This window comes from Emys orbicularis, chromosome 9 (assembly GCF_028017835.1).
Source record: "Emys orbicularis isolate rEmyOrb1 chromosome 9, rEmyOrb1.hap1, whole genome shotgun sequence".
Classification (NCBI taxonomy): domain Eukaryota; kingdom Metazoa; phylum Chordata; order Testudines; family Emydidae; genus Emys; species Emys orbicularis.
The window spans coordinates 3,309,609-3,596,376 of record NC_088691.1 but is presented as its reverse complement, the minus strand read 5'-3'; the positions used below and the strand labels follow the sequence as shown (position 1 = coordinate 3,596,376).

The 286,768-nt window shown below is 47.7% G+C and overlaps 3 protein-coding genes across 5 annotated transcripts; all 3 read left to right on the top strand.

Moving 5' to 3' along the window:
• Positions 1-57,787: 57,787 nt before the first annotated feature.
• Positions 57,788-170,484, top strand: MBNL3 (muscleblind like splicing regulator 3). Of its 3 annotated transcripts, none has more exons than XM_065411193.1 (10): positions 57,788-57,934; positions 96,284-97,219; positions 135,929-136,093; positions 151,040-151,240; positions 153,034-153,270; positions 159,267-159,417; positions 162,061-162,096; positions 165,295-165,389; positions 166,914-166,987; positions 170,317-170,484. In XM_065411193.1, the coding sequence occupies exons 2-9, from the start codon at positions 97,046-97,048 to the stop codon at positions 166,968-166,970; spliced, it is 1,116 nt and encodes a 371-aa protein (XP_065267265.1). In that variant the 5' UTR covers positions 57,788-57,934; positions 96,284-97,045; the 3' UTR covers positions 166,971-166,987; positions 170,317-170,484. The 3 variants fall into 3 exon arrangements, with proteins under 3 accessions (XP_065267265.1, XP_065267263.1, XP_065267266.1); XM_065411191.1 differs by having other exon boundaries at positions 57,790-57,934; positions 170,314-170,484; XM_065411194.1 differs by lacking the exon at positions 162,061-162,096 and having other exon boundaries at positions 57,794-57,934; positions 170,314-170,484.
• A 55,318-nt stretch (positions 170,485-225,802) lies between these two features.
• RAP2C (RAP2C, member of RAS oncogene family) lies at positions 225,803-228,910 on the top strand. Its single transcript, XM_065410506.1, has 2 exons — positions 225,803-226,075; positions 228,590-228,910. Exons 1-2 carry the CDS (start codon positions 225,803-225,805, stop codon positions 228,866-228,868), a joined length of 552 nt encoding a protein of 183 aa, XP_065266578.1. The 3' UTR covers positions 228,869-228,910.
• A 26,655-nt stretch (positions 228,911-255,565) lies between these two features.
• FRMD7 (FERM domain containing 7) lies at positions 255,566-281,683 on the top strand. The gene is made up of 13 exons (XM_065411261.1): positions 255,566-255,635; positions 257,274-257,521; positions 266,741-266,845; positions 268,802-268,844; positions 272,112-272,190; positions 274,075-274,172; positions 275,583-275,697; positions 275,882-276,029; positions 277,652-277,747; positions 278,506-278,669; positions 279,362-279,430; positions 279,515-279,590; positions 280,628-281,683. Exons 1-13 carry the CDS (start codon positions 255,566-255,568, stop codon positions 281,681-281,683), a joined length of 2,367 nt encoding a protein of 788 aa, XP_065267333.1.
• Positions 281,684-286,768: the final 5,085 nt, after the last annotated feature.

Here is a 286,768-nt window from a genome sequence, read left to right as displayed (position 1 = left end):
CTCTAATTCTCCTCCCCTCCCAGGCTTGTGGCGCCAAACAGCTGACTGGCGCCGCAAGCCTGGGAGGCGGGAGAAGTGGAGCAGCGACAGCGTGCTCGGGGAGGGGGCGTAGCAGAGGTGAGCTGGGGTGGGGAGCCCTGCGGCAGCTCCCCCCCCACCCTGAGGCATCCCCGCGGCAGCTCCCTACCCCCCCGGCCGGGGAGCCGTGCCCACCCCAGCTCACCTCTGCTCCACCTCCTCCCCGAGCACGCTGCCCCCGCTCTAATTCTCCTCCCAGGCTTGCGGCACCAAACAGCTGATTGGCGCTGCAAGCCTGGGAGGCGGAAGAAGTGGAGCGGCGACCACGCGCTCGGGGAGGAACGCTGTAAAAAAAAATTGGGGGCACTGCTTTTTGGCGCCCCCAAATCTTGGCACCCTAGGCAACCGCCTAGTTCGCCTTAATGGTAGCACCGGCCCTAGCAACAGAGCATGCAAAGGAAGCACAACTTTTGCAGGACATCCAATCAATGGAAAGGAACAGTTTCTATCCCAGGACTCAAGATGCAGCAGGCATTAGCCATTGTCTCGCCATCTTCCTGAGTTACTATAACTAGTGGCTGTACGTAGGCTCAGCGGTGGTAAAATTAGACCAAAGAATGGAGTTGTTTTACTGCCGGAGCCTACAGAGGGAGGGGCAATTGCCACTACCTGGCATGGAAAATGTAGAAAGAGCATTTGCTAATCTCATGCAAGCATCTTTATAGCCCTGCTACTGTTTACTCATCTTCTGCTACCATCGTTATTGATGTCTTCCTCCTCCACTGTCTCCACCTCTCCCACACTGGCACCAAAGGGGGTTTTTGAGGCTCATGCAGTACGTATAATGCTGCACCTGGAATGATCATTTTGAAGCACTCCTGGAAACGAACCCATGCATGGCAACCCAATGCCAATCCTGTTTGCTATAGAAGTGTAAGCAGCAGATTCTTTCTTTGCAGGGAACAACGTGTCAGCCAGTGTTTCTGAGAGCAGCAGAGTTGGTGGCGGGGATGGTGGAGTGGGGGTGAGGCAGAAAAGGGGCTGGTTGCTGCTCCCTGAGTCTGGGGTCTGTTTTTTTTTTGTTGTTTTTGGCAGCAGCCCTAGCCCCAACTATTTTAGAGCAGGCTGGCCTGTCCCATAGCGCCCCCTAGAGGCCACCCACCAGCCAGAGTAGCCAGAGCACAGTAGCGGTCTACCTCTCTGATCTCAACACTCCCTCTCCACCAGGCATTTCATGGGGTCAGTGGTACAGTAGCGGGCAATGCCACTGACCGGGAAATCCTCGTTTGGGATGCGTGTCCTGCTTCCAGCTGGAGTGGTGCAAGTAGTTCATTTTGGGGGAGAAAATCCATCCCTATATTCTCAGCAGGTGGGCGTGAGCGTGGGACATCTCTGGGTGAAATATTTTGAAGACGTGACTGCCAAGAACGCTGGTCACATTTTGATTCTGTTTCAAAATTAGCAGCAGTAGTAAACTTTTCTATTGCAGCAGAGCTCAATGGCCTGAAGTGGGCGTGGGTGCCTCCTTGTGCTGGGTGCGGTACAAACATAGATAACGTCGCTCTGTTTGTGACTATTCACCTTGGCAGGAGGAATGGTCACACTTTTGCCTGCTCCTGGCAGCAGAGTGATGAACCGTACGACTGCTTCAATGCATAGTCATGCGAGTTTTTAAGGTGAGGCTTGACAAAGCCCTGGCTGGGATGATTTAGTTGGGAATTGGTCCTGATTTGAGCAGGGGGTTGGACCAGATGACCTCCTGAGGTCCCTTCCAACCCTGATATTCTATGATTTTATGAGTTCCGAGGGCGACTCCACCCCTCCAGAGCAGCTGTTCTCAGGCTACCGCAGAGCTGAGCCCTCTCCATCATCTGTCAGTCACACTGACGGCCTGAGCTGGGAACCTTGCCAGGACTGGGGCTGGCAGAGATGAAGTATTGCTGCTGCCCTGGGCTAACCCACAGAGCATTTCTGGCTCCGGCATTGCGGAGGGCGGGGCAGAGTCCTAGTATTGGGGCTCTGTGAAAGCGATGGCTAGTATTTTTTTCAGGAGACCTACTGCAAAAAATACCAAACCCTCCAGTCTGATTTAAATTGCCCCCCCTTCTTCCCCCTCCCCCCAAATTTACTTTTCTGCAAGGTATGCTGTAAGGGCCTGGAAAACAGCAATGTGGGCTGGAGTGGCAGCCCGGCTTCGGCGCTCTCCCGTAAAGGTGTGCTCAGCCGTGTGTGACACTGTCATTCTGGCAGACACTGGGAACTCCAGGAGGCAATCTGTTGATTCACAGTTCTGCAGCACAGCTATAAAGGGGCCCTGACCCAAAAGGCAGAGGAGAGGCCTCGGGGGAGTGTGATAATGGAAGATTTATGTTTCCTCCATATATTTTTGATACGTGTTATTGATGTCTAGCCGGTTGGAATCCTTACCGCACCCCCATGTCAGCAAGGTCTGCCACCAGGTGAACTGTGTATAGGTGTCTCCTTGTGTATACTGCAATAACCTAAGGAGCTAATAGTATCTCCTTAGCATTTATTGCTCTCACAAGGTCAGGAGAAGAAAATGGTCAGCTCCTAGGAGAGCCATATTTTACCAAATATCATAGAATCCCATAGAAATGTTGGACTTGAAGGGACCTCGATAGGTCATCTGGTCCAGTCCCCTGCACTGAGGCAGGACTAAGTAGTATCTAGACCATGCCTGACAGGTGTTTGTCCAACCTGTTCATTAAAAACCTCCAAAGATGGAGATTCCACAATTTTACAAGGTAATTTGTTCCAATGCTTAACTACCCTGACAGGAAGTTTTTCCTAATGTCCAACCTAAATCTCCCTTGCTGCAACTTAAGCCCATTGCTTCTTGTCCCAATTTATCGCCCTCCTCTTTTTAACAACCTTTTATGTACTTGAAGACTGTTATCATGTCCCCCCTCAGTCAGCTCTTCTCCAAACTAAACAAACCCAATTTTTTTCAATCATCCCTTATCAGTTATGTTTTCTAGACCTTTGATCATTTTTGTTGCTCTCCTTTGGACTTTCTCCAATTTGTCCACATCTTTCCCCAAATCTGGTGTCCAGAACCGAACACAGTACTTCAGGTGAGGACCTATCAGTGCGGAGTAGAGTGGAACAATTATTTCTTGTGTCTTGCTTACAACCTTCCTGCTAATACAGCCCAGAATGATAGTCACTGTTTTTGGCAACAGTATTACATTGTTGAGCCATATTTATCTTGCTCTCTGCTCTAACCTCCAAAGCCTTTTCTGCAGTACTCCTTCCTAGGCAGTCATTTCCCATGTTGCATTTGTGCAATTGATTATTCCTTCCGAAGTGGAGTACTTTGCATTTGTCCTTATTGAATTTCATCCTATTTAATTCAGACCGTTTCTCCAGTTTGTCAAGATCATTTTGAATTTTAATCCTGTCTTCCAGAGCACTTGCAACTCCTCCCAGCTTGGTATCGTCCGCAAACTTTAAAAGTGTACTCTCTCTCTCTGCCATTATCTAAATCATTTATGAAGATACTGAACAGAACCGGGCCCAGGACAGATCTTTGCGTGACCTCACCCAAGGTGCCCTCCAGCTTGACTGTGAACCACTGATAACTACTCTGAGTACAATTTTCCAGCCAGTTGTGCACTCACCTTACAATAGGACCATCTAGGCTATATTTCCCTATATATTCTCAGAGACAATCGTTTTTATTACAAAGCTTTTAATTAGGGATGGAGAGAGCCCTAGGAATGTGGTGTATATGTTTTTTTTTTTTTAAAGCAACAATAAACCAATTGTTCTGAAATCTGTAATTATGACTATTCCCTGCGTTATTCCGCTGCAGGGGTGAGAGCAAGCATTGCTCTGCCTGTTATTAAAACTCCTTGTTTTCTAATTTCACAGTTATTCATCTGAAGTGCCATGTCCTGTGTTACCTCCCTGGGGATAACCTTCTATTACAGTTCTCTTCCATACGCAGAGTTAGCTGCCCAGGCTCCTTAACCGACTACATTTCGTTTTACTTTTCATGGGGATGTAAACAGGATCAGAACCAGGGATTTGCAGAGCTGAAAACATGAGTCTCTACAGCTTGAGCTATAGGGCCAAGCTCTCCAGCAGAGCTGAGACAGACCCGTATCCTCTGTAGACCACAAACACACAGGGGAATGTGGCCACTTCCTCGGGGCCCAGCCCTAGTCTCCACCTCCCTGCCACCAGCGCTCCACTCCACCACAGCCGACGCGTGTGACACGAGGGCAGAGATGGAGTCGGTGGGAGCCAGCCTGCACCGTCTAGTCCCTAACCAGGATCGTTCCCCTCCACTGCATTTAACCTTCCTGCCATCCCCTTAACAACTCTGGACAATCTAGCCTCTGGCACATGATTCCCTTCAATCCATCAAGCCTTTACGCTTGGCACCATGGGCGGCAGGTGAAGCTTCCCCTGAGAGAGGCTAGCTCCTTGTCCCACCTCTGCCACCCTCGCTCCGCCCCTGATCCCCCTCCCTGCCCCGCTCCCCTGCAGGGACAAGGGGGGTGGAGGAGAGGCGGGACGCGGCAGGTAGGGGTGGCCTCGTGGGGTGGGGGGAAGGGGCAGAGGGACTCGGGATGTGGTGAGAGGCAAGGACCTCTGGAGAGGGGGAAGGACTCACCAGGCAGCAGCTGTGGCAGGCGGTGGTGGTGGCGGCCTCGGGGAAGGGGTGGAGCAGGGATGGGAAGAGGCGGGGCCACCACGGCCCAGGTGTCTGGCGGTGGGTCACCCTCCTCTCACTCATCTCCATGAAAACCCCCACAGCGAAATGTCTGCTCCTGCCCCACTGTGGGTCCAACTCTCTGTGCCTTCAAATCCCACCCCTATACACACAACACTTCCAGGGGGCTGGGAAGGCGAAGGCTCATCAGTAACCAGAAACCCATCGGGTTTCAACTGGCAGCTAGCCGGCCTGCTGACTGTTTTGGCATCCTGTGGAACATCTGCCGCCCTCCGTCCCCAACAGGACAGCGAGAACTCAAAATGGCAGCCGCTGACCCCCGTGAGCGTAATGGGGGCACTTCAGTCAATACGCTGTGACAAAACCCCGGGATTCCAGGATTAAGAGCTAGACTTGGGAGCTGTTCTCAGTGCAGAATAACAGCTTTACTGACCCTACTAATTTCTCAATGAGACTACTTATTCCCAATGCTAATAGGTGCTTCTCTTTATATTAGCTATCTATGTATACCCCCACACACGTATACCGGTATATCTCTTTTATATATCATTCCCCTATAGCATTGCCAATTTTGGTTGGATGTATTCCTGGAGGTTTCATCACATGACAATCTTTAATTAAAGCTTAATCTTTAATTCCTGGAAACTCCAGGATAATCCTGGAGGGGAGGAGTGGCAACCCTGCTCCTGTAACATCTGGCGCAAAACTCAGAATGCACCAGGAAAAAACGACACTGAAAAGTTCAGTGATTTCTCAATCCTGAAAAAAATGAGCCCATCCTCATAATTTTGTCTGCCAAGAAAAAATTAGCAGGAAGAAGCTCCGGGAATGCAGTAGAGAGCTCTCTCCAGTTTTTGCAGCCCCTCTACTTAATGTGCGGGGTTTGATGTAGAAATGACACCAACTTTTTGTAGTAAACCTAGTTTTAGTTAGCAGTGGACTCGGCTTTGCAATTTGTTGTTCCTTTGCCCAAAATATTTTGTACGCGCTGGCCCAAGCGTCAGTCAGTGAGGATATTTAAAAGGTATTATTCATGGAATTGGAGAGTTTTTACATGATTAAATACAGCCTGTCTACACCACTTACAGGCCGGGGCTTCCCCAAGGGGTCTGTACAAAGTAGGCACCCAGTCCTTGACCAACAGGTCAGTTTGATTAGTATGCAGCACATGTCAATATGCCTTAACAATATGTAAATTTCTTAAACTGGACAGGTTTTTTTTTTACTGGAGTTCGCTGTTAACCTAGGAGCCAAGTGAAATTAATTTGATTAAACAGCCTCTTATTGCAAACCCCTGCTGCAAATGAAAAGCTGTTATCCCAGATTACAGTGCTCAAGCGCTCACATACGGTACAGCTTTGATCACCTTGCTCTCTGAAAGTGTGGTGATCCTCCCAGCTGAGCCTGGGGTATGTACTGTACTCACTCTCCAGTTGCCTGGAGAATAGCTTGCAGAGATTTGCATTTTCTTTGTAGATGCTTGGTGGTTTGGATCCTGTGCTTTTAATCCTGCCTACACCATGGGATCGGCGTGGTGGTTTTCCTCTAAACAAGTATGTAACTTCGGGCATGTCTACACTTGCCATTTAAGCGGAAAAAGTCCCTTTTTTGCGCAAAAACCGTGGGAGCGTCTACGCTTGCCAATGACTTTTTGCTGTGAAACTCAGAAGTTTCACCGCAAAAAGAAAACCACCTCCACGAGAGGCGTACAGCTCTTACCGGTGATGCTTTTGCGGTGATGTGCAAGTGAAGACAGATTCTTCCTGTTTACCCAGTTTTTAGCCTCCGCAGGATATCCCACAGTGCCTGGGTGACCACTCTGGCCAGCAGCTCTGCTGCCAGGTAAACAGACGCCCACCCATCCCCCTGTAAAGCCCGGGGAACTTTCAAACTCCACTTCCTGTTTTCTTGGCAAGTGCTCACTTATCATCTGGCCAGGTGACAATGGCTGCTCCAGGGAGCAAAGGATCCCCTGCTTGGAGCCATGCTGAGCCACTGGAGCTGATCAGTGTTGGGGAGAGGAGGCTGTGCAGGGACCCAGGATGCTTCGCAATCACCCCCCTTTGCTCCCCCCCCCTTTCCCACAAGACCTATGGTCAAAATGGAGAGAGCTGCACTGCAGGACAGCTGACCTTGGTGCGCCGCTCTCGTGGCGATGGAAGTGCTGCAAAGGTGAACACGCTCTGACGCCTGTGGAAGTGAGTGAGAACACAACCAGCGCTTGACTTGCACCGGTTCACTATCACCAGTGAAACTGACAGCGCAGAAACTCTGCAAGTGTAGCCAGAGCCTTCTGTTTCGGTGTGGCAACTGGTTGTAGTTGGAGAGTTCAGTGCTCTCGTGGCGTTAGTCGTGTGTTATGTGGAGACTAGGTTTAGGCCTTGATCCTGTATCTCACGTCCGCAGATTAGTCTCGGCATATAGTTCCTCTCACACATCTTTGCAAGATGGACTCTCTCAAGACAAGCCTACATCGAATCCGCCTTTCACAGAATAACAGCACCAGAGCAACTGGGGATATGAGGGAGAAAGGTGATATAACCCACTCCCAGGGGGGAGGGATAGCTCAGTGGTTTGAGCATTGGCCTGCTAAACTCAGGGTTGTGAGTTCAATCCTTGAGGGGGCCACTTAGGGATCTGGGGCAAAAATCAGTACTTGGTCCTGCTAGTGAAGGCAGGGGGCTGGACTTAATGACCTTTCACAGTCCCTTCCAGTTCTATGAGATAGGTATATCTCTATATATATATATCAGATGCATGGAGTGAAAAATACAGTCAGCAGGTATTTCATGTGTTGTATATTTATACCTGCTTACTGTATTTTCCACTCCATGCGTCTGATGAAGTGGGTTCTATCCCACAAAAGCTTATGCCCAAATAAATGTTAGTCTCTAAGGTGCCACAAGGTCGCGTCGTTGTTTTCACACATGCAATGAAATCTGCTAGTTTGATTTTAAATCACAGTAGGAAAAAGTTTCCGGAGATACTGTAATTGCACGTTACAACCACTAGATGCCAGTCATGCCAAGTGTAATAAGTGAAAGCTTCACTCCAGCACACGCCCAGCACACTTAGCATTGGGCGTGCCAGTGGGGTGGTATATCAATATATGACACATGGATATCGGTTTGATGAAATGCCAAAAACTCTGTTTCCATGTTTTGATATTCCCGTATCCGACAGGCCGTGTCCCAGGCATTCTCTGCCGCTCTCTTGGAAAGGTTCCCGTGACTCACAGCTACGTGTCTGACCCGGGAGAAGCGGACGGAACGTCTGGCTATTGTTCCTATCTAGCCCGTGTGACGGTAAAGCCTCACCCCCCTCCCTCCACGCTCGGGGGCTGATTGACGTCCATAGAAAGACTCTCTCGGTGATGTCAGTGGGCTCTGGAGCAGGCCTCACGTCAGGTAGAAGAGGTGATGAACGCCATCTTCGACTGAGCTGTTCTATCATACGTTGGGAAGTGGCGGGAGGGGATGGGGCCTTTTATCACTGCAGAAGTTCCCAAACTGTGGCAGTGTAACTGAGCCATAGCTTGGTGACTTTGACCAGCGACTCCCCAAACTTCCGAAGGGGCATGGCAGCCTTGAGACCCTTCAGGAAATTTACTGCACCCAGATGTGCTGGTTTGTTACTGAATATTAAGTATCCAATATGTATTCATTCCATTTCCTTTGCAGTCCCTCTGATTTTCCCCTGCTCCTGGCCCGGGTCTTTCCAGCAAAGGTCACATGACATCTTTCAGACCAGCTGGTTTGTACCGATGAAGCATGAGAATAAATAAATAAACATTATTTATGATCATGAAAATTCCTCCCCCCTTCCCTAGATTGTAAGATTCCTTCCCCAAATGACCTCACGTTTTACTGCAGCGTTTGCTGCTGGCCACACCCCACTCGTACCAAATTTGAAGCTGAGAAGACTTTGGTTTGGCCTTGTAAGGAAAAGCCAGTCTCAGCGTTACCTGTCTATGGCTCTTATGCCCCCATCCCTTAGAGCAGTGGTTCTCAAACTAGGGCTGCTCCTGGCCAATGGGGGCTGCAGGAAGCGGCACGGGCCGGGCCGAGGGATGTGCTGGCCGCCCTTCCCGCAGCCCCCATTGGCCTGGAGCGGCGAACCACGGCCAGTGGGAGCCACGATCGGCCGAACCTGCGGCTGGTAGACAAGCCGGCCCAGCCCGCCAGGGGGCTTGCCCTGCGCAAGCAGCAGCCCTAGTTTGAGGACCACTGCTTTAGAGCCAGCGCACCTCACATCCTTCATGCATTTATCCTCACGACACCCCGGGACACAGGGCAGGGCTGTTAACCCCGTTGTATAGGTGGGAAACTGAGGTACAGAGAGGCTACCTGACATAGAATCATAGAATATCAGGGTTGGAAGGGACCTCAGGAGGTCATCTAGTCCAACCCCCTGCTCAAAGCAGGACCAATCCTCAGACAGATTTTTACCCCAGTTCCCTAAGTGGCCCCCCTCAAGGATTGAACTCACAACCCTGGGTTTAGCAGGCCAATGCTCAAACCACTGAGCTATCCCTCCCCCCCGGTCACAGAAGGAATTGATAGCAAAGCAGGGAATTGACCCCAGGTCTGCTAAGTCCTGGGCTGGACGGCCCTTCCTACCTACTGAGCAGCAGCCACAGCTCCATTTTTTCCCTCGAGGGCACATTTGGATCCTAATATTTGAAGCCTGATAAATGATCCCAGTAGCACAGGAAAGTAAAGCAGAGCAGTAACTAGCCCCATGGCTTCATCTCTACTCTCACGCCAAGTCTATACGTACAGCGCTGCCGCAGCGCAGCTATACCAGTACAGCTGCAGCTCGTGCGGGGAAGACACTCTATGCCAACAGGAGCGAGAGATCTCCCATCGGTATAAAAAAATCCCCTCCACGAGTGGCAGAAGCTATGTCAGCGGGAGAAACGCTGTGCACACGTGCTTACGGGGGGTGGAATATTCACACCGCTGAGCGACATAAGTTTTGCAGGCATAGGTTATAGTGTAGCTATCGCCTAAGTGCATCACTGTGGACGTTAGAGGAGGTGGATGAAAGCAATCAATTAATAGGAACAGCTTGTCCCTCTGGTGTGCTGATAATAGTGCTTCTGAGCACGCAGCCGTTTCTCATATGCTGGCCTCTCTTCAGCTGGGCTGAGATAAGGGGCTTTCAACTCCCATATTAGAAGTTAAAGCATCTGCTATTGCAAACATGAGGCACTTTAGTAGAAGTTAAAAGCTCTTCTCCCTGGTAGGTAAAGGTTTCGGTGAGTAGCAGCCCTGCTGTATGTCACCCTAGGATTAAAAGTATGATAAACCCAGCGGGCCAGATTCTGCTCTCTGTTACACTGGTGTAGTCCCATTGACTTCAGATTCCAGTTACTCTGGATTTGAAGTAGAGAATCCATCCCTTGAGGAAAAAGAACAGGAGTACTTGTGGCACCTTAGAGACTAACAAATTTATTTGGGCATAAGCTTTCATGGGCTAAAACCCACTTCATCAAATGCATGGAGTGGAAAATACAGTAGGAAGTTATTTATATACAGAGAACATGAAAAGATGGAGGATGCCATACCAACTTTAACGAGACAAATCAATTAAGGTGGGCTATTATCAGCAGGAGAAAAAAAACTTTTGTAGTAATAATCAGGAGGGCCCATTTCAAGCAGTTGACAAGAAGGTGTGAGTAACAGTAGGGGGGAAAAGTTATCAGGGGGAAATAGTTTTTAGTTTGTGTAATGACCCGTCCACTCCCAATCTTTATTTAAGCCTAATTTAATGGTGTCCAGTTTGCAAATTAATTCCAGAGCTGCAGTTTCTCATTGGAGTCTGTTTTTGAAGTTTTTTTGCTGTAGTATTGCGACTTTTAGGTCTGTAATTGAGTGTCCAGGGAGACTGAAGTGTTCTCCGACTGGTTTTGGATGTTATAATTCTTGACGTCTGATTTGTGTCCATTTATTCTTTTGCGTAGAGACTGTCCGGTTTGGCCAATGTACATGGCAGAGGGGTATAGACGGCATGCCTATGATCATTTTCGGAACAAAGCATTTCAATTTTTCAGTTCCAGTCACCTTTTTGTTTAGAAATTGCCTTGAATTTTATTTTTTAAAACTTCAAAACTGTATCAAACTGCTTGAAATAAAAAAAAGAAACCGTTCGTTCGAACTGAAACAAGTGTTTTTTCACTTTTCAATTTGCTGAAAACTGGACCTTTTCATTGTCAATCAGACCCCAAACCGTTTTTATCTTGGAGTTTGTGAACTTTCCCACAAGTCAAACAGCCATTCGCACAGCTCTACTTCATACCATTGTGTTCTACTTTCCAAAACCGGAGCCCCAGGAGGGGAAATCCTTACCCCATTCCACGGATGTGCTATCTCCGGGACAAACTCAGCCATTTCAGACAGGGGCTGGGGTGGCGCGGAGGGCAGCAAATGGCCACACCTGGGGATCTGGAACAGCCCTTGGTGTGGCTGAGGCATTTCCCTCACTGCTGATGCTGAAGCTTGTGTGTGGTGCCTGCCTAAACCTGTTATGACCTCTTTTTTTTAACGTATACATCTCATTTCCCTACTTTATACGTTGTGTTTTGAACCTTTCTCCACCTTTATTGTCTCACGTGTGCATTTGCTAATAATACTCCACCAGGGCTGGGTGGGTAACTCTGCAGCTGCCTCTCCCTGCCAGAAGAACCCCTAGCTTCACCATGCTTGGGATCACTTCTGCTGCCTTCTCTCTTCCCCAGGCCCCCTGATCTGCTTGCAGAGGATTGAATGCTCTGGGAACCGCTGTGAGATTGATTAGAGCTTTACATTCCCCGTGGAGCCATCGCTCTTGTTAATTAGCCGTTATGACTGCTGGCTGTGGGTGTCTGGTCACTTCACAGACCATTCATCCCTCCCTCGCCAATGGAGCAGAGCCTGGTAAACTAGGTAACTGTCATGTCACTAGTGGGGCGTGTGATTCTGGGCACAGGGGGGAAGGGAAATGTTCTTGTGTGATGGCGATGCACCCCCAGCCTCTCCCTTGGAGTTCTTACAGGTGAGTGACTGTGGATCCAATAGAAAAATGAATCCTTTTTATGGACGGTAACCCTGGCTATTCTAGGAAATGGAAGTTGTAGTGCATCAGACAGCAGACTCAGTGACCTAAATCTCTCTCCCACACACAGGGAGCTGGGGGTAGAACCCTGGTCCTGTAGATCTAACAGCTTTCAGGCTCTATTCTCTTCAGCTAAGGGTGAGCTCCCTTAGCATACCTCTGTCCAAGCCACCACTCACTCATCATATAAACAGACCCAGGTCATGCCTGAGCCCTTGTATGTTTAGATTGGTTCCAGTCGTGCCCACACGGGGGGCCAAGCCGTAGTTAGATACTGTTGTGAGTTCTTATTGTCACGGCCCTGCACTCCGGTTTGTCCCTGCGGCGCATAGAGCGCAGAGGGCTGGGCATGCAGCTCTGTTTATCGTTGACGGGGATCTTCACAGAGTGCTGTGTTTAATCCCTCTTGTGTCTAAACCAACTCTCACCAGCCATTCACCTCCTAGATAAACAGAGTGCTAATTCCTTGCTGAACACCTGGCATAATTCCATCAGCCTCAGAGTTGTGTTTGAGCGTTTGTCCCCCTTTGGCTAACCTGGCTTCCCTCTCTTCACACGGCAGTTTCTTTGGTTTCCGAATGCATCAGGATGAAAGGGAGATAACTGGCAAATCAAACTTTGATCGCGCTTTAAAACCAGGCTCTTCCCCCTGGCGAGATCCGAGGTAGGTGTTTGGAAAGGGTGTTTTATAACAGGTCAGAATTGTCCACACACAGAATGTGTAAGCAACTTTATGCTCCTGGATTGCAGAGCTGCCAAAGGCAGGATGGCCTGATTCAGCTGGCCATGGAGGGGGTCAGCAGCAGCTGCTGACCTCTGCAGACAGTAAAGCCCCCTGGGAAGGAGGAGGACGGTCTTGTGGTAAGGAGGGTCGGGGTGATCGGGGCTCAGGTCACAGCTCTGCCAGACTCCTCGGGTGAGCCTGCAGCAGTCAGTGAATCTCTCTGTGCCCGGGTTTGTCTGTGTGTGAAATGGGGACGGTCCCATTTCCTCCCCTCGCAGGGGCGCCGAGAGGATGAAACCGTTGTTTGTGAGGTGCTCACACACTATGGCAACAAGTGCTGTAGAGCAATTTGGGTCACTGTATTGAAACTTTGCTGCTCTTAGTCACGGTCCTGTCTGACCTGCGGGTCTTTCATTTGTTATGGGAGGTGCTCAAAACTCAGGCCTACGGGGGGGCACCATTTAAAAACATATTGACATTAGCCATCTACGTGCAATGTACGTGCAATGTGCGTGCAATGTGCGTGCAATGTGGCATTTCCCACTCTAAGGAGAAGGCATCCTGGAAACATCACACTAAGGTCAGATGCAGTGCTGCCACATGGTAAATGGACCTTTAACGGCACCTGCTGTGGGCTGCCACTCTGCGTCCCCGGAAATATTCCATCTGAAATGACACAGCTGCCCTTTCACTGGCCAGAGCTTCTGCCTCAAAGCGGGGTGGTTTGCTCAACAGGTTACCCTGTTCCTCGGATTTCTCAGAGAACTGATATTCCTCGCACCAGCTGCTCCTTTCTGACCCACAGACCAGCTCGTCCCTTGTTTCCATGCAAAGTTTGCAGAACTAACTTCAAATCCCAGAACAGATGGGCTGATTTCAGAGTCTGTGCAAACTCCCCAGCTCCAGCGAACAACACTGGAAAAGGCTAGGTGGTTTTTTAATGCTGGCATCTCTGGATTGTTTGGCTTGCAGAGAGTAAGTGAGATTAGATCTCTCCCTCACACACCAGCCTGCTGGATAGCTTGCCACACCAAGGGAGTTTGTCTTGCAGTGCTCACCACACAGTAGGTGTAGCACTTGCACTGACGGCTTTCAGTAAGAGGAGACGCTGCCCGTTGGGCATTACATCAGACCCTCTGCAATTCCCACCTGGCTTTCCCAAGGCAGAGATGTCCCCTGAGTGGTTGCAAACGCACATTCTACTCCTGGCATCGTAATTGCTTGCTCTCCTCAGCTCTTCCAACGTGATCTACCTCGATTGGGGTCTGGGACAGAAAGAGGAGCCCAAGTTGCTCACTAGGAAGGTAGAATCAGGGTGGGCAGAATTTGATTTTTGTTTTGTATAATTTTGATGGATAACGTCAATGTTCATTTTTAGGCATTTTTTATATTTTTATAGATTTAAATTGTCGCAGTTCCATGGAACGACAGGTTTTAAGCATTTTTTTCTCCAATTTTTACTGATTAAAATTTTCACTGTTTCAGGAAATTGGGGGGGGGAGCAGACAATTATTTAATGAAGTAGATTCAAAAATATTCAAAAAGTTAAAGCTTTATCACTGTTAATACTCAACTTGTCAACATCACATGTCAAAATATGCAAAGCAAATATCCTTATATCAACAAATCGTATCTGTTTTTACTATTCATTCGCTAGTCCCTTTGTACCAAGTCTCATTCAAATCTTAGTTGCGGGATTTTGACTCTAATGAGTTCTCAAGCGGCAATTTTCTTACTTTGCCTAGAGGTAAATTTTGATGATTATTGATGGAAATATTTTTTGTCAGTTTGTGGGTGTACAGCGAAATCAGTGTTTACCAACATTTACCAATAAAAATCTAATCCTTCCAAGAGTATTTATAGTGCATCTCCCCACCTGTGTCCTCCTTTCTCTGTATTTGACTATAAACTATAAACCTCTGACTATAAACATTGGTCACTCCGAACGAAGGACGCGTGGACTCGCTTTCCTGCTAGAGAAATGGTGAAAATGCAGGGATCAGTCAGATAGTAGCTGGCCCAAACCAACTCTTGATCCTGAATGATAAGCGACCTTAGTGCCGTCAAGGGAACTGTGTTAGCAAAGGGAAGGGAGTTATTACCACAGCGAGCAACCTGTGTTTTCCTTGCTCCATGTAGCAGAGCAGAAGCTGAGATAATGTTGCCTCGCACATGGCTGGCCTTGATTTCTTATGAAAAGTGCCTTATTATGGGGAGTTTCCCGACAGAAACCACTGTCCCATTTTCTTTGAAGTGCCCCCGTGGCGGGGTTTGTCTCTTCCTCTTCCAGAGCAGCATGCCATCAATCCCACCTCTCAGCACCCCTCCAGCTAGTCTGGAAATCTGTTTAAACACACACGGCCATGATCCAGCCAAACCGCAGCTCCCATGCAGTGCTCTGTGGAGAGCTGATTGGTCTCCAGAGTTGGTCGGAAAATGGGATTTTTTTCCACGGAAAATGTAGTCGTTTCATCAAAAACTCTCAACCCAAGTTCCCTCTAAGCAGTGCGGCCGCACAGCAGGCTATCAAGAGCCGCGCAGGCGGGGAGAGGCGCCCCTCCCCCGCCCGGCCCACTCCAGCCTGTGGAGAGGCGCCTCTCCCCCGGCCCGAGCTGCTGCGGCGAGAGAGGGCTGGGAGGAGTCCTCTCTCCCCCAACTGCAGCCTCTCTCCCTGGCCCCACCCCAGAGCCCACACTCCCAGCTACAGCCCTCACCCCCCCCAGACCTGAGCCCCCTCCCGCACCCCAATCCCCTCATCCCCAGCCCCACCCCAGAGCCCACACTCCCAGCTAGAACCCTCAACCCCCACACACCCCAACCCTCTGCTCCAGCCCCTAGCCCCCTCCTGCACCCTAAACACCTCATCCCCAGCCCCACCCCAGAGCCCACACTCCCAGCTAGAGCCCTCACCCCCCCGACCTGACCCCCCCTCCCGCACCCCAATCCCCTCATCCCTGGCCCCACCCCAGAGCCCACACTTCCAGCTAGACCCCTCACCCCCCCGACCTGAGCTCCCTCCTGCACCCCAATCCTCAGCCCCACCCCAGAGCCCACACTCCCAGACGAATAATACACAGATACTATCAAAGCTGAGCTTTCGCTTGGTGAAAGTTACAAACACTTGTTCAGCGCTTTGTGATGCACTCAGACACTAAATTAGTGTAAAAAACCCAGAAAAGCCTCCACTCCAAGAAGAGTCAGCAGCGACTCCAGCACACACTTTCACAAAGGTGCTGGGGGTAGACTGCATCAGAACCATTTGAGAGAACAGTCCTGGGACATGAGGAAAGGGGGTAGGTAGCTTTTTAAAGCATAATCGCTTTTAAAGAAACACCTTTATGACAATTGTATTGTAATGGTATTGAAGAGGAAAGTCCATGCTATGTATCTTCTCTCTCGGAACAGCTGTTATAAAGGATTGGGCATAATGCAGTGGTTTCATTTGAATGGTACAGAGAATTCCGACCTGCATGCCCAGGGCAACAGTTAAACCTTACACATACCTTGCTTCTGAAGGCCAAGGCAATTCTTGAAGCAAAAATTTTATTGGGAAGAATTGGCAGATTTATCACGGCCCTCAAATCCACTGTCACTGAGGCTAGGTCTACACTGGGGGAGGGGGATCGATTTAAGATACGCAAATTCGTATCTTAAATCGACATATCCGAGCCGACTTACCCCGCTGTGAGGACGGCGGCAAATCAACTGCCGCATCTCCCCCGTCGACGGCGCTTACTCCTACCTGGGCTGGTGGACTACGCGCGTCGATTCGGGGATCGATTGTCGCGTCCCAACGAGATGCGATAATTCGATCCTCAAGAGATCGATTTCTACCCGCCGATCCAGGCGGGTAGTGAAGACAAGCCCTGACTGCGGAGGGAGTCGCTCCCTCTTGCCTTCCTGTAGGTGTAAACCTCTGTTAACTCTTCTGCTTACCTTCTACTCACGTTTCGGTACCACCGCTGAGGTCCTCTGCTGCCGCAGTGTTGGATCGGCGGTGACGGTTCTGCCAGGGCCTTGACTCGGGAGGGGCTCTATAATTCAATAAATAAATAATAACCCGCTGAGAAAGGACGACTCACCCTCTTTGAAACTGGATATTCACTTCTGCTGTAGTGCTAGGAGGCTGGTGGGACTTTATTCAGCCCTAATGTGAACTAGGGGGGAAAGAAGATGGCCACCCCTCGTGAGTTCTGTTTGCCCAGCATGGCTTATCTGCTAGATGAAAGCAGGGTCTGTTCATGCCGTGAGGCCATCATGTAATTCCTGTTACTGCTGAGGGGAGGAGGAGGATTTCATTTATTTATTTAACTGTATAAGACGCTTACTAGGTCCCATTCCTGCTCTGGGCACCCGGGCCATAAATTAAAGCACACGGCGTAAGATTCAGTATTTTGGGCTGTTCAGCTTCCCTTGGCATGTCCATAAATATTCACCAGCTAATATGGAGATGACAGACCACCCCCAAATCCCTCCCCCAGCCCCTCTCCCAAAGTTGGGAGCACAGCTGGGCGTTTCAGCGTATCGACAGGTTACCAGACCCTGCTGGTAGTGAACCTAGGGAAGGGGAGTGGAAGCAGCGGCCGAGATTGAGGTGAGCCCCTTCCGTTTGTACTGAGGGGGCTCCGGTGTCTATGCATCTCTCAGCAGCACTGGTACGGCCTGGGGACAGGGTGCCTCCCTGGTAACCAGGTCCCAAACCATTTTAGCACTGTGAAGGCCAAAAACGCCCCCATGAATTCCACCTGGAAGCTAGTGCCGGGGCTGGCATGTTTAATGTGCTCTCAGTGTGAAACTCCGCAGCCAGCAGGCTCTGCCGTTCAGCATTGCCTTTAGTTTCTGTGTGATGCAATCCCATTACAGCAGCAATCTACAGTCTAGGTGATTGATGCACAGGCAGGGCCGGCTCCAGGCACCAGGCAACCAAGCACATGCTTGGGGCGGCACCTGGTAAGGGGCGGCCAATCTTGGGGTGGCTGGGGGCAGCACGGCGCGGCATTCCGCGGGGGGGGGGGGGTGCTCCGGCGGCGCGGCGCTCGGCGGGGGGTCGGGCTCCGGTGGCGCGGCGCGGCGCTCGGTGGGGGGGGGTGGGCTCCGGTGACGCGGCGCGGCGCTCGGCGGGGGGGGCGGCGCAGGGCGCGGCGCTCGGGGGGGGTTCCGGCGGCGCGCGGTGCGCGGCGGGCTCCGGCGGCGGGGGGGGCGGGCTCCAGCACGGCGCTCGGGGGGGGGACTCGGGGGGCAGCGCTTTTTTTTGCTGCTTGGGGCAGCAAAAAAGTTAGAGCCAGCCCTGTGCACGGGGATAACCAGCCTCTGCGTCCACTCTTCTCTCTGGGTGCAGGTGATAAGACGGCTCTTAGGGCCTGGTCTAAAGCCCACTGCAGTCAGTGCAAAGCCTCCCATTGACTTCAGTGGATGTTGGACACCCCGTAGCTGCCCATGTTCTAACCACCAGGGCCGGCTCTAGGTTTTTTTGCAGACCCAAGCAAAAAAAAAAACACCCACCCTCCGAGAGCGCAACTGCCACCCCCAGAGTGCCGCCCCTGGAATTGTGCCGCCCCAAGCACATGCTTGGTTGGCTGGTGCCTAGAGCCAGCCCTGCTAACCACACACCTGTGTTGTGCACCTGTTATAATGGTGGTCACACTCCGGGGGCACAATGAGGGGGGAAGGCCCCTCATGACAGCTCCTTCCCGTGCCCCAGGTCACAACGCCATTCCAATTTGGGGTAACCCGGAACCCCGCCTTAGCAAAATTCTGGTCGTGCCCCCATCATGCTCTCTCAGGTGGGGGAAGCGACGTGACATCCAGCAACGCCTCTGCCTACTCCAGTGTCCCAGTGTTTGAGTTGCAAACAGGCCAAGGGAAAGTTTAATTGTCTTTCAGAACTAAAAATGTTTTCCATTAGCCCTATTTTGAGAACATGTCACGGAAAGCTTTCTACTGGTGTTAAACTCAGCTTGTTTGACAGCCTGAATTTAAGGCCAAAGTTGACTTAACCGTATCCCTTTAAGTTCACTTTTTTAGTGGAAACCATCCAAGCTTTCTTGACCATGATGACATGTATCAGACATTTCTATTGTTAACTAAAGATGCCTCGTCTTTATATAGTACTCCAGCAAACTCAAAAGCTGAGTTTCTACTGTAGCGGGGTGGTCACCTGCTCTGGCCCTGAAGGGTTACAGCCAGCCCTGGGAGAGGGCTGGGGCTGTGAGCCAAAGACAAGGCTGATGGGGAAGCAGCCACAGCTGGGGCCACGCCCCAATCAGGCCACAGCTGGCCCTATAAAAGGCTTTGGGCCAGGAGCTCAGGCAGTCTCTCTCTAGCTGTGGAAAGAGACAGGCCGGGCTACCTGGGAGCTGAGCAGGGTACCTAGAGTGGAGCAGGGCTGGGGGAAGGCCAGAGGAGCTGGGGAGCTCCAGCCTGGGAAACCCCCAGGCTGCAGGCCTTGCTAAAGGCCAAAGCAGGTAATGGGGTTGTAGAGGCTGCAGCCCAGGGTTAGGAAAGGCAGCAGGTCCAAACCCCTGTTGCCAGTGATGAGTGGATTACAGACTGCAGTCTGCCCCAGTGAGCGGGGGCTAGATGGTGACTGGCAGTAGCCACTGAGGCAAGGTGGTGATAAAGGGTTGGGGGTTCCCCTGGGAGGGGAGACCCAGAGACTGCAGGGGTACTGTAGATGGCAGAACCCCGAGGTAAGGGGCACCGGGGTCCGGGAGGGACACGGGGGCCTAAGGCAGGCAGGACATCGGCCAACAGAGGGCGCTCCGGAGCTGGAGAGCTAATTCCCAGGACGACCAGCAGGAGGCGCCGCAGCGGTGAGTCGTCGCCTCGCTACACTACATGGTACAATACTAAGGTAAGATTTTTTGGGAATCCCTGCTGATATTTTGACCAGTATTTTTACAAACTGAAAATGATTCTTATAGTAAATTTGTATGAGACTAAGGTGGGTGTGGGGAGGGGAGAGACCAAAGTCATCACTTGAGAAGCCTAGCAGACCAAGTAAATTCTGCCCCGCAGAGTCTATACACATTCCCTTAGACAAGGGCCTGCAAGGTCAATTGAACAGAGAGAAGGAGCTTCTGTTATTAGGGATGGTGCAGAATGAGTCAGAAGCTTGGTGATGAAGCTCTGATCTCCTGTGCTTAGTAGTCAGCTAGCGCAGTTTATGTGACTACAGTCGCGATTTTAAGCAGAGACGAGCACTTCTGGGAGGTGACTGCTTCCTGAAACAGTGACAAATGATTCAGCACATCAAGTAACATGTGAAGGTCTCATCAGCATTCCAGGTTTCAGACAATAATGTGAAATATTAGTTTGTTTCCCTTCGCTTCTCGTAAACGGCAGATGGGTGATTAACATTCCTCTGTCTTTTTTCCTGTTAAAGCCTTGTTCCGAAGCTTAGACATTACGATTCCTCTGATCAGCTGTCAGTCTGAAATCTGCAACCCTTTTAGTTGCTTAAAAACCAGACTCCAGTGCTTGTCTCTGTCCCTGGGCTCATCTGTCACGTAGTTAACTCTCCCACTTTCCCCCCTGCGTAGGAAACTACAAATGGCGAGAGGAGGACTGCAATCATCCGCGTCCTGAATTTCAGTAATCATCAGAATGCTTTGCGGTAAGGTTGTGCTTCCCGTCTAGAGATCTCACTGCACTTACAGCTAGGCAAAGAGGGGCACGGAGGGGTGAAATGACCAGGCCACAGTGTAATTTGGTGGCAGAGCTAGGGAGATGGAGTCTTGATCTTCTGACTCCCATTCCAGTCCAGAGCCACTACTAGCCAGGCTCTTGGGCCTCTCCTGAACTCTGCTAGAATCCTTTACAAATAGTAACTAAAAAAATGTGACTTCTGTGCTATTTGGGCCCCATTCTGTACTAAATCAGTCTCTGTGTATCCCCAATGACTTCAGATCAGTAGAAGGTAAATACTGCCCTCTGACCAGTGAGGAGTGTTCATTGCTACAAGCATGGACCTCCTCTTTCCCTACCAGTGATGCAGTTATCTTCCCTGCTCAGTCACGACTAGCACATCAATTATCATTAAGAATGGCGGCTTTCCTTTCTGCGGTGCAAACGCGTTCAGAATACGTTATGCTATTGCAGCTCTGATTTCCTCCTGCTGGTGTGTGTGTGAGCACGTGGTGGGGACTGGACGTACGTTGGGGGGGGGGGGGGGCTGATCCGTGCTTAGCGCTTCATCCTGGGAACGTGGCCAGAACCTAGCCAGCGCTCTCGCAGGCTGCTGCTGATTCATGCTCTGGGGTACATGCTGCTTCTGATTCTAGGTTACGCTATTGCAATGCATTGTCTCACGACCTTGCTGAGCAAATGCTGCATTGGCCTCCGTGCGTGCAAAGTGCTGCCTGCAGAATGTTAACTCTCTCCAAGGCCCTTTCCGAATGCTGCCTCCTGTCTGGAGGGAGCCTCGCTGGCTCTCTGTCAAACATCACATTGATCCGAAAATTCATTTGATGGGCGTTTAAGGCAGCACGCGCTTTGTGGCCCTTTGTATTTGTCTAAGTTGTGCTCTCTGCTACCCATTTCGTGGCAGAGTGTGGGCATTGTTCTCTGCTTCTTTTGCTGCTTTGCAGCATTTTTTGTGTGCAAATTATGAGTCATATTTTAGAAGGGATCAATCAGGGCTGAAACCCTTGACTCTCAGATTACCCCCAAATTGGGATAATACGCAGCACTCACCCAGGACGTCACACGTCTGAAGCACTCTGTGATTTTAAATAATCCTCATAATCCCCCTCAGTTCCTGGAGTGAGACAGATTAATTCCATTTTACTGGTTGTAAAGCTAACACCTAGAGAGCTGATTAGGGAAGGTGCCCAATGCCATCCAATGAGTCAGTGACAGAGATAGGCTTAACACTCTGAAGTTCCTGTTTTCATGCCTTTGCTAAATTCATTGGCCATGTCCTGAATGCCAGCCCTCTGACAAGTCCATCGGACCGTGCCGGCTTGCCTAAAACACAACCCAGCTTTTGAAATGAACATCGAAAGGTGACTCATCCCGACACCCTGCTGCTGCGGCCCAAGGAGCAGCTTGTCCTTGAGGATCAATCAGATCACTGTATCTATATACTCAGCCATGACATTTGCAAACTAAGTACAATGTTTCTCAAATTATTGCATCATTACTGTCAGTGGAACAAGCAGCTGGAGCCTGCTGCCAAGGAAGTGGATGATACTAAATAATGAACGTTCTCTTATGGGTTCATGCACAGGTTTTTAACAGTGAAGGTGATTAACTGCTGGAGCCGCTTGCCAAGGGTTTGGGGGTGGGTTCTCCCTCTCTTGATGTCTTCAGATGAAGGCTGGGTGCCTTTCTGGAAGACCTGCTTTAGCAAACACGAGTGACTGGACTCAGCCCAGGGGTAACAGGGTGAAGTGTAATGGCTTGTGATATAGAGGCCAGAGGAGATGATCCAAGTCCCTTATGGCCTTAAGATCCATGAAAAAAGAAATAGACATTCCAGTGCTTGCCAGTGCAGTTAGTTATTCATGCCAGTTCTAAACCAGGAGATCCTCTGAGCCTCTCAGCTAGAAATGTATGACAAAGACCCAGGTTAGGGACATGCTATTCATGCTGCAAATGGAAACCACTGTTGGATTGTCCCTATAGTGTAAATGGCTCCGTCGATAACCTCAGTATTCCTGGTTCTTTATTTCTGATGCAAATCATTTCCAACAATAAAAGTGAGGAGCGCCAAGTTTGGATGGAATGTCGCTAACTTGGGGGCTGGACTGAGGGATGGCTCTTGAAATGAGGTGCATTTAAGAGGCTGCAGCTTTGAGTTTTATTGGGTCTTACTTCGCTGGAAATTTGGAGAACCTACATCTCTTAAGGCCTGGCCCTCCAAGGTGCTGCACGGGATATAACGAAATACATGGCATCGAGAAAGTAAAGCAGCTGCTCCACCTTAGCCTCTCTCGTAATAAAAGAGCAAATGGGGATGCTCAGTGAAACTGAACGGCAACAAGATTAAAGCTGGCTAAAGGGCATGCACTAGAAAATTGACCTGTGGAACTCATTTGCCACGTGAGATTTTTGATGCAAAGGGTGCTGCTGTTCCTAACTGATCAGACTAAACCACACGTGCTTTGGGAGATTAAAGCGAGCGTGGGTACGTCAGCTCCAGCTATAATCCCACCTCGGACAGCAATCTAGACACACCCTTAGTGTAGACCAGGCCCTGGCAGCTTCTGGCATTTTCACCATCATGGTAGTTAAAGCTCTTTTGCACAAGTCGCTGCTATCAGCCAGGCCATGGAGAGGAATGTGCATGCTCAGGTATTCCACGCTCCGGGTGCCTGAAGACAGAGCAGTGGCTGCAATGAACCCCGTGGCAATAGAGTACGTGACCTGCACATTCCCCAAGGAGAATTCTGCTGGGCCTTGTGAAAGACAAGGAGGTAACTCCAAACATGAATGTTTGGGAAGGGAAACGCTGGCCTTGTGGTTAAGGCACTCAGCAGATCTGCGGTTCCTGGCCCTGCCACAGTCTCCCTGTGTGACCCAGCTGCAAAATGGGGATAACAGTACTGCCTTCCTCCCACTCTCTGGCTGCATGATCTTCAGGACGGGGGTGGTGATGGGTATTATATATGTTCAGCTGACTAGACCGTGGAGGAAGGGGAAGCAGGTTATCTGACGGGTCTGATTTTCCAAATGCTTTTAAGAATCTCTTCCCTGGTAATGAGTTTTTTTACACAGTCTAAAACTTGAGTCAGCAGCTTGGCTGCCAAGGGTTTGAGAAATAAAGATTGCTACAGAGATTAACTCAGCCAGTCCCTGGGCCCTTTGCAGACTCAAGTTTTTAGAAACGTAAGGATTTTTTTCTACTTGATTCATTGCCCCAGCCCAAGCTGAGTGCAGATCGCTTTGCTAAGTGGTGTAATAGGGCCACTTTGTGGGAATAGGACAGACAATTAGCCACTTTTTAGAATTTTCCTTTTAGATTGCCTGGATTCCTAAAAATGTCACGGGCTCATATGACAGCTGCCATCTTGGCCAATCTGCTGGGGACTGAACGGGGCACCACCAGAGCTAGACGCACGACTGTGTCTTGTGTAAAGCCAGACCCTGAAGCAAGGGGCTGTAACACGCACAGGGTACGGGTGAATCGGGAGCAGAGGCGGGCTCCCAACGCAAGCTGGCTGAGAATGATCTGACCAAATGGTTTTTCGTTGGAAAATGCTGGTTTGTTGAAACCTGAAACCCAGCCAGGCCCCTCTCTGGCTGGGTGGGCTGCTGGAGACCCAGAGCCTCCAGGGTCCCTGCCATGGAGCCTGGGAGCTAGAGTCTGGAAACCCAGACAACCCCAGCTCCCAAGCTTCAATTCTCTTGCCTCCCAGGTCCCTTTGAGCCTTGCAGGAAGCCTACTGGCTGATGGGGGAGGCTGGGAGCCTCCGAGCATAGGAGCCAGGGCTCATTTTCACCAAGGCATTTTTGAAACCTGTTTGGATCATTTCTAAACGTCCCACGCCGCAGAAATGCCGACGCGTGGCCAGCGCGGCGCATGCGGCCCTGGCGGGTTTCACTCAGGTGTTCGGGGAAGCTACCTGTGCAGTGTTCATGATCCTCATCGGCAGTGGGGCGCTGAACGCTGACTGCCGGGAGTCAGGGATGCCAGCAGGGCACGTGCGGCAGCAACACATGCTTCCCACACCCCCGCCCCTGTGTCTCATCACCTCTCTGGGTGAGAGAGGGTTAGCTCGTCTCCATGCCCAGGGAAGGAATGCTTAGAAGTCTAATTGCTGGCAGCTGCAGGGCCTCTGGATGCTTGACTCAGAGTTTTAACCCATGGCTTGCCAGTCTCGTGCAGCCATTTACCTGGCACATGCTGTAAAAGTGGAACTCAGACCTGTCTGCAGTTTGCCATGACAACGCCAGTAGGTTCCATTAGAAACCTTCTCCTGGTCTCCGCTGTTCGCCAGTTCCTGCTGAAAGAACAGGGGCCCAGTGTGCCCTTGCCTCTGCCCTAAAATCTCAATGCCAAATGGAGCTAGGAGGAACTTGCTGAACATTTGAACTGGAATTTCCACTAGGGGGACACCATGGCTGTCTAATCTTTATCCTATCTTGTCCCCCAGAGACCCCAGTCTGGATCAGGGCCCATGTACTTGGTCAGAGGCAGATTAGGGGTTTGTGGGGCCTTGGGCCAGAGCAAGTGGGGGCCCCTCCCTACCCCTTCTGCCTGCATCTCCCTCTTCCCCGCACCTACCCAGCACCCCTGCCTGGGATCTGGGTCGGGGAGCGGGGGCTGTTTCTTCCTTGACAGTGCTGCCTCTTAACTGTGAGGATGGTGAATTTTAAGGAATTGAAAGGGCCAGGACAACTTTGATAAAGGTTCACTCGTTGATCAATCAGTTTCTTGGAACATTCAACATACTTGTTGCAGAGTAGACCATGCTGTATCCATGACATTCTCTAAATGTACAATATTCGTTTTACAGGACAAGCAGGAGAAGAGCGGTGTAGAAAGGATGAGTAAAAGATTGGGCTTGAAAGAAATAGGGTCCCAATAATAGAGAGAGGATAGAGCCAGGTCTTCTATCAATGCTGTTCAGTCTCTTTAAGGCAAAGTTATAGCATTTGTTGGCTGCGGTACATGTAGAGACAACTCTGAGCCATCACCATTGTATTTATGGAGCCGTTTCAGCTGGAAAGGCATTTCCCAGAGCTAACAGAAGTAGTGCAAATACTGCACCGTTTTGTTTGGCACCAAGACCTGAACAACTGCCGGAGTGTGGCAGTTTTACCACGGAGGCCCCTGGAGGGCTGCCCAGGTCTGAAACATCAGCTAATAGGAGTCAAATGTAAACCTAGATCTTTACAGCATTTGGGGCTGTTCAATTATCTTTGTAACCTCCTCTAGCACCCCCGACCATGCAGTGCATGTCCCAGTGTGGGGCTCCCCACTACAGAACTTCAGGTCAGTCACTCCCGTTCACTGACCAGCCCGGCATCTGGACTGCAGGGCATTTCCAAAAGTGCCCTAGTGTAGATCTCAGTTCAGCAAGGCACCTGGGCGCACCTAACTTTCAATCAACGGATTAAGAGCCTGAGTATCTTGCTCAGTCTGCTCCTTAATGTGTGCAGTGAGCTGGAGAGGGTGCGGTGTGCTGAATGATGTAACCGCTATTCTATTTCAGGACATTGCACCTTTCAAACGCTAAGGACTCTGCTTTCTGCAGAGACAGACTCTCGTTTTCTGCACAATGCAGAGTATCACCACAGACTCTGAGCTCTCTGGTGGGGACTTGTCTTTGGTTCCTGTTTTGGTTTTCTCTTAAGATAAAAATGCAGGTAACTCTAGACTGAAAACACAAGTTTTGCTCGTTGTGCCTGGCAGATAGAGGGGCTGTGTTTATCCTGTAGTAATGAGGCAGTGGTGGAGAAAGTGGCCAGTCACTGTGCTGGGTCGGAGTCAGGTACACCGCAGGGGAAGGTGTGCGCCTTGGATTTTGATGATTAACTTATTCTGCCATGCTCAAGATGAGCCACTGAAGGGATGTGGCTTTGTCTCATTTCCAGTGGCAAAGGCACTCTGTGCTGGCCCCCAGCTGGCATGGTGTGGGGAGAGGTGGGAACCGCACGGCTCCCTGGAGGGTCGTCGGAGTCCATAAGTATATGGCGGCGTTACAGCAACAGAACCGAGGAGCTGCATGTCACAGGGTTTCCCAGGCTTCCTGGCTTGGATCCCACTGACTAGAACGGGTTGTTTTTGTTTGTTTTGAACTAGAGCTGGGTGTGAAGGCGGATACTTTGTGTTGAATTTTTTGGCCCAAAATGTCAATACAAAAAGAAGTTTCACAAAGGCGAACAACCGCACCAGGCCAGTGCGTGGCACAGCCATACGTCCCGTATTTCCTCTCTCCTTCAGAGCTGCTTCCCCTCCCCTGCAGAAGGATGCCCCACCCGAGTGTTTCTGTGTTGCTTTCCTAGACCACACGGGTGTCTCCTCCTGAAGTTTCTCAGTGGCCTGATAAGGCATCGCTCGTTTAGGCCCCTTAAAAGATGACCCTCCTCCAAACCGTGTGTGGTGAAGACTGCCTCTCTCCCTGCCTCCTCAGCAGATGTGTGTGCCATCTTCTCCTGCCTTGGGCTGACTGGGGCCGGGGCCTTCTCATGTACATGCCAAGCGCTACTGGTGTATATTACTTTCCAGAGCTACGGTGTGGTCTGCTTGGGGGGCTTATCCATTTTGATTCCCTTTCTAATGAGCCAGTTCTAAATGCTAGCCTGGCGCTGTAATCTGGTCTTGGCTGCTACCTGGTCCGTCACTACAGATCCAGCCCCACTGTGATGTCTTCGGCTGCCCGCTAGCTGGGAAGATAGAAACAGAAAGAGCTTTGCCTCTGACCGGTGCAATGACACGGCATGTCCCCTTGGCGCTCTGAGTGCCGTACTCTCCCGTTTCCAGCCTGAGAGTGCACTACCTGGACATTCACATTTGCATACGCCAAATGTAATGGGGGAAAACCAATCTAGAGGCTCGCCTTGTAAAGCAAAGTCTCAGTGGCCTTGACCCCAGGAAGGGAATCTCTGTGGAAAGCTCAACTCGCCTTAGACAAGGTGTCCAGTGCTTTGGGCACAAACAGGGTTTCTCTGAGCGCCTCTACATGTTCCTTTTAGCAAAGATACTGAGTGTACCTAACGCAAAGGAAACCCCTCGCTCATCAGTCCTCACCGGGTTTGCTGCCAGGCTCCCTCCTTACCCTGCGGTTTTGATTAGCCAGGAGGCTGGAATGGGCCATTGCTCTGACGTGCGTTTCACAGCTAGGAGCACGGGGACCCTTGCGTAAGGCTGGTATTTTGATAATTGCCCAAGGGACTTTGAATCACACACTGCATTCGTCCATGGGAAAGCTCTCACGGAGACCCACAGAGAAATGTCCTTTCCTAGTCCGTCACTAGCACCTCTCCGGGAGAGGAGCGGGAGCAGGTCCCCAGCTGGCAACAGGGGGAAAGGAGATGATTTGCCTTCTGTAGGGCACTTTTAGGAGGTTCACTCAGCACATTTTCTAATGTCCCTGTGAACACTAACTTTAATGCTGACTGTGCAGAATACTGCGATAGACCGAGTGCCATTACTCTCTTCAAGAGAGTCTGACCGACCCGGCCTCCATTACCAGAGTGTCTCAGAGTCTTTAATGCAGCCTCACCCCCACCCTTTGGGAGGGAGGCAAGTGGGGGACTGACGCACAGACGAACCAGGCTCATGCGGGAAGCGTGTGGTGGAGCAGGGATTTGAACCGAGGCCTCCTGCATCCAGGCTATTGTCCTCCCCAAGCCTTCCTCTAAGCCAGTGATACTTAGACTGATGCGCGTGAGCCACAAGTGGCTCTTTAATGCGTCTCCTGCGGCTCTTCGCAACACATGGTATTAAAATACTGTGAGTTAATTATTAACCCTTCTAAGTTATTAACCAATCCAGATGCTTTTACTGTGTTATTAACCAATTGTAGTTGATAAAATAATAATACTTGGGCAGTGATTTTGCTGTGAGAATAATTTTTATACACACACACCGACACAAAACATTTCCTCTGTCAGACTGTTTTAATATGACTAGATAGCACTAGAGCAGGGGTCGGCAACCTTTCAGCAGTGGTGTGCCGAGTCTTCATTTATTCACTCTGATTTAAGGTTTCACGTGCCGGAAATACATTTTAACCTTTTTAGAAGATCTCTTTCTATAAGTCTATAATATATAACTAAACTATTGTTGTATGTAAAGTAAATAAGGTTTTTAAAATGTTTAAGAAGCTTCATTTAAAATTAAATTAAAATGCAGAGCCCTCCGGACCGCTGGCCAGGACCCGGGCAGTGTGAGTGCCACTGAAAATCAGCTCGCGTGCTGCCTTCGGCACGCGTGCCATAGGTTGCCTACCCCTGCACTAATGAAACAATGAATTCATACGACGGAGGCTCTTTTGGGTGACGCTGATTTGGCCCCTGAACCACTGAGGTCTGAGTATCGCTGCTGTGAGCAGTGCCACTGCCTGGCCTTCCTCAAGGCCCTGACTGGCTCTGGCGACAGCTGTTAAATACCCACGTCCTCATGATGTTAGCTCGCACTTGGGAAAGCATCCCTGAGTCAACCTCGGAGCTGCTAATTAAGCAGGACGCGCTCAACAAAGGGATCTTGGTATAACTCATCACTTTCGTTTTGCTTTTCAGTGAGATTTTGATGTGCTCGGCGGGAGCCTCGCTCGTCAGCGTCCAGTCAGCTGTGAAACACTTAAACACACGGAGGAAATAAAAGCAAATCACATCAATGGGGTTTCTTCCTGGTGCCAGCAGCAAGTTTCTGAGCAGCTCCTGCCTGAGGGTGCAGCCCCCCTCAGCACCAGCCTCCGTCCTGGCAGGAGTCACAGCTTGGAGAGCGGGTGCAGAGGAATCTGTTCCAAGCTAGTGGCTGCCATCACTGCCTGAGATTTCCAGTGAGAGAGGTGGCTTGGCACAGCACAAGCCAGTGTGGAGCTCCCAGTGAGAACGCTCAGTCTGTAAGCAAAGCACCAAGCTACAGAGAGTGAGTTAAGAGCTTCAGGTGGTGGAGGTGCCTGAAGATCTGGCACAGATTGTCCCTCAGCCCCGTGGGATAGGGGAGGCCGTCCTGGCTGAGAAGAAAGGCCAACCCCGATGTGTAAGTGGCGTCAGTCTGTGGCAGTGAAACAGGCATCTGGGGGTGAGGCGAGGACCTCGGGGGTGGGGTGAGACTTGAGAAGAAACAGTTTTACAAAAACACCTCTAGTTGCAGTGGGGCACTAGGGAATCAGGACTCCTGGGTTCTCTTCCTGGCTCTGCCAGTGACATCTTGGCCATTCAGTTAGCCCCTCTGTGTCTCCCTTTACACCTCTGGATGGTGAATACAGCCAGAATCCCCTGCCAGGCAAATTACCAGCTGCATTCTGTGCTTGGGAAGCCCTTGGAGATCCAGGTAGGTCAGCTGCTATGGGAGTGCCAAGGGCCTCTTCCTGCCCCAATTTAATTGCTTCAGATGAAAGGTGCTCTAGGAGCACCATCCTCCCCTCGAGCTCAGGCTACGATAAGCAAACGACTCTTAATTAAACAGCAGAAGCTGAGATCCAGAATCTGCCCAAAAAACCTGCTGGGCTGCTTGCAGAGTTCCCCTCCTTTCCCGGGGGCTGCAGGGTAGGGTTTAGTGTGGAGACTTTCTGAATTCAGATTCCCAAGCTTTCCCAGGGCCCATAGACCCATCTTGAAACTGGAACTGCGCACTGTCCTCTGCCATATCAAACCCACCTGCGCTCTGGTTCCCGGGGGTGCTTGTCAGGGGCCTGGTACTGCAAACCCAAGCCTTTACTCACATGAGGAATTGCCCATCGCCTCCAATAGGGCTAGTGAGACACGTATCGGTTTGTAGAATGACACCCTTTGTTTGGACTCCCTGGAACCACAGGGTGAAATTCCAGTAGGTTTGTCTCCATCTTTCCTCTCTTTGGGGAAGACTAACAGAGCATCATTGTGTGAACAGTCTCAGGGGTGTGGGATAGGCTGTGCTACCCATCTGGTAACCTGAGACCCCTGGGCAACTGGAGCAGCGTAACCGGGGGCCAGCCAAAGCCCAAACCTCCATTTTAGCCACCAGGTTTGCAGGGGTTTGGAGTCAGATGGGCTGGGTCCAGCTGCCAAGTGTACAGGGAAGAAGGAAGGAAGGAACAACTGGCATGGGAGGGGAGATGCCAGGCTTGCCTTGGGCAGAGTCTTTCCTGGGCCCCAAAGAAAGGGTGGTTTTCTTGGCGGACTCCTCTTACAAACTGGATTCCTATCTGTTCGGCGCTGCATTTTTCACTGCTTGTAAATTAGCTCTGTGATCAATTACAGGCCCAAGGGCAGAATTTAAACAGCTAGTTACTAGTTGTGCACCCAGATTGGCATCTAAATACTGCCGCCGTTGAGTGTGGATGCCAAACTGTGGACATAAAATGAGAGGCTGGTGTGGGGAGCGTGTCAGTGGGCGAGGACAGAGAGGAGGGGATTGCAGGTTGGCCTGAGCCAAAGCCTGCTGAAGTCAAAAGTTGCAATTGGATTTTCCCCACGTCCCCCTGGGTTTATTTCGAGCTGTCTGCCGTGTGCTGAGCTGTACTCTAGCGAGCTGGCCAGGGGCTGGGAAGCGTTTGCTGTCCAGTCACATATGGGGAGTTCTCCAGGGAACTGATTAGTCCAGGTTTCCATTGCCTCTCTATGAGGAGGGTGGATTAAGGCTGCATCTATTCTTGTTCTGTGCTAATCTGAGCCATTACAAACATTGAATCTATCTCCCCTTGTAAGTATTTTCACACTTGCTTCTTATCAAACTGTCTGTACTGAGCTATCTTGATTATCACTTCAAAAGTTTTTTTTTCTCTTACTTAATTGGCCTCTCAGAGTTGGTAAGACAACTCCCACCTGTTCATGCTCTCTGTATGTGTGTGTATATATATCTCCTCAATATATGTTTCACTCTATATGCATCCGAAGAAGTGGGCTGTAGCTCACGAAAGCTTATGCTCTAATAAATTTGTTAGTCTCTAAGGTGCCACAAGTACTCCTGTTCTTTTTGCTGATACAGACTAACACGGCTGCTACTCTGAAACCTGTGCTAATCTTGTTATTTTGAGAAGTTGTTCAGCAGAGCCCAGTATTTAGCATAGATTATCATGGTATCAGAGCGTTTGAGAGGTCATCTAGTCCAGCCCCCCACCCCCCATCCAACCTGTTCTTGAAACCCTCCAGTGATGGGGATTCCACAACCTCCCTTGGACGCCAGTCCCAGAGCTAAGCTACCCTTAGAGTTAGAAAGTTTTTCCTAAATCTCCCTTGCTGCAGACTGACCCCTTCAGTGACATGATCACAGTCCTCTTTAAATCAGCCCTTAACGTATGTGAAAATTGTTATATGGTTCAACCTCAGACTTCTTTTCTCAAGACTAAATATGCCCAGTTGTTTAACCTTTCCTCAGAGGTCACATTTTCTAAACTTTTTACTGCTCACCTCTGGACTCTCTCCAATTCACCCTCACCTTTCCGAAAGCACAGCACCTAGAATTGGACACAGGACTCCAGCTGAAGCCTCGCCAGCGCCGTTTGGTGCGGGACAATTCCCTTCTGCATCTTACATACAACACTCCTGTTACTACACCCCAAAATATTAGCCTTTTTTGCAGCTCTGTTGCCACACTGTTGGCTCATATTTAATTGGTGATCCACTATAACCCCTGGATCCTTTTCAGCAGTGCTACCCCCATCCCGTTATTCCCCATTTTGTAGCTGTGCATTTGATTTTTAATTCCTAAGTGTAGCCCATTGCATTTGTCTTACTGAATTTCATCATGCTGATTTCAGATTGCATCGTGTCATTGGCATTTAGATGCTCATTTAGTGCCTTCCACTGTCAAGGGCCCTGAAAATGTTTGGAATTTCCTTTAAATTCCAAGTAGCATTAATTCCTCTCTGCCGTGTATCCTGTTTGTGAGATCTCACCCTTGTCTCTCCACCCAATGGTTCCTCCCTCCTCCCCTCCTCTAGTGGCCTGAACACAGATCTGGGAGCCAGGATATCAAAATTCTAACTCCAGCTCTGACACTGACCTTCTCTTTGCCCTTTGGCAAGTCACATCTCCTCTCTACCTCACTTTCCCCAACTCTAAAAATGGGGCAATAATAGTTACCTACTTCCCAGGGGAGTTAGGAGTATTAACTAGTGTTAACTAGTTTGTGCTCAGAACAACCTTGTGTCAAGTCACCAGTGCTGAGGGCTACCAGTTCAGTGCTGGGGCCTCAGTCCTTGCAATGTTAACCACGGACCAGTGAGGAGACGCTCACTCCAGGTGGGGCTAAGAACAAAGCAAGGCTACAATCCGAATCTCCAAAGACACGTTTGAAGCAGCACAAGCCATTATGGCTGAATGGGTTCGACTTCAGAGCGCCGCCATTGTCAGTTGTGCAAGCAAGATAAGGAATCCTGCTGGTCGACTCAGGCAGCCAGTTACGGGGTGCCACCAGGCACGATCGCTGCACCCTGCATTCAACTTTGCCATGTTTGTGGGGCAAGGTGGCACCTGATTGTCCAGCAAAGAATCAGGCATCGGCCAGAGCTTGCAGGATTAGCGGCATCAATGGGGAAATCATTTCAATTGACTCCTCAATTGTCCATCCCCTACAGCCCCTCTTCAAAAGCAAGAAATTCCAGTCGAGCCATCTGCCTTCAACCACGGAGAGGTCTGGATCACAGTCCATAAGCTGAAGGCATGGAAGACACCAGGGGTTTGTAACATCACCCATGAGTTGCTGAAGACAGGTGAGCATATTGTTATATGTGGCTGTTGTACCACCTGGTGCATTAATATCCTCCCCAGTGACTGGCAGAAGGGGGTGTTCTCCCTCTGCTCAAAAATGGCAATAAGGTCCAATGTAGCAACTATTACGCTGTTGTCAGTCCCAGGGAAAGTCACAAATCAACGATGCACTTTGTGGCAAAGGCTGGGATACGCAATGCGACTTTTGATTTGGGCGTTCTACTGTGGACCAGCTCTTTACCTTGAGGCAGCTTTTTGAGAAGATGACTGAATTTAATAAGTTGTGAGCAGCGGCGCTTTTTATAGACTCCTGTCAGGCCTTTGATTCAGTGCATCCAGCAAGTTTGTGGGATCTGAGGAGGCAACTCGGCGTCCCAGGAAGGATGGGGCATTGAAAGAAGAGCTCTCTACTGGAATGGAAAGGTGTGTTCGAGACACTGGCAGATATACAGCACAGTTTCCTGTCTCCATGGGAGTTCAGCAAGGCTGCGTTAAATAAATATATGGAGATATACCCATCTCATAGAACTGGAAGGGACCCCGAAGGGTCATTGAGTCCAGCCCCCTGCCTTCACTAGCAGGACCAAGTACTGCTTTTACCCCAGATCCCTAAGTAGCCCCCTTAAGGATAGAGCTCACAACCCTGAGTTTAGCAGGCCAATGCTCAAACCACTGAGCTATCCCTTCCCCCCATTCCATCACCACCATCGTTCAGTCTTGGCACTGATTGGCTGATGGATAATCTTGAGGCGACAGCTGTTGGTGGCGTTGAGGTGTGCACCATTCCGCTCTGAGATCTTGAACACACGGATGACTTTGTCATGGGGGCTCAGTTTGGTGAACTGCTGCAGCTGATCCCTGAATTGGTTGGTCAAGGAGCAGCACACATGGGCCTCGTTATTAATCTAGATCAAGGGTCGGCAACGTTTGGCACGCGGCTCGCCAGGGTAAGCACCCTAGCGGGCCGGGCCAGTTTATTTACCTGCTGACGCGGCAGGATTGGCCGATCGCGGCCCCCACTGGCCGTGGTTCGCCGTCCCGGGCCAAGGGGGGCGGTGGGAAGCCGCGGCCAGCACATCCCTCGCCCGCGCCGCTTCCCGCCGCCCCCCTTGGCCCGGGACGGTGAACTGCGGTGAGTGGGGACTGCGATCGGCCAAACCTGCCACGTCAGCAGGTAAATAAACTGGCCCGGCCCGCTAGGGTGCTTACCCTGGCGAGCTGCGTGCCAAACGTTGCCGACCCCTGATCTAGATAAAACTAAGTCCCTCCCATTATCATTTGGGAGTCCCATTATGATCAGAAATTAGGATATTTGAAGCTGACCCTGGCAATGGCCTCCGTCAGCGCTGGTTTGGTTTCAGCAGTTTTCTTGGCATGGACATATTATTAGAACGGAAGACCAATGAATTCTGAAGCATATGCCCCAAGGAATGCCGTTACCCAGCTGGTGATAACTTGGGTGTCAAAACCTTTGGTGGCACAAGATTGCCAGTGATGGACATAAACTGAATATACAACCACACCCCATTAACTGCTTTGCCAGAGATCGATATGGGTGGCGCCCAGTTTACAAGGAGGCCATGTCCCTGGGATTTGCCCTGTTGATGATGATTTGTGCTCAGAGTTGATTTCAGTGGTGTTACTTGAGACTTGCATAGGTGTCAATGGGATCAGAATCTTACCCACTTTGTGGATAGCGCTTTGATGATTAAAAACTGGTATGCAGTGAAATCTGTAAGTTGTTACTTGGAATTTCTTTACTTGAGACCATAATGGATCTGATGTTTCCGAAGTAATCACACTCTTGGCCTTCGATCAAGTGCAAAAATTAAAAATGCCACAGAAACAAACGTATTTAAAATGTTCCTAATTTTTTTGTGGGGGAGCAGGGGTGTAGGTTGGGGTTTTGTGGTTGGTACTCAGGATGATGGGGGGAGTTTTTATGTTTACGTCACCACCAATTCAATGTTGAATTTGGATGACATAATGCAATCTCTTTGTCTGAATTTTAATAGCATTTCTATTATTTCGCTCCATGGATACTTGCAGATGTGAGATCCTTTACTGTATTACTACTTATATCAATAAAAGTACTATTTACTTAACACATTTGTTTGCATGTGACTTATTATTAGACTGATTGTGGAGGCTGTCTGCCATGCATATGAGTGTATGAATATGCATAATTAATCAATGCTATTTGCTGGACACATATTCCTAAGGGTCTCAGCTCTCCTTGACCGAGAAATTATTTTCTCTGAGATCTAATGAAAGGTTTAGACTTTTTAATTTATTTTCTTAGATTAGACTCAGAAAATAACCTTATTATTCTGATAGGTAGAGCAGTCCCCATGGAAGATATGTTATAAATGAAAAAGCAATAGGGGAAAATAGGCCAGGGCTGCAATTACCAGATATTCTCTCCGACCTTTTAATTTTGGGTCAAAAGCATTGGAATTTAGACCACATTCTTTGTGTCTGTGCAAAATGTGGAGTCAGTCAGTCAGGGTCAATGGCTATTTTTCTGTGGGAACCGACTGAATTTCTAATGGAGCAAACATTTTCTCTGAAAACATATTTTAAGTGCTTGATGTATTAAAACAATGCTAGATTGTGCAGATTCCATAACATTCAGTGTGTGTGTTAACATTTCTGTTTGTGTACACTAGGGGGAGCTACTTAAAAATCTATAAAGGTTATTACTGTATCTGAGTTTCTTTCCCACAAAATGTTGGTAGGTAGGAAGGGACCTCAGGAGGTCACCTAGTCCAACCCCCTGCTCAAAGCAGGACCAATCCCCAGACACATTTTTGCCCCAAATCCCTAAATGGCCCCCTCAAGAATTGAACTCACAACTCTGGGTTTAGCAGGTCAATGCTCAAACCACTGAGCTATGATCTATCAATATCCCAAACAGCTGGTCAAAAACATTTCGATGGACCAGTTTTCCATCAGAAAATGCCATTTTGTCAAAATTGAAACATTTCCTGGGAATGTGACAATTCTGACAAAATTTTTGATGGGACAATGTCTTTATGTTTCATTTCAATAATGTCAAAAAGTTTCATGTATACATTATCATTGTTGATTATTTCATTTGGACTTTTAAATTATATTAAATATTAATTTAACATGTATGTTAGGTGTAAGATTATATACAGACTATATATTATATTTAATATTTTAAGATAGTAGCCTAAACAAAATGAATCAACATCACCAAAATCAACGGCTCCAAATTGGATTTTTTTTAAAATTTTCAGTCTATGGGAAATTTTGAAATTTCAGCTTTTTGTTCTGATTCAGACCGTTTTTAATTTCAGATTTTCTCATGGAACGGAAACCCCAGTTCCAGATCAGCTCTAAATACAAGTGTTTTCTTACATATTTGCTTCTTTGCAAAGTCCAGTACCTGACGTGTTAATATATACATTCTGTTTTCTCCTTTTGATCTGATATCACAGAATTCTAATATAATTCCCAAGCAGATAGGATGCCTTGAGCTGATTAGAGCCATTTAGAGTTATAAATGGATTCAGAGAGATCATGCTCTGATGCAATATTGGAGTCCATAGGGCCAAATTCTATCACTATTGCTCACACTGTATAGTACCTACTCTATATTGCAACTCATTTAAGGGGTGGCTTTTTGTATGTAAGGAAACATTATTTCTACTAGGGCAAAAATATTTCCCTCCAAATTAAATGAACATCCAAGCAACTGTCTTGTCAAAAGTTGTTGCTATGATAAAGCAGAAAATAGGACCAAAGTTTTCTCCCATCAAACACTGTTAATTTCAGAAACGAAGCAAAGAACCCTCCCTCCCAGTCAGCAAAAAGTCTTCCATTTATTGTACGTCTCTCCTGCTGCTTCCGTGCCGCCGGTTGTGTAAGGTTCCATAGGTGCATGGGCTCTGAGAACACAATCCCCATAAGAGGTCCACTGGGGAGAACGAAACCCAGCAACCCTCTGTGAGAGAAAAGCACCCAGACTGCCACTAGCTAACTCGTCTGTTCCAGGGTTTCTAGTGAGCAGTGACACACAGGCTAATACAAAGCTTGGCTGGTTGAACAAAGTGCCCTGTTGAATTCGGGAGGCTGAACGTCTGAGCTGTATTATTTTTAGGAATGGTCCCTCCGGGAATGCTTTGCCTTTGGAATGCCTTCTCTCCTCTCCCGCCCTCTCTCACTGATTATATATTATAACCAAGGTGCCCAGTTTCCTGTTGGGCTAACAGTTAAACACACCATCTCTGTGCTCATGGCAGGAAGAGGGTGTATGAAGCGGTATGTGATCCTGCAGACTGCGACCTTTGGAGCACACCACACACCTCGCAGAACGGATAAGGCTGGAGATAAAGAGAATGATCTCTGTAGCAACGGTGCTGCTGCAACCTGATGTATCTCCCTCGGTTTTCCCCCATTACTCAACGACGGAGCTGGGCAAGCAAAGGGGTTACTCCTTTAGTTTAGGCAGTACATGCTCATGCTTTAAGTTCTTTAGGGCCTGGGTTCAAAACCTGCTGATGACCCACAAATTTTTCTCTCAACGCTATGGAGCATTGGGAAGCGAGTTTCTCCTCTTTGTATACATTCCAAACTGTTCCAAAAATGCTGCTGGCTTGCTCAGCCAAACAGGCATTTGGAGTGCTGAAAATTGCAGCGGTACCTTATGCATTATTGCCACTCCCTGGAGTTGAGCTATAACAGGGGTCGGCAACCTTTCAGAAGTGGTGTGCCGAGTCTTCATTTATTCACTCTAATTTAAGGTTTCGTGTGCCAGTAATACATTTTAACGTTTTTAGAAGGTCTCTTTCTATAAGTCTATAATATATAACTAAACTATTGTTGTATGTAAAGTAAATAAGGTTTTTAAAATGTTTAAGAAGATTCATTTAAAATTAAATTAAAATGCAAAGCCCCCTGGACCGGTGGCCAGGACCCGGGCAGTGTGAGTGCCACTGAAAATCAGTGCCATAGGTTGCCTACCCCTGAGCTATAGAATTGGCAGCAAGGTGGTAAGATGGAATGACTGAAAGTAGTAACTGGTTTTATGGCTCTCGTACCAACGTTTCCTCTTTAGCTTAGGAGGAGCAGCTGTTCTCCCAGTGTATAATACACAAACAGACTGCATTGTTTTCTGCTTTGCCTTCTTTTATTACAGCAGAGATATTGGATGTGTAGCTTTTGGAAAAAGCAGGAAAAGACAAACCCAGCCAGTTCTGTACTAAGAAGGTCTGAATCTTAGCTAGCCAGCGTCTCTTCTTGCATGTAAATGCCACACAGGATTGATCATAAACTAAATGGTGCATGTATGGAAAAATGGTCTTCAGAAACCGTGGCCTTGAAGTGTGAGTCTGCTCTGAATTGTGTCCAGGTTAAAACCAGCTCCATGCGACTCAGCAGACCTGCTCCCAAGGTGAATTCAGTGCCTTCTGCTGCCTTTAGTGACAAACCTAGCTTTACTGCTTTTTACCCCAGTTAGCCCTGCAGGGCCAATAAATCTGTTGGAAAGAGGTGCGTGTGTGTGTGTGCGTGCATGCGCGCGCGTGTGTGTGTGTGTGTGAGAGAGAGAGAGAGAGTGTCTCCCATGGGGATGGCACACAAAGAAAGGGATGTAATTTGCAGACAGTGGGCTTGCAGAGGTAGCCTGGCCTTTGCAATGTATTTAGCAATTCTGTTGATGCACAAGCGGTAAAAGAATCCAGCCTGCTCTCTCCTAGCTGCGTTAGCTCTGCAGGGCTGACAGAACTAAAGCCGTAAAGACCGTCTGTTTTCAGTCAAGTCCTCAGAAGTGACTCTGAATACACACCTGGCGCAGATGGGCTGAGTGAGCAGGCACCATTTGAACACAGAGCTGTAACACACTGCTCTGCTCTGAAGAGAGACTTGCATGGCCCTTCTCCCCACATCCGCAGTCCGCCCACGAAGTTCTGAGCCCTAGAAGAGGATCCAGCTGGGAACTCTTCATGTGCGACCCTTTGATACCCCATTGCGCATGGCTGACCTGAGCGTTCTAACTTGACCTACTTGCCTGAGTAAAATGCGCAGAGTCTGATTACTCCTTTCACAGGTGTTTTTGTTGTAAATAGTGGATTGTTTAAGAGGCTCCTCCAATCCGCTTGTGTTTCTCATACGTGCTATTCCAGAGGGCTATATCAGGTAGCAAAGCACGAGGGCTTCCATTATGGCTCACATGGTAGGCCAGGTGCCAAGATTCTGCTGTCTCTTCTGAGTTCCCGTGGCTGTAATGCTTGTGAATTCAAGGCAGGTTATTAGCGCTAGCTGGAGGCAGACGCTGTGTGAACATGCTGGTTCATTCACTACATAGCTCTGGTGATTGCACCTCAATCCAGCCTTGCCACACACCTCATATCCCCCTCGGAGCCTCCCCTGAGCTGAGTTAGCAATTATATGCCGTGCTTTTCAGATGTAAACAAATGTCCACAGGGGACTTCGGTCTGATCACCACCATCCTCTCATTTATGGCTCAAATCAGATCTGAACTCTGGCTTCTGACTCTGAAAGGCTAGCGCATGGATCTAATGAGTCATCTTACTTTGCTGGTACTTGCTTGTCTTGGGTGGGGTTCTTTAGACATGTTAATACACTCCATAATATCCAGAGAACTTCCAGCCACTACCCTACATTGGGGTGCGAGCATTTGTTCTGCAGATACCTGGGATAAACTGTAAAAGACTGGAGGTGTGGTGAGATTCGATGGCTCATCAATTAGTTAAAAATATTAAAGCAAAAAAACTAAAACAAACAATATCCGCCCCCCTCAAATCTCTTTAATAAGAAACAAAGGGCTGATGCCTGGCACTGCGAAGAGAACGGCTGTCCCTGACCACGTCTGTCCCACACTGGTTTCCATCCATGTGAAGCTGGAACTTTGATCCACCACACCCGGGTGATGAGCTGATGTTGGTTGGGCTGGGAAGGAGCTGGGAATGATCTCATTCTTTACCGCTGCTGCATTTCCGGGGAAAGCTGTCGTTGTACGAAAGACGATCAGACCTGTATCAGGTCTACACTGCACACTAATCCTGGGGCTGTGGGACCCGGCCTTGTGGACTCAGTGTTTCCAAGCCCGGGCTTGATCCTCCACACTGTAAACCTGGGTTTACAACAGCTGGATCCAAGTCTCGTGTCCATGCTCCGCTACGCAGCCCTTTGGATCTGCGCCTTGAGCTGCGGCCACACCGCGAAATGACAGGGCTTGGATCCCCATCACAGTGGGGCTCGTCCGCAGATCCACCCCCCTCGCAGGTTCCTCAGGCCTGCTGACCTGAGTTAGACTGACGTAGGTGTGGATGGAAGAGGGGCTTGGGCTCAAACTTGACTCAGCGCCCGGACGTAGCGTGTTGTGTGGTACCCAGGGATAGTAGCACCACAGGCTTTTTCATGTCTCTGTAGACGAGGCCTCTGCCCTGTCCACACTGGCGCTTCTAATTCCTCTCCCCCAGACGACAGAGAGAGCTGATTCCCCCACACACTCTACTCCGTTTCCTGTGGCTGCAAAGTTTTGTACAGCTCCTTGTGACATTTTATGCAAATTCCTTGCAAATATCCAGCCTGGCTCAATGAATAATTTGTGTACGGCCAGAAACTTCAGCTTCAGGTCAGCACACCCTCCCTCAAGCGGGGGTGGGGAAGGACGTGGCGCCGCACAGGGCTTGGTGGCGGATGGGTGCTGGGTGGGGACTGGCTGGCTGTGGGGCAGGAGCTGGGGCAGCTGGATTTCTGAGGGTGTCTGAATGGTAGGTAGGAGTATGGCGCAGCTGTATGGAAGCTGGAGCCTGGGGAGATGGAAGTGTGTGTGATGGCGACTGAGGGGGATGCTTCCCAAGGCCAGGACTGAGCCCTCCTCCTGTTCACAGCTGCCCCTTCCCCTCAGGTCCAGTGGGGGAACAGCCAGCGGCCACTCGGCGACTGCTTCGGTTATTGCCACCGCAGCTTCCGGTGGCCCGTGAGCTGCACATGCAGGCCAGCTGGGCGTATGACAGCCAGGGGCTGTGGGGACGTGTGTGGGGCTGCTGGCTGCAGGGGGAGTGTCACAGGACACGATTCCCTCCCAACCCTCCCCAAACAGGGGCAGAAGGTGAGGCAGGAGGCACCCCGTCCCCCAGCAGAGATCTGACATCTCTGCCCCTCTCTTGGGCCTGACAGGGCTCCCACTCCAGAAATTCATCCTCCCCAACATGGGAAAACAGCATCTCCTGGGCCTGGCCTGGCTGGATGCTACCAGTTTGCATCTGCTGGACTGACTCCACCCCTGCAGGATGTGGGAAGGCCATTGCCCATCCCCTGGAGTGCCCATCTCCTTGGGGGACACGGGGGCAGTTGCTCTCCCTTTGGCTGCATCATGAAGAGGGGTGTGGACCAGCTGGCCAGCCTGAAAAGATGCCCAAAGATAAGGAGCAGGGCACGTGAGGGGCATGAGTGGCAGTCGTGGGATCAGTGGGGCTTTTTGGGTGAGCTGGGGCAGCCATGGGAACAATGGAATTAAGGGGAAAGGAGCCCTCGGGGGTCGTGGAGAATGGGATTAGGGTGGCAGAGTCCAGTTTACTGAGCGCTGTGGGGAGGAAGTTTGTTGGCCTGCGTCCCAAGGACAGCAGAGAGGTGTCGGTGTTACTGGAACCATTGCCCCAGCGGCGACTCACCAGCAACCTTGGAACTAGTTTCAGCAGAAAAGCTAAATGTTGAGTGGGCTGTGGAGTCCGAGCTGCCCCCTGAGCCATAGGGCTGGTCTCTCTAGGTCAGACTTCACCCACTGGCAGGGCATTGTGGGAAACCAGATCTGCCACTGCCCAGCCTGAAGCTGCTTTGTGGACATCAGTGCACGTGGCTTCTAGTCTTAACCGGTGCTAAGGAAAGGTTCACTAGGTGGGCTCCCTTTGTGCACCCACAAACCACTGAGGACACATTTTTCCACCCTCAGTTATTGGCTGGTGCACTTTAGGTCCCTTAAACAAATAAATTAATTAATGGAGATATCCTATCTCCTAGAGATAGAAGGGATCTTGAAAGGCATTGAATCCAGCCCCCTGCCTTCACTAGCAGGACCAAGTACTGATTTTGCCCCAGATCCCTAAGTTGCCCCCTCAAGGATTGAGCTCACAACCCTGGGTTTAGCAGGCGAATGCTCAAACCACTGAGCTAGCCCTCCCCCCTTGAAAGTCTAGGTATCTGATTTCCAGGTGCAGGTGTTCAGATGTCCCACTCTGCTTCCACATAACTGCACCTACAACATGAAGCCAACATCTGGAGATCTCATCCATTCTCTAGGTTTTCTTGGCATACGTGGGGCATTGTTGAGGTTTTGTTTCCCTACAGTATTTTTACTCTAAATGTTGCATTCTTTTGTAGCTCCATAGACCGGATTTATGCCACCTTCAGATATTCCTGCCTCTTTTTTTTTTTTTTTTTTTTGGCTGATCTCTGCACTGCAGAGATATTAATAAAAAATCACAATGTCATTGTGCAGCCCACACCATCAGAGCTGTCAATGTCACCAAGACACAGTATTGTATCTTTCCCCCCTTTTTAGTAACCCTGCGCCGCAGCCATTGTTTGACGGAATAAGCAAGCTGAGAAACCAAATCCAGAGCTTCCCAAAGGAACAGGCAGTGAGTGAATTTTGGGGTGCAGTGTAACTTGTGACTATTAAAATGTGATGTTTGCTGACATTCATCTGCCAAAAAGGGATGATTTTTTCCACTAAGTTCTTGTTCGATGGAAGTTGTGAAAATTATCCTGATTGGTAAATAATTTATTTTAATATGTTATTGTTTAAATTATTTTTATGGATTAAAGCTGTGCACAGAAGCTAGTGCTTTTATCTTTGGCTACAATATTGAACATTAATATCCAGTGGTGCCCACTAAAAAAGCACCATTTACCATGCTGCAGGGTTTGACTCCACTGAGTTACTTGCAGTATTTCTGGTCAATAATGCAAATGCCAGAAAGACCCTGTCACGGTTATTGTTGGGTTTCTTGTATTTGAAGACGACTGCTGACAGTGTGGATAGAAACTAGGAGCCATGCCTTACCACTTGCCTGAGGTTTAGGCCAGAGAAGTGCAGCTAAAACAGTTCTGAAGAAAACAATCCCAGGTGAGAGATGGCTGATCAGGCAGAATGGAACAGAGGAACATTTTATGTATGAGAAGGGTCGGGGGGGGGAGATATGCTGGGTAGTTTTTGGAATAGAGCTTCAGGGTGGAACTTTTGGAGGGTTCTCTTCCTCCATATGGAAAAATTTTTTTTTTAAGAGCTTTCGATGTGGACTTGCCTCAGTGGCTGATGGTCATTGTAGTCAACTCCCTACTAGGCAGCTCCAGTAGTGGGCTGGCCAGATGATTACAGGCGGATGGGACTGGATCGAACCTAGGAAGTTGCTGGCAGGGTGGGAAGTGGGGGAGGAGCTGAGGTTACCCTCAAAAAAATATGTTTTGTTTAAAAACTAAACTCTCAGCCCTGGCCTTGCACACCATTTGGTCTGGGCAATACTGCAAGCAGCCCTCATCACTGCATTTTCGTTTATTTCGTTTATATATATATATATATATATATATATATATAGCATAGTGTTTGTCCATGAGGAATTAACCACACAACCTTTAATAGCAAGAATAGGCGTTAGCACCTAAGTCCCTGAGCACCTGAGTGTAATAGGTGCTACCAAAGGAGTGGTTTGGTGGGCGAGGGGAACGTATGTATGTTCCTAATGCCCGCGGCGTACACACCACCTCGTAAAGTGACTATTAGCAGTACCCAGCGGAGGAGCCAGTGGCTCTGGCTCACCATGTGTGTGAAGAGGTAGCTGCCCACAGAGAGGATAAAAGCCTTACTGCTCCTGTCAGCTCAACTGGTAGAGGCCTATGTTTTTTGAGCTGTACAGCTTTGGTTCTGTCCGTACTGCCCCTGGTGGGAGGGTTACCAGATCTGTACAGAGGCAGCATGTAGGTTTATTATGTAATAACATGTATTACATCATAACATATTGCATGTTACCACTGCAGCCCGACCAGTTGTCTTACAGAAGACACAGCCAATAGAGGCAGTGCGAGAGGAAGAGGCCTGTGTTTTTGGACCCAGCTTTTGTGAGTGCTAGTCTTGATGCTCCACGGGGGTGGTACAGTTGGTGACCATTGCCTGATTGCCACCATTTGGGGATTCATTGCCCCAGTTTGAGGGGATAGGCTTGAATGCGACTACGGGAGCCTTGGGGTGAGTTTGTTGTCTGTTGCTTGTTGTGCGCTTGTTTGCTTGCCGTGTGCCTGCTGGATTGAACTTCCTAATGTGGTGTGTTTGGGGGCTGTGTGCTGAGCCTAGTGGCCGGCTAGGCATGGCTGAGAGCTTCCTAACGAGGCTCTGGCCTGCCAACCTTTGATCTCTGATCCCTTTAGGATCCCTTGACAAGGGCAGGGCTGCTCAGGGCGTACAGGGGGTTAAAAGGCCCAAGCATAAGTGACCAGAGGAGCTAGCGAACAGGAGCAGCAAACAGGGGAGTTTTGTGAGACAGTCTAGAGCAGGAGCGGGAGAGCCGGGGACACCTAACAAACATCTTCTAAATTTAGCCAAAACCTGCCCCCCCCCCCAACACACACACCCCTCCCCTGCCCACGCCAGAATAAAACCAAATACAGGCAGAGCACAGGGTGCTGGAGCAATTTGTATAGCGGGGCTGCTGAGAGCCATTAAACGAATCTATAAACCCTGGATATGATGGAAACCACTTCAAGCCAGGGAGTGCGGCAGCCCCTCTAGCCCCCCTGGTTCCAGCACCTCTGGGCAGAAGTCCCGCAGCAGAGTGGTGGCTGTTCAGTTTATTGCACTGAATGCAACATGTACAATTCCCTGCCGTGTGGGCAGGTGGCGTATGTGTGCATTCAGTGCAAGCAACTCCTGGCCCTCAGAGACCGAATACGGCTCTTGACACCAGGTGCTGAGGGAGACACAGAGGTACATAGATGAGACTTTCCGGGACACCAGTAGAGGGTCCCACCCCCGGTTTGACAGCCTCTGTGCTGTTGGAGGATGAAAGTCTCGGGGAAGGAAAACATCCAGCTGGAGTGGAGGGAAACAATCCCAAAATTGGAACCCTCCTTCCAGATGATGCCATGGTATCCTCTTACACTAAGAATACCTCTCTGGGGGAGGGGACCCCCGTTATTAGGAAGAGCCAGGTAATACCAATGAGGAATTCAATTACTAGAAATACAGAGAGCTGGGTTTGTGATGACTGGGAGAATGGCATGGTGACTTGCCTGCCAGGTGCAAAGGTTGCAGATCTCTCGAGAGATCTAGACAGACTTGTGTGCAGTGCTGGGGAGGCTGTGGTACATGTAGGCACCAGTGACACAGGGAAAGGCAGGAGAGAGGTCCTGGGGGCCAAATTTAGGCTGCTAGGTAAGAGATTAAAGTCCAGGACCTCCATGTTAGCAGACTCTGAAATGCTTCCAGTTCCATGTATGGGGCCAGTTAGACAGGCAGAACTGCAGGGTCTCAATGCGTGGATGAGACAATGGTGTTCAGAAGAGGGATTTAAGTTTATTAGGAACTGGGGAAACTTGGGGGAAAGGAGGAGTCAGTATAGGAAGGAGGAGCTCCACCTAAACCAAAGTAGAAACAAACCGCTGGCATGTAAACGTCAAAAGATCATAGAGGAGATTTTAAACCAACAGCTGGGGAAAGCCGACAGGCGCAGGAGAGCACATGGTTCCAACGGAGACATCCTTTCATGGAGGATTCATTAAAGGGGATACTCCATATCCTAGTAAAGAGGAGACGATAGATGTTTGTCAAGAACAGGTAGGAACTGAAGAGAAACAGTCAAATGAAAAAGAGTCCTGTTCAATTACATCACATGGAGGCAGACAACTAAACACTGAAAAATGTTATAAGTGCTTGTATACAAATGAAAAAAATCCAAATACTAAGAGAGGTGAACTTGAATGCCTGATATTAAATGAGGATACTGATATAATAGGCATCCCGGAAACTTGGGGGAATGATGATAATCAAAGGGACACAGTAATACCAGGGTACAAAATATATAGGAATGACAGAGTAGGTCATGCTGGTGGGAAGTGGCACTATATGTGAAAGCAAGAATAGAGTCAAACATGATAAAAATCTTAAATCAATCAACCAGTCCTATAGAATCTCTCTGAATAGAAATCCCATGCTTCAATAATAAGAGTATAGCAGTAGGAATACACTACCAAGTCCTGACCACCTGACCAGGATGGTGACAGAGACTGTGAAATGCTCAGGGAGATTAGAGAGGCTACAAAACCAGAAAATCCAATAATAATGGGGGATTTCAACATGTCACCTCAGGACAGGATGCAGAAATAAAATTTCTGGGCACCATTAATGACCGGTCCATGGAGCAGCTAGTCCTGGAATCTACAAGAGGAGAGGCAATTCTTGATTTAGTCCTAAGTGGCACACAGGGTCTGGTCCAAGAGGTGAATATAACTGAACCACTCAGAAATAGCGACCATGAGTAAATGTAACATTTTTGTAGGGAGGAAAACACCAAAGAAACCCACCACAGTAGCATTTCACTTCAGAAAGGGGAAGTGCACAAAAATGAGGAGGCAAAGCTGTTGCAAAGAAGCTAAATGAATTCTTTGCAATGGTCTTCACTGCACAGGATGTGAGGGAGATTCCCACACCTGAGCTGTTCTTTTCAGGTGACCAATTTGAGAACAGTCCCAGACTGAGGTGTCAATAGAGGAGGATTTGGAACAAATGGATAAATTAAACAATAATAAGGCACCAGGACCAGCTGATAGCCACGCAAGAGTTCTAAAGTAACTCAAATATGAAATTGCAGAACTATTAACTGTGGTATGTAACCTATCACTTAAAGCAGCCTCTGCACCAGATCACTGGTCTAATGCTGATTTTTAAAAAAGCTCCTGGGCGATCCTGGCAGCTACATGCTGGTAAGCCTAACTTCAGCACCAGGCAAATTGGCTGAAACTAGAGTAAAGAACAGAATTATGAGATACATAGATGCAGATGATATGCTGAGGAAGAGTCAACACAGCTTTTGTAAAGGGAAATCATGCCTCACCAATCTATTAGAATTCTTTGAGGGGGTCAAAAAACCTGGACAAGAATGAACCAGTGAATATAGTGTTCTTGGACTTTCAGAAAGCCTTTGACAAGATCAGTCATCAAAGGCTCTTAAGCCAAGTGGTCAGTCATGGGGTAAGAGGGAAGGTTCTCTTGTGGATCAGTAACTGGTTAAAAAATAGGAAACAAAGGGTAGGAATAAATGGTGAGTTTTCAAAGTTAAGAGAGGTAAATAGTGAGGTCCCCCAATGATCTGTACTGGGACCAGTGCTGTTCAACGTATTCATAAATGATCTGGAAAAAGGGGTAAACAGTGAAGTGGCAAAGTTTGCAGATGATACAAAATTACTCAAGATCATTGAGTCCAAAGCTGACTGCGAAGAGTTTCAAATGGATCTCAAAAAACTGGGTGACTGGGCAACAAAATGGCAAATGAAATTCAGTGTTGATAAATGCAAAGTAGTGAGTATTGGTAAACATATTCCCAACTAGAGATATAAAATGATGGGGTGCAAGTTACCTGTTACCATTCAGGAAAGAGATCTTCATGTTATTGTGGATAGTTCCCTGGAAACAACTGCTCAATGTGCAGCATCACTCAGTCAACAGAATGTGAGGAACCATTAGGAAAGGGATAGAAAATAAGACAGTAAATATCATAACGCCACTATATAAATTCACAGTAAGCCAAGACCTTGAATACTGCGTACACTTCTTGTTATCCAATCTCTAAAAAGATATCTTAGAATCGGAAAAAGTACACTGAAGGGCTACAAAAATTATTAGGCATGTGGGACAGTTTCCATATGAGGAGCTATTTAAAATAGTTGGACTGTTTAGCTTAAAGAAGAGATGACTAAGGGGGGAGATGACAGAGATCTAAAAAAAAATCATAAATGGTGTGGAGACAGTGAATAGGGAAGTGTTATTTACCCCTTCACATAACACAAGAACCAGTGGGAGATCACCCAATTAAATTAACAGGCAGCAGGTTCAAAACTAACATAAGGAAGTACTTCTGCACACAACGCACAGTCAACCTATGGAACTCATTGCCAGGGGATGTTGTGAAGGCCAAAAGTATAAGTGGTTTCAAATAAGAGCTAGATAAGTTCATGGAGGATAGGGCCATCAATGGCTATTGGCCAACATGGTTAGGGACACAGCCCCATACTCCGGGTGTCCCTATGCCTCTGACTGCTAGAAGTCAGAACTAGAAGAGAGGGGATGGATTACTCGATAAGTTGCCCTGTTCTGGTCATTCCCTCTGACGTATGTGGCACCGCCCATTGTCAGAAAACAGGATACCGGGATAGATGGACCACTGGTGGGACCCAGTCTGTCCGTTCTTATGTTCTGGTGAAAGGATTTGTTGGGATCAAGCCAACAGGCCAGCCTCTGAGAAGAGGGACACAGTGTGTTTGGCTGCCATGTTAAGAGAGACCCCAATGCTTGATGGGGGTTGTAGGCCACCTGGGGAGATGCATTCAAACTGGAAATATGGCCTAAATTTTTAACAGTGGGGGCAGTTAACCAAGGAAAAACATTGGGTCCTGCCAGTTCTCTGCCTGCGATACACAACAGTTTTGTCTCCTCGGGGTAGCAATTCTTTGGTCTAATTCTGATTGTGAGGGTGGCTGAGTAGAGTTAGTGGCCTGTGATATGCAGGAGGTCAGACTAGATTATCTACTGCTCCCCGTCTGGCCATAAAGGGTGGGGAGAGGGAAATTAAAGTCACCACCAAAACCCTCAACCAGGGCCAGACCACAGAGCGGTGGTGAAGCCTCTGGCGCTGCGAGTCCAGAACCCAGGCAAAGAGAGGAGTCAATCTGCCTGCATCCCCTGCACAGGTGGGTTTAGGACACTGCATATACGTAGCCAGAGATGTTGTGGCATCTGCCCAATCCCTGATATGCTGCTGCTTGTTTGAGGCTGGTAAATACCACCCCCCCCCCCCCCCTTTGAGGCACCAGAGTCCCTTCTGCTGTGCAGTGCTACTGCAGGGTTTTTGTGTGCCCCTTTACCCCAGCTGAGGATCTGGCCCTTGGTGGTTTTTCACTAATAATACAAGGCAAGTCAATGACCTGCTAAAACGAGCTGATGTTCTGCATAACTCTCACTCTGTGTTTCCTAATAAATTGATGCTGCAAATCTGCTGCAAGTGACGCTGGGAAGGGCTCCTACGCTGCGGACGAATTCAGCAACCTGCAGATGTGAAGCAGCTATAAAACTAGCCATGGAAAGCTGCCTCCCTGTCAGCCTGCCAAGGTCCAAATATAGGACGTGGCGTGAGTCAAAATGAGGGAGGCCAGGAAAATAATGGGCTGTAGAGGGAGGCTAATCATCGTTTGGTGTGGTGAAGCTCCTTTTATCTGCAGTTCACAGAGGGCTTCACAAACATTAATTACGTTCAGTCTCCCAACGCCCCAGCCCTAGACAGTGGTTGTGGGTTAGTACCCCCATAAGGTGGGCACCCAGCCAGTGACCCTGAAGGGAGCGGCAGGAGCGGGCAGCATTGGTTCCATTTGGCTTCTCCTTGGCTGGGGTGGTTTTGTGGACCCCATGTACTTTTGGGGCTGCAGGTGAGAGCTCACGGATCAGCACAGTCTGGTTCTAGAGAAGGTCAGAGGAGATTGGACACAGTTTTGAGTAGCGCCGACTTTGGGCCCGATTCATCATTTCCCTGCGACTATTTTAGTCGTGTATGTCACAGCCCTCTCTTGGCAGATGCACGCTGGGGCCCTCCCATGCTGAATACGTGAGCATCTGCAGCTTGAGTTAGGGGCTGTAACAGACTCATCTCCTGCACAAGCCAGGCTCAGAGGGGGGCCTGTAATCGTGAGCTGGTTCCATTCACACGAGTGCCAGGGGGTATAACATGACTCTGGCCTAGAAATGTTCCCAATTTAACATTTTCAGACTTTAGTGAAACACAAGTCATTGGGCTCAAAGCAGGGGAGTAGCTGGGTGAAATGTAATGGCCTGTGATGTATGGAAGCTCGGAGTAGATGATCCCTTCTGGCCTTAAATGCTGTGAATCTAGGAAAATTTGGGAAACCACTGCCAGTTCTATTTTGCACAAGTGTAACTGACAAGACAAGATGCAGGGCTGCAGCGAACTCCTGTGTGTGCGGCTCAGTGCCAGGGCAGGATTGTGAGACCTCCCCTGTACCTCACCGACTTCAAAGGGAGCTTTGGGTGTGCAAAGAACATGGGATTGGAGTCCCTGTTATTGAATCCTGCTTAACAACCAGGTAAATTAAGGCACAGAGGGGTTGTAGTTTGCCTGAGGTCACACGCAGTGTCCGGGACAGGACGGAAACCCAAGACTCCTAACACCCCGTCCCTTGCTCCAACGCCTGCATGATGTGGGATTCATTTCTGTAGGTATAAATAACCTTGTTTATAACCTCCGTTTGATGATTCGGCATTTCTGGTGTCAACACTTTACACTAATCAAAGCAGGCTGGCACCAGATTTCTGGGAGGCAGATGCCCATGGAGGTTTCAGAGGGGGGGATATGTCTCGTAAAGGACAATGAGATTAATGAAAGGAGGAGTGCTGGGTGCTCCTTGCATCAAAGCTGTGCTCTCTTCGGCCTGAGAACGAGTTCCTCCCCTCTGCGATGACTCCAGGACCTGGAGCCTGGTGTTGTGCAACCCCCGCGCCCACTGCTTGTGGGGTTGCTGTAGCCCTGCCAGGAACACTGCGGTGTGTAATTCAAATCTGACTGTAATCGCTTTGAATCTACTCCTGTGTGCAGGCCCATCAGTACAGACGCACGTTATTTCCCCGACTCCCTTCTCCTTTTTGCCTCGGGGTAGAACATCCGACGTGCACTCCCTTGCATACTGAAACCTGTCAGCCCACCCTTTGCTAATGTACAGACGCTGCATGGAAGGCTGGATAGTCAGGCCATGCAGCTCTGCTAGCAGGTCCTGGATGATGCCGTCTTGGTACAGGATTTTAAGTTTCCTCTCTGTGTGTCTGGCTATTCTGAACTGCACTACTATAGTAACCATGCCAGCATCATTCTTGCTGTACCTCCTGTGTGGGGCAAGGCAGTCAGGTGCTGCACTATCGAGCATTAACATGTATTTATGTTACCTTTCCCATGTATCTCTAGGCTTTCCTATGTCTCTCAGCCCCTTGCATACATTGATGGATTTACCCTCCTGGCTCCCTGTGAGGTGGGTACGAAGTATAATGCTCCCCATTCGACGGATTGGGAAACTGAGGCAATGAGAGACTAGGGCTAACATTTCCAAAAGTGTCCAGTGATTTAAGCTGCCTCCATGTTTGTTTCCCATTTTGTCTCAGATTGGTTCCCCAAGATCACTGATTACCTGAGAAAATGTCCTCCTAAGTGACTGGCCCTGGGTCATGCAGTGAGTCAGTGGCAGAATCCAGATCTCTTGAGACTCATTCAGAAGAACAGCCATACTGGGCCAGTCCACTGGTCCATCGAGCCCAGTATCCTGTCTTCTGACAGTTGCTGGTGCCAGAGGTTTCAGAGGGAATGAACAGAACAGGGCAATTATCAAATAATCCATCCTCTGTTGTCCAGTCCCAGCTTCTGGCAGTCAGAGGCTTAGGGACATCTGAAGCATGGGTTTGCATCTCTGATGGACTTATCCTCCAGAAACTTATCTAATTCTTTTTTAATCCACTTACACTTTTAGCCTTCATAACATCCCCTGGCAATGAGTTCCACAGGTTGACTGTGCATTGTATGAAGAAGTACTTTCTTCTGTTAATTTTGAACTGCTGCCTATTAATTTCATTGGGTGAAACCTGCTTCTTGTGTTATGTATAGAGGTAAATAACACTTACTTTCTTCACACCATTCATGATTTTATAGACCTCTCTATCATATCTCCCCTTAGTCATCTTTTTTCTAAAATGAATAATCCTACTATTTTTAATCTCTCCCATATGGAAGCTGTTCCATACCTCTAATAATTTTTTTAGCCCTTCTCTGTACTTTTTCCAATTCTAATGTATCTTTTTTGAGATGAGGTGATCAGAACTACATGCAATATTCAAGGCGTGGGCATCCCATGGATTTATATAAGGGCATTTTGATATTTTTGGTCTTATTTTCTATCCTTTCCTAATGATTCCCAACATTCTATTAGCTTTTTTGACTGCCTCTGCACATTGAGTGGATGTTTCCAGAGAACTATCCAGAATGATTCAAGATCTCTCTCTTGAGTGGTAACAGCTAATTTGGACCCCATCATTTTGTATGTATAGTTGGAATTATGATTTGCATTTATCAACATGGAATTTCATGTGGAACTCTTTACGGTCTGCTTTGGACTTAATGATCTTGAATAACTTTGTATCATCTACAGGCTTTGTCACTTTAATGTTTACCTCTTTTTCCAGATCATTAATGAATATGTAGAACAGCACTGGTCCCAGTACCCATCCTTGAGGGAACCCGCTATTTACCTCTCTCCATTGTGAAAACTGAACATTTATTCCTACCCTTAGTTTCCTGTCTTTCAAGCAGTTACTGGTCCATGAAAGGACCTTCCCATTTATCCTATGACTTCTTACTTTGCTTAACAGCCTTTGGTGTGGGACCTTGTCAAAGGCTTTCTGAAACTTCAAGTACACTACATTCACTGGTTCATGCTTGTCCAGGTTTCTTGATCCCCTCAAAGAATTCTAATAGATTGGTGAGGCATGATTTCCCTTTACAGAAAACATATTGACCCTTCCGCAACGTAACATTTTCATCTGTGTGTCTGACCATTCTGTTCTTTACTATAGTTTCAATCAATTTACCTGGTACTGAAGTTAGGCTTACCAGCCTATAATTGCCAGGATCGCCTCTGGAGCCCTTTTTTAAAGAATTGGCATTACAGTAGTTATCCGCCAGTCACCTGGTACAGAGGCTGATTTGAGCAATAAGTTACATACCACAGTTGTTAATTCTGCAATTTCATATTTGAGTTCCTTCAGAACTCCTGGGTGAAAACCATCTGATTCTGGTGCATTATTTCTGTTGAATTTATCAATTTGTTCCAAAGCCTCCTCTATTGACGCCTCACTCTGGGCCCATTTGTCCGATTTGTCACCTAAAAAGAATGGCTGTGATGTGGGAATCTTCCTCACATCCTCTGCAGTGAAGATTGATGCAAAGAATTCATTTAGCTTCTCTGCAATGGCCTTGTGTTCCTTGAGTGCTCCTTTAGCACCTCGATCATCCAGTGGCTCCACTGATTGTTTGTCAGACTTCCTGCTTCTGATGTACTTAAGAACAATTTTGCTGTTAGTTTTTGTGTCTTTTGCTAGCTGCTCTTCAATTTTTTCTTGGCCTTCCTAATTATGCTTTTACACTTGACATGTCAGAGTTTATGCTCTTTTCTATTTTCCTCATGAGGATTTGACTTCCAATTTTTAAAGGATGTCTTTTTGTCACTAACCACCTCTTTTACTCTGTTGTTTAGCCATGGTGACTTTTTTTGGTTCTCTGGCTACTTTTTTTAATTTTTACTTGGTACATTTAGTTTGGGCCTCTATTATGGTATTTGTAAAAAGTTTCCATGCAGCTTTCAGGCATTTCACTCTTGTGACAGTTAAATGGAAATTAAAAGGAATAATCTTCCTTATTTTTGTGTAGTTCCCCTTTTGGAGTTACAATGTTACTGCAGTGGGTTTCTTTGGTGTTTCCTTCCCTACAAAAACGTTACATTTACTCATGGTTGCTATTTCTGAGTGGTTCAGTTATATCCACTTTTGGGGCCAGACCCTGTGTGCCACTTAGGACTAAATCAAGAATTGCCTCTGCCGTTGTGGGTTCCAGGACTAGCTGCTCCAAGAAACAGTCATTAATGGTGTCTAGAAATTTTATCTCTGCATCCCATCCTGAAGTGACATGTTGAAATCTCCCATTATTATTGGGTTTTCTGTTTTTGTAGCCTCTTTAATCTCCATGAGCATTTAATATTCTCCGTCACCATCCTGGTCAGGTGGTCAGTAGTATATTCCTATTGCTATTCTCTTATCATTCAAGCATGGAATTTCTACCCATAGAGATTCTATGGGACTGTTTGTTTGATTTAAGATTTTTATTATGTTTGACTCTATGCTTGCTTTCACATATAGTGCCACTTCCCCACCAGCACAACCTGTTCTGTCCTTCCTATATATTTTGTACCCTGGTATTATCATGTCCCTTTGAGTATCATCATTCCCCTAGTATCCTCATTAAATATCAGGCATTCAAGTTCACCCATCTTAGTATTTAGATTTCTTTCATTTGTATACAAGCACTTATAACATTTTTCAGTATTTAGTTGTCTGCCTCCATGTGATGTAATTGAACAGGACTCTTTTTCATTTGGCTGTTTCTCTTCAGTTCCTATGTGTACTTTATCAACTTCTATCCTCTCCTCTCTTTAGAGTATAGAGTACCCCTTTAATAAATCCTACCTTAAAGTGTGTCTCTGTCAGAACGGTATGCTCTCCCGCACCTGTCAGCTTTCCCCCAGCTGTTGGTCTAAAAACTCTTCTATGAGCTTTTGATTTTTCATGCCAGCGATCTGGTTCTGTTTTAAGTGGAGCTCATCCTTCCTGTACAGGCTCCTCTTTTCCCAAAAGGTTCCCTACTTCCTAATATACTTGAGTCTCTCCTCTGAACACCATTGTCTCATTCATGCATTGAGACCTTGCAGTTTTGCCTGTCTAAACTGGCCCTGAGTGTGGAACTGGAAGCATTTCAGAGAATGCTCCCATGGAGGTCCTGGACTTTAATCTCTTACCTAGCAGCCTAAATTTGGCCTCCCAGGACCTCTCTCCTGCCTTTCCCCATGTCACTGGGATCTACATGTACCACGACCATGGGTTCCTCCCCAGCACTGCATGTAGTCTCGAGAGGTCCACAGCCTTTGCCCCAGCAGGCAATTTGCCAAGCAGTTCTCCCAGTCACCATTAGCCCATTTATCTATATTTCTAATAATCAAATCCCCCCATTACTGTTACCTGTCTCTTCCTAATAACAGGGGTCCCCTCCCTGAGAGGGGTAGCCTCAGGCAAGTCCAGTGCCTTAACCACAAGGCCATCCTTCCTTCTTCAGGGCTAACCCTTTGCCCTTGAAGCCAATGGGAATATTCCATTATATTCTGTATTTCACACATTAATAAATGCTTAATGTGTAACAGTGGAATCATTACAGTTTTATTAGCCATATATAATGCTTTCCCTCTTGATATGACTTTGCACAGATTAACTAGCTGATTCCAGCAGCGCATCCGTGTGGGGGAAATAACGGGACGGGGCTAAGTGCCATGCTCTTGGTCACAGAGAGAGTCATTGTCAGAGCTGGGATTAGCTATCAAGGGTTCACAGTTCATTGTTCAGACCATGCTTCTCTCTCTATTAGCAGGGCCATAACCAGGGTGAGGCAAGTGGGGCAGCTGCCCACGGTGCAAACCCATGGAGGTGGAAAAATGAGGTGGAGAAATGCTGAAAAAAACCACAGCAGAGGGTGCAAATATGCTTGGTCATCCTGGGTGCTAAAACGCATCGTTACGGCTAGTTAGAATATTTTAAAATGAAAAACAGTGCTTTATTCCAGTAGTGTCCACTAGGCAAGGGACAGTTTGTGTTCGTCACACACCCCGTTTCCACTCTTTAAGCTTTTGGCTGTTTGCTTTTGTTGTTAGTCTAAAATAATGCAATGTTGTCTTCCATAGATGCCTAGATTCCAAGGCCAGAAGGGATCATTGAGATCAACCAGTCTGATCTTGTCTAACGCAGGCTATAGAACTTCCCCACAATAATTCCTAAAGCGGATCTTTTCGAAAAACATCCAATCTTCTAAGTTTTAAACATTGTCAGTGATGGAGAATCCACCACAACCCTCGGTAAATTGTTCCAATGGTTAGTCTCTAATTTTGCTTTTTTATAAAATGTTATTTTAAAAAGCTCAGTCCACTCAGTGATCCAGAGGTCAGTATTTGCTGGTCACCTCAGGGGTTGTCTGTTAACAAGACAAAGCTTATAAAAGAATTAATTTGAAAACATGGAATTTAGGGCCTGATTTTCCAAGGGTCTCAATAAGCGTTGGGGCTGCCTAAAATCTAACAAGATCAGGCCCTTTCTAATGTTCTGGGACCACATTGGGGAATCCTAGATACCTGGACTAGGAAATTAGCTTCTTGTTTCCAGTATGCAGCATATATAGCTGTATATAGATACAAGGGAGGATTAGCTCAGTGGTTTGAGCATTGGCCTGCTAAACCCAGGGTTGTGAGTTCAATCCTTAAGGGGGCCATTTAGGGAACTGGGGTTTAAAAAAAAAAAAAAAAAAACTATCTAGGGATTTGTCCTGCTTTGAGCCAGGGGGTTGGACTAGATGATCTCCTGAGGTCCCTTCCAACCCTGATATTCACTGGTTTATGATTTGCTCTCTCATGTTTCATACTGTAGCTGTCTCTTCCTGTTGTTATCTAGAATGCAATTTTTGTAACAAAACAGGAATTGAAACAAACCAGGCAGTGTTCAAACCATGGAATGGCTACCTTTTATTACTTTACAAATATTATTATAGCACAACATGGAGGAGAAACACACTGCAGAGGGAAAATGGAATGGTTGCTGTTGTGTCCTGGGTGCCTCATGTGCAATTTGGGCAAAATGTCACACTGTCTGTATTATACACCATTCCAATCAAATGGTGACTACAACATTTGCACCACTGTTTACAGTTGAAATGAACTTTTTTTTAACACACAGGAATATTCTTTAGGAAAATACTGCATTGGAAGAGTGGCTTATGTGAAGTTCTTGAGGAGTCTTAAAAAGACAATATAGCATTAAAAAACCCGCCGCTATTGCAATGTTCTGAGACTGACAAAAGCAAGCAAAAGCCTCCTTCGTCCTGCATGCAGGGATCTCAAAGCTGTGGCTAATCTTGCATCGCATGTGCTGTAACCACCTCCTAGGATGACCAGACAGCAAATGTGAAAAATCAGAACAGGGGCTGGCGGGTAATAGGAGCCTATATAAGAAAAAGACCCCAAAATCGGGACTGGTCCTATAAAATCGGGACATCTGGTCACCCTAGCACCTGGGCCCAGGGGCTCTGTTAAGGAAGTGCCCCCTGTCCCTGCCTTGGCTCCGCATTCCTTAGCCGCTCTAGGCTGGGGGGCGTGTTGTTAAACCCGTCTTTACTGAGTGGCGGTGGCCCGTTCTCTGCAATGGGGGCGCTTGTTTAAAACACGCAAGTCGCTCTCTGTGTGCGGATGTCAGGCGCGGGGTCCCGCGGGCTGAGGCGCTGGATCTCGGGGTGCGGGGGGGGGGTGTACAGCCGCCCCCCCTGGCTGGAAGCGGGGTCCAGCCTGGGCCAGTGGCTCCGAGCACCCCCCCACGGCTTCCCCGCGCCGCTCCCCACGCGCGGGGAGGGGGCGTTAATTGGTTTGTTGACTCGGGCGGGCGGCGCTGGGCCGGGCCGGGCCGAGCCGGGCCGCGCGGCGTGAGCGGGGTTGCCATGGCAGCAGCCAGGCCGAGCCGCAGCCGGCACTGCACGACGCGGCGCGGCGCGTCCCATGGGAGGCGAGCCGGCGCCCACAGGGACTCGCTGCGCTGCTAGGTAAAGGGACGGGGCGGCGCGGGGCTGCTCCTCCGGGCGGGCAGAGGAGGGGGGCAGGCAGGGCTGAGCGTCCCGCCCCGCTCCGCTCGGGCCGCGCTGGATGGGCGGCGTTGGCTCCGGCGCGACGCGCCCCACCCCAGAGCTGCTCGCACGGCGCGTGGGGCGGGCTGGCGCGGGGCGCTGGCGGCGGCGGCGAGTCGGGGAAGCCCTGCCTGGCTGTAAGATGGCGGCATCCAGCCTGCGCCCCTGCTAGGAGCTCCGCCAGCCCCCGGCCCGGGTCCGCTTCGCGCCGCTTCGGCTTCTGCCCCGGCCCCCTGGCATGCTGCGCCCCCGCGCCGGCCCCTCCGCGCCCGGGTCTTGCCATCGGCGGGGAAGCGCCAGGTAAGGCTGGGGGGTCGCAGCCCGGGAGCCCCCGCGCGGAGCGTCGCAGCCCGGGATCAAACCCAGCCCGGGGCTGCTGTGCCCGGGCGGGGGAGCGGGAGCAGAGCTCGGGGCGAGCTCCGAGCGGGCTGGTTGTGAGTCTGGGGCTGGTGGGAGAGTGCCCTGTGTCACTGCCCTGCTGTGTGACATACCATTGTGCAATCCCGTGTGTGTGTGAGAGTGAGTGTGAGACTGGCATTGTTCGCCTCCCAGGATGCCCAGGCGGACAGACAAGCCTTTAAACCATGGATAAAGTTTTGGTCGGGAAAACACTGCTCTCATAACAAGGAGACGGTCTTAGTGCTTAATATTCAGTGCATCGCCTCCGTTTAAAGGCATATTGGACTCGGATGTTTATTATGGATCACACTTTGTCAGTTTAGCTGCCTTGTCCATTGCTTCTGTCCAGCTAAACGTTTTTGAAAAAATCCGCCTAGGCCCTTTATTATCTTGTTAAACCTGAAATAATTCAGTAACAGTATTTTATTTTGCATTTTCTGATTTTTAAAAAAAACCTATGATCCAAGCTGCTGAAAGTACTCCAGACCGTATCTTCCCCTGTAAAATCTGGAGGCAGAAAATGGCATTTAGTGCTGTATTTATGCACCCTTTTATTTCTGTAAAAACAGTGCAAACTGTTTGATGGACTCCTGTGTTACTACAGTAATCAGAGAGGGCTAGGGAGAGATTTTTTTTGGACTCCAATTAAGACATGCGCATTTGTTCATTCTTGCCACTGCACTGTAGTCTGCCTAGAAACAAAGAGCCCAAGCCCGGCTAAGTTGAAGTTGGCTCAGCAGTGTGGTGTTTGCATCGTTTGCTTCTAGGCAGAGTTAATTTAAGGACGCGTCTAGAGCAGTTTGTTTTCTCCAGTCTGCAGGTAGACCCTCCTGCTCTGGAAGGCCAGCTATACGCATTTCAGAAAGCATGCGGCCATGATAGAGATGGCAACTTCTCCCATTTTCACATTTTCGCCCTGCTGGTCTGACAGTTGTCAGTAGGTGTGCCTTCAGCCAGGATTCCCCTCCTCTTTGCTGAATCACTGAGGGTCTATGGCTTTACGGAGCATACGCTCAAGGAAGAATATCCCCAAATAGATGTTAGAAGAAAATGTAAAAGGCCTGTTAACGTTAAATAAGCTCTGGATGTAGAGTTATTTTACAGGGATGGGAGCATTTCTCTTTGCAGCAACATTAGGTGTGATGTAGTTTCACGTTTAAAACATTTAATGGCAAAACATGAGCTGCTGTAATGAACATCCTCTGGCGCTGAGGTAGTGAACTTGACCTGCTCTTGCTCCATGGGCCTGATCCTGCAACTCTCACTCCTAGGAGTAATCCTTTCTCATACAAGTAACCCCACAAAATTCAATGCGGGATCAAGGCCTGTGTGTGCAGAGCGTTGAGTAAATGTGCAGCACCATATGCGCGACGGGTAGTAGTAATACTGACGTGGGTTTTGTGTTGACTAGCATTCGAATGGCCAAGTGTCATGACTCATGGATTTGCCTAAAACCAGTCAGTTAAATTGGTTTGATGACATTGTTACAGGAAATTGTTTTTGACTACAAGAAAATACTTTTTGGTGTCTGGTACTGAATTGTTCTTAGTCATTCTTTATGGCTTTCTCCTATCAACATTGGACGGGAATAGCATGATGGGATCAGAAACTTTGGGACAAGATTAAATTACAGCACTTGTTGGACATGTAATGTGATCCTGTAATTAGAGTGAGGGACTAGGCTATGCTGTGTTAAAGCTATCAAGTGTCAGACAGAGTTGGAGCAGCCTAAATCAAGTCTGGTTCTGCTGGGATTATACAATGGCAGAGGCGATGCAGTTAAGTTTCCATACAGCAGTTTCCCTGAGGTTGAAGAGACGGGGGTTTTCCGCCTTTGAATACTCACTGTTGGTATCCTACCAATTTAAGGTAGTACACGTCTTCCCACTGTGGAGTTTGGATGGTTCTTTACATGGCACGGTGCAGTCCTGAGAGCTGCTGGCTTGGTTACAAACGAGGGCTCAAATACTGCTCACGCAAACTCTCGGAAAGGGCTTTGAGCCTGATTCTGCAGTTGTCACATAGGGACCCGCTCCTGCAATGCTTGCTCGTTTGAGGAGCATAAAGACTGCAGGATGCTGTCTCCAAACTTGTCCCCTTGTCCAATGGGATGGGAATTAGTTTGCCAAGAATAATGACAGGTTTCAGAGTAGCAGCCGTGTTAGTCTGTATCTGCAAAAAGAACAGGAGTACTTGTGGCACCTTCGAGACTAACAAATTTATTTGAGCATAAGCTTTCGTGGGCTACAGCCCACTTCATCAGATGCATAGGCTGGAACATATAGTAAGAAGATATACATACATATACATATATCTGCTCCATTTCTTTTTGCCAAGAAAGAAACCTGTGGACAAATGGAGCTTGGTTAGTAGTCTAAGCTTCAGGAATCCTGGAGTCGCAGGCATCCACACTCATAGGTGTCAGACCTTCAGCTCGCTTCCTGTGTGTTGGGTAAAAGTCCATGTGGTCTAGCATGTCGGCTTGTGTTTGCTGTATGATTACATTGCTCTGTTGTAGGAACCATTGCATTATTACACACATGCAATTTGAAAATGCTTTGCAAAGCTATCATGACACTAACCATTTTACAAGTGTTAATTCCCCTGCGCTCGCGCTCTCTCCCTCCTCCCCCCGTCTCTTTAAATGAAGCCATTTTAAATTTGTGATGGCCCAATAAAGGATGAATAGCTTCAGAGCTACTTAAGCAACAGAGTATTTCTGCCTGTTTTAGTTATTGTAGGGTGCACATCTATTACATCAAATCCCCTCAGAACCTTTTAAGCAGGACCCTAAACAGATCTGAAAGTCAAGGAAGAGGATGCTCGGTATTTATCTGTTCCTCCCCTCAGTGCTTCCTGGAGTATTATTACTAGTCAAGGACAGTGAATACAGAGCCACCAGTGGGTCCTTGCTTCCATCCCACCTCTCCATTCCCCTGAGCACTGTTTTAGAAAGCAGTGAGGGGGGGTTACCATCACAAAATGGCATTGTGAGGTTCCAGTTTCATTATTTCGCTGATCAGTTTTTCTTCGTTTACAAGCCACAGGATGATTTTCTAGGCAGCAGCCTGTCAACTCATACGGGGATCTGAAAATCAAGCTGTTTTCCCCCCCTGCTTTTGTCACCAGTAATAATGATTCTGCTGTCAGAATTTGGCTGACTACATGGCTCGTGATGCCCGAGGCAGAATAAGAATCCAGCTCACTCCCCTCTAGCTCTAGCAGTAGTAAAAATTAGCTTTAGCAGTGGGGCAGACACCTGTGTGACTCTCACACACGGAGCAGATGCTGTCTTCACACGATCACTTTTCTGACCATAACCACACTCGTAGTCACATGTGGAAACCGAACAGAGTGTTAGGAATCCTGCACTAGCCATTGAAAGGGCAGTTGTGTGCTCGGAGGCAGGATTTGCATACATTTGTATTTACAAAGGTACAGGTATGAATAGAGGCTCTATTACTGCACTCTGAAAACCAAGTCCAGACAGAAAAGAGGAGAGCTACCGCATCACACCGATCTGACGCCCTCTCCCCAGATCCAACCCTCCAGCCCCCTTAATCACAAAATGTGTTCTAGCAAAACATTAGAAAATTTGAAAACATGCTCTAAACATTTGCCTGAACAAGAAAATAAGCCTAGAAGGGGACGGGTATCCTGTTTATTGGAAAATGTTGTCTTTAGTCATGTAGAAGCTCCAGAGTTCAAATCTTTTGATTTGCCCATGTGCTTTCCATAAGTGGAATTTCAGTGAGAAAATTCTGTAGTGCTTTGGTAATTATTCCCTCTTACCTGGCACGTAAACAAATACCTCTTGCATATTTTCTTTCTCTTTTTAATAAACGTGCTGTAGACCCCTAGCCAAGTCAGACACCAGTCTCTGAGCCCTCTTGCCAACATGGCCCCTGAATCAGGGGTTAGCTTAAGCACATGCTCAGATCCCTTGCTTCAGTGGGACTTGAGCACGTGCTCAAGGTGCTTTCCTGAATTCGTATCTAATTTGCATCAGATACATTGCAGCAGTGCAGTGGTTGTTTGTTTAAAAGGTACATGTGCTCCCATCTTCCTGGGTAAACTCCCATAAAGGGTTGTGGTTTTACACTCAGAAGAGATGTTATATTCCCGGATTAGAACTAGTGGCTGCAAATATTTTCTTGCCCCAGCTTGACGTGAAGGACATACCACAGGACTGATTCTTCCTCTCTCACCTTGAGTAATACCCTGTGATTAGCACCATCGATTTAAATTGGACGTTTCACTGAGTAAGGTTCCACTCAGCCTGGTTAAGGGCAGCAGAATCTGGCCGTGTGCCTTTCAAAGAGCACATACAGTGATACGCAACGGAAAAACTGTAGTCTTTAGGGGATGGTATTTTATGTCTAAGGGCTTCTGAACGCATAAAATCAGGGAGAATGCGCCTGTGTAATCCGATCTGTTCTTGAAAGCCTTGCAGAGGGCTGCATGCTGCAGACATAAGCTGTGTCAATAAGAACTCTATTCACTCTCTGAAAACAGCCTCGTGATCCAGGTTTGATTGGCAGCCTTCCTAAGGGAGGGCCTTTTTTGAGCAAGGGCTTGGATTTTGGCGGCACTTCTGACTGACTCGACTGCCTTTTCTGCCTCCCATTTATTGTTCTTTCCTCGGCGCGATAAACTTGGATTTCAGATCTGGAGGCTTCTTGGGGGAGCAGTGGGAATTTCATGCGAGGATAACATGAGTGCAAAGAAGGTTTCCTTTCTCACAATGCAGCTCCTCAGCCAAAGCAGCTTGTAGGAAAGAGAAGGTGACAGATTTAGAAGAATATGAGGTAGGAGTTGAAATTGCCATGTGTGAGAGAGAACATTCATGTGTGCTACTCAGGGTGCTTTAATTACTGTATAAAGCACATGCCCTTATGAAAGTCAGATATTTTATTGTGCAGAATATATATTCATACGCCCTCATGCACATTCTGGATGGCTTTATACAAGCTAGTGAGACACCCAGAAAAGGATTAGGAGTGTGAGGTGAGATTCTGCTCTCACCATAAATTTGGTGTAACTCAGTTGGCATTACAAAACCAGAATCTGGCTCATTAATTTATTTTTTAAACTTCAGAAAACCTGGTTCTATATTGTTAAACACCGGGTAGTAAAATGTTTAACCTTTTAAAATCTTGTAGGTTCTAGCTGCTTGAGCTAATAAAATAGTAGTGTAAGCCTGTACGAAAGCAGGATTTTAATTGCAATGTTGAATTAAAAGGCTTTAGTTTGGTGTGTGCGGTCTGCGTAAATTGCAGCTTTTGTTGAAATGTATGCCCCAGTGCGAACATTTGTTCTAGTGAGCATATGAAGCCAATATATTTGGCATTCAATAAGGGTCTTTTGCAAAAGGGACACTCGCAATGTTGCCAACACTCCTGACTTTTGTTGCAAGTCTTGTGATCTGTTCGGTGTTTTTCTGAAAGCCCCAGGTCCTGGAGTCAAATGATTGAGGGAGAAACTCAGCTTTTGTTTTTAAAAAAAAAAAAAAAAAAAAAGAAAGAAAGGAAAAAAAAAAAAAGTTTCTAGCCCTTGGGGTTGCAGAGAAAAGCTTGAAAATGTGACCAGTGTAACTTAAAGCTCAAAACCAAACGGCAAAGAAAAGGACCCAAAGTTATTTAAAAAAAAAAAAAAAAATCATGAATTTTTTAAGCCAACTTCATGACTAGTTGAGGCCTAACTCATGAATTTAAATGCTTGGGGTTGGCAGGGCTGGTACTGTTACGAGAAGGCCAGCTCTGTTCTCAAATATGCCCATACTGAGTCAATGGGCTGGATCCTCAGCTGCTGTAAATCAGTGTAGCTGCATGGAAGCTAGTCAAGTTCTCTCCGTTTGCACCAGCTGAGAATCTGGCCCCGTGAGATTTGCACCATTCTTTCTGAAGAATTTAGCCTCACCGTTTGTTTGTCTGTTTCTCTCCAGTGATTTTTATTTATTAAACATCCAACCCTGCTCTTATGGACATCAGTATCAAATTCCTATCCGCGTCAGTGGGAGCAGGATTGGGCCCTAAGAAAACAGCGTGCAAAACAGTCGGGGCAGTCATGAACTGTGACAAGCAATGACAGGAAATGCTGGTTTCTCTGCTCTGGCTCATAACTCGGTGAGGCCACAGCTGGGTAATTTGTTTTTACTTCCTGTTCCCAATCTGTTTGGGTCAAAAGCAGCAGTGTTTTTCCATATAAAGATGTTTGGCTTTATTCTGCAAGGCAGCAATAAATCTGACACCAAGTACAACATGTTTCTTACATTTCAGAGTCTCAGTAATGCAGCCGCTGACTTTAATTTGGACGGTGAAGCCTTTATTTGTGCTTTTAGAGGGCTAGTGTTGCACTAGCATTTTTAAACAGCAGAAAGCTGAATATTTTCATTTAAAAGCCGTTTAAATCACACTAGAGCCAGGCTGGGCTTTAGCCATGGCATGGAAAAGGGACTCGGGAGGTCGGTCTCCTTTCCATTCCTGGCTTTGCTTTGGACTCCCTGAAAGATGGGGCGCAAGCCCCATGGGGATAATACTTCCTTGGTTCATGGGACTTCATTCATTAATATTTGTGAAGTGTGGACGGTGCTATCAAAGTGTAGAGGCTTATATAATAATGGACGAAATTGTGCGGTCTCACCAAGCAAAGCTCCTGTTGGCCCATGGCTATTTTTCTGATCAGTTGATGGATTGGTCATTAAAGTAGTTAATAAAGCTTGGAATGCTGAGAGAGAAAATTTCCAAGATTTGTTGACAGGGAAACCTCCCCAGGCAGATGGAGAACATCACGCGATAGCTCTTTTTAAATTGTCTCTCCTAAAAATATGTTAAACCAAAAATTGTACAGTACCCTAACTCCCTTTGAGATCTTCCTGGGATATGCACGCTAACCAGATAGAGAACTCTCTCGACTCAGGACCCGACTGAATAATAATTGGTTTGGAGGACTTTTCTGAGGATTCACCATCAAGAATGATAGGCCCAAAATTTAAACTGACTTGAATAGTTTTTCATGTCACACTGATCATGAAACACAAACCTTCCAAAGAGATGGTTGTGCCTTTGTTAAAATCCCAACTTCTCACCTGGGTGACCTACCTACAGTAAGCCCAAGGGCTCTGGGGGTTCTGGTCAGAACTGTCAAATTTTTAAATTTAAACAAAGAAAAAAATGCAGAAATTTAAAATTTCAGCTGCAAAATATTCTCATAAAATAATTCATCAATATAAATATAAATATAAATATATATATATATTTTTTTAACCTTGTGTGCTCCTAAATTCTGGGTTCTTCCCATCCCCGACACAACTACAAACCAAACTGGGCTTGCCAGTTAGTGCCACTCCACTGTTCCAGATATTAATTGTCGGATTAGTTGAGGTCCAGAACTTTTAGTCACACAACATCCCCATCCCACCTAGAAGCTCACTTACAGGTCCTGGCAGGTAGGGAGGCATTGGTTGGCTTTCCTCCACTTGTCCGATACAGTCCAAAGTCTGTGCTACCAGATCCGGTTGCTATGTGCACCTACCTGGTCCAGCTCTGCCTCTGCTGGTCTGGTTGGGTCTTGTGAAGTTAGCTCCACACCATTGCTATTCCAGCCTCCTCCACTCCCGCAGAATGTCTGTCCACAGGGTTCAGAATCTCCTGGTTGGGGGGAGAGGGCCCTTGGATAGAGAGCCCACTCTCAGCAGTAGAGCGCCCCCTTAAGGCTGGGCACAAAACAGCTTTCCCATCCCATGAGAATTTTTGAGATTTTGAATTTTTTTCCCCATCCTGAACTGGGATGAAAAGTTGAAACATCTAAAACTTTCATGAATGAAAATCTGGAAAAAAAATTGAACTTCTGGTTTGTTTTTGATGTGTGTGTTTTTTTTTTTTAAATCCTTATACATTAACTTAAATTTCAAACCAAAAAGTATTTGGACCTGAAAAATGAAACACTTTCCTTTTACTTTTTTCCCCTAGATATTTTCCAAAATGAGAAATTAATCAAAATCGACCCTTTCCCATAAACAGTTTTGGTTCTGACAAATTGGCATTTGTGATGAAAAAACATTCATTGAAAAATTCCTGCTGTGCCCTACACCTGGTCTCTCAGACAGACCCCTCAACCCTGCCCATGTTCAGCTTGAGTCTCATGCCCAAGCGAGAGTCCGCTCCCTGTACAGTCAGGGTGACCCAGGGCATAGCTAGTACAATTCCTGGGCCCTTTTGTGAATACACTCACAATCACTATTATCATTTATACAATCAGAACACAGACAAATTCCAACTAAAGCAACCTAACCCAGCATGTGGAGCTGTGCGTATGCAACATTCTAACTCATGTAAATGAGGCTGGCCAAAGCAGGCTTTCCCCCTTTTCTCCTAGAGGGAGGAGAGGGACTTTCACTTGGGTGGGGAGCTGCGGTGATGCAAGACTTTTCCAAGCATGCTGGTTTTGCACCTGCCAGTCTTAGGAGGGAGAGAGGAGTCCCAGTAAGCTCACCAAGATCCTCCCCATTGCAGAGCAAAGAATGGACTACAAAGCTGCCACGCGTCATTTAAAATTTGCCCTTTGGAGTCCACGTGCCCCTGTCTGATAATCTAGGTGTGATAGCTGCAAACCCCTACTGACACAAGTAGGCCTGTCTCGTGAGACTAGTCCCATTGATGTCATGTGAGTAGGGATTTGCAGGACTGGGGTTCTGCAGGGGGCGGTATCAGTGCCACAGATACTGTGTGCAGTACTTTGGGCTCAAATGTGATGGTTAGAATGAGGATTCTGTTAAGTGGTAGCACATCAGTTTTTTGGCATATGGACAGTGGAAAGATATGACTGTAAAAGGACCCTGAAATCTATTTAGAGGCACAGGCCGATCTTTGGTAGGTCTAATAATTGACTTATTTGCTTGCTGTACAGTGCCGTGTAGTCAGATTTCAACTTAAAAGCAGCCAGTGTTTGCTGCTAAGGAGACATTGGGATTTGTAAACTCAGCCCAGCAACGGGATTTGTAACTGACTGTATCCTAACTTCCTACGTCAGATGGAAACAGGGCTCAATGCCATTGTAAAATACAGAAACCACTGGAATTGGAAACAGCCTCTAACTGAGGGCTCAGTTCATGGCCTGTCACCTGCTGAAGGCCAGGTGACAAATACCCCAAAACGAGAGGACACGCAAATTATTAATACAGGAAACCTAAGTTGCTGGGGTGGTCCTCCCCTGTGTGTAAGTGAGTGTGGATGACCACAGTTTCTCTTTGTTTCAGATGTAAATTATTTCCAACAGTAAGAGTGAGGAGGAACCATATTTGCGCGGAAGGGGGTGACTAGGGCTAGAATGCATGTCTCTGGACAAGCGAGACCGTTGAGAAGGTGGATCAATCTCGATTGCTCCTCTGATGTGCTGAGTGCTCTCAGTTTCCATTGATTTCAGCAACATTTAAGGGTGCTCAGGAGCTGATGGACTGCTCTGTGCAGGGCAGGGTCAAGCTGTTATTGACAGTGGTTCCATTCCGTGCAAGCTAGTGGTGGTGGTGTTGGTGTTTTTTTGTTTAAACTAGAAATCATAAAACAATGCCACTAGTGTAGTAACTTATTGATTAATAAGCACAATGCTCAATGTAGCTGGAAGCTGGAGCTGCAAGAAGGTCAAATACCTTTTTATCAGCAATTAATGTACATTTGAAACAGATGCAATGGACAGCTTAGTAGCTGTGGAACTGATCCTGCATTATTGCAGTCAGTCTGATCTGAACTGGCTCCACCGTGGCCTGTTCACAAATAATCGTCCACACAGCCCTGTACTATAGGCTTCCAAATGTACGTGTTTGCCTGTCCTTGCTTTGTCGATCCCTCAGTGTGTGGCATACGAGCAAGACGGCTCTGGCCACATGGAGCCTCTTTGATTTCTTTAGGGCTCTGCACTGGGGCAGCAGTCCACTCAGAGACATGGGATCGAGATCCGAACTTGGTATGCAGTGCTTTGCAGGTTTGTGTGCAGTGCAGTCACACGTTATAACGACTGTCCCGGCTCAGGTTCTTTGTAGATGGAAAAGAGTGTGGGAAGGTTTAGTGGGAATATTTGTGATTTTTTTTTTCAACTGCAAACACCTATGGTTGGTTATCTGTTTTCTTGATGTCCTTCATTTCAGCACTCTGGGCTGCTCAGTCTGCAGTAGAATGCTGGCTGGTGGGGTTACAGCTTCGATTTGGGACCTTCCTATGATGAAACGTTAAAACTAATTTTTCTTTTAAAAAGAAAATCTGCATTTCTGGGCATGACTTTACTGCTCTCACTCCACTCCACTCCATGTTCACTGCAATTCACTGATGTCAACTTTCACATGAGTAATTCCTGGGGGGGGGGGGGGGGGTAGTAATGTGGCGTTAACTAGGTTCTTGACTTTCACCACTAGTGACCTGGACTTACAATCTGCTTTCAGTCACAAGTGAAATGAGTTTGTGGTCTCAGTCGAGCTGCTGTTTGACGCTTGTGTATGTTAACGAATGACCACGCTTATCAAGTGATATATATAAAACCTGGGACTGGCTTTCACTCTGTGGCAGGGGCTTTCAGTTTATCCTGCAGTGAGTAAAGAGATGTTGGTGGCACTGCCTCCTTTCCAGCTTGATGGATACACATTTTTATGAGAACTTGTTTTTACAGTCATGTGGCAAATGCTCCTGAAGGAAAAGAGAGGACCTGGATTGAAATTCAAGTGGAAACAGTTTAAATTAAAAAATTCCAGAGTGCCAAGAACAAAAGTTCCCCTGCAGTGTTTCTGATAAACAGGGTGTCATTGTGGTAGTGTCTGAGACTTAAATAATGAAACTGACGATAAATAAAAGTGAAACTCGAATGGAATGCAGACACTTAATATTCTAAAGAGTAAAAGTACATTAAATGTTAATATAAGTGTTACTAGCAGTTCCATACCGTTGATTAGGATATCTGTTTTTAAAGTATAAACTCTTTAACTAGATACTTTCCCTTTTTAATGTGGAACTGTATTAATATGAGTCAATGTTGTTCCCATTCCCTGACCTCTGTCTTTTAGATTGTGAGCTCCCCAGAGCACACACTGTCCTTATATTTTTAGAAAGCATCTGGCAAGTAAGTGGTGCTACAATAAATAAATAATAGATTAATGTATCCTTAGTTTGCTTAGTAAGGGATCAGTCCTTTCCAAGCAAACCAGTCGTTGAAGTGGTGGGTCAGGCCCTCAGTTTGACATCAGGACATATTAGTCTTTTAAGCCCATTTAAAATTGAGACTTTTCTTGGATTTTTCCAAATGGAATCTCAGGTGAGTGATTTCAGAGAGCAAGTCTATTGAATCCGGTGAGCAAAGGGCTGGGACAGGGATTACTGGCATCTAATGTGTTCACTGACACAGAGCAGATTTCTTGCAGAAATACCAGCTGGGAAATAAGGCTCAAACAGCCCTGGTGCAGTAATGATAGGAGGGTTGCTGGTGATTTGCTGGGAAACAGGCCAGGACTGACCTTGGGATTCTTGCTTCTTGAGAGAGTAGGGATGAGGATTTTCACAAGTATGTGCAGTTTTAATGTGTGGAGCAGATGGACATGTTTGGGGGCAACATTGGACACCTTCAGCTGGGAGCATTGTCACTATAATGCAGCTTATTTTCTGCAGTAAAGAACCCATAGTTCTTGACAGTAATTGTTTGCGTTGTAGTTTATTTAGATGTATGCAGAAGATCCAGGCACCCATAAAGCGAGCTGAAAACGAAAGGGAGAATTAAAACATGAAATCTGCTTGATCATGACCTGAATCTACTAATCACAGCCTTGCAGAAGTGAGGGGGTGTAGGGCTGCATGTTAGTCAGGGTTAGGCAGAGGGCAGGCTGTGATCATTTGCTTGGGACATCTTCTTTATGGAAGAAAACAAACATTCCACCCCCCCACCCCTCCAGTGTTAGAGCGTATAAATCCAGACAGCCAAAGAAACTTGATTATAAATAACGACTTCGCCTTTAATAGTCACTGAGCCCCATGGTGTGTGGCATTGCTGCACATGTGGCGTATAATAAAGGACACTACATTAATCCCTGGTTTTGATAACCCTTATAAGGGAAACATGGCTGCCGGAGGCCCCAATTCACAAAAACATGTAAGCACATGCCTAAATCCCACTGAAGTCAAGGGATTTTGGTACATGCTTAAGTGCTTTCCTAAATCAGGGTCTTAATTTGAATGTATCTTTGTGGGTTTAGATTAAAGCTTTTTATTGAATTTCAGGTGTGATTCGGATAGCTTTTATTCTTTAACTGGAGGAATTAACTTTCCTGGTGTTCTTTAGAGCCTATTTAATTTGACTTTGACACTGTGTCTGTTTCCATATTAAATTGTATCTTAATAGGATCCCTGACTAATGTCATGCCAATGGTACTCTTACATCTTAAACTTTGTGTCTTTATTAATTCCACATTGTACCAGAGAAGATGTGCCATGCTATATAACTATTTTCCTGATTAAAAATGGTACCAGAAATACTTTAAACACCCCATTTGGATCAGCTCCTCAGCTGGTCTGAATAGATGGGGCCCTGTTGACTTGGTGGAACTATGTTGATTTATACCAGTTGAGGATCTGGCCTTTATCTTGTCCGTTAACCTTCCAAAATACCAAGCACAAGCCTCCCTAAAGGATTGATTGACTGAACACATGGAGGGCCTGAACCAAAGCTCAGTGAAGACTCCTATTAAGTTCAATGGGCGTTGGATCCGGCCTCCTCCCTCACACCCACTTTTTTTTTTTTTAAGGTTATGCATATTTTAAGAAAGAGCTGATCTGAAAAATGTAACTGTACAACAGATACTTTAAAAGTTCATCACATGGGGGCCCTATATACAGTTTATCTAGTTATGCAATTTTTAGACACTGTTTCATCTCCCTCCCTCCCCATATCCACATACATCACTACTGAAAAACTGGTCTGAGAAATGCCTGGCTTCTTCTTATGTATTAAGTTTTGCAGCTATCCTGTCTTCTCAGAGCTAGAGCCAATGACATCTCACTGGTTCGATAGATATCTCATTTGTTCATTGATAATTCCACTGCTTTATTATTTATATTAGCAGAGTGCCTAGGAATCCCAGTCATGGGCCAATTCCCATTCTGTTAGGCCTTGTTCAAACACAGAACAGAAAGAAGGCCCCTGTCCCAAGGAGTTTACAATCTAAGTATAAGACATAAGACAACAGATGGATACAGACAGCCAGAGGACTACAAGGAAACAATGAACGATATTGGTCAGTGCGCTGGGCAATGGTTTATCATCCTGGTGGCCCAACTGCTGTTAAAGCATTACAGCAAAAGCAAGTTTTAAGGAGGGATTTGTAGGATAATGAAGTAGCATTGCAGATGTTTGCAGGGAGCTCTTCATGCCTGTTGGAGCAGTGAAGGTGCTTGTTTGAAAATGTAACAAGAGGGTGATGAAGATGAGTGCTGACATCACGGTCCTGAATGAGGTTTGATAGGTGGACCGGGCTAGCCTGTGGAGGGCCTTGGGAGTGAAGACAAGCGGTGTGTGTTTGATGTGATAGAGAAGAGGGAGCCAGGGGAGCGATGCAAAGAAAGGAAAGACGCGGTGAAAGTGACGAGTAAGGAGAGGAATCTTCGCAGCAACATTCTGAATGAATATTGCATTGGGCAAGGCCAGAGGAAAGGATGTTGTAATCCAGATGCATGGTGATGAGGCCTCATAAGGAGTTACCACAGAATTTAGGTCAGGTACTTCACTGACATCCTGGCTCCTTGTTGCAGAATGAGTAACCTCTCGGTGAAGTTAGATGGATGAACTTGAGACCTGTTTTCAGCATGGTACCAGGGCTGTGGATGGGAAACTCCCAGGGTGGTTCACCGTTACCTGTGCTTTGTGGCAGGAATTTACCTCACAGGCTCCCAAGCGAAAATTCTCGTTTGCTTTTTCTCTCTCCAGATGCAACAGAGAAAATTATATATATATATATATATATATAAGAGGGGGAGGTTCTAAGAGAGTCCTTAGTCAACAAACAGCGGTGTTTGCACAGTATGATCAAAAGAGAGCCTGGGAACGCTGGCAGCTGGAGGAGAGAGTGAGCTTAGACAAGCCTGCGCTGGAATCCCTGTGTGTTCTCTATGCCCTTAAGCACATGAGGATTAAGCTCGCCGTAAAAGAACAGGGTCAGGTCTAGACCAAGAAGTAGACTGTGGAATCCAGCCAAAAGTGTAAGTAAGATTTTTCTGTAACAGCCTCCTAGATGTGACAGTTCTGTTGACTTAGCTGAAATGAGGCTGACATCTGTAAGTCAGGCATGATTGGAAAGGAAAACAGGTGGATAGCTGCATAAGGTAAAGAGGAGTTAAAGGGAACTGCCAGGGGGGTGCACGTAGCCCTGGCTTTCACAGTTTGGCACCGGATTGGAAATCTCTGCCTTCACTTGTGAATTAGGAGCCCTCACAACCATCATCACTGTTTCCCCCACATCCTTCATTGGGCCTCCCAAGCGCCTGCAGCCTCTACTGGCTTTTCTGTTGTTCCCCCGTGCAGCTCTCAGTGCGTCTCTCCTGCTACAAAGACTGTTCCCCACGCTCCTGAAGTGCCTGGCTTTTTGGACAAAAGTCTTTGAGTTCAGTCTTGGCCTTCAACCTCTAAAGGGGACATTTCCAAATAAAGCTCTGGCTTTCTGTAAAGCCCAGCTAGTCATGAAGACACAAAAGCCATCAGTTCTGTTAAAGGCCTTGCACTGGGCACAAGCTAGCAGCCTGTCCCGCTAAGGATTAAATGCCTCCGACCATGTCCGAAAATGTTCCTCTGTTCGCTTTGCCCCTTTGCTGCCTGGCTTGTGCCAGGCTGGCTGCTGATCCCTGTTAAAGAATGTGTTTCATCAGTACTAGAAGAATAAAAAAGTAAACCATGACACTCCTGGGGGAGCGTCACCTACTGCTTGTAGTTAAAGCTTCAGGCCAGAAAGCAAAGCTATGAAGACAACATTACTGCAACACCCTTTTTCTTACCCAGAGCCTTCCAGACGATTTCAAAAGGGCTTTACTAAGGAGGTCAGATTCATTATTCCCATTCTACGCATGGGGAAACTGAGGCACAGAGATTAAACAACTTGCCCAGATTGTCATACCTTTTAAAGAAGTGCTCTGCTGCCCCAGACGCCCATTGTATTGATCGGAGCCATACTTGCCCGCCATTGTAAAGTGCTTTCAGATGTGTGACTGGAAACGCTATGTAAATGTGATTATTGTCTTTTATTTCTATACATTTTAGGCAATAAAACTGATTGAAAATTGTCCATAAAAGCATTTTTTTAAACAGAAAACATTTTATTGATTCAATGAGAATTTTTGCAAAAAACGTCCGTTTTCTTTCAAATTTGGCAGGATTTGTCAAAAAAAACCTGGAAACCAGAAAAATGAAAAATGTCTGTGAAAACAAAAACATTCAGCAAAATCTGGCGGGGGAAGGGGAGGGAGAATCATTGCCAGGTTGGCTCTATTGGGCAAACTTCAGCCCCGGCATAAGTGGGAAAAATTACGCTTTACTTCATTGGTCCAAATTCATCTCTGTTGTTTCTCCAGTTCAGTAATTGGAGTTACACCAGTACTGGATGTGGCCCATTGCCTCTATTCAGTATGAAAATCTAATTTTAAATCCTGCCAGAGACGGCTTCTGTTTATGTAAGATATATAATCTGCACAACTCTGTGTCATCAAGTATACGCCACTAAGTCCTAAGTGGAGAATTTGTCTGATTAAAGGCATTGACGGGATGAGATCTTTTTGATTGAAAGAGCTGTGCTACAGTGTTCTTTACGTTCAAGCATTCTCTCCAGTTCAGTAACACCGATGGTTGCAATGGCTGTTCACACCAAGCCATTCATAATTTTTATACTTGAGAAATAACAATAGCATAAATGCTAATAGCACTGCCTCGAGTTCTGGGCCTCTCCATCAAGAGACTGGTGATCTTGTGAGAACAAATGATCACAGGTCTCATTTTAGCCCCTAAATTCATTTTCAGATGTGACAAGAGCCAGCATTTACATTTAGGACCCTAAAAGTAAAATGTAGCTAATTACCCCCACTCTACCATATAGCCGGTTTCATCTTAACAAAGACAGTAATCCAGTGAGACAGGTGTTGCTGGTAAATGATGCTAACCTTCTTCAGAGCCTCAGAGAGAGCCCCAAATCCATAGGTGATTGGATACTGTATCAGCAGCATCTCTTCAGCTGTATGCCTAACCTCCCTATAGGGCTCCAATATGGCCTGGGCTACATGCAACTAAAATAATACATTTTTATTTTCCGCTTCAGTGATGATTTGTATTACAGTACAGTTGATGGGTTCCAATTGAGATCAGGGCCCCATTGGGCTAGGGGTTGCACGTACACCTAGTAAAAGAGTTTACAGTCCAAGTAGGCTCTAGCTATGTCTGCACTGGAGCTGGGGTTGTAATTTCTGCCCTGGGTAGACATACTCACGCTGGCTCTGACCAAGCTAGCATGCTGGAAATTGCCGTGTAGCCCACAGCAGAGCAAGCAGCGAGTGCGTGCCATAGATTTCAGTCCGGGTCATACTCGGGTTAGCTAACCCCTCCTGCTTGCTGCTTATGCCGCCCCAGCTGCACTTCTGTTATGAGCGAGCTATCACGGGTATGTCTCTTGAGCTGGAAATTACTCCTCCTAGCGCCAGCGTAGACCTACACGAAGGGTGGGCCGAAGTTACTATTCTCCCCGTGTTACGGATGGGGAGCAGAGGTACAGATCGACTCTGTGATTTACCCGCGGTCACACAGGGAGTTCGAGTTGGAGTGAGGAATTGAGCCCAGATCTGTGAAGTGCCAGTCTCGTGCCTTAACTGCAAGACCAGCCTTCCTCCTCGTTGGAGCGTTTGTTCAAACCAGAGCCTGAGTCTGCCAGCCAGTGTGCTTTTCTGGCTGCTGCACAGATAGCTCATGGGGTGTTGAACACAAGCGACCCCACAAGAAGGAAGAAGATTAAAATATGTCTCCATTGCACTTTTCTCCTCTCTTTCTACACTGGAGCTATTTTACATCCTTCCCTTCCCAGCTCTCCAGCCATTAATGGTCTTTGTCAAAACGTTTACATCGGCAAAGGCCCAGGCTTTTGTTCCATTCTAGGCAATGGAGGAATGAGATAGTTAGGGGCCTGCTCTGTGAGGTGCTGAATAACTTCAACTGCCAAAGAGATCAGAGGGAGTGGAGAAAACTCAGCACTTTACAGGATTGTGCCCAGAGCGTGGGGCAGTCTCTGAAGTAGAGAATTTTTGGTGTTCAGAAGGCGACTGGATGCCCTGTCTGATTTCACACTGCCAGTTCCTTTCTTTTGACTGACTCGCAGCTGGGGGAGAGACCCAGGGTTGGCTTTCCAACATGATGATGGTTATTAGAAGAAAAGGGTGGAGGTGGAGGCATAGAGGCAGTGATTTGCTGAACTGAGCAGGCTGTGGTGAGTTTGGACTCTAGGGTGAGTTCCCAGCTCCACTGTTGACTCACTTGTATGAGACACTTCACCTCTCTTTCAGCTTCCCCATTTGTGAAGTGAGTATGCTAACTTGAACTCACCTGGAAGCAGTTACATGAAGTTTTTGGTTCCTTAATGTTTGTGAAGTGCTGTGAGAGTCTCGGGTGGAGGACTCTATGCAAGCACAAAATACTAATTTTCTGGCCCTTGTCAGCTGCTGGATTAGACTGGGGATAGATTATATTGCCCAAGCAGCATCACTGTCCCTGGGTGCAGGAATGCAGCCATTATACCCTTAACCAGGCTATGACTGCAGGCCTACACCTCAGAAAGAACAGCTGATTTTAGACCCCTGCCTCCATTTGTCTGTCCAGTTTTGCAAATGCACATACTTGTGTGTGCACTACGATCCACACCCAGGTGGTATAATCCAGCACCGGCATTTACAGGTATTACAGTTTGGATGTGTACAATCACATGCACCAAATATCATCTGCATGCACAGCTATTAGACTCTACCCCATCTCTCCAGAGGTTAGGGCGAAGTACCATGTGCATGAGTAGGCTGAGGATGCATGAAAGTCCGGCCCTACGGTTGATGCCGTTAGCCGTGCTTGTAGAGAACATTTCCTTTGCAAATCGTTCTGTTGTTTGTAATATTGTCCTTGCTATCTTCATATTCAACACACTGTAAGAAAAATGTTCACTGGACTTTTTGGCCATACATCAAGATATGGGTCTGACACTATCGACAGCCCAGGGAAGATAAAATAATCTGGCTTCTGACAACAAGATGCATGGGTGTTAGTGGTGAGGAAAATCAAAACCAAAAAAATGCAAGGAAAAAAAATTGTGTACAACTTAAAACTTGTGCAACTTCCCCTTATGCCGCAGATAAAGCAAGGTCTCTCTGACCTTGGCAGCTGTACAGGGCGGTCTTTGCATAAGAATGAATTGTGCTTAATATACTGGAGGAATTGTTCAGAAACAAATACGTTTCTCTTCCGCATCAGGGATGCTATCTTCTTGTTCCAACTGTCGTTACAATATAAAACATACACATGTATGGGGAACGGCACAAGGGATAAGCCACTCATCTCTAGATGAGCAGCAAAGAGTCCTGTGGCACCTTATAGACTAACAGACGTATAGGAGAGTCTCTGTGTCTCCCATTCCCAATGTAGGGGTGCAGGGTCTTGTACTGTCCTCCACGCTGTGCTTGAGCTGAACTTTTCCAGTGCGTCGGCTGAGTCCCTGTTTGTGATTTTTGAGTACAACGGTAATGTGACCTGTGTCCTTTATAATCAGGCCTCTGTGCGTTAGTTTTCATCTGATAACAGGAGGGCTGTTCTCCAGGGAGCTGGACGTAACCAGAAGGAGAGCTGATAGGAAAACAGGGCCCATATCCCCAGCAAAAATGTACTGACATCACTACTGAGGCAGCTGACATTTCAAGAGTTACAGTCCCAGGCTCTGATTTTGCAGCCCCTGCGCAGATGACTCATCGAGGTCAGTGGGACTAGCTGTGCGAATCAGATTTGCAGGCTTTGGCTCCCGTTACTGTCTAGAATCCGTAGCAGTGGCCTGCCAAGCTAAGGCTGTGCCACGGTGAGGTAACATGTAGGGCTGAATCCTGCAGGAATGGAGGGCTGTGAGAAGGCAGGGCTGAGCCGTGAGAAGGGTCCTGCAGGAATTCAGGACCATCGCAAACTTCCCCGCTGTTTGCTCCATGAGCAAGGTGCATTTCTTTGAACTGCCTCCTCTAGCAAACATGTATAGTTATAAAAACCAAACCAACCAAACAGAATCAAGCCAGACACTTCCCCATCCCACACCTCTCCCCCTGGGGAGAGGGCGGGAGAACAGATGCATCACAAATGTGAGTCACGTCGCTTAATGCACTGGTGGAAGGCGCTCTGATCCCAGAGTGACGAGTGTGGTATAAGAACCTTTATGGAACAGAATAGTGTAGCATGGGGCTCTGGGACTTACAGTCCAGTGATGGGAAGCGAGCCGAGAGGCGCAGGCACGTAGGCCGACAAGAACATCATGCTGAGCATGTGTCATGAGGCATCAAGTAGGTGGGAGGTTGTTTTCTTAGACCCCTGCATGCCTGTATGTGTGACTGGCCAGTTCTCATGGCTGCCCTGCTCTCGGATTCCTCTGGGTGCGGCTCCGAAGCACACGTGGGAGAGCCCCTGCGCATCACTGAACATCCCCCAAATGGCTGCGACCCGCATCCGGGCCATGCCCTCTCCAGGAGAAGTCAGCCGGGCCTAGGAAGGAGCAGGATAGGGCCCATCACACTCACTGGATTGTTTGTAAGCACCTATGCCCTGCCTGCCCCAATCACCTCCACCTTTCAGCTCACCAGTGTTAGATCTGGCCTACACCTATAACCCATGTTGACCTCGGTACCGCTTCTTGAGGGGGTGGATTTATTACAGTGACAGAAAAACCCCTTCTGTTGCTGTAGCAAGTGTCTACACTAGAGTGGCACAGAACGCCAGGGCTGTGCTGCTGTAGCACTTGCAGTGTAGACATGCCCTTAGTCTCAGTGAGGGCAGAGAGGTTTACTTGCATTGACGAGCACTGTACACATCTCTCGGCACTGTGCAGGAGTCTGTGCTCACAGGTGCTGAGCAAACACTGAGCGCCAATGCTTTGCCTCTCCACCTTCCTCTCGGCAGCCTGCAGGCTCCGTCCCTTAGGTTCCTTTGGTTTCTTTAGGGGCACGACTTGCTTGTGCGTTTTGCCTGAATAAGGGCTACCGGACATGGCTAGCTGTCAGGAGAGGACAGGATGTGGTAACGCCGTGGATAGAAAACATCATCAACGGATGCAAAATGCCAAACGTTATTAAAATGGGCAATGGAAAAGCAGGCCCTACGTCAGTTCTGGAGGGGGTGAAACAGACTTTTGAACAATACTTGGATTTCTAATACCTCTGGTCCATGCACTATTAAATCGAGTGTTAAGGAAATGGCATGCAGTAGGTGATGCAAAAACAAAGAACCCCAAGGCCCCAACACGACCCCCCCCACTCCCAAGAGCACCGCAATAGTAAAGAGAAAAGGAACAGCTCATGAAAGCAATTGTTAGCACAGTAAGAGGAGAATGACAGGCACCCTGTCTCCAAAACTGGACGAAAGCTTCATAATCTTGGTGCTTTACTGTTGAACATCTGCATGAAGTGGGAGTAAACCCACTAATAGAACCATACACAATAGGCCCGCCTGCCGTTGTAGGCTCCCACCCATAGAACCCATCCAGGTGCATCTATTTAAATTATACTAAAGGTGCCCGGAGTGTTGCAGTGCCCCTTGTTTGTAATCCTGTCTCCTGGGGCAAGGAGGGAGATGTGCATGAAAATCCACCCCAACTGTTCAGAAGCGCGGACCGCATCCCCACAAAATACGCACCAAAGGGGGTTAAAAATATGTATTACAAACCACCTCCCTGTTTCAGTGGCATGCAATTAGTCAATAAAAGTAAAGACACATAGTCAATCCAATTCTTAACATACAGAGTGGCAATTAAAGAGCTAGGTAAACATTTGACTCAGAACTCCCATCGGCAGAATATCCAATCTAGTCCGAGTCACCCAAGCATTTCAGTAATTTATATCCCTGCCTCCTCTAGCAAACATGGGTCCGCCTCTTTATCAGCCACTTCTGCAGAGTCCAGCTGGCCTTTAATATAGGTCTAGAAGAAGGCAGAACTGCTCTGTCCCCGCACCACAGCTTTCTGCACTCTGGTTCTATAGAGGCGCGTAGAACTTGGGGTGAAATGCTGGCCCACTGACGTCAATGGAAGAGCGAGGCCAGGATTTCACCCGTCATGTTCAGAATCCACGCCGAAGTAGGAACCTACCATCCCGCCACAGTGCTGGGCAGCTGTTGGTCCCCGCCCTGAAGCTCTTACAGTGTATGGGCCCAATCTAACATCCACTGAAGTCAACTGAGATCCATGGGTGGGGGGTCAGGCCTTAAAGGCACATTTTGGCGCAGTGCAAGCAGTCCATAGCAAACCACACACAGAGTAGGGCGTGGGCCCTTTGCTTCATAGAGCAGTTAGGGTGTCAGGGGTTTCTTTGCAGGTGATGAGCTGAAGGAAATAAAAAAGATGAAGTAAGGAGAAAAGCTGATGATAAAAGCCTTAGTGTATCTATCTGCTTTATCCCTCAGTGGTGGTGACTCAGAATACGGGGCTAATTACTGCCTAATTGTAAATCACATCTGTGTGAGCCCTAAACCTAGGCTGGCCCTTCAAAAACGAAACTGTTTGGTAGGGAGTGTCTGCCATGTATGCTATGTAGCAAACCTTTGCCACCTCTGAATGAAGTCTTTAAAATGTTCACAGTGGTGTAGCTACGCAGATGTCATCTGATCTTTGTAAAAGTGCCTTTGTGTTCATAACCCATAGGAAAGATTCCTCAGTAATAAACCCTGAAAATGGGTTAGTTAAACTCCAGCTCTTTTGTGCAAGGTCATTATTAATTTTTTAATTATGAGACTTTCTCTTGGGCATAAGGTTTAAACAGGAAATATGCCGCTCTGGATTAATAGTAAGGATTGGAAATGGGCTGAGAGATGACTGACTGCTCCCATCCCCATCTCTCTCAAAGAAAAAGACAGTTGCCCAACTTTGGAGTGCGAAGACTTCAGCCTTATCACATGCAAAATCTTCCCCCAAAAGACATTTTCTTGGGAACAAAACCATGAGCTAATCCCCTGTGAGGTGTATAGTGTTCCATCAGAATGTTGTGGGAGACGGTGGGCTCAGAGATTGTCCTAACAGCCAAACTCTCTCGGGGAGCATGAGACCTTCCCTTTTATTTAGACTCATAAAACACCAGGAGTGTTTTTTCAAGGTACCTTGGAAAGGACTTTCGACCCAATTCACATTGTGTCCAGATGTAAATAGAATGGGTATCATTTCCTGTTCCTGTTCTCCAGGCCTCACTTGGTTGTGCCAAGCAGCTTCTCGGTAAGCCGCTTTTCCAACAGGGTTTACGTGCAGGGAGGGAATGTAAGATGCAAACAATGAATGAGGCTGTTTCAAGAAGGACTTTTTGTCACTTTCGTGCTGTCATTGCTGTAGAGACACCCTCTTTCCCTACGGCATGTGCAACCACAGTCCAAATAAACCAAGTGATTTTTCTAGGAACTTCCAAGGCACCAAAGGAGGCAAAAATTACAGTATAAACAGAAGCGAAAATGTGGGTTCCCTATTCATCCCATCCCTGTCTTTTGAACGGCTGATATTTGTCCCTGTTCATTTCTGCTTCTTGCCTCTGGGGTACCTCCATCCTGCCCCAAAGCTGGGGATTCTTTCCCTGGGTGCTGTTGGACCATGACCCTCTATAACACCTTACGTTGAAGAGTGAACTCTGACCTGCTTCAGCCAGACCTCTCTGATTTAGATTTTTCTGTAGAGAAGGCTCCTCTTTCCCTTCCCAGAGACCTCCCACACATTCTGAATTTCAGCCTGCTGTGCCCTGGACCCCCACAATTTATTGCACACGCCGTCAAGGGTGAACTCGGCACTAAACTGTATTAACTCCTGAGCAGATATCCTTCAAGAGGGGTGGGATGATGCCTGTCCCTCCCCAGTACTCTCCCATCCCCAGCCTGAGTGAGCGTTTGCAGATATTGTTGCGCAATCCTTCACCACATCTAGGGACGAAATAATGAGGAAAACAGAGGAGGAGCTCGCAGCTGTTTGTTCAGTTGCTTCTGTTCCCTGAAATTCCCTAATCTGAAGCTCCGGCCCCACCCCCGTATTAACAATCTCCTAACCTCATTCTGTCTGCTCACGCCAGCCAGGCTGCTCGCTGTGCGGAAGGCCATCTTTACTGCCTCAGATCTTCTCGCTAGAGCTGCCCCACCTCCCTGCCCGTGTCCGAGGACTCTGCCGAACATAAGGGGAAGTTCCTTGCCAGCCCGTCTTTAGCAGATACATGCTCTGAGTCACTTCTGTATGGCCCCTCCTGCCATAACGGCCATGTTACTACCACAGTGCATGTTCTGGGGTCAAGATAGCAGTGTGCGCTAGCTAAAGGCACGCTGTCTCAGATGCCAGGGCTGTTCCTGAATCTAGAGCATGGAACAACTTGCTTCCTGCTGTTTATTAACCCGTGAAACACAACTAGACTTAGTTCATTGTGTTCTTTATCCTTTATATGGCTGTTTTATTCGGTGGGGTTGGGTTCGTGTTTTCATCTTAGGGACAGATCCTGCCTCTCTTCTCAGGTTGAGTCGCGTTTTAGTCCATGGGACAGACTCTCAGCTGGGGTGAAGCAATAGAGCTATGACAATTTATCTCCCGCTGAGATCTGCCCCCAGGAACGGCTTTAAGCTGTCGTCTCTCTCACTTTGGTGCCAATCAGATCTGCTGGTGCTGGGGAATAGATCATAGCTGGCTTGCTCTCGGTTAGGAAGAGATCCCCCCCCCGCCCCTCCCCCCAATCGTCCTTCCCCTTCTCATTTCGCTTCCCCCTGCTTTCTCTGCAGATTTTCCTTTGTTCTGTTCTTTTTCTTTCCACATCCTCCCAATCTCATTCTGATCAATTGTTTCTCGCTCTCTCATTTGGGGCGGGGGCGAGGTCTCACTGCTGTTTGACAGGCAGCCTTTATTTAGACTTAACCAGGAGCTCAACCCTGTTCACTACCACATCACTGGCTGCTCCTTCCTAAGGCCCTGTCTCAGTAAAGCACTTAAGCCTGTCTTTTAAGTCTCATGGAAGTCAATGGAATCCAGGTGTAGTCCCTTCTCCAGTTTGGTTTCCTTATTTTCGCAACCTTTACTCTTGACAGTGGCCTGTGCTATTGGAAATGGAATTCTCATTAATCCACAAAAGCAGAGACATCCCCAATCCCCGAAAGCTACTAACCATAAGGGCAGGATTGGGTTCAGGAAGGGAGAGAGTGTTGCCCACTGATTAGCAGCAGGGACTGGGCGACAGGTCCCCTACGGAATATTCCCACCTTTGCATTTAACGTCTTGCTACCTGCTCATCCACTGGTCAGGTTTGTATATTAATAATTTATCTACCTGACAGAGGACTCATGAGATTCCTTTTTTTTTTTTTTTAAACCAATCAGTGTTTAATGAAGAGGTTGCAGATTGTTGGGATGAAATTGCCCTTACAGTTGCCGCTGTAATCAGGACATCATCCTAGCAATGCTCCAGCTGCCAGCGTTGAGAATCAAAAGGGAAAAAAAAAAGCGTGCGTTCTGGGCCAGGCCTCCCGACCTCCACCACACCAAACGCAGCTTCTTGGCATTTCTTCCCCAGTCATCTCCCGCTTCTCCTTGAGGAATGCCCTGCGATCACACTCGGGCCCCGCTCCCAAATGCGCTGTGGGCATTCCACGAAACATCTGCCCTTGGGGGCAGTCGACCCCACGCTGCCATACCCGTCTGCCCCAGCAACGCTCTTACCACTGGCAGTGCAATAGTGGCTAAATATCCTGCTCCAACACTGCCTCTGACCTAGAGAAATACAAGGTGTCAATCCCTGTCATGCTGACACACGATGCATATATCACTCCCTAGGGATTAAAATCCCTTCCTTTTTATTTTAAGTGTGCATAACACTGTCTTTCATACCATTTTAATTTACTCCATCATGGTGTGTCAGATACTTTATTTTTTGTTTAAATAATACAGGACCCCTACATTTTGGTGGCTTAAACTCCCTCTCTCCCCTGTCCCCTTTTTGATCTTTTGGCTAATAGCCACCCGACTTCTAGTATAATCCCTATGGCTGTTGTTACATCTGCCATTTAGTCTTTCCCCAGGTACCACTTTAGTGTTCTTTGTGTTGGACCTTTGACTCTTTAGCTGATGATTTCACTCAGAAGTTCATTGTTGCTGAAAATAAACGTACAGGACCAAACTTTCAAACACAGTTGCATGTGCTAAAATGTGCCTATACCCATTACTTCTTCTGGATCCCACTTTTAAATAGCATTCTTATTCTAAAAATAAAATTCAGTGAAGTTTCCCCCAATTATTGTACTCTGTTGTTGAGATTTGTTAGTTTCCCAGCACACATTTACACTGAACCCCTCTTAACACTGACATCAAAACAAGAGCATGAGACTTCCTCTGGAAAAAACATACATGAATTGTAAGAAGCCAAGTTTCCACTACTGAATTTGTACTCTGTGTGTGTGTGTTCTCTAGCACACATTTAGTAAGTAATTTGGCCTTCACACGTTAGGCCTGCTCTAACCACGAGGCCTAGTCCTGTGGGCAGTTAAGGAGCCAGACATCTTCCAGTGACATGCTGTCTGATCATTTTCAGGTGGTTTTTCTATTTTTTGTCCATGCTTTGTAGAGTTAATTTTGATGAAGAACTAGTCTAATATGGATTTGCACCCATGCAATTGCCTAAAACGTATCGGAAAGAGGAGCGTGGGAATGGGGGAGAAGGGAATCGTGGGAAGGGCACTGTTGATTTGCGTTTCAGCCTGCTGGTTTGACTGAATCGACGGTCAACGTGCAGAAAGTCCGATGTTTTGTGACATGCTGAAAAAGCATAAATGGGAAATTGGAAGAAATTCTGGTCGCCCTGGCTTCCATGGAGAGGAAGTTTGGAAACCTTCACATTACAACTGCAGGAAGACCAGAAGAAAATTGAAGATCTGGAGATTTTAATTGATATCCATGATGATTCAAAGGCATTAGAGGGAACACAAAGGATTTTCAGTCTCTGGAAACTTGATGCATACACCTGGTGGACAGCTGTAGAATAATAAATAATGATCTGCTGGGTGTGTCAGAAAGCACATGGAAGCAGAAGAGGCTGAAATATTGCTTCCGGCTGGTTTATGAAATGCCTTGAGATTTCCCTTTCCTGTGTACTGCTGCATGCTGCCTCCCTGGCCATGCGAATCAGACAGCAACAGTGCGACCGGCAGAATATGCCGCGTTTGGCACGAGAAGTGTGGTTCTGGAACTGGCATTGAAGCTGTAGCAGCTTTTCTCAGTTCAGAGCCATTCCCTTGCCCGTATCACAGCACCACTTCCCTTCAGCAGGGGAAGGTGTTTATGACTGTTGAAGCAAGAATGAATTGTTCGGCCTGGCTTTCCTGTTGGAGGCTGTTGAATCAATGATTGGGTTGGAAGGCAAATGTGTGTGTTTCTGTGTCTCACCTAAAATTGTAATGACTGTGGGGTATGAAAGAGGGACATCTCTGTGGGGCTTATATAGCATTGAGTGCCTTACAGTCACTGGGGATGGATTTTATCCTCCCAGCAATTTAGGGAGAGAGGGGAATATTGTCCCATTTTAAAGAACTGAGACTCAGAGTAGACTAAGTGACTTGCCTATGGTCATGCAGGAGCCAGGTATTGAACCCAGGTTTCTTGAGTCTTAGCCCTGGTGTGTGTGTGTGTGTGTGGGGATTGATCTAAGTTACGCAACTTCAGCTACATGAATAATGTAGCTGAAGTCGACGTACTTAGATCGACTTACCGTGGTGTCTTCACCGTGGTGAGTTGACTGCTACCGCTTCCCCATCGACTCCACCTGCGCCTCTCGTGGCAGTGGAGTACAGGAGTCGATGGGAGAGTGCTCGGGGATCGATTTATCTAGACGCGATAAATCGATCCCCACTGGATCGATCGCTGCCCGCTGATCCGGCAAGTAGTGTAGGCATACCCTTAGTTCGGTATCTAGCCACTAGACCATCCATCCCACCCAGTGAGCCTCCCTGGGACTGCTTGTGTATGTAAAGTTATCCACGTGCTTAAGTCTTTCAGGCTCGGGGGCTGTCAGTGGAGTTACTCTGGATTTATGGTAGATGGAAGAATTGGTCATTTCTTTGTCACTTAGAATTAGCAAATTAAGCTGTTGTTTCCATATACCAACCTGTTAATTGGCAAGAATTAAGAACAACGGGATGAAGTCTGGTCATGGCATCTTGGGCGTGGCAGTTATTTTCCCAGCCTTGCGGGCATCAGGAGAGATCTCCCTATGCTCCAGAGCAGGGGAGGTTGGCTGCGCTGCTCCAGGCCACTGACCTTCTGTACTCACCGATAGGTATATGGCGTTAGCGCTCTGATTAATTGTGAGGTTTGGATCTGCCTGGTGCCTTTGTTTGTTTGTTTAATTTGGAAGGTTTTACAACAAATTTTGGACTTTTTTTTACTGTAGGGGATTTATTTCCCTTCTGTTGCAAAAGCCCACCCCAGAATTTGCTTTGCACCTTCCGGGGGGTATTATGGGACTGGGGTGAGGTGGTTTCAGTCAGTGCCTCCTGTTTTATGAGTCCTGAATTCTCCCACAAATATGGCTTTTTTGTCCCTCTGGGTGTTTTGGTTTTCTGCATATCCCATGGAGCGTTATAGAGTGGCTCTTTCAGTTATTGTGCATGACTCCTCACTTTTAACACACCCAGTACCTAAGATGGATTTGAATGTGGCATAAAGACTTTGGAGACGTGCCCCATGAGACAGGGACAATTACTGTCTGGACCAGCGAAATGGTTCTGGGACAGCAGCGTTGTATGCTGGTGTTATGTATCTGTACCAGCTGGTTTGCTGCCAAGTTGCTTATTACTTATCCAAAATCTCAATACAAAGAATGTTGAAGAGACAAACTATTTTTAATTTTTCTCTGAATTCTTCCAGCCAAGAAAGAATTCAAAACAGTTTCCAAATCCCTCTCTTCTCCTCTGAAGGGACTGTGTACAGTTGTTCGTTATTAGGTAACTTTTGTGTGGTAAACAAACTACAGTGTCTGTGGACATTTTCAGTAGACGCACAACAGTATTAGACATGATGGGTTAAATTCATCACTGTTGTAAATCAGTTGAAGGCAAATACATGGAAAGCAGGGATCAGTTTGGCTCAGCTGTTCTTGAAAGGTTAGTTTCCTGAACCCCACACCTTTATAAAGGGACAGACTGTTTCCTAGTCGGGGAAAGCCCACACTGGGGTCAGCTAGCTGCACGTCCACTTGAACAGGCTGTGTTATTGTCAAACCATTCCATCAGACAAGGGAGGAGAGCCCCTAAACCCACCGATGTCATGAGAGCAGGGTCCTTTGTTCGGGGGCTCAACACAGCTCCCGGTGGAACTCCAGGTACTCTGAGGCAGGCTTCCAGCGGCAGCCCCAGAGAGGAATTTCAGTGCACCCAGGGGACAGCCCCCGGGCGGGGATGACGTTGCCAAACTGAATGTCAAAATCTGCAGGGCAATCCCACAGCTCTGAGGAGAGATGCTACTATGGGGAATGGTTCTTCCAATTCACCCAGACCCCCTTCCCATTTCGGACACTGTGCAGCTTGGATGCAGGAGCTTCTGTGGTCTTGGGCAGAGGGACAATGACAGGACCAAGTCAGGATTTCAAGATCTTTGAAATCTTAGTTTGCCCTCAAAGATCCTCCTCCTCCCAATAGCTTAAAGATATTCTCCCTCCTGCAGGGTCAGCTGCAAAGAGATCTCAGTCCTCCCATTCGCCTGTTTCAGTAGTCTCTGCTGTGAATCATTAAGCCTGATCTTTCTCTGAAATCCTTTTTGCTGCCATAGAAGCATGTTAAAGGAATTCCCCACAAACACACACTGTATGAGCAAGGACTGTGGGGGTTTTCTTGCAATGCTCAAGCACTGAGCAGGGATAATCAGATTATGTGGGGTACCTCCCCTTGATCCTATATTCTGGGATTACGGGGGTGTGGGTGTTGGTGGGCGTTGGTCTTTCTCATCCCTTATGTGAGTTTATTTAAACAATCTGAGTTGTATGCATGAGACACACTGCGCAGGGGAATGATGAGAGGAATAGGATGCAACATGCTGGGGTATGGAGGTCAGGTCCTCCCTCCCCCAGGAAGCAGATGTGGTGAGGGGGTCTTTGGCAGCTGCTTCCACGGGCAGAGGAGGGGAATCCTGCACCTGGGTAGCCACACCGGCCCTTATGCCTACTGCTCTCCCAGGAAGCCCAGACTTTGCAGAGCATACCTACTACACAAAGCGTTTGGGCACTCCTAGCGGGGATCCTACACATGTGTGGGTTCCTTCCAGCTACGTGGGAGCGATTGTGGGACCGTTTAGCTGCCTGGTCAGCAAATCTGTCCTCCAACAAATAGCCCTGACTTGAGGGAATAATCCCATTGAGGGTGACGGCTCCTCATGTGAGGAGGGGACTGGAGCATTAGGTTGGGTGTCAAGGAAGCCCTCAGAATCCTGCACCCTTTGAAGGCCTGTCAAAGCAGTTGACTGCAGGAAACCCTAAAGGGGAAAGAATGAAAACATTGGTCTGTTTTTTCTTTCTCGTAATAAACCTATTTAACAAACTGGAAATTCTGTCAAAACAACAGCTTAAAGAGCTGCAGTTACATCATCTGCATAGGACCCAATAGTGGATCGAGTACTCCAGCGGATTCTGTGCTCTTGTTTGTTTCTATATATATATATAGTTATCAAATAGCAAAATTTCTGTAATATATTATGGCTTTTAAAGTATCAGCTAATGCTCACCAGCTGCTGATCTCGTGTCGGTGAAAATATTTGAGTGAAAATTCATTTCTGTGGGCCTGTGAGGGAAGGTCATTTTTGAACTAATGTACTGAGCATTTCTAGGCAGGAGGATGAGCATGGTGCAGGACAAGCTGTGAGTGCCGCGTCTGGCCAGGCTATTGGATCACAGTCTGCAGTATGGAGTTCTGGAATTCGGAAGCAAAAAAGACCTGTCCAACTTTTACACGCCCCCACCCCCTTACAGAGTTGCAAATACTCAGGATTCACTTCTACTCCGCAGTAAACAGCTACAGCAACATGACAGTACAGGATAGATTTTGTGGGCTGCATCCTGCGCTGTCATGTCACTGTGGCTGTTTACTGCAGGTTGGAAACAGATCCAGAATATTTGCATTTTCTGTAAGGGGGGGGTAATAAAATTCCCCAGGGTTTTTTTCCTCATCTGTGTTTGAATCTCTCCTCACCCCCCCCCCCCTTTTTGCTACATCCATCTTTAGGTTGTGCAGCTGCCGCCTTTCCCTCTGAGGAGGACCGTAAGGTCTCCTTTGATCATGTCAGCACCACTATAATCCGTATGAGGGCACATGGGTGAGTGATATGTGAGCCATGCCTGGCGTCTCCATCTTCTCCAGGGCTTCCGCGTATAGCCCCTGTGGTGGTCCCAGTCCCTGGGGTGCATGCAAGAATGCTGCAGGTATATGGCGCTTTAGCCAGGCCTTTATTCAGTAGTTTCTGAAATGCATGATGCAATATGGAGCTTTGTCCTTTTGCTCTGAGGAAATACTTTCCCCTTGTTGCTATGTACAAAAAGTTCATGCCCAGGTGACCCACATTTTTGAAAGTGGCTACCTAAATTGGAGGCACAAGTGTGCATGCAAAACAGGCAACACCATGCTTACGGGGTGGGAAAACTTTTTGGCCTGAGGGCCGCATCGGGTTTCCGAAATTATATGGAGGGCTGGTTAGGGGAGGCTGTACCTCCCCAAACAGTCAGGCGTGGCCTGGCCCCCACCCCCATCCAACCCCTCCTGCTTCTCGCCCCCTGATGGCCCCCTGGGACTCCTGCCCCATCCAACCCCCTCCCCCCCCCGTTCCCTGTCCCCTGACAGCCCCCGGAACCCCCGCCCCTGACTGCCCCCTGCCACCCCATCCATCCCCTCCTCTCCTTCCTGACTGCCCCCTGGGACCTCTGCCCCATCCAACCACCCCTTCTCCCTGTCCCCCGACCACCCCCAGAACCCCTGTCCCTGACTGCCCCCCGCCACCCCATCCAACCCCTCCTCTCATTCCTGACTGCCCCCCCCCCGGGACCCCTTTCCCCATTCAACCCCCCTGTTCCCCACCCTCTATCCACACCCCCTCCCCCGACCACCACCCCGAACTCCCCTGCCCTCTATCCAACCCCCCCTGCCCCCTTACCGTATCGGTGGTTGGCGGCGCTACAGCCACGCCGCCCAGAGCACCAGGACAGGCAGCCGGAGCCAGCCATGCTGCCACTGCGCAGGACAGAGCACCAGGACAGGCCGCGGCTCTGTAGCTGTGCTGCCCCAGGAGATCGCAGCCCTGCCGCCCAGAGCATCGCGCCGGAAGCGGGGCGAGCTGAGGCTGCGGGGCAGGGGGAATAGCAGGGAAGGGGCTGGGGGCGAGAGCTCCGGGGCTGGGCAGGAGGGTCCCGCGGGCCGGAGTTTGCCCACCTCTGCTTTAGTAGCTGTTTGCACACTCAAATGTGGAGTTTGCACATCAAATGCCTGTGTGGCACACACCGTTAAGGCGAGCACATGTGTAAATAGGCCTATATCCCACTAATGAGGCTTTTTCTGCCACAGGGTTTTATTTCTCTTACTTGGCCTGTTTTTAGCATGCTGAAAGCTGGGGGCTAGATTTGACTCTCTGGCACGCAGTAGGATCCATGGTGATTCATAGCCCCAACATCTGCGATTAGACCCTGAACGAACACTTTCCAAGCATGTCCAGGGAAGAGAAATTGCAAATCTGTTCCTTTTTATGGGTAGCTGAGCTGAAGAACAAAAGAGGTTTTTATTTCTTTCTAGCTGCTAAGGTCTACCTTAAATTAAGTAAACTGTTCCCTGAGGGAGAAAGTGTCCAGGTACAGAATGTTCGTAAAGGAAATATTCCAAGTGTCTATCAAGCCCTTAAAGTGTTTGCTTTAACAGAATAAAGGCTTGGGTGCAAATAGATTTTCTGATTTAAAAGGAAAAAAAAATCTCTGGAAGGTGATGGAAAATAAATTGACCTCCTTGGGATGGGAGCCTGAAGCCTCTCCTGTACGTGGACAAAGAGTAGGCGCTATGAAAAAGCCAACCATCGGCATTGCACAGGAGCAAATGCTGTTAATTGCTGGTGCAGTGCTCCTGCGTGCGAACAGTTGGTATTGCAATCCCACTAGAGACTATGAGAATTTTGTCTACATGAGAACTGTAAGGAGCCTAGATCCCAATTCAGCAAAACATTTGAGCATATGCTTTACTGCTGTGCTGAATTGGTCCTTCACAATTAAAGGCCACAGATTTCCCTTCCCTTTTCATGGGGCTTCTTTTCATTGGTGTCCATTGATACTGCTTCAGACTCTTCCCCAGTGTGGGGCTTTAAAGACTCAGAGACGTGTAGGGCTAGAAGCCACCGCATCTAGCCTGTAGTTCTCCACCTTTTTTCATTTGCGGACCACTACACAATTTTCAATGGAGGTGTGGACCCCTTTGGAAATCTATTATCTGTATCTATTGAATTCCGTTCAGTCAGTTTTCAGCCTAGATCTTTTGCGGACCCCGTAGACATGGTCTGCAGACCCCCAGGAGTCTGCGGACCCTAGGTTGAGAACCACTGATCCTCAGCCATGATATTCTGTGATCCAGTGGTGAAGAGACTTGGCTTGCCATGTATTTTAGTGTGGTGCATAGCTCACTTGCCTGAGAAGTGACTCTGTAAAAACGGCGCCATTGGGGTCTAGGTTCATTGTGTCTCAGGGACCCCAAATCAAATATGTCAGTTTACAAATAAAAAGGAGGGTTTTCCCCTACAAATGTCCAAACTACCATCTCACTCTGGAATCTGTGTAAATCTGGATTCTCTCCTTCTCATCCATCACTGTCAATAATTTCAGTAACAAGATTCTCCAGGTCAAACCCTGGCTTCTGTTCCCATTGAGGGCTCCTAGGGATGTCCAGGTGTGCTGGGAAAAGTAGAATTTTACCTGCACTGCTTTTACTACTGATGAGGGTGTGTGAGAAAGGAAGGACCCAGTTTGGGATCCAGATTGAGGTTGTTGGGGGATGTGTAAACTCCAGTGGATTTTGGTTTGGTTTTGGGGGAGGTTAGGTGTCCTGCCCCTAGAAAATAACTATCCAGGGCGTTTTTGTATGTTGTTTCCCTCCATTTTTAAAGTGTCTGTGTCCCGTGAAGCATTTACATGAACATTAGATTTATTTGGAAAGTTTTTGGTACTGGAAATGTTAAACTCTTAATTTCAGCCTGTGAATGAAAAGTTTAACTGTTCTAAAACGTTAAAAAGGAAGGGCCCCGAGAGCATCACCCAGTGCTTGTTTATACCCAGTAGAAAATGATCAAATATAATTCCCGAAGTGTCTAGAAGCCAGGAGGGAAATGGGGAGTGGGCAAAATCGCTGCTTATTTATTTAGATTTAACGTTTTTAAAAGAACGGCCATACAAAAGCTCTGCTGGAAGCTGGACTTTCAATAATAACATCAGTGATTCAACAATGTGACCATTTACTGGAATCAACAAAAGACGGGACAGCTGAACTGGGAATTTTGTCAATTTTTAAAAGCATTGCTCCCCTCTCCACCCAGCTCAGAATCCATCAAGTGTGGGGTTAACCCATTCAGATTGCTTTGCTCCAAACTTTAATTGAAGGAAAACCCACTAAGTTGGTAAATGACTATTGCTGTCTAAAGTAGAATCGGTACTCGGTTATTATGTTCTGGTGTTTCACTTAAAGCTATTCATTCATTTTGGACAAGATCGGGGATTAAATATGCTTGCACAGTGGATCACACTGTGTGTGTGTTGTTTCATTTCATAGAGCTTTAATGTGTTTTCTTTCCCCCAGTGGGTGTTTTTCTGTTGAGGGGAAATCCCACCAGTCCTGGTTTGTAGGGCCCGCAGTTAGGATAAAAGGGCGTTTTACTTGTAAAACTGAGCAAATGTGATCTGGAAATCACTGAGATACAATAAATAAGGAACCCCACCATGCCGTTTTTCAGAGCAGAACCGCCCGTGAAGTAGTATCATTGATACATGGGAGCTGGTTGAATCAACCCTGTCACATACATTACTATCTGTGTGCACTCTGCTGTCAGGAAACATGCACACGAGTCGGCATCCATCAGAAGTGTGTGTGTGGATCACTGAAAAGGGATCACTGACAGGGAACATAGCAGAAATTCGACCATGGAGCAAGTATGTTCCTGCTCTGCTCTCCGTCCTCACATTACCTCAAATGGCCAGTACATGCTAATCCTGCCAAAGGCGTCTTTGACATGACTGTCACTCATTGGACTGATCCTGGTCCCACTGACTTCAGTGGCAGCAAAATTGGGGCCTTTGATTTCCACAGCAAGCCCATCACCTCCTGTATTTCAGCCAGTTGTGATCCCTAGCTGGGCCAGGCATTCCGTTCTGTGGTTCTGGGTTGCTGAAGGAGGAAAGGCAATCACTTCGCTGCTTGCCCTTGGCTCCTGCCTTTGCGCTGACATTCGGTTGAAGTCAGGGCTAAATTGTTCCATCTGGTAGCCCGGGATATAGGTTCTGCCAGACAGACCTGGCATGTTTTGCAGCAGCTCCAGACCAATTCAGAAGACAGCCCCTCCCCCTTTACTGAACTTCCCACAAGCATAACATTAACAAAAACAATATTTTGTGACCCTCCTTTATAACTTCATTCTACTGAGCTTTTTTTTTGGGGGGGGGGGGGACAGTTTTGTTCCTCTTATTTGAAATAGACGGGAGAATGAACAGTCAGTACCAAAAACGCAGTAATACGCAGAACCGGAAAAATGTGGAAACTGTTGTAAGCAAAATGTATGCTGCTGAGAATTGAATTATGGGGAAAGGGCCGTACTTTTATACTGTCAGCAGTGGGGCTTGTTGAACTTTTCTTTCCCCTTTGGTTTTATTTGAGTCTCATGGCACCAGTATAAAATTCTCAGCATGATGTCAGAACACAGGTTTTAGATTTTCTCCATGGCCATATGCCTAAAATGGACAGGGATCTATCTTCTTGGGAGGGGAAATCTGCAACAATCCAACCATTGACAGAACTGGCAAATTATGTCTGTGATTACTTGTAGGGAATCCTAACTCATACATCTTTTGGGCTGTGATCTTGTAAAATCATGCAAGCATAAGCTGGGTTGGGACTGTTCTGTACTTGGAGGCCTTTCATCCAAGATAAACCTAGGAAGTAGTGTGGGTGATTTAGGCCCTGGTTCAGCAAAGCATTTAAGCATCTTTTACTTCAACGGGACTACTTGCATAATTAAAGTTAAGCACATGCTTCAGTGCTTTTCTGAATCAGTAACAAAGTGATGCCCCAGCAAGGTGTCTCTGGGGGCATTGTACTGCTGGATTGTGTATGTGTAAGCCCAGGTCTACACTAGCGGGGGAGGGGGGAGTGTCGATCTAAAATACGCAACTTCAGCTACGTGACTAGCTTAGCTGAAGTCGGCGTATCTTAGGTCGACTTATCTGGCTGTGAGGGCGGCAGCAAGTCGACCACTGCCGCTCCCCCGTCAACTTCGCTTCCGCCTCTCGCGAGCTGGAGTTCCAGAGTCGACGGGGAGCGCGATCGGGGATCGTTTTTATCACGTCTACACTAGACATGATAAATCGACCCCCCAATAGATCGATCACTACCTGCTGATCCGGCAGGTAGTGAAGATGTGCCCTAAGAGAGAATCTCTCTCTCTCTCTCTATATGTGTGTGTGTGTGAGAGAGAGAGAGTTTCTGTACTGGATCTGTTTTTTGATGAAAAACAAAAAAAATTATAATGGAAAAATGCCAACCACCTCTAATATTCTATATTAGATCTATATGAGAGAGCAAGGGAGAGCATGTAGTTTGTCACATGCTTTGAGACTCTTTAAGATGAGACCCTGTAACTGGCAGATGGTAGTTAATTGTTACTTGTCCACACTAATGGTATATAACGGGTTTGAGCCCATAGCATCCAGGCTCAAAGAAACAGACCCTCCTTTCCACTGGAGTCTAAAGCTTTGGAATATGACCCTGTTCACTAGAAAGTTGTATTTCAGTCTGCTAGCATTAATTCCTAAGAGCGTTCCACCTAATCCCCACCCATTCTCAACCTGTGCTAGCTCGTTTTAGGAGCTGCACCCAGCTTGTTCCAAGCTGTCTGTGGAGATGTATCTACATACCTTCTTATATATGCCCTGTAAAGGAGGATTGGGAGGCTGGACATAAGTGAACCAGATTCAAACACAAAATTGCCCTGCCTACAAAATCAGGATCAGTTTAGCAGCAGTCTCCCTGTTCCTGACTAAACCCAGAAGACATTGGGCCAGTTCTGCTTTTTTCCCCCTCCCCTTCAGAGGTTAAATCATGTCTGGTAAATTTGGCATTCACTGTCTCTGTTCTCCCTCTGATACCCGAAAATGAGACGTCCTTCTGGCACTATAGACTGTTCCACTGATGCAAGTCTGTGCGTAAGATTCCATGTGCTTTTGCATGACTCTCTCTTGCAAATCTGTGACTTTAATTGGTTCAGCACATACTTGGAATTTACTTTGCACAATTTAAATTTTTTAGTGTAAAAACCAAAAATGTAATGACAGTATTGTCCTTCAGTGCTTTCTCCAAACATCTGGAGTGCATTTTCAATTATGTTAAAATGTATAAATTGCTAACAAATGTAGTTCTGACAATATATCTACAATATAGGAAGAATTTAAATTTCCATTTCTTGCAATGTGAGGTCCCGGTCCTACATACACTTATGCATGTGCATACTTTTGCTCATGTGAGTAAATTTACACGCATGTATATGTTTTTAGGATTGGGCCCTTATGTTTTGCAAAAAGAGGTGGATCTCAGAAATCTTGAACCAATTGAATCCTATCCGGCTCCGTCAGCTGCCTCTAATATAAATGTGGGAAACTCCAGGGATGACGTAACATGTTCTCCCCACAAAGAAAATCAGTGATAGAAAGTTATTGACAATCATTTATTGTGCAACACGCTGAAGATGCTGGAAACAGAATAACGACAGTCATTGAAATCTCCTTCAACCTTGCAGTAAAACACAGTTGTTAACAATGAGTTAATTTTTTTCTGCTCTGTGCATGTGGCTCAAGTTTCCATGTCGGTTTTGCTTTTGATTTTGTCAAGCCCAGATTTATAGACACACGACTGTGAATTAGTCTCTCGTTTCCATGTAACCTTATGGTCAGCTGCTGAAATGTATTCCCCAGTTAACAGTGGGTTAAATAAAACACCTTACCGACGCGGAGCAGTGTACGTATGAGGGCTGAACTATGGCAGTGCCTTCTGCTTTGCTTCTTTGTACACAATGAAAGCAATATCTGCTCTTCCTGCCAGAAAGCTTCCTAGTGGGGGGAGATTTTTACTATCTTTAAAAAACAGAACAACAATTTAAGTCTTCTTTGTCTGAAAACCGTACTCCACCCTGGTCTCGCGTGTTACCATTTCTCTGTCTAGCTGCATTCTCACTGTGGCACACAGCCACCAGCCGTTCTCTTTAAAGAGGGAGAAATAAACAGCTGGTGCGTACAGTAGGTTAGCTTTCCTAGTGATTCTTATCCTCTGGATTTCAGGAGCAGGTATGTAACCCAAACCTCCGCTTGGGAGCAGCCCATTAAGTGAATCCTATGCTAAGCTACTTAAATTTGAAACGCAGAGATGTATCACGAATGCACCAGAGGCCGTCATGTAAAACTAAGGCATTTTCTGTGCAGTGGGCACAAAAATGAATGTCTGCCAGAATAGATCAATATGAAACAATCTCTTTTATTGGGTGGCTGCCCAGGCCTTCTGCTGCAACAGTAAATCTAATTGGTTGCTTCCTCTTACCATGCGCAGCTTCATGTGGGAAATGCCCTTTTTATCTACAATGGCTGACTGCACTATGCCGCACTGTCAGTAGCTGCAGATTTCCTGTTAAAATGAACACAGTTGTTTCTTAAAGCTAGAGTTTGGCAAGGGGGAGATTGGATTGTTTTAGCTGATTCTATTTCTCTTTTTCCTACAGGTTGCTGAAAAGTGCCTTTCCTGAAGCCACTGCTGCTTGGATTTCTGTCTAAGGCTGCCTCTCTCTCCCCCTCCCCCCAACCCCCCCCCTTTTTTTAATTTGGCGTTGCTTGCAGTTCATACCCTAACGGCAACTCATCCATCCCCGCCCCCCCTTTTTTCCTTTTTACACTCTGTTCACTCAGCCATTTTTTTTCCTTCCCGAGTATGTAGCAAATATTTTTGAGTGATTACATCCTTTCGCTCCTTTTAATACTCGCGAATTGTCATTTTTAGAACCAAGAAATAAAAGGGAAAAAAAAAGTTTTCTGCCCAAGGACCGAGACCATTCCGCAAACAGAAGCGCTGCCAGCCGCATGTGCTTTTTGCAAGAATAATTGAAACCATTAACTGGAGAGCACAGAATTCTTTTGAAAGTCTGCCAGTTATTTTCAAGTAACTTTGGCAGTGGCACAAAATATAACACTTATATTTTAACTTCTACAATTGCACTTTTAGGAGCTGGCCTCTCATTTGATTTTCAGTTATTCTGATAAGATTTCTATTTTATGATTGGCTTTATGTTTAATTCTTGTTGAAACAAACACAATTTGACTTAAATGAAAACCTAAGTGCTGACGAATAGAAATTTTACCAAAGCAACAAGTTCGTTATTTCTTCACATTTAACTTGAATTCACTTTTTTACCCTTTTTAAAAAAATCAGCAGTAATATTGTCCTAAAGAAGGGTGTGATTGCTTGCGTTTTAATTTTTGTTTTTAATATGGCTGTAAACGTTTCCCTGGTTCGTGATACAAAATGGCTGACTTTAGAAGTATGTCGAGAATTTCAGAGAGGTACTTGTTCTCGATCTGATGCAGAGTGCAAGTTTGCCCATCCGTCACGGAGTTGCCATGTGGAAAATGGTCGAGTTATTGCCTGCTTTGACTCTCTAAAGGTGAGGACTGTCTAACACATGCATTGCTTAATCTCACTTTGCTGTCATTCTCTTCCTGAATCATTTCAAGTGGGTGGAATATGAGAGATGAGTATAACAAGTATTTTTCTGCAGGGAGGATGTTGTTTGTGTAAAATATAGCCCCTAAAATCTAGTTTAGCTAATATTTAGCACCCCACAATTGTTTCATTCAGCCTGATTCAGACACTGGAAGTATCAGGAAGTTTCCTGTGAAAGGTACCAGCAGTGTTGGTAGAGACAGGGAAAACTTTAACTCTGCCACAATTATGTTTTGTATTCAGTTTTGACATCTGGTACAAATGTACAGAATATTGAACATTGGAGAGAGAGCACATTATGTAGAGCGTTTTGAGATTGTAGGTCATGGCTATGCCTGAAATGGAGAACTCAGGTTACAGACCGTAAATGAAAGTGAAATGAGAAAAGCAGAGATCCAAAACTGAGCACCCTAGAACAGCAAAACTTTTAACTTGTGTCCAGAGCATGCTGGCTTTGAATTCAGGACAGGTCTCTGAAACATGCTTTTAAATAAAGACACCATTTTCAATAATTGATCAGTCTCAGCTGTATTTGCCTGCATCGGGGTGCAGATACACTGCACCAAATATGTTATAGGCAGCCAAAATATTTGGAGAGTGCTGCCTAGAGAAAGTTGGGGATAGGAGGAGATTTTAAATGACGTGAAAAGATGCAGAGTGTGAAAATCATATGTGAGTTAATGAGCTAAATCTTTTGCTAGTGATCATTCCTGAGAGTTCAATTTCACAGGAAGTAAATGCTGCTTTATTCCTTGTCACAGTTAAAGTTCATTGGGAAACTTTTTAAAGTTTACAAAATTACCAGATTCTTTCCAGCAATGGAGACAACAGAAAAATCATTCTAATTCACCCATTGAAAGCCAAAGCAAAAAATTTTCAAAAGCGACTAGTGATTTTGAATGCATCAAGTCCGAGGTGCCTAATCTGAGACATAGAAGGGACCGCCATGATCATCTAGTCTGACCTCCAGCCCTCACAGGCCACAGAACCTCGACCACCCACTCCTGTAATAGGCCCATAACTTCTGACTGAGTTACTGATGTCCTCAAATCATGATTTAAAGACTGCAAGTTATAGGGAATCCACCATTTACTCTAGTTCAAACCAGCAAGTGACCTGTGCCCCATGCTGCAGAGGAAGGCGAAAACCCACCAGGGTCTCTGCCCATCTGACCTGGGAGAAAATTCCATCCTGACCCTAAATACAGCAATCAGTTAGACCCTGAGCATGTGGGCAAGACCAGCAGTCAGGCACCTGGGAAAGAATTCTCTGTAGTAACTCAAAGCCCTCCCCTTCTAGTGTCCCATCTCAGGTCATTGAAGATGCTTGCTTATAGCAGTCACGGAGGGGCCAGATACCATTGTAGGCAACTTCGTCATACCCTTCCCTCCATCAACATCCCATCCCCTCCATAACATCTTAAAGGTGTCTGATTTTTCAGAGGGTGCTTTCTGAATAGTGATCTCCCTTTAGGGTGTCTGAAGTTGGGCCTGAATAAAACGGAGACACTCAAAATCACTACTTATGCTTGTAGTGCTAAAGTAGGATAAGTTTCCTGTTGTCTGAATTGCTAGAAAGAATCTGATAATTTTGTGATCTTAAAAATTTCCCATTGAACGTGGAGTTTTTCTTGAAAAGCCTTGGCTTTATTTTAAATTTCGGGCACAATAGTTAGGTGAACTAGTGAAAAAAAGACCATGTCCAGGTCCCGTTTGACAGTCTAACCCGTATTATTACAGTTTTTACCTTCCTAGCTTTTTCCTGTTTGTTCCATGTTGATAGGAAGTTCAGACATCCAAGTTGCATTTAGCTTTGTTCTTGTTAATCCAAGTTCATCAGATGATTCCTTAGTTATATAACGCCGTTCAAATGTTCATTTACATTACTCACCTGCTAACAGTGATAGACTGAAATATATTTTTATCAGCAAAGAAAAAAGTTAATGTTCCTTGTGCCCTTGAATCTTTTGAACTGCAGCCAGTGGTGGGACAAATATTTTGGATAAAGAGATTAATATGTTTACTTTAAATTGTATAACATTCACTTGTTAGCTAAAAGGAGTACAGTAAATATTCGGTGTGATAGTCCAATATATCACTTACTGGACCATGGGAGAGAGCTGCAGAAGTAGGTTTTAGTTTGGAGCGCCCCACAAACAGTCTAACCACTCAGTCTGGCTCTGTTACTTAATGCCCATAAATTGCCTTGTAGGCAGGGCTAACTAAAGTGACATGCAGTACATAATGCTTCACTCTCTCTGTGGGTTACAACTCAGTAAGGAGCTCCTGACAAGCACCCAGGCTTCTGCACTAGGCAGTTCTCTGCAGAGCTGGACTCAAGGAATGAAGTGTGCAGATCCCCATGTGCACTGGTTGGCTCAGGTTCAAATCTCACCCATTGGCAATAGCACATGGCTGCAATTAACCACGGGCGGGGGGGAGAGTCAGGGAACATCCAGTTTGGAAGAGAAAAGAGATATCAAAGTTGTTGTTGAAAGGGGTCAGCTACTCGCTTAAGCTGCCTGCTCGGCATGTATCTCATCTGTTTTGTTATGTGTAATTAGGTGATGAATAAATTGACACACTCATTACAGCCTGGTCTTCAATATAGAAGCACATGCTCTGTACAGACCTTTAAATGGCAGGAAAACAGAGTCTGAGTGGGAAGTTTTCCCTGGACTTCTCTGATTGGATCCGTTGCATCGCAATGGGCCAGTTTGCTTCATCCCACAGAGAGGAAACTGCAGGAGAGGAGTAGCAATGTTAGACCCCAAGTGCCGCCAATCCCACAAATCCCAGAATCATCCACCAGGCCCTAAAAATTGTGCGATCGGCTTTGAAATCAGGCGGCTTTTAAACAGTAATTAGTGTGGGGTCCGTTTGATTTGCTCTCTGGGTTTTGTGCCTTTCGGGTCAGGTTTCCAAGTGTTTCTCAACAGCTGCGAGGGCTGGAAACTTATTTTTTAAGAAAGGCACCAACTCTCCTGAGGCTCGTGATGATCCTGTGAGATGTGGCAACACTGGGCCCCTGGGAATCTGGACCCCATTGTGTGAGGGGCTGTAGAAATAAGCCAGACAAAGACGGTTCTTGCCCCAGAACGCTCAGAGTTAAGAAAAGGGTCAGCAGGTGGTGACTAGACGAGAGAGGTGAGGTGTGGTGTGGTGGGGGCCGAGGTAACGGTTATCACAGGCGCTGGACTCTGACCCCTCCTGGTCTCTTCAGGTGCACCTCCCTCAGGTCTTGGGCCTCTCACCATCATCTCTGGCTTGGGGTGGAATCAAGCGGTTCTCCCCTTCACAGTTGGCACCTAGGCCTGGTCTGAGATCACCTCAGCAGACCTGAGTTCTTGGCAGTGCCTACATGCTGTTTGTTCCCTCCGGCAGCTAGGACAGCCACCACCAAACAGCAGTATTTATTTAGAACAAAAGCATTTCAGAGAAAACAGATCTTAAAGCAATAAACCGTCTAGACACTCGGCGGCCTTTGCCTTGGGCTTCCCATTCTCTGGAAGGATCCAGCTCTTCGCAGAGCCACCCTGTCCCCCTGGCAGCCCCTGACAATTGCCCCCCCCCACCCCCGCCCATATAGCTTTTTAACTGTTTAATGTTCTCTTGATCTCTCTGTTCCCAGCATTGCAGAAGAGCTGCGTCTCTTTGTTAGCGACAAGATATAGGATGCTCAAAGTGAATAGGTTCCCCCGTTGTCTTTCAGTTGCCCCCCCCCCCCGGGTTTGTTTCACGGTTGCTTATCTGGATCCAGAGTGTTGTTTCCCTGCTTGTTTTTCCCACAGCCCCTTATTACGCTAGAACAGAACATTAATACAGGAATGTCTGGTAAGCCAGTATGCAATCACATCACCTCACTGACCACGTCACATACAGTGTTCTTAACATTATTACAGCTCGGTATTCTTCGATTATTACATGCCCGTCGAACAGTAAAAACAGATATGGTTGCAGATGTAGCCTTGCTTGTCAAAGGAGACGCCAAGCTCTCTGCTCCACATTTCTGTGTGCATGTGTGTCTGCTTCTCTCTTGGTGTATTTTCTCTCCAAGTAATATGGGATACACAATGGGTGGGAAATGAAGGTTTTATTTACAGGAGTCTGGGGTGGCTGCCTTATGCATCCTCTTTGGAGCCTCAAAGAGTTGCAAAATTTTGGTTCCAAAATTGGTCCCAAGTGCAGGACTGAAACTTGCCCATCCTGGAACTCAGGCTATTTTTGAGAGGGGAACTGAGGGGAAGAGAAGGAAATCTTTCTTTGGCAAGTTGATTATCAAAAGAAGAAAAGGTGCTGTTTGAAGCTGATCAGAAGTTTGGCTTGTATACCAGGACACCACACACACTGTGCTTCCTCCTTCAGGTTCGTTAAGAAGAGCAGGATTATTTGAATTCAGATGTGAATATCATACGCCACTTACTGCTACCTTTGGAGAACAAATTGCCAGTGCTTTCCCTTTACTAGGTCTGCCCTGGGCAAGCAGAATTGATGGGCAGTCTCACAGAAAAGACTCAGGGCTCTGATTTGGTTCAGTGTTGGGGTAACTCTGCTTATCTTTTACTGGAGGGGAAAAAGCCCTCCCAGCGTATTGGTGGTTTATGAGGCGTAGTGATATCTGTTGTGTTTCACGGAGAAGGATTAGTTTAAGAAGCTATGAAACAGAAAATAAAATCTCAGCAAAGGATAGCAGGGTACTTATGCCACTATAAACTAGATAGCATTTAACAGCCATTCAGCAATTGACAGTAGTTTTCATTTCCAGGGAAACAGAACAGTAATATTGAGGAAAGGGAGTTAATCTGCAACAAGGCCATTTAAACTCATTACAAGCGATCAAGTAAGTGTTAGACTCATCACGTTCTTTGCTCAAGTTTGACATACAACCCCATTTAAACCAGTGGCATTTTCAGGGGGCCACTCTTGATCAGCTGGTTTTGCCAACTTGCCCAGAACTACCAGGGCTTTATAGCAGTCCGCCAATAAGTGCTCATCCGTTAACTTTCCTCAACTAGTCAAGCATATAACCCATACCACTGTGAGCCTTTCTGGTTTTTTAATTGCCTTGACAGCAGATTGTTAGAGTCTGAGTTCTTGGCTGCTTCGGTACATCTTTAAAAGAGGTTAAGAAAGACATTGTTGGTTTACTGGAAACACAAATTGATATGTAACGTGACTGGGCAAAGGAACTTTCATAGATACAAATGTACTAATTAAGTGTGCATATAATATGGACCAAAATTTCAAAGAGGCTTTGATTTACATTTGTAACCATTTGAGTGCCCAAAATATGGATTAATGTTTGAAAACAACATTTGCAATCTCAGGTTTGCTTACTTGGTGTACTAGGGCAGAAAGAAATCGAAGCGTTTTGGATGCCAAAACGTAGCAAGCCAAAAATCTCAGATGTCCAGATTTGGATTTGTGGGGGTCAGATTTGAAACTGTGGCCTTATGAAACTACTACTACTGTCTGCTGTTGTTTTTAAGCTGGTCAGCACTAAACTAGGTCTTTGAAACATTCACATGTGAAATTATGTGTTGGTAACGGATGTGATACAGAAAAGGCCTTGATTATTCAAAACTCAGTTATCCAAACTTTGTTTTCAACAATTGGGTGGTGTCACTTGACATCTGATATTTACATAGAAAATCTTCCCTGGCAGTCTGAAACCTTGATTATCCAAATGTATTCAATCTACTTATGAGATTAGGACACATAAGGTTGTTCCTTATGGGCTTGATACTAAATTTGAACCCCTTCTATTCTGACTTTCAGTGGAGTTACCCCTGAGTTACACTGGTGTGCAACCAGAATTGAGTTTGATATGTGTTAAGATTTCAAAGCCTATGGGAATTAACATAAACAGCGCTGAGCTCTGTATATGGCCATTTTCTTTTTTAAAAAATTGATATTTTCTTAAAAATTTTAAAGAAAAGGATGGTAAGTGAATTTTAGACCATATCTCAGAGAGTTTAGCCAAAGAGAGCATCATTAAAGGTTTGTCCACATGGGGAGTTATTCCAGAATAGCTATTCCTAATTAACTCCATGTGTGGACATTCTTATTCCGGGATAGGAGTGCTTTATTCCAGATTAGTTTATTTCAGTGGAAATAACTTAATTCGGAATAAGGCACTCTTATTTCTGGGATAAGTGGGTCCACACATGGAGTTAATCAGGAATAGTTAATCCAATTTAAAGTCACACCCTGTCTTAGGCCTGGTCTACACTACCCGCCTGAATCGGCGGGTAGAAATCGATCTCTTGGGGATCGACTTATCGCGTCTCGTCAGGACGCGACAATCGATCCCCGAATCGACGCGCTTACTCCACCAGCGGAGGTGGGAGTAAGCGCCGTCGACTGGGAGCCGTGGCAGTCGATTTTGCCGCCGTCCTCACAACAGGGTAAGTCGGATCTGATACGTCGAATTCATCTTCACTACGGGGGGGGGGGTCGATTTAAGATACGCAAATTCAGCTACGCGAATAGCGTAGCTGAATTCGACGTATCAGATCCGACTTACCCTGTTGTGAGGTCGGCGGCAAAATCGCCTGCCGCGGCTCCCAGTCGACGGCGCTTACTCCCACCTCCGCTGGTGGAGTAAGCGCGTCGATTGATGTAGCCTTAGGCTACATCTTCACTACGGGGGGGGGGGGTCGATTTAAGATATGCAAATTCAGCTACGCGAATAGCGTAGCTGAATTCGACGTATCGCAGCCGACTTACCCCGCTGTAAGGAAGGTGGCAAAATCGACCTCCGCGGCTTCCCGTCGACGGCTCTTACTCCCACCTTCGCTGGTGGAGTAAGAGCGTCGATTCGGGGATCGATTGTCGCGTCCCGATTCAGGCGGGTAGTGTAGACCTAGCCTTATTCTGAATTAACTCTCATGTGTAGGCAAGCCCTAAGTAAACCAGAGAAACAATTTAGAAATAAATTGCCTTTGTGAGAAGTTTTTATTTTACAGCAGTTACTAATGCACTACACATTTTCCTTAACATCAGAATGACAGTATCTGAACAGGAATTAATTTATTTTGCAATGGCGTTCTGTTGAGATTTTGGCAGGTTTTGGGATGTCTAAGGTGTCTTATGGCATTTGCTTAACTGCTTTGCTGAATCAGAGCCTAAAAGAGGGGAAAATATATTAAATCTGTAATTACTGGGTATTTTTTGTAACAGTGCCATAGTTAAAATTAAAGAAATAAATAGACTTAAAATTTAAAAATAACACCCATTTCTTAGGGCCTGATTACCTTTGTTCTGTGCATTACGATTCAGTCTGTTATAAAAAAAAAGGTATGTAATGTCATAATTTTGTCAGCACACAGATACTGGTATTTATCCTTTGCAACTAGCAGCAGACTCACCTTCCATAGGAGCAATCGAGGAGATGAGACTGAAAACTAGGAAGCTACTGTAGATGGCATGCTTATTTCAGCGCTTGTTCACTAATACTCTGTCGTATGACTTAATAAGTAGAGTGTTGTGTTCATACGGTTTACTGTGGTGGGAGAAGTTACTTCTGTAGCTCGTGTGTGACATGTACTGAGTAGAGTATATATCCTATGTTTTTAATCTGCATAACGCACGCCTCACTGTAACACTGCAGCAGTGAACACAATAGCGTAGGTTTATTTAGGGTTGTCCATAGAGTTCTGCTCTTTGCAGCTCCAGGATTTTTCACTTGATTTATTTATCTGCAAGTGTTAGTAATTCCTTGTCTCTGCTCCTGGTGGGCAGCTCTAGCAAGCAGATGGGTTTTTCGGGTTGCTCTAGAGAGGGCCACGCTCATTGTTTCTGGTGGCTCTTTCCACAGTTGAGAATGTTTTATCTTAGCTTGGTGAGTTGCATTCTCCCAGGACAGGTGGTTTGGGGTACCTGTCAGCAAGCAAGGGCATAGTATACTATGAGGAGACAGGCAGAGAGTTCCTGTGCATGCACAGTGTGAAGGTTTTCTTTTGCATTGTGTTCTGCACTGCAGACAGCCCCTGCCTGTCGACCCCCGGGTCTCCAGGATTCTTCACTTTGTCAGTGCATTTAGAGAAGTTGGGGAGTGTTGTGCCCCTGCTGACCCTGACGCCGTGAGGCTGGGAATCGCAAGGTGGCTGCCCATCTGTGTGCGAAGTGCCTCCCAAGCCGGAGTCTGGGGACAGCGTCGGTAAATCTGACCCAGCTTTCCTGTGATCGCGGCTGGGCTGTGCCAGGTCCCACATGGCTGGTTTCGGGGCCATCTTGCTCTTCGCGGGAGCAACAGCGAAGTCACGTAAGAGGCTAAACTCCTTAGTTAGCCTCTCTGAGCCTAACGCAGGTTGATTGTGCCTTGTAGGCACAGCACTGTGTGGAGGGGTGGCCTGGAGGTAGTGTGCCATTTATGGGGTTCAGCTTAATAGCTCACATGTGGCCAGCTAGCTCTTTTGGCAAGTGCAGGGCCAGGATGGGAGGATGGAGACGTGGCCCTGCCCCCTTGGAGCCTCTGTGCCCCCAGGGGCCGTAGGGAGGTGGGAAGCCTTTTTGCTTCTATATTTAAAAGTTATAAATGAGTTCCGAAATGGCCGGAAGGAGGTGGCCGTCTAGCAGGGCCGTGGCTGGACCAGCGGCACTGATGCCTTGTGGTGTGGTCCAGGGGAAAAAGCAGAGTAGAACTCTGTGTTCTGCCAGCATACTGCTGCAGCTGTTAGCCGATCAGAACATTAGTTTGTCTAATGTCAGTGTGTAATACATTGCATTCTGGTCAGAGTCCCGGCATACATCTGTGTGGGGCAGGAGGGTGCCGTGGGGAGAGTCATGCCCATGGGATCGATCTCTGAGACTCAGGGAGCTGCAGTAATAGGGATCCCTAGGGCTCTTGTTTGGTTCCATTTGGAGAGGCCCTGGGTTAGCGCCCTCCCAGGCCTGGGGAAGATGGGACAGCCTCATCAGCATCATTTTAACTCATCGCCAGCAAGGGGCTTTTCTTTCTTCAGCTCTGCCCTTCACACTTGTCCCATCATTACAGCATTGTCTGCATACCAATAGCCCTGAGGGGATGGGGCCACAAGCGTCACTGGCTGGGAGCAGGCTGCTCCAGGATCTATGCCCTGGGGAACAGCTGTGCCTCCCTGAGTCAGTCTCCCTTCCTGGTCTCCCCCGGGGCGGTACAGTTCTGTGCCAGCCCCAAGACAGGACTGAGCCTAATGGGCCCGATTCGGCCCTTCCCTTTTGCACAACCTCCCGGATTCACCACGTCACTTCTCTGGCATTTGCCTTTCCAATTGCACGTTCCCTGGCTGTGTGGAGAGATGCAGATCTTCTGCGTGGGGACCTCCGCGCGATGACAGATGGCTGCACGTTAGCCTGTGGTCTCAGCACAGCTCCTAGTGGATAGATAGATGCCCACATCCCTGCGGGCATTATTAGAAGAGAGATGAGGGAGAGTGACCTCCCTTTGGACCCCCTCTAGCTAGGGTGAAGGTCAGTTGCAAGAGCAGCGCAGGAACGCTTGTATTGCCATCCTCTATACTGTTCTGAGCTCCGCCTCCTCAGTTATCAACCTGGCCTCTTTCATGACACTAAATTCATTCTTACCAAAAGAATTAACGTGCGTATTATTTACTCAGCTCAACAGTGATGACTTCCTTAAGCCACTTGTCTGATACATGGGTATGGTATATTTGGCATGTTGGCCCATTTAGCAGTTAATGGATCATACTTGGGCACTAGGGTGACCAGACAGCAAGTGTGAAAAATCGGGACTGGGTGGGGTGGGGTGGGGGGAAATAAGAGCCTATATAAGAAAAAGACCCAAAAATCGGGACTGTCCCTATAAAATCGGGACATCTGGTCACCCTACTGGGCACTGACTGTGCATAGGAAGTGTCCTTAGGTATTTTCTTTCCAGTCAGTTGATGTGCTTTGTACTGATCCCTTTTGGAAACGCAGCACCTCTGCTATTGATTTGGATTTGTGCAGATCAAGAGCAGCGGGCTGCATTGTAGAGTGAGGTGGGCATCTAAAAAACGAAATCTTGAACCGGCGAAGGTCACGTTTTCAATTGTTTTGCACTTGCTCTTGTCTAGCGATATTTTCCTGGGAATTCACCAGTTGCATGTTTCCCTCTATCTAAGCAAGGCTAGTTCTTATCTGACAGGTGTGTGGGAGCCACCTGCCCTCAAGCAAAGCACTGCGGCTCCTGGGTAAAGGACCCAACTGACCTGACAGGAATTTGCTCTCCTCTGGAGCACTGCTCCATGGCAGAGTTACCAACTGCCCCCCACCTGCCCACATGGAGTGTCTCTGCAACCCTTCTGCTGCCTGGATATGCAAAACCAAGGGGTCTCTCTTTGAATTAGGTTGGGGTTTGACTCCTGTGGGGCGATAACAAGTGGGTTTTAACTCGGCCCCGTGGATATCAGTGCAGTGTGTTGCCACTAGTACAGGGGCTGCAGAGCTTAAGACAGCTGTAACCTTTGTTTTTATTGAAATCCTCAGCTTGGGTCGTCTTTACTCAGGCTGGGCAGCTTTGCTCCCCAGCCCTTGCAGCCCAGCAGACTTCAGCAGGCTGCACAGACGGGAGAGCAGGATTGGCCTCGTTCTATGGTGCACTGTGCAGGAGAGCAGTCAGAGGGACTGTTGGGTCAGGTTTAGATTTGCCCGTAAGAGAGATGGGTGTCGATTCCCAGCCGGGGAAGATCCCTCCCAAAGAATCGTTTGGCTTTAGGGCTTAATTTAGCTCAGAAGGTGGAGCTTTCGGCCCCAGAACCAGCTCTGGCAAGGTGTGGCAGTGTGCAGAGCTATGCTAGCCCTTTCGTCATGTTAAAATAATGGTTTAATTAACCCAGTTCAAATGTACTGGGGGCCTCAGATTCACAGTGCTGCTGTGTTTGTAGCTAGCTACCCACCAGTGGCTGTAGAACTGCCTTCCTTCTCCACAGCCCCCCAGATCTATTACAGCTTCTCCTTGAGCCGGGCCCTCCGGACAGTGGGTAGTTCATTTCAGCACCCAGGAAATTGGTAGGATTGGTAGGCCAGGAGCTCAGTGGTAGAGTCAAAGCAGCTTCAGGAAGGGCTTTTCCACATGCTCCACTGCCAGCATCTCCTCTCCCAGCCAACACGCTGTGGCAGTGCAGAGCCTACCCCTCGGATGTGGTTAGGGGGGGTCTCAGATCCCATTTCTGAGCCAGGGGCTAATCGGTGTCCCACAGGGACAGAGCATGCAGCATTTTCGGCATTAACCTGAGCCAAGAGTAACCTTAGTGTTCTGGCTGGGTAGATGGTGGTGAAGTGCTGACTCCTGTTTTCGTTTGCCTAAAAAAGCAGTAGAGAAAGTTCTATTGGGGTCTGACTCTGAACCCTTCAGATTATCTGCACGCTGCTTGAACGGGTACCCGTGGAGACCTTTCCCAGGCAGGCTGCCGAGCGTGCTCTCTCCCACTTAGCACAGAGCCTCCCAGCTAGGCCCCAGCTCAGCAAAGTACCGAAGCAGATGCCTAACTTTAAGTAGCTCAGTGGTTTGAGCATTGGCCTGCTAAACCCAGGGTTGTGAGTTCAATCCTTGAGGGGGCCATTTAGGGATCTTGGGCAAAAATCTGTCTGGGGATTGGTCCTGCTTTGAGCAGGGGGTTGGACTAGATGACCTCCTGAGGTCCCTTCCAACCCTGATGTTCTATGATTCTATGATAGGCAATAACTTTAAGCATGTGTGAATGGACTTCAGAGGCACTCCTCCTGCTTCCAGCAGGGTCACTTGTTGGCGCAGGGCCCAGGGTAGTGACAGCAAGCGGGAGAGGAATTGCACTCTGTATACCTTCCCCAATTCCCATGGTAGTTTCCCTCTCCCTGTCACCCCTCCCCACCCAGCTTAGCGCTATCGTCTCCCTTGCATACGCCGACACTCAGGATCATTTTATTCAAATATGGGCACTTAAGTTGCACTGACGAGGTTTGTGCCTGCCAACAGCGGGTGAAAAAATCAGACGCAGTTACCTGCTGTGCTGGCCTGCAGAGGAGAGGAGTGTGGAACAGCCCCAGCTAGGGAGCTTTAGCTTGCACTGAAACAGCCCTGCTTTTAGCCCTGGCTGTCCTCAGTTCAGGCCCAGCGTGTCAGCCGAGACGGTGGCCGTTGCACAGACACTTTTGAGTGCGTGCATGTGCGCGGTTAGGCTTCCAAGTACTCTGAACTCAGTTTGTGACATGATGCAACATTGCCGCTTGACCTGTACCACTCCCTCTTCACAAGGCTTTTTGATAAGGTAACCTCTGATAAGAGGGTAGTGCACTCTGGCTTCCAGTCTGGTCAAAATCCATTAGCATGGCAATACACGCTTCTCGCTCTAGCATGCAAAATCCATGGCTTCTGTCAATAGCACTGCATCCTCTCTCCAGAAGTTGCTCTAAATTCAGATTTCTAGTGTTTGCTTCTCTTTTCCTGTAAGCACTGTGGGCCTCCCTAAGCAGAAAGGTTCTACAACAGGGTCTAAAAATATCGATTTGATTTTCATTTAGCACAGAACATATTTCCATTTAGCTATCCTCTCTGCTGCCACCGGGGCATCCTTTCTCAAAATCACAGACCTAAACTACTCAACAGCTGCTCACACATTTCCACCCCGTCAGCCTGTGTAAAGGTTCTTCTGTGATGTAAGGCATGCTGGAAGTCTCCAGGTGCTAACATGAAACTACTGTTTAAAGATACAGTAGATTTTTAACGTAATCTTTTCTGCAGTGACGTAACCTCCCTGCCTGTGGTTCTGCATGCACTGGGCATCTGTTCAGTTTTCTATATTTCTGTGAATTACGTTGCCACAGGTTGACTTGGCGTGGTAGATACTGGGATGCATTAGGGAACTCCATGGGTATATGTGAAACCATCTGAAGAGCAGGGAGCAGTTTCTGAGCGTGTGTCTACTCTGCAGTTAAATCCTACAGCTGGCCTGTGCCAGCTGACTCGGGCGAAGGGGGCTGAGTAATTGCGGTGTAGATATTTGGGCTTGAGCTGGAGCCTGGGCTCTAGGACCCTGCGAGTGCAAACATACTCTAAGTGTCTGATTCAGGTTTGTAGGTTTATGGAGGTGCAGCCTGTCAGGAGCTGCAGTTTGCTGAATGCTGAGTAATGCTCAGTGGGCCGAGGCGTTCTGTTGGATTACGAATGTTACAAACAGCGCTGGATTGGGAACCCGGAGTTATATCTACAGGATGATTTTCCTCTCTTTTACCCCTCCTTTGCGCTGACTTCAGTGGGGTCCCTCCTGTGGCACGCTGGTGTGAGGGAGAGGTGAAATGGGCCCTAGGTGGAACTGAGGAGTTCCGGTTTCGAGGCATGCTTTCGTTCACTTCGACTGCGTAGCTGAAAGTCAAGCTCTGTTTTTCCAGCTCTCACACTGGTATCAGTGTTGTGCCCCAACCCGGCAAGCTGCTCTCCACAGACAGACCCCTCCCTGTGTGTGTTGTGGTGGTGGGGGGGGGGGCGGGGGGCGGTCTACGCAGGCACAGGGGTTCACTGTGTGGAGCAGCTTGCAGGGCTGGTGCCCGACATTCCTGTTGTGTTGATGATGCCGAGCTAGCAGAGAACCCAGCTCCTGTTCTCATAGCTACGTTCGCGCCAGCGCTAGCAGGAGTGGAAAGCAGTAAAAGCACTTAGACAAGTTAATGGCTATGACTCTGAATAACCTACAGAGCAGATCTTTGCAGCACGGTGGTGCCAGTTTGACCTGGTCCCTTTGTTGACCATAACACTCTGGCTTATCCGTTTGAAAAGAGGGTGTAGTAATATACTATATATATATATAGTAATTCAAACCTATATAGTTGAGGGGCTTGGAAGCTTATCAGTAAATATAATCAACGCAGGCCAGGTTTTCAAAAGAAATCATCACCCAACATCTCCCACTTAGGCAGCTAAATAAGTGGCTAGGTGCTCAAAAGAGGAGCAGAGCTCTCGTTGAAAATCTTACCCTATAAATACTGTTGCGTGGCTATTAAATAAATGCGTTGAGGTGCTTCGCTGAAAGTTGCTTTACGTGGGCAAAGCTTGACCTACTGCATATTAAAAGTCGTTTATTATTGTCCATAAAATAGCAAAAGACAAGCTTCTTAAAGACTGTGAGGTGCTCAGAAACGATAGTAATGGGGACCATAGATAGCAGTCCTATTGAAGTCAGTGCGAGTAAGGATATCCAGACTGGCTCTGAGAGAACTCTTGCTGCATGGATAGACTTCAGCGATGGCTACTACGGTCTTTAAAAGGATTTATTTTTAAAGGGCAGGAAATCCTCCATCTCCATTCTGGGACAGATAGGCAAAAGTAAATAAGTGTTCAGCTTAAATATAACTGTTTGCTGTAATATAATGCAGTATAAAATTTACTCCTATCCATAAAATAGAAAGTATATAACAAAGGAAGAAATTGTTGAGCTGCTCATTGCAATCCCGGGATGTCTATATACTCTGACGCCTCCACGTTGTCCCCCTGTTATTTTTTTTACTCAACATGTTGCCACAATCAGAGGAGTTAATGATGGGGTTCCAGCCGGATGGATTTTCAGCTTTAGCTCTGAATTTTTGCTTTTGCTGGTTTGTTGGAGCTTTAACCTGGTCCCAGTGTAGTTCAGTATAGCTGGATTCAGTCCAGAGTTTGCAACTTTGGAGGAAGATTTAGTTGAAAGCAATTGTGAGACGTTTGTTCCTGGAAGGAAACACTATGTGTTGGAAAGGAAAAATGCTTAAACCAAACACATTTGCCTTTTTTAAAGATTTACAGCAATGTTACAGCAGATGGTGTGCTTAAAATGCCAGATATTATTAGAAACATGATTAGTACTAATAAGGTCACCATCCGTGAAAGAGAAGGTCAGTGTGTGGACCTTGTTTGCAAGGTGACAGTCTACCCTGCAGGGAAGAAGGTTTTTTTTCACAATAGCAGAATGCAGATGTTTAAAACAAGATGTTTTCACATGTCATAAAATAGTTGCACAGGAGAGAGAAACCCCAGTCCAGCCTAGCAGAGCCGTGGATCCCGTGCACCCACACTTTGGGCTAGATCCTCAGCTGGTGGAAATCAATGTAGTGCTACTGAAATCAAACATGCAGAATTGATCTGATTCCCAGATCAGTGCGAGAGCCTCTGAAAATCATGTTACAGAGCATGACTTGTGTGTACAGCGTTTGTCTTCGTAGGTTCTAAGGGGAGGGGGGAGCGCTGTGATGGTCTGGTCTGGCCTCCTGTGTATGACAGGTCCTAGGACTGCCCTGAAATTAATTCCTGTTTGAGACAGAGCGGATCTTCTCCCCCTCTCTCCCCTCGCTCTCCAGCCCTTCACCCCGTGTGCTGTGGCCGTGCTTCAGAACGCCACGCTCCTCTGAAAGAGAAATTAGCAGTCACATGAGGCACCACGTCCTCAGTCAGCCTCGTGGGAGTTGAGTAGCCCCAGAGGCAGAAGGAGCTCGTGTTTACAGAATTTCTGTGGTGATGTGAAGGAAGTGAGGGGAGAGAAGGGGGCTGAGGAGAGGGATGGTAAAGGCAGGTCAGGTAGCAGGAGGTGGCAGAACCCAAGAAGGTACTAAGAGAGGCTGTGGGTAAGAGCGATGGCGGCCTTCGCTGTACGAGGCTACATAGCACCCCCATGCACACCCCTAGGTCTTCAGAGCACCATCGCTGATTCCCGGTCCATGATCCCACCAGGCCCGGGCACAGATGGAATTCTCCAGTGCCCCACTGGGAAGGTCTTGCTTCCACTCCACCTCCTGGCTTGCCTGGCCTATGCAAGGGAGCCTCACCAGCAGGTGGAGGGAGTTGGTACAGCTTGGGAGAGCTTGTTGGCTGCTCCCAGGTTCTGTGGAGTTGAGAGGCACCCACATGCAGCTGGAGAGAGGAGGACGGGGCCCCATGCTTGTTGCTTTGCCATCCCTGGGAACATGGCCTTGGGTAGAGGAGAGACGAAGAGAGCTCCTTCCATTGCCTTGGTTACGAAAGGGCAAATGACAACTGCTAATGACCTCGCCACCGCGTTATGAAAGAATGTCTCTCCGAAGGATTTAACTTCCTGTCTGCCTTGCCATGGCATTGGCCTGTTGCAGATCTTTATCGTGGGAGCATCAAAAGAATAATAAGGGTGCAGCCCGACTTCTGTGCAGCTATGCGCGTTGGTTCTCCAGGGCACATCTCAAAAACCTGACTGGCTTCCAGGAGCGTGCTGCAGTCTGCCCCACTCCAGGGGGAGTGTCTGTCATGAGCGAGTGGGGAGGGCCTATCTGTATTGTACCTGGGCAAGGGGGCGCCGAGGGCACGTATGGGCATCTTGAAGTTGCGGGCAACTGCCTGAGAGCGTAGGCATGATTGGATTGTGGTTTTCTAAGTACACATTATCCACGGGGGCATGGTTGAGGCTGGGAACAGTCACACAGAGATTAGTCCTTTGAAGAGCCCAGCATGTAATCAAACGTTACTAACCTCTCACGGTCTCCTGTATTTCCTTCTGTTGCTGCCCCTTGCCAAGATACTGGTGTGTAAATCAAAGAGTTCTTCTGCCTAATCAGATCCCTTCCTCCTTGATTCATTCACCTGATGCCACAACACGGGCCTTGACACCGCAATCCCTGCCTCATGGTGCTGCGAATATCAGGTCGGGGTATTCCCGAGTGAATCGGGCAGGGGAAGGTGGAAGTCGATCTCTGGGAGTTTCTGCCTACATACGGGTACTTGAGGAGCCAGTGACACTGGGAATGGAATGCAGGACATGCATGGGATGTGACCGCTTAATGGGGTCGTCTTCTAGCTTTAAGTGTTCGCCAGATGCGGTAGGGATGGGTTTAGGCTAGGTCAGCCGCAGCACTGTTCTGTATGGCGGTTGAATTCTGATGCTGAGAATCCCATTTCTTTGCACTTGGGGGTGTTTATTTTCATACAGGACTTCGGGTCTGGTGGGGCAGATGTACCTTATTCGGCAGGGACCCTGCTGAGTCCTGACTCCCCATCCAAAGACCCCCGTTCAGCATCACTCCCTAATAGCCTGATTCCCTTCCACTCCTATATACAGCCTCTCTCTCCCCTCCCCACAGGTTTACTGGTTCCCATGCCCCACTCTTTCCTCTATGTCCTCACATCCCTCCTCCCAGCCATTCACTCTTCCTCCGTTTTCCATGCCGCTGCTTCCCAGGGCACTAGGGAGATGAGGAAGCAATCCCGCTGGAAGCCCCCGATGTTCTGGCTCCCTGCCCTAGACCCATTGCTGCCCAATGAGCCAGCAGGGCTTGCCAGGTCCCAGGTGTGCAGTGAGAGGACCAGACCAGGTTAGTCAGGGAGGCAGGCTGCTCAGCGTGGGTGGCTGATGGACCTAGACAGATCCTTAGGTTGTTCTCAGTGAGGTTAAAAGAGGCTGTGACAAATGAGGGGAATAGCTTTTAGCTGGCTGTGCCTAGGGATGTGGGGAGTGTCTCGGTGTGCTCGTCTCGGCATGCAGGTGCAAAGCATGGAGCTCCCGAATGCCAAAAAGGTGGGGACTCTCGGGGCTCGCTTTGCAAGGATTCCTCTGCCCAAGCAAATACAGCTTTGAGGAAAAAGGGAAATGCTCCCCTGCAGACAGAGGCTGAGTTCAGTCATGTGAATGTAATCCTGTGTTAATTTCAACTCTTAGCACAGTCACAGCTGTGGATTGCTGATGTGCACCTCCAGAACACCCTGAAACCATTTGGTAGAACAGTGAAATCCCTTCCCGTGCCTGTCTTGTCGTAGGCATAGATCTGCTTTTGCAGCCTGTCAGTAATATGGAGCAAGTAATTTGCCAGGAGCACAATATAATATTGCCTAGTTCCTGTGTGCAGCTCCGATCTGGGAGCTCACTTCACTTCTCTGTGCTTGTCTCCCCTCCCACAAGTTCTTAACTTGTGTATTTAGACTGTGAGCTCTTCAGGGGTGGGAACTGGCTGGTGTAATGTGAATGAAAATAAGTTTTGTGCAGTAGTCCATAGTAAGGTACAAAGCCCGGGAAGTCCTTTCTGAGAGTGGAGTTTGCGGATTAGGACTGGAAAGCGGTTGGAAGTGGGTGGGAGAGTTTGATGTGTATTCGGGCCAATCAGAGCAAGCAGGTCAAGCATCCTTTCAGGAAACAGCCCTGGCAGGAATTCTCCTCTTAAGGAAAAAGTCTTAGGAGGAATCTTTTAACCCATTTCTTTATCAGAGGAGCAGGTACAAACGTTTGCATAGAGATTTCCGCTAGGTCTAGCAGAAGTAAATCTATCCGCTAGAGCAAGGAAGCGCACCCTTTACCTCACGGAATTCACGGACGTACACAGCAGTCATGCTGCATTCCACACTTGCTAATGACATGGCAGCCACTCCTGTCATGTGGCTATAGATGCTGCAGATGTCCTCAGGAAAGGTCATGTGGGCTGACAGAAAAATCTGTTGCTAGCCAGATCAGGAAGGGGCCCATGTCTGTGCAGACACAAATAAATGGTAACAGGACAAGCTGGCTTTCATCCTTCACAGACCTGATCTAGGCCATGGAAGATCTCTCCCTGACCTCAGTGGCTGCCCTTTGAGAGAATTCTGCACTCTCTAGCTATCCCCCGTTTTGCAGAATTGCCAATAACAAGAGCTAGGAGGGGTCAGGTGTCTGCAGGCTTATCAAAGGAAAGGAATTTAGAAAGTAACATTTTCAAGATCATTCCAAGTGCAGTTTGGAAGGCTATTCTCCACTGGAATGTGAATCCTTGGATTCTTCCACTCCCCTTGACTGCAGAATAACGAGCCCTCTTTATCACTTGGCTGACTTGGCGTGTGGTAAGCAGCTCCCAGTGAATGCTGAGAGCAGGGCGCGAGGAAGCCATGGTGTTAAGCAGAGCTGTAATACAGGAAGAGGTGGCATACAGCAGGTTTGATCGGTTGGTTTATGTGAGCTGTTAGAAAGCTGCAGGCTGCAGCCCTAATAAACCAACAGGTTCCTATGCCTGTGCTTGACGGGTTTTCATCTGCCCATTTTTCCAGGTTGCTCTTGTTCTCCCCTAGGCTCCCAAATCTAGATACAGACTCTGAGCAAACTACACACTCACTTAGGGTACGTCTATACTTATCCGCTGGTTTGGCGGCAAGCAATCGATCTTCTGGGATCGATTTATCGCGTCTTGTCTAGACGCGATAAATCGATCCCGGAAGTGCTCGCCATCGACGCCGGTAATCCTGCTCCGCGAGAGGAGTAGGCGGAGTCGACGGGGGAGCCTGCCTGCCGCGTGTGGACCCGCGGTAAGTACCTTTAAATTCGAACTAAGATACTTCAACTTCAGCTACGTTATTCACGTAGCTGAAGTTGCGTATCTTAGTTCGAACTGGGGGCTTAGTGTGGGCCAGCCCTCAGAGACAGGCAGCATCACGACTGTAGCACTCCTATTCGGCTTAGGGGGACAGATTCTTCTCTTAGCTGGGCCAGTGTGCATCCAGAACACCACTGACCCCAAGAGAGTTACTCAGATTTACACTGGTGCACCCGTGGCCAGAGGTTAGGTCAGGGGTTCTGGCACTGCAGAAGTTGCATACTATATGAGAAAGTTGACACCCCTACAAAGGAAAGCCTTGCAGCTTTTGTTACATGCCAGGTTTGGGAACAGATTTAATCTGTGGGTGCATGGAATTAACCTTTCAGCTTCTGAAGTCATGATTTCCACAAAATGTATTAACGTTAATCCCTGTTCCTGGCATCACACAAAGAAAATAAAACATGCTTATTAGATTGGGGGACTTTGTTCAGTACATCACCATAGATACTCCATATTCCTAGGTCTCTAGGTCAGCCTGAGCATATCAAGCAGTCATTAGACATGCTCATTACATGCCTTTCAGCCACCTCGTGTTAATACAAATGATTTGTTACTGCCTGGATTTAATCTGACTCAGTTTTAGAACAATGGGATGGATTTCCTTGGACTAAATAAAGCGAGTGACTCTGGTTTGAGCAGAACTTCATGTGGCTATTGTACGTTGTGGCCCAAACTCTACCTTTGCCCGGGCAGTGGGTCTGAGGGCAATGTCGGCCCATCATTTGCACTGCTGGGTTACAACTACTGTCCTTCACGCTTTAAATTGAATGTTGTGTGTAAAAAATGAATTGGAGCAGCACTTCTGCATCAAGGCCCCAGACCTCCCAGGCACTTAAGCACGTCCATAACTTTGCTCACGTGTGGCCTGATCCTGCTCTTGAGCCAGCGACAAAACTTCCATTAAACTCAACAGTGTGGGGTCAGTGGGCCCACCTGCATCAAAACTTGCTTCATTTTTTGCAGGATTGGTTGCGAGGGGAGACTTTGGGGCGGCGGGGCGGGGCAGGGGCTTGCTCTGTGTGTTTGGTTATTGCTACAGTGTTGTTCTATTTCCAGAAGCCATTGGAGGTTAGAGAAAGTTCTCATTGAAGCCGATTTAGTCCGTGCGCTGGATGCTCTGACATGTACTGTTCCATGGAATGAACCACTGCAAATATTTACACTGCCTGAGCCTCCCGTTCACTTCAGAGTGGAACAGAGCTCGGCCAGGCAGCTGCTCCCTGGGGCCGGATGCTATTTAAAGAGCGAGGGGATTTCTTTTTACAAAAAAAGCCACGTTGAACCCTGTGTGGCTTAAATAGTCGGACACTAACGTGCACACGCTGCTCAAACGATCGCGTGGCGGGTCGTAAAATCACACGCACTCTAAAAGCAAATGCCGGTGGAATATCTGCTCCGAGTGAATCGGGTTTTTCCCCTCAGTGCCTCTCGCGTGAAGTAAGGCTGCGAATCAAAATCCCTCTTTGTTCGGACGCCCTCTCCCTGAGCTAGCAGTAGTAAGGCCATAAACCCGTAGGGCTCAAGTGGTGCCCAGGCCTCGTGTTCAGTGGAATTTCCGTGCTTTCTTGGCAAGGGGTGCTTCCATCAGTCATGATCTGTACTGCAGCCAGATCCCTTTAAACCTGAAAGGCAGCACTGTCATCCAGTCAGAGCTCACTGTGCACTAAGTGGCTGCTGCTTAGTCACACAGGGCCAGCCTGTTCTCTGGGCTCAGTCGGGGCTTCGCTGTAACCCAGGACAAGGGGCAGCATGTTGGTGCACTGCTGCAGGGGCAGCCTGGGTGGGGCATTGTGACCCAGAGACTCACAATCGCCTTCCCCGCTTGGCTGCTGCCCCAGGGCGGGAGTAAGCTGCACCAGGCCGTGGCCAGTGACGCGTGCGGTCCCTGGCACACCGGCAGAAGTATGCATGCTGGGAGGCTAGGCTTGGCCCGGTCCATATCTTCTCCCACCTCTTCCTGCCTCGTGTGTGGGCGGTGATGAAGTGGCTTTTGCAGAGCCTGCTCCATGATATGGGTGGATAGAACAGGCCAGGGGTGCTAGCAGCCCTGTTCTGAGCAAGCCCCGCCGTCATCTCTTCTTCCGGGCCTTGCCTGCCTTAGGCTCTGCGTGTTCTCCCACATAGCCCCTAAGCATCAAGTGACTTTGGGACAGGAATAAATTCCCAATAAGCAGGGGCCGTTCATGAGATACTGAGACCCGTCTCACCCTGCAGCCAGAGAAACGCGGGCTGTGTTTCCGTTACCGTGGGGCATTTCGACCTCATCCCATAGTCAGAGGGTTCCGGGGAAACTGGGAAATAGTCTCTGAACAGTGTTAACAGTGCTAAAGGGAAAAGATTAAAGCCCTCGCATTTCGTTGTCCACCATAGCCCGTTCTTCCGGCAAACAGTCGGATTTCACAGGCAGCTAAAAGGCGCCGCAGCTGAGTGCCCCAGTTTGTGGGTTAGTCTAATCCAGCTCCCAGAAGGATGCACTTTTGAGGCTCCACGGTGGTAGGTTTCATGGCCTGGTGCTGTTTTATTGGGGGGGAGGGGGCATGCCTATATTGTGTGTGTCAGAAGGTACCCCTTGCCCTGCTTTGTGCATGTGTCAGATTTCGTATTCCATTGCAGCAGAAGTAGTCCTAGAAAACGTGGGCAGCACCCCAGATTCCTCCAGCGCCGGGGCTGCTGAATGCAGGGTCACTCGGCAGCAGTAGCAAGGGGCCATGCCTCTGCTGCAGAGTGCTGCGGGGGAAGGCGCTGGAAAGGAAAGCATGGGGAGGCAGGGTAGGGAGGGCCTACCACAGCCTCCCACTGGGCAGGTCTGTGCAAACACTATGGGGGAGAGTCCGCGTTAGAGCTGGGGAAATATCTCTGCCCCTGTAGCCCTACAGATGCTGGGGATAAATGAGGGGCAGTGCCAAAGAATTGGGGTGGGGGAAGGGTGAGCTGGCAAATCTCCTCTGCCTTTTTGTCCTGGTAGCCCAGGCTGTGAGGACCGGAGGAGACTCAGGCATAAGTAGGGTTGTGTTTGCTTTGGCCACAGGAAATATGGTTGTCTGGAAAATAAATAGATGCCTGATGCTGATGGAAACCGTGTTTGTGCCCAGTACAGTGGAGAGATTGTTAAAGCGCAAGTCATCCCTGCCGTGTACATTGTCTGAGTAGTGGCACGGCCGGGGGAGCCTGGCTTATCTCGTCTTTGGGGGGGGCCAGTTTACATGAAAAGGGGACTAGGGCCTGAATTAGCATCGGGCCCTTGTTTGTGTGGATTCCTTTCCTTTCCTCTGCTCCGTCACTGCAGGACCCAGACTGCGCACTGGTTCTGCTGGCGATGCTGAAACTCTGCTTGATGTAATTTCTGAGAGCTGAAGTGGCCGCCAGCTCGCACGGTGCCTTGTCCCAGGGGGTGCTGGGAGTGTGGTTTAGTTAAAGTCTCTGGTGTGAGGAACCATCAAGTCTGATTGTGTCGAGCTGAGAGATTGCTTTGAAAACCAAACATAGGTAGAAGAACAATGAGGCTGGGTAAAACAAGTGTCCGCTTTAATAGTCCGTCCAGTTTGGGCCTGCCAAAGTCAAAGGCAGAAAATAAGCGGCTGGGGCTGTGGGCCTGGGAGTCACGGAGGCAGGAGAGACTGCGCTGTTTGCTGAGGGGCATGGCAGAGCTGGAGGAGGAAGAAGAACACGTGCAAATCAGTGGCATCCCAGGACTTTCCTCAGAAGCATTTGGTGGCGGAGGAACCGGGTGCTGGAAGGGTGGACTGTGTGGTGTGAGGGACAGAGGGATTGGGAGTGGAAGGAACCAACGACTGAGTCAGCAGAGGAGAGGAGTGAAAGTGCTAGAGAGGTAATGGACATCAGTGTATTAGAGGCCATGGAAGGTCTGGGTCGCAGGGGTTCTCAAATGGGCGTTTGGGACTCCTCAGGGGGTCATGAGGTTATTACCAGGGGATTGGGAGCTGTCAGCCTCCACCCCAAACCCCGCTTCACGTCCAGCGTGTACAATAGTGTTAAATATAAAGAAATGGCTTTAATTTATAAGGGACGGGGTCACGCTCAGAGGCTTGCTGTGTGAAAGGGGTCACCAATAGAAAAGTGTGAGAACCAATGAGATAGAGGAAAGGTCATCATGAACTCTGATTCTCGGCACCATATCTCAGCCAAGGATAGATGTGGTTTAGTGGACTGACCTTGGACTCTAGAGCTGAGACCTGGGTTCTGTTCCTTGTGGTGGATTGAAACGGTTGTAAAATTGTGATCTCGATTTAAATTCTCGAGTTTTCCTAGTCGTGCTTGCAGTCAGGGGCTCTGTAGAGAAGTGCGTGAACTGGGCGTAGCAGCAGTCATTTTGTAGTCCGCCAGGCTAGGGTAAGGTAGTGAGTTGTTACACTCAGTTTAAGGGAGCAGCATGCTCTGTCTGTCTCTCTGGTTTGGGGTTCTTCTCTGTTGGTATGCTCACATCTTGAATACTGTGTGCAGATGTGGTTGCCACATCTCAAGAAAGGTATATTGGAATGGAAAAGATTCAGAAAAGGGCAACAAAAATGTTTAGGGGTATGGAACGGTTTCTGTATGAGGAGAGATTAATAAGACTGGGACTTTTCAGCTTGGAAAAGAGATGGGTAAGGGGAGATATGATTGAGGTCTATAAAATCATGACTGGTGTAGAGAAAGTAGATAAGGAAGTGTTGTTTACTACAACTGAAATGAAAACTAAATTGGATTGCTTTTTTCCCCCATCATGACTAGGGTGGAGAAAGTAAATAAGGAAGTATTATTTACTCCTTCTCATAACACAAGAACTAGGGGTCACCAAATGAAATTAATAGGCAGCAGGTTTTAAACAAATAAAAGGAAGTATTTCTTCACACAACACACGGTCAACCTGTGGAACTCCTTGCCAGAGGATGTTGTGAAGGCCAAGACCATAACAGGGTTCAAAAAAGAACTAGATAAATTCATTGAGGATAGGTCCATCAATGGCTGTTAGCCAGGATGGGCAGGAATGGTGTCCCTAGCCTCTGTTTGCCAGAAGCTGGGAATGAGCGACTGGGAATGGATCACTTGATGATTCCCTGTTCTGTTCATTCCCTCTGGGGCACCTGGCACTGGCCACTGTCGGAAGACAGGATACTGGGCTGGATGGACCTTTGGTCTGACCCAGTAGGGCTGTTCTTATATCGTTCTGAATTCTAAGAAATAAAATTGTCACGTTGCAACCTTCCAGCAAGAGTTTTTTTCTGTTATCTAACTTCTCCATTTGTATGTGGTGAGCATAACACTCCTACGTGTGTGTGATCTTGGTCACATCATTTCCCCCCACAGTGCCTCAGTTTCCCCTTCTATAAAACTGGCTGATGTTTATGCACCTTACTGAATTCCTTTGGGATGTAAGGATGAAGCACACAATGTGCTGGAAATGCAAATCATTATTTATTCAGACTGAAAATTCTCCATGTAAGTTGTCAACCCAGATGGAATTGTTTTTTGTTTTTTGTTTTTTTCCCCCTTAAATAAGAAACTGTTTATGTCCATTAAGCTGTTGATTTCCGAGCTAAGCAACAACACAAACAAAAATTGGGCTAATTCTCAGATGGTGGGTTGTTTTTTTGCCAAGTCTAAGTAAAACACAACTTCATATTTTTTAAATAGCAGTTTAGTTTTCCTTTGGAATTTAATAAGTATATAGACACATAAGCATTGCTTTCCCCAGATCTGGTCAAACATTTGTCATCAATACACTTTTTAATGAAAAATGGGTTTTCAACTGAAATTTTCACAGAAAAAAAATTGTTTTTATTGAAATTTAGCATTTTATTGATTTCTTTTAAATTATGGGTTTTGTGTTTCCCTGTTCCTTTTCTCTCAGGAGAGAAGGGGAGGAAAACACTGAAAATAAAAAATTTTGGTTTTCAGAAACCAGAACCCCTGTTGTTGTTTTTTCAGCTTTTGTTCTGTGAAAAAACTCAAAAATTGTCATGGAATTTTTCAGTGAAACAATTTTTTGTTCAAGATTCTTACACAGTATTTTTCAACCAGCTCTAGTGAAAGATATTGTCCTTTTTGCCTGGCATGAGTGACCATTCTCAATTCACGGTTCGTGGGTTCCCATCATTTAGCTGCAGTAGCATCTAGCAAGGCCACATGATCCTCCCATGGCTCGGTGTTGTGTCGACACCGTCTGTGGAGGCTACGTTGTGACCACAAGGGGCTCAGTGCAGTGCTAAGGAGATGGCTGGAGGAGAGGATATGGAAGTATAAAGCAAATGACTTGGAAAAGGAGGTTTAATGTTCTGAGTGGGAGCCCTGGAGGTCAGGCTGAGCAGTGGTGCAGGGGCAGCCCCAGTGAAAGACTGGAGTTAGGTCCGAGCGCATCCCCTAGCTGGCAAGAATTGAGAGTGCTTTTAGGGGCAGCTCGCACATGTGTGGGAGGGAGGGCGGGAGGGAACCCCTCAGATCTCTTTCCAGGATGGTGCCGTGGCGCGACCCGGTGCTGAGAGTCAGCTGCTGAACGATGGGCCTGTATGCCCTCATGCACCTGCACTGCATGCTGTCAAAGCTCCTGGGCTCCATGCAGGGCAGAGCCCCCCCTTCCACGTAGCCAAGACAGCCGCATGCGAGTGAGAGACCAGGCATGACAAGGGGAGGCTTGGGGCATGCATGCTGTGGAGCACTGCTCCTCCCGGCTGGGCCGGGGCTGCTACTGCATGCAGATAAAGCGGTAAGGCAGCTTGAAGTACAGTAGCTGCGACCTCTGTGAGCACCCTCCGGTGGGTTACAGACCCCAGCAGTGAGCTGGCCAGGCATTAGCAGCACAGCTGGCAGCCTGGCCATATGCCAGCTATGGGGATTTGGGGGATTGGAGGCAGCATGCTGGGAGAGTCCCTCTGCACAGCTGGTCATGCCCTGCAAGGTGGGATGTTGTCATCCTTCGTTTTGGGGGGCCCCCCCGAGTCCCAGAGAGGGGCAGAAGTTGCCCTCGCTCCATAGCTCCATCAAAGCTGCGTGCTGTTGTATTTCTTTGTCTCCGGGGGCTTTTTTTTTTTTTTTGCCTGGACCGTAGCGGTGGGTTCTACATGTTTGTCAGCCTCAGATAGATAAATCCTTAATGTTGTTCCCATTGGTGTGGGGCTTGCTGTGTGACTAACGGAAGAGCATATGTGTATGTGGAAGCAGTTGTGCCGTGAGGCCATCGTTTTCACAGAGCATCATCCTGAAGAGCAGAAATTCACTGGAACGGTCGATACAGATGAGAGCAAAGAGCCTGAGACCCTGACCCGTTGTGGCAAAACTGCCAGGGTCAAGTGTAATGCTATTAAAGTCAGTGGAGTTACACCAGACATGCATTTGGCTCATACAGACTTCCGTTTAGCAAGTCTGAGCCCAAGGAGCGAGACAGCCTTATGCTGGACGTGCGCACTAGTTGTATTCGTGAACGTCATGTTTTACCATTTGTTCTCCTGGGCTTTAATGTACTTTGCTCGGTTCGCTCTACTGTAGTTGCCTGCTTCAGCTGTAATAGTCAGCAGAGACAGTAGGCAGTGGAAGGTGGTTAGAAGCATCAACTTCCCATCTGACCTTGACAGAGATTCAATCAGCCAGTGAAAGTTGTGGAATTGAATTATGGGATTTGAAATGAAAAAGTGGTTTAAGAAGGGACAAGAGAAACTATATTTGGTATTTTCAAGAGCCAGCCTGGGGAATAGCAGTTTAGAGCGAGGATACTGAAGGAGACCAAAGGTGGATGGAAGATATCTGAAGCTTTTATGTAGACAAGCTAGTGCAATACTACTCCAAAGAACGGTGTATTTTCATAATTTCATTATTATTACAGAAAGAAAATCCATTTAAATGTCAGTATTTCCTTTGTCCCGGTTAAAATGATTTCTGTGATTTACTGGGAAGATCGTTAATGTCCACCCACGGAAACACTCGACCTTAGGAATATTAGCACTACAAAATTTCATATGCTTCCTGTCCTCCTCTAGGTACATTTTGGTGCCCATAAGGCCGATCATGCCTTACCTTTGCCCTCTTAACAGGATGCTAATACTTCCTTACGTAATTATTATTGATCAGTAACTCCAGCAATGTTGCAGTAAGGAATGTTCGATAAAGGTATTTGCTTTGAGAAAAACGAGGGAAAAAAATGTGTGATTTAATATTAATGAAAGATATTTTTACTGTGTTTTCAGCATCCCAGAAGCCAGGAGTGTAATTGAGTAGGACTTTAAAGAAAGAAAAAATGATCAGTAAAATACCTCCAAGCTTGCAGTATAGTTTATTCATATCAGTTCCTGTGTATACATTGTACCCTCAGTTCAGATATATTTTAAATATTGACATGTACCACAAAATCCCACATGAGCAGAATGTAATGGTGGTCATTTAAAAAAAAAGATTTTGGTCAACATTTTATTCCCCTCTTTCATGGAAATAGTCTTGCTGCTCATTGCAAGGGAATGGAAGTAATCTCTCTGATAACAAACATGCTTTTCAGGTCTTTGGCTCTAAAGTTCACCCCCCAAAAAATATCCAACGCTGTCCAAATATATTTCCAGGGTCAGATGAACACTATGCATTGGCTGGAGTGAGCAAACATATTGCACAACCTAAATAGGTTAAAATCAATCCATGTTTTTCACTGAATATAACAGACTGTACCAATGCTCTAAAAGGAGGGTTGGCTCAGAATAGAGCTGGAAAGAGTGGTCAGTCATAAAAATGTGACAAAGGCACCATGGGGCTTTTCCCCTAGCAAATAACTGTTCTGAATTTGTAAGAACTCTCCAGCGTAACAAAGAACTTGGGAGAAAATTCTCCATATTGGTGGGGGTTACTCGGGGGCACAGCTAAATACCTAATTGTATGCATAAACTTCATTCCAAGAAACTCAGCTTTCCTGATTGCAAAGCAAGTAGGAGTCGGGAATTGACTCTCTTCCTTGTGGCTATTTAGAGTCTGCATTACTGCTAGCATACAGTAAATGCATGTGACCTTTGGTCACAGAAAACATTGGGTTTGGGAGATGTTAGTCTGGGTATGCTTATGCCAGATGGTAATAAGCAGTCTGAGCTGCACGGAACAAGACTAGTCTGAAAAGTTCATTGTTTTGAAGCTGTAACGAACAGCTTTGCGTAACTCTTGACTGGGGGGGGGAGGGTACTGGAAAAGAATGGTGGCATAAATATATCACTCGGTTTCAAAACAGAGGGTAGCATTAAAACCAGATTGTGTTCTGCACCTTCTTTCCTCTGCAGTAAGTTTCCCCACACTGCTTATCTCAAACAGACATGACAAATATTTGGAGGTATATTGAAGGCTAAAGACTTTTTAAAGTAGTAGTAGGCAATCATGTTTACATCCCAGCAGAGTGCATCTGTGTCCTGAGAAACCATCTGACTGACTTAGTAGGGTTGTTACGTTTTACACATACTGTACAAAAAGAACAGCAGATGCAAAAAGGTTTTGTCCACACAGTACACTCACCTGAGAGGCTCTAGTTCTAAATGTCTAATGGCTGACTGTCGACTCTCCATGTTTCCAATCTAATGCGGTAACATTATGCAGTCAGTAAAGAGACAGTTTTCTTGTGACGTTTAGCTGTGCAAAGGCTTTTCTCGGTTTCTTTTTAGTACTGTTGGATAGGAAAGGGACATGATGTTTACGTGGCGTCAGTTCATACATATGTCCCTGATCCCACAGTCTCATTGACATCAGAGGGCCAAACCCCCCGTTCAGTTGCACCACGGTAAATGTGCAGTGACTGTGCTGAAGTCAGTGGGACTAGCCCTTTGAGCAATGGCCGCAACATTAGACTCTCTGTGAAAAATAACAATCACTCTGTACAATCCAAACCCAGTCTGTGTAACAAAGTGCAGTGGCGAACAAGAATCAGTTTTACTTGTGGCACCTTAGAGACTAACAAATTTATTTGAGCATAGCTTTTTTTGTTAATCTCTGAGGTGCCACAAGTACTCCTGTTCTTTTTGCGGATACAGACTAATACGGCTGCTACTCTGAAAAGAATCAGTTTGCAACTTTCCTCGTATTCCACTTTTGTCTTTTAAATCACAAACTGATGTCAGGGACCTGTCTCATCCGAAGAAGTGAGGTTTTTACCCACGAAAGCTTATGCCCAAATAAATCTGTTAGTCTTTAAGATGCCACCAGACTCCTAGTTGTTTTTATACTCTACAATGTGGAATTCCATTAGTCTCTTCAGTGAGTTAAAGATGTAAGCTCACACAGCAAATTCGTTATAATCTCATTATTCTTAGTGGCTCAGTTTATATAAATCATGCAGATTTGCTATGTAATACATAGGTCTGAACAGTGGAAAGACAGAGTGGGTAGGGTAGACAGGTTTAGGTATCTTGGGCTCTTTGATGGTATTTAGTCTCTCAACTGGTGGTTGCCAGTTTTAGTACTGTGTTCAGATACATTCGCAAAAATTACACTTACATTTTATTTCTGCTGCTGCGCCTTTCATATCCCTTTGAAGCACAAATATCCAAGTTTGGAAGACACTAGGGTGAGAAAAGGAGGCTAAGTATGCTAGAGCCAAGGAGTTTTGTCTTTGATTCACTTTCCTTTCCTTTTGTATTGCTCTAACTTACTGAACATGGTAAAAAGCATCACTAGACCAAGATGATTTTATTTCCCTGATCTGATTTTCCAAGGCCTGGGGAGAACTGAAGATGGAATACACTTGAACTAAAATCCCTTCAATTGCTTCATCGTTAACCTCTCAGCCAGACGCCTAGACCTCTGCCTCATAGCTGCATGTGGAGGAAAACCAGTCTGAGTAATAGAACTCTGCAAAATGCAGCAGTTCGGAGCATTTGGTGCAAAGATTTTTCTTCGTTTTGTTTGTGGGTTTTCTCGCTGCCTTACACATGTTCATGGCAAAGCTCAGCTGCAGGGGGAGGATGGCGGGGGGGGGGGAGGGGGGGTGCTTCCAATTCAAAAGAACTCAAAGCAAAACTCTGTCATAACTGCTGAGTGTCCCCTGCTTCCATCTTAACCCAGGCATCATGGCAAAGTTCACTCGCTTGTACTCGACATGAAATCCAGACGTGCTCAAAGCCCAGCACCTGGGGAAGCCAGTGGAAATTCAGTCCCCAGGGTCTGGGCTGAATTTCCGTGTGAGGATGTGCTATCTAGTCAGGTTTTGCCATCGAAGTTCTGCATAGCTACACTGAGCAGTTTCATACAGCCGCTTTGCAGGAGCTGCCCCTTCCAGCTGAACGCAGGAAGCGACACTGCATTTCTCTGTCTGCAGGGCGGGTGAACACGTTATCAGATGTTCTTCTTGTCAGTAAATGAAGGCCCTAGCACAACTGATCTAAACACCTTTGTGCTCCCCTCAGCACCTTGCTTCTGAATCGGAGAGAGCACAACTAAAAATTAAAGGTGCAATTCAGTAAAAAAAGTCCAGGCAGAATCACTAGGACTTCTTTTTAACTGAATTCAATCCACCGCTAGCTGTAGGAAATATTCAATGATGCATTTTATCATCTTTTTGGGAACACTATTTTGAGCAACGTAGGGCTGGGAATTTCAGAAGTGCTCAACATTGGTCCAACTCTGTTTCCATTCAGTCGGAGTCCGCCGATTCGCTTCCGCCAGAGCAGAGTTAGGCCAACACTGAGGGCTTTTGAAAATCCACTTGTAGCGTTTGTAAGTTTCCTTCTAATCTGTCTTCTTAACTTCATAGAAAAGTTGCTTTGGATCCAGGAGGAAGTAAAAGCTTCAAACTACCATTCGCCCAGTGATTGCAAAATCCATCTGGTATGTGCTTTTGATGACATACCACTTTAAGTATAACCAGGCGTGTTATTTTTAGCAAGCTGTATTTTCATAGGCGGCCTTTTTGCATAGCATCCATACTCAGTCCCATTTAGGATTCACGTTACTCGGTCTCTGGGTCGTCTTTGCCCAATATTTGCTAAATTAATCTTACCTCTGTAGCTTTTTACACCATATACAGTACTTTGAAACCTCCAAATACCTAGTAATCTACTTTGATATTCCTCACTTTAACCTAGGTCACCCTCAAGAAATAGAAAATACTATACGTTTTCCCTTGTCAGACACTGTCTGTAGTACAGCAAAGATTCGTGTTCTAACATCATTCAGTGGACTGTATGAAGGGTCCATATTATATCCAAATCGACTCCATCTCAACTCCATGTCTGACCTTTGGCGAGTCACTTAGCCTCACCGTGCCTCAGTTTCTCATCTGTACAGAGGGGGTAACAACATGGCCGTGCCTCACAGAGGTGTTGTGAGGAAAATGCAGCAAAGAGTGTAAGCTGCTCGGTGATGCGGGCCACATAAGATCCTAAGATTATCTGGTAGCGTGGATCGGTGGTGATGTTTGGGGGAAACCACAAGGTTTTACTATGTACTGTTCACAAATTCAAAGGTAATAGCATAAGGAGCATTTCCTTAGGCTGCAGGTTAGAGTTGCACAGTCTCTGGCTTTGCACTGGAACGTGTGGGAGCTTGTCGAAGTGAATACATAGCTATGGTGCATAATGCTCATTAAAACTTAGGCTGATTCAGCCACTAAATCCTGTTTTGTTTTCAGTATAACATTGCATGGTGTGGGATTAGGTGATCAGATGTCCCCATTTTATAGGGACAGTCCCGCTATTTGTCTTATAATAGGCGCCTATGACCCCTCCATCCCGTCCCGATTTTTCACACTTGCTGTCTGGTCACCCTATGTGTGACGTCGATGGTAGAAGTTGGAGGTGTGTCTTGTAGCAGTGAGGGAGATGGCTATGGTTTGACTGTCCCCATTGTAATGCTCAGTGTGCAGAAAGGGACGGGAGCACTCACACTCAGACTGTAATTGTGTACGGATGCTGCTGGCTTTGCGGTAAATGGCTGTGGTGAATCAGCACCAGTATTTCTGCAGCTTTTCTAGGTGTGTGACTTCATTCTTTATGGAAATCCGTAGGAAAAACAACTGCTTCGTGCAGGGAAACGCTGTCCTGCAGGCAAGCTGGTTTGGGCATGCAGTTACAGGCAGAACATAGAAAGTTCCCTTCCTTGTTTGTCTCTTTCACCTCTTGTATCTTGTCATGACCCAAGTGTAAGACCTCTGGGGAGGGGACTATCATTTCGTATTTGTGCAGCATGCAGCACGCGGGGGACTCTCGGCAATGCTGCAATACAGATAACAAGTGTGTGGACTCTTACGTGATCAAGGAGTGATAGGGTGCTCATTAAAACCACACACATGCAGTGTGCAGAATTAAAGCAGTTAGAACGGAGACACACTGCATGGAGTGTTGGTGCAAATGTTAGAGTTGGCTGAAGGATGGGACCCTTAGCCTCTTTTTTGTAGCCAAGGCGAAGAGAATTCCTACAGAATGTTTTCGCTGGTTCTGCTTACAAATCTATTGCCTGGCACTGATGCCTGGTCTGTTTGGATTTGAATGCTTTCAAGCTGGGATGCAAACGATGGGGTGCCACCCCTGAAGTTACAAACAGGCATGTGTTGTGCTGGTTTTCCATTGGAGGTAAAGATCCCCCTCTCCGTCCTATCCGAGAAACAGCTGGCTGTATTAACCAGAGTGCAGGATTCTCTGTCCAGCGTCCGTGTTAGCCAGCATCAGATGCCAGCCGGTGCCACCACAGTACAACTTCAGCTGGCAGTGCAAAACCAACTGCAAGGCAAGAGCGGACTGGAAGGGGGAGATGGTGTGGGAAGAAGGAAGAGAAGATCGCTTTTACAAATGTTTTTTAATTATTTGGTTTTAATATCCGCTTCAGTCGCCTTTGGGAGTGCCGGCTGTGTGCCTCTCCCGCACCTTCTGCAGCCTGAGCCGGCAGCCAGGGCTGGCAGATACCTGCCTTCAGAGGCTGCCTCCATTTTGTGAGGAGCTGGAAAAGCTTGTTGTGTTTAGCTTGTTTTTAAGGCCAGCATCAGATTCTGTGGCTGGCTGGCGGTTTCCTGGCTCAGGGGCTGCCCTGGGACGGGGAAGGAGGGCACGTGTTCCACTAGAATCAATAACTGCATGGCTAGGAAAGGCAGGAAACAAACCATTTTAATGAAACAGCAGTGGATGCAGCTGCCACTCGGGGGGCAGCATGCAGCGCCAGGATCAATGCACCCAACGCGCTGCAGGTGGGAAGAGGAGGAGGAGCGGGTTTCCTCTTTGCCAAGGGACAGTCAGCTCTGAAAGCTTTTCAGGAAACTGCTCTGTGCTGCACTGAAAATAGCATATCCCGACATGCTGCCTATTCCTTGTGCTGCTGCCTTCTGAGCCTGCGCCATGGCTGCCTCAGGAGAGCCAGGCCAGGCCAGGAATAGCCTGGTGGGTGGGAGATATGGGCCCGCTGGGGGAAAGCTGGCTGTATGCCACCTTTGTGACTCCCTGGGTTCCCAAGCCAGCCAGGAACCAGGCCACTCCCAGGTGTAAGCTAGAGCAACCCCAGGGCTGCTCTGAGTTATGCTGATTTGTCCAGTAGCCACGCTGCAGAGGTTCTCCTGCCTCACCCCTATGTCAAACCCCACAAGTCTTCTGTGCTGGTGCCAAGAGGTGTGGAATTATCATGCCAGCTCGGTGCTACTCTGTGCTAAGGGGATTGCTTTCTCTGATTTGTGCTGGCAGAAAGGCATAAACCCAGCTTGGTCATAGGGTCACTGGGTGGCCAGAAACTAACCCCACCCTGTTGCCTCAGTTTCCCCACCTACAAAATGGGGATAATGACATTCACCTAACTGGTGAGTTGTGGGGATTAATTAGGTATGTTCATGGAATGCTTTGATAATAAAGGGCCACATGCAGTTTCACCGCCTTCCAGCAGGGCTGAGGTTCGCCATAAAAGTGTTTGCTTATTTGTGGATTATCGCTGGGCGCTATACAGTGAGCTGAAAGCGTGGAGGTGTGGGATTGTAGAGAATTTCTAACCATGCAGGATACGTTTCTGCAGAGCCTGAGCACATTCTGAAAAGTATTTTCAGGAAAAATATCTAATAATTAGGGACATTAAAAAATGTGAACATAGGTTTCGTTGTATTAGGTTAGACCACTGGTCCCTAAAATCCAGTGTCCGTTTCCAGAGTACCCAATGTCTGATCCATGACAAAGGCGAATAACCCGTCATGATGTCACTGAGCTTTTGAAATCTGTCTCGTTGGGTGTTTTAATCTCTTACGATGACGTGATCATGATGAGGAACTTGAGACTGGTCCTGTTTGGAGGTCGTATGCGGGAGCAGTTTTGAATTAGACTGACAGTCTAATCCTGCAATCAAATTGGCATGGATGGACCCTTGCACATGCATGGAGACCCAGTGAAGCCAAGCAGGATCTGCGTGGGCACGTGTTTCTACCCACACAGATCCAGTTGCAGGATCAGGGCCTACCGTATAAGTTGTGGGAACAGAATACTGAACATTTATGAGCACCGCCTGTTCTGTGTGACTAGCTCCTGCTTTCACAAAGATACTTCCGACCTACCCAGGGTTGATCTACGTGATGAATCAATGAGCTGCAAAATTTCAGTTTAAATAACAGCCATTTTCAATTTACAAAATATGGCCATAAATATTGTTTACAGAACCAGTAGCTCTTTTTTTACCCTCCTGTAATATAAAAACATCCACATAGATTTATTCCAAATTTGGTAGAAATGAATGTTTTCCCAGTCCAAAGGCGTGCATGCCAAGTTTCAGCTGGAAGGAATTTTGAAGGCTGATTTATAAACCCTTGAAAATATTAGCTTCTAATAGAACGGCTGGCTGGTAACTATGTGCAGTTGTGCAAATAGAGGCCCAGATCCTGAACTGCAGCTGAGGAGCGCTGAGCCCAGCTCAAGGGGAGAAATTGTAGCAGAGGCTTCAAGCCACATTGGGGCTGATGCGGTGTGGCTGGCTGGTCCCATGTGGTGAGGAAGGTGTGGCTTAGAGCTAGAGGGATTCTGCCCACCAGAGACGCTCCCATTCTCTGGTGCTGAGGGCTACAGAGGTATCTAGGGACAGCGTGTTGGGGAGATGTGCAGGGAGAAGCAGCTTGACTTGGGAACCTGACTCCAGTACTGTGTCTAGAGGCAACCACTCCGGGCTGGGCTCCTGCTTTTGTTTTTCCATCCATGTATGGGCAAGGTATGGACGGTATGAACAATCAACAGGACAAACTAGCAGAGACTATCCAGGCCCTGAGCCTGATTCTTTATTGCCCTGCTCCTTGGGCAGCCGTAGGGACCAGTGCCTGTCAGAGCACTGCCAAATGGGGATGGTGCCATTTTACACTCACTGCACCAGGTGCCTGGGGAGGGAGAGTCATGTCCTCCATGCGGCAGGAATTAACCCACGCCAGGGCCCAAGCTTTCACTTGCTCTAGAAAGCCAGCAAGCCGCTGCCCAGGACGAGGGGAGCACACGCTTTCCCTCTGCCAGGGCAGTCTTCTGACGGTTTGGAGCAGTTTTCCCGTCCCACTGGTTTTTACAGGAGAGAGGGACTTGGACCCATAGTTCCTTGCATTTAATAGTCCGCTCAAGATCATATCATGGAACCAAGACCCATGGTTTAATCCTTCCCTCATCACGAAGCAGATAAGAAAAGGCCTGTGCATTTCTGCCCACTTGCAACAGCTTCCAAGGTATAGTTCAAATCCTGCCCCCTTTCTGTAGAGCTGCCGCCTCTCCTGCCTGCTCGCTCGGGGATCCCAGCTCGTATTTCTTAAGGGGAGCAGTAGAACTATATCTAGGATCCACAGGGTCCCTTTACCCCCCTGCTTCCTAAACGACCTCCAGACTGGAGTTCTCAGGAGAGGAGGAGGGAAAGCGTTGGGGGGGATGTACCTGTCCCCATGCTGCTGCAGCCAGGCTAAGTCCTGCCGCGGCATGCCCAAGACTCGGATTGCTACCTGTGGCGATCAAGCCTGGGTGCTAGAAGAAGGGGGTATTTCTGCTGGGATGCCGGAATTTACCTGTCTGCGTCTGCTAGACAGGCTCAGAACAGGGAGCCACCTCCGAGGCTGTGGGATCTGTGAAGCTAGTGGCGCTGCTGGGAGCCTGCCACAGTGCAGGGAAGATATGTTGGTCCTGGGCCCTGTTCAATGATCCGCTAGATCAGAGCAGTGCTGGTCTCTCAAGCAGGCCACGGATTTGTGCTGGTTTTTTTTTTTTTTTTTTAAATGCACGTTTTATATTTGCCAGAGCTCACAAGTGCTTTGTAGGCTTCCCAGTCAGCTGATTCAATATTTATAGGTCTGTATTCCCAATGTCTCTCTTTTTACAGAGAGCAGGAGGTGTCGCTACAACTAGAATCCATTTTGCCAGGGAAACAAAGCCAATGAGTTTCTCTGTCTCCTCCTCCCTCCTTTTCCTGGTGGAATAAAATGCTCTGTAAGGCCTTGAATTCTAGCATACCCAGGGCGAGTTCATTGCACATGGTGTAGTCCCCAGAGCTCCCCACCTAAGATAGGGAATTTGCTGGTGGAAAGTCAGCTCTGGCAAAGTCAGCTCTGCGGCCTGCCTCTAAGCATCCCCCCAGCATAGGGGCATGCAAGGGGTGTTGCCAAAACACTGCACACCAGTGATCCCTGACCCCTGGAATGACCCCGGGAAGCTGTTACCGCTGATTTGTAAGTTAGAGCAGCTCTGAGCCGGCTCTAAGCTTCCTTTGCCCTCACCTCTCCACAGATGTGCTTAGCAGAGCCTGGGCTTCCCTAGGGATCTGGGCCCTTACGTTCTAAAAGGGCCTGGATTTGGGGGCCTGGGTTAGCCTAAGTTTTTAACCTTGCTCTATTGGAAGGGTAAATGTGTCCCATGTTAAGGGGAAAACACTTCTCTGAGGCTAACCTATTGGCTATTTGATGCGAGTACTAACCAGTGAAAACTAGACCAGCAGACCTCGCTGTGCACCCGTCGACTGGCAGAGGTAAGTTTTTAAAAACTCTAAACATAGTGCCTGGGGTTAGTGGAGTGAAAAACCAGCCCTAAATCAGGCCTGGTCCCAATGCTGCAATGGGATCGGCAAGGCCGGACCGTGTGTCCACCTGGGTCTGCGTGTGTGGATCTCATGGGCGGCTGCCATTTTGCCGTCGTTTGGAGCTTGACCCTGCAAACGCGCAGGGAGCATGACTTGGATGAGTAGCCCTGTCGTTTTTCTTAAAGTAAATGTATTTAAGGTAAAGCGGAAAATCCTGCTTCAAACATGGGCTCCTAAAGCGGCCATCTAAATCCCAGGAGGCTGTTCTAGCGAATTGTTCTTTTATGAATAACACTGATGATGGTTTTATTGCTGCTGTTGTAATTATTTAACATGACTACTACTGTTCTTTGCCATGACCCCGGCGCCAGGGGCTGTACAAACACAGAACAAAAAAGGCAGGGCCTGCCCCAAGAACTGACAATCTCTGCAGTGAGATGCATACACTTCCCCCCGCCCCCCAGAAAGAGAAGAAACCGTAACACAGGAGGGAATAAATAAATAGATATTTTTAGAGGAGTTCTTTTTATATTTTTGGAAGCATTTTTTTTCAGCGTCACCAAATTTGCTACTAATTTTCTGTACGCACCAGAATGTAGGTGGTTAGTGCAGTGTGCTCAGGCTGTTGGTTGTGACATTTTATCACTGCCTTTTGGAAGCAGACGTGATCATCTCAATCGATTATTAAATGACCCGAGAGCACTAAGCTTGCACTGCTCAGGAGTCATTTCCTTTCCCTGTGGTTGTGTGAAAAGAAAAACCAAGCAGTTAATGGCAAGGCAATTGTATTATTGTTTTTAATAAAAGGAAATAGTTTAAAAGGGACCAGGGCTGTTTTCCGCCATTCCCTGTGGTACCAAATACCCTGAAATGATTCAAACGGAAAGAATTTTGAAAACAAACGTACTTTTCACCATAGGTGTGTGTTTAACTTTTACGTTTCACTCAGGTCTCTACAGGGACTAGTGGGGTCAGTTTCACTTTTTTATACTAGTAGGTATCACTTTCAGTTGTTAGATAGCAGCCCGGCGCTCTGGTGTTTGGGTTCACAGAGCCACAGAAAAATGAGAAAATGGTTATTGTTGTTGCTGTTGTTTTTATTGTTAGTTCATGAAAATATTTCTATTTGTATTAGGTTGTGAAGAAGGCTCTTGGTGTGTTTAGCAAACCTGTATTTTAGGCTGAAGTTTAATTTGATGCGATCCCTATAATGGTGCAGCAATTGTAGAATTTTGTTTGTTTTCACATAACTGATACAATAATATAAAAATATGACAGATGGTTTTAAAAAAGAGGCAGAATAGCTTAGCAGAATGCCCCACTTAACTGGTAGTTTTGTTACAGTTCTCCAAACACATCAATAATTGATTTTCTCCCAGTACTCTGAGTGTTAACGTTCACTGAAATACTGCTTCATTATTTTTTAGGGCCGGTGTACTCGAGAGAACTGCAAATATCTTCACCCTCCCCCGCACTTAAAAACACAGCTCGAAATAAATGGACGCAACAATCTGATCCAGCAAAAGACCGCAGCAGCCATGTTTGCACAGCAGATGCAGTTCATGTTACCCGGCGCTCAACTACAGCCAATTGTAAGTGACAGAAATTACTTAGGTTCCTCTTTGTGCAGATTGCTTTAATAGTTACGTGTGGCAGCCCTGATCCTGCAGTCAGACTTGTATAGGTGAACCCATGTGCCTGGGTGCCACCGCACTGATTTTCGTGAGAATTCGTGCAGGGATAAGGATCTGCCCATGTGGATCCAATTGCAGGGTTGGGACCCAAAGAAATAGATGTGGTGAGGTAGGTCCCTTAGCAAGCCCCACTGAGTCATACTGGTTCATTCTGTGGGGAGCTTCATATGCCTGATGCCACGGTCTCATCAGTAAAAGAGCAGGGCCAATAGAACGTTGGTGAAGACTGTGGCATTCAGTCTCCTCTCTGTACATTGGCATAACTTGGAGAAAGGCCTGGTCTAGTTGTCTGAGTACAGAACAGGGCTCTAGGGGCTCCAACATACCAGTCCTGGCTCCTACACTGTGCAGCTTTTGGAAAGCCACTTACCCTCCTTTTCTGAGTCCCCCAATCCGTGAAATTCTAGGGGCCGGGAGCACTAGAAATGTTAGTGGACAACCAGAGGGGCAAGACCAAATGCATCCAGTCTTACTGCTGCTTGTTCCTCAGGTCTAGCACTCCTCTGCTCTTGGAACTGCTTTGCTTTGTCACTCAGACGGAATAAGTCGAACATCAGTTTGGAGTTGGCAAGCCTGTAGTTGCACCACAGAGGAAGGTGGAAGGGACACAACAGAGGATGCATGCAGACCATTGTTTAGTTGGTTAATTTCACATGCTGTATCTGGAATGATCCCCCCTTTTCCAGTAGCTCACCTTTGGAGATCCAGAATGTACTGATGCCAGTAGGTTCTCTGGCCTGCACAGATGGCGTATAAGGGGAGGAGCCGGAGGGTCCTGTACTCAGCTCAGCGCAGGCCTCTGTTGTTGTTGTTTTGGTTATTATTTATATTACAGGACTTCCTAGAGGCCCTAATCAAGGTTCCAGGCCCCATTGTGGTAGGTGTGCATGCATAACCAAAGCTAGCCCCTGCTCTAACCAGCTTACAGGCTAAGAAGTAGAGCTGTATGGTTTTATGTCCAGGAATCAAAATATTTGCTTTAGTTGCCCCTACAGTGGGTTGTGCTGAAATGGCCCAACCTAGCCCTTGCTTATTAAATCCGAGTCCATTGTAACGCTGTCCATATCCAGCGGGATGAGGGGAGTTTTGCTTTTCTCCAGAGAGGTGAGGGAAAAGGGATGGGAAGCATCTGTCTGGGGGCTGAGTAGTCCTGCCACTCCCAGCCCTTGCATTAGCCAGATACATCAGAGCGGGGCACTGTTGGGCAGGACTACATTAGTGTCGTTTAAGCTGCTGATTACCATCTCTGGAATATGGGGTGTGTGGCTGCTGGTTGATGTCAGAGTGCCTAACATGCCTCTTTGATATTGACAGCATTAGAAATCGAAATAAATGAGGTGCAGATTTTCAACAGTGAAGGTGATTAATCATGGGAACAGCTTGCCCAGAGCCGTGTAAAAGCCCTGCTCTCGCGCAGCCAGAAGTGACAGGCATGACACCGCACTGAGCTTGTCTGCCTGTGTTCTGCAGCAGGTCAGACCAGATGACCGCCGTGGTCGGGCCTTACAGTCTGTGACGCTGCGAAATCCTGTCTTGGGCTTGGAATGCTGGTGCCTCAGTGCAAAATGGGGTTTTAGTTCAAGACATGGCCCTGTGGCTCTGTGACCAGCTTGGAGAGCCCTGGGATTTTTGTAGCGGATAAAGCAGACGTGTATCCTCCCAGCGACATGGGTGGCGTTTCTCCCGGGCAGAAGGATAACTTTTGTTAAAGCCTTATTCCAAACAACATGTTTACTCGATGAGATCATGTTTCAGCAGGGGAACTTGGCTATTGTTCTGCTCTCTGTATGGTTGCTTGGTGCGTTGGTGACACTGTACAGCTTTATTAAAATTGTTTATTAAAGACCGAGCCAAATTCTGCCCTTCGAGGCGCATGCGTGACTTGAGAGCAGCTTTTCGTTGATGCCCATCACCATGGTATTTGGCACCTCCCAGGGTTTAATGAACTTCTCCTCACCACACCCTGCAGTGTAGGGAATGTGGTTATCCCCATTTCACAGAGGAGTAACTGAGGCACAAAGAGAGGGAATGATTTGCCCCAGGAGAGTGGGATTGAACCCAGATCTGCTGAGTCCTTACCCCAGGAAGGTTAATTTGAAGGAGAAACAGCCTCTGAGCGAGCTCCCCTTTGACAAGACGGGCTCACACCAAAAGAATCGCCATTCTAACAGCAGAGGACAGGTCTCCATCGAAGGAAATCCTGAAAATGTTCCCGTTTCATTCCTAGCACTTTACTCAGTGCAATGTGTCCCGAGCCAGGGTTTTCCTCCGTGGGGAGTTCCCAGTGATAAGATGTTGTCATCTCAGCAACTCAGAATAGCTTTGGGATTTCCTCTTTGGAAAATTTGCATCTTCCCATTATAAAATCTGTGGGCCAAATTCATCCCTAGTGTAAAGCCATTGATTTCAGTGAAGTTACACCGAGCTTGAATTTGTTCCCTGATGTGCAGTAGATGTGTTTCAGAAGTAGCCATAACTGATGAGAAGTGTGCTCAGGTTTTGGACTATACTTGGGAAGATGTTATGTTTGTTCACTGCTTCCCAGAAGGCCTGCAATGAAAACTGCCCCCTTCCTTCTTTCCTTCACTCCGCTCACAAAGCTAAATTCAGTTCTCATGCTGATTCCAGCTACTCCACTTCAGGAAAAGCAGGAGCGTGCCTTTTCCTTGGCCCTGGCATTCCCAAAGACGTTGACAATAGAGCAAACTTGGATAATTTTTCCTGTCAGAAGAAGAAGGGCGGGTCCACCTGCTGGACGCAAACTAAATTCTTCAAAGCAGGAAGGATTATATTAGCTGCAACAACAGAAGAAATCCCACGTGATCGGCAAGCTGACAAACACCATGTCTGCTTCACTGGGATGTTCGCCAGAGCCTGGATTTGGTGCAGTGTATGTAAATAGCTCTAACCAATAACAGCATGTGCAGATGATCTTGCCATGACAATCCAAGCATCAAACCTCCATGACATTGAGAAAGCATTAACTGAGGACCTCCAAAATATGGAGCAATGTTTCCAGAAATGGAGGTTCAAACCAAACCCTGGAAAAACAATAGTAAGTGCATTTCATCTTGATAATAAGAGTGCCAAAAACATACTGAAAGTAGCTTTCTGTGGTAAAAATGTGCAACACCATTACACTCCAACATATCTCGGAGCGAATCGTGACCGCACCCGCTCCTTCCATGACTATCTTGAGACGGTAGCTGCAAAGATAAAAACGAGAGCCAACATAATCCAGAAACTAGCATGTCCAACCTGGGGTGCATCAGCATCAGTGTTGCGAGCATCTGTAATAACACTTGTATATTCAGTAGCTGAATATTGTATGGAGCAGATGCAGCTACGCATGACTTGTGGATACCCAGCTGAATAGAGTGATGTGATGTATCACAGGAACCCTTAAATTGACTCCAACACCATGGCTACCTGTCCTGTGTGACATTGCTCCCTCGCTGATAGGCTGAACTGCTGCAACATTCCACAAAGCTCAGCGAATCCAGGAAAACAGATGTCTTCCTATTCACCAAGACCGTGACAATGCCCCCTCCCCCGGGCAACGTCTTAAGTCCCGCAAGCCTTTCTGGGAACATTCGTTTAGCCTCATGCAATCAGGCTATCACCAGGAGGAGGCTTGGAAAGCAGATTGGGCTAAACAAGACTTAAAGAAATAAGCACCTTGTGCCAGATCCCACACAGAAGTTTCCTGGGTTCGACCTTCCATGTCATCTTGGTCAACTCTGAACCGAATTCGAACCAACCATGGTAGATGCGGATATCGAATGCACAAATGGAAAATCCAGGACCCCCCGGTGTGCGAGTGTGGGTCCCCACGACAGACCATCGACCGTGTCACTACCTACTGCCCAATTGGTAAAGATGAAGGAGGCATCACTGCAATAAACTCTGCTACTCCTGATGTAGCCATTTGGCTTGATCAACTTCAGGTGAAATTGTAGTTGCTGCTCAACACCAGACATACGAAAGAAGATGACCGATAACTGCACCCCTAGATGTTCTAAAGTGCAGTGCCATCCTGAAAAGCCGCTCTGCAAAAACAGCACCCAAGACAGCAGGTTTTAACCAGGGTTCCTGAAACGGCGTGGGCGTCCTGTCCTAGGCTTGCAATCGGTACCAGCTCCTCTCCCCCCAGTCCTGATGTTCTTTCTTTATTGAGCCAATGAGCATGGAGCTGCGCAGTGCCCTTTTAATGGAGTCACTCCCGAGAGCAGGCCTGTGCTCTGAGTGCAGCGTCTGCTGTAGGCCGCACACCCGCTGACATGGTTTGCAGGTGTGAGTTGGGGATTGCAAGTTTCAAGTGTAAATGTCCGGCTCCGAGGTCTCTGGATCACGTTGCTGTTTAGTATCTGCAGTGAGGCTGAGAAGCAAGGGGATGTTTGGCATTTTTAACAGTTTTACAAAGTGCTCCAGACAAAGCTCTTTTTTACAGCAATTCAAGTTACGGTATGAAATGGAGTGTTCCCCCAGCACGGTGTATTTATAGCTGTCTCTGGGTATATCCCCCCAAGAAGATCAGATGGGGGCCAAGTAAAACTCGGCAGTAGTTAAAATCTTACCCTTCGTTGTGTTTATGAGGTGTATAGTACTGAAGGCAAGTTTTGGAAGCCCAAACCAAACCTTAATTGTCAGCTTCAACGAGGCTGGGGAACAGCACATCTAAAGCAAGCCGTCTTCTTAGTTTGAACACTTTGGAAGCTGTTTGGGGCCTAGTTTTACATCTCTCTTGCTGCCATTGCTTCGTTATAAATTGAGCTCTGTGTTTCGTTGAGGGAGGGGCGCAGCTGCGCCTGACTCTTTTAAACTGATCAGTAAGATGGAAGTTCTGGTTCATAGTATTGTAACTGATTTCTCCAACGCTTATTTCTGGTCGTGCTCGTCTGCTCTGTTAGGCAAGCGAGTGTCCACAAGAAGTACTGGATTTTAGAGCCAGATCCTCAGCCCTCTGCAGTCTCCTTTCCACAACTCAAGCAGAGTTAAAGATGGCTTCAGTGGCCACCCTGCTTGCTAGATGAGTGTCTGCCCAACACATACAATAATCTGCTGGGACAAAGATGTCAGGCCCCACTAACCATCGATATGGAGGTGCCAGCGGATTGGGCACAGGAACTGTCAAGCCACCTGTCTTCAATTCCCATCCCAGCTCTGCCACTGAGCAGCCCTGTGGCCTTGGGCAAGTCAATTCATCTCTCTCTGGGCCTTTGTTTTCCTTTGAGCTCTTCGTCTGTATGGTCCATTTAGACCGTAAGTTCTTTCAGGGTGGGACTCTCTCTTTCCCAGTGTATTTACAGTATCTCGCACACCCATCTCAGGTACTTGTATGACGCCCATCTCTGTAGTATCCAAGTCTTGATACATTTTTCCCACCCTCCACCCCGCGAGGCAGGGTGGCACTGTTATCCCTGCTTACAAAGGGGGAACTGAGTCCCAGATGAGCTGAGGGTACAGCTACTCACAGAGCTGGATGTGTTGTTCCCAGCTTGGCTAGGCGTTCTAGCTTTGACTGAGCCAACGTGCTGAGAACACCAGTCCCCCCACGCTGCAGGCAGTGGGATGGGCTACGTTCCTATGGTCCTGGGTGGGATCATCCCGTTGCTTGTTCCTCAGCAGCCGCGCGGCTGTTTTTGGCACACTTGCTTGATCGCTGCTAGCGAGCTGGTAACTACACTTCCAGCTCCACGTGGAGATGCTCCCGCAGGGACTTGCCCAAGGTCACATGGATGGTCTGTGGAAGAGCAGAGATTTGAACCTGAATCTCAGGCCAGTTCCCAAACTGGTTTGTCCTTCCTTGCAATAGGGGCCCAATCGTGATCGGGGCCTCTCGGCCAAACCATAATACAATACAAATTAATAATACTAGATCTAGTGTCCTTCTGTGCAAGCACTGGAGAGCATGTTTGCTGAGCAGCCGGCTGCATGAGATTTTACACCCTTGCTTTACATCACTGATGCCAATAAACAAGGTCTTCTTTGAGCCAACGGTTTCTCTTCCATTAAAAGACCATCTGTTTTCATCAGGCATAAGGTCTCTCGAGCCAGCTGCATTCATCTCCATGTGCTTAGCCTCCATGCTAAAGATCCCAGAGCTTATCTGCAACGAGTGCCGCAGCATGAGGACATGCCCTCGACATTCATTTGTAACATTTTCACATCCTGCTTTTCAATATCCTTGGGTTTGGTCGCACTATTGCAGAACCTTTTCCTGGGCAGTTTTGAGCTGTGGACTGACCAATGCTGTTACTCTGCCATCTGGGCTACCCCTATGTACCTGCTTAGCAGAGAACTGGCTCATTCTTCTGCCTAATGCTGCTTCTGCATTTATACTTGCAGGATCAGAGGCAATTCCTTTGCTCGGATCAGTAACAAGCATTTCTGTCTTAGATGGGACTCGTTTTAGTGCTGCTTATCAAAACAGCGCCTCCCCTTCACACCCACAGTGTTATGCACCAGCCTTAGCGCATTTTCTATTAGGGAAATTCAGCACAGCTCCAAATCTGTTAGGAGAGTTAACCCTTTGCTAGGCCCAGACCAAAGTCCTGGGCCAAATGCAGCATGCGGAACAGACACGCATACTGCCTCCTTGCCAGACTCCTGCTCCCATCCTGCTTTGTCCTGCCACTGGGCTCATTCCTCCACAGTGTTTCACGCCTCAGTGAAAGCTGCACTCTAGAGTCCACAAAGGAACATTTGACATTGAACAGCCCACAGACCTGCCGCTCTGGATGGGGTGGGCAGTGCTGTTGGCTGGCTGGACAATTGAGACTTTCTCTGTGAAGATGCATTTGTGCCGCTTTTCCCCACTGGCACCCTGTCACTTCCTGCACTGGTTATTCCTCCCCTGGCATCCACAGAGTCCCGTTACTCTGATCCCAGCGATACGCCCCTGGGTCCCTTCTGGGTAAGGTAAAGCACTGCCCCTCGGGTTAGCTACCCCACCCCTTGTGTGTCAGCCGGCCCGGTTCGCTTGCCGTTCCGTATTCCCTTTGCCCAAGCTGTTTGTGTGTGTGGCTGTGCCAGGCCATCATGCAGCCATGGTCGTTCGAGAGCCTCTTTTAAGGCTTTTATTTCACCACCCTCCTGAGGTGGGGAGGTTTCTTGTGCAGCGCACATTTTGTTTTCAGTCAGCGAACGAGGAAATTCAAGACTGAGGGGAAAAACAACTGAGGAGAGTTGGCAGTTTTTCAAAGGGACACTATTAAGGGCCCAAAAGCAAGCTATTCCGCTGGTTAGGAAAGATAGAAAATGTGGCAAAAGACCACCTTGGCTTAACCACGAGATCTTGCATGATCTAAAAAATAAAAAGGAGTCATACAAAAAATGGAAACTAGGACAGATTACAAAGGATGAATATAGGCAAACAACACAGGAATGCAGGGGCAAGATTAGAAAGGCAAAGGCACAAAATGAGCTCAAACTAGCTACGGGAATAAAGGGGAACAAGAAGACTTTTTATCAATACATTAGAAGCAAGAGGAAGACCAAAGACAGGGTAGGCCCACTGCTTAGTGAAGAGGGAGAAACAGTAACAGGAAACTTGGAAATGGCAGAGATGCTTAATGACTTCTTTGTTTCGGTCTTCACCGAGAAGTCTGAAGGAATGCCTAACGTAGTGAATGCTAATGGGAAGGGGGTAGGTTTAGCAGATAAAATAAAAAAAGAACAAGTTAAAAATCACTTAGAAAAGTTAGATGCCTGCAAGTCACCAGGGCCTGATGAAATGCATCCTAGAATACTCAAGGAGCTAATAGAGGAGGTATCTGAGCCTCTAGCTATTATCTTTGGAAAATCATGGGAGACGGGAGAGATTCCAGAAGACTGGAAAAGGGCAAATATAGTGCCCATCTATAAAAAGGGAAATAAAAACAACCCAGGAAACTACAGACCAGTTAGTTTAACTTCTGTGCCAGGGAAGATAATGGAGCAAGTAATTAAGGAAATCATCTGCAAACACTTGGAAGGTGGTAAGGTGATAGGGAACAGCCAGCATGGATTTGTAAAGAACAAATCATGTCAAACCAATCTGATAGCTTTCTTTGATAGGATAACGAGTCTTGTGGATAAGGGAGAAGCTGTGGATGTGGTATACCTAGACTTTAGTAAGGCATTTGATACGGTCTCGCATGATATTCTTATCGACAAACTAGGCAAATACAATTTAGATGGGGCTACTATAAGGTGGGTGCATAACTGGCTGGATAACCGTACTCAGAGAGTTGTTATTAATGGTTCCCAATCCTGCTGGAAAGGCATAACGAGTGGGGTTCCGCAGAGGTCTGTTTTGGGACCGGCTCTGTTCAATATCTTCATTAACGACTTAGATATTGGCATAGAAAGTACGCTTATTAAGTTTGCGGATGATACCAAACTGGGAGGGATTGCAACTGCTTTGGAGGACAGGGTCATAATTCAAAATGATCTGGACAAATTGGAGAAATGGTCTGAGTTAAACAGGATGAAGTTTAACAAAGACAAATGCAAAGTGCTCCACTTAGGAAGAAAAAATCAGTTTCACACATACAGAATGGGAAGAGACTGTCTAGGAAGGAGTACGGCAGAAAGGGATCTAGGGGTTATAGTGGACCACAAGCTAAATATGAGTCAACAGTGTGATGCTGTTGCAAAAAAAGCAAACATGATTCTGGGATGTATTAACAGGTGTGTTGTGAGCAAGACACGAGAAGTCATTCTTCCGCTCTACTCTGCTCTGGTTAGGCCTCAGCTGGAGTATTGTGTCCAGTTCTGGGCACCGCATTTCAAGAAAGATGTGGAGAAATTGGAAAGGGTCCAGAGAAGAGCAACAAGAATGATTAAAGGTCTTGAGAACATGACCTATGAAGGAAGGCTGAAAGAATTGGGTTTGTTTAGTTTGGAAAAGAGAAGACTGAGAGGGGACATGATAGCAGTTTTCAGGTATCTAAAAAGGTGTCATAAGGAGGAGGGAGAAAACTTGTTCACCTTAGCCTCTGAGGATAGAACAAGAAGCAATAGGCTTAAACTGCAGCAAGGGAGGTCTAGGTTGGACATTAGGAAAAAGTTCCTAACTGTCAGGGTGGTTAAACACTGGAATAAATTGCCTAGGGAGGTTGTGGAATCTCCATCTCTGGAGATATTTAAGAGTAGGTTAGATAAATGTCTATCAGGGATGGTCTAGACAGTATTTGGTCCTGCCATGCGGGCAGGGGACTGGACTCGATGACCTCTCGAGGTCCCTTCCAGTCCTAGAATCTATGAATCTATGAAATTTTAGATTGTCTCCTTCATTCCATCTAGTTAGGTTAGCTGCTAATTTAAGCTGCTCTCCCCACTCAATCTATTCACGGTACGCTTCACTGAACAGCTCCCAAAGAAGCAGGGTGCTGCGTCCGCCTCCCCATCGAGAACCTCCTGCCCATCAGCTGCTTCAGCCCTGCTGTTCTTGACTTCACTGTCAGTGTGTTTATTTATTGATGAACCCATATTGGTAGCTGCTGTCAGTTTGTAGCGCCCTGACACCAGATTGTCACCGATTTCCCTTAGGTTCAGGACTTCTGGTAGTGCCCACATGGGCTACATTTAAAAACACAAATGTCTACGAGGGGTGCTGCCCCCTGCACTGTCTGCGTGGCCCTTTATAGCCTGCTGAACGGCCGTGCAGCTTAGAGGGAACTTACACAGTTGGGACTTCTCATAAGCTTTAAAACAATCTAAAGGGGGAAGCGTTTTCAGCCTGCTGTTTGGGAGCAGTGCTGAGTGGCTCCCGTTGACGTTAGGGAGAGTCTGAGCTCTGTCCTTGTGTGTATTACACTGAAACTTTACCTCCCCTGGGGTCTCAGAGCTACAGGTTCCCAGAAGCTCCCAGGCCGTACACTTAAGGGGCATGAGAGGATACAGCACACAGGTTCATTGCCCCTAAAACATTGCCAGCCCGTAGAAACGTCCTCGGGGCCAGATCCCGTTCCCCACACAAAGCAGACAGTGCCGTTTCCCCGTCTGTAAAATGCGGGTAATGATGCTTGCCTCCGTTGCGAAGCGCTTTGAGATCGACTGATGAAAAGCACTAGATAAGAGCTCGGAGGTTAGTATTATTAGGGATTGCTCACATGAGCGAGGGGACCAGGATTAGGCTGTCATTGAGGGTCTCAAGGAGAGACGTGTTTTGGAACAGTTCAGTTGTGCTGAGCAGGAATTGACTGTCTACGAGGAGTTTGTTGCATTTATGTCGGGAAGGAATCTGGCCTGGGGAGCCTGCACAGATTTCCAGGAGGACGGAATTTGGCCAGCAGAGTCTTTGTTACTGGTAATGCTTCAGGAGCCAGGCAATTAGGAAAGCCATCTTTTTCACTTGCAAACCGCAGTAAATCCAGACCCTCCCCAGGCATTTTTATAGGGCATTTTTCAGGGCATTAACCACGCTTCACATTGACAATGGTCTGCTTTGACGTAGGGCACAAATTAAACGAATTGGCAATATCAACGGCTGCTCCAGTCGTTTCTGTAGAACAGGCTCTTGGAAGAAGAGGCCAAGGACAGGATTTGTGCTGCAAGTCCAGACTGAGGTTCATTGGACAGGCTGCTGGAGAAGCTTGTGTGATGCTGGGCTGCAGTGTACGTGGCCAGGGCTAATGACATCAATTGCTCATTTTCATGAGCAGTAGCTGGCTGCCTGTGGCAGGGCAGAAGTGGGAACTTGCAGCCGTCCAAGTGAAAATGAATGGGAAGCTTATGAGTTTCAGTCTGAGCCCTAGGGCAGGGTGGGGATTTTCAGTCCGCAGCACTGGAGTGTGGAATTTATACAAGCAGAAGCCATTGTTGTGAAACCTTGAGGACTGTGCGGCTGATGCCCTCCTGAGAATTGGGTAAACCAATGTGCGTGTCACCTGCAGCAATTAAAAGACTCACACGTCCCATCGCACATGCCCGTGTGTGTGTGTACACATGTGTGTGCATGTATTTCTTCAATCCAGCCACGCTCTGCTGTGCTCAGGACCAGGAAGATGAGGGTTGGGCAGAGGTGATGTGACACCACCTTTGAGTTCCCCTAGTCCTGGAAAACACTGGAGGATGAGCTGGGGGACGACAGGCGCATAATGGAAAGACAGCGAGGTCAGCTCCACCCCCCTGGGAATGCTGAGTACTTTGGGGGAATCTCTGGGTAGCCGCGTAAGCCAGTTGCAAATTTGCCATTGGAGCAGTGCAAAGGGGCCATAATGGAGCAGAGAATCTGGCCCTATGTGTGGGAGAGTGAGAGAGAGAACATGAGTTGGGCAAAACTGGGGATGGTGTGTCTGAATCATTTTGCCTGGATGTTTCCCACCGCCTTATTCTAGACATGTTGGACCCCTCAGTTTTGCTTTTCCATGCAATTCCAGGAGACGGCTGTTTTTCACGTTGAGAAGATGTAATCTTCACCATGCCCGAGGCCCCTTTGCTCAGAATGCACCCATATTTGTTTGGAAATCGGCTGCTTTCCACTAGAGAAGGGGCCTGGTATGAGTGAAGGATCTGCAGGAAGTCGTGAGTTTTTCAGGGAACTGGGCCCATCTTCCAGTTCCTAAAGAAACCCAAAGGCCTTGGTGGAGCGGGTGGTTTGGTGTTTCATTGGGAATATTTCACCCTGCTCAGATCTATTCCTTCCAGCTACTGCCATGTGTTCCAGTCCCCACTGCCTCCCCTCCCGAACCACGAGCACCTGCCCAGGGCTCCAGGCCCGCTGGCTTTCCCTTCCCTGCTCCATCCAGGAGCAGCCAGGAGGAACATCCTTCCTTCATCTCTGAACCATGGCCTCTGTGGGGCACACCCTTGGCTCAGCTGAGGTGCAGAGCAGCCGTAGTCAGCTGTAAACTTGGCTTAAAGGCTCTCCTCAAGGGTTTACCCTGCCTGGGTGACATAGGAGCTTCTCCGGCACGCTCCCTCCTGGCCAGGATGGCCATTCGACTCCCAGGGCTCATGAGCAGCCGGTGTAAAGTAGGTCAGCACCGGTTGTGCACACACCTAAGCACACATGGGCGGGAAAGTTTGGGCCACAGTGGATGAGTGTGTCCGTAAAACAAGGGCTGCGTCGGGTTCCAGCCCGATGCTGTTAGAACTGACCAGGTTATAAGCATCTTTAAAAAAGGATTAACAATGGAAACGCCAACAGACGTTTAACAGGCGCCACTGTAATTACTAGTGCTTCTAAAAAATAAAACCAGTCTGTGCGCTGCTGCCTTCCGCTGACCTGCGACGCGGTTTTGGGGGCCACATATTTCAGGATCCTCAAAGAATTTTTCTAACAACAGAAGATATAGTGTGGCTGGGAGCCGCAGAGAATTGAAATAGGAAAGAAAGTGATTTATTAAAGAGCAGTGTGCTGAAATCGCTCGGGTGTAATATTTAAAATCTCCCATCCACTCTGATGGTCTTGGATCAGGCCCCAGCGTGGTGTGGACCCAAAGGAGGAAAACTGGAAGCGTCTCTTGGAGAGAGAGAGGATTTTTTAGCTCTGCCAGATTGACAGTGTCTGCTTCACTGATTGAGCATCCTGTCTCGACTCATTCTGAGACACACAGCGGGATGTATTTGGGAAATGGCCTTGCACACCTAACTCTACCATGGTCCTAGAGACAAGTAAGATGCTGCTGGCTGTCACCACAACTGTGCAAAAGTGGAGTCATTCTAGATCGCTGTTAAGTCAAGAACGTGGGATGTACTTGGGTTGACGTTACCTTGGGCAAAGGAGAGTAGATAATGTATTCCAATTCACAACAGTCAAGGTGTTTGCTAGTATGTGAAAGGGCTAGTGTGAGGGAACTGGCAAGAAACAAAATATACCCATGTAGGTTTTCCGAAATCGGCACAATCGAAAGAGAATTTTGGGTATAAAAAAGCAAACGTAAACCTGGTTGCATATGTGTGTATTTGTGTGCACGTGTCTGTGCATGAGCGTGTCTGTGTACGCATGTGTCCGTGCGCATGAGCGTGTGTTTGTGTGCACACATCTGTGTGCATGCGCTTGTGATTTTCTTGCAAAAGGATTGTTTTCGTTGCTGAGCAGTGAGTCTAGCTGCCTGCAGTAGAATTGGAGATTTGCGAGTGTGTAAATAGGGTTTTGTCATAACCAAAATTTTACGTTGAAGGTGACTGATGTCATGGAGAAGGATAACGATGATGATTACGAGCCCCCATGCTCACCTCACGCTGGGCCTGATCCAAAGCCCATTGAAATCGATAGATTCCCATTGCCTGCTACAGGCTTTGCGTCGGGCCCGCTGTGCATGCAGCTTCTTTCTGTATCAGCTGGCATTTTTCACAGATCAGGAGTGAGATCTGGCCTGACCATTGTTTTGAGGCAGCACTAATTCACGTGTTCCTACTGCAGCTACATAGGCACTGAACTGCAGCTGTAGTGGAGAGATTCATTTGCAGTTGAGGGAAATCTGAAGGCTGCCACAGCTGGGTCTGGTATCGGTTATTGGGTTTAGTGTGTGGGTGCTGAGTGGCACCGGTGGCCTATGGTATACAGGAGCTCAGACTAGGTGATCAGGGGTTCCCTTCTGGCCTTAAATTCCATCACTTCTGTGACTTCGACATTCTCCAGTAGAAGCGTTGACTGCTAAGACAGCAATGGTGGACAGTCTTGTGTTCAGCACGGTAGCGTCTTCCTTCCCAAAGCACGTTACAAAGTACAAACTGACTACACACACACATCATCTCACCCGTTCCTGAGAGTGTCACTTCTGGCCTGAAACATAGCAGTGGTTCCCCAATGCACAGCAATCGTTTAGGGTCCCGATCTGACAAAGCACTTAAGCATACAGAATTATAAAAGTGGAGGGCTGGACGGGAGCTCAAGAGATCTAGTCCAGTCCCCAGCCCCTTGCTTAATGTTAAACACATCAAAAGTCCCATTGAGTTCAGTGGGACTAGTCACATGCTTAAAGTTAAGCACCTGCTTAAGTGCTTTGCTAGATCTGGGCCAAAAGAGAGAGTGAAAATTCTCTTATCGAACTGACATTGCTGGGGGAGTTGCCAAGATGGAAACTGGCCAGGACACTTGGATAACCACTCAGCTGCTCTTACCAAACTGCCATGGGATCTTTAATGATCACATGTGGTCCAGACTCAAGAGCTTTTATGTCTTATCCAGAACATGACACCTCTAGTATCCCAGTACCTCCTAATGCCATCCCGGGGCACTGGTTTAGTTCTGGCCCAGAGAGAAGAGTACCACCTACCAAGTCACCTGGGTGTTCTTTGGTCATTTCTCTTCCAAATACTGAACCTACCTGATCTTGCCGACTCTTGGGAGATCTGACAAGATCATGGCACAAGGTGACTTAGCTGTAGGGTTAGTGAGCCTCACATAATGGTCTTCTCATTCAGACAGGTCCAATACAATGCCAGATATGTGTGCCAATAATAGCTTCAGTGTGAGGGGCATAGATGTTGGTAATTTATATGGATCCCAACCTTGCGGGATGCTTAGCGTATTATAGGAGTGGGCCCATCGTGGGGTCAGGTAAAGGAGAAATTCATTTGGGAGAAACTGGTTGGGAGTGAGATGACTGGTTAATTTGCGCCTGCTCTGATTGCTGGCCTGCATTCTTAATTGTGTCGTTAAACTATAAAGATCGTCGATACTCTTTGTTCTTACAAATGAAGAAGTCTTTTGTTTAGAATGTGTCACGTACATATGAGTCAATAGAAACGAATGGATCACAAGTAAATGACAGTAAATTAATAGACTGAAAAGCAAAGCATTTTGATGTTGCTAACCACGCTGTCTATCAGGTTATAAGCATCTTTGACCGCCCTAATCCATGACTGAGCATTGTGGTAACATATTTCTTTCCTTTTTCTTACATGCAGACTACGTTTCCTGTGACTCCATCACTTGCAACTAGTCCCACCATGGCTTTTAGTCCCTACCTAAGTCATGTTTCTCCTGGGATGGGCTTGGTTCCTGCAGAACTTTTACCAAATACGCCTGTCTTGGTTTCCGGGAATCCTACTGTTACAGTACCAGGAGGCTCTGTTGCTCAGAAACTGATGCGTACAGATAAACTGGAGGTATGTGGACTGTAAAACACAATATTATGGAAGGGGATTTAAGGGGCACATTGGCCCAAATTCTGCTCCCCATTGCAGCAGTGTAAATCCAGAACAGCATTGTGGCCTTCAATGCACAGGTGTCAGTCGGGGCAGAATCTGACCTGCTTTTTTTGCAAGGCAAGCTATTTTGAGACCCTTGCTCTGTGTTAAGAAGTTTTTAAGTTGTTGGTGCTACCACACCCTGCAACAGGTTGTTCATTGTGGGCCCGAGCTGAAGTCACTGGAGGCTTGTAAGCTCGATCTCTCCCTTGATTTCAATGCGCTTTGGGGGCAGGCCCTACCTTTTTCTGTTAGGTCACAATTCGATAAAATCACTTTCTGTGAGTGTTACACTTGCCAGGCTTAGATGCGAATGGGTGACCTCGCCTAAGGCAGAACTTTCCTTAGCGACGAGTTAGGTTAGATGGAGGTGACAGCCTCTTCCCTCTTTTCAAGTTGGGCCCAATCCAGTTCTTGTTGAAGTCGATGCAAAGACTCTGAGTTCCAGGGAAGTTGGATCAGGCCCTATGCGAATGGCACTTCTGAGGTCACAGTGTTAGTTTTGTTTCCCTTCAGACTTACAGTGTCACGCTTCTAGGGAGGCCAGGTTGGGCGGGGAGGAGGTTGGTGGTCGTAGAGTTTAAGTATAATATTGAATAAACATTTTGAGCATAAAGGCGTCTTTTCCAATAAGACAACTCCCCACGGTGTAGTCAGTGTTTATTTAGGGGGCACGGCAGGGAGTGTTAATACTGTATGTATATTGAAAACCTAAAGAAGGGTTGAGTTTAGACAGAAAGTACGTTTTAGGAACTAAGGGCTGATGGCCCAAATTCCAAGGGAGCCACAAACATTGGTGTAAATTATCTCTCAGGATGTCAGTGTAAAAAATGTCACTCAGATCCTTCAGCTGTCACCCTTCTTTGTCTTCCACCTTTACGCCCTCTGGGGGATTGCTTTTCCTGCTACAGTCCTTCTGACCCGTCCCTAAGCATATAACTGAGTGTAACTGACACCACTAGCATCAGGACATCTGAATTTTGACCCAATATATCAGCTAGCGATTTTTCTAAATTCCCCAGATCAAGGAAACCTTGAAGATCCATTTTACAGAAATGTGGCTCTGTGCCTTTGACGTTTTGTTATTCATAATGTATAAGGAACGGCTTGTCCTTCACTAAGATGGCAATTCCGGCCGTGCCTTCAGAGCACATTATAGGGTTTTAACTCATTGTCATCAGACACATTGTCATGTAACTGGTGGGTCAGAGTTTTTCTGGGGGAAATTAATCAGCCCATTTTAGGCAGGGCTTGTTGCAAATGTTAGTAGCTTGCTCTTTGTACATTAAATGTATTGCTTGAGAGAATGATTTTCTGCTGAATATTTTTAAACTCAGATCTCAGTAAGGCAAAAATGGCAGCAATATTAAAATATAATGTAGCTTAAAGGTAGGGGTAAAATACTAGCCCCTGGACGTTAATGCCAAAACTCCCATTGACTTCAGTGAGGCCAAGATTTGCCCTGGGAAGTGTAAATTCTGCACGTGTCCTGTTCCACGCTTCCTGTTACCATTGTTAATATTGTAGGTAGCCCAGATCATGATTCTGCACCCGGACTAGTGGGGAATAGCACTGTCAAGGGTTGAAGGGTGTAGAATCAGAACCACAGCTCTGCTGAGTGTAATGGAACCCACTCGACTGCCATCCCTGGTTGAACATGCTGAGAGAAGGCTGACTCAATGTCGTGCTCAACTAGGTGACTTTCTTTTCAGGTTTGCCGAGAGTTTCAGCGTGGAAATTGCACTCGTGGTGAGAATGATTGCCGTTACGCTCACCCCATAGATATTGCAATGATAGACACAAACGAAAACACTGTTACAGTTTGCATGGATTACATCAAAGGCCGATGCTCTAGGGAGAAATGCAAGTACTTTCATCCCCCTGCACACCTGCAAGCCAAAATCAAGGCAGCTCAACACCAGGTGAACCAGACAGCTGCAACTGCAATGGTAAGGGCACGACCTGCCGTATCAAACCATAGAGCCAGTGTGAAACGATTTTATATATGCAGGAAGTAGAAAAGTGATGCTAAGTATTTGGAAAAGTCTAAGTGATGAGCTGAGAGTGTGTCCATCTCTCCATCCCTTCATTGTAATCAGTGTAGCATGATGCATCGTATCTCATTGTTTGGGGACGTGATGGCAAAGCACATGGTCTTCCGACGTGACATTATGGAGTGAAATGCATCAAATGTTAATACAACCTCACTAACAATGAACACAAACTTTTCCCTGTGCAAGCCTTGGCTACCATTTTAGTCTGAATAGTGTGCAAAGCAAATTTGATTACAGACTGAATGGGTAATATACATGCCCCATTCAAGTCAATGGCAAAACTGTTGACTTCAGTGGAGCCAGAATTTCACCTGCTGATTCTAGAAAATGAAGCAGCATTGTGCTGTTACTAAGGTTCAGTCCTGTGAGGCGATGATTCCCTCCAGTCAAAGGGAGATTGAAGATGCTCTGTAGCTAGAAGGAGGCGCTCAGCACCAGACAGAATCAAGCCCTGAGTGCATTTTAATTGGAGTCTTTGCATCCCAAAGCAGCATAGTGATAAATAAAGGTCTAAAAACAAGCCAAGGGAGCTTTAGTACTCATGGGCCAGGGGGTAAATGGATGCAGCTCTGTTCACTTCAGTGGAGCTGCATCCATTTACACAGCTGAGGGTATGGTACCATAAGTACATTTCAAAAGGGAGCAAAGCCCAGTTGCAGAGGTGAAGTAGTGTGTCTGGAGGAGGAGTTATTGCTATTGTACATTCTTGTGGGGATAATTAATATTGAAAAAGGGGTTCTTACTACTTTTGCTGATTTAGAAATGCTAATGAATTAAGACTAATTGGCTTTTATGGAGCAACTTTCCCAGCAGATAGCAAGAGAGGGTACTTTCCATTCATGATGAAACATAATGCAAAAACTGGAAGCAATTATCCTTCAGGCACTAAGCAATATTACATTTGTGCCCTGGATTATATAAATAAAACAGCTGTCCTCTAGTAGAATCCATGGAAGGATGTATATGAGGAAACAATTTATATTACAGTATTTATCTGCCCTACACAGTTTATTTGTAAAAAGGGAAGGGAGTAGCAATTCTTCATTATTATTTTTGTTGTTGAAAGAACAGCTCTACTTCACTCAGATCTTTTGACAGAGAAATGTAAACTCGTGCTGTTGGGTTTTTTTACAAAATGAAGCTTTACTTTTTACTAGTTACCTAGGACACTTATACTAAATTAAAGCCAATGCATGTTTTATTCATGCTGCTGGCTCCTGTCATAAAAGTAATTAACCCTATTTGTATGCCATTAACTAGTACCTTTACAATATTTATTGATTGCTTGTTGCAACACACTTGCTACCAAAACAGTTTCCATTATTCATTCACTTTTGGAGGTTTGATGCATTTCTTGTATCTGGTGAGGATAATAATTTAAAAAAGAAAAGAATGGCTTCTGAGCTTTCATCAAGAATCACATATGGTGCAAAGCATCTGAACCAGCCCCTGTCAAGTAGATTTTGGATCCATTCATCTCCTAAAAGTTCAGGAAGATCATCTGAAGGGCCCATCCTGCAGGCGCTTAATGCACAAGTAACTTTACTCACTTGGGGCCTGATCCAATTCCACTGAAGTCAGTGGGATTCGGATCAGGCCGTTGGGCCCCAATTCAGAAAAGCACTTAAGCATGTGCCGGAGCACCCTTCCTGGGCAGGCACGCCTTCCTTGCCCCCTCACGTGTGCTGTGTCGCTGCAGATTCAAGCTCTGAGTCTGGCATGCCGAGCCATATCATTGACTAAAGCATGAAAAACATAGTTAAAAAAAACCCCAGCTCCACCAGCTAATTCTCAAGTAGCTATAGGCTGATACGTTGTGAGCCGCAGTGAAATTAGTTTAGGTCAAATGCTTTCTGTGATCTGTGAGGGGATTGCTTTGTCCTTAAAGATTGCCAAGAGGAAAAGCTGACTAATAGTTAGTCCGATTAACTGTAGCGAACTCCCCATGTTGTGCATGCCTAGTCTTTTTAATATATTGTATAATGCATTCATTTTTTTTCTCTTCACCTATCCACAACGTTGCTCTCCTTTTGATGCACCTTTGCTTGCTGTTTTTTGTTGTTGTGCTTGAACCCCCTTTTGGCCCATTGCCATCATGTGCTCGCTGCCTGCTAATTAAGACTCAGCCAGCTGTCAGATCACTGAAGCGACCCCTCGAGGCAACCTTTGACCTGGTACTTGGACCTTTCACCTTCTTGCTTTGCATGTGACCATCTTAGACTGCATGAATACCTTTTCATTGGTTACTTTGTGTTGCGCCATGAGGAGACTGCCCATCCTGAGCTGAAATGTTACAACGTTCTTTCAGACCCAACAGTCCATGCCAAAACGGGGCATTTCTCTGTGTAGGCCTTCGGAAACGATTCATGATCCGGGCTTTTCTTCAGGAAACCCAGATGCATTTCTGGAGCCATTTAATTATCACGCTATTTTTAATCAGCCTGTTTTCAAACACCAGCATCTGTGGCATTGTGAAACACGGGGCATAGTAGGATGTCTTTCACACCTCAGTTCTGAAAGGCATTGAATGTGTCAGAGAGCCCTGGGAATACAATATAGATAGGCTTGGCAGAATAATGTCATTTTGTGTTTGATCATTTCGAGGGATAATACTGAGGTTATTTTTAAGCATTTTTTTCAATGTTTATCGATTTAAATTTGGACAGTTACACAAAATTATAGGTTTTAAAAAAATTTTAAATTTTTATTGATTTAAATGTTCACAGTTGCAGGAAATGATGGGGGGCAGTTTCAGACACTAGGAAGGTCAGACAATAATTATTTAATGACCGTGGACACTGAGCTTCAAAAAAGTTAGTTTTAAAACTGCTAGAACACAAATTGCTAACATCACGTCACAATTACAAGTAATTCGCCTTAAATCAAACCCTCATAAGTTCTCAAGCAGTATTTTTCCTACTTTGCTTATCTGCAAATTTCAATTGTTCTCAATGGAAATATTTTTTCACCCGTGTGTGTGTGTGTTTACGGTGAAATCACCGCTTACCAACAATTACCGATTAAAAATCCATCCTTCCAAGTCTAGACATGGAGACACCATTCAAGCCACTCTTGTCACGTGTCCAGCAGCCTTATCATTAGAAACCCCAACAGTGAGGGCTTTATTTAAGCATTGCCAGTTGTTTCAGGCTGAGGGTTTTTTTGCTGTACATGGGCTTACGACAGGATGTTAATTTTTACTAGTGATTGTTTTTAATCTATTCAGTCCTGTTGAGATTTTCCAAAAACTTGGGATTTCCATCCACCCCCTTTGAGATACTGTTTTACCCACTTCTTCGCCAAAGCTCGGCAGGCAGTGACCATGACAGCCTAGGAAAAGCAACCACTTCTCTGGGGGAGGAGTGGAAATGTTTACCACTGAAGGAAATGGGAAACTCACCGGTCACTGCTATTTTTTGCTAGTAATTATAATCCTTAAAGGGACACACTGAAGAGGACAGGGCCCAGATTTAGGACCTGCTCCAAAGCCCATTGACATTCTTGGGAAGGCTTCCACAGATTTCCATGGGAGTTGGTTCTGGTCAGTGGTTGAGCAGCTAATCTAGAGGTTGGGAGAATAACACATTTGTTTAAACCCTCCATTGGGTGAATGTTTTACAACAGAGGTGTAATTTTTAGGACAAGGACCCTTTAAGACTTCATATTTTTGTTTAAATGGGCAATAGAATTCCCTGTCAGAACCTTGAATAACACACACAATGGCTACCTAGGAAATCGTGTTAGGGCACCAGCTTCCATTCACTGCCATCGGAGTTAGAGCGCATAAAAAGGAAACAACAAAGGCCTGTTGCTGGCTCTCGCTGTAGTTGATTTGTGCCAGTCAGCTGGCACAAAGCCAGCATGGCTGGCTACCTGAGAACTCCCTCCGTGGAAATACCTGAAAAAGGAGGTTTTCCTTTTGGGCATGATTCATATATGAGCCTACCTGGGCCAGATCTTCAGTTGGTGTGAATCAGCATAGCTTCTTTCAAGTAAGTGGAGCTACTTCTGTTTACACCAGCTGAGGGGCTGGGCTCAAGAATGGAGGAACAGCATATACATACATGTGCTATTATGTAGGATGGCCATATATATAGTCTTCAGGGAGGAAGTCTCTTTATCCCATAATTATTGGTGAAATATGAAATTTTCAGGTTCTGCACCTCTATAAATGAGGCCTCTTTGATAGGCCTGTAAATGTGGATTTAAGTGCTTACCTTTCAGTATCCACATTTGAAAACTGTAACCCACTTACGCTTGCTGTCTCTAAAACTGACCCGCTAAGTCTAGAGAGATACTCGTCCAAATTCTGCCCTCGGATGCACGCAGGCTTCCGTGGGAGTGGTGTGCTTATCTGAGAGCAGTTTTTGCAAGCAGAATTGCTTCTGGTAAATTGATTGCACTAAAACAAAAACCATAACAAAAATAACCCTGGAAACTCGGGCATAAGGAAGTCCCATTTTGCCTGGAGGTAACTGGTTTGACATTTCTCAGATGCGCAGTCTCCTATAGCCGTTTAAAGCTTAAGTGAAACCTGTTTCTGTACAGCGACAAACGGTTGGAAGTTTTAGTGGATCGAGTCTACTGTATATTTCTGTTCATGCCATTTATCAACTGCTTTCCTCGTGTGGTTTCTGACAAGTGCTCTGGGTGTAGCCTTAACCCCTTGTTAGCTAAAGCTCTTTGTGCTGCCGAACCTTGACTTGCATTCATTTGAGGAAATAGGAGTGATTGAAACAGATAATCCTATTTGCCAGCCGTCGCTTTGCTACATTCCATCAGCCAGGCAGAAACTACCTGATCCTGTACGGCTTCCACTTGCCTGAATTCTCAATGAAGTCAAGGGGAACTTACATGCAGAAGGATTGTAGGAGTAACTGAAAGGCAGCCTTTCCTATCACAATGGGCGGGGGGGGAATGAAATTCTCTCCCTTGCTACAATGAACAGCTGTAAATCGTTAGCAATGTTCCTTGTTTCCTAAGAACTTGACTTACAACTGTGTTGTCCTGAGCTAGGTTAAAGCTTTCTCCCAAGTCTGATCATGAAACAGGTTTGACTGAGTGGAGGTGCTGTAATGTGATCGAACAAAAGGAGAAGATTTGCTGCTTAGGAAGACAAACCCCAGCCTTGTCACTTGACATGTTCCATATAAACTGACAGCAAGAAATATTTATATTCTAAAGAACATAAAAACATGAAGGGCTGATTCTGGTGTCACTTACACTACCGTAAATCAGGAGTAACTCTGCTCATTGCTAGAGGTGTAAAGCTGTTGTAAGTGAAAGGAGAATCAGGCCCAATATTAAGTATTGTTCATCATCTCTAGTAACAAGTAGAAACCCAGGCATATAACTGGCAGCTGCTACCACTTTGCCACCCTAATACAAATATAATCTACGTGTAAATATGCTCTCACACACAGGCAGATATTTAAACAAACAACATTAGCAGAGGCAAGCATCTCATTTTTTCTGTTGCATTGTTGCTTATGCTAATCTTCTCATTTTAAAATTGCTGTCTACTATGTTTCTCTTAGTTGATAGTTTTAAAATACTTGTTGCCTGCAACTGCTTTTTGTTGTGTCCTGCCCAAATGACTTCCTTCTTTTTTCTGTGTGCAGAAATCAGTCCGAATGAAAAGCTTCCTTAGCATTCCTAGCGCTCTTCTTTTTGGACCCTTTCTTCTTGTCTTTACTAACTGCTTACCTAGTAAACCTGTGACTTTACCTACTACTTTACCGTAATTAGCTGCTCTTCTGTTTCTTGTCTTGCTAAGTTGATATAGTTGCAGGAGATTTGCAGGCCAGGCTCCATAATCTTTATTGCATGCTTTGTCTAACTTTGTTTTCCCTTTTTTTGCTACTTGTCTTTAACGAATCCCTCATCCACAGGCCCTGCCACCTGGTGCACTTCAACCTTTACCAAAGAGGCCAGCACTTGAAAAAAACAATGGTGCCACCACAGTCTTTAACCCAAGCGTTTTCCACTACCAACAGGCTCTAGCTAACATGCAGTTGCAACAGCCGACATTTATCCCTACAGGTAAGTTCTCTTGTCGCTTTTTCCTTGTTTTTTCTGATATAAGAAGTGTTCTCCTAAAGATTGAGTTAATGAGTGGATTTGTAATAGACGTTAGCAGAATGTATACAAAACAGAAGTGTGTGGTGTTTCTTTTACAAAAGCCACAGAATGTTCATGTTTGTTGTTTGACTTTTTCTTTCACTTACTACAATTCAGAGCTTCGTACTTTTAAAGGTACCTTCTTGGTCGTTCTTTTTGTAATCAAACGAGGACGAATGGCCACATGTTTCTCTAATTCATACTTCTTGTTGCTCTTCTTTATTGTTCAGTTGGTGAATCCCAAACTGCTTCCTGGACTCCTGGGTAGCACTATCAGGTTACTTTAACGTATTTTGTGTCCCTCTCTAGAAAAATAGCGTGTCCATTTTAAAACTGCAGGTATCTATCTAATCCACCCAATCTTTGTGATTACAGCTCAGTGACTCTAAACATTCTAGCTGCCCCAATGTTTAAAGAGGAAATGGCTCATTTTAATACATGTAAATTACATAAATCCTTTCTTAAAGGCATATGTTTCCCTCTTGCCAATTTTTTAACCTAAGCTTTTTAAAAGCAGTTTAACTCCCAAGCTTTTATTCTGCCTTTAAAGTCTCCAGATAAAACGGAAAGATGCAGTTCAGTTATTCATATATAAATAAAGATATTGACTGGGGTAGGGGGGTATAAGACTGCCAACTAGCCAGTTAAATTATTATTCACGGCTGATTTGGGAACATTCTCGATTTTAATATTATTTTCCTTGCTAAAGCATCATAGAATTTGCGGCTAGTTTTTTTTAAACATTGAATGCCTCATTCACCTGCCCAATGATATTTATAGAAGTACACAAAAACACCCCTCTGACAGCACCTTTTAAATTAATCCATCGTGGGCCTGTGCCTGTCCCAGATGAAGTTGGTGGTAAAACTCCTCAGAACCAGAGATGGCCCAGTTTGGGAGAGCAATAGGAGACCAGATCTGCCTTCCACAGGAAGTTTCTGCTGTCAAGCTAGATGATCAAACCTGGATTCCCGAAACCTAAACCCTTTTTCATGCATGTTCTGGATTTTGGCTAATAAAGGAAAGAGGCTGACAACTTTTGGCAAAGAGAAGATGGAATATTCACACATTAAATACAAAATAATCAGATTTCAGGAATGGATAAGACTTGTTCTTCCAGTTTAGTAGCTTTTCATGTTGACAGACAGAGACCAAGTAGAAAGCATCACTAATCGTACTCTGCAAAGTACTATTTGCAGTGTTGGGCTGACCTCACAGCAACTCCTTTAGATGCCAAAAGATGCATTCCTTCCGCTCGGATATATGGTTTGTCTGGTCCGTGAGGTGCCTCTTATCAGACAGCACTGAGAATTTCTTAGCATCACTCAGCCTGGCTCCATGTCTCAGCTTCCTGAGACACAATGACCGCAATCTACATAGCGAGGTGTATTAGTGGCGCCTGCAGCAAAAGCTGTTGTTATTGTGCTAACTCTTATGGCCATATCATGCCTTTCACCCATGCAGGCTCAACTCCCATTAATGACAATGGAGTCACACATGCGCCTGATGCACAGTAGGGCTATTTCCTGGCACCTGCTAGTATCTGGAGGCTTTAGCATTGGTCTGACCAGACCAAATCATCAACCAGAGAACAAGTGTGTTTTGGTTTTTTAAAGCAAATCCAGTAAATGCAGATTTCTTTGATGCTCCAAAAAACTGAAGAGTCCACCTTAGCCATCAAAATATTCCCACCCCACACTGCTGCGCTATATGTTGGTTTTCCATAGGGCTGCAGCCTCTCACCCCATCATATGAACATCCATCATCACTGCAGCCCTGCAATTTGGCCTCTGCTTTTATGCGCTCAGCTCCATTCAGACACAACCAGTCTCTGGGTTGGAGGGTGACAGCCAGGCAGACTGTGCCAGCATGAGGCTGGGCGAAATGTTTGCTTCCATTAGTTTTTCCTGTGTCAGTTACACAGTGGTCAGGTGCACAGTTGGTCGTTTGGGGCGCTGCACGAGGGAAGCCACTGCATAGGTCTGACGTAGCACCACTGTTAGAGCTGTGTCAAGACCAGACAAACTGCCTCTTTCAGCTTAATAGAGACTTTAAACCAACAACACCTGCTTGCAGAGTAACCTCTTTGCCTGTCCTGCTGGCTTGCCCATCTTACAACAGACAAAGACTTCAGAAGGTTCAATTCTTGCAAGTGAAACACTATTGCCTCTAACATGATCAGTTTGTATATTTGCAAAGTGATGTGTTAATTGTGCTAAAATATCCATTCTCTCCCCCCCCCCCAAAGAAACTGACATGCTAGATATTAAATAATCCAGACTGTCCCCAACTCTCATGGTGCAACTCATCACTTAATTCTGAGAGGGGGAGGGGAAATACGTTCTCTACCCAAGAATCCAGGAATGATTTTGGTGTGCTGTGATCTTAAAACGGAGTTTAATATATCTATGTATCAATATGCAGAATCAGTTTTTGCATGTGCTTTAATACTGAATGCTGCAAAGAGAACACCTGCTTTGAGTTAAAGTTATTTCTAACACTAACGCTTCACTAATGAAATATCCCTTTTGTTCATCTTTCCACGCTTCACTGCATGGTGTGCAGGGTCAGTACTGTGCATGACACCCACTGCAAGCGTTGGTAGGTTTCTCTACACAAACTTCTCAACTTTCCCTAACCTGAAAGAGACAGCGAGTTACTGTGCGTCCGTGAGAACGTGGGTGGCTGAGTGGTGTGATTGACTATCCGGTCGTCTTGATGGCTCAGATGGTTGTATCCCTTTAATTTCTGTGCAACGCGGTAATTCATGTGACTAACAAAAGGATCTGCTTTACACACAAGTATCTTTGTGGCCTGAATTTGGCCATGCAGTGAAAGGAAATGGCCATGGGACGATTTTTGTGGTTTGACTATCAGGCCTCCAGCACCTTGTAGGTTGGATTTGAGTCACGCCTCTGAGAATGTTTAAGCTTACGTAACACTGGTTTTTTGAAAAAATAATATTGTTCTAATAAGAGATGCCCTTAGGCCCAGCCCCTCAGCTGCCGTAAACTTGCATGGCTCTGTAAGTCAGCGGAGCTGTGCTGCTTTGCAGCAGCTGGAGATCTGCCTCTTAAATATGCTGCTGAGGAAATGGCCTGTGTGCTGTGCAGACCCCCAGACCCATGTCAGGGTAGCACTGACCCTGTGACTGAACCCCCCCACCCGAGAAGGAAATGCCAAGGAGGACGTGCTGTCAATGCTGGAACCCAGTTGTTCAGGTTCAGAATGTGGTGACCCAGATACCCAGGGGAATTGTGCCCGGTTCATACTAAGAATCAGACGTTGTGCAAACCGTAAGAGGAGGCTCCTCACTCACCCTCCCATCTGCAGTAGCTGGATGTAGCAGGTAGGTTAAGGACGGACTTTCGGCCTTCGCTCTGGGATGGAGCTAGGCCAGTAACAGTCCAGTGCTCTCAGACCATACCATTGGGGAGGGGTGGAGCAGTTCTAAAACCAACGCAGACTCTCCCAGGAGCACAGGTCGGCAGGGGCGGGAGGGATCTGAAAGCCTATTAGCAGAAATGAGTCAAGAGCTATTGCTTTCCTACCCAATAGGCAATAACACTCCATGGTGGCCGTGACTTTCAGAGCCCTGTACGCCTGCAGGTTACCAGACTGTGGAGCCAGGCGCTGGTTCCAGCATTGACTAGCTTCCAGAAGAGTTGGGCAACCAGATCCCGTGGATGTGATGGGCTCTGCTGCTTCGTGTGCTGTTCCAGGCTGAGGCGAGAGCGGTGCAGGGAGAACGCAGACACACCCAGCACAGAGGCCTGGTGGATTGCCCATCTCCTGGGCGCTGGGCCCGATCCTCCTCTCTCTCAGGAGTGACGGACTTCAGTGCACTTACCGCCCACTCAGGCTGCGCTGAGAGCAGCGTCAGGCCCTGTAACTCGCCCTGGCTCTGGGGAATGAAGTTGGGAGCCTGCTAACGGGGTCCCTGTCAGACAGCTGGGGAAGAAAGCATATGGGACCTTGCCCTAAAAGAGTGTGTTCTCCTTGGTTCACAGCCCTTCCAGTCAGCAGGCTACAGGGAGAGATCAAAGGCCCAGCTTCGGAGTGTGCCCACCCCCCCCCCGTGCCCTAACGCAGACTTCCAGTCACTGGGTGCGGGGTCCTTTACCCCTCCACCCCACCCTGATGCCAGGTGCGGGCCCTGCCCCATCCACCAGTCACCGGGTGCAGGACCCTCCCCGTGTCCCACCCACCCCGCCCCCCCAGTCACTGGGTGCGGGCCCTCCCTGATCCCTGTCCCCCAGTTGCCAGGTGAAGGGCCCTCCTCGTTCCCCATCCCTCCAGTCACTGGGTGGAGCACCCCCCCAATCCCTAACCCGTACCATTAGACCCCAAGACTGTTTATATAGCTGCAGCTAGGGCAGAGGACCAATTTAAAGCCCTTCCAGCGTCTCCCCCAAGGCTATGCAGGGAGCCTGTGACACTGTTAGGGTCTGACAGAAAATCACATACACAACCATGGTCTGTATCTGTGTAAGCAGGGCTGCTGGCAGCTAGCAATCCACAGCAGAGAGGCTGGGATCAGGACTGACTGGTGCACACCATTATCAGTGCCTGCCGGCAAGCTCTTAACAGGAATCCTCTTTGCTGATTTAAATGTATACTAAACTCACTTGAATATCCCCAAGCCAACGTAGGGCCAGTTGGAACGGGTCTCTCCTCCCCATCAGGTGCTTGTCTAACTCTCGCTGATGCTAATGGGGCTCTGGCATGAGAAGCCAGGGTTGAGCAGATCTTCATGCTCATCGCACACGTTTGCAAGGGCAGTCGGAGCTCGTAAAGTCCCCACCAGTTCCTCAGGAAGCAGCCGTCTCCCTTCCTCTCTAAAGTGCTGTCCATTGGAATGCAATCTGCATGTGTTGGCAGTCCTTCCTCTAACTGCTGCGTGATGTAAAAGCAAAGCTTTCTGAGTCTGACAGAAAGATTACAGATCTCTACTGTGTGTCATGGTTGTCTATAGAATTACTGTCGATCTGTCATTTCGGGGGCTGTTTCTGTTGAGGTGGATTGTAAACATTTGGAATTATTTTTTTCCCTCCTCACCCCAAGAGGGAATTTTGCCAACTCCTCTAGAATTGTATAGAAAGAAACATGGTGAATATGTACGTACAGCGCTCAGGTGGCCAGTCCCTCATTCGCAGTGCCATCAGCTCTGTTCTGTCCCCGGGGGAGGGCCCTGTTGTAGAGCGGGGAGGGAAGACCTTTAAAAGGATGTTGCAGCGGCTAGCCATGTTACCCAGTGGGATCGGAGCTGTAATATGTGCCATGATGACAAGGTCTTGTTGGAAAATTTGCTGTGAAGTGCACCATGTACTTTTAATTCATAATTGGGGGCAAACTTTCAAAGCCGGCTGGGATGGGTGCACTCGCCAAAATGCACCCACAAAAGGAACTTGCATTCGCTGCGTGTCTGACCCCCACATGCACGCAGTGACATGAGCGTTTTGCTAGCACACCCCATCCCATCCTCCTTTGGAAATTTGGCCCTTGGAGTCTAATACATCATTGTTCTGCTTATAAGTGTACTAAGTGTTGAGAATGTTTTAGTTTTTTCCTTAATTATAATTGTAATTGGCTTTTCCCCTTTTCTCTTTTTTATTTTTTTTCCAACGCTGTCTTGCTTTGCACTGTGATTGCATGCTGCGCCCCGGTGTATCCTTCATGACGATGTCACATGGCTTGTTGCTGTGATACCTGCCACGCCCCCAAATCCACCACATGTTGCCATGGTTACATAAATGCTCCACCCTCCCGTATGTCGCTTCCATGGTTCCCTACTGAAAGTGCCCATGATGCACGGTGCTACGCCCACCACTGTGTCTGCAGCAACAACACCTGCCACCAGCGTCCCCTTCGCTGCAACAGCTACAGCCAATCAGGTTTGGCCCTTTAAATAGCTTTCTTTCACATGTTCAGAAGTAGATGACTCTGAGGGCCCGATCCTAGAAGGTGCTGAGCACCGTCTGCGAGGTACTGAGCCCCTCTAAGTCCCTTTGTGTCCTTGAGGGGCGGAGGGCATTCGGAACCGCCGACGAGGCGCTCTGCCTGCACAGGATCGGGCCCTTCGAAAGGCAGTATGTATACTTTGGGGATTGGTGAGGGGGCACTGGCTCATTGGGCTGGGTGGCTCTGAAGGAACTGTGGTGATAGCCCAGGGATGGGCGAGCCTTGGAAGGGCCAGAGTTCAAATGTCGGTTGGAGAAGCATCCATAAGCCTGGAAGCTTCTCTGAAGCGTCCCCACATTCTCCAGATCTTAGGAGCCATGTAAAACTCACAAAGAAAAGAGGCTTTCTCATAAGATTGACAGCACTCCTGCTTTCTGTCCTTACCAGAAATACCACACTGACCAGGCTCTCCTGTGGTATTTTGGCTGCCCTGGGCTGGCTCGGGAGTGGAAGTGAAAAAAAACAAGTTTGGGTTCTAAAATAACAACATGGATGAAGGTTCAAGTGTATTAAAGCAGAAGTAGTCACCCATCCCTACAGTATTTACATTGTATGTATAGTATGTACTGTTTTGCCAGTGCCATTAATATAAAGGATTTCATGCATGTTTGCCTAGCCGTCATTATCTGCAAAACATTGATCTGAAGGTATTAAACCGAGATGGCTGCTTCTGCACCAGTCCTGAACTATATACGCAAAATCTTAGGAATGCTTCTTTACATTCAATAAACCACCACATCTCCCGATTAGGCCAGGGTAGAGTTTGGAACAGTAGGTTTTTTTCAATTATAATGTTTGCAGTTTTATTTAGTTCATCACCTTGCCGGTTCAGAGCCACTCAAAGAAAAAGCAGGTATCCCCTTATTCTACAGGGCACTGCTACTGCTATGGACCGTGATAATTACCGAGGGCAAATCCTGTAGGTCTTCACCAGGTTTCACTCAGACACAAAGCCTTGGGGACTGTAATGGGAATTTTGCCTGAATAAGGACTGAGCTCAGAATTGGCCTGTTGCAAGTGCTTGCCTGTCTACACTAGCTAGAACTATTTTGTTTCTCTGGTTTTTGCTAGTTTTAGTTCTAATAATAATTATACAGCCACAAGAAGAAAACACTAATTCCTATGCAGTGTTTGTAAATGGCTATGTGTGTTCTCTATAAGCGATACCTAAACCTTCCCAACTGCAGTTTACAGGGCATTTTGCTGTCTTACAGTCTATGGAGTTGGACTCCCAAGTTCAATCACCATGTACTCCACTGGGCATTAATAATGACATAACTATGTAGTTATTTATGCCTGGTAAAATAGATCAATGCTGGGAACGATTCATGTTCTATAAGATACTGCTTGAATAGTGGTTATGTGTATTGATTAGTCTTAAACGAGCACTGAAGAACGAAAGGATAGATAGAATGATCTCAAGAAAATGTATTAATGTGACATCTTTTTTACTGTAGATATCCCAGTTATCAGTAGATGAACTGAGTAGCAGCATGTTTGTTTCACAGATGTAGAAGTTACCGATAGAACAGTAAGTTTCTTTTAACTGTTATATTTACAGTTGGGTTTTTTTATATAAGGGTATTGAATCCTCTAAAAGTGCCACTTCACCCTACTCCTTCAGTTCTCTGCATGCAGAACTTGCAGTCAACAGGAATTCCACACCCGAGTCCAGGGCTTATGATAAACAACGGTTTTTGTACCGTCTAAAATGTCTGCTTTAAAATGTACCGAACCCCTCCTGATGTGACCGTTTCATGTACTGGACAGTTCCAAACTACTTAGCAAATTCCACAGTGTAACTCATTCTTATGAAGCACGTGCTACTGAGGATAAATAATATTTTGACAGCGAGAGTCAGCTAAAAAGTCTAAGCTGTGTTTTGCACTTAGTAGCAGATTTACTCAACTTGAGGAACTAGGACCAGATAGGTCAGGGGTGGGCAAACTTTTTGGGCGGAGGGCCACATCTGGGTGGGGAAATTGTATGCAGGGGTTGGGGTGAGGGAGGGGGTGCAGTGTGCAGGAAGGGGCTCAGGGCAGAGGTTGGGGTGCACAGGGGTGTGGGGCGATTGAGGGGGCTCAGGGAAGGGGGTTGGGGTGCAGGAGGGGTGCTGGGTGTATGGGGGGCTCAGGGAAGGGGTGCAGGAGGGGTGCGGCACGGGGTTCAGGGCAGGGGGTTGGGGTGCAGGAGTGGTGTGAGGTACAGGCAGGGGGCTTAGGGCAGGGAGTTGGGGGGCGGGGTGCAGGAGGGGTTCAGGCTCTGGCCCCATGCCGCTCCAGGAAGCACTGCGGCCCCTGGGGGAGCGGGGGCGGAGGGCTCCACGTGCGCTGCCCTTGCTGCGCCTCCAGGTACCTCCCCCGAAGCTCCCATTGGCCGCAGTTCCCCGTTCCTGGCCAATGGGAGCTGTTGGGGGTGGTGCCTGGAAGCAAGGGCAACGCACGGAGCCCTCTGCGCCCCCGCCTGGGGACCGCAGGGACGTGGAGCTGGCCACTTCCGAGAGCAGCGCAGGGTCCACGGCGCCACGGGGGGCAATCCCGCGGGCCAGATCCAAAGCCCTGAGGGGCCGGGGCCGGCCCGCGGGCCGTAGTTTGCCCACCCCTGAGATAGCTGGTGTCAATCGACATAGCTTCGGTAGTTTCATTGTTGTTATATGGATTCACATCAGCTGAGAACCTGGCACCTAGTGTTCTTCCTTCAGAGATTCTTGTTCACTATGATAATTGGCTCAAAGGCTGCAAACAATCTCCTTCTTCCACAACCTTGCAAAGCCTGGTGCGTTCATAGTCTGCTGTTGCTCTCTGAGTGAGAATAGTAGAGTATGTTGCCGCTTTTTGGATTTGTTTGCTATAAATTCACAGTGGGATCAGTGTTGTTTTCAATTTCTTGTTATTTGCATGGGTAGGCTATTATTTACATAGGGATTTCACTGCGTTTTTACCACTGAGAGACTAAAGGAAAGAAAGGGGTGTTCACTGAATGTGATGATGGAAGCCATTTTATTTCCATAAATATGTGGGCCAGCTTTTCCCCAGGACAAAAATGAAAGGGAACGACTTGCATTTAAGCTCTGGAAATGGATTTGGAAGGCAGTTGTCAATTATTTCAGATATAATTACACATGGTTCTGTCCCTGATTTCTACCAAGTTAAGTAAACTATACTGTATGTGGAGAGAGTGTTCATCATGTCTGTAATCCCTGCCAGCATCTACCTGAATGCCGAGATAGCCTTGGTAGTGACAATTTTCTGCTTTATGTTGTGCATCGCTTTTCAGAAACACCAGACTGACTTGACACCTTACGTGTTAAATCATTTCTCGAACACGTGCGAAGTAGTGTGTTCCACCCAATAGCAGGTTATTGGCTTGAAAGAGAAAACCTGAGCTCATTCTTGATCTCTGCAATACTTTTGAGCCTTTATTGCAGTGTACTTTTTTTCCCCTTTTGACTCATTTTTTGGAGTTCTTAGACTTACGCTATCAGTAATTGAGAACCGTTTCCTAAGAGGTGGGGGAAAACTGTATGATTCAAGTTTTTTCATGATAGGGGGTCCAGGTACTTGCTGTTCAAACAGTGACCGAGTCTGTGACATTCCCAGGACATGGGAAGTCTCCTACTTGAAACATTTAGGTTCCTCATTTCAAAAGCAGCCTCTGAAACTCTATGAAGTTTCTCACGTCGAAAGCCTGTGTGGACAAAGAGTGAGACACCTAACCACACTTGCACGCCCAGGTAGAGGCCTCGCTCCTGGAAAGCACTTATGCACATTCTTATTCCATCCATATTCAGCGAAGCATTTACGTGCTTGTCCTTGCAGTCCCCCCGTCCCATCCCGTCCCCCCCCCCCCCCCAGCTGGGGAAAGCAAATGAGCTTTGCAGTCTGCCCTGGCGGTCGGTGAACAAGGATTGTTTCCTCAGGTGTGTCCCCAGAATAAAGGACTGCCCCATGAACTCTCCTTTCGGTTTCTGGGATGTAACCCGGGGCATAGGCAGACAGGCGCCGAGCCAGCAAAGCTCTTAAGCACGTGCATAAATGTAAGCACTTGAAGTGAGGCACATGCTTGACTGCTTTGCTGGGTCAGGGTCTAAATCAGCATTTTCCAAGCTGCAAAATGATTCTCCAGAGCTGGGCCCTGCATGGGGTGTCATCGCCATGGAAGGAGGGTAAACAACATAGCAGTGGATTTGAAGGTAGCTCAGTTCTCCAGACACCTGAAGTACCCCCAGAGGCTTCCCCAGCCAGAGGCAAAGACATTGTCAAAGCTGGCTAACCCAGCTGCAACATTAGCTGTTGTGCCCCCGACTTTAAGGGTGGGAATTCCAGAAGCACATAAAGGAGATCAGGTATGGTCTGAGTGCAGGGCTCCTGGGTTCTGCTCTTGTCTCTGACCCTGACTCCTTCTATGTCACTTGTAGCCTGATTTCCAGAGGTGCTGAGCCTCTCCCGTTCCCATTAAAGCCGATGGGAAGTACAGTTGCCCAGCACTTCTACAAGCCAGGCTGTTATGCTCTCTGCTCCCACTTCCTCGTCTCTGAAATCAGACTAATACTCCCCCGCCTTCCCATTTCACAGGGGTATTCTGTAGATTAGTGTCAGCCTTTGCGATGCACTCTTAGGATGGAAAGCTCTAAGTACAGATTAAGGAGGCTACCAAGTGTGTTGTTAGCAATTTCACCCTAAATCAGAAAATTAAGTGAGTAAAACATTGCATCTCTCCAGCACGCAGACAGAAAGTCCTTGTGTGCTGCAGTAAGGGTGTCTACAGATCCCGTTAGAAAATGTAAAAACAAGATGAGCATGATTTTTGATTTCCCATTTCTCACTGTTTATTCTTCCCCCTTCCCTCCCCCTCCAGCAGACTATGTTGAAATTCTGAAGAGTAAAATTACGGAGTTCCAGGACTTCTCGGTGGGAAGCTGCACATGGCCTTTCTGTATATATTCCCTCCTCCCTCATTTCTTCCTCGACCACCTCTACAGTAAGTCTGTTGCAGCCTACATGTTAACCAAAAACTGATCAATGGGAATGTCAAAAAAAAAAAAAAAAAAAAAAAAGCACTATAGAAACAATTAACAAACAGCGCTCTGTTATATGAGATATACAAGTAGACAATTATAATAGACTTTTATAACACATTACTTTAACACACTTAATCATTTTATGACTACCATCATAAGTGCATCTGCACAGTGGACTGTTGGTTTACTGTATACTATCGATGGATAAATGTTTGTCTTGTTTTTAAAGTGTTATCTTACTGTTTTGTTTACATCATAGTCTATGGATTTGTTTTAAAGTGTACATCATTATCAAGTATACTCAATACCATTTTTTTCATTATTGTTATGTCTTAAATTTTCATATACTGTAGTTTTCTGGGTTGGGGGGGAGATATTTTTGTTTTGGGGGTTTTTTTTGTTTTGTTTTTTTTTACTAAAAATGTTACAGTGGGAAACAGGAATTATGTGCTTGAAAAACACGACACAAGAATGTTCTGTCCTTTTCTATAGTGTGGTTGTTTTCATCAGCTTACATTGCTTGTTTTAAATGGCTCCTTTTAAGATCTGGAATTTGCCTTCAAGGAGAGTCTCAGATTTATGTGTTATGAAGGGATAGCTGGCCTGTTAGCCCAGTTCACGGGTTTTACAAAGTGAGTTGAGTCTGGCTTCCTGAAAAGAGAAACGTTGCTACGTAATAAACAAAAAACATACTCAGTAAAAAGTTAGATATCAGCTGAAGGGGGAGATTGATTCAGAAAGCATCAGAAAACAAGGAATGACTCCAGTTTTGCTGTCCATTGCAGTGCCATTCTTAGCTCCAAATGGCACACCGTTTTTCTTGCTATTTAAGTGGTGCCATTAAAAAAAACCTCCCACAAAACAGATGAGTAAGTGATGAGACAGATTCAGAGGGGTAAAGGATACCCCCCCACCCACCCCCCGAGGAAACGTAGCTGTAGTCCCCTTGAAACCCAGAGACGTAGACCTGGAATGGGTAATTTTGATTTAAAATTATGAAAATACCCCCACACACACACTCTGCCTAGGGAAGATGGTGCCACCCAGTTGCCCTTGTCTCCACTAAGTACGCAGCAGAATTCATTGGGAAATTTGGTGGGGGCATTCCCTGACATTTCATCAGCCTACCCCCATAATGTACTTCACCTTTAAGTCAGAGACATTCCCCAAGAGCAAAAACAAAGGCCTGGTCTACACTACGACTTTAATTCGGATTTAGCTGCTTTAATTCGAATTAACGCTTGACCCGTCCACACAACGAAGCCATTTAATTCGAATTAAAGAGCCCTTTAATTCGATTTCTGTACTCCTCCTCGACGAGAGGAGTAGTGTCAAAATCGGTATTGTTAATCCGAATTAAGGTTAGTGTGGCCGCAATTCGATGTTATTGGCAATTAGATGTTATTGGCTACCCACAATGCAACGCTCTGGAAATCGATGCTACTACGGTAGCTTGGACGCACACCACCGAATTAATGGTGCCTAGTGTGGCCGAATACATTCGAATTTATAAAATCGGTTTCCTAAATTCGAATTATATAAATTCGGATTAATCCCGTAGTGTAGACATACCCAAATAAACAAAGAACAAGCAACAAAGACAACGGCCCTTGAGTTTACCAGGCCTAGATGGTTTTCAGAGATTTAACTCCTTGGATCAGTGGATGCATTTTGGCTTCTTTTGTTTGATCAGGAGCGATGAGTAAACTGAAGGATGACCAACCCCCCCACGCCCTGCCCAGCACACAGTGCCATTCTATCAAGCTGCTGACTACAGTCACCAGAAAACAAATCTTGGCTTGGCTAAAGCAGGGATACCGCTGCCACGTTCGTCCCCAGCATAAGTCCACTGACATCAGTGGAGTTATGCCAGAGATGTATTTGGCCTATAAGTCTCTGAATAACTGAAGGGTGTCAACAGCAAGTAATTGTTCAAGGATATGCAAGGGGGCATTAGGAGACTTTGGACAAAATATCAGGAAAAAACACCGGAAAGCGAGATCAGTTAGCACGTGGAATAGCCTCCCAAGTGACGTAGTTTGGCACTGTGAACCGAGATCAATGTGGGTTGAGGACGTGTCCCCTATAAACAGTCCTGCACTGGCAGAGGGGGTGCTCCAAACACCCTGGCTGGCCTTTCCCATCTGTGAGTGGCTAGTTTTTCCTGTATTGGCTGGAGAGCTGCTGCTGAAGCAGCACTAGAATATCCCTAGCCCTCTGCTGTAAAAGGCACGAACCCAGTTCCCGAGAGGCTAACCCTGTATGTCCAAAGGCCGAGCTGCTTATAAACACAATGGAGTCTGGTGATTGCTGAGGAAAGCAGAGGGGCAGTGATATTACGGCTGTAACAACCGCACGTTCAAGATAAAATTAATAGGTTCACTTTTTAACTTCTAACATTAGAGGCCAGAGCCTTCCCCTCCCCTGCCCCTCCCGAGGGAAGGTGCGATGCCCTCCATTTTGTGCCAGGAAAATGTGGGCAGTCTGGGCCGCTTGTTCTGTGGTGGTTTAAGGGCCTGGGCCTCTGATGTGCGGAGCGCCTTCTGGAAGGGCACCGAGCACTCGGAGCCTAGTGAGGTCAATGGAGTTGAAAGCCCTCGGCATCTCTGAGGATCGGGCCCTTACAACCCCAAGTACGAGTGCCACCCTGAACTCCCATTGGCTGAGTGATCGTCTTGTCTGATTTCTGACACACGCATTTTTATTTCCTTTTTGATTCCTCACATTGTGTAGTAAATGTCCTTGTCCCGTCACCTGGCCCCTTCACCTGAGCACTTACAGATGTTTGCTAACATTACCAATAACAGGTGCAAGTTATGGGTGCCTGCTAGACACAACTGGAGCGTCACTTTATGATCCTTCAGAAACAAGAACCCATGTAGAGTCCATAGTCAGTTCACATAGGGCCTGAACCAAGGGGAATCTTCCTGTTGACTTCAGTGGGCTTTGGATCAGGCCCTAAGGTACAAAATATGGTAATCTATTAGCCAGCCTCACGTATTAACCCTTGCTTGTGTCCTTACACATTCCCCAGCTGTCAGCATTCAAAACATACACTGTTGCCTGAAACTAGCAACTCTTAATATATATTGGCTATGGAATACCTGTTCTTTTAACCACTGAGTTTCTGTTTCCCAAAATCATAACATTGTTAGTGGAAAAAGTGGATTTGAGTACTTCCTGTTGAAATTATTTGTGTATCAAAATGGGTTTTGCACAACCTGTGCCAGTGCCTCAACAAAGAACAGACCTGATCTTCGTAAGCCAGAAAGGATGTGTTCAAGCTTGTATGGCTTTATGAGTTAAAGGAGGTTGGAACGTTTTCAGTGCTAAATGGATTTTTGTATATCTTGACACTTTGATGTAACCTCCTATTTTATTTAACTACTTAAACATCTGGCATAGATGTGCATAGAATGTAAACCTAGAATACAGCTGTTTTCATGTCACATTTAAAGCACTGAAAAAAAATTAAGGATTATTTTTTAGTAAAGAGGTCCAATGAGGGATGTTCAGGGTAGATATATTAGGTGCCACAACAGTTTTTCTATTGCTGGCAGATTTAGAGTTCACTTTTAAGTGAGTTTAAGGAAAGAAAAGCTTGAAGCACTAAAACTTCACCAAATTCAAAACAATCTCGGCAAAAATGCCATTTTGAGGTAGCACTATTTAAACGAGTTGTGCAATGATTTGCTCTAATTTTCTTTGTTCAAAAAAGAAAACCAGTCGCCAGACTATAAATTTCCTAAATAGATGCATTCTATTACAAAGTCACCGCACTAGTTCGTGACTCTAAAGAAATGTCATAAAAGCATGGATTTCATCCTTTATTTGACAAGAGATGTATGTACGTTTGTTTAAATCAATATAATTTTAGTGACATTTTTATAAGCTTCCCACTTTCCATGAACCTATATTTTTTATTTATCCAAAGTTATTTCTCTTTGTCCATTTCTCTCAGCCTTATGCAAACAATATGCAAGAAATGCTGAAACTTGGATAAAACGGGTCATGCAGAGGGAAAATGAAAGCTGAGAATGATCATTTTCATAAAAAGGTTGTTAGTAGTTTCAATAAAAAAAATACTGCTACTAAACTGTAACATAAGCAGACAATAAGAGGGATTTAAAATAGATTCATAAAACTATTAAAATTATTTTTGTTAACTTCAGTGTTTTTAGTGATTGGAATCTGATTTTGCAATCAACCGTGTTTTTTATTTTTAAATTTCTAGTGGATGATTTTTGTCTTTGTATTTTTGCATCACCATGTTAGAGAAATCGTTACCTCTCTGGCCACATCCGCTTCGTTCCATTCCTGAGCACTCTGAAGCACTTTTCTCTCTGCCATAAGTGTCGTCTCGTACTGCACTCAGAGTGGTCTCAAATGGACGGTGCTGGCTGGCTGCACTCTGCAAAACAAAACCTTTGCGCTCCCTGGGTGGCTTATGGAACAGTCTCCGTTCCTACGAGGTGTTCTCTCAACATACAGTCAGCTACAAAACACAGGTTAGAGTCCAATGAAAATGACTTTGTTATACTCTAGCTGCACAAACAATAAACACAACGACGTATATGAATATGTGACTGTTGTAGATACATCTGGCCAGATAATGAGATGCATGTATCTGATCAAATGTATTCATAAACTCACATATTCCTTCATAATGCAGTAGTATAGGCTATAGAACATGCTAGTACACAGAATGATTGAGAAACTGGAGTCCTCATTTTTTATCCCTTGTACATTTCACATACATGAAAATTGAAAAAGGTGAAATTTATGAGGAAAATCTAATTTCCCATTCCTGTTGAATGGATTTAGTGTGATATTGACCTGATTTTACCATGTGCCTGTTGAAGGCCTTAGAATATATACTGTATGTTAATGACTGTAATAACTTTAAAAAAATTAGTTGATAGCCTAATCAAAATGTAAATATAGCTACAACACATAGTTACTAGGCATCAACACATTAATTCATGTCACATATTTTCATTTATTTCCTGTTAGTTTTTAAGGTTTTCATTATTGCTTTTTGATATCTTTAGTAACGAATGAATTTAATTTTGAAGGAGAATTAGAGAAAGTTTAAGATTTTTAATACATGTATTCAACCCATTTAGTTATATTCTAAACCAATACTGAAGCATGATAAGGTATAGAATATAGTCCATAACTAGTTTGTATAGTTTACAGTTTAAGAACAAAATTAACTTTGTATGTAACTCCTACAATGATAGATTCATTGTTAACTAATTATATTAAGTTGTTGTTGCTATGGCAACAAAACTACAACATGGCTACCTTTGTATACATTATTTGTGAAATTTTCACATGTAAATTAAAAGTGATGTGTAACAGTATGAGCTTGTTAAAGGTACAGTTCGATACTGTCAGATAAAGATATGATTGAATATTTTTAAAATCCCAAAGTCCCATGTGAAAGCTGAATTTGTGTCTTTAGGTCACATTTTCAGTCAAGAAGTTTACAACACATGGATTTAGAGTCAGGTTTTATAGCTTGTAGAAATTGTTGTGTGGCTAGGGTTATTCCACAGTATTTTAGGTTTTAAAACGTAACACCCAGCATTTACAATACATTAACTGGTCTTTATTTCATTTCATGTTGATCATCATTGTGTGAATTCATAAGTAACCAGTTTAAGTACTGTAGTCTGACTGCAATTATTATTTTTCCTGAAATTGAATACTCACACGATTATGTTAAAATCAGGGCTAAATAATTAAACATATGAATATTTTAATACTAATTTATATTAGCAAAACCTGTACATAAGAAAAATATTGTGGAATGACCCCGTAACAGTGTTGAAGATACAAATATGCTGCAGTTAAACTGATTCAGTTAGTGTACGAATGTGTGAGACACACCTTTTTTGCACTTATGTACATAGTCCACGAAAGAAATCCTTGGAACTTATTTTGAATATAAAAAGTCTGTAATAATACAGGAAAAGTTTGTAAAAGAGATAGGTATTACTAAGGCTTTGAAAAGGAGGAGTTTTTTGCTATAAAACTTATCTGAAAGCATGATGTTGCTTTGCTGTTGTAAAAGCTTTGTAGTTTGCCATAGCTTACTATACAGCAGACTGATAACAGGTCAGCTTCAACCTGCAGCACCGAAAATGGGAAACAGTACTTAATTAATTAGTAAGGTCATTAGCAAAGATTTTAATTGCTTTTATAGCAGCCTACATTTTAAAACACATTCTAGATCATGGTTTTTATAAGAAGTTGTGCTCACTATGAATCATGTTAGGACCTGAATGTCACATGCGTTTCTGCTAGCCCCTAATCTTCTTTCTAGCCAATACAGTTTTTATCTATGATAGATTCGTATCATTCCAACAAGTGTTGTAAATGTCAATGGGAAACTGAACTATAGCCATTCATCGGGGATTTTATCCGCACGGAATGTGGAAGCTGGGAGAGACATTTCAAGAGCTTACCAAGTTTTAAGGGAGCAATAAAGTTGGGGATTGGTCCTGCTTTGAGCAGGGGGTTGAACTAGATGACCTCCTGAGGTCCCTTCCAACCCTGATATTCTATGATTCTAAGCAAGTGGTGGAACTTGGGTTGTTTACGATTGTCTTGGGATACTTGTCTGCTGCTGCTAAACTGCCTTGGCGTTTTGTTAGAGCGAGAGCCGTTGATCCATGGCGGTGTTCTGTCACGCCGACTGGATTTCTTGGTGGTGGAGGTTCCATTGTGGCCTGGTGGGCTGGGAGGTTGGAATGCGAATGCTGATCACCGCAGTGGTGTTAGCCTGTTGCATGGGTTAAAGTAGAGGAGGGAGCAGGGAACTCAGCTTCCCCTCTGCCCCTTCCTCAGCGCCCTCTCCTCCTTGAGTGAGCAGATTCCCCATCCCCGGACAGGCTCCACCCCCCTCCAGGGACGGGGAGAGAATGGGACACGCCCTACCTGCATCTTCTCGCTTTCCCTTCTGCAAGGAAAGGTGGATAAATAACACCCAGATCTGACGTTTAAAAAAATCTCTCTTGTAGTCTCTTCAAATGGCCTCAAATTCTGTCAGCTGCATCCAGCCGTTCTGGGGAGGAATCCACCCAAGCCCACCATGCACTTTGCTTTTGCATTAGTGCACTTTCTCCATGCTGGTGGAGTGTAAATGATGGACTGTCTAGAAGCGGGGGAAGGGAATCCCAGGGATGTGCCCGGCTCTGTGCACGGCAGGTGCACCCATCATTTCGCTTGCCTCGCTCCAGGCCTGCTGGGGGAAATGAGCTCGTCTTCTCCCCCTGCTCGTCCTCTGGCTGAATCCTGTCACCAGCAAATGGGACAGTGACGTGACCATCAAAACCAGTGTCGACAGCCCCTAGAGCTGGTGAGCTCCCTCGCCTCTTGCGATCTGCTTTAGCCACTGCTTGCAGAACAGCATCACAGCTAGTTGGCAACTCAGCACGTAAAACCCCAGTGTTCATGCAGCGCTGCCGAGGATAAAAGGCTGCGGATGGGCGGAAGGCTGGGTTGGGAGGTGTTTTTACTTTCACCAGTAAGGGACAGAAATCTGATTGGCTAGCAGATATTTCTAATAGGGCCCACTCCTGCATCTCCTGTGCTCCAGACTTCCCATTGATTTCCCGGGGAGCGTAGGCTGGGCAAGGATTGTAGAACAGTGCTCTCAGCGTAACATATAATAACTCGCCCCTGTTAGGAACTCCCATCAGAGCCGTAAACCGCTCTGCATCTAGAAGTGTATTTGTATGCCTGGCTGCTTGCCCTTCCGTGCCTTATTGCAGCGGCATCATTTGCTAAAATAAAATGTTAAAATACTAATGATGGGGGGGGGGGGGGAGATTCATGGTTTAAAATATTGTTTCCCCATAGTAGATGGCTGGGACCCAAAGGCAGGGGAAAGCCTGGGATTCTTTTCCTGATTTTTAATTAGACCTGCATTGTACAATCACCAAAAGTCAACTCAAACCAATAGCATCGTGGAACAGAAAATCCTGGCGGGTCTGTGAAAAGGCTGGCTTAGACCTTCACATTGGGTTAAATGTCCCAGATCAGCATTGTGTAGTAGAAGTGGCAGGTATTTCTGATATTTCCCCCCCCCCCCCAGCCATCAATTTTAGCACCTGAGCCTTCATTCCTTACTGGGAGTTCGAAGAACTGGGTTTTATATCTAACTAAGGAATGTAGGACTGCTGCAGTTGGATGTTCACAGGGCCAGCTTCTGCCATCAGTTAGGCCCCAGTTTGGCAAGGTACTTAAGGGTGTGCCTAATTTTTGAAGTAGGTGAGTTGTCCCGGTATCCTGGTGAATCAGGGCCTTAGACCCAGGCAATCCCATTGACCTCAGTAGGGTAACATGAGTGTAACTAAAGGTCGAATTCATCCTGTCGTCTTTCAAAGTGAAATAAATGAGGGGAAACGTTTTGGAGCTGTTGGCTCTTTCATGGGCCCCATCAAAATCTAGGTTTGACTACTGTAATGAGTTAGTTGGCACCAGTGCATTATTGTGTAACAATGCATGCCTGCAGGCCAGTGAGCGCTCTCCTTTGTTGTAAGTCATTTTTATAATTAAGCGTGTTCTCCTTTGCAGGATAATTAAACAAAAATACTTTGCACTATGTGAAATGAATCACAGCCAGTAAAACTTTTTTTCACTAGGGTAAGAGAAGACCCTTTAATCACAACACCACAGCTAAAATCTTTGCTAGTGACCTTTACAGTCATATTCTCTATCATCAAAATAAAAACTGCACATGCCTCTCGAATGAGATATTTAAACATGCAAAAATAACACAACTACTAAATAAAACTAAGTTTTTATCCAAACACACAACAGAGAGAATTACCTGACACAGAATTACAAGGTTCCAGTTCTTTATTACTGTACACAAATGCTATTTGATAGTGGTGGAAGCCAAATGATTTTGTTGCCATGGCTTTTGTATCCTAGCAGATGAGGGGATGACGTGACCATTCTTAGATAGGCTTGTGGGATTTTTTTTTCAAATTAGATTTTATTATTATTTTAAATCATTAAAATACCCATCCATTGTTATGTCATTTGACACTAGATCACCCGTTAAAAAATAATAATAGAGAATTGTATTTTAGGCAATCACTAAAATCAGGAAGAGAATGTTCTCCTAAATTTTCAATTTTTAACTTACATAAATAGAACATTAATATTATTGTCCTGTATAAAGTAGATACGGAAGTACATTCTTCTTTTCGTAGATACTTCTGGTAAAACTTAAAGAAAGGGAATCATTAGACAGATGTCAATTTAATTTAATGAAATAGTTTTAGATTAAAAAAAAATACTGCTAGCCCTGTGGAATTGTAACAAATTAAAATATCATCAGCAAATCCCAACAGATAAAGGCTATTGTGATATTTCAGTTCCAGAACATAATATAGTTCATTCCCTCAACTGCTATCAACAAGGTGTACGCTTTGAATTTATTTTTCTTTTTGCCACATTATATTGCTGTAGTGCTTGTATGTGCTTTAGTAATGTGCATAATGCTACTCATTTTAGTATGTTACTTCTATATTGTTATTGTTTATTTTTTGATCTTTTAATAAAGTGTATAAAATTCTTGGTTATGTTTTTTATGGACCCATATCTACACGTTAATAGGAGTTCACTTTAAAGACTTTTCAAGTTCCAGTTTTAGTCCCAGTCTTTAAAGGTTCTGATGTAAAAATTACAACTAATGAAATTTGATTCAATGTTATACCTGATGCGTAGAACAACAGAATAAATTTCTTTCCAGAAAATACCTTCAGTATTTTGAATTATGTAGCTAGTGCATCCGTTTTATTGGATGCATTAGGCTTATCATATTGAAGTTACTAACACAAGAAAGAAATTTGTATTTTAGAAAAATAAAAGTAAACTTTGCAGACACTGCCTACTGGTTTCTCTTGTGCCTTAGACCTTCTGAGACACATGACGTGTTATGTTTTGTATTTTTTCTTAATTTCTTGCTGACCCTATTTTTGATGTAATTGGGGAGGAGATCGATACTATGCATTTGAAGATAACCATGAAGAATAAATTGAATGTGATTCAAATGTCTGCACCTTTTGTAGCACAAAAATGTGTGTATTAATTTTTCCCTTAACATGCATGCTAGATATCAAATGAATGGCACAGTGTAGCAGTAATTAACCACCATTTTCCAAGAGCTAAACCCCACGATCCAAAATTCCCATTGAAGTAGCCCATGATCTTGTATGGTTCAGGAATGACAACACTGAATACTGAATTCCTCTCGCTATCCACCAAGCTGGTGAAGCATGTGCTGTGACACAGCATCCTCATGTAGAGGAATTACGGCTGGAGTCTTGGCCAGCCTTGTACGTTAGCTCATAACTCATTGCTGACACCCATAGTTGCTATTGGTAATTTTTGTAATGTAGACAAGGTTTATGAGTGAGTGAGTTGGTAAGTGTCCACACCCATTTAGTCCTCGGCAGAGGCTCGAATTCCAACAAAAAATGCCCGACAGTGCTAACAATTGTGGTGGCTTTTGTGACCTGAACATCTGTCAACAACTGGCTTGAGCCCACCACTCACTTCATACAGGCTCCTTGAACCACCTCAGATGATGATAACTTTGACGCACGAGAGATGCTGAGCCAGATTTGGTTCAAGGAGCCAATTTAACTCTAGCTCAAACCAGGTTGCTGCCACATGTGTTAGCTTCCTAGAAAAGACTGGGGCCCATGCTGCCAGGACAGGAGTTACCTGCATAGCCTGGGATTGACAGACGCAACTTTTGGACACGGAACACAGGGTTGTTAGAGTTTTCCCGTAAATTGGTCTGGAAGGACGGATTTTTCAGCCCTTTTCTTTTGGATGTGGTGTTTCCTACAGACCTGTATTGAGAACTCTGTGTTCTGGACTGGTAGCAACAGCGTCACAGAAGAGCATTACATGTTAATTTCCAATCCCCACCACCACATACACACATAACATAGTTCCAGCACAAGACACCAAACCCGAGGGCTCTTCCTTGGTTTTAGGAATGGTGACGGCTTGTATCTCTGTGCTGAGCAGCTCTGTAGGAAAGTTCTCAGCTGGAGCAGAATGTGGGAAGGAACTTCGCTCTTCAAGAAGCATGAAAAGTGTGAAGGTGCAAATAGTTTCCACCTCTCTAATATCTAAATGGCACTTTCCCTATTGCCTGCACTGCTGAAAGGGTCAACATCAGTGGTGCCAGGCTGACCATGATAATCGGGACAAGCCCAGCCTCCAATGAGACATCTGACAAGGACAGATCCTTTGAATATTAATCTTACCTACATTATTTTAAATACTACATGCGTGAATCTGGGCAAATCAACCCAGAAGCTCAATAACCCTGAGCTGAATGCAGCCAGCTCTTTATTTTCACAATTAGCTGCTGCTGGCTTTTGTAAAAGAGCAATTTTGGAATCCCAAACCCACAAACAACATGTTTCAGTTATAAAATGAATTGGAAACAACTGAGAGGGATTAAAGCCAGAGAAGAGAAGAACCAGAACGGGCCTTGACCCTGCTGTTCCAAATAACAGACAAGAAGCAAATTCAGTACCAGTTCAAATACCATAACAGGGACCATATCTGCAGCAACAGCAGGGTTAGAGTTGGCATTCTGACACTCCGACACTGAGATGAGGCTGCTGTGGCTTTATATAAATAGCCTTTTTCTATAGTCCCTTCAGTTGAACACATACCTAAGGTTTCCTGTGTTGTATTGGGGCCAGATCCTCAGTACTACAGTTCCATGGATATCAAAAGCATTTTGCCTTTTCACACCATCTGGCCTCAACGTGTTTCATGTGTCCCAGAATACTCGAGTTAATGCACTTGGATTTGGTATGAATGTAAATAGCTACCAGCTTCTCTTGATATGTCTGAACTGCATGGGTATCTGCCCAGCACACTCCAAAACGGATCCAGTCCTGCCCCAGCTGCTGAGATGGGATGGATTTGGGGATGCAGCCTCTTCTACAGTTACGAACAGAACATAAGACTATAAGAACGGCCCTACTGGGTCAGCCCAATGGTCCATCTAGCCCAGTATCCTGCCTTCTAACAGTAAATATGGAGATATCCTATCTCATAGAACTGGAAGGGACCTTGAAAGGTCATCGAGTCCAGTCCCCTGCCTTCACAGCAGGACCAAGTACCATCCCTTATTTTTTGCCCCAGATCCCTAAATGGCCCCCTCAAGGATTGAACTCACAACCCTGGGTTTAGCTGGCCAATGCTCAAATAGAAATAGAGTTTATGCTCCTTTCTATTCGGTGGGATTTGACTTCCAATTTTTAAAGGATGCATTTTTGCCTCTAACTACCTCTTTTACTCTGTTGTTTACCCATGATGGCATTTTTTGGTCCTCTTACTGGGGTTTTTTTTTGGGGGGGGGGAAGGGGTGTACATTTAGTTTGAGGCTCTATTATGGTGTTTTTAAAAAGTTTCCATGCAGCTTGGAGGCATTTCACTCTTGTGACTGTTCCTCTTAATTTCCATTTAACTCTGGCTTCCTCATTTTTGTGTAATTCCCCTTTTTGAAGTTAAATGTTACTGTGATGGGCTTCTGGGGTATTTTTCCCCCTACAAGGATCTTGCATTTAATTATGTTATGGGCATTATTACCAAGTGGTCCAGCTATAGTCATCTCTTGGACCAGATCCTGTGCACCTCTTAGGACTAAATCAAGAATTGCCTCTCCCCTTGTGGGTTCCAGGACTAGCTGCTCCAAGAAGCTGTCATTAATGGTGTCTAGAAACTTTATCTCTACATCCCGTCCTGAGGTGACATGTTCCCAGTCAACATGGGGATAATTGAAATCCCCCGTTATTACTGGGTTTTCTGTTTTTGTAGTCTCTGTAATCTCCCTGAGCATATCACTGTAACCATCCTGGTCAGGTGGTCGGTACTATATTCCTATTGCTATTCTCTTATTATTCAAGCATGGGATTTCTACTCATAGAGATACTATGGGACTGTTTGATTCATTTAAGATTTTAACTCTATGTGACTCTCTGCTTTCTTTCACATGTAGTGCCGCTCCCCCACCGGCACGACCTATGCTGTCATTCCTGTATATTTTGTACCCTGGTATAACTGTGTCCTGTTGATTATCATCATTCCGCCAAGCTTCTGCCTCTTATATCCGTATCCTCCTTGACTACCAGGCGCTCAAGTTCAAGTTAGTATTTAGACTTCTTACATTTGTATACAAGCACTTATAACATTTGTCAATATTTCGTAGTCTGCCTTCTAATTGAACGGGACTCTTTCTCATTTGACTGTTTCTCTTCAGTTCCTACCTGTCCTTTATCGACTTCTTTCCTCCCCTTTTTACTAGGCTATAGAGTATCCCCATTACTAGATCCTCCCCTCTGGGATGTCTCTGTCAGAACCGTGTGCTCCTCACACCTATCAGCTTTCCCCCAGACCTTCGTTTAAAAATCCCTCTCCAGCCTTTGTAATTTTACAAGCCAGCAATCTGGTTCTGTTTTGGTTTAGGTGGAGCCCATCCTTTCTCTATAGGCTCCTTTTTTCTCAAAAGGTTCCCTAGTTCCTAATAAACCTAAATCTCTCCTCTGAAAACCAGTGAGTCTCACCCAGTCATGGAGACCCTGCAGTTCTGCCTGTCCATGGAACTGGAAGCATTTCAGAGCCTGCTCCCCCGGAGGTCCTGTTCTGAAGCCCTGGGAAGGAATACAGTTGGGAACTTCCCTTGCCATTTATTGTAGGGTCGGATAGGCATGCCTTGTGCACACACAACTCTCCCTTTGCAGTCGGGGGTTGGGGGGATATTCGAGGATCAGCATCATAAGATGGAGATTTTTCTCTCTGAAAGGCGACTGTTTTTTCCAGTGGCTGGGAGTCCTATGGTGCTAGGGGCTGCACGTGGTAAGAGAGAATCCCTGCCCTGCAGCTCTTACAGGCTAATAAGTCAGACAAAGGGTGGGAGAAAGGAAAGGTTATCATCCCCAGTTTATATACGGGGAACCGAGGCAAAGTGAGCTGCCCCATGAAGTCCAGGGAAGAGCTGGGAAGTGAGCACAGATTTCTTTAGTCCCAGTCTAACCACAGTGTGAGCTTTCCTCTCGCTGTCAGGTTGCAAGCCCTCTGCACTCTCTTGGAGCATGCTACAGCGAAGGGGAAGCTGATGCAAACAGAGGAAACCATTTTAGTTCCTGTTTCATCTTTAGTAGAACAAGCCATTTACTGGGGGGAAAACAACCCAAGTACAGAACATTTTTTACCATTTTTTTTAATGTAAGCCCATTCTGAGCTGACTGCTCCTAGCAAGTTACCTGTCTCCCTCTGTGTGTCAAGCCACTTACGACTTTTTCTATGAATGACTCTTGCTCAGTCTGATTGCAAGAGGAAATGTCTCGTTTATTTCCAACAATCAGGGCTTTGGTGCTTTTCTGACCATAGAAACGGCAGTGGTTCCAAGTGTTCCAGTCACAGGGCGAGCTCGACGGAATAGCCTTTTGCAATGGCAAAGCGTGAGTTTATTGCCCCAGGTGTCTCTCTCTGACACTAAGGCCTTGACTCCACGTGGCCAGCTGTGCCTGCCCACGTCTCTGCGGCCGGGAACAAGGCCAGCGGATTTGGTAGGTGTAAGCTGACACGATTGCTCGTCAGAGTGAAAGACGAACATATAGATCTGTTCTTAAATAAGCTCTGTGCCGGGGTGACCTTTCAAGCAGCATCTGCAGTAAGTGCTGTTACCGAGGAGAGCCAGAGTTACCTGCACTGCAGTCTGGGAGGGTGGCGCCTGGCAGGGAGCTGCGCTGGGGCTGGATTTGGGCTAATGGCAGTTGCCCAGCGAGCAGGAGGGAGGCTATATCCTGGCTGGAAATCAGCACAAAATCTGCCTCCCTGCTCAGGCCAGGCCCAGAGGGGCTTGCTGTGCTGCTCCCTTCGCACGGGAAGCACCCCCATGGGCTCTAAGGGCAGGAGAGGGGGTGCTGTGAGGTGGCTGGCACCTGCCCATGCTAGTGGAGGGAGAGCTATGCAGCTGGGTGTCCCCTCCGCGGGCTGGTCTCCGCTGGACAATAAGGCCAAACGTGCCCAGCCTGCAGCAGCCGGGGTGTCTCTGGGAGGAGCTCCTGGAGTGGAAGTGACAAGGGCTGAAGCAGGGGAGGGGGGTGCTCCCGGCTGGCTTGTTCTGCATAGCCACATGGGCTCTGCTGGCATAAGGCTCATCCAACCAGCAAGGTGTTAGAGATATTCCAAGCTGGGTCTGAAAGCCAAGTTCAAAACCGATCTGCCCATTTGCAGCGTGCTCATCAGCAGGGCGCCGGAGCGGGGACCCGGGGACTTGGCTCAGGGCAGCCCGTCTGCAGGGGTAACGGGACAAAACCGAGAGACCTCCGCTTAAGGACATCTGCCCACGGCAGCTCAGCAGCGCCCCCCTCAGCTAGCCCATGGCCAGACCAAAAGTGTTTATTGCTCCACAACCATCTTAAACTTCCACAAGTCTAACCGCTCTAGCCCAGGATTCAGAGCATGCATCTTTCCTACAGTACAGACCAGATTGCCCCATGCCCCATCAGCCCATCTCAGGATAGCTTGTGGCCTCGCAGCTATGGAAGACTTTCCAGTGACTTCAATGGGAGCTGGGCTAGGGAACCGTTTTGAAAGCAAGAGGACGAAACGAGAGAGCTATGAATGAGCGTAGCCAGCGATCCAGAATGTCCCAGCTGCTCTGATGGTGGGAACGTTACAAACGTCTGTCCAGAACAGGGCCGGTGCTTCACAGACGAACGTAAGAGAATACACATGATAGTGCATTCGGGGCACGTGCCATTTGGAAATATACACCAGAGCCCATCCCCACTGCAGCACAGCTGTATGTGACAGCCAAGCTTAATAAAATCTCCATTTAGCTTTTACACTGTCGGAGCTCCAGTGGAAAGCCCGGGGGAAAATCCATTTTTCAAGGCTTGCTCCACATTTGAATGGGCCTCTGTGGTCCCAACGGCAGACAGTGTTTTCTCCAATCCGGCCTTAGTGCTGAATAAATAGATCACTTTGATCTATTTCTTATGAGGCGACGCAGAAAGGAGGAAGAAATGTTTGGATAAGCCCCAAAGAGCTGTGGATTTAGAAAAACCCTCTCCAAAGAAAGCAGCCAGCTAACCCTTGCTTTAAACAGAGAGAGAGATTTAATAGGAGATGTTAAAGCGATAAAAAGCCCTTTGAAAAGAAGCTGTTGGTTTTAAGGCTTTACGCTAGCAGTTAGGGCTTGTCTACATGCAGAAATGAATCTGGAATAAGGAAGGGTGTGAATTTAAAGTGTATTAACTCTGTGTGGCCGCTCTTATTCCGGAGTCACGCTCCAAGGAGCCAAGCCCTTAGTTTGAGATGTTCCAGTCGTATTCCTCTCCCCACCCATCTGGGATCACTGAGCACTCAGAGCCCTAGAGGTGGGCACACATCGGAAAGTGCTCCCTGTGGCTGTCTGCTGAACGGTCTGGTGCGCCAGGTCAGGTTTGCATGGCTTGGCAGGTGCCCAAGTGCAGAGTCTTGTCTATCACGGAGCAGAAACCCTGAGAAATGCCGCAGGCGCGTGAGCGTCCGGGCACTGCCAGGGCTGTGAACATGGAAATGGTGGAGATCCAGTGGCAGTGTTGCTGCCAGACATGGTCTTGACCTGGTTTAGCTTTTCCCTGGTGGATAAAGTCTGATGGACATGGCATGTGACACACACGTGCTCCTCTCCATCCGACCTGGCTGTTTGCTTTGTACATTGCCCTGAATTGGAATGTGTGGATCCAGCCCTGAAGTCCCATCATTACCGTGTACTCATTAGAAGGATGGGATGAGGTGCGGACTGTCAGGGGCAGGCAAACTTTTTGGCCTGAGGGCCGTATCAGGTTTTGGAAATTGTATGGAGGGCCGGTTAGGGGAGGCTGTACCTCCCCAAACAGCCACGCATGGCCTGGCCTCTGCCCCCATCCAACCCCCCCTGCTTCTCGCCCCCTGATGCCCCCCCGGGACTCCTGCCCCATTCAACCCCCCCCCCCCACTCCCATCCACCACCACCCCCGCTCCCGGTCTGCCCCCGGACCCCCCCCACCCCTGACTGTCCCCAGCTGCCCCATCCAAACCCCTTCTCTCATTCCTGAGGGCCCCCCCGGGACCCCTGCCCCCATTCAACCCCCCTGTTCCCCGCCTCTGACTGCCCCGACCCCTATCCACACCCCCGCCCCCTGACCACCACCCCGAACTCCCCTGCCCTCCATTCAACCCCCCCTGCACCCTTACCGCGCTGCCTGGAGGAATCCACACTCCCAGCCCAGAGCCCGTACCTCCTTCCACACCCCAACCCCCTGCCTCAGCCCAGAGCCCCCTCCCATACTCCGAACCCCTCGGCTCCAACCCCCAGCCTGGAGCCCCCTCCTGCACCCCAAACCCCTCATCCCTGACCCCACCCCGGAGCCCTCACCCCCTCTCGCATCCCAAGCAGGTGCCTGGGGCGGCCAATGGGGAAGGGGCGGCACGTCCGGCTCTTCGGCGGCAATTCGGCGGCGGGTCCCTCAGTCCCTCTCGGAGGAAGGACCTGCCGCCGAAGAATGAAGCCGATCGCGATCGCGGCTTTTTCCCCTCCCCCCCCCCCCCCTTCCCGCCGCTTGGGACGGCAAAACCCCTGGAGTCAGCCCTGGCCTGGAGCCGCCTCCCGCACTCTGAATTCCTCATTTCTGGGCCACCCTGGAGCCCTCACCCCTGGTGAAAATGAGCGAGTGAGTGAGGGTGGGGAGAGCGAGTGACAGAGGGAGGGGGGGATGGAGTGAGTGGGGGCGGGGCCTTCTAGAAGGGGCGGGGCATGGGCAGGGCCTCAAATGAGTTATGGGGCAAGGGTGTTCGTTTTTGTGAGGGTAGAAAGTTGGCAACCCTAAGGTGCAGAGAATCGGAAATCAAGGAACTGAAGTTGATGTGCTGGAAGTTAGGCCTAACTGGTGGAAAAAACAATGAGAGGATGGGTGGTTTTGCCCATTGCTGCCTTTTGGGGTCCTTAAAAAGAGACTCTGGGGGAGACCATAAGAACTTTTACCATCGCCGTGGCTGCTGTGGAAGAATTGTTGTCAAACCTTGGGGGAAGATGATTGATCATCATCTCTGGATCAGCAAGGACCCCAACCTGACACGTGAGATCCTGCTCTGCCTTCCCCCTCCCTTGTGCTCCTTTTTGCCCCAGATCTTCCTCCTACCCTATCTCTTTCTTTCTCTCAGCTTCTCACTTAATCCTGAAATCAGCTGGACTGTATGGCACCAGCACAGTGAGATGAGACAGCTCATCCACCTCTGTCCCACCTGAGAAGGAGCAGTGAAAGAGAGGGACCTGACCAGACGATGTCCCTGACCACAGAGGTGAGAGGAACTGGCCAATCTGCCAGCCCAAAGCATCCATCCATGACTGACCAGCCGCCCTGTATCCTGAGAACATCAGCAAAAGCCGTATTTCCCCCACCTTTACTATCCTACCTCTTTCCTCCCTTCTCTATCGGTCTGCTTTGTCTGAGGCAAGAACGTGAGTATCGGTCTCAATTCAGAATTGAACAACAGAGCTAAGCCGTTCTCCCCCACCAGGAAGGACTGTTCCACCGAATAAGAGACTTTAACCAATATTCACTGCCTCCAGACAGGACTTTGGTAGGTTTTGATTAAGTTTATTTTACATAAACAATCAATTTCAGTTCTAATGCTCTTTATCTGTTTTTGAGTCTTTTCCTTTTGTGTGTTTCAGTTAATACATTTCTAACCTTAGTCTGAATGTTATAGAGTGTTTGCCATGGTATTAAGCAGGCTGAGATCTCGGTATATCAAATCCCAGACCTTGTTTAACACTGTTTAATGTAGGGCCGTGATTGGATTATGCCCATATATTCCATCTAAATTAATACAAGGAGTCTGGCAGATTGAACCTCGACTGCCCAGTGTATAAGGCAGGCCTGGGCTCCCTGACCAGCCAGGGGAAAGGTGGCATGAAGCCCTTGGGAAGGGAATAAGGACAACTGAGCATCCTGAGAGCAGGGTGTATGGATCACTAGGCCCAGAATTGAGAGCAGCAGACCTGCAGGAGGGATCGGACATTTGTTATTGCTGGACTTTCTGTTACCTCGGAAGGGGTGGAACCCATTGTGACATTCTGTGCTTTGGGGGAGCATCCTGTAACCCCCATATTCCTCATTTTCATAGAATCGTGAGCCTACATCTAAAGCAGGCCTTGTAAGGTATCAGGGGAAATGTTATGATCTGCTGAAAGTCATTTCTCTATCCATATACACCTCTACCCCGATATAACACTACCCAATATAACGCGGTAAAGCAGCGCTCCGGGGGGCGGGGGGGGGGGGGTGCGCGCTCCGGCGGATCAAAGCAAGTTCGATAGAACGCGGTTTCACCTATAACGCGGTAAGATTTTTTGGCTCCCGAGGACAGCGTTCTATCGGGGTAGAGGTGTGTGTAGATCATTAATGCATGTGAAGTTATGAGAATTGTGTTGTACGGTTGCCACTAAAACATGCTGTAAGTTGGGGCATCAGCCAGAGATTAGCTCCCCAGAGGCAACAGCAAGGAAAGTAGCCAACACCCAGGCGGGTTTCAAACAACCCATCACCAGCCATTGTCCAGCAAGGAGCTACAATGCAATGACTCACCTGCATGAAGCCACACCAGGGGAATTCCTCAACCTTGCCTGGAGATTCAGCAATGCCCCCAGACATGCCTGGACTTGTCTTCTAAGCACATGGACTGAGGGTATAAAACAGACAGAGCCCAGTATGTGTCCACTCTTTCTCCTGCCCCCACCAACGCTGCAAGCAACTAAGGCTATGTGTACACTACCGCTGTAAGTCGACCTACGCTACGCAACTTAAAATCAATAAATAAATTGGTTTAGCTGTTTATCTTTACCAGTGAGTTTGTATGAAGTGTGTGGCAAATTTGCTCAGGTTTACAAAGGCTGGTGTATGTCCACTTTCCATTGATGAAGTGGTGAACCAATTAATAAATCTGCGTTGCTCGTCTTGTGCAGTGCAAGATGGTATATTCCTGGGGTCCAGGGCTGGGAGCTGGGGGGATTTGGCTCTGGTGCCTTTCTCTGTGTGATTCATGAGTGGCTCTGGGAGCATTCACACAATCTAGCTGGGTGGGGGGCTCCACGTCCTTTGTGCTGAGTGATCACAGCGCCTGGAGGGGTTTGCTGCTGGTCACTAGCGAGGCATTGTGAGAGACAGCCCAGGCTGGAGAGTCAAGGGGGCACAGCGGTCCCACAGTCCTGGCTGCACCCTGGGGATCCCGTCACCCCCACATGATGTTGCTGGAGGACTAAGTCATGAGAAGAGGCAGACCAGAGCAGCAGTCCTCAGGGGATGCTAGAGGAGGAGAGCCAGCCATGCTACTCCCAGTTGCAAAGGGAGGTGCCAGCAATGAGTTCATCCTGCTGCAGGTACTTAGGCCTAACTGCTGTTTTAGGAGCCGAAGACATTTTTGAAAATCCCAGGTGGTGTCTAGGTCCAACAATTAGACTCCACTCATCCTCCTCAAGGCAAATCCCAAAGGGACATTACCTCCTTGCAAATCGAGCACCACCTGGATCAGTCTCGGGCCAGGTGGTCTGGTTGTACCTTTCTGTCTATCGCTGGCGATCCTGTCACTCCACTGATACTTTCAGCACCTGTCATGGGGCCAATGGCCCTTCAGGAGAGTTAGGGCCTAACTGACCCATGATAACCCTGGGGGCTACACCAGGGAGCAATCAGCTGTTCTAGGTGGCACCCTTTCGCTAATTAGTAATGAAACAGCTGAGCTAGAAAGAGGCTGCTAGAGCATGAAGAGAAATTTGCTAACAAGGAAGGGGGAGAGCAAGGGTGCTCTCTCTGGAGAAGGCCTGCAGCCGCTGCAGATGGGAAGGAGCCCACACGTGATAGGGTAGGCCTCTGTGTGGGGGCAGGCCTTGGAGAGTAGCCTCTGTGTGGGATTTAGTTGGGGATTGGTTCTGCTTTGAGCAGGGGGTTGGACTAGATGACCTCCTGAGGTCCCTTCCAAACCTGATATTCTATGGGGGCAGGCCTGGGGGAGAGTAGCCCTCTGTGTGGGGGCAGGCCCTGAATGATGGCTTGGAGTTGATAGTAAGAGCCCCAGAGAGAACTGCCAGGGGAAGGGGGAGTCGCGGAGCTGGCGTAGGCCTCCTGAACAGAGAGTCCTATGTTGGAGTGTGGCTCCTGGAAAGGGAGTGGGAAGGGGAAGGGCATTCTGAGAAAGAGAAGACCCCGGAGAGAGGAACAAAGAAGGTTCCCTCCCTGGGAAGGGCCTGGGAGAAGCCAGGCGGGAAGATCCACAGGGAGCAGAGTAGGCGTCTGTGTGGGCAAAGACCTGAGATAAGGGCTTATAAGTGGGAATAGGAAGACTCCGGACGTAAACTTCTAGAGTCCTGGGGAAGGGAGGCATTGGGGGAGTCCTGCTGGGGAAGAAACAGTGGAGGAGAAGCTATGCAGGGGCTGGGAGAAGGGGCCAGGAGCAGAAGACATGAGTAGCCCAGGAGGCAAAGCAGATTGGCAGTTGGCTGCAGTGATTCACCAAACTGAGCCAGCGAGCCAAGGTCGTTGGTGTATTCGAGATCCCAAAGCAGAGTGCTGATCTGACCAGGGATGGTGACGGAACGCAGCCTTGCTGAACTCCAGTGGAGATAGGAAACCGCGCTGTGTATCTGCTGTTGAATCCAACACCGCTTTCCCTTCCAGTATAGCGCGCGTCTGTCAATGGCGCGATCTACCCAGGGACGCCGAGTCCCCGCACCAGATCCCACACACTCACTCCATGCACTGAATCAAAGGTCTGTCAGAAGTCTAAAAAAAGAGCTGCCCTTGGCTTATTAAATTCAGTCATCTTCTCAAAGAGCTGCCTGAAGGTAAAGATCTGGCCGAGAGTGGAATGACCTGGTCTAAAGCCACACCGAGTATCCTGGCCTTTGCCACAGCGTCCTTAACCCTGGGACTGACAATAGCGTGTTACCTCTAGAGTTGCTACATTTGGCCTTATCACCCTTATTGAACAAAGGCAGAACAACACCCTTTCCCCAGTCATCGGGGATGATATTAGTGCACCAGATAGTCGAGGAGATCCTATGCAGCCACAGTCCAACAATACTCTCAGCAACCCTGGGGAAATGTTACAACCCCCTGGTGCCTTCCCAGACTTCAGCTTATGGACTGTGATCCAGATCTCTTCTTGGCTGAAGGCAGGTGGCTCTCCCAGAACCTTCTGCCCCTCTTCAAGTGGAAGAGGGGCTGCGGGGGATGGACAATTGAGAAGCATCCTGAAATGATCTTCCCGCCAGTGCAGCTGATCCTTCAGGCTCTGGCCGATGCAGCCATCCTGATTCTTTGCTGGCCAATCGGGTGCCGCCTTCCCCCGCAAACACTGCGAAGTTGAATAGAGGGTACCGAGATCGTGCCTGGTGGCAACCCGTAACTGGCTGCCTGAGTCGGCCACGAGGATTCCTTATCATACTTGCACAGTGACTTGACAATGTTTTGAAGTTGAACCCATTCAGCCTTTGCTTTTGCACTCAACTATTTGCTGGCTGTCAGACCACAGCGCTGGTGAAGTGACGATTATTATAGTTTATTATTTGTATTACTGTAGCACCTTGGAACCCCCAGTCATGGCCCGGGACCCTGTTGTGTTAGACGCCGTACGAACACAAAACACAAAGAGGGTCCCACCCTGTTAGAGTGCAGCCCACAAAAGCTTCTGCCCAAATAAATGTGTTAGTCTCCAAGGTGCCACAAGGACTCCTGCTCTTTTTGCTGATACAGACCAACACGGCTGCTACTCTGAGACGTGTCAGGTAGGCTCTGGTGGACTTTAGACGGATGCTGAAATTATCTTGTTGCCTCAGTGGTTGATGAGCTCTTCTGAAAATCTACGTGAGTGGTGACGATTTAAGCCTTCCTCTAATTTTATTTTTTGAATAAATCTCAAACCCTTGTCCTGTAAAGAGCCTATAAAACGTAACCAATTGCTGAAGAGCTGTGTCAGCGAGGCCTTTACTTAAAAGGGAGAAGGAAAACGCACAGCAATCTGCCCCTAGCTAGCCCCTAAGTGTTTATAGCAGATCCAGCCCTGTAGTCTCTGAGCGCCTCCCCGCCACGCTCTTTCCCAGAAAGGGGTTTCTTTTCCACTGGGAATTAGTATAAATTCTACATCCATTCACTGGAAAATAATGAGCATTGTATCTGGGCTCTGTTCGGTTAATAGAAAGTGCTGCCCCAGAAGCTGGAGTCTGAGAATCCCTCCACACTCCTCAACCCCGTAATATGTTTGTTCTAATATCCTGATAGGGTCGGCCCAGAGAGGGCAGGGAGGAATAATCTAGTTTCCTTTTTAAGTTCAGAATTAATTTAGAGTGTTCCTCTCACGTCTCTTCAGAGATGAATTCAGTGACCTCCAGCTGAAACAATCTCCTGCCGGAGTCGTCCTTGCTAAATGCCAAGGGAGCTCAGTACCTCTCCGCTGGTTGAGTGACAGCTGCCTTCGTGTGGATGGAGAGGCCACCGGTGAAGTCTCAGGTGCTGTCTAGAGAGGGGAGAAACGCTCATATCCACCAACCTGCCCGTAAACAAGGAGTGAGTCGTTCCCGCACGCTGCCTCAGGCCACGCAGCCTTTCTCCGGGAAGCCAGTTGGGGAAGGCTCATGGTGGCTTGCTCTGGCCGCCGATGGCCCCGTGGGCTTGTTACAGCAGTTGGGGTGCAGCTGTGGTGGCTATAAACCAGGGGTGGGCAAACTACGGATCGCGGGACCCTCCTGCCCGGCCCTGGAGCTCCTGGCCCGGGAGGCTCGCCCCCGGCCCCTCCCCCGCTGTTCCCCCTCTCCCGCAGCCTCAGCTCGCCCCGCTGCCAGCGTGATGCTCTGGGTGGCAGGGCTGTGAGCTCCTGGGGCAACGCAGCTGCAGAGCCGTGGCCTGACCCGGTGTTCTGTGCTGTGCGGTGGCAGCGTGGCTGGCTCCGGCTGCCTGTCCTGGTGCTCCAGGCAGCACGGTAAGAGGGTGGGGGTGGGGGGTTGGATAGAGGGCAGGGGAGTTCGGGGGGCTGGGCAGGGGAAAGGGTGTGGATAGGGGTCGGGGTGGTCAGAGGGTGGGGAACGGGGGTGGATGGGGTAGGGGTCCTGGGGGGGCAGTCAGGAAGGAGAGGAGGGGTTGGATGGGGCAGCAGGGGGCAGTCAGGGGTGGAGATTCAGGGGACAGGGAGCAGGGGAGTTGGATGGGGCAGAGGGGGTTGGATGGGGGCGGGGGCCGGACCACGCCTGGCTGTTTGGGGAGGCACAGCCTCCCTTAACCGGCCCTCCATACAATTTCCGAAACCCGATGTGGCCCTTAGGCCAAAAAGTTTGCGCGCCCCTGCTCTAACCCTCTCCTAGCCCCTTGTGCCAGCCGCATGCCACTAATGAGATGGCAGAGGGGCCACTATGACAGCACTGTGCTGCCTAGGGATTCCTCTGTGGCTTTAGGGCAGTTTTACGCTCATGGAGAACAGGGCCGGCTCTACTGTCTTTGCCACCCCGAGCAGCGCGCCGAATTGCCGCCGCGGACAGCGGGGGCAGTCTGTGTGCCGGAAGACAGAAGCCGCCGAATTGCTGCCGCGGGCAGCTGAACATAGAAGCTGCCACCGAATTGCCGCCACTGCGGAAACGCGCGTGCCGCCCTAACGGCACACAGACTGCCCCCGCCATCCGCGGCGGCAATTCGGCGCGCTGCTTGGGGCGGCAAAAACACACGGACTGCCGCCCCTTGCAGATTGCCGCCCCAAGCACCTGCTTGGAATGCTGGTGCCTGGAGCCGGCCCTGATGGAGAAGCACAAAGCTGCCCAAACGCGGCTCGGGATCTGGTCCTTTGAGTGGCACTTGGCAGCGAATAGGGAGCGGGTGCAGCCGAAGGCTAACTGGTGTGAAGTGCCCCATTCTGCGTTAGCTGTATGGCGGGTCGGGGACTGGTCTCCAAGGGCGGAGCACAGGCCCGGGAGCCAGGTGGGAGCTGCGCAAAGGAAGAAGTGATTTCACATCAAGGCCCTGCCCCTAGCTGGGAATCCAGGAGCACAGAGGAACCCAGAAATGTCCTCAATGACAGAGGATGAGGTGTCGCTCTCTGCGGTACTTGTGGGACCCCCCAGGTCTAAGCACCTCACAGTCTTGAATGGATGTATCCTCCTGCACCCCAGGAAGCGAGTGCTTGCATCACTTAATCATGCTAGAGCCAATGTCCCATTGCACATGCGGGGAGCCGTCACATCGCCCAGTAGCACCCTGGCAGTCTGGGGCAGAGCAGAGAGTTGAACCCCCGGTCTCCCAAGTCCAGTGCCCAGACGTCTGCCCCATCCGTCCTCTCCGAGTCCCCGACAGAAAGGAAAGGGTGGCCCTGTCCTGCTGTGTGTGCTTCCGGCTGCCTCCAAGCATCCCTTCGGTCAGCCCTGGCTCGAGCATGGGCTTCCTCCCAGTTTTCCTGCCCGTCTCTCTTCGGGCCACATACTGTAGTTGGAGCACGGGGAGCTCGGCGCACCACTGCCCAGGTGCTGGGATCCGCAGAGGGGCTCGGGTGGAGGGCCTGGCAAAGCGGCACTGAAGCCCAAACCAAGCAAGGCTCTTAAAGCGAAAGCCAAGCGCTTAGAGATCAGGATTCATTGCTGCCCCTTCTCAGAGGAGCTGCTTTCCGTCTTGCACTGACTGCGTGCTTTAGCCAGAGGCATCTGGCTCCCGCAAAGGCTGTACCGGAGAATGCAGGTGCCTGACGCTGAGGAAAGGAAAGCAACTGATTGTTGTCTGTGACCTCTGGTAAAGGAGCGGTTGTCACTGTCCGTCTCAGATGTTACTCACCATGTTCTCATGCCCGCTGAGGCTGATCCTTAACCCTGTTGCTCTCTAGCAACGCACTGGCTGCCGAACAGAAAGTGCTGCCAGTCACTGGAGGACCAACTGCCAGCAGGAAATTCAAAATGCCACATGCAGCAGCCAGGGGGTTATGCCTTCACCCCCACGCTCAGCCACAGGATAGCGCCGGAGATCTTCTGCACCAAGAGTCCGGTGACCGTCCCGTGCCCTACTGCAGTAACAGGCCCAGACGGACACAGCCGTGCGTCTACAGCACAACTGAGTGCAAAGCATTTGTAGCTGAAGTGGTGTAACAGCGTCTGCTCCTTTAAGGGCCAGGGGGCATGGGGCCAGTCAGCCCGGCTCAGTGATCAGAGCCAGCTGGGCAGGGGGCAGCTGAGAGGAGCTGGGCGCCGGCCCTGAAGCAGGGTGAGGGGAGGGTGTGTCACTCTCAGCGCAGAGAGAGGCCAGGGGAGAAGCTGGAGCCCGGGGTGGGCAGAGGAACTGCTTTTATTCTGATGGGTTGCCAAAGTTTTATGTTTGAAGAATAAACATGTGCTTAGAAAGAGACTTGGGCCTGGCAGCGAGTCCCTCTGGGAATGTCGGGGAGCCTGCCTGCAGGAGGGGAAACTGAGGCAGTGGCTAGCCAGAATCCGGACCAGATAAGGCGACACTGCTACAACTGGCCATTTTAAAAATGTCAAAAATAAAAAAGCGAATCCAGTCGCCAATACATGGGACCAGTGTGCAAGGCAGCAAGAAGCCCTCAGCCCAAAAGCAGCCCCAGGCCTGCTACAATAGTTTGTTTGCAGACTCACTTTTCACAGTTTCTCCTGTTGGCATGAGACCTCCAGAAAGCGTAGGCCTTTCCTATGGCCCTGTCCCTCCAGACCGGCCTGCAAACATCGCCTGCCAGTGCTCAGCTCGGACACAGCGATGCTGCGGGCGCTGCAGGGCCAGAAGGTTGATGTCTCCTCTACACCAATGGAAGGGGTTTTTCTCTCGCTGTAGCTGATCCACCTCCCTGAGTGCGATAGCTAGGATGATGGCCATTCTCCAGTCAACCTAGCCACATCTACACGGGGGGGGGGGTTAGGTCGGCTTAACTACAGCACTCAGGGGTGTCAATTTTCCACACCCCTGAGTGCGATCACTAGGTTAATCTACATTTTAAGCGTAGGCCATGTCAGCCCACAGCTAGCTGTCCAGAACTGTGCAGGAGCATCTGATTTGGGAGGTGGGGGTAGGGGAAGGAATCTGAAAGGCAGGCAGGAAGGAATGTTCATTAAAGCAAGGCTCTGTCCCATGAGACGCGTGCTCTGTTGGCCACCCAGCCTGTCTGCTGTGATTGCGGGAACTCTTACCAGCCGATCGGGGGTAGGACTTGAGTTCAGGGCCTGCTGCTGTAGGAAGTGGTCTTCTAACAAAACCTCAGTGGCCTGGTCAAATGTTCTGCCTCCTTGGATTCCCCACTGTTGTTTCAATCGGTTAAGGTCTGCTTTACTGCCCATCCTAAGCCGGCACGTTGCTGCATGCTGTCTGTTTAACCCCTAGCTAAGGGGGCTGCAATTTAGTTGTGGTTAAAGTGTTGAGCGTTTGCCTGTAGTTTGTATTGAAATGTACATTTGTCAAGTTCTCTGGAACCCCAGGCACCAGCAGAGCTGCGTGGCCTTGGAGAGTGTCGAGGGCCCAAGAGCCTCCGAGATAGACAGTGATCAGTTTTAAATCCGCCCTGATTTCTTAGGAATCTGCAAACCCCCTAATTGCCCCTGGCAGATCCCCAGAGTCAGGCGCGCATTCTCCAGTCCTGTGCATGCCGGGACTGGCAGTCTCAGCCCCTCCCAAGGTCTCTGCTTGGAAAGGTGCTGTGTGAAAGCGCCAGGACAGGAAAGTGGGGTGTCAGACCCCAGGATGGAAATCCCCCCGCCTCGCGCTCCCCTTTGTGGGCTGCCAGATACAAAGATGATCCAGGTGAAGCTTGAATTCCCGCAGCATGTTCCATTGCTTCACCTGCCAACACTAGTATTGAACACTCCCGGGCTCTGTGGTCACACAAAGCAGTTGTTCTGTGATTTCGACTGTGTGGGTTGGAATGGGAAAGAAGGAAAATCAACGTGCTGCCCCAGTGTCCTTGGTAAAGTGGAAGTAAATCATTCAGCGCACTAGCACTTGCTAGTCTCTGTTTTTAGCTACGCTGTTAATTGACACATAGATGAGAACTGAGGATTAGCATCACCTAGCGCACAGCTCGCTGCAGCAGGCTGACGTGCTGTTCTTCCCATTTCAGTGCGTAGAGTGGGCTATGAAATGACTCACCGGTCACGTTCTCCATTAATCATTAATGAAAGGATCGGCCCAAGAAAACTGATGCAAATGGAGCCAGCCACTCCTAGGAAAACATCTCTCTGGGCCTGGAACGGCATTTCTTGCTCACCCTAAACTAGTAGTTGAGTCACTCGGCGGTTTTGGGTGGGTCAGAAATGCAGGATTAAATGTGTGACTATTCCATAGCTAACCCCCTGCATAACCGTCTCTGTTGAAATCCAACGTTCTGTCTAGCTCCCGAACACAGAGGACTTGTGTGCCCTTCCTAGGTAGGGCCATTCTGCTCTCACTTTACCCCCGGGGGGAAGTACACACCATAGAAGTCAGGGGCTTTAATCCAGATTTACACCAGTGCAGGAGTGAGAAGAGTTTGGCCCTTTGTGTTTCTAGACTTCTTGGGGGATGGATGGTCTCTTCCCAGGCTCCCATCTCATTGCCAGCTTAGCTCAATGACAAGAAATCCTTGATGCTTTTTCATTAGTGCTGCATTCAGCCCTGTGCAGTATCCAAACTTGGCATGAAGAGGGGAGGCAGATTTCTCACTTAATAAAATTTTTTAAAAGCATTTGTCATCGCAGGCAAGGCAGCTCTACGCCGTGCCAGTGGCAGGGCAGGTCTAGCCACGGCGGGGAAGTCCCTGGGGCTGTGGATTAGGACACCCTACCAGCAGCGTGCCCTCATCCTACATCGCAGGATTCCTTGCAGGAGGATGGGCACCTCGCTTTCGCCGCAGGCCTGAGCTCGCTTAGCGTTACTTGCTGAGCTGCTGTGGGCCGCATTCTGCCCATGCTTGAACTGAGCTTGGCACGGAGACTGAGGGGCTGGGGGCGCCTCCCTCTTGTTGGGATTGCCAGGAGCTGCTTCAGCCTCTTGTGTAGGTAAGAGCAGCCTCCCAGCCTGCCCTGACTTGTGCCCGGCTCCCCACGCTCCTTTTGGGCCATTTTGCTCGTTGGGGCAGGGACTATGTGTTGTGTTTGTGCAGCGCCTAGCACAGTGGGGCCCTGGCCCATGCCAGGGGCTCCTAGGTACTGCGGTAATACAAATAACTAACACTCATTGTGGCTGCTAGCTACAGGAACGCCACCGCCGTGCTGGGGTGCCGTGGGGCACGGGCTTCGTAGAGCCAGGCTAGCCCGCTCTGGGCAATGCAAGGAGATTCCTTGTGCTGGGGGAATTCCCTGGGGACAGATTCAACTGGCTTGCAGCCTCTGGCCATTGACAGCTGCGACTTGAGACTTTATGTGCCAAGTACAGACCGGCTGGAAGCGGCAGCAGCTCTATGGAGGATAAAGGCGATTCAGCCTCTTGCACCAGGCTGGCATTTGGTCCTGGCAGAGCCTTTCCCTCACAGCCCACGCACTCCTCCGCTCTCACCCCTGAGGGGACGAGAGAGGCGCTTTGCGGGGAGCTGAGATCCAAAGGCCGTGACCCCCCCCCCGAGTTCCAAGAGCTGCCTGGTGTCCAAGACAAGCTCAGTCTGTGCTCCTAACCCCCCTTCCCACCCTCTCCTGCTGGGAACGGTTTGAAGGCATTGCCTATGCAACTGTCACGTGCAGAAAGGGGCGAGAGATGATTTAAAGGCTTGCAATCCCCTGGCCTGGCCTCCCCTCTCTGCAGCATTGGCAGGAGGATTTCCTCGGTTACAAGAGCTGGGGGGGGGGGGGGGGGAGTGGCTGCGCAGCTAACAGTTGGCTTCTGTATCAGATCCCAGCCACACCCGGTGTGGTGGGCAGAGCAGGAACAAGACGCTAGCTGTCTGCGTCGAGCACAGCTCCTGAACACCCCCTGGTGCAAGCCTTTGTGGTTACCGTGCTGGCAGCAGGACCATTTTGCTGGCAATAAATGTGTCACTGGATCACGATCAGAGATAATGAATCATAAGTACCCACTGCCAACGAGCCCTTTCCTCGAGAGGAGCTGCAGGGTATGAATCAGAAACAGGGAAACGGAGAGAGAGACTCACAGAATCGGCTTTTCTCCCTCCCCCTCGGAGCTCGGGCTGTCAAAATGAGGGACCGTCTCTGTCCTAAATCTAATTGGCCCATGCGGCTGAGAAAACAGCCTCAAAAGGCAAGAATCCTTCAGCAGTAGCACAGGTGCAGAGGCTCCAGCCAGACTCTGGGTGAGGATTTATTTCCCCCATTCCTTTGGGCTGATGAGCGAGTTCATTATTCCTAAGGTGGCCATTAGCTGAAGTTTAGCTCCATTCATCATGCACATTGGTTGCCCTCTGTACCCAAAGCACCAATGAAGACCGGGCGTAATGGCTTAAAATGGAGATATTATTTGTCACTTCCCCTCCTGAAAGCTTGCGTTGTGCAGACTGGTTGCTGTAAGCTCTGCGTGCTGCATACAATCTACGATCATTGCACCGGGGATCTTCGGAATGAAAGGGCTGAGTCGGACTGGGTCGGTCATCATCGACTCCCTGTGCTCTTGGCTGTAGTCTTTCTGCCTTCGTGTCCCCATCTGTAACGGGGTGGGTACTGCCCTGTCTCCCAGGAATGCTGTGATGGTGCCTGGATCTCCAAAGCTCTCAGCACCCAGCAGCTGCCCCTCTTCTCTGCACCCTCCGGGGAAATCTGACACTGCACTGAGAGGCTTCAACAGGAGCTGAGCTCTGTAGGAAAATCAGCGGTGCATCGTGATTTGATTTGTCTTCTGTTCAATAATATCCCATTTTGATGCTATTCAGCCTCAGATCCTCGTGCCTGTGTTTCCTAGATCCACAACTGATGGACAGCTCGGCAGATAGGGAAACCTTGGGGCTCCCTGCCCAGCCATATGTCGCACCAGTGCCGAGTGCAAATAAATGAAGAAGCTGTGTGTGTGCTACGCTCATGAGGCATTCAGAACGAGGCAAGCCTCCAGCCTCACCTGTGTAGATTCTAGCCCTCTGGTTTCCTTTAATCTCGTAACTGTTTCGGTTATGAGGTGTTAGAACCAGGTCTAGAGCCTGCTCCGGCTCCCACTGAAGTCCATGACCAAATTTCCCATTAGATTGAATGAGATCAGAGTTGGGCCCCTAACTGCATTTGGGGGAATGGAGACGGGGAATTGGGCTTGGTCTCAGCATGTGGAGTTCTCCTCGGAAACGGAGTTCTCTTGTTCTCGGTAAAGACTCAGACTATGCCGAGCACAGTATAAGTTAAGGAAATCAAGGCTTTTGTATCCTATGTTCCTGCTATAGAATTCGGCCTCCGGTTCCGTCCCTGGAGTGAACCTGGCAGGAGGGAGTGTAGCCACGCTACAGCCAAGCCAGGGTTAATGGAACAGCCTGGATCCACACTGGTGGTGTGCTCCGCTGCGCCCAGTGCAAAGGCTTCATGGCATGCAAACCGTGGTTCACAGGTCCACAGGAAACCGCCGCTGTGAATGCTTCCACTGAGTGCTGTGGGAGAACTGCTTTGTCCCTTCTGCGGCTCGTGGGCAGAAATCCTCAGCTGACTCACCAAACTGAACTGGTTCTGGGAAGCAGCGTTCCTCATTTCCGTCCTTGGCCTACGTCCGAGCTGGGGTCAAAGCCCAGACCCTGCTGGGGGCAGTGACCTGCAAGTGCCGTTCGGGTGAGAGGAGGAAGAAATGGGGAAGTGGGGCCAGAGAGGCAGTGTGTGCGGAGGAGATGAGACGTCTGGCAGCGGTTTGGGGCCATGAGAAGGTGATGTCCTTGCTTTCAGAAAGCTCAGCCCAAAAACCAAATCCCTGTTGCCAGGGAGCAACTCTGCCTCACGAAGTGACTATAGTCAGAGAGCCTGAAGCAGAGTGCAAAGTCCATTGCTGCTAGCCACAGCTTCTGCAAGGGAGCCTGACTCAAACTAACAACAATACAAGTCTTTCTTCCAAGCCTGAGCAGTGCTCACCTGCTAAGCCAAAGGACTTTGGAAATCCGGGTGTAACAGTGCAATCTGGTGACCTCTGTAACAGTATGAAACCACTCAGGGTTCTTGGGAATCCATTTCTGTCCACGCTGACCAGGGGAAATGTACTGGAAACCCTGCTGTAAACAATGTGGTGGTTGTTAGCACAACTCCAATCATAGGCTCCCATCCAGCAACCTTCCTGACTTGTACTAAGCGACTAAGCTCATTGGCTTCAGCGGAACTCCTCACGTGCTTAAACGTTCACACGTTCCGGGCCACCATGTGCTCAGAGCCTCTGCCTACAATAGACCCAGTTGGCAGTAAAGCAAGGAAGTGGGGGAGGAGGACAGAGGGGGGAGAAAGGGGAGAAATGGCATGTCAGAGGCCTGCCAGAAAACGGTGGGGAGGAGGGACAGAGCGGGAGAAGGAAGACGAGACCAAAGGAGGAAAACAGGAAGAGAGGGGATTGGACCCTGGCTTCTCAGTGTGGCGCCCGACTGGCCTCTGGAACCCCACCGCCATCTCAGTCTCACATGCTGGAGTGTCAGAAGGTCGTCGTGAGACTGCTACAGAAACTCCTCAGCAACACTAGGGCCTGGTCTACACTACGAGTTTAGGTCGACTTTAGCCGCGTTAAATCGAATTAAGCCTGGACACGTTCACACGACGAAGCCCTTTCTTTCGACTTAAAGGGCCCTTTAAACCGGTTTCTTTACTCCACCTCCAACGAGGGGATTAGCAATAAAATCGGCCTTAGGGGGTCGGAATTGGGGTAGTGTGGACGGAATTCGACGTTATTGGTCTCCGGGAGCTATCCCACAGTGCTTCATTGTGACCGCTCTGGACAGCACTCTCAACTCAGATGCACTGGCCAGGTAGACAGGAAAAGCCCCGTGAACGTTTGAATTTCATTTCCTGTTTGCTCAGCGTGGAGAGCACAGGTGACCACGCAGAGCTCATCAGCACAGGTAACCGTGATGGAGTCCCAGGATCGCAAAAGAGCTCCAGCATGGACAGAACGGGAGGTACGAGATCTGCTCGCCATATGGGGAGATGAATCAGTGCTGGCCGAACTCCGAAGCAGTAAACGAAATGGTAAAATATTAGAAAAGGTCTCCAAGGCCATGAAGGACAGAGGCCATAACAGGGACGCACAGCAGTGCCGCGTGAAAATTAAGGAGCTAAGGCAAGCCTACCACAAAGCCAGAGAAGCAAACGGAAGGTCCGGGTCTGAGCCGCAAACATGCCGCTTCTACGCGGAGCTGCATGCCATTCTAGGGGGTGCAGCCACCACTACCCCAACCGTGTGCTATGACTCCCTCACTGGAGAAACACACAGGGAAGAGGGTTCGGAAGAGGAGGATGGAGGAAATGTAGATAGCTCACAGCCGCAAGGAAGCGGAGAAACTGGTTTCCCCAACAGCCAGGATATGTTTGTCACCCTGGACCTGGAACCAGTAACCCCCGAACTCAACGAAGACCCTGAGGGCACACAGAGGACCTCTGGTGAGTGTACCTTTGTAAATATTACACATGGTTTAAAAGCAAGCGTGTTTAATGATTAATTTGCCCTGGCAATCGCGGCCAGTAAAGCTACTGGAAAAGTCTGTTAACGTGTATGGGGATGGAGTGGAAATCCTCCAGGGACATCTCCAGAAAGCTCTCCTTCATGTACTCCCAAAGCCTTTGCATAACAAAGCATGGCAGCGTATGGTCCCGGTGTTTGCTGGCATGCAGACAACATCCATTCCTTATCTCTCTTTGTTATCCTCAGGAGAGTGATATCATTCACGGTCACCTGGTTGAAATGGGGTGATTTTATTAAGGGGACATTCAGAGGTGCCCGTTCCTGCTCTGCTGAACAGAAATATTCCCCGCTGTTAGCCACGCGGTGGGGGGAGGGGTGAAGTGATCATCCCAGAGAATTGGGTGTGGGGGAGGGGAATTAGTTGGGTTTGTGCTGCATGTTAACCCTGAAACCGCAGCCCCTCCTTTTACATTGCAAACCCATTTTAAATGGCCAACCCAATGGGTGCTTGGTATGGGAAATGAGAGCACTACTGTTTGAAACCATTCCCACATGTTAAGAAGGTTAAAAAAGCCAAAAGACTGTGTCTTACCATGGCTGCCTGCAAGCTGAAATCTGTGGCCTGGCACTGCGTGAGTGCTCTCTCACACCAAACCGGCAGGCCCTCAATATAAGAGGAAAAATGCGACCTTGTAACGAAAGCACATGTGCTATGTAATGTGAACAGCAAAATTTAACGTGAAAGAGTGTACCCATTGTTCTCTAAAATGTGTCTTTTTTAACCACCTCTCCCTTCTCCTCCACCAGCTGCAAATCTTTCTCCTTCACAGAGGCTAGTGAAGATTAGAAGGAGAAAGCGAAGGACACGTGATGACATGTTTACAGAACTACAGACTGCCTCCGATGCTGACAGAGCACAGCAGAATGACTGATTATAGAAAAGCCCAATATGAACGAGAGGAGAGGTGGCGTGCTGAATCGCGGGATGAACAGAGCAAGTTGCGGGCTGAAGATAATAGGTGGCGTCACCTTGCAGACAGAAGGCAAGAGTCGATGCTCCGGCTGCTGGAGCATCAAACTGATATGCTCCAGCGTATGGTTGAGCTGCAGGAAAGGCAGCAGGAGCAGAGACCGCCGCTACAGCCCCTGTGTAACCAACAGCCCTCCTCCCCAAGTTCCATAGCCTCCTCACCCAGACGCCCAAGAACACGGTGGGGGGGCCTCCGGCCACCCAGTCACTCCACCCCAGATGATTGCCCTAGCATCAGAAGGCTGGCCTTCAATAAGAGTTAAAGTTTTAAACTGCAGTGTGTCCTTTTCCTTCCCTCCTCCCCCACCCATCCCGGGCTACCTTTGCAATTATCCCCCTAGTTGTGTGATGAATTAATAAAGAATGCATGAACGTGAAGTAACAATGACTTTATTGCCTCTGCAAGTGGTGCTCGCAGGGGGGAGGGGAGGGTGGGGTGGTTGGTTTACAGGGAAGTAGAGTTAACTGGGTGGGGGGGAGGGGCGGAGGGTTCATCAAGGAGAAACAAACAGAAGTTTCACACCGTAGCCTGGGCAGTCACAAAACTCATTTTCAAAGCTTCTCTGATGCGCACCGCGCCATGCTGTGCTCCTCTAACCGCCCTGGTGTCTGGCTGCGTGTAATCAGCGGCCAGGCGATTTGCCTCAACCTCCCACCCCGCCATAAATGTCTCCCCCTTACTCTCACAGATATTGTGGAGCGCACAGCAAGCAGCAATAACAATGGGGATATTCTTTTCGCTAAGGTCTGAGCGAGTCAGTAAGCTGCGCCAGCGCGCTTTTAAACGCCCAAATGCACATTCCACCACCATTCGGCACTTGCTCAGCCTGTAGTTGAACAGGTCCTGACTCCTGTCCAGGCTGCCTGTGTACGGCTTCATGAGCCATGGCATTAAGGGGTAGGCTGGGTCCCCAAGGATCACGATAGGCATTTCAACATCCCCAACGGTTATTTTCTGGTCCGGGAAGAAAGTCCCTTCCTCCAGCTTTCGAAACAGAGCAGACTGCCTGAAGACGCGAGCATCATGTACCCTTCCCGGCCAGCCCACGTTGATGTTGGTGAAACGTCCCTTGTGATCCACCAGGGCTTGCAGCAGCATTGAAAAGTACCCCTTGCGGTTTATGTACTCGGTGGCTTGGTGCTCCAGTGCCAAGATAGGGATATGGGTTCCGTCTATGGCCCCACCACAGTTTGGGAATCCCATTGCAGCAAAGCCATCCACTATGGTCTGCACGTTTCCCAGAGTCACTACCCTTGATATCACCAGGTCTCTCATTGCCCTGGCAACTTGGATCACAGCAGCCCCCACAGTAGATTTGCCCACTCCAAATTGATTCCCGACTGACCGGTAGCTGTCTGGCGTTGCAAGCTTCCACAGGGCTATCGCCACTCGCTTCTCAACTGTGAGGGCTGCTCTCATCTTGGTATTCTGGCACTTCAGGGCAGGGGAAAGCAAGTCACAAAGTTCCATGAAAGTGCCCTTACGCATGCGAAAGTTTCGCAGCCACTGGGAATCGTCCCACACCTGCAGCACGATGCGGTCCCACCAGTCTGTGCTTGTTTCCCGGGCCCAGAATCGGCGTTCCACAGCATCAACCTGCCCCAGGAACACCATGATTTCCACATTGCTGGGGCCTGTGCCTTGTGAGAGGTCTATGTCCATGTCAATTTCCTCATCACTCTCGTGGCCGCGCTGCAATCGCCTCCTTGGCTGGTCCTGGTTTTGCTTTGGCATGTCCTGGCTCTGCATATACTCCAGGACAATGCGCGTGGTGTTCATAGTGCTCATAATTGCCGCGGTGATCTGAGCGGGCTCCATGATCCCAGTGCTAGCTATGGCGTCTGGTCTGAAAAAAGGCGCGAAACTAGTATCTGACGGACCAGGGGGAAGGAGGGAGGGAGGGGCGAGTGACGACATGGCGTACAGGTACAGGGAATTAAAATCAAGAAAGGTGGCTGTGCATCAGGGAGAAACACAAACAACTGTCACACAGAATGGCCCCCCCAAAGATTGAACTCAAAAGCCTGGGTTTAGCAGGCCGTTGATTTGACGGAGGGAGGGGGGAAGCAAATGAATACAGAACAAATCTATTTTTTACATCTTAAGACGACGGTGCAGCATGACTGATAGCCCTCGGCATCTTCTGGGTGCTTGGCAGCAAATACTGGGCGCTTGGCAGTAGCCTTCAGGCCTATTGCACGATCTGCTGCTCAGGGAAGACTCTGCTAATGTGCGATGAGCCAACAGGGCGCTTGGCAGAAAATGGCATACTACGACTGATAGCCATCATCGTCATTGTGAAGCAGCAGGATGGGGGACTGGGGGACATACGGAGTTCCAGCCACTGCTGGACTGACCATGTCTGCCCAGGTGCCCGTGATTGACAGCCACTGCTGTACGACGAGGACGGTTACCAGTCGTAATAAACCATCTACTGCCAAAAGGCAAGGGCTGGTGCAATGCAGCCCTACGGCTGCCAGCCCCACGGCTGCCAGCACCCAGATCGCCGATGAAGGCTACCAGTCATGCTGCACCGTCTACCGCCAAAAGGCAGTTAGCTGCTGCTGCTGTGTAGCAATGCAGTCCCATGTCTGCCGGCACCCAGATGACATATGGTGACGGTGAGCTGAGTTGAGCGGGCTCCATGCTTGCCGTGGTATGTTGTCAGCACAGGTAACCCAGGTAAAAAGGCGCGAATCTATTGTCTGCCGTTGCTGTGACGGAGGGGGAGGGGCCTGACGACATGTACCCAGAACCCCCCGCGACACTGTTTTGCATCATTCGGGCATTGGGATCGCAACCCAGAATTCCAATGGGCGGCGGAGACTGCGGGAACTGTGGGATAGCTACCCATAGTGCAATGCTCCGGAAGTCGACGCTAGACTCGGTACTGTGGACGCGGTCTGCCGACTAGAGCACTTAGAGCATTTTATGTGGGGACACACACAATCGGCTGTATACAACCAATTTCTATAAAACCGGCTTCTATTAATTCGACCTAATTTCGTAGTGTAGAAATACCCTAGGACAACTGAGCGGCTGGGCCCAGCAGAGATGTTACCAACCAGCTTCCCCTTCTACGCAGCCCCTGAGGAGGGAACTGCCACCAGAGACAGGAGGCGGCAACTCCCCTGGGCAAGGCCAACCAACCTCTAGGAGGGGGAGAGCAGCAGGACACCTGGCTCGGCTCCCAACAGGACCTGATTAGCCGGCGTGGAGAGCAGGCCCTTTGCTCAACCCTGCTAGAGGAGTCCCTATGAGTGGGAGGATGGAGAGTTCAGTGCATCCTGCATGAGGAGATGCTCCTACGCTCTCCTGAAGCAGCATGTCACAGAGAAACCACCGTTTCCCCGCTGCAGAGTTGAGCTGCTCTCAGGAGGTAGCTGGGTTGCTCTGAAGTGAACCGGAGCTGCAGAGCGCTCCCAACTCAGGACTTAAACTAGAATGGCAAGTTGATTAAGGAGGCCCAGGACGGCGGGAGGGGCAGCTAGAGGAGGGAAAAAGTAGCAATAGCAAAATGCTGCCCCGTCTGCAGCAGCTGGTGGCCTCTGCCCATGTCACATTCAAGCCTTATTTAAAAGTCTCAATAAACCAGGCTTGTCCCAGAGCTCCCAGCTGAGCGTTCACGGAGCGAGCGTTTAAAGTGCCTGCCAGCCCATCACTGCAAGTGGAAGACTTATGGGCATGGGCACTAGGGGAAGAAAACCCAAAAGGGGAAGAGATGGTTAGAAATTAGAACAAAATATGGTCAAACATGCAGGGAAATGAGAGGTTTCTGACCACTTCCTCCTCAGCTGCTCGCGCTCTCATCTCTGCTGGGAACGCTCGCTTTTCTAGTGAAGATCGATACGTTGCTTTAAAATGAAAACTCATTGAGGGGTCAGGGTTTTTTTTTTAAATTAAACTTAAAATTTACAAGTAATACTCTAGGGCTAGTCAGCTACCCCTCGGCACGCGCTGGAGAGACTATCGGGGCACTACCTGAGGCTTTCTACAGCACAAAGCTTGGTGTGACATCTCGCAGTACGCTTCAGACTCAGCTAGAGATGAGATCAGGCCACAGAATGCAGAGTGAGATCTGGACTGCCAGCAGCACCCGGAAATCCCAGCCTATTTGGATCAGAGGATTTGGATTTGACCCATTCCAAGGGTCTGGATCTGGGTTTGAAGTTCATAAATCTGGGCTATTGTACAGGCCCAGCCATCACTGTGTACATTCATTGCATGCAGAAAGACACCCGGAGGCAAATTCTGATCTCAGTTACAATGGTGTCACTCTGGTAGCTTCAGTGGAGGTACACCAGTGTGAATCCGGAGTAATTTGGAGCACATATTGGCCCACAATATATAAATTAATACCAGGATCCAACTCAAAGAAAAGCTGTTTCTTGCCTTTTATCCATCTATTATTATGATGTGAGTTGCTGCCTTTATTCATCGCATAATGTCCATAGCACCGGATAATGAAGGATCATTTTCTTTCTAGGGAGCATGCACAAATTTGTGTCAAGCAGGAATAATATGCCAAGAACTCATGTTTAAATGATCAGAACATACTGGTGGTGCAAGACATGAAAACTGAATACACAGGGATTCAAAAGATGTCAGAACGATGCAGCCAAGTAAGAAAAAAAATTAAGAGCCTGAGAGAATTTTAAAAGGGAAAGAGAAAATTCAGCATAACATAAAATGTTGCAGAAAGGGAAGAACGCAGGAGAGGAGAACGAGGCCTTGAGGAAAAGGCAGATGGGTTAGATTGTAAGCTCTTCGAGGTGAGAGGGAAAATCCTGGCGCAATTGACCTCAGTTTCAAAACTCCCATTGACCCATGTCCTCAAATGCGTTTATGCAGCACCCAAGACACTGCTCTTAAATGGACCTTTAGATTCTACTGCAATATAAATCAGAAATGTGGTGTTCGGAGCTGGGCGAGAGAGAAAGAGGGGCATGAGCAAAGTTTGCACCAGGAGAGCGTCCCCAGCATTTGAACTGTTGGGATGGTGGGTTTTCATGCAGGCCTGTCTCTGAATGGCAGAGATGTCAAAGAGGTCTGCGCACAGCTGTAAAGCTCATGGAAACATACCCAGCCAGACCTTTCCTTGTAAGAGAATGACGCTGTCTGAAAATGAATTGGAAATGGGGGTGTCTCCACGCCGGTGAGTGAGATTCACTCTAGGGAAACAGCATCAGATGGGAGCAAAGGCAGCTAATCCCAGTCAATTGGATCTGGATCCCTTGGCCAGATTTCCAGCTAGCGTGAATGAGCGAAGCTCTATTGGCTTAGCCCAGCTGCGGATCTGGCCCCATCACTCTTCTAATAAGATGCATAATTCGTTACGTCTTCACAGTCTTTTAGGGCAAGACCAAAGACCATCTCCTGGGCCATGCGATCAGGGCCGGGGGGAGCCAAAGATTGGAGCTGGCTCCACAGGGGGGTTTCAGAAGGTATCTCTAACCCTGTATGAATGAAGTTCATCCCATCTTGTGCCATGGCTCTGTCCACAATGTCAGAGCAGCATTTCCCATGCTGGACACTGACACCCAGCCAGGAGGCTGGAGGCTCTAGGCTCGTCTGCATAGGCCGGAGGCAGCATCCGAGCGCTGGCGGCTGGCAGTCCAGTGGGTGCCCTGGCTGCTGCTGTCTCTCCATCTCCCAAGTGCTCTGGGCTGAGGGAGAGTTTTACGCAACCTGTGACTGGGAAATCACCATGACGACAAAGCCTTCCGAACGACACAGGCCTGGGCCTGCTGGATGGTGCTGAGTGTAGGGGGCAGCTGAGTTCAGGCCCCGTCATACCGGCTGCCTCTGTGAGCATCTGGGTCCCTCTCTGGGCGCAGGGAAGGGACATATGCTGTCCCCACTGCATCACCCTCCCTCCAGGGGACACTGCCGAAGCCCCTTGGTGGGAGCAGCTTCCATGGCATGCTGCCCTCTAGAGCCAACGCCTAGCCACGCTTCTATGCCTACAGGACTCGGAGAGCCTCTGCCCTGCCTCCCCACACCCCGCCCAGGAGGCTGCCAGTCCCACCCTGCCTCTCCCCGACTCTCTCGGTAGGAGGATACAGTCTGGCCCTTGGTCCCTAGCTTCCAGGCTGAGAAGTCCATGGACGCAGTGGGTGAGTGCATCACATTGCTCTTGAAGAAGCCTCCCTAGCTGAGGCTCCAGGAATGGGCAGGCTCCCGGGCCAGAGGGAGATTACTGAGACATGGGGTGGAGGGGGGACATGGAGGGAGCGGAGAGGATTTCACATCCGTCTAGAGCCGCAGGAAGCTCTCAAAGTGGCTGTGGCTTGGAGGGCCCTGTCTGCAGTCTCTCTGTCGAAACTCGGGCCAGTAGGAAATTGCTGACATCAGTAAAAGCTCAGAATTCAAATGAATCGTGCCATGTGCCCCCTGAAGGCTGGCAGGGATAACGGGGTGGCAGCAGGGGTAAACGGTTGAGTTTAGAAGGCCCTGGGAATTTGATGTAGCTCACGAGCAGGTCACCAGTAGCAACATCCATTTGGGAGTTGCCTCTTGTCATGGGTAACACAAGCCATATTAATCCTTTTCCCCTACATGTTTTAAAATGTCCATAGGAACCCAGATTTTAAAGCACCTGCATGTGATTGGGGAGGGGTGGGGGAGCAGGAGGATCAAGGTCCCCTTTCAAACAGGACTTGATTTTATCCGTCATTGGCTTGATCCTTCCCTGGTTGTTCAAATGAGGAAATTCTTTGGAACTACGAAACGTTAGGCAAGACCGAACCAGCAGCATCCCCCTCGCCGCTAAGGGAGGAAAGACAGCTGGGGTTGCGATCAGTAGCTTTTATCCATAAAATGAAGTCCAATGAGTTCATAAACCGCAGAACAAAATATTAAAGACCAATTGCCAATTACGACGGAGACATCTCGAGTCCTGACAGGCAGGGAGGGCCCCATTAAGTCCGCTGATGACCTCCATTACTTTTAATCGCTCTCTGGTAAAATAGTAACTCCGTTTTCAAGTTGGGAATTTAAACTACTTTGCCACTATATCCAATTAGAGTAGACTAATTAAGTGGTCACAGTGATGTTCTCCTATGTATGCACCTTAGAATAACTCTGCCAAAGACTCTTCCTTGACTATGCTTTTTAACCCTTTCCATACCACACGCAGACCCAGGAAAACAAGCCAACCTCTGAGGTTTATTCATATGGCCCTTTGTATGATTGACACCACATGTCCATGGGCGTTGTGAGGATTCTGGCATTTCTATGCATGCTTTCCAAGTGGACAGGTGTCTGTTTCTAAGCCGTCTGACAGCGTACCACTCTCCGCTGTCCTGCTCCGTGCCAAGAGAGCTGATAAAGTGTCTCTCAATGCGATTGCTGGGGTCTCACGTCATAGAAAGCTGGGTTAGCTTTTACAAGTGCAATCTGGCTGTCTGGACATTACTCACAGCCCTGCCAAGACACTTGTCTGGAAATTCTTTTCCTCTGGCCTCAGGTTCAGGGAGATTTTTGACCCTCCCAAGAGGCATCATAACGTATTAACTGGCTCCATTCCTGAATGAAAACTGCACATGCTATAATGAATAAGAAACCTGTTCCTGACATTAACGCATCTACAGTGTATACCAGTGGCTCTCAACCTTTCCAGACTACTGTACCCCTTTCAGGAGTCTGATTTGTGTTGTGTACCCCCAAGTTTCACCTTACTTAAAAAAAAACTGCTTACAAATCAGACCTAAAAATACAAAAGTGTCACAGCCACACTAGTACTGAAAAATTGCTGACTTTCTCATTTTTACCATATAATTATAAAATAAATCAATTGGAACACAAATATTGTACTTACATTTCAGTGTATAGTATATAGAGCAATATAAACAAGTAATTGTATGAAATATTAGTTTGTACTGGCTTAGCTAGTGCTTTTTATGTAGCCTGTTGTAAAACTTGGGCAAATATCTAGACGAGTTGACGTACCCCCAGGGATATGCGTACCCCTGCTTGAGAACCACTGGTGTAGACAGCACCAATAGTGTCTGGGAAAAGAGAAAGGTGTGAGAAAGGTGCCTTTAAAGTAAGGACTAGGGTGGAATCATCAGTGGGATTGAGAGACATAAAACCAAATCTACAACTGGTAGAAATTTCAGTTTTTCCTGCCAAAAATTTGTGTTTTGTCTGATTTAGGGGTGGGTGGGGAATGTCCTTTTTGGCTAAATGTTCTACAGACAATTTCTAAATGAAATGTAAAATATTCATTTTGTTTCTGTTAGAAATTTCCCACAAGAAATCAAAACATTTCAATCAAAAATTTTCCATTCAAAATTTTTGGTGGGCAAATAACATTGGGTTTTTTTTTCCCCACGCAGCTCTACCCGGATTCTCCTTTGCCATTGGCCAGAGGGTTCTCATAGACTCCTCTGGGATTCCCGCTGGGGCGGATGTCCTCCACGCATTGTGATAGCTGAGCAGGCAGAGGGCCCCATTCTGCTCTGTCACACTCCGGCAAGGCCATTGACTTCCCTGAGGGGGCTGGTGTAAGTGCAAGCACAGACTAGCCCACAGACTCTGGGCCTGTCATTGACGTCCTGTTTACACCATTGTCACATGACCGACTGACTCCTGGTTTTTACCAGTGTCCGCGAAAGGAGAATTGGCCCTTTGTCCTTGGTTAGGGGCAGCTACGGATTGCTTACGGTTAGGGTGACCAGACAGCAAGTGTGAAAAATCAGGACAGGGGGTGGGGGGGGGGGGGGTAATAGGAGCCTATATAGAAAAAGACCCCAAAATTGGGACTGTCCCTATAAAATTGGGACATCTGGTCACCCTACTTACGGTGTTGCACCTCCAAGTGCAGGGTGGCTGCCTCCCTGGACCTGCAGTTACAGAGACCGGGGCTTGCACGGGAGCAGCTACAGAGCTTTCGATTTGCTGCATTGGTCCAAAACTCCAAAAGTGCTTCTAGGCCTGTGTCCAGGATCCCCAGGCCATGCTCTGTCTCTGACCTTTATGCAGGCTCCCCAGCCACGTACCCTCTTAGTCCTGGGCCTCAAGGTGGGGCCCCACTGCTCTGAGATTGGGGCCCTGGCTTCAGCACCACTGTTTCTTGCCATGGCTCCTTCAGCAGGTTCAAAAGAGCTTTTGCCTACATTGGAGACTTCCCGTCTCGGGAGCCACACAGCCAGCACGTGTTTGCAGCGACACAGGGCAGCCTTCTCAAAACCAGACAGTGTTGGTGAGTCGGCTGGAATCCAGGCTGTCGGGATGCTGGCATAGAATGAAAAAGCGAGGCCTATGCGCATGTATCTCACCTTATTTCTTCAGCTTTGGCTTGATCGGGTAGGTGAGCCCACTTTTGCCCTGCCTGGAAGGAAGGCAGACTGCATGATTACAGCAAATCTCCTCGACTGGGTGTGGGAGAACTGGGTTGTTACTGAAGTCTGTGCACACGTCTGTTCATTGTCTCATGATCCAGTCACTCCTGGGCTCGGGTAGGGGAGAGGTTGTGGTCAGACAGGTAATTTGCCATTCAAAGAGTCTCCTTGGCCGGAAGTTGTTACAAGTCAAAGGTCTGGGGGTTGGTCTCCATTGGATCTCCAAGGTAGCTCCAGTCACATAATGACCATTCTTGATAGACCATTCTGTGGTTTGTCAACATACCTTCACCTAGTCACTGCATTGCTTATCCCCTGTTGCAGAAAACAGATTAACCCCTTCACATCAAGTGGGTAGCAATACAAAAGCAAGTGGGGAAACTGAGTCACATACTTTTCACAGAAAATAATACAGCCATTTTCCACATCCTCCACAGTCTGATATAAAGGCAATGTCCTCCCAGAGAAGAATGTAGAGGTGGCATCGGAGGCTTATTTGACACACATTCCAAAATATGTTCTTTACATTTGGAAAGGGAACGACTGGAGACTTCGGAAAGCTGAGTGGCCAGTGGGATATTCCCACCAGCTTTGCTCTGGCTGGAGTTCAAATTCCACAGGAGTCCATGTAAGATGATTTTAATGGTCTCAGGTCGTTACACATTAGATGACAATGCATCGTGCAATGACCAGCTCTTGTAATTCAGCACTCTTTCATAGGATTGAACAATTCTGGATAATGGTTGTTTCTGTGTTACAAGGAAACTGTCAGGTTAAAAGTCATATATTAAAAAGAAAAAAGAAAGAAATTTTCTAATCTCTGTTACAAATGCCACTTCACCTTACTAGGACTAAAAGAATGTTGTTAACCTAATGTGTGTTCTACTTCCTAGGACATTTTTTGGCTTGTTTGTTTGTTGAAATTGTTCTATTTTTCTCAGTTTGAGCAATGCAAATAAACTGGTAGGTTTCATTTTTGTTTATAGTTTGTTTACACTCACTTTCACTATTAGGTTGTCACTCACTAGCTAGCACATTGCTATTGGAAACACTGCAGCGGGATGTTTAATAAGGTTTTAACTGGAATTTTAAAAAATTATGGAAACTATTGGATTTTAGTTTTACAAAACCTAAATGTGACTAAATTTCTCTAACTTTTTGTTTTTTGCATGTAGGATTTAAAAGTAACACTTTTTTAACGTGTCTTCTGGGTTTTGAGCCATTAGGGATCGTGTTTTTAAGCTTCTCTGCAGCCATGAGGTCTAGAAACTTGTTTTTATTTTATAAGAAAGCAAAGATTCTCTCATTAAAATGCCACCACAAGTTGGGGCTTTAAGCACCAAATATCCTGAGACTTACAAATAACATGGTGAGAGTTGGTATCACTGGAGGAGAGAGAGCAAAAGCAATCCGAGAAACATGTTCTCTCGGTAACAGCTGGGAATCCAGTGGGGTTGAGTAACAGAAGGCAGGGTATGGCACCTGTTGGATAATGTGCAGAACTGGAACTCAGTGTACATTGACTTCCTACACCACAACGTTATTGTTTTTCATGCGCAACTGGCTCTGCCTGTCTTCCGAGTTCTCAGAGGCAGTGTCCTAGCAATGACTAGGACTGGGAAACTCGGAGACCATCATTTGCTTCCTTTGAAATTGATCCTGACCTAAAAGAGATGCAGAATGTTGCGGCTATCTTGGCTTGAAATTCACCGCACTGCCGAGAAGAATTGTTCCTTGGTCCCGAAGATAGGGTGAAATTTGGCCTTCCACAGTGTCTGCCTGCTGGTACGCCAAAGACTTTCTTAATCTTGCGCCTAATTACCTGCCTGGTAGTTAAGGTCAACCAAGAGGTGTTTGCTTTTGATCCTGCTATTTGGACAGGACCAGTCTAGGGACACAGCATTCTCAGCTGAGAGCCCTCAGCACGGGGCAGCATCCTGATCTGCTTTTCTGGGTCACCACAAATCCCATCTCTTTCAACAGGCTCTTAGCTGGTTTTGGCTTCCTCCCTTTTCTCCCATTCTATTCAATCAAAGGGAGCCATTCCCAACAGAGTAGTGAAGGGATTTGCCTTAGGAGTTGTCGGGTTTTCCCCATGCCAGATGTGTTCTTTGGCCGGGCTTGAGTTTTGGTGCTTTGCCGGCCAAGGGGAGTTTGCCTAAATAAGGCCTGTGGGATTCCCTCTGTCGTTCCATCGTCAGCACTAACAGGAATAAATGTGCAGGAGATGGTGTGCATGATCTCAATGGGCTGGAGCAAGCGCCATTTAACTATGCCTGCGTCTTTGGGTGCAGAGTGATAACGAATGTGCAAACGTCTCTCTGCACAAGCGACAGCACTGATACCGTTCTGTCACTGTGAGCAAGAGCTGATGGTGCTTCCTAAAGCAGCAACATAATATGCGTTCCTGGACTGTCTTGGTAAAGAGCAGCCGCTGAAGGGCAATAAGGAATAGCTCCACTTCCTTTCTCGTGGGAGAGCACATAGGAAACTGGGACACCCAGGAAAGTGGTGGCTCTTGGTACTATTCTCACAAAGGAAAAGCTTTATACTTTGGACACAAAAGTTTCCCCTCCTGTGAAAGAGGAAGAGGAATTGCTCTAGAGCCGGAAGATATAGACAGAGAGACTTATCCTCCCTCCATGTAAATCTTTACAGAACCTGGAAGAACAGACATATAATGTTCTGCCGTGATGATTGTGTATTCCAGGAACACCTGGAGAGCCCCAGTCAGATCCTGTCCTGGTGGTCTAGGTGTTGCACAAACACAGAGTGAAAATCAGTCCCTACCCCCTAGAGCTTCCAATCTAACAGACGTGGCACAAGTGGATTTAGCAAACAGCGGGAAGGAATGGAGGAGAGAGCAGAGAAACAGTTCTAAGACCACATGTTCACACAGGCCAGCTACATGCACTGCTAGATGGCTTCGAGTAGGTTAATTAAGAAAAAACAGGACATCCCTACTGGGTATCTGCCTAACCATTATCATTCAGCAGGTTGGCGTAGACGTGGTGGCAGAAGTGGGTCTGTTTTATGACCTGTGCAGTGCTTAATTTGTAATGAAGGAGGTGCTGGGGCTCAAGCTATCTTTTTACATTCATAACTGATGCAGCAAGCCCCGAGGTGCCGGGGCTCTGAACGGCCGGGCCCCGAGGTGCCGGGGCTCTGAACCGCCCGGCCCCGAGGTGCCGGGACTCTGAACCGCCCGGCCCCGAGGTGCCGGGGCTCCGCACTGGCACGAATTAAGCACTGGGCTTGTATCATGTCGAGTGAAAACGAATCAGACCAATCAGCCAGCCAGTGATTACAATGTGGGCAGGCTGAGAGGCAGCAGGTAAAAGCGGGGCAGGAGAGTTCATATAATGAGCCAGAGTACGCTGGTTAGGAACAGGCTCACCTAGCCCCAGTGCCCTAGGGAAACTCCAGGAGATCTTATTACACACCCTTTGGAGCATGCAATACGCTTTCTTGTACGCCGCCATAGCAAGCCATCTCTGCAGGCTGGGGTGGAGGGGGAAGAGCATAGCATACCTGGCACCCAGGGCCGGCGCAACCCATTAGGCGACCTAGGCAATCGCCTAGGGCGCTACAATTTGGGGGGGGGGGGTGATCGCGGCGGTATTTCAGTGGCGGGACCTTCCGCCGCCTAGGGTGGCAGAAAAGCTGGCGGCGCTCCTGCTGGCACCCCAGTGGGGCTGTCCATTGTAGAGTGTAGGGACTGTAAATATGCCTGGTCCCTGCTCAGGGGATGTATCTTCCTTATGCCCTCTGCGATCCCTGAAAGCCCCTCTGAGAGCCAAGCACCAGCTGGAGCAATGTCTTAGCTTAAGCTCATATGAACCTACCTTACTGCTGTCAGCATGGATAGCAGAGAGCAACTGAGTCCAGCCACAGCACGGAGCAGCACTGGAGGGAATCACGCTCAGAGCAGATGTTAACTTAGGAGGTTTGTTTTGACTAAGGAATAAAAAAATGTGCAAAATGCTGGAATAGGCTGCAGGCCAGCAAGCAAGGGGCTGGGCCCAAAGCTCTGGAGTCATTCCAAACTCTTCAGCTGGGGCTTGGGGGTGACCCAGCTGCGAGAAGCGAAAGGTGCCCTTTGACTGGTGATCTGCTGCATGTGGCTTTACACAATTCCTGAAGGTGCAAGGGGACATAAAGGTTTTATCAGCATTCACGTGGAGCAGCTTGCATAACTCACTCATCTTTGCTAGTCATTAGTAATGTAGCCCCGGCATTACATCACCCCACACCATCATGTATTTCGTAGGGACAGCATATTCTACAAAGTGATTCACGAGTCTCTGTAAAGCAGTGCTGGAGGAAATGAACAATCTGCACAGGAGATACGATTGGATCGTATCTCAGAGGCTTTTGGAGGCAGACACAGTGTCATTCAGAAGCCCGTTGTAAAATGGTCTAAGCGGCACGCTGGGAAGTAGGTCTGCGGGAGTCTAAGCTGATGTAATTTACACACCGAGTTCCTAGGGCTGTAAAAATGTACCGGTTAACCGGTAAGCATTAGGCTTACCATTAACTGACCTTAACCGTTAACCCCGGCGGCTCCGTGCCGGCTGGAGGGACCCCAGCCACAGCCGCATCGGGCTGGCCAGCCAGAGGGACCCCAGCCGCGGTCGCACCGGAACGGCCTCAGCCCCACCTGCCCTGCGCCAGCCACCCAGAGGGACCCCAGCCCCAGCCACTCTGTGCCGGTTGGAGGGACCCCGGCCCCAGACCCTGCCGCGCCAGCCCAGCCGGAGTGACCTCAGTTAACGGTTACCCAGTTACACAATATAATTGTAATCGTTTAACCAGTTAACTTTTAAAACCGATATTTACATCCCTACAAGTACCTAGCGGAAGGTGTCTGAGTGTCTGGAGCCCTGAGCCTGCACTGTGAGACATGCAGCATGCTCAGTCCAGGCTCTAGGCTGACTTTGTAAAGCCAAACTTACTTTTACTTCAAGCTTGATTTATTTTTCCCTTTTGTTTTACCCTTGACACCCGCCCATCAGCATGCTTTTTGCCCCAATTTCTCTCCCTTACCAGCCCCTGCATCCATCAGAAACCCCATAACGGAGCAGCAGTACCACGAAGATGTGTACATAATGAACCTAAGTGACCGTGTAATCTTATTATTGTAACCCTTGTCCTCCCTTTCACCTTTTCTCCCCCCACGTTGTGTTGCTCTTACATGTTGCATCATGACTGAAATTACACTGGAAGCTCCTCCATATGAGATTGTGCCTTTGATTTGCTATGTCAAAGTGCATAAGACACTTTAGGTATTTTGTAAATTATAATTTATAATAAGGCTGAAATAGGAAGTGGCCTGTTTTAACTAACACCTTATATCTCCTAGCTGGCTACTTTTCCAGCTATTCAGTTTGTACTCACTCCAGCACTACACTCAGTGGAACAAATTCAGAGGTGATGTGTAAGTGGGTCTCAGGTATAGGTAAATAAGAAATGGGGGTGACTCTGCCTTCGTATAAGTTACATGCTGAGCAGGACAGCAGATTGGTTCCACACAACTAAAAGTCCCCACTGAGTTTGGCCCATATAATGTCCTTATTCCCTTAGTATAAGGAATAAAATGTGTGGGCAAAATACAACTACTTACGCACTGTGACCATGGAGCAGGGCCATCATCAGGACAGTTGAATTGCTGTTTTTTAATTGACAGGAGACCACTCTCCTGTTCTGCATAGGAACTGACCAAGAACAGTCAGGGCCCATTGTGTTAGGTTCTGTACATAGAGTAATAGAGAGTCTCTGCCCCCGAGAGCTCGCAGTCAAATAGACAAGACAGACAAAGAGTAGAGGAAAGGGATAGAACCTGCATGTTCCATAGGGTGGAAGGTTCACTCTTTAGATATTGTCAAGCAGAGCTTTCTGGTGTCCAGAAACAAACAAAATCATGTGTTGATGTAGTAGAAGGATTCTTCTCTGAATGCTAGAAACCTTTAGCCCAAGACTACATTTGAATGTGTTAAAAAGGGAAAGAGTTTTGGTTAAAAGTGGAAGTGGCAGCTATTTGTGAATTTCCAGTCAATTCCTCGGTGGGACGGAAGAGTACAATTGTACTTTCATAACAACATGTACAGGAGAAGTGCTTTGTCTGGGAAATCCCACTGGTTGCCTAACAATGGCTAATACTGTAATTTGGCAGTCTTGTGGAAGATCATTTCTGCAGATTTTCAGGCTTGAGTTGCTTTTTTTTAATCCTTTACTGACACCTAGCGTCTCTTGAGTTCATGTCCTCCAAGACAGCTACTGTAAATCAGGAGAGAAAGGGAGGTAACAAAATTCAAGTCATCAAACAAATAATTTCCTAGGGCCATACAATACCAGTTTATTTTTAATGATATTTTGTATCGATTCTGGAAGACTTTTCATACAAACAACAACAATAAAAGCAAAAAAGCTAAAGAGTCAAGTCTCAGCACTATTCATAGATTCATAGATTCTAGGACTGGAAGGGACCTCGAGAGGTCATAGAGTCCAGTCCCCTGCCCTCATGGCAGGACCAAATACTGTCTAGACCATCCCTGATAGACATTTATCTAACCTACTCTTAAATATCTCCAGAGATGGAGATTCCACAACCTCCCTAGGCAATTTATTCCAGTGTTTAACAACCCTGACAGTTAGGAACTTTTTCCTAATGTCCAACCTAAACCTCCCTTGCTGCAGTTTAAGCCCATTGCTTCTTGTTCTATCCTTAGAGGCTAAGGTGAACAAGTTTTCTCTCTCCTCCTTATGACACCCTTTTAGATACCTGAAAACTGCTATCATGTCCCCTCTCAGTCTTCTCTTTTCCAAACTAAACAAACCCAATTTTTTCAGCCTTCCTTCAAAGGTCATGTTCTCAAGACCTTTAATCATTCTTGTTGCTCTTCTCTAGACCCTCTCCAATTTCTCCACATCTTTCTTGAATGTGACACCTATGCTAAGAACCTATTCACACTACTAACTCGACTGCCAGCGAACACGTTCTAATCAATGCAAACTCAATATGTAGATTGTCTTGTACTGTAATGAATAGTTCCCTGACTGCATATTGCCTGTGCAGAAATGACAAAACCATTTTTAACCATGCTATCATCGTTACATCCCTTCCTAACTAGTTACTAAGGATTGCTTCCCTTCAGCCTTATCCTTTCTTTTAACGCGGTGAGTTAATAGCTCCTGATCTGAGGTCAAAGCCAACGCAGGTGTAGATTCATAGACTCATAGACTTTAAGGTCAGAAGGGACCATTATGATCATCTAGTCTGACCTCCTGCACAACGCAGGCCACAGAATCTCACCCACCCACTCCTGTAACAAATCCCTAACCTATGCCTGAGTTATTGACGTCCTCAAATACTGGTTTAAAGACCTCAAGGTGCAGAGAATCCTCCAGCAAGTGACCCATGCCCCACGCAGCAGAGGAAGGCGAAAAACCTCCAGGGCCTCTGCCAATCTGCCCTGGAGGAAAATTCCTTCCCGACCCCAAATATGGCGATCAGCTAAACCCTGAGCATGTGGGCAAGACTCACCAGCCAGCACCCAGGAAAGAATTCTCTGTAGGAACTCAGATCCCACCGCATCTAACATCTCATCACAGACCATTGGGCATATTTACATATTCATAGATCTGCCTACCTTAATCAGGGTGTTAACATAAATAGAGGGTGTAAAAGTTGTCCAGTCCTGCTGCATAAAAATTGTTGTGAAAACCTGTGATTGTGAGAGGGTGCAGCCATCTACAAACAATCAGGCTTCCACAGAGATACAGGTACATGAGCTTTAATATGCTAAAGAATGTTATACCTTCAGAGAAGGCCTGATCCAATTTCCACTGACGTCAATAGGAGTCTTTCTATTGGCTTTATCTGGGAGTTGAATTAGAACCAGAGAGCATCTAATCTCATCTCCTCAAGAAGTATTTGGAATCCCAAACTTTACCTGGCAGCCTGTATAAACCCTAAATTGCAGTATATACCAAAGGAATGTTAGTTTTACAGTCCTATTCTAAAATGATAGCTCGTCTCTGCCAGCTCCTGAGATCACTCTGATTTAGTATGTTAAACCAAAAGGTAACAAGGTTATAAATAGGAAAAAAGCAATGCTTTATTTCTAAATCCACGCCTCTGTGGTAAATTTTGCCTGTGTGAGGAGGACATCAGAGAGCTGTCGAAAAAGTTTCTAGTGAAAACTTCTTTTAATTGGAAATTAGGGTTTAATTGAAAATGAAATTTTTCACAGAAAAACTTTCCAGTTGGAAACCAGTAAGAATATGGAAGGAAAAATTTTTTTTCACAGCTTTTTACTATTTAAACAGTAAAAAGCGTGACTGAGTTAATAACACATTTTACTCTTTTAAAGAATAAAAGTTTTGAACAGTATTTTTTCTCCACTTTCTCGCTTTGCTCCTTTTTCCATTTAAAAAGGGGGAAAGTAAAGAAGACAAAAAATAGGAGGGGAAACATAATTAAACAATAAAAAAAATTCAGTTAAAAAAGACAAAATAAAATGGCATTTGAGATTGAAACTAAATTACAATTTTCATTTTATATAGAAAATTTCTGCAGGAAGTCAAACTATTTTTACCAAAATCTTTCAACAGGGTTTTTTTTACAGCAGAAAATTCTAGAGAGAAAAAAAAAATCCCATTTTTCTGACCATGCCACTGCAGCCTCTGGTCATTTGTTGTGTTCTGCAGAGGTGTGGAGGATGTTTGCGAGTGGCGCAGCGCCGTGACATTGTACGCGCTCTGGTGTTTAGTCCTTGCTGGCCCCTTGTGGGGACAGGAAGATGTGTTCAGCCGGGGTCTATGGCAACCCCCGTAATGCTGGAGATGGTCAGGGCAGGTTTGCCAGTAACAGGTACTGTCTGTGAATTCTGTTTGTGTTATGCTTTTGCCTAAAGTCTGAGGAAAAATTGGGAAGGGCCCAGTCCTATCTGCAGCATGAGGGAGAAGGAGCCAGGAAAGAGAAGCAGCAGGTGGAGGGAGACATGTAATGCTGAGTGGAAGGGGTGAGGCAGGACATGAGAGCTCAGCCCTTCCCAGGCTTTGGCATCGTGCCCACAGTTTGCCACGTAATCACACCTTCACTGAACTGAACTGAACTGCCTGGGGAGCGGATGGGAGGGTTTGGGCCCCACCCCTCTCCTGGCTGGGGGAGTTGTCTGTGTCACAGTGTTTGGGGTCCCCCTATGGGGTGGAAGGAGATGTCAATGTTGCACTGTTGGGAGTTCCCCTCTGCAGGGTAAGGGAGGCGTTGGTAATATTACCAACCCCAAGCACTCAAAAATAGAGCTGGTGTGAAAATGAAACCTGAAATGGCTTGCGAAAGTGAGTCCAGCTCAACAAACGTTTGTTGAATCAGAGGCAGGTTTCCAACAGTCCAGTTTCCCTGGCAGGTTGCTGGGGACTCTGGCTTTCCAGCGTCCACAACTCCAAGTCAGCCATGCCATGTGGACTGCCCCACAGACAGTGACCCTGAGTTTGCAGGATCTGCAGCTCCCGGGCAGCACTGCCATGCCAGGGCTTCCAGCCGGTTTCCAGGCTCCCTGCCCTGTAGCCAGGAGCTGGAAAGCCCTAGGGGACCTGCTGGCTCTAGTCAGAGCTCAGCGCCCCGATCCACAGCTGGAAGCCCGGAGAACCCCAGCTTCGCCCAGGGCTCTCAAAGTTCTAGAGCAGGGAGCCTTGAGAACCCTGATTTGAGCTGGGGCTCTCATGGCTTCCAGACTGTCTGCAGCAGAGCTGGAAGTTTGGAGGTCCTGGGACTGGTTCTGCAGCTTCAGGGCAGTCCCACCATGACTCCTGCCAGTTTTCCGGACTCCTGGGCTGTCTAGTGCCCAATCTGGGAGCCAGCTGGCCCAGGAATCTGGAAACCTGAGGATCCCCAGCCCCAGGGCTACTCCTGATCCACAGCCCCTGGGAGTTCCAGGAGCAGACTGAAAGCATTAGTCTTGTGGTTTCATGGCTGCTCATGAAACTGACAAAAAAGGAAGTCGGTTTCAGTCAGGGGCCATGGATCCTGGGGAGTATATTTCATTGTGGAAACACTAACTGGGTATTTGCAAGCTGAATTTCTGCTTTACAAGAAATGTTGCAATATCAACATTTCTCATGAACTGGATAATCGGAGTTTTGTCCAAAAGGCCTTACTCTCTCCCTCCTCAGTCCCACTAAGAGTTTGATTTCAATGAGATTTTAAAAGAAGAAATACAGGGCAGATGCTTTTTATCTGAATGTTGGTGCTTGAGCTTTTACGGTACTGGTGGGTCATGTGTTAGAAACCGTATTCCAATGAACGCTCGATTCTCACTCCAGGAGCCGGGCTTGCAGAGAAACACTAAGTACCCCCAGAATTCATACTGGGCTGGGCTCCGGGGAGTTAGGGCCCCTGCTCCCATCACAGGACACAGCATCAGACAGCGAGGCGGAAGAACTAGGCCTGACCCTGGCGGGAAGGCAGCAGAGACAAGGTGGTGCTATTGAGCAACCTGCCACTGGCAGAGGAAGGAGCAGTGATGCCTAATCCACACCCCGGGGCTACTTCACCCTGATTGAGGCGCGTTTCTTAAGTGTTGGCAATAGAGTCTTGTTGCATTGCGCTGCCCTAGTGCTTGGGGTCCCTGCCCCTCCCAGGCTGGGGGAGGGGCCGGTGTCATGCTATTGAGGACTCGTGGGGGGGAGGGGCGGTGTCACGGCGTTCAGGGTCCGCCCCGGGCGGGGTGGGGGAGGGGCGGTGTCACGGCGTTCAGGGTCCGCCCCGGGCGGGGTGGGGGAGGGGCGGTGTCACGGCGTTCAGGGTCCGCCCCGGGCGGGGTGGGGGAGGGGCGGTGTCACGGCGTTCAGGGTCTCCCCTCAGGCGGGGTGGGGGAGGGGCGGTGTCACGGCGTTCAGGGTCCCCCCTCGGGCGGGGTGGGGGAGGGGCGGTGTCACGGCGTTCAGGGTCCGCCCCGGGCGGGGTCACGGCGTTCAGGGTCCGCCCCGGGCGGGGTGGGGGAGGGGCGGTGTCACGGCGTTCAGGGTCCCCCCGGCCGGGTCTCTCAGGCCGGAACCGCGGCGCCGGGGCTCCCCTTTGCGGAAGTGCGCGGGGGCGGCTCTCGCTCCGCAGCCCGCCGGTGCCGCGCTGTAACCCTTCCGGGCGGCCCCAGGCCGGGCCATGGAGTGAGGCCGGGCGCGGGCCGGGCCAGCCGCGAGCGACTTTCTCTCCCCCTCCCCCCACCCCGGAGACGCCGCCGCCGCCGGGCCCAGCCGCGGCCTGAGGCCTCCGGGCCGGGGTAGCAGCCGCGCGGGGCGATGCGCTCCCCGCCCGCCCAGTGAGTCCCGCGCCCGGCCCGGCCCGCCGGCCCCATGAGGGAGTACAAGGTGGTGGTGTTGGGCAGCGGCGGCGTGGGCAAGTCCGCCCTGACCGTGCAGTTCGTCACCGGCACCTTCATCGAGAAGTACGACCCCACCATCGAGGACTTCTACCGCAAGGAGATCGAGGTGGACTCGTCCCCCTCGGTGCTGGAGATCCTGGACACCGCCGGCACCGAGCAGTTCGCCTCCATGCGGGACCTCTACATCAAGAACGGGCAGGGCTTCATCCTGGTCTACAGCCTGGTCAACCAGCAGAGCTTCCAGGTAACCGCCCGGGGGGGGGACACCGCCCGATCCCCCCCGCCAGGACCCCCCGCAGCCCAGGCACCCCGTCAGAGAGCTGCCTGCACTGGGGGGGGGGACTGTGCCCTAGTCCGGAGCCAGGGTCCAGACCCGAATTAGGATCCTGAGGCTAATATTGTCTTTTAAAGGGATGTTGTCAGGTTATACCACAGAACACAATGGTTCACCGCAAAGCCCAATTTGTAGAGCATTAGCACGGCCAGACTGGGTCAGAGCAAAGGTCCATCTAGCCCCGTATCCTGTCTGCCGACAGTGGCCAGTGCCAGGTGCCCCAGAGGGAATGAACAGAACAGGGAATCACCAAGTGATCCATCCCCTGTCGCCTATTCCCAGCTTTGTAGTATTAATATCAAAAGCACGTTAAGAGGGAGGTACCTTTTTGCTGTCAGTATCGACAAGGAAAACTACCAAGCACTAGCAGGATGCTACAATACTCGGGTTGCAAAACTATTCCCATTGGACTCTGGTAAATAAAACACTTGTTTTAAGTCATCATTACAAAGAAATGTTTGTAAATCCCACATTTGGGGTTAGATTTGACCTGTTGTGTCCTTTTAAACACTGCTCTTTAAAAAGCAATATTTTGCTAGTTAATCTCATAAGGCTGGGTAGGTTGCCTGTTTTCTGAACTGAACTTGCTACCTTATAACTTGTGAATCTTGCTAATAAACCCTGATGTTTTCTTTCTATATATAACAAACTGCTATCCAGTGTAAGTCTGATGCTCACACTGTGTGGGTGGTGTGTTCGTGAGAACGACAGGGCACATGTGAAAATGAAATTCAACCCACAAACTTGCATTGCAAAAACTGACAAGAAGCAAAAAATCCCGCAACCTGTAACTGGCCTAAACTGCCTCTGGTAATAAGCAGCTTGTATCTGTGGGAAATGACAGGACTTGGCAACAGAGATTTGGACCTTGTTTGTTGGCTTCAATTCGGTTGCTTGTGCTGGGTGTAGTCCAGCTGCTTGGCAAAACCTTTTACACCCCCACTAAGGAAGAATGTTTCTGTTGAAGGCTGAACATTATCTTAGATGAGGGTACATACCTAGATAAATTGTATCCAAGTTAGGGATTTATTTTCCTTGCAAAGGAACTACAATCCTCACGCTGGGATGTTTCTCTCCTGCCTATGGTCAGCTCTCATCTAGGAATTGGGAGGTTTTCCCTCAAGAATTGAGGCATGTAGTTAAGAAAAAAAATCTAAGAGTGGATGAATATATTCCACTTCAGTTGCTTTTTTTCTTCTTCTTCTTTAGCACATTTAATCAAAACAGTGTGGATGTAAATCTCCCTGTGAAGTTCCATTACCAGTGACAGATTCAAGCACTTAATTGCTTCTCTCCTAGAACCCTGCAAGAAATTGTAAACTTTTATTTACTGTAACAAGTTAAAATCTTAAATCAGAGGTGGTGGAGGAAGTGGATCTAAACTTTCAGGAGTATGGTATATAAACGTCTCTTCCTTTTTCACCTTTGGGCAGATTATAGGAGTATTGGGTTTCACAGAATATTAAAACATGTCTTTATTGTATCTAAATTTGCCATTTAGGCATAACCAAGTGTGTTCACAGTGAACACTTTTAAGCATGCTACAACTATGCGGGAGAAGATAGTGAGTTAACAATTTAATTAACTTTCACAGGCAGTAGGCTGGCCACAAGTTTCCCATCTGTTTAAGTGATCACATAACATAGTTGCGTAATGTAGACTTCAGTATCTGTCATGAGTTTAAAGGCGAACTTCTCTTTTTGTAGCAAATCCTGCTGAGGACCAGAAAATTGATTCAGTTCAAAACTTTGTTAATTTATACAAACTCTGCCTTTATCTTAACTAGAGTTGGGCAAGAAAACTGGTCACCCAGCCCATGAAAATGTTTGAGATTTCAGTTTTTCCGGTTCTTCATCAGAATGAAACTGAGACCTTTTGAAACTTTGCGCAGAAAATTACACCCACTCTAGGGAGTTCACCTGGGATGGTGATTGCCATAACCACCAGGTTATTCTCAGTGTGGCTGGAAATTCCTTCCTGGACCTAAAAAACCTTCTCAACAAGTTCTGGTTTTGACAAATCAGCATTTTCCAATGGAAAACTGTTTTGTCAATTCCTGACCAGCTCTAATCCTAACCAAAAGGTTTTCTGGGAAATGAGACGTAATTTTACATTGCAGTAGTGCACTTTCTAAACACACAGGAAGTGCCATGTGCCCTGAAGAATGTGCATTACAAATGGAGGATAAATTTCTGAATTTTAAACACACCCTAGTCTAAATCCAAGGTATCCATTTAGGAATTTTTCATAAGCTATTATGTTTATTTTCAGTTACACATAAGATCTATAGGCTTGTTAAAACACTTGTTTTTATAGTGATCTATTTCCTGGAACCAGTGTTAACTTACAGCAATCTGTTGTGATTACTATTTTAAAATATGATTAGTACTAAAAGTGTATTAACCAGTTGGATTGTTTAATCAGGACATCAAGCCAATGAGGGACCAGATTGTCCGAGTGAAGAGATATGAAAAAGTTCCTCTAATCCTAGTGGGGAATAAAGTGGATCTGGAATCTGAGAGGGAGGTCTTATCTGCAGAAGGCAGAGCTTTGGCTCAGGAGTGGGGCTGTCCATTCATGGAAACATCGGCCAAGAGTAAAACCATGGTGGATGAACTGTTTGCTGAGATCGTCAGGCAAATGAACTATGCGTCCCTGCCTGAAAAACAAGATCAGTGTTGTACAACTTGCATCGTCCAGTGAGAAAAAATAAAGAAAAACCTCAATCATGGCCATACAGAGCAGGTGGGTTGAACACACATAATTAATTGACGTGGTTAACTGTTGTGTTTAAATGAGCAGATGAAGCTGCCACAAGCACTCTAAAATTAGTTGGTCTAACCTTGAAATGTCTTGCAACCTTTACTGAGAGAAAGTGTGTGGCTCCAACAGCACGAGTACTTAATGTATTAAAAATAGGCACCTTTATGTGAAATAACCTCTGTATGTTACATCAGTATGCTTAACCAGGGGTTACTGCCTCTCTCTGAAATATCCTGTGTATTAATACTAGTTAGGCACTTACAACATAAAAGGAGGCCTGAATTCCTGTGCACCTATTGACAGTATTTTACGTTTAAGAATATATGTGGGAGCCTTGCATTCTAGCTGAACAAAACTGAAAAGATGGAATTGTGTGGAGGGGTTTCTCCTTGCTGGCTGGCTGCCCGCCACCTCAGAAGTGGCTGCATTTCAGCAGTCAGAACATCACACTTGACTTGTCGTCACTGGGATTGTGCACTCTTCAGTCTGTCAGTGCACTGTCTCAGTGCCCCAGGAGAGAGAATTCCAATTTGCAGGGCTGTCTCTTCCGAATGGAGGCAGAGGTCTGCCTCTTTCAGACCTCTGCTGGTCTGTGGGAGCAGAGGTGCTTGAAACTCCTCCCTGCCCCAGTGACTTTGTGCACAGGTGTGGTTGGAAGAGTGCAGTGAGTTCAATGGGGCCTTTACCTTTCTGCTTCTCCCCACCCCCTTCCTCCCATTTCCCCCTCTGCAGGGGTAAAAGCTCTCTTGCAAGACTATGGTTAGCCTTCGGTGACCATGGCTCACAGTCTCCCTCTCTAGCACTGCTGCCTGTATATATAGAGGCAGGCAACAGTGTTATAAGGAGTACCTCTGCTTTCCTCGTGGCAGCCGTAACTCAGCAACCTTGTAGGAAAGGGGTGAGGACATAATCCCTGTGAAAGTTGGCTTAGCCAAAGAGTCTCTTTTGTAGGAGAATGACCGGTGAGGAAGAATAGGATAATATTGTACTTGAAGTTGTGGGTTGTCTGACCACCTCAACATCAAGAGTATGGGCACAGGGAATTCTCCATTAATATCCATTACATCAGTGGTTCTTAACCTGGGGGCATGCACCCCTTGGGGGTGCGAGATGTGCCAGATTTTTTTAGAAGGTAAATCATCAAAAACACAAACTAAGCACAGGCACATAAGTACAACTACGTTGTTTCATCAAACCTATGTATTTATTAACATTATACATTTTTTAACAATTACTGTAATATACAAACTAAAATATATCTAGGTTTAAGGGGTGCGAGAACATATTTTTTAGGTTTAAGGAGTGCGAGAACATATTTTGAGAACCAAAGGGGTGCACGCTGCAGTAAAGGTTAAGAACCACTGCATTACATGTATAAAGCACGTGAGTGTGTAATGTAATGTCTGTCTAAGGGTACGTCTACACTTACCGGAGGGTCCGGCGGCAGGCAATCGATGTTCTGGGATCGATTTATCGCGTCTGGTTTAGACGCGATAAATCGATCCCGGAAGTGCTCGCCGTCGACGCCGGTACTCCAGCTCGGCGAGAGGAGTACGCGGCATCGACGGAGGAGCCACCCTGCCGCGTCTGGACCCACGGTAAGTTCGGACTAAGGTACTTCGAATTCAGCTACGTTATTAACGTAGCTGAATTTGCGTACCTTAGTCCGAAGTGGGGGGTTAGTGGGGACCAGGCCTTAGATACCTATGTGGCCCCCACTACTTAGTATCACGATCTTTAATGTATTTCTATCCTCACAACACTCCTGTGAGGTGGGGAAGTTTCACTGACCCCGTTTCACAGATGAGCAGCTGAGGCACTGAGAGACTGAATTGCTCACAGTTACATGGGAAGTTTGGTGGAGCAGAAAACTGAACCCAGGTGCCAGGTTAGTACCCTGAGCTCTGGACTGATAAAGCAGAACTGAATAGAGATTCTACAGAATGCTGCCTTTGATTTTGACTCAAAATGCTGCTGGGTTAGTCTCATTTTGAGTAAAACAAACCAGATGGTTCAACTAGTTTTGTGACTACTTCCCATCTGAGTTCCAGGCAATGAACCCTCAGCTATAGTGGTCAGTATGACGTTATTGGCTTTACTTTGCATGCCATTGGCATGTTCTGGTGTGGCAAGTCAGAAGTGCATGTCACATCAGAACATGCCAATGGCCCATCTAGGCCAGCACAGATGCTTCAGGGGATTGTTCATGAAACTTCATAGTGGATGCTTAGAGAATCTTCCTAATCTCATCAATCAGTTGTTGGCTTGTCCCCTAAAACATCAGGATCTCTTGTTTTAAAAAAACCCACAAAACCATAGCTAATGAGAACATCCACAGTATTCGCTATATAGATGTCTTCCTTTGAATCCTACTAAGTTCTTGACCTCAATACCTAGAGGCAATGAATTCTGATGGCTAATCTTGCTCCATTTCATTTCTTATCTCTAAACATTCCCAATGTTCAATCCCTCTCCTCATATGGAAACTTTTCTGTGCCTCTTAATTCTTTGCATCCTCCATTTCCAGATTCCTTCTAAATTCTGCCCTCTCTCTCTCCTGAGGTAGGGCGACCAGATCTAAACACCGTATTGAAGGTGACTCTGTACTATTGACTTCTATAATGCCATTATAATATTTTCTATTGCAGGAGTTCCCATGCTTTTTTCAGTCTGAACCACTTCTCCTCTTGATCTTGTCTGTTTGCAATTACAATATTTCTCAAGAAGCTATTGGTATTCCTTGCAAAGGGGCAGGTGATAATTGCCCCACACAAGCAATCTCTCCAGCTCTGGCAAAGCAAAGTTCTCTTCTTTCCCTAATCTCTCATTGTCTTTTTAATATCCATAGACCCTTCATGTCCCATCCAATCCTCCTTTTGCTTTGGTTCCTTCTTCCCCCTCCTCTACCATCTCCATTCACGGGCTCTTCTTAGGCTCCATGGTCTCACCTGTTGCTCAAGCTCTTGGATCCTTTCTGCATCCCTGGCTCCCACCACCTGGCCCATGTCTCCTGGTTCCTATGGTCCAGTATCTCCTTGGCCTAATGACAAGCTTGGATACCAGATTTCCATCCAGTATGTTGTAATGGAGGATGGCAGCTGACAGCTTCCTCTGTCAATTGTCTCTCATCCTAGGGATAATTGCTTTTGGATCTTCCATGGGCAGAAGCAGGTGGTAGCTACTCTTATAAAACTCCAACCTTTTGTAGCAGCTTCTTTCTTCTGGCACAGGGGTGTGTCTCACAGTTTGGGAACCGCTGTTCTACTCTACTCTGTGTCCCAGCATCCTGTTTCTTTTTTTGTTGGTCTTTACTGCGCACTGAGCTGGTCAGTGACACCCACCTCTCTTTCCAGAACAACTAGTCGGTTTAGAACCCAGCAGTATGTATGTTTTGTTCAGATGATTCCTTCCAGTATGTACTGCCTTGCATTAGTCAACACTGAATCTCATCTCTCCTGCTGTCTGCTCACCTCTGCTGGCTTTTCTGGTGAGCACAAGACCATGGACCTCGCTCTGTTAGTTCCCTCTGAAGTTGAAAGTCTTTCATCTTGACTAAACTAAAATATCACTTGCAAATTTTACGATTCTGTTGTTCCTCTCCCTCTTCCTGGTGTGGATTCTCTGAGTATCCCACTGCCGGTCTTTTATCACGATGAAAATTGATCACTTATCCATATTACTTGTTTTCTGCCTTAGTCAGTTTCTAATAATCCATGACAGAATTTACTTCTTCACTCTGTGACTTCTTGGTTTTCTTAGTAGACAACGTTTCTCACTAGAGGGTAAGTCCAGTGCTGTTCTTCAAACGTCAACAAAGTAGTAGATAATTCTAGTAAAAAGGAGAGCCAGGACTTTCCTTCACAGAAGCCATTCTGGTTTGTCCTTTCAGATCATGTTCTTCTCAAACACTTTCTTGATTATTGTTGCAACCAGTTCATATGGCACCGAAGGTGACATTTACTGGTCTCCAGTTTCCTAATATTCCATTGCTAGTATTCCATACTATCTTTTGCACCCCTCCCCCCTTCCTCTAATTTTGTAGCAGATGTTAATGAAATTCCTTCAAGTTTTTTAGATGAATATCTAGTTTTGATGTGCTGCCACTTAATTTATCAACTTGTAGCTCTTGCTCTTTTGATTCTTCAATCTGACAGTCCATCTTTTCTCTGAAACTTCCTCCAAATATGTAACAAATTTATTCCACTGCCAAAGATACTGAATGTTATCTGCATAACCTGAGTGTATTCTGAATTTGCACAGTACTTTATGGTGAGTGATCTCAGCAGTATCTCTTGATCAGTCATCTGCCCCTCCTCATGCCTGGATAACTTGACGCTGATAGGAACTATGTGCATACCTAGGTGTGAGGGGAAAACATCTCATTGGAGTTTAAATTCGCAAGTGTACACATTTGTTCTACTCTAGAAAAGTAGTCCTCTGGCCTATGCAGCTTTGTAAAACTGTCAGACTCACCCAACCTGCTTTCCCCATGCAGATCGTAGAAAATATTAATGGTTATACTTGCTCATTAAATTCTTGTCCAAGTCCCTGACTGGCACTTTATAAATACTATCTCAGGGCTGATTATTCACTCTAGAGCCCTGTCTACTCTAGGGCCACTTTCTAAAAATGTGCCACTCTGGCCATCACCAGTTCAGCTCTGCCAGCATCAAGGAGCCCTATTGTAAATGGTCTGTTATTGATATTCTTAATGTGTCCTGTACTCCTGCTCAGAGCTAGTCTAACAGACTCCCTATTAGCAGTCAGCTGACCGCCTCCAGCCCTTTTATCAGTAGGGTTCTCAGTATTGCTAAAAGTGGGAGAGCAGCACCATTGTTAGCAACAGTAGGGAAACATCTTGAAAACTTCTCTAATGAAGATGGGGTCTGGGTGTACAGCAATTGTCTGATAAATCAAGCTTTCACTTTTTTTTAGTCCCTGGGGGACTAAACACTTAGCTCCAAAAGAGCTCTGCTCTGAATGTTGGTCACTTACGTTTTCTTGCAACCTGAGCTGTGAAAGCTTTGAGCAGAGCTCCTAGTTGTCTAGTATCACTTACCCATTGTAGAACTATATGTGATGTGATCTCTGATATGTTTTCTTTTTTTACAACTGTCAATTGAATTGATAAAGAGGAAACTTGAAAGGTCATGACACCCTATAGAGAAACATCATTCAAAACAGGAAACATTTTTCCATGTTGAAAATTCACTGAAAACTTCAAATAGTGTTTTCCTGTTGTGTTATACAATAAATTATGCTCCTACATGTTTCCTGGATCCTTTCAAAGGAAGGCTCAGTCTCTGTAACTATGACTGTATTTTAAAGCCTTTTTTTTCTGATACACAAAAATAGAATTCTGGAATCGTAGGACTGGAAGGGACCTCGAGAAGTCATCTAGTCCAGTCCCCTGCACTCATGGCAGGACTAAGTATTGTCTAGACCAGTGGTTCTCAAACTTTTGTATTGGTGACCCCTTTCAGATAGCAAGCCTCTGAGTGTGACCCCCTCTTATAAATTAAAAACATGTTTATATATATTTAACACCATTATAAATGCTAGAGGCAAAGCAGGGTTTGGGGTGGAGGCTGACAGCTCGCGACCCCCATGTAATAACCTCACGACCCCCTGAGGGGTCCCGACCCCCAGTTTGAGAACCCCTGATCTAGACCATCCCTGACAGGTGTTTGTCTAAAATACAGGTCATCAAGGGTGCAAAGACATAGCAGTTAGGTGTTGGGTATTATGGAATTGGTAGCTGCATCTCTTGCATTGACAAAATTATTAAACTTGTTTGTACATGTGACTCAGAATAGCTACACATGCAATCCTGCCTACCAAGAAACAGCCTAAACTTGATGGTTTAAGAGGTTTTTTTAGTATTGATCAGAGTCCTATTATTGAAAATCAGATTGGTTCAACTTCCTGGTTTATGGAAAATCTAACATCACCGTCCGTGTTATGATACTGTAAGGCCCTTTCTACTGGGGAAATGAACAAGCTAGTGTTTTCTGTCTGGCAGTGTTTACTCCTGTGGGAATTCTGCGCCAAAAAAATAAAAATTCTGTGCACAATATTTCAAAGTTCTGCATATTCTGTTTTGTCAAAATAACACAATATAATCACGCCAGTTTCAATTATTTTGGTAATTTATTTCAAAATACCTGTCAGCAAGAATATCTGTAAAAATACAGACCAAAAAAGAAAATTCTGGAAAAAATTTTTTTTACGAATCAATTCCTTACTAGGCATATTAATACAGAACTTTGAGTAATTCAGTTGAACTACTATACAGAAACGTATTTCCTGCACCCCTCAGAAGCAGTGCAAAGGCTTGGGGGAGTCAGTGGTAACGGAGGAGCTGAGGGAGAGGGAAGGAGGCTTGGAGTGATCCTGGAGGGTTGTTGGGTGTGGGTGGGAGAAGTATGGAACAGTTTCTTTTGGGGAGGGAGAGGGATAGTTAGGAAGGTGGGGAGCCTCCCCTATGCCGGCCCTGGCTGACCCCGAGCCCCTCACATTCAGTCAGGCACCTGTGACCCTGGAGCCCCCCACCTATTCAGCCCCTGGCTTAATGCTGTCACCCCACTAGCTCCTGAGCCCATGCCCCAGTCTGTCCCCCCACCACTACCCCTTCTGAACCCCAGTCCGTGACCACCCCCCAGCAGTCCTGTGTGCCCCACTCTGCCTCCTAGCTGTTACTGCTGGTCAGCCGGCCGTTCTGGCACCACAGTGGCCTCTGGTGGGCAAAAGGTGGAACTGCAACACTTCCTCGGCAAAATGTGTTTTCTGCGGGGGGAATTCTGCGCCAGACATGAATTTTGCATGTGTGCAGTGGCACAGAATTTTCCCAGGAGTAAGCGTTTACCTAGAACACAACTGCTTCATATTATTTTGGCGTGTTTTGGGTTGAATCCAGTGTATGTTACCAATGTAGAGAATAATTCAAATTCTTCAGTTATTCCTTTAGATCTTCATAAGGTGCTACAGAAGTGCACAGTATAGAAACCTAGGTAATGCCTGCTAGCCTGCCTTCCATTATCAATAGAGCTCATTTGAAAAAAATAGGAACTCTTTTTTCACCAAAGCTTCTGTGGAAAAATTGGTCCTTTTGGTCAAAATGTTAACAAATTTCCACCAGCTTTTCGTTAACATATTAACTAAAGCTAACTTGATTTAAACATGTGTAAATCTGAATATGGCTTTTATTCACTACTTTATTTGGTCTAAATTGCAGATAAAACTCAGAGGAAACTTGCACAGATGCTGCTTTGGAGAACTCTTTCAGCCCAGGTTGCAGAGCTGAGCCTTGGTAAACCTGTCTCTATTACAGCACATCTAAGTGCATAAGGTCAGTGGCCTTCAAGATCCACAGACCTTAAACAGGAATGCTTAGCATGTTTACCATAAGTTAAAATCTGTTCTTTATCTTCCTTTTCTAGCTTTCTAAGTTCATATTAATGGCTAATATGCAAGAATTCATTTTTAATATTTTAATTGATTTCTTTAATCAATTTCTGAACTTGTATTTATTAAATACTTAAACTCAGTATTACCTACTCAATGCCTTTTTAAAAAGATTTAATGGAGAATAAATTGAGCCTTAAACAAATGGTTACTTCTGTATATTACCTCGCATCAGTGCTTAATTCTATTTGCAAAGTTTTCTCCTACAATGTAGTTGGTCAATACTTTGAGACTTTATGTTTACGTGTGACAGTGTCATGAAAAGATACTGAAGACACCTCTTACGTTGTATGGATATAATATCCCTTTTCTCAGTCATATGGAGTTTGTGATAGTGTATTTGTAATTGGCCTGATAGGACAATAGGGATTATTTGAAATGGGCTATCAAGCATCCAGCTAATGTGTTCTAACTTCACAATACTGTGGGTTTTCAGACTTTTTATTAATGGTAATTGCAGTGTTGAAATGCAGTAGTATGTTTTTCCATTCTGTTAAGTTTCTAAATTTGCTAGTTTCTGATCTGCTTCAGTATGCCTTTGAAAAGGGATCATGTAGCCTCCAAACTGGGTTGGATGCCTAACCAGAGTTAGCTCAAGTTTGCCCGGCACATTAAGTGACATCTAGTGGACCTCTGCACTTGTAAATCTAATGCAAATAAAATGATCTTACATTTTATAATTCCTAATTGTCTTTCTGAATAATATTTTAAAGCAATATTTGTTAACGTTTTTCTTGCACTGTCACAAATAGCTTTTTAGTTGTTTTTTCCCTCCATAAACAAGTTAGCGTTCGAGACAAAGTTGGTGTAACAAGGGGAAAAGCACCAGGTTTCAGTGATACTAACTGCAAATGTGCTTTAAACAGCCATTGCCTTCCATGTTGTTTACCTGATCAACATTTTGTCTGAATACTTGAAAATTTTAACAGTAACACAGGTATTAAAACAGAATGAAAATGTATAAAGAGCAGCTGAAATCTTGGTTCAGTTTTGTTAACAATTATTGCATACATGAGAGCTCTTTCTAGTGGTGGTTTAAACTGTGTCATTTGTTTTGCAGAAGTTTAATAACTGCAGCTTACCTACGGCACCAAAGGTCTAGGTTCTTAGGAGCCCAGCTTTAGTCATTTGAACACACTTCTAATAAATACAACGATACATTTCCCCCGTACTAGCGCCAGTCAAAGCAGTGATGGATATGCGAGGTGAAGCCATTTAAAATTCACTACATATATTGTGGATGATGGCATTCAAACAAAACTGCAAATGAAGTCACCAGTATAGTATCTCAACGTTCATGTGGTTTATTGGGTCAATAGAACACAGGATCTTAAGACGTACAGTATTTAGCAGAAATTAAGATTTTATTGACTATGTTCTTAGTGTTGAATTTTAATTTCAATGAGAATAAATTCTCTATGGTTTCTGCTTTGACATCAGAACACCTAATTTTGCTGTGTGGTTACTTAAAACACTTTTCCCTGTTTGTACAAACTTTTATAAACAGGCCGAGGCTAATATTTAGGTTTGCACTTTAATACCAGAATTAAACCAAACCCTGTATTCAAAGTAGATTTAAGTGGTGATTGTTGGTCTTTTAGTAGATATACCAAGTAATAGGAAATAAACATAAATCGTTAAGATCTTAGTTTTCCATTGTCTAAGGGGAAAAAAGTTGGGTTGATATCAGTTGATGGTTCTTTCCTATGGGTAGTTTATCAAACAAAAGTATTCATTTCATTGACCTCAGCAAAAAAAACTTGACTTGAACTAGCTTAGAGTGATAAGGATGGGAAAATGAGATAAAGATGGTTTCTTCAGCACACTTTGAAAAAAGGGACCAAAAGTTATTTTTAGGCTTCCTCAATAGATTGCATGTGAAGTTGCTTATTAGAATAAGAAGCTAATAATAAATGCAATATCTGTATTGTCTCTACTATGGCATTTGTTTAGGAGTTGTTCAAATCACTGCAGTAGGGCTCTACAAATAAAATGTAACCTAACATCATATATCTAATGTACTGTATCTTTATCAGTGAGAGGTGAAATCTGGAATAACAAGTGCAAAAATTGAACAATTACCTATAATGCTTTGTAAAAAGTTTTTCCGATAGATTTCATTCTTGTCATTTTGTAAGACAACCCTACGGTCCACCTGTTTGTAACTTTTTTAATAAAATAGATATCTGTATTACCAAACTGGGCTCACTGTTTGATTTTACAACTGGCTGTTCTGCAGGGCTGGATTAATGCATAAGCGTTATTCTCATACTTGGGGTTCAAAATCTATTCTTTTAGTGGTTTTAAAGTGTACTAATTATAGAGACTGCTCCAGCATGTCTCTATTACTGACTGATGGGGTGGCCTAAGGCAAGTGGCTTTGTCTCCCTATCTGCAAAATGGGGGTACATCAGCACCTGACGGGCCCAAGTAGATTGCTTGTCTGTAAGTGACTGAAGACGTAAAGCACTATATATTCCTAGCGAGGAAGACTATTTTGGCTGACATAGGACTGGGTGGCAGGAGCTGTGGACTCTATTCCCTGTCTTTCACTGACTTACTACGATGGGGGGAAAATCACTTAAAGAGCCATTGAAGGGCAGAAATCCTGCAAATGGGTTTTACGCCATCCTCCCCCTCCCTTGGAAGAGATGGTGTGAGATTAAATTTACTAATGAATTGAAAGCAATTCAAGCTTCTCTGATATAAAGCATTAAATAAAAGCAAACTTCTGGCGATGTACCATGTGTACACCTTAGGCAGACCTCCCTTAGCTAAGGAGCCTTGCACAGCGTTAATCTTTCCTGATGCTTTGTTTAGTGGACCTAGCCACTTGTATGTCTTAGACTAAATCTCACTCGCTTTTTATGGCTCACACCACCTGTTAGCTGTGTAAATATCTCAATGACTGCAAGTAGGCAAGTGGCTTTGTCAAGGTTTTCAATCCATAGGTCCAATGGATGGCCACTGCTGATGGTTACACGTTCTGTAGTAGCATCACCTTAGCCATAGCATTACTGGAGCTCGTCCTCAGGAGGGGAGGGCGTCTTTACAGTGTAGTCTCTCAACTGAGAAGCTTGGGTGCTGCTCAAGAGGAGGTGGAAGAAGCCCAGCCTCCCCCATTTCACCCCAAAATACTATGCATGCATCACTGGTGAATAGGAGTCTTCTGGCTACTGAGCATCGTAGGGCAACTGTTTGCAAGTCGCTAGAAGTATTGTGATGGCATGGCCTCTGTAATGTTACATCTGTCACTTCAACTCCAACACAGCTTTTCATCTGAATACATTAAAGCTTTAGGAGTCCACAAATACTTGGCATATTGGTGGCTTCAACCTCAGTGACTTCTGTAGGCCATTCAAATCACCCGGGATCCTGACCCATATTTGCACTAGCTAATATTGTCCCATCACCCTGTACTGCTAGAAGTTTAAGTGTAGATAAGACTACAGTACTGTCTACCCTACATCTCCAGCTGCTCGGTTAGTGAGAGGGGAGGGGATGCTGCCCATTCCCTAGGGGGGAACTGTCGTGAGAGAAATGGAGAGAATTCACTTTTGAACTGTTCAGAATAAATAGCCCAGGCTGCCTTTATTGCATGGAGACCTGGCATAAACTGCACTGGAGAGAGAGCAAGTCGAACCACTGGTACATTTATTTACAATGGCGCTCTCAGAGGTTTGCTAGCAGTGAATAGCTGTTAGAATTAAATTCACCTCCCCAGAGGTGCACACCTTGGCTAATCCAGGCACACGCTGCATCTGTGTCTCAGCGATACCTTCATGGACAAGGGGAACAAAAGTGGGCTATTCTGAAATGTAACAAATCAGTGTGTCTTATGCTCCAGCTGCGTTTGTTACAGGGAAGAAGTATGTCACTCTGTAGGCAGTGATGTTTCCAGTTCCTTGTAACACTTTCTGCAGCCTCTTCTGACTAACAAACAAGCAGCTTTCTTACCCTTGGTGGCTGCTTCCTGTCTTTCCTTATCAGATCGAAACTCAGCATGAGTAAACTGGTGGATGACACCAAACAGGAGGGGTAGCAAATGGATTGAACCAAAGGGGCGGGGGGAGACTGGAGTAGTCAGGGCTGCAGGCCATCAGGGGCAGCTAGGTATATTAGTAAGTGTAAAGGCCAACATGCACCAAGGGTATGTCTTCACTCCAGTCTGACTCTGACTCTTCCTTGGGTGCTGCCATGAATAGCCCCCTCCCTCCACATCCATGCCCAAAACTGTCTCACCGGCATTTGGTGGGGCTTTAAGCCCAGGCTAGCTCGCCGGCTAGGGGTCCAGGCTAGAGCTGGTAACCCACTCAGTTTGCAGTGAGGACGCAGGCTGAGAGTCCTCCCATGCCTTCCCACAATTCCACTCTGCGCACAGAAGGGCAGACAAGTTCTCTCACAATTCACTGGGAAAGAAGCAGAGTGGCTCAGTTTACAGTACAAAGAACCACAGGATTTGTGCCCAGACGTCCTAGCGATAAGCGAGTGAGTGCAGCTCCCATGAGCTGAGGACACAGGAAGTTGGGCAGGGCTTTTCAGTGTGGCTGCGAACACCAGAGTGACATACCTCAGAAGGAAATTGACGGATAGTAAATGGATCATGTGTAACTCATGCTGGGTTTAAAGCAAGTGTGTGTTATCGCTTCTCTTTAGTGCTTCCCTACTAGTTTTTAAGGTAGCTAAACTTTAAAGCCCTAATTAAACAAAGTCAGTCAGTGTACAGGTTCTCTCATATAGATGGGATAAAAAGATAGACGTGTTAAAATGTTGAGGGCTTTTATTGATTAATAGTCATATTACCACTGCTCAAAAGCCAAAATTGCCATTGTAGACTTTCTATTCAGCACTAGCGGAAGAGTGGCTCACACAAGCTTAACGGCAGGCGTCTCCTGTAGTAGGAGACTTGACACTTTCTGTGCCAAAGCCCCGATTGTGGAATTCGCTCGCTGGGCTGAAGCAGCGTCTGACTGAAGCGAGGGGAGCACTGGAGCACAAATAGGTCCCCATGCAGGATTGGGCCTTTGTGGCTATCCTGAATACAGCAACCCCCTCCCCCCCCCCGGCAAAACCAGCAGTAACTACTAAAACCAGCCCCGGAAGGAATATAACAGTTAGCACACTGCTCTCCATGTCTCACCTAAGTGTGAAGGAATGGGGTATAGATGCGCACCTTAGAAAGCTATTTGTTGGTTATCCGAGGGGAATATGGCTTCCTTTTCTACTTTGATAAATACTGAAGGACTGGGACTTATTTCTGATCAGGGAAGGTTCAATGGAAGAAGACAAATGTAAAGGGGAGTTGGGAGAGAAATGACAGGCCAGCAAGGACTATCTGTGCTGAGTTTTTGGGGGTTGCTGAAACAGGACTTGTCAGAAGGGGTTTCTTTCATGTGTCTGTTACTGTTGAATTGCTGCTGATTCACATCTTGATTGCATTCCATGTTCCTGTAGCTTTATATTTGCATTTGAGAGCCAAAGTAGGCAATAAATCACAAAGTGGATGGCTGGGGCAGTTCCATGAAGAGAGCTAGGAATGAGAGCTAGCCCTTTAGACTAATGGGGAGGAAACTCATTAGCAGCATCTTAAAAGGGGTGTGATCAGAAAAGAGAGTGTTTAAAAATAAATGGCAACTTACAGACTCCTATTCATTGGCCTGCTGTAGTGACAAAAGGGTGGGTCTCTTGCTCTTCACACCACACAAACAATGTAAAGAAACCACCTGGACACAGCCAGGTCCATGTAAATGTGTATTCCAAGCACAACCAAACAAGCCAGGCCTAGCTACATACACAGTACTGCTCTGGCTGATTTCTGGCAGCCTCTAAAACAGAGAGTCAGTAGAATGAGGGCTCACAATAGGAGTTCCCATCCTATTCCTATACACTGCACAGAAGTAAGTTAATACCGCTTTATTTTTGAATTCCAGTTAGCACTGCCCTGCCCACGTAGCTGTGGGGGAGTAAAGTGCATGCTAGTCTGGCCCGCTCAGGACTGCTTACCGAGTTCCACCTCGAAGGCAAAACTCTGCCTGCAGTTACAGCTGTCAGCTCCATTGAGGGCAGCACTGAGCTTGTAAAATCTTTACTGGGGTTGAGGATGCAGTTGCCAGAACACCTCCATCCTGAGTTTCTTATGCTAGGTGGTGGGGAAGGGGAGGGAAAAAAGGATTTTTTGACATGAAAACAGAGTCAATTTGGCATGAAGCCAAGGGGAGAACGATTCACCTCCTACGGTGTCCTTCAGTGTTCCCTTTCAGAGCCTAACTTCACTTCAGATTCCTTCGTGAAGACGAGAGCTAGCGATGGCACTGGGTAACGGTGGAGAAGAAATGATAGTGTCTGACAATGTGCTGCAGAAACAAAGCAATATTAATTTTCAGACAATTGTTGCTATTTATTGTTGCCTCTTGGGGGCGGGGGAGAATATAAGTTAATTCAAATACTTGTTAAGAGCAATGACCATCTAAAATGGCGCACAGATTTTTCTCTATCTCCCGTCAGCATAGTATCGAAGGACAAGAGGAGTTACTTCATCCAAGAGTCCGAATTAAATTTTGGAGCATATCCCCATAAACCTTCCCAATGATTCATCTCTTACTGCCCCCTCTGCCTGAAGAGGGGGAAAGCTCAGTGCTCCCTCTTTAAGCATGTGAGACTTGGATTACCTTGTACAAGAACTAATCTGAGGACTGCACTGGGTTTCCTACCCCACATAGGGACCAGTTTTCATATGGAACAGGATGTCGATCTGGTGTCTTTTTGCTCCAGCCCTTGTCCCCAGAAGGAATGACTTTGCCCTGGCCTTAGGTTTCCTTTGAGCTCTACACTGGGACTTGACAGAGTGACGGATGGCCTGGAATACGACAGACTTTTTTGGCTCCTTCTTAGCAAAACCCTGTGGCCAAAGGGGTCTGATCCGCCATGCCACAGGCATACAAAGCAGCTGGATTTCCTTGCCTCACTGCCACTCAACCAGAGCTGTTCATCCGGAGCCAAGGGGGAAGCCACATCTGTCATTAAAATGTGTACGGCCTTTCCTTTGGGGTTCCGTCCATTCACCAAGCTCGGCAGACTCGATGTGGTGGCTTCCTCAGAATCAGCCTTTGGCTGTAGGATCCATAATGCTGAGGTTCAGAAAAGGTTTCCCCGTCGCTTCCTTAGTTCCCTTTCATTAAATGGTCACTGCTGATTATAGTCCAGGCATCTCTGTTGCTGGCACTGCATGGCTAGAAAAGGAGATATTGCCTTCCCTGTAAACCAGATTTCTGTGATGCTGATAAAGAATTCTGGGCACCATCCCTGGTGTGCGTTGAAATCTGTATATGTTTCTAACAAGGACTGGATAAATTCATGGTGTTTAAGTCCATTAATGGCTATTAGCCAGGATGGGTAAGGAATGGTGTCCCTAGTCTCTGTTTGTCAGAGTGTGGAGATGGATGGCAGGAGAGAGATCACTTGATCATTGCCTGTTAGATTCACTCCCTCTGGGGCACCTGGCATTGGCCACTGTCAGTAGACAGGATACTGGGCTAGATGGACCTTTGGTCTGACCCGGTATGGCCGTTCTTATGTAAGTGTCTGGCTTGTTTTTGCCTTGGGACAAAATAGTGGACGTTTCCATGCCTAATTCACAGTGGACCCTGGAGAGGAAATCAGTCCTACATCTTTGACCGGTCAGTCTTCCTGCCAATTCCCATCAGGCTGGAAAGCCTTCGTGTCCATATCGTCTCTGAGCCCCATTGTGGAGTTATCCAGATTACAGGTAGGTTCACAATTTGTCAGCTTTTATTTCTAGCTTAGGGAGATGCAAGTTCAGGACTGATACCAGTAACTGTAAATACTCAAAACGAAACAAAGGGTGCTCCTACAAGAAATGTATTACTTGTGTGGCAGAACAGACTGGTTGCAATCACACCTCCATGGCTCAAAGTGGCTGGGTTCCAGGAGAAACCAACATGTTTGGGGGCATCAGAGCTCCTTTGACCGGACATGGATGAGGAGCTATTTTCTTGTTTTGCTTGATATCTCAACTGGTCTGTTTGAGTGACATACACTCGCTTCAGCTCTTCCCTTTTTGCAGTTTTTCTTTGGTGTAGGTGCAGCAATACCAGGCACACCATTGGTGGGATATCAGTTTGAATAATAGCAGGAGCCCATGCTATTATTTAGGACCTTGGAAACAATTCCTATGAATTGTGTTTGTTCACAGCAAATGACATTTATTCTGTGCTCAGTTATATTCCTAATATTAATCCTGGCCTTTCTTAGTCAATGTGCACAATCAATTTCTGATAAGTAGCTACGAGCAGACAATACTCAATGCATGTGCGATTGTATTGTAACTGTACCTTGCAGCGCTCAGACCTACAAACTAAATTAGCCCCTCACTGATTGCTGAGCACAACTTCCACAAGATGGCGCCTTTTTAAAGCAAAAGGCTCATTTCCTCCTAGTGGTTTTTCCAGATGTGTTTTCTCGGAATGTTTCTTGTGTTCTGTACCTGACTATCAGCGTTTTGGGTAACAAAAAGTTGCTTTACACTGGAAAAACAAAAGCCCAATTCTAAGGCAGTTTAGAATAATTTTATGTTTTAGGATTGAGGTAGCCTAGCCTGCTCTTTGGTATCTATCCAGACCAGATCCACTGTGTGCCATATATAATAGGAATTATCTCCATCCTCTTCAAAAAGGTTTGATCTTCTGCTTGTCAGCTCCTTAAGAGCCATGTACTGTCCTCTCTGTGTCAGCCATTCCAGCTGCTATCACTAGGTGTTGTGTGCAGGAATCAAGGACGGTACGTAGCCCCAGAGGTGATTCCCTGACTTGTTACAACAGCTAAATTATCATGAAAATTAAGCAGCCAAGACAAAAAATCCGCTCCCCCAGCATGATGGTGACAATGAGATTTTACTTGGGTCTCGGAAACAAGTGACCCTGCTGAATTGAATTTCGCATGCTGTGTTAGTGTCAAATGAACGAGTGGAAAGGTCCATTCTGAATTGACTTGTAATTTGTCTAGTGCTTAAAACAAAGCAACACCTATTTTGCACAGCACCATGGTCTGAAACTTAAAATGGCAGCAGGCTTCTCTCCACCATATCAGATAGATGATATATCTGTGCATGCGACTCCCAATCAGGCTCACTCTGCAGGTTTTGTCTGGAAACCAATAGACGGGATCAGGCCCAGTGAAGTTAGTGGGACTTGCACAGGATTTGTACCAGTGCTTACCTTGCCCTGTTTATTGCTGCGTGCTGGTGCCTATGATAATTGTAAAGCTGTAACATCATAGCCATACCATTAGCAGCAATGGCATCCCACTGCCAGATTGTCAGGCGGTTTTCATCCTGCTTTAGTATTGATTTAACAACCAAAATTTAAAAAAATGTTTAAATGGGACTTTCTGCCAGCTTCCAGACAAACGCTAGCCCTTGTGTATCAAACAATCCCCTCAAACCTTGCAACTCACAGTTCGCCGGCATTGATTTATGCAAGCGTGGCAATAAAGTAAGTTTCATGTGATGAAATAATTAAAGTACGGTGACATCAAGATGACCAGGTATGATTTCAAACAGGCAAGTTGGTGGCCAGATCGGACACCGAGGCCAAGATCTTCGAAGGCATTCAGGGGCCCAACTCCCATTGAAATACCTTTGAGGATGTAGGCCCGTGTGTGTGAAATGCAAAGGGCCTTCTCAGGTAGGAGTGGGGCAGGAAATACTCAGAGATAATCTCATCTAATCCCCAAACAAAGTGCAGATTGGATGCACCTGAAAGTAATGCAGAGGAGAATGAATGGGAAACCAGGCCCTGCCAGCACAGGTAGTATTAATTGATGGAAGCATGAAAACAAGGTGGATTGGTTTAAATAAGCAATTTAAATAGGATTTAAATCACCAAGTGGAAAACCTCAATTGAAATAATTCATTTTAATTAGGGCTGTCGATTAATCGCAGTTAACTCACACAATTAACTCAAAAATTAATCCCGATTAAAAAAATTAATCCTGATTAATCACAGTTTTAATCACACTGTTCACCAGTAGAATACTATTTGAAATTTATTACATATTTTTGGATGTTTTTCTACATTTTCAAATATATTGATTTCTATTACAACACGGAATACAAAGTGTACAGTGCTCACTTTATATTATTTTTATTACAAATATTTGCACTGCAAAAATGATAAAAGAAATAGTATTTTTCAATTCACCTCATACAAGTACTGTAATGCAGTCTCTTTATTGTGAAAATGCAACTTACAAATATCGATTTTTTTTGTTTGTTACATAACTGCACTCAAAAACAAAACAATGCAAAACTTTAGAGCCTACAAGTCCACTCAGTCCTACTTTTTGTTCAGCCAATCGCTAAGACAAACATGTTTGTTTCCATTTATGGGAAATAATGCTGCCCTCTTCTTATTTACAATGTCACCAGAAAGTGAGAACAGGCGTTCTCATGGCACTTTTGTAGCCGGCATTGCAAGGTATCTATGTGCCAGTTATGCTAAACATTCATATGCCCTTCATGCTTCGGACACCATTCCAGAGGACAAGCTTCCATGCTGATGACGCTCATTAAAAAAAAATGTGTTAATGAAATTTGTGACTGAACTCCTTGGGGGAGAATTGTACATCTCCTGCTCTGTTTAACCCGCATTCTGCCATATATTTCATGTTATAGCAGTCTCGGATGATGACCCAGCACATGTTTGTTTTAAGAACACTTTCACTGCAGATTTCACAAAATGCAAAGAAGGTACCAATGTGAGATTTCTAAAGATAGCTACAGCATTCGACCCAAGGTTTAAGAATGTGAAATGCCTTCCAAAATCTGAGAGGGACGAGGTGTGGAGCTTTCAGATATCTTAAAAGAACAACACTCCGATGCGGAAACTACAGAACCCGAACCACCAAAAAAGAAAATCAACCTTCTGCTGGTGGCATCTGACTCAGGTGATGAAAATGAACATGCGTCAGTCCGCACTGCTTTGGATCGTTATCGAGCAGAACCCGTCATCAGCATGGGCGCATGTCCTCTGGAATGGTGGTTGAAGCATGAAGGGACATATGAATCTTTAGCACATCTGGTATGTAAATATCTTGCGCTGCCGGCTACAACACTGCCATGCGAACGCCTGTTCTCACTTTCAGGTGACATTGTAAATAAGAAGCAGGCAGCATTATCTCCTGAAAATGTAAACAAACTTGTTTGTCTGAATGATTGGCTGAACAAGAAATAGGACTGAGTGGACTTGTAGGTTATAAAGTTTTATATTGTTTTATTTTTGAGTGCAGTTATTTTTTGTACATAATTCTACATTTGTAAGTTCAGCTTTCATGATAAAGAGATTGCACTACAGTACCTGTATTAGGTGAATTGAAAAATATTTCTTTTGTTTTTTTACAATGTAAGTATTTGTAATCAAAAATAAAATAATATAAAATGAGCACTTTTTATACTTTGTATTCTGTGTTGTAATTGAAATCAATATATTTGAAAATGTAGAAAACATCCAAAAATATTTAAATAAATGGTATTCTATTTAACAGCGCGATTAATCATGCAAGTAATTGCTATTATTTTTTTAATTGCGTGATTAATCATAATTAATTTTTAAATCACTTGATAGCCCAATTTTAATCAGCTTTTCTATTTGTACTTCACTTATTTTCTAAAAAAAGGTGCACTCTCCTTGGGTTAATATAAGCATTGAAACATTGATTTGGAATTAAATAGAGCTTTTACACTACAGTTGATACATGTTTTTGCTATCTAGGAAGGTACACTATAACTATGTATGTTTCTTTAAGGAAATATATAACTTTATATATTCAGATTCTTAATTGTACATTTGAGGATGTTAGAAAATGGTGAATGATAGATTGCTTATTTATGATAATTAACTTTTTGCTCAAGTTGCATTGGGATGGTAACTGGAATTTAATTGAGCACAAAACAGCAGATACAATTTATTTTTATTAAACAAAACAACCCTAAATGTTTTGGATACATAAACTTCTCTTATCAAAATGTTTCACGTTTACAGCTAAACAATTTAGTAAACAGAGGAATTTACTGTAGTCAATGAATTAAACTGATTATTTCAGGTCAGCCCGGGAACATTTTCAAATATGCCTAATTGTGAAATCTTAAGTTCCTACTCGCTTGAAAAATGAAACAACAGTCTCCTAAATTCCTTAGGCTGCCTTTCAAACTTTTAAAAGTAGGAGATCTCGTCCCCTCCTCCTCATTTTTATTCACAGACTGGAAGAGAGAGACACGTTTTCCTCTTTTTCAACTCCCAATCGATTTGTCGCCTTTGAATGAATTAGTCCAAATGAAGTAAATATTCCTTCTGTGCCTGCAGAACAGGCTACTGCTGTCCAAAGCTGGTTTAGCTCTTCAACGGTCTCTGGTTCCGGGTGCTTAGCTAGTGACTTCCCCCAGGTTCAGTGGTGTCACTTGCTTGAAAACATGTACTGCTCGAATGGTCCCCTCCCGCCCTGAAAGTTGTTATGGTTGGCACAAGCGGCTGGTGATTATTAGATGCCCAGGTCATAGCAGCAGCATCTTCAGCAGCTCGGCATCTACCCTGGTACTTTGCTTGATCCAGCCGCCTCTTTCCTGCCTGCAATTTAACTGTGCTGTTGGGTACTTCTTTTGTCAAGGTCCCTTAATTTCTTTCCAAATTTCAGTAGCATCAGCAACCCAGCAGCGATCTTCCCGCCGTTTGTCCAAGGCTCTGGAAGCAGGTTTCGGCGTATTCAGCATATCTTCTACATTGCTCTCCAGTCCAGTGCTGAGTACTTTGGCTGTGGTAGTTCCATCTGTTTGGTCACAATTTTCTTCACAAACTGTCATCAGAATAGGCCAGCTCTGAACACACAGCTCAGAACAGTCAACCACTGAATTCCTCTGTACATCCTGGGGGAGAATTAATCTGGCTCCGCCTCCTCCCTTCAGTGAGGCTGAAGCAGAGTGGTCGTCATGTAAGTATTTTGCAATGTCAGCACATTGTTTTTTATTCCTGGAGTTGTACTTGAGTCTTCAGCTGAAAGATGCATCAAATGAGCACTAGACCCATATGTTACAAGTTTTAGGTTCCTTTCATTCTCGTCTTGTAGATTTCTTCTCATCTTTGCTACATTTGCAGCATTATCAGTGACAAAGTTACACACCTGACACTTGAATTTTTGCTCACAGTTTGCTACAGCTTTTACTGCTACTTTTAAGTACTCTGCTGTACCGGCATTTCCTGATGTATCAGTTGTTTCTGTAAGACAGACACCCCACTTTCTGTTGTCACACCAGCACGTATTGCTGGATCATTGTGTACATTGCTCCACCCATTACTCTCAGATTAACGAATTTCCCATCAATGTTTTTTGCACACTGCTCATTTTCCTTCTTATACACTGTATCCATCAACTTTGCAGCAATGTCTGCTCTGCTGGGTGGACAGTAGCCTGGTCATAATGATGGAACCTGTCAATGAAATGTTGTTCTGAACAAGATGAAAGGGAGAATTTGTTGCATAAATGAACTGAACAGCCTTTTCATCGATGGAATCTGCCTGGAATTGACTGGTCCTGGTTACGAACTCAGCCATGGTTTGATTGGATGATGAAGAAAGTTTTATTTTATTATTATTATTATTATTTTTGGATACAGGTAATTTACTGTCTGACATGTTTAGTGGCAGCACTGCTGATGTTGCAGATGATGGACGTTCACAACCTCTTATGTCTAAGCTGGGCTCTGAAACAAAATCATAAACACAAGTCACTCTCACTCACTGAGCATTACTCTGCGCTGCTTTAAAAAATGGGATTGTAAATGGAAGATTCCTCCTACTGCAGCCGTTTGTACCACTGTTTAAATGATATAATTTATTCTAAACCCAGTTCTACAGGGGAAATAATTAATAAATCATAAGGATGATCAAAATCTATTTAAACCCTTATTTCTAGCAACGTACCAAAGAGTTTGAAAAATAAATTTTTAAATGTTAAAATTCGTAAATGCCTGATACAATTTTACTTTTAAACAGGACGTCTTCACCTAGGATGTTCGATTATATTGAGCAATAAAAAAAACATTCCAGAAGTCCAGCAGTAACAATAAATACTCCCACAACAAACTAACAGACCAGTAATATTTTGAACACTAACATTTTGAAATTCATAAGTAATCCACTAAAAACAAAAATTCTGACCATAATCGAAGTTATCATCAGAGCATAGTAAGGACGTGGTAGGCAAGTCCATAAGAATGGGGCAAAAATAAGTTTACTAACCCGTTGATCCAGGTTGTTCAGACATGTCCACATCATCCTTTTCGAAGTCATTGCCATCTGGGGAGCATTTTCCATAATGCTGTTTCATTCCGAGAGCCTGGCCTTACATCTCCTAGTCGCACTGTTTACATTTGGCACCTGTTCCCTTTTCACCCAGAAGTACAGGAATTGCTTGAAAATGTTCCCAGACAGGGTCTCTTGATGACCTGCAGCCATGGCAGGTTTTCTCCAGTTGCCAGGTGTTGAAATCAGCACTAGGGGCTGCACAGAGCTCAGGTAGGGAGAAGCTATAAAATAGGTGTATGAGACCACCCAGGTGGGCTCATGGGATGATCTAATGAGAGAGAGGCTGGTGTCTCCTTTGCCAGTTTCTTGCACCTAGTAGCACATCCCCTGAGTTCCCCACAGGATCAAGCCCTTACTATGGTCCATGATCCGTAGAGCCATATTTACAAAGGTTGACCTCCAAAGCTAGATGTGTTCCCCCTGATTCTCTCTCTCTAGAAAAGCCGCCTTTAGCTCAGTTTTTGATACAGTCTCATGGATCCAGCATACTTATTTTTTTTTAATTTTGTAAGAGATTATAAGAAGTTTAGGTGTTGGCGTATTAACTATTCAATTCAGATATTTAAACAGTTTTATTTTTAAAAAGAGAAACTTACTATAATTTAAATAACAATAAAAAACCTTTCTTTCCCCAAAAAAACAAAAAAAACCATCGATTTTTGTCCATCTTGCATGTTTGCAATCTGTACCCAAAGAAGCAGGTGAGGTCTCATTGAAAACAATACACAGCACTTCTGTACAGCCCTCTTCACACAGAGATCTGAAAGTGCATTGTAAAGGTGGGTAAGACTTTACAGGTGGAGAAACTGAGGCACGGAGGAGTTAAGTGACTTGCCCAAGCTCAAACCGTGAGTTAGCGGTAGACCCAGGAACACAATCATGGTCTCTGGTCCATTCCCTGGTCCATGTGTCCTCTACAGTCAGGGATCTGTTGTAGAGCAGGGGCAGGGCGAGTGGCTAAAATCACTGGAGAACTTTTTCCGGAAGGAAAGAGCGCACGGCTGGAAGGATCTGTCTTTGGCAGACGGAGAGCAGTGTATAAATCAGACCCATAGATAATCTCAGGGGTCTGCTACCCGACAAAATGGGCGTTGGATCCAGCTGAACCTGTGAGCCTTGTCCCAAGAACAAGCAAAACCCACCCTTTGCTTCCAGTTTCAGTTGTAGGGTTCTGGCCTCTGGGGCTCCGGTGGAAAATGAAACTGAAAGTGCTGATTTCAGGTGGATTCACACTGCTGAGGGTCTAAAGTGCTTCTTCCCCCTGCAAAACGAGTTAAAAAATAGTTACCAAACATCTCACCCAGCTAAACAATAAACAGGCATACAAAGGGCAGATGTCCAGCACGGGGAGCAGGGGTGCGCATTCTTTACACTACCACCCAGAAGCACCAGCAAAGTGCATTCGGCACTTGGATGTCCTGCTAAGGAGCTGAGGACGGGTTTATAATATTGCCCGGTCAAGCTCCCTTTTCAGGGACGACTCCTTTTGGATCTGCGAGTAAGTGGGTAGTTTTGCCAACCCAAAAGAAAGGCCCATTGATTGGCATGTAGAGGGAACAGTTCTGGGGGGAGGACGGCTGAACCGAGTAGTACGTTTGCCAACTATCTGGCAAGCGGATGTTCAGGAGACTCTTAAGTCACGTAATCTGGGTGACTCAGCTATTCGTCAGAGGCCCTGGGTGCTGGCCAGATGTCTGTGCTGCTCCTGTCACTGCTTCTGGGAGGATATTAGGGGAAGAAAAACGGCACGAGTCCAAACCCCAAACTCCATACATGGAAATCCCCTTTGGAGATAGCAGGGGGGGCAGAGCCAGAGGCTCCCCGTTTTGCTGCTGCAGTAGATGTAGCAGCGGGAAGCAGGGGCACCAGGAGCAGGGACCCAGGCCTCCCTGACTGGAGCTGGAAATTTGGCCTGGCTGCTCCTCCATCATGCTGGAGGGGAGGCCGGGCCAAATTTGAGTGGTGCTGCGACCCATGTGCCGACTTGCCCCCCTCCCCCCCCGCCTTTGCACCCCCAGCCCCTGGCAAGAAGCAGAGCAGGGCACACCGGGAACCCCAGCCCCGGGGAGGATGGGAGGACTGGATCTGGTTCTTGGAGCTTCCTGGGGAAGTGGGGAGACAGGAGGAGGATGGGGTCTGGGGCTCCCAGAATGGCTGGCCCCTGGTGGGGATGGTGCTCTTCATCCTCCCTGGATAAGAGCTCAGGGGAGGGAACGTGTGTGGGGCTGGGCTCCGAGGCAGCCTGAGGGAGCTCAGCGCTGGATATGGGGAATAGCAGAGGGGAGCTCAGGGCAGGTGTGGGGGGGCTGAGTTCAGGGGCCAGAGCCCCGGGTCCCCCCCTCAGGAGAATGCTGGTGGTGCCCCCCGAGGGTTGGGCCAGCATAGCAGGGGATTGGCAGCGCAGACCACCCCCAGCGGCAGACGTAGGTGTACAGGACACGGGCTTGCTATGGGAAGGCCGTGTCTGTTGGTCAGGGCTGGGAGGAGGCGTGATCCCTGAGTGCTAGAGCGCCTGGTGCCGTGCAGACGCAGCGATACCAGCTACACGATGCTTTTCCGATGGAGCAGGCTAGGCTGGGAAAAGCCTCACCCGAGGAGCGCTAGGTCTGAGCTCGCCTTGTCTACACAGCCTGTGTGCGCAGCAGGCGGCCAGGGCAGGCGCTTGTCGAGAAGCAGCTCCCCGTTGCAGCTGGTGGCCTGCGGCTGCTGGGTGGTCCATTCGATTCCAGCCCTGTGTGACAGAGACTTTCTGACATTTCTGAGCTCCGGGCTTTCAAGCCCCCCACTCAGGGAGCCCTGGTGGGGTGCAGGAGGGATATGGTTTAATTTACTAGTCAGCGTCACTCAGCCAGGCCTGTGACTGGACTGGGGAGCCCTGGAAACCAGGGGATCTGCTGGCTCCGGCGGCGGGGTGGGGGCGGGCAGCAGAGCTGGTCTGGTTTCAATGTGCAGCCCTCAGTGCCCCTCTGTCCTTGTTCAACAGGGATGGATCTGCTGTGCTCAGACACGGCCAGTGCCGCTGGTGGTCATCTCCGTGCCCGTGGATTCCCCCTGCTGCCAGCATCGTGGTTGTGTCGCTTCTGGCTGCTGTTGGTTTAATGGCTGCGCAGGGGACTCGGCTTCTCTGGCTGCTGAGGAGCCCAGCCCAGGCCTCACTCCAGCCGTTACTCAGTCCCTCGGCCCTGCGGCCTCCGGTGAGTAACCAGCAGGCAGGGCTGGCCTACACGCGGTGAGTCAGTGCCAGGGTCCGACTCCAGGATTCCTGACTCCTCGCTCCAGCCGGCAGAAGAGAACTGAAAAGCAATTCACATTGAAAGCTGAGAGAGAGGTGGGACTAAAATCGGATTCTCCTCAGCCGCCTCTATGAGCAGTCCAGGCACGGGGACTTCTCTGCTGTCACCCCCTTCTCCTCAGTGGTCAGCGCTCAGCCTGTCTCAGGGCCCTCAGTAACTTCCATTCCCAGGCCAGGCCTGGCTCTCTGCTGCTCCTGCTACAAACTGCTGCCACCCCGCTGGCCCCCCACCCCACCATGCGCTACCCCGTTGCTTTCGTTAGAAGTTCATCGGACTCTGAATAGTTCCCAAACAAGAGCAGCCTGCCTGCCAGCATCACCTTCCGCTTGCTCCGTCTTTCCACGTCCACTGCAAACCCTAGGGAATGACACGCTGACCTATGGACGTCTGCCCGGCTATCACCACAACAGGCCAGACACCATGTGCCCATGCAGGGTCGGAGGATGTTTATGGCTGACACGTGCCCGCACAATGTTCTGACATCGCCCCCAGGTTATTCTCAGCAGTGGAGCGCTGCTCCCATCTGTGCATATCCATCCCTAATGGTTTGTGTGTTTAAAACGGCGTCTGTCACGGAGGGAAGCTGCACTCCAAGTGGGCTGAGCCAAGTCTAATGATTTATACATCACACCTACCTCCGCTAGCGACCCGAACAACCTGAATCATGAGCCAAGGCAAACCATGTTCATTTTGTCCACGGCAGCACATTTGTTCTATGTCAGTGGAGTTTTGCCTTGAATGTATTTGTACGTAAATCCAGTGCAGACCGCAACAGATCCTTCTTCCTTGTCTTGGCCAACAGCTGAGTTTTGCTGTCTGGTTGGGAAGGGGAGTCATTCAGAAATTGGATTGACTTGTACCTGCTCACACTCTGCTCCATTCAGTGGCTAGCTGAACTATGGGGTTTCTGTCCCTCTTCAGTTGACACTTTAACCCCTCACTCCCTGAGCTGTATCTACCTGTCTCCTCTCACATCACTGACTGTCTGGAGTCATATAATGGCCCAGATCCTGAAGTCAGCAGGAGCTGAGAGTACTTGGCACCATGCAGGGTCCCAAGAAGCAGGTTCTGTTCCCAGCTCCACCATGCCAGTCAGCATTCCTTTGGCAAGTATCGAACGGCCCATGGGGCTGTACTACTTTGGGTCAGGACTGGGGGCATTGCTGTGGGAGTAAGAAGCAGCTATGACATATATAATGTACAGTGTTAGTACAAACCCACTGTTAGTATCTATGCAGCATCTTGGCGAGTTTCCCTGAACTTAGCGCCTTCCTGCTATAGTGCAAGGAGAGATACAGCAGGATGTTGTTAGCAGTGTTACAGAAATGTGACATGAAACCAGACAAAATCTTCTTCCAGTGTGAACAGTGGGTTTTAAAGAATAGCTTGTAAGGACTGGACACAGCAAGTTACCTGGTTACAACCTGAATAAAGCTCGTTAATTCCATAAACCACTGGGCCGAATCCTAGAATACCTGATTCAGGATTTGTCACATGGAACAGAACCAATGGCCCTCATACCTGGCAATGGCTTATGCCGGATTCTACAGGAAGGTGAAAAACCCAGAGAGCATCTTGGTAGGTTTGTTATGATGAACTACTGTTGTTGTTATTTCCATAGCAAGGTATGGGTAGGAGGCACTTTACAAAGGGATCTAGAACAATACCGAGAATGTAACACCCAGTTCTTACTGATAGTCTCTCTTTCCCTTCGTCGGCGTCGCTCGCTTTATCTATTTATTTGTATGACAGTAGCTCTGCGAGGTCCCGGCTGAGCCTGGGCGCTCCCTGCGCCTGGTGATGCACATACACATCATGAGAGACAGCTCCGGCATTCAGCAGAGCTTTCAGACTAAATGGACAAAAGGGGGGAGAGGACACAGGTCCAAAGAGGTGAAATGACTTGCCCAAGGTTACCTAGCAGGTCAGTGGCAGAGCCAGGTCTCCTCAGTCCCAGTCCAATGCTCTCTCCTCCTGTCATGCCTAGGGGTCCCTCCCGTCGCTGACAGGACCATGAGGGTTTCCCCGTGGTAACTCTCAGGGCCTCACAGCACATATGCTGCATTTGGTGCTAGCAAGGTGACTGGAAGGGATGGTTTCCTTTGGGCGCCATCCCTCTCCTGTTTGGCTGATGCTCATTCCTCCGCAAGCGGCAAGACAGTGAATTAGTCTAGCTGCCTTCACAACTGACCCCACATTCACGCCATCAGTGATTCAGCAAGGTGCATTATGGGGAATATTAGTCATGGGACTTGTCCCAAATGGCCAGGAGAGCCAGGGTCCCCTGTAATCATGCCCATACCTCTCGGATCATGATGACTTACTAGCATCATCTAGTGGGACTGTGCCACTGGTGCTTTAAAGCCACAGAAATCTTATGGGTTGTAAAGATTTTTCTTCCTGCTGCAAGCAGGTGCAATGCTGCCCCCTGGTGCTTATGGGTATAAATGCGGAAAATGCCCTGGAATGAGGGGACATGCAGGCAAGTGTCTGGGGGCGTCAGCTCCGAGGCCTGAAATGTTATTATTAACCATTTCACAGCTGATCATTGGAGCCAAAGCAGCGGGCTGGTATTTGTGGGGGGGCGGGTCCTGAATCCTGCAGCCAGGTTGTCTCACAGAACTGTGATCCTCAACTAATCTTTAAGCAAAGGTGGTGTAAGGTGCAAGTTAGAAACAAAACCCCAGAGCAAGGATGTTTCGTGGTTTTCTTTATTCCATCTGAGCATTTCTCAAGGCTCCAGTGAGAGAGATTCTTCTGTCTGGCTGCTTCATACAAATCTGTCCAGAAGATATTGTCTTATCCCTCCGCTTTGTTCACAGAAACAGCAAGAATGGGTCTGATTCCATACAGGCTACAGGACTGGTTTTTTAGGCTGGTATTTAACAATTTAAGAATTGGGTTAGAATGAAGAATGAAGTTATTACCACCAGACAGCTAATACGAGCAGTACAGATCTGCTTCTTCTGACTTTACTACGTGAAATTTGGATGATTTTAGCCATTGCATTTCTCAAACAACTAATGAAAAATCTCTGCTTTTGCCAGACCTACTCTTGTTTGCTTCAGTTTAAATTCCGAGTGGCTCCATTGAAACTGGTCCCTTGGATGTTCTTAATAATAATTTAACATTAATTTACAAAAAGCAATTACAGGTTGCTATTTAGAAGAGGCGGCTGTCAGGATCTCTGCTTACTGTATTTGTGTTTCTCCCTAGGCATTGCATTCCTTTGCTTCCAGACCTCCCTCCAAAGAGAAGTCTGCATCTGTGTAACAGTGGCTGCAGCCTTCTCCATCCAGCTGAGAGTGAAATTGTGTGTGAAAGAGGAGTCAGGGTACCCTGTCTGGCACACAGCGCAGATTACCAAGACTCCGGCACTTGCTGGCAGCTCAGCTGTGTGCTCAAGGATGCTGCATCTGAAAGTCCAGTTCTTGGATGACTCCCAGAAGATCTTTGTAGTGGATGTAAGTGGCTATCATATTATTGTTTTGTTCTAATTACTGAAGTCATTGCTGCACCAAAGGATTACATAACCCTCAGATGGTCTCTGAGAGCTTCTGGTTTTCAGCTTTGGAAAAAGGAGCATGTAGCGTTGTCCTCCTTGTATGTGTCAGTGCTAACGAGCGCAAGCTGGGCTCTGTCATTTGCATCCCATTTTTAAAAAGTGGGGGAGATGGGTTTTACTCATCTGGTGTCATCAGTTTGAAATCAGCCGGGATGGGGTGTATTTTTGACAAGTGTGACAGTCGTTTGTCTGGATGCCAACATAAGCATCGGCCAGGAAGAAAAGTCTGGGTCCAGGACAAACATAACATATTTAACCAAATTACCCATGGGGGGAAAGATCTGTATGCTTGTCTTCATGGAGACTAGGCTGATGAGAAAAAAGAATGGAATTACACTAAGGAGATCAGAAGCAAAGAAAATCATTGACTCTTATTTACTGTATAACAGTACCTGGGGAAAAAAACTATATAGTTATTAACTATGCACAATTAATAAATATTAACCTTGAATATTAACCTGTAAAATCTGCGCTAAAATGTTAGCCTTTAATTTCTACATTGTTACAGCTTTGTGTGTAGCTAAATGCAAAGTGATATTACTGTCTACATCTCTTTCTAGGAGTGACTGAGAATATACTGTAGCTTAGCATGCTAAGGTCACATTCAAATAACATTTAACCAGATCGATTTCAGTACTTAGTTCTCTCTCTCCAGGGACCATGTTATTTTATATAAAGTTATTTTATTCAAATTATAATACATTTCCTAGGAAATATTTTATAACATAGCCTGAGAGAACTTGTATTCAGTTTCAGTTGTAGTTTGGTTTCTTTGCAATTGCATTTTTGAATACAGTAATTCCGTACTCTGAATAAGTAGGAAGAATTTTGTTTTTAACTTTTATTTAGTTACATGAATGTAGCAGAGGTTTGGAGTCATCTGGCAAATGAGGTGTTTTTAAACATGCTGAGTTTTATCACGATGAGATCGGTGTGTGGAGGGTGAGAGTTGAATGAATGCTGCTAATACTATATTGCTGCAGTTTGTCCATCTCTGTGTCCTTATTTGCACAAGACATTTATAGCACGATCGCCCTGCATGACATGTTATTGCAGCAAATAGCCTCCATTAGAGCAACTACAAGCCATTTCCTTCTTTTTTTTTCTACATGGAACAGTATTGGAAACCCCTTTTAGGCATTTGCTGCATTTGCTGCTCTATGGTTACGATAAATGAGGAGTTGAATTAGTGACTTCTCCAGAAAAAAAGACTGCTCTAGGCTAAGCTTTGAACAGATATTTCAAGCAACTCAAACGTGACTCTTCCTAAACCCTTACTGACTTTGGAAAGCTCTCTCGAACGTAGAGTGCTTTAGTGTAATGAGAGGAAGAAATACAAAAGAGACCAAATACAAGGGCCTGCTTTCCCACTGTCTGGTACCTTGGGTAATCATTTGCACCTGTCCCCCATGGACATAAATACCACTGGTGGGACTGGACAGGTCAGAGCTGATGTTCCATACACCCACTTTGCACCAGAGTAAATAGCTACACAAGGGTGCCAGCCGGTGGAGAATTGTGTCTCTTTTTGGGAAATTGAGACCTTAAACAGCTAGGGCAAATGTTTCAGCTGCTAGCAACCCCCCTCGCCCCCAGCAGCTAACATTTACTTCAAGCTCCGGAGAAACTTTACAAATGCTGCGTTGTCTCATTTCAGAGGGGCACATGCAACAGACTCAGGGTTAGCAGCCAGGTTTGTCCTTTATCAGAGGTGAAGGAAGCAGTGTCTGAATCTGCAAACCAGGGGCTGCCACATTTTACCTCCTACCAGCATGCTTGTAGGGCTCCTTGGTTTCCTTCTAGCAGCAAAACCCCTTGGGGGTGAAGAGATCCTTTGGCTGCGGCATGGCTCCTCCCTCTCCCTCTCCCCTGCCCCAACCCCAGAAGCAGCCGTGCGGCTAGGCTGGGGGTCTGTGACACTCCCACCCAGAACATCAGAGCACGTGTCCCTTTGCAGACCCTCCAGCAATCCTTTCCCCTTCTATCTCCAGGGAAGCTGTGAGGCCATTGGCTTCCCCCCAGGGCTATGAAACGTGAGCCCCACCAGTTACTGCTGCAGTGGGGGAGTTAGTGATGCTCCCACCAGCGTTAGCCTCCACTGCGGCATTTTGCTGCTTGTGTAAAGGGAACAGTCTGCATGTGCTGGCTGCGCCCTTGGTCCAGTACCTGCTTGCTCTGAGGGCCTCGCTCTGACCCATGGTAAAAGACCTGTAAGTGATGAGGGAAGCAGCAGGGCTCCTCTCTGCATGCTCCCTCCTTGCTCTCTTCCATGCATGCTCCCCACCCCGGTCCTGGCTTCTTTTCCCCCCATCTGACAGCAGAGCAGAGCACAGAGCCCGTAGAAACTGGCAATGAAGGAGACCTGGCCCTGTTCATTTCCCCAGGGGCAGGCCCAGAGCCAAGCCCAGTGCTTTTCCCAGAGGCGAGGCACCCACCATTCCCCGAAGAGACGACTTCATGTTCTAACAGATCGCGCCGTTCAGAAATGTCTAGCCATATTCCTAGTCGGTCTGTGTCGGCAGCACTACTTTCCAAGTATCACCCTTCGCTTGTTGCTCCATGACTTTCCGTTTGGTTACATTAGGCTGGCGTTCTCTGTCCCGGTTTCTAATCTCTCTCAGCCCCTCTGTACCAGTTTTCTGCCCTCCCTGAAGTTCACAATACCTCCCAGTTTGGGATCTGCTGAGACCGTAATGAATGTGCCACCTATTCTATCGTCCGCGCCATCCCTAATTTTGTTAGGCTCCTTAATGGTGATCAGTGTCGCTGCACGGCTAAAATCTTCCATAGGGAAGATTGCTAAGCCAGTGAACACGGCCCTTCTGTTACAATCCATTCTGAGAGCCCAGTTACGGCCCTGAGACCCAGTGGAGGAGCATTCTCAGCACCAGCATGTCTTTGCGTTTTCCCCAGCCGAGCCCTGCCAGTGCTAGCTGAGTAGAAGGGCTCAGCCTGGCCCTATACTCTGGACCCTGCAGTGCTGCCCACAGTGTTCGTAACCTCCTTGAACTCCGGGGCTGCTTCCTATGCAGTGGCATGGGAACTCCTGTGCCTTCTCGCCCCGATGCCTATGCGTGGGACAGACGTCATTTGGCTTCTTGCACTGCGTGGGATATTGCAAAGCTATTAGCAGTGCAGCAACATCCTTTCTTTCCCCTTTCCCTGCGTGTCTGAATGAGCTATCCAGCACGTGGTCCCTTATCTAACGTCATTCAGGACATTCTTCCGATCACTGGGAATAGTTTGAACAAAGCAGGACGAGTGGACTCCAGCAGCATTTTGAGACTGTCTGAGAGCAGGGCAGCAATGGCGAGAAAATGGCTTTGTTGCTTTCTGCTCCGCACAAAGGCTGAACGTTTGCAGAGCTTGCTTCTTTGCAAGTATAATTTGCTACAGGGCAAGATTTGTCTAAAAACCAGCAAACCTAATTGCCAGGCAGAGCCAGCAAAGGGCACAAATTTGACTGCATCCTCCTGTCCTTTATCTTGAGTCAAGGCAGGAATGTGCTGAATTTAACAGAGCTGACTGCCCTGCATTTGCGAGTCGATGCAAGCGCATGTGGACAGGGGGATCCAGCGTATTTGGATTTGCAGAAAACCTTTGCCAAGGTCCCTCACCAAAGGCTCTTCAGCAAAGTAGGCACTCCTGGGATAAGAGGGAAGGTTCTCTGATGGATTGGTAACTGGTTAAAAGACAGGAAACAAAGGGTAGGAATAAATGGCCAGTTTTCAGAATGGAGAGAGGTAAATAGTGGTGTCCCCCAGAGGTCTGTACTGGGACCAGTCCTATTCAACATATTCATAAATGATCTGGAAAAAGGAGTAAACAGTGAGGTGACAAAGTTTGCAGATGATACAAAACTACTTAAGATAGTTAGGGCCTAAGGAGACTGCGAAGAGCTACAAAGGGACCACACAAAACTAGGTGCCTGGGCAACAAAATGGCAGATGAAATTCAGTGTTGATAAATGCAAAATAATGGACATTGGAAAAAACAGTCCCAGTTATACATACAAAATGATGGGGTCTAAATAAGCTGATACCACTAAAGAAAGAGAACTTGGAGTCATTGTGGATAGTTCTCTGAAAACATCCACTCAATGTGCAACAGTAGCCAAAAAAGCAAACAGAATGTTAGGAACCATTAGGAAAGGGACAGATAATATCATAAAGCCACTATACAAACCCATGATATGCCCACACCTTGAATACTGCACGCAGTTCTTGTCACCTCATCTCAAAAAGATACATTAGAAATAGAAAAGGTATAGAGAAGGGCAACAAAATGATTAGGGGTATGGAACAGCTTCCGTTTGAGGAGAGATTAAAAAGACTGGAACTGTTCATCTTGGAAAAGAGACGACTAAAGGGAGATATGATAGAGGTCTATAAAATCATGGCCAGCCTGGAAAAAGTGAATAGGGAAGTGTTATTTACCCTTTCACATAACACAAGAACCAGAGGTCACCCAGTGAAATTAATAGGCAGCAGGTTTAAAACAAACATAAGGAAGTACTTCTTCACACAACGCACAGTCAACTTGTGGAACTCATTGCCAGGGGATGTTGTCAAGACCAAAAGTATAACAGGGTTAAAAAAAGAATTAGATAAGTTCATGGAGGATAGGCCCATCAGTGGCTATTATCCAAGCTGGGCAGGGATGCAACCCCATGCTCTGGGTGTCCCTAAGTCTCTGACTGCCAGAACCTGGGAGTGGACGACAGGGGATGGATCACTCAGTAATTGCCCTGTTCTGTTCACTCCTTCTAAAGTATCTGGCATCAGCCACTGTCAGAAGACAGGATACTGGGCTAGATGGACCATTGGTCTGACCCAAAATGGCCATTCTTAAGGTCTTCTGATGTTCTTAAGTAAGATTCTGCAGAAACAACAGAGCTGGTAGTCTCATTCCAGTAGCATTGGCAAGGGTCTGAATCACCAAAACTGTCATTGGTACTAAGGACTCATTCCCAGCCCAGAGTGGAAACACTCCCAGTGACTTGAATGGATGTTGAATCGCATCCTACGACCTAGCCCGGACTGTGGGAGAAACCACTGCATTTTAACATGGCTGTTCCTAGCACAGTTCTAGCGTGGTCGAGGAGTCCTTCTGAGAACTGAAACAGCTAAGCCCCTGAAGATCAGGACTCTCTTTCAGCAAGCTCATAGGTATGTCTGGATTGGGATATGCCAAATTGTTTTATCAGCCTGCTCATTGTTGCATCTGTGTAAGCACATTGCAGCAGAGTGCAGGCTGCTTGCAATACTGCTGTGCTTTGTTGTGATGGTGGTGGACCTGGTCAAATGGGGAACCTTTTTATGTCTACATGCAGGGAGCTGGATGCCGGCAGGCTCCGTGCCTGGCTGAGTGGGGTTGTCTTTATTCTGGAGTGAGTTTCTTTCTGAAGATGGCAACTCCAGTACTCTTCTGGAGGTATTCACCATTCTCCAGAAATAACTGGGCATCCTTTTGGGTGATTCTTCCATCCCAACCAGCTCCAGGCATGACTGAACCCAAGGAAAGAAAACTTAGCTGCCACTTACTCTCGCCACTGGAGAGTATTCCTACCTGGGGCTACATTGGCCCCCGGAACAGGCTTACGCTGGTTCCTTCGCACAAGCAGCACTTCCTGCCACCAGGTGGACAGAGACAGCTGCAGCCTGGCACCCAGGTCTCCTGCCTTCTCCACTAGACACCCTCCCTCTTGTGACATTGCTGGCTGCAGGGAGGTTCTGGGCAGTGGCTGTTTGCCGGGTTTCCCACAGCCTGGGAGAGTGTCTAGGATTAATTCTGGCTATTTATTAGCCACTTATTTACAGCTTCACTTGAACACTTTCAATGCTTTGGAAATATTGGGATTTTGTCCCCAGCTAGTGTCTACTGGCATAGTTCCACCAGTGGCAAGGAGCCGCTGTACGTCCCGCCAGCTGGGGCCGCAGCCCATTGTCCCTGCCTCAGGGTGTCTGAGCCCAGCCAGCAGTCGGGCCGCACTCACTTCTTTGTGTTCAGTTTAGGGCCTGGTTACTGGTAAGGCTCATCATAATGTGCACTAAAAAGCACGTTCCCAGGAGAGGGCAGAGGCTGTTGAAGAGGAAGGCGTGACGGGAGGGTGGGAGAAGAGAAAGGACAAAGGGTGAACAAGCTCCTAGAGCAGAGGCGGGAGATACAGGACAGAGATCGGGCGACAAGAGTTCCTCTCTCCTCCAAGAAAGCCACGACGCGCACTCTTCTGGTGTAAGTGATGCCATGTGTGGCGTGATCCGAAGCCTGAAAGTGAGTAACACGCCTGTGAGAAAACAGCGAGCGCTTCTCTCTTCCGGCTGCCCATCACAGGGAAGAATGCTTGACAATTTTAGCATGGAAATAAACAATTATAATTGTTTTAATTATCCTTGTGATCTAGTAATTTTGAGGCAAATGAGGCATGCTGGAGCAAGAACGCTATTATTATGCTGTCACTTTGCAGCAGGCTTAGCACGCGGGGCTAGCAATTTCCACCCCCCCGTGAGCGACAAAGCGTTGCTATTAGCGTGCAGCATGGACATATTGCTCTGAACAAGTTGCAGGTTTCAAGTCACCTCCCCTTCCCTCTGGGAAGGAACTCTGCAATCCATTTGCCTGCCGGTGCTATTGCCTGCCTAAGTGTTTTATCTCAGGATAGTCACTTGAAAGTTAAGGCTAATTATTGTCCTGCTTTAAACTTGCTTTCATACCAAACCCTCTTCCTTTCTGAATGTTTCGTATTTTGTAAGAGACAAGGAGAGTGAGGTAATATCTTCTACTGGACCAACTCCTGCTGGTGAAAGAGACAAGCTTGTGAACTACACGGAGCTCTTCTCTAGATCCTGAATTGTGGTCTGCTAGTGCCTCAGCATGGGCACTAGGACACCTGGGTTCTATTCCCAGCTGTGCCAATCGATCATTGGGAAAACTCAGGTAACCCACTGAAGCTTGCTGGGTTTAAGTTTACCAGATACAAATGATAGTGGGCTTCGAACATCAAAGAGTTATGCAGATTAATGAAAATGTCTCAAGTGCACTGATATCCTTGGGTGCATGGCACTATATACCTGCAATGCATTAGTAAAACTATTGACAGTACTGCAATAGACACCTGTATTCCCAACATTGCAGCCCCTGCACACTGCGCTCCCCCACAGCTTTGGACTTCAGCCCCTTTTGTTACAGAGAGACTATTGAGGCATCCCCTTATCTTTTCCCAAAGTGCTAAAGAGTCTTTAATGTGCAACTGGCCAGAAAGGATGTCAGTGTCATAATGCTTGCCCTGATTGACAACTGGCTGACCGGGGTGGCGAGAGCCCTTCTCTTCTTCAGTAGCCTATGACAAATGTAGCCAGTCCAGAGCCAGGTGGACTCCTTGGCCAGGGACAGGGCTCCAGGAAAAGTTGATGGGATGATTTGGAGGCCTGAATTCCATTGATTTCAATAGCCAAATCCTGTAGGCAGTTTGCAAATCTCAGGTCAGACGGACGGTCCCTTGCATAGCTCTGGTTCTAGAGGACCAAGCACCACTGGGTGCTCATCTTTTGGCCAGCCCAATTTTCAGCTTTCTTTTTTCACCACAGGCAGCATTTTTTCTTCTTCTTTCCCATCCTTCCCAAGACATTAAAGGAATGTCACCAGCTTTTCAGCAGGGCGCCCTATTAATTTACCAGCTCTCCGGCAGCAGATCTGTGTGTGTGCACCAACAAGTTACACAGGTTTGATGTTCGCTTCCAGCTCGCTGGTGAATTAAATGCTTTTGCCATGGCAACCCTGATTTCATATGATATTTCCATATGGTGGTTCTGAGCAAAGTGCATTTGTCTTCAGGAAACATCACTGCATTGTCTGAACCGCTCTATCTCCCACAATAGCTTTTGTTAAAAGGCAGAAAAATAAACTAAGATTTTGTCCAGGTTTTTTTTCATGCATCCGATTCCTGGGAGTTGTGAAAAACTTTTCTTATTTTATTCTCCACAAAGAGTTTTAATTCAAAGGACTAAGAGAATGACATATGCTGCGTTTAGTAGTTCACTTCCAGCTCAAATGCAGCGGCAACTCGCCTTTCTTGACTAAGGTTTGTCTCCGGATCATGCTGCCGGGTTAGGTGAAAAAGAAACATTTTCAAGTTAACAAAAATAGCCCAATGACAGTTTTTAAAACTCTCTGAAATATTTCTTCTGTTCAATATGTGGCGTGTGTCAGCTACGTGATGCGCTGAGGTAGAATTAAGGTTTTACGGCACTCTTTTGGGTTGGCCAGCATACCCTGTGTCGTGCACTGCACCAGTGTGTGGTGGGATATAATCATTAGAAAAGCTTTATACACTATAAGATTATGTTTTCTAAGACTACGTTTTCAAAAGTGACTCGTGAACCTTTTTCAGTGCCCAACTGGAGACATCTTAAAGGGGCCTGACTTTCAAAGAGTGGGTGTTCAGTGTGAAAATCAGACTTTGTGTAGGTTCTGCAGACCTAAAAAATACCACAAACCAAAAGCACCCAGAGTCACTAGTTACTTTTGAAGTTGAGGCCTCTGTACACCGCGCGCGCGTGTGTGTGTGTGTGAGCGTGCGTGAGCATGTGTGTGCGTGCACGTGTGTGTGCGTGCGTGTGCGTGTGCGCGCGTGTGTCTGTGTGTGTCTGCGTGCGTGTGTGTGTGTGTGCATGTGCGTGAAACTCTCCTAACTTCAGTGGCATTAGCCCTGAGTCTCCCCAGCACGAGATCCGATTCAGGCCCATGGCAGGTTAGTAAGACTCTGACTCCGGTTCTCTGCTGTGCACATTACATACTGACTGCACCTGACCAGGGGAAGGAGCCAGCAGAGGCGTGCAGGGCAGTGTAAGGCCTGCAGAAGAATATAATAATTATGAGACATCTGTATCTAGGATGTGTATGTTTGTTTTATTGTATTTGTTATTTTTATTGAATTATTATTTGTCTCATCCCCAAATTGTACTGGCTACTTTGCAGGCAAGACGTCTTAGCCCAGGGGCCCATAAATAGCTTCAAAGATTCATGACTGGAGTTTCTTATTGACATCGGTGACATCAGTTAATCTCTTGCTCCGGACATTGCCCATTGCGCTGCTTCTAACGAGCTTTTTGTTTGCTAGCAAAAGTCCTCTGGCAAAGGGTTGTTCAACCTGAGTTGCAGCCACCTGCACCTGGCGGAGAAGGAATACTTCGGACTGGAATTCCAAAGCCAGGCCGGAAACAATGTAAGTGACGTTCTTCAAGAAGGCCAAGTTCCCTCTGAATGAAACACAGCACTTGGCAAAGGCAGCATTCAGCAGTCCTGAGCTTCCATTAGGAGATAGCTTTTACCTTTCAAAAATAGGTTCCGACAAACATGAAGGTTGCAAAGTAAAGGGGCTGGTCTACACTGGGGGGGGGGGGGGAATCAATCTAAGATACGCAACTTCAGCTACGAGAATAGCGTAGCTGAAGTCGACGTATCTTAGATCGACTTACCTCCCGTCCTCACGGCGCGGGATCGATGGCCACGGCTCCCCCATCGACTCCGCTACCGCCTCTCGCCCTGGTGGAGTTCCGGAGTCGACGGGGAGCGCATTCGGGGATCGATTTATCGCGTCTAGATGAGACACGATAAATCGATCCCTGATAGATCGATTGCTACCCGCCGATCCGGCGGGTAGTGAAGACGTACCCAAGCACTGAAAGGTGGGAAATGCCAGAAGCAAGGCTGCCGTGCAGTGGGAATGCTGCCACCTTGTGCATAGGCAGCATGATACAGACTTTAGTGACACGATAACACACATCACATTGCTGGTCCCGCTTCCTTTCCTGACGTCTGCCCCTGACCCCAGCACCTTCCCATCCGCCCACCCGCTCTGCGCCCTTCTGTCCCCACAACCTCCTCTCCTCCCTCTGCTCCTGTCCTGCCCCTCTTCTACCCGCCCTGCCTATCACAGCATAGGGTTGCCAGGTGTCTGGTTTTCGACTGGAACACTAGGGTCGAAAAGGGACCCTGGCGGCCCCGGTCAGCACTGCCGACCGGGACGTTAAAAATCTGATTGGCGGTGCTGCCCGGCTAAGCAGGCTAGTCCCTACCTGTCCTGCCTCCGCGCTGTGCCCCAGAAGCAGCCAGCAGGTCCGGCGCCTAAGCAGGGGGGCCACAGGGCTCTACGCGCTCTCCCTGCCCCAAGCACCGGCTCCGCATTCCCATTGGCTGGGAACTGCAGCCAATGGGAGCTGGGGAGGGCGGTGCCTGTGGGCGAGAGCAGCACAAGGAGCCTCCTAGCCCCCCCGCCTAGGAGCCAGACCTGCTGGCCGCTTCTGGGGCATAGTGTGGAGCCAGGACAGGCAGGGAGCCTGCCTTAGCCCCCCTGCTGCGCCGCTGAGTGGGAGCCACCCGAGGTAAGCCTGCGCCCCAACCCCTTTGCTGGGGACAAAGGCTGTGCCATGACCCTTGCAGGCATAGGGGCTTCCCAGGGTGCTTTCTGGCCCACTCATTTGTCAGCGGAGCTGTTCAGAGCCTACGCGTGCTTTTTAAAAGGAATTTTAGTCTCGATCGGGATTTCCCCCCCCATTTCTTCTTGTTGCACAACGAGATCAATGAGGTTCCTGCAGAACAGGCACCCCCCTGGGCACTACACAAAAGCGGAAGTAAAGGTGAAACTGTCCAAATTCTTGAGTGTCCTGGTCCTAATTCTTCCCCTAATGGTCTCAAGTTGCAGTGGGGGTGGTTTAGGTTGGATATTAGGAAACACTATTTCACTAGGAGGGTGGTGAAGCACTGGAATGGGTGACCTAGGGAGGTGGTGGAATCTTCATCCTTAGAGGTTTTTAAGGTCAGGCTTGACGAGGCCCTGGCTGGGATGATTTAGTTGGTGTTTGCCCTGCTTTGAGCAGGGGGTTGGACTAGATGACCTCCTGAGTTCCCTTCCAACCCTGATATTCTATGACTTTAAGTGCCATTGACTTCAGTGTGCTCGAGTGACTTCCTCACGTCCTGCAGTGGGAGAACACGGCCCATCTGGGTTTATTATTCTTCCTTCCCCTATTACTGGCAGGTCACTCTTTAGTTTTTTCTTAGCATCAGCAGGCCTGTATCTTTTCTACTTTCTCTCCTGACACGTTGCGTTGTTTTTATTTATACAAACCCAGCACTTCATGCTGTGTCTTCACCAACTTCTTCCTTGCTGTTATTGCAGGTTTGGCTGGAGCTTCTAAAACCTATAACAAAACAGATGAAAAGTAAGTGTCTAAGGAATAACCATGTGCTAGCCGCTGCAGACAAATCTCAGCTAGTACCAGAAGTCTCACCGGCACATTCATGAGCTGGCTGACGCTTGGGGACGTGGGCTTTCAAGTTCTGGCATTTGCTTGGGTTCACCTTGTGCTGGGGGGTTGGGTGGGTCTGTTTGCCAAGTCTTCACGTTCCATTTTACATCCTGTGAAAGTGTAGCGGCCGTAGGAGCTGGGCTCGAATTGTGATGCTCTGGATCTCTGTCGGTCAGCAGAGCAATGGTAATGCTGTCCTGTCTGTAACAAAACTCAGGCTGCGAGATCCTGGCAGCTCACATGCCTGATCAGTGTTCGGCCAAAAGCTACTTTTCTGTCTGGAGTGTAGCTATGTGCGCATAGAGCAGCGATACTCAGACCTCAGTGATTCTGGAGCCAGATTAGCGAGCGACATTACCCCAAGGAGCCCCAGTGATGTGAATTCATTGTAGTACTATTCATATACAAACAGCATGACGGGGAAATATTTAGTGTACATATATATTATTCTCACAGCAAACAGGTTAATACGTTTGTGCACGTTGATAACTTAATTGGTTAATGACGTAATAAAAGCCTCCTGATTGGTTAATAACAGGTTGGTTAATAGTGAAAGCACCCAGTGTTTTAATATCATGTGCTGCAAAGAGCCACAGGAGACACAGTAAAGACCCACTTGGGGCTCGCGAGCCGCAGGCTGAGTATCACTGGCTCACAGTATAGCTATAAGCTGGCCTCTGCAACCCTTACACAAGCAAAGGAGCTACCACTGGTGAAATTCACTCCTATGCATAGGCTAGCACCGGGTGTATGTCAGTACTTAATCTGCGCCAGGGCTGAGCCCCGGCACCTCCGGGTCTGGCAGTTCAGAGCCCCGGCACCTCTGGGCATGGCGGTTCATATCCCCAGCACCTCTGGGCCTGGCGGTTCGTATCCCCAGCACCTCGGGGCCTGGCAGTTCAGAGCCCCGGCACCTGTGGTCTTGCTGCATCAGTTATGAATGTAAAAAAATTGCTTGAGCCCCGGCACCTCTTTCATTACAATTAAGCACTAGTCTATGCAGGGTGTAGGCGACAGCTAGGCCTGGTGCTGGAGAGATGCATTCCATCCTAGAACATCCCATCCCAACCGGGATTACCCCGAGGTGACCTGCAGACTGCCAGACACAGAACCAATCATCTAAACCATTTCCCCATCAGCTTAGATTATGATTTTCAAAAACGAATTTGCAAGCGAGCTCAAGCTCAGGTATCGGCTGCACTGAGCCGTGTGTGAAATCGTGGTTCCTGGTTGCGGGAGGTGATGCTGCAAAACAAAGCATTGGGGCTTGATTGCAACATTGTACTCCATGCATTTCAGCATGAGTGAAAGGCCTGGCACAAGCACCTGCTTCGTGGCTGTGACGTGTCAGCTCTGGGCTGGCCTGGGTGTTTTGCCACAGCTCAGAAGCAGGCGTGCCACATGCTTTCAACCTGTTGCCTGCAGGTTAGAAATGCAGCAGCCCCTTTGCAGGTTTTGCATACGCACATTCTGTTGCGTGCTGTCCTGCATGCCAGTCAGAATGGATTGAAACACAACTGTCCTTATGGTGGTGGTGCCCCCGCCCTCCCGGCATGACCCCTCCCCACCAGCTCTGCCATTTCAGAGGCTGCTGCCAAATTGTTGTGCCTGTGAATTTCTCAGCTTTTCCCTGCTTCAAGGTGATTCCTATCTTCTATTCAAATGTCACCCCCCGGGCTCTGAGAGGAACAGGTGATTGTGGCCTTAATGCAGTTTCAGGGAAGCCAATACGTTTGTATGTAGCTCCTGGAGTGCCTCGAAGTACTGTCCTTTGGGGAGTCCCCTTGACCCACACAGTGCAAGGCAGGGCTAAGCGGTGCACTGGGACATTTCAAGGGACAAGGCTGTGGACCCAGCCATCGGGTTCCTGGCTCCTGGCACACACTACAGCTGAGGCTGGTCTAAGTTATGTGGCTTGGGGGGTGAATAAATTAAATGTGAGTGCTGGTGTGGACAGTGCTCTGTCCCTGGGAGAGCGTCTCCGGCTGCCATAGCTTCCGCCGCTTGCGGGCACTGGCGTAATGAAGTCGACGGGCGAACTCTCTCCTCTCCGATCGGCTGAGGGCATCTGCACTCGCTGCGCCGCTGTAAGCTCTGTAGTATGGCCACTGCCTCAGTCTCAACAGCTTTGTGTCCATTATTCCACAGAAAGGCAGATGGGGCCCCGGAATCACCTCCACTCAAGTGTGGCCATTTACCGGTGCCCCTTTGTAGGCCCCGGCGTTCCGTTTGGCTTCCCCTTCTAGCCCATGTGTGGCTGAGACACAAAGGGCTTTAAAACGCTGTCGAGGACCAAAGTCTGCCCTTCGTTAAACCCCCCCAGATGCCTGCAGGATTTGTCTGGGTGGAGCTGTGGGCAGACTTGGGTGCTGGGAATATGGATTTTCCCAATTACATGCCTGCCAACAGCCCCTCCCTGCCCAAACCAACCCTGCAATTACATTTATCTGAGCTGATCCTGCAGCTCCGATAGCAGAGTTTGCCTCTCAGTGCACAAACTAGCCATGGGAGGGCTTGTTTCTTCCTTACCGCCTCTGGGCCCTGTAGCACGGGCTGGTGACATTTTCGGTTTGTCTGGGGTTTCATTGCGCGCCAGTAGCGTCTGTGGAGGGGCTGTTGTCGCTGTGTGGTATTGTCCACCCCCAATGGGAAGCTCTGATTCAGAATAGATGGCTGGCTAGATCCCACTGGGATAGCCACATTAAGAAATGCTAAACACGATTGTTTTCACTTCAGACACTCCGGTCCTCTGGAATTCAGTGGGCCCAATCCTGTGAGGTGATTGGAATCCAATGGGAACTGCACATGCTCTGCCGTGGCTCAATCCAGCCAGGTACTGAACACCCTGTCCCCGGCCCAGGGCAGCACTCAAGCACATGTTTAATCTGAATCATCGGGGTTGTCCTGTTTACCGGAGTGGGGCCATTCTCCCATTGACTTCAATAGTCCTGCTCATGTGGTACAACTTGAGGCTCTGCTTAAGTCCGTGGCTGGATTGAAGCCCCGGCTCAGCACCCTGCAGGATCACGTCCTAGATGCTCAGCACCCATCAGGGCCGAATTTGTAAGGAATGAAAGTGATTTACTCCCCAGTGTGCGTGGGTGCAGGGTGTGTGAAGAGATTTGTAAATGTTCTCAACAGACCTTTGAAATAAAACTTATGAAGATGTTGTGTTTTAAGATCCTAAGGAGGTTCTTTTCAAATTTATGGTGAAATTTTTCCCAGTGGACCCTGGACATCTGAGAGAAGAGTTGACAAGGTACGGTACTATTTTTTTTTTCATTGTCTACATTTTTATTCGCTACTAGAGGCTTTGTAACGCAGTCTTCATTGTCTAAAGCATTCCGTGTCTGCAGCCAAAAGAGGCCCTCTAGCAATAGTCATTTTGACTATCCGTGCAACTTTATATGTTGCAAATATTTCTTTCTCTGACCCTCTGTTTAGAAACACAAAAAAATCTGCCTAATCCATCATCTTTATTTGTCCATTAGCCATAGCCATACATTGCAGATTTTTATTTGCTAGGCATTGTTTGGGGTTCCCTGTGATCTGTAAATTTGCTGCAGAATCCTACCTTTTAGTGCAAAATTGTGCTCTAGAATATAAGCTTTTATTTAAAAAACAATTATGTTTTGGAGAAAACATTACAGACATAAACCAAGTGTAAAACCAATGCAGCAGTTTCATGCAGATTCTTTAGCCAACCTAAGACAATAGCTCTGAGAGGTGTGAACTGTCCCATAGTTCGAAGTGTTGCATTCACTCTGAAACCTACAGATTGCCATTCAAATGTCAGTGTTATTTCTCTGATAGACACCCAAGCAACACACCTCATCTCACAATCCCAAACTGCTTCTCACACACTGGGTGTCGAAAGCTTCAGTTGTTCCTGACCCTGCTGCTAAAACTACCAGCGTCTACAATGCTTCTTTACAATGTGTAAAATGATCTGAGTTTAAAATCAAAATCACACCAGGATACTGGCTGATCGTCTGGGTCTACAATGGACCTTGATAAGTTTATGAATGGGGTTACATGTTAGGGTTTTCTGCGATAGCAGGGGACTGGACTCGAGGGTGGCCAGTTGTCCGGTTTTCAACCAGAAAGTCCAGTTGAAAAGGGGACATGATGGTGTCCGGTCAGATCTACTGACTGGACTCCCAAAGTCCAGTTACTGTGGGCGGGGGAGGTGCCAGGTCATCACCTCTGCCATCCCCTACTCAGGCAGAGCCGCCCCCTACCTGCATCGGACAGCTGCAGCTCCCAGCCCGGCTCCGATGGCGAGTCCCTCCCTACCCCTTTCCCATCATCCCCTTTAACTTCTTCTCTTCCCTCTGGAAAACTGTCAGCTCATGTCTTTACTTCTGGCACAGCCTACGAGACAAGTGACTCCCTGCGCAGGCCCTACCTGCATTGGTTTCGCAGCCATGCTAGCAACAGAGTTCTCTGATTTGAAGAAATCTCTGTCCCTGGTGGTAATGAAAGAATTGTTGGGGGTAAAACGAGATCCACTTCAACTGAGACTTGACCAGTTCCTTTTAGCCTTTATTCTGGGCGTCTTAAGACAATGTCGTGATCACCTCGCCATCACATATACATGCAAAACCCAATATGGCCAGGGCAGCAAGTGATGAAGTTACCTTTCCTGGGAACAGGGTGACTTCTTCAAATCTCTGCTCTGTTCTTCCCATGTGTCCTCGCCAGTCGCTTGGGGTCAGTCATTTAGCTTTTCTCCTCAGGCAGACAAGGGGCAGGGGAAATGGGGACAGTTGGACTGGGGCCTCAAAAATGTCTGTAACTGACGTGAAATGGGCAGGGGAGGGGCCCCAGTGAACATGATGTACTGGGGTCCAAATTGTCTCTCGCCGGGCCCGTGTGTACTGCCTTCCATCTGAGTATCGCCAGGTGATTTATAAACATCTGCCCTGATCCCGGCCCTGCCAGAGGTGGCAGGTGAAGGATCTCAGCTCCTTGCAGGGCTGGGCCTTTCACCCGTGCAAAGCCAAACTGATTCCGGGAGGGTCCCCTGTCTAGCAAAGTCCCCATGCAGGACATGGGCTGGCTGCGTTCCTTAATAACTAGTCTGAGCTGGGAGCGGAAACCTTTGTTCTCGGTCAGGAAACTGTTCTCTCTTCCTTTGCAGGTATCTCTTTACCCTTCAAATCAAGAGGGACCTGGCAGTCGGGAGGCTCCCCTGCAGTGAGAACAGCACCGCGTTGCTGGTGTCGCACCTCTTGCAGTGTAAGAACAGACGAGCGTGCTCTAGATCCGCTCTTGTTTGCCCACAAGGGACGCCCGGGGTGACATTCTCTGGCCTGTGATATGCAGGAGGTCAGCCTAGGTGATCACAATTGGCCCTGAAAAACGGTGTATCGTTCTATTGTTCCAAACGTCCACTTCTAACTATTCACTTCCAAAGCATGGCTTAGCTTACAAACCAACCCCTCTGCTCTGCTCTGGATGTCAGGGCAAAGCAGTGGCTGTCTGACAAACGCTGTCTGTTTGCCCGGTCCTTGCCCATAGCTGGGTGCAGCAGCAGAACCTGACTGCAATAGACTCACTATTCTATCCCATCATCTGGCTTTTGCAGCCAGAGTTTTGAGTGAAATCAGCCCAGGCGGCAGGGGAGCAGGCCTAGTGGCGGGCATGGGGGACTGCTCTCGGGAGAGAGGGTTGCAGGTCAGGGGCGAGCCAGCGTCCACTGACGTCCCTAGGAATCTTTCCCTGGCTGTGATGGGAGCGAGACCAAGCCCAAAGGTGCCAGTCCAGCAAAGCAGTTGCGGAGGAGAGCTGAGTTGCTGAGCTGGAGTGAAATGAGTCGAGTTAGTGTGTGTTTGCAAAGACGGTTCAGTGCTCAGTGTGCAGCCATTGCCCGGCTGTGTTCCCTGAGCTTTTCGATCGGAAGCATCTGTACATCTCAGAACAGCCAGGCGGGCGTTACCACAGTGGAAATGGTCTTTGGCTAGCAACATGGCCCAGGCTGTTTAGTGTCCCCTGGGTGACCAGCTCTGAGTCTCCCACACCATGGTCCAGCCAGGGATGGCTTGTTCCCTTGGCCTTCAGCCCTCCCCAAGAGTCACCGCATGGAGCCTGCATGGCCTCCCAGCCACAGGGCCAAGGACCACCACGGTCCGAAATGGAAAGGTTGAGTGAAGGCATCTGGATCTCCAGGTAGAGCCTGACCTCTTGACCCTTAGTCATGTGAGCAATCCTTATTGACACAAGTGAGGTTGGAAGGATGAGGCCTTTAGTCTGGCTTAACGAGACCCCCATCCGCTGAGGGGCTGAGTGCCCCGATAAGGTGCTAGGTCCCTTCCATGCCCATCAAAGCCCTTGTGGCAGGAAGAGCCCTGTTGTCAGAACCGTGTTGCTGGTTCTTCAGGCCTGCTCCCGTCGAAGCTAACAGCAAAACTCTCACTGACGTCAGTGAGACAGGACCAGGTCCTCAGTGAGGGAACATCAGAAACATCACATTTAGGAAGAGCTGGGAGTTGGTGTTCTCTGTCTGGGCTCTTTCCATCCCCCCGCACCATGTCTATGTTCTTGCAGGGATCAGCGAAGTCGCTGGTCTCTGAATACTCGCTCAGTTTGCCTGCTGTCGTCTCCTCAATGGGCATTGCTAAATGCCGCTCTTCGTTTCTTTCCCTACAGCTGAGCTGGGGGACTTTCACGAAGAAACAGATAAGAAGCACCTGGAGAGCCACCAGTATTTACCCAACCAGGAATATTTAGATGATAAGATCATGCATTATCACCAGAAGCACGTGTGAGCATTTCATCCGCACTTGGGTCCTACTCAGCTCATAATGTATCTGCTCCTTTCACAGCACGGCTATTAAATACCTGTAGCAGAGACTGGTTTATACAGTATGTGGGGGTGCTGTCAGAGGACTTTAGAGGGGGCTATTTATTCTAATGTCATTAGACTTATAACCCTCTTCCTTCCCTAGTGGGAAGACACCAGCTGAGTCGGACGTTCACCTGTTGGACATAGCCAGGAAGTTAGAAATGTATGGGATTAGACCCCACCCCGCAAGCGATGGGGAAGGGACGCAGATCAATCTGGCTGTCACGCACATGGGAGTGCTGGTTTTACGGGTAACAACATTTCCCTTTTAAATTCCTACCGTACGATGCAATGGGACCCTTCTGGAAGAGCTTTTCCTTCCATTCTCATCAAAGGCCTTTTAGCTGGACCAGAGCCTACCTGACATCCTCTTGCACCAAGAAATCACCCTGGGAACGGGACACACTCTGTAGACAGGCACTGTAGTGAGTAAATAAGGGAAGTAAACATTTGTTGTTGTAGGCCCCTTCTGAAATCCAAGCACTTCACTATCTTTGTCACTACCCAGCCTGCTAAGAGCTGGGGGGAGATGGTTTTCCTGTCCTAGGACCAACACTTTTGAGAGTTGGAAATTGTTTCCTAGCCTGAAAAGTCAAAAAATCTCAAAAATAGTCACAAACAAACCAGAAATCTATTTTTTTCGTTTCCGGTCAATTGAAACATTTTGTTTCAATTTTAGTCTTTTTTTTTCTTTAACCCTTTTCAGCCAAATTAGCTTAAATTTCTAGACAAAAAGTTGTTTTGAACCAAACAACTGGAATTTTTCCTTTTGAAAATGTCCAAACAAAGCGTTTTGAAACGTTCCCCTCTACGTTTGTTCAAGCTGGGCAAACCACTGGACTCTAGCCAGTGGTGACAAATCACACCCTAGACATGGCTTCCACTGATGTGGGAGGTGTCCGCTTTGAGAATCTGTCTTGTTTGCCCTTGTAAACTACCGTGTTTGAGAAGTAAGACGTTCACGTTCCAGGGCAGCGCCACACATTTCCCATATAATCTTCAAGCAAAAATAGCCGTCTAATGGCCATGCAATTACCTAGTGCTATAATCATGACATCTGAGCAGCGTAACTACATACCTCTGTGTTTCCTGCATGAAGTGGGGCAGCCACGCCTGGGCTAATTCCAACCTGCGAAGCCACTTGTGGTGGAAGAAAATCATAATTCCTGGCCCATTGTTAATAACTAGCAGCCTGTGTAGCACATTCTGAGGCGAGTGATGTTCTGCCTGGCTGTTTGTTCAGCGAGACAGACAGACACACACACACACATTATAACTGGAGCATAAACAGCTCCTTTAAAGCCCAGTAGTTTCTATGTCAGAACACAGTGTTTGGGGTCGGAAATGTGGCCCTAACCCCGTTATGTTGAGGAGTTCTTTTTAAAGCTTGCTTGCCCGAGAGAATGCATGCTAGGGCAGTACCGGTACGTTCTAGTTAGGTTAGTGCCTGAATCATGTACATAACGACTGCGCTTTGCCCAACAGACAGCGGACGGAGCACCCCCGCTCATTAAGGGCCTGATCCCGCCCCACTGAAATCGACTGGGGTCTAAGCCAGAGCCCATTGAAATTAATGGCAGTCTTTCCAGTGATACCACTGGGCTTTGTAATTAACTTCCATTAACACAGGATCAGGCCCTGCCGTCTTATCCTTCCTGCTTGGGTCCAAATCTGCTTGTCTGACACATCCCCTCGGAGCCAGGGTAAACCGATGTTGGTAAATTGGTGGGACTGTAAAGTGAGCAGGATTTGAGGCCAAATCCTTGGAGCACCATCTACACTCACGGGAGTCAATAGGCGCAGAGTGCATTTTGCCAGCTCACGGCCCTGGCCGGTAATGATTTGACCATGACCAATGCGTTTGTCATTGCAGGGGAACACAAAGATCAACACATTCAACTGGGCCAAAATTCGGAAACTGAGTTTTAAGAGGAAACATTTTCTAATCAAACTACATGCAAATATCTCTGTAAGTACCACATTGCCACCCGCTGCCAGGGTTGAAGATCACAGGTTTGTATCAAGCAAGGGATAGTTAGAAGGGCTTTGCCAAGGTTGGCAGGGGCGGCAAAAGCTTCTTAACAGTGTGTGGGGGTGTCACTGGCACCCGAACCATGGCCGTGCCCGCACGCTGCCCCTTCTCCCTTTTAAAAGTGGTGGGGCCATGGCCTCCCATCCCTCCCTGTTCCTGTGCCCCGCCCCAAAGGTTACGTACTTCAAATAACATGTGCTCCCTTGGGCTGTGTCAGTGTTGGTGTGTGGTCTCTCGCTTCACCTTGCTCTTATTTGTCCTGGAAGTTTCTCCTCACGCTGGTGAAATGTGTGTGAAGCCCAAGGGGCACAGACTGGTTAGGCCTCCACAATGTGTATGTGGAGAACACCTTTGTGGTCCCCGAGTATTTCCAGCCGACAGCCTAGTTCTACATTCTGCTGCCCCAGGCACTGCTAGGGGTCAGCTAGCAGCATGTGTAACACAGGTTAGTGGCCCGTATACGTCAGACCAGGGCCCCTCTCCCTGTCCCCAATGAGACCCACACCCAGTTTCAGCTCTAAGTCCATTGAGAGGCCTGGGGTCGCAGGGTTCACAGGCCAGTCCTGCATCACTCTCTGCACAAAGGGGCATGTCTCCTTGTGTGAAAAAGTGCTCGTGTTTTCACTATTGGACACTGACTTTGCAATGGGGGTTGACCCTTTGAGTTGTGTTTCAAATGTCCGGTTCTCATCCAGGCTCTGTGCAAGGACACCTTAGAGTTTACCATGGCAAGCAGAGATGCGTGCAAAGCATTTTGGAAGACGTGCGTGGAGTACCATGCTTTTTTTAGACTCTCTGAAGAGCCAAAATCCAAGCCCAAAGCCCTCCTGTGCAGCAAAGGTTCGAGTTTCCGCTATAGGTAAATGGCTTGCACTAGCTCCGGTAACACCGTGAAGAAAGCGAATGGCTCTTTGCTAGCATTCGCTGTGTGGTGCAATGTGGGGGAAGGAAACTTGGCGCTAGCTGGTGCCTTTAGGCACAGCCTGATGAGCAAGTAGCCCTGGGAGGGCGGCAGTGGGACAAAGGCTGTGTCTACCCAGGGATTAAAAACCCCCGTGGCTGGCCCGGGCCAGCTGAAGTGGCGCGTGGGGCTTGGGCGCCGGGGCGAATGATTGCTTTGTAGATACTCACTCTGAAGCGCAAGCTTCGGGCCCCTGTGAGGGTGAAGGATCCCAGAGCTCTGGCTCCAGCCTGAGCCTATCGTCTACACAGTGATTTGTCACCCCGGAGCCAGTCAGTTGGACTGAGCCATGCCCCAGGGCTTTGATCCCCGAGAGTCTCCTCCGAGTCGCAGTTCTTGTCTGGCTTCCTCCGTGCCCGAGGGAGGCAGCCTAGGCCCATTCCCCTGTACCTGCACCCGCTGCATCTCGCCCAGCAGAGCAGGGCCAGGCCTGCCTGCCTGAACCTCGAGTTCCTTTGTCCAGGCCCTGTCGTGCAAGGCATCAGCCAGCCCTTGCCTCTGTGCTGGCTACAGCAGAGGTTACAGTCACATGCTGTACAGACAGCACCGTTAGAACTGGTTTTTCACAAGCGTTTTTCTGTCCTTGCCAGCGGCAGAACCCAACGGCAGCTGCTGGAGCACGGGCGCAAGGGGAAGGGGAAGAGCGCGCCGTTTGAGAGGTATCGGAGGGGGCGGAGGGGGCTTTGTAGCATTTCACGGGCTATTTGCAATGGGAAACTGACCTGTGTGTCTTGGATTTGCAGGAAACACTACCCGGCTCAGTACCACGAAAGGCAGTGCCGCTCGTCCCCAGACCTCCTCACAGACGTGTCCAAACAGGTACTGGTCTCTCCTCAGTGTCCCTGATGGAAAAAGCCACCGGCCCCCAGGCCTGGTTAATCATTCCACCGCAGCCTTTGCTGCCCTGGAGAGAAAGCAGTGGGGCGGGAGCCCATGCTGGGCCATTCCCTGGGTATTTTGGGGGCATGGCGCAGCAGCAACCAGAGGAGCGCGTGTCCAGTGCTCTGCGAGCTGGTCTGTGAACGGCGAAGGAGTGAACCCCAGAGTGGGGCCAGCACTTGCGTACAACACCGTACAGTGTGTGTGGGGAGCGCTGGGTCCGTTATCTGCCCCTTGCACGGTGGATCGTGCTGCATTGTAATGGGGCGTGTGGGTGTGTAGGACACCACCACTCGGGAGACTTGGTTCCCTCTGTGCTGGGACCCACATTCCCCTCTGTTTCCCACCCGCCCAGGGGATAACCGCATGTGTTCATCTCCCCACCCCACCCCAGCTAAGGGCTCCCCTAGTGGCCCAGAGGGGCTAGACCAGAGGTGGCTCCTGGCGGCAGGGGAAGGGAAGTGGTACCACCGAGGTAGCCTAGCAGGTGGGACTTGGCCTCACTGCCTCGCCAGCCATCATGGCCACACCCTGCCAAGGTCTGACTGGAACCGCATGGCTCAGGTTGGGCTTTCACTGGGCCCTGCCCTGCCTGTGCTGAGAGCAGAATCTGGCCGCAAGGCGGGTGCGTGCGTGTGAAAGCCCCTCCCGTTGCTGACAAGTGCCCTCAGGGTGCCTCAAGTGGGGGGGTGGGAAAAACCCACCTGGTCTTCGCTGTTTGTAACCTGGCCTGGCTCACCTCTGAATCCTCCCCGGAGAGCTGGGGGTGAGGCAGACACGGCTTTCGTCTGTTTGTTGGTTTGGGTGCTGATGGGAAGGGGGCGCAGGGCTGTGTTCGATCCGACGGGCTACGGAGTAGCATTTATTAATCTGGTTGCTTGTGGGGCTGTAATGAATAGAAGAAGAGAGAGAGAGAGAACCCTCCTCCCCTTTCCAGTGCCTTTCCCCTACCCTAACAGGCCCTGCTGTCTCCCTAGGTTGAAGACCTGCGCCTGGCATACGGCAGCAGAGCCTGTTACCGGAACACAAACGGGGTCCATGCGTCGGATCCCATGCTGGACAGCAGGAGGCGGAATTCCTCCGTGGAGGTGACGTTCGCAGCGGAGCTGGAGCGCTCCAAGCCTGAAGCTGACCCCAGGCTCCTGCCCCATTCCAAAAGCAGCTCAGCCTTCCCGTTGGCCTACGCCGAGCGGGAGCTGGAGTGGGAGCCGGCCGACGGCTTCGGGCAGCGCCGCCCGCTGACCTCCTTCCAGCCCAGCCACAAGCTTGCTGGCAACAGTAAAAGCACCTCGGTTGGCAACATGAGGGAGGTCGCCTCCAGGCAGCTGAGCTACACAGATGTGCCCTACGTCCCTTCCGCCAGCCAGCCGCTGGAGACGACGTCTCCGCAAGTGTTCTTTTACGTGGACAGGCCTCCCCCGGTACCACGCCACACGCCACATGCCGCCGAGGAAGCAGGGAGAGGGCTGAGTGGCCCTGGCCCCATGTCAATGAAACCTTCCAAGAGATGGCCGGGCCCGGCCCGGATGAAGGAGCTGCAGCCCGAGGCCTTGCCCAGGACTTACTGTGTTAGCAGGCACCTGCAAGAGGAGAGCAGAGCCCTGGCTGGGGCTTTTGACTACAGCATTCAAGAGCAACTGCCCAAAAGATCCTGGAGCCAGTCCGATATGAAAACCATCCATTTCCCATATGGGTCGGAGTTCAGGCCGCTGGGCCCTTGCCCTGCTCTGAGCAGTAGAAAAGCAAGTATCTTACGGTCCATGCTCGCCCAGCAAGGGCTTTCCAACCCCACCGCAGCTCCGCGCCCGGCCGAACGCGGCGTGGGCAGCGGGACCGAGTCCAGCGACTCCGACCCAGATCTCCTGAACGCCGATTACTACTCTCTGTATGGCCGGGTAGGAAAGTCGCCCCTGGCCCGGGTGCGTCTGTCCTCGGGCAGCCTCCAGCTGGAGGAGGAGGATGAAGAGGTGTCCTTTGCGACAAGCAGCGCAGAAGCAAGGACTTCAATGGGCATGTCCAATTATTTCACGTAACCGTCTCCAATCGGCTTGAGAGCGCAGAGATTTCCAAAGCCAGCTTGAAGGAACAGGAAAGTCATTTTTGTGTGGTGCTGCTCCCTCCTCCTTGCTAAGCATTGTGACGGGTTAGTGTTGTGTGAGTACAATCAGCTGTAGAGACTGTGTTAATGGACGACAGGGGAGCTCTAGGACATAAAGATCTAGGCAACAGGCAAGAAAAAAGAAGCCACCAGCGGGCACCCCAGCAAAATCTCCTACATCGAGGTTCTCAACGAAGAGGGGTCAGCTAGTCACATCCACTGGGCTGACCCCAAACTGCTAAATGTCACGTCCATGCTCCTCCGCGAGGGGAATAGATTAAATGAAAGCTGCTAAAATGTCTGTTTCTAATGGAGAGCAAGCGAGATGGCCACTGGGAGCCTGTTTGGGAAGAACGTTTGTTAGGGCAGCTCCATATGCCCCAGCGCCTGATCACAAAGGAACCCACTCTGTGACGCCAACCGCTTGTATTTGGACCCTGCCACATAATTAATGATGGCGAGGAGCGCCTCTCTTCTAACCACGGATGGTACATCAGAGAGCCTCACCCAAGCCTCTAGACAGGTTGGCTCGAGTACGTCAGAGTTGCAGCCCAGTGTGTTGGCCACTGGCATTCAGATTTGTGTAGGGAACGAATGCCGCCTCTTCCCCAGCCACACCATCTTCAGCCAAAGACGCTGCCGAGAAACATACTTTGTACGTCTGTTTGTAAATCGGTTTTGGCAGCTGCCCTGCAGGCTGCCCCTGCCCGCTGTGAGGCGGGAGGTACTTCCCATTACCACTGACCGTGTCTTTGCCACTCATGTCCACCTCTCTCCTTCCTTCCGCTAAGAGACAGCATGTGGCCATACAAGCTACCCGGTGTGGGCCCAAACCTGGGAGGAGAGACACACGCTGAGCCCCCAGAGACACACGCTTCTCGACCCCTAAATTCAAGCGAGCAGCCGAGAGACCTGGGCGGAATCACTGATGGGGAACGCAAGAAAACTTCAGGCTGGCTGAGCTGCCCCCCCACTCCCCGCCTGTCAGTAGTGAACGGACCAGCCAACGCACAAACACGGCGCTCACTTGGAATAAGCTGTAACGGGTGGACAGGCTCCCACTGGCACTCCCAAGTAAGACACTGTGGTTACTAGAGAAGGCCAAAAAAAAAAGGAACATATTTTTGCCCAAAAATGTTGCCTTTTTTTTCTGTTGAAAAATTTCAGATATTGATGTTTTCTGACCAGCTTTTGTATTTACCAACCACCGGGCCAGGAAAGTGGAAATACCTATTTTTAACCTGGTATTTTAGTTTTTAAAACATCTAATTTTCCCTCAAACCCAGCTAAACCTTCGTAAGAAAAAAAAAAAGGTCCAAGAGACGCGACCAGAGTCCGACCCGGCTGCTGTGAGAGTCTGTAGTGTTCTCTGTCCAGCCCTGTAGGCCGCGACTGCAAGGGAAGGCTGGAGGGTGCCCCTGGAGGTGCTCTGGGGTCACACACTTGCCTGGCAAGGAGCAAGCAAACCAGGCTGTCGGGCGACGTGCTAGAGTGGCTTTGTTGGGCACATTCCTGGTGGGGAAAGACGCAAAAATCAAGTGAACGGTCAAGACAACTGGGGTTAGCAGGACGCTGCCCGCCCTGTATTTTTCAAGCTCTCATCTTCGTTCTCTAGTTTTAGAAGCTGGACAATAAACCAAACGACCCCCCCAGATACACACACTGCTTTAGGCGTGGTGTCGGTTTCCTTTTTTAGGCACAGCAGACGTGCCAGGGGCGCCTACGCACCAGCCGATGTAGGAATCCCCAGGCGTTTAGCTTCCTCCTCGTTGCTCCACCAAGAGTCCCCCACCGGACGCACAGCAGGGGTGGGTTAAACCTGGAGATCACAGGACACCCATCACAATCCTGCACCTCCTCCACCGAGCAGCCCTGCCGGTTCCTGTCCCCTGCCAGCTGCCATGTGCCAACCCCCTCCCACACCGTCACTGGATCGGCTGCCTCACTGCGTGAAGCAGCAAAACTCTTGGTTGGATTTCTAAAGGGACCCCCCCCCCCAAGGGAACATGTTATAGAAAGTGGCATCTCCTTAGCCCCAAGGACCCTGAGGGTGACCCCCACAGAGCGCCTCCTTCAGGGCCTGAGATGCTGTGAGTATTTTGACTCTGAGGCAGAGGCGGATTAAGATTTATTGGGGTCCTGGGTACAGAGAACATTTGGGGCCCCCCCCCCACAATCCTCCCTGCCATGGGGCCCTGTCCTCCAAGGCCATGCCCCCTGACTGGCCAGAAGCCGGGCTGCCCAGGGAGCCCGGCTGCTGTGGGGATCCCTGGACCCTCCACCTGCCCTGGGGGGCTGCTCTCAGACCCCCTCTCGCAGGGCAGGTGGAAGGCTTGGGGCTCCCCACAGCTGCCCGGGCTCCCTGGGTGGCTCGTACTATAGCCTAGGGCAGTGGTCCCCAAACTGTGGAGCGCACCACCCTAGGAGGGCTCAGGGGGGGTGGGACGTGGTGGGGCCCAGGTCAGCCCCCGCAAGGGAATGGGCTGCTCCTGGTGGTGGGGGTGGTGACTGAAAAAGTTTGGGGACCCCCAGCCTAGCAATTGCATATGGCCAGTTTTGGCCCCAGACATCCCAATGTTTTTGGCAAAACTGGGCATTTGTTCCATTGCCATCTGCTCAGCAGAGGTGTGTGCGGTAGGGCCCCCGCGCGCCAGGCCTTGGGCACTTCTGTATGGGCCCACTGGCAGAAATGGAAGTGCCCTGGGGCCTGCTTTACCGGCAGCCCTGCAACCCGCTGCCGTGCGCCTGTGACTGACAGTTGCGCCCGCCGGAGTGCAGCAGGTAGGCGCCGCCGTATGCCCCTTTGTGCAGCTAGCGTGCATGAAAATGGGGGAGCGCGGGATTAGTCAAAATTGCCACATGCACCCCCCCCCCCCCCCCCCAGCTTTCAGCGAACAGACACGGCCGCTGGCCATGCTGATGTTTTAGAGGGAAACAAACGCTGTGTGGGTGTGTGAGCGAGAGAGAAAACAAACCCTGGCGCCATTGGGCATGAAACGAGCATTGCTATGAGCTGTGTATTGTCGCCGGGGTGGGGACAGGGGGCTGAGCAGACACTACATGCCCCAGGGCGGTGGGGGAGGAACAACCCATTGACACGACTAGTGCAGTTCACACCTTGGGTGAGTCCCCCTCCAGCTGCGGGCTGCCTCGCCTACCCGCCCCCACCCGCTCTGAGCTCCTTCCTCCCCCGTCAAGGGGCTGTGGGCACCCCTCCCCCAGCTGCCCCCTGCTCCATGGAGGGTGCACCCCTGTTGTCCCGGCACTGGGCCCGGACGGGCAATTGGGGGTCTGTCTCCACTGCAGTTAGACGCCTCTGGCTGGCCAGTTAGGGTTGCCAACTTGCTTATTGCAGAAAACTGCCCACCACTGCGCCGCTCCCTGCCCTGAGGCCCCGCTCCCGCCATTCCCCCCACCCTCGCTCACTTTCACTGGTCTGGGGCAGAGCGTTGGGGCACCGGCTGTGGGGGTGGAGCCAGGAATGAGGGGGGGTTGGGGCACAGGAGGGGGCTCGTGGCTGTGGGGTGGGGGGTTTGGAGTGATGGGGGGTATGGGAGGGGTTTCGGGGTACGGGCTCTGGGCGGTGCTCACCTCAGGCGGCTCCTGGGCAGTGGCAACACGTCGCTCCAGCTCCTAGCAGAGGGGTGGCCAGGGGGCTCTGCGCAATGGCCCCGCCCGCAGGCACCGCTGCTGCAGCGCCCATTGGCTGTGGTTCCTGCCTAATGGGATCTGTGGAGCTGGGACTCGGGGTGGGGGCAGCGCAAGGAGCCCCCGGGGCCGCCCCGTTGCCTAGGAGCCGGCGGGACATGCTGGCTGCTTCCCAGGAGCCGCAGGGAGTCTGCCAGCCCCGCTATGCCACCAACTGGACTTTTAACAGGCCGGGCGGCGGTGGTGACAGGAGCCACCAGGATCCCTTTTCGACTGGGGGTTGCGGTTGAAAAACCAGCCACCTGGCAACCCTATGGCAGCTGACGCAGCCTTGCGGGGCTTAGGTTAAGGGGCTGGTTAATTGAGCTGCAACCCAAATGCTGGGCCCCCTCCCACCCCCAGGGCCTGAGCTCCAGCCCAAATGGCTGCATCACAATTAACCAGCCCCGAGCCAGCTGCGAGCGTCTAACGCACCTCCGATAGAGCCCTGGACTCCAAGGGCTTGGCCCTTGCTCCCTGCCAGCTCTTGCTGCAGCCCTCGGTTACTAGCTGCCCTCCCCTCATGGGTAGCCAGGGCCAGGCTAAGGGGGTGCTGACAGGCAGCAAAGCCGGCCCCTCTGTCACAACCCCTCAGGGGCTCAACAAACCAGGGCAATTCACTAACAAAAAGCTTTGTGACAAGGGCTTTAAGGTTGCTGGGCCGTGCCTGTGAGTCACCCACAACAAAGGAGCTGGTAACAGGACACTGACACCTCGGACGTATATGCACGCAAATGATGTTTCGCCACCCAGGAACGGCTTCTCCCCCGCCCGCCCCCCCAACAATGCGCTGCCCCCTTCACTCAATGCTTTAACGAGTCCCCACACAGCAGCGTAACCGTGCCCCCCGCCCCCACAAAGGAGGCCCCAGGGAGATGGCATTACCTCACCCCTCACTGAGAACACCTGCTGGAGCTAGTGCTCCCTGGAGAAATGGTGCGGCACAGAGGTCATGGGGCATGTGAACAATAGGGCAGTTTTGGTCGTCACTATTAGGCCCGGGATAGCTAAGAAGACAGTAAATAGCTTAGTACTATATTAATCCACGGGACACCCACACCTTGAATGCTGCATACAGTTCTGGTCGCCCCCATCTGACAGATTAGAAAATGGCACCAGAAATGATTGGGGTATGGAACAGCTTCCCTCTGAGGCGAGAGTAAAATGACTGGGACTGTTCAGCTTAAGGGGCATGATAGCGATCTAGAACATCATGAATGGTGTGGCTGAGGAAGCGTTATTTACCCCTTCACGTAACACATGAATCCTGGGGGGGGGGGTCACCCCATGACACTGCTAGGCAGACAGTTCAAAACAACAAAAAAGGAAATAT

What these genes read in the sequence shown, in the direction of transcription:
- MBNL3 (XM_065411193.1), top strand. Translation starts at nt 97,046, where the DNA reads ATGGCTGTAAACGTTTCCCTGGTTCGTGATACAAAATGGCTGACTTTA. An exon ending in GCGCTCAACTACAGCCAATT is followed by an intron (nt 136,094 to 151,039) that starts GTAAGTGACAGA and finishes TCTTACATGCAG; the next exon opens with ACTACGTTTCCTGTGACTCC. An exon ending in GACACCCACTGCAAGCGTTG is followed by an intron (nt 162,097 to 165,294) that starts GTAGGTTTCTCT and finishes CCCTACTGAAAG; the next exon opens with TGCCCATGATGCACGGTGCT.
- RAP2C (XM_065410506.1), top strand. Translation starts at nt 225,803, where the DNA reads ATGAGGGAGTACAAGGTGGTGGTGTTGGGCAGCGGCGGCGTGGGCAAG. An exon ending in TCAACCAGCAGAGCTTCCAG is followed by an intron (nt 226,076 to 228,589) that starts GTAACCGCCCGG and finishes TTGTTTAATCAG; the next exon opens with GACATCAAGCCAATGAGGGA.
- FRMD7 (XM_065411261.1), top strand. Translation starts at nt 255,566, where the DNA reads ATGGCCCTCATACCTGGCAATGGCTTATGCCGGATTCTACAGGAAGGT. An exon ending in AAAGCCAGGCCGGAAACAAT is followed by an intron (nt 266,846 to 268,801) that starts GTAAGTGACGTT and finishes CTGTTATTGCAG; the next exon opens with GTTTGGCTGGAGCTTCTAAA. An exon ending in TATAACAAAACAGATGAAAA is followed by an intron (nt 268,845 to 272,111) that starts GTAAGTGTCTAA and finishes TTGTGTTTTAAG; the next exon opens with ATCCTAAGGAGGTTCTTTTC.